General features: G+C 52.3%; 5 protein-coding genes and 1 long non-coding RNA gene across 8 annotated transcripts; 3 read left to right on the forward strand and 3 right to left on the reverse strand.

Moving 5' to 3' along the window:
* The first annotated feature begins 1192 nt into the window (after positions 1-1192).
* On the forward strand, positions 1193-34690 carry LOC116941101 (angiotensin-converting enzyme). Its single transcript, XM_032951728.2, has 25 exons — positions 1193-2190; positions 5179-5343; positions 5946-6045; positions 7845-7988; positions 10041-10232; positions 11243-11340; positions 11640-11812; positions 12841-13067; positions 14875-15019; positions 15950-16048; positions 16791-16913; positions 17584-17789; positions 19548-19684; positions 20247-20405; positions 21430-21514; positions 22644-22787; positions 24001-24192; positions 24502-24599; positions 25696-25868; positions 27176-27399; positions 27944-28088; positions 29022-29120; positions 30104-30226; positions 31038-31219; positions 33816-34690. The coding sequence occupies exons 1-25, from the start codon at positions 1966-1968 to the stop codon at positions 34001-34003; spliced, it is 3846 nt and encodes a 1281-aa protein (XP_032807619.2). The 5' UTR covers positions 1193-1965; the 3' UTR covers positions 34004-34690.
* A 335-nt stretch (positions 34691-35025) lies between these two features.
* LOC116941100 (vitellogenin receptor Yl-like) lies at positions 35026-51409 on the reverse strand. Of its 2 annotated transcripts, none has more exons than XM_032951726.2 (21): positions 51275-51409; positions 50475-50603; positions 49876-50010; positions 47071-47304; positions 46151-46449; positions 45354-45486; positions 44684-44889; positions 44011-44194; positions 43195-43407; positions 42317-42503; positions 41612-41813; positions 40886-41050; positions 40058-40261; positions 39483-39690; positions 38664-39014; positions 38143-38268; positions 37253-37351; positions 36883-37137; positions 35635-36106; positions 35316-35445; positions 35026-35215 (listed from the first exon to the last, which is right to left on the reverse strand). In XM_032951726.2, exons 1-21 carry the CDS (start codon positions 51345-51347, stop codon positions 35195-35197), a joined length of 4026 nt encoding a protein of 1341 aa, XP_032807617.2. In that variant the 5' UTR covers positions 51348-51409; the 3' UTR covers positions 35026-35194. The 2 variants fall into 2 exon arrangements, with proteins under 2 accessions (XP_032807617.2, XP_032807616.2); XM_032951725.2 differs by having other exon boundaries at positions 50475-50627.
* Positions 51410-55399: 3990 nt separating this feature from the next.
* Positions 55400-72586, forward strand: LOC116941098 (peptidyl-prolyl cis-trans isomerase FKBP11-like). The gene is made up of 6 exons (XM_032951724.2): positions 55400-55606; positions 57881-57943; positions 59617-59704; positions 61328-61361; positions 63121-63191; positions 71077-72586. The coding sequence occupies exons 1-6, from the start codon at positions 55496-55498 to the stop codon at positions 71286-71288; spliced, it is 579 nt and encodes a 192-aa protein (XP_032807615.2). The 5' UTR covers positions 55400-55495; the 3' UTR covers positions 71289-72586.
* Positions 72587-73115: 529 nt separating this feature from the next.
* Positions 73116-142471, reverse strand: LOC116941097 (gamma-aminobutyric acid type B receptor subunit 2-like). 2 transcript variants are annotated; one of them, XM_032951721.2, is made up of 20 exons: positions 142375-142471; positions 141446-142002; positions 133606-133743; positions 131675-131845; positions 130578-130679; positions 129440-129505; positions 128769-128957; positions 123290-123562; positions 117873-117933; positions 116939-117016; positions 116199-116349; positions 115734-115866; positions 113003-113110; positions 108549-108671; positions 96619-96729; positions 94899-95123; positions 93106-93288; positions 90549-90684; positions 79980-80169; positions 73116-74853 (listed from the first exon to the last, which is right to left on the reverse strand). In XM_032951721.2, the coding sequence occupies exons 2-20, from the start codon at positions 141722-141724 to the stop codon at positions 74685-74687; spliced, it is 2886 nt and encodes a 961-aa protein (XP_032807612.2). In that variant the 5' UTR covers positions 141725-142002; positions 142375-142471; the 3' UTR covers positions 73116-74684. The 2 variants fall into 2 exon arrangements, with proteins under 2 accessions (XP_032807612.2, XP_032807614.2); XM_032951723.2 differs by lacking the exon at positions 142375-142471 and having other exon boundaries at positions 141459-141596.
* A 15400-nt stretch (positions 142472-157871) lies between these two features.
* LOC116941095 (reversion-inducing cysteine-rich protein with Kazal motifs-like) lies at positions 157872-212390 on the reverse strand. The gene is made up of 21 exons (XM_032951720.2): positions 212044-212390; positions 211087-211145; positions 210302-210376; positions 198463-198499; positions 183730-183815; positions 180694-180741; positions 180359-180392; positions 179265-179462; positions 177907-178213; positions 175599-175778; positions 174195-174407; positions 172540-172676; positions 168581-168766; positions 167188-167376; positions 166432-166554; positions 164971-165142; positions 164302-164497; positions 161420-161636; positions 160680-160753; positions 159490-159645; positions 157872-158217 (listed from the first exon to the last, which is right to left on the reverse strand). Exons 1-21 carry the CDS (start codon positions 212135-212137, stop codon positions 157990-157992), a joined length of 3009 nt encoding a protein of 1002 aa, XP_032807611.2. The 5' UTR covers positions 212138-212390; the 3' UTR covers positions 157872-157989.
* Positions 212391-212433: 43 nt separating this feature from the next.
* On the forward strand, positions 212434-214223 carry LOC142924210 (uncharacterized). Its single transcript, XR_012941388.1, has 2 exons — positions 212434-212541; positions 213563-214223. It is a non-coding gene; the product is annotated as an uncharacterized LOC142924210 (long non-coding RNA).
* Positions 214224-219487: the final 5264 nt, after the last annotated feature.

Raw genomic sequence — 219487 nt, forward strand, 5'->3', positions numbered from 1 at the left:
TATTTGGGGCATAAAATATTGACTATTTTTACTTTTCTTGCTACAATTGTGTCCCCCGCATAGCGATATATCTATGTCTGTATTATCGTACGATAACCCCGTTTCTGGTACAAAAGGCCAAGTCGCGTTCCACCAATATAAATCAGCTTCAAGTGAATACAATCCGTGTATTTATTGACTCGTTCATGCGCACATTGTAACCACACGCACACCAAATTAAAATAAACAAGATGACGGTTGCCCGGCTGGGTACACAAAAGAGAAGCGGTGGTTGTCCCATCCCTGATCGGTATGGGGGCTTTAACCCCTCTAAGAACATCGAGCTCCCCCCCCCCCACCCCCAGTTCAGCCTGAAAGACCAGGAAAGGCGTCATCACGACTCTCGTTTCTGCAGCTTTGTGCCACCCAACTCCCTGATGCCGTGGCTACATGAAGTGGAGCACGAGGGGCACGCGTGTCACGCAGGGTCGCGCCGCAGTCAACGGCCACACGTGCCGCACAGACACAGGGTCACTTTGCGTGCCCCTGTGTATGAGCACCAAGACAGGATGCGGTTTAATTCAAAACAATATTGCAGCCGACATCGCCGCTTTATACACAAATGTCATTCATTGCATAACCTTTGCAAAAATGGAAAAGTCGTTTCACCGCCTTGCTTGCATTGTACGTTTTGTAACGAGGAGGGGGAGCTTTACTCAGTCCCAAGATTATTGGGTTTTTTTTTTTTAAAGGGGGTGCTGCTGTATTGGAATGTTTGGCCAATTCTTCAAAATGAGAGTTTGGCTTCATGTGTAGTGCAGGGAAATGGGGAACAGGGAGCAAACAACACAGACGCACACGGGGGCCGGGCAGCTTCACTCAGCGCTGCAATCCTCAAGTCGCCTCGCAGCCCCACGCCTGCGACACCCGGAAAGCCCGAGTGATCAACCCGTCCGAGCATAAATCAGGCTCAAACCTGCTTAACTTCCGAGATCCGATGAGATCGGACGCATTCGCGGTGATTAGGCGTCACTTTGTTCCGTGCTGTTTCCTTTGCACGTGTTTCCACACTCGCACGATTTCAATCAGGCCCTATCGAAGTCGGAACAATAGACGGAGCCGTGCTAAATATCGTCGTGAGTGTGTGTGTGGGGGGGGGGGGAGATGACTTGTGAGGCACGCCTGAAGCCAGAGGTTGACATTTCTCCGACGTCACAGAGTGCAACAACGCTCCGCGCTCGGCTCGTGTTCCGTGCGTCGTTCACATCGCGACAGATCGAGAGACGCGAAGCGCGCAGACTTATCGAGATTTACGCAAACCAAAGCTAATTAATCGACAACGCCGCGCTACGGCAATAACAGATGAATGTATACATCGGTAGGCTGACCTTTCTGTGACCCTTCTTCGGAGCAGAGGGGACGTGCGGGTGGGGGTGTGTGCAGAAGGATTGACTGTATTTAGTTGGAGATCGCACTTTTCACTGCGGGGGCCCCGAACCCGAGACATATAGAGTTGAGAAACCGAGCATCTCAATTTGATCACGACGAGGACTCAACGTACATCATCAGTGACATCATAGTGCGGCGCACACGTGCACACGCGTATGCGACGCACACACTCGCACGGAGCGAACAGCGCAAATCTGTAACGACTTGACACGCACTCTGGACTCGTAAAACGCAGCAAAATGAGCACCGGCAATGCAGTATAGGCACATTTTTATCGCCCAGAGATCCGACAGCGCCATAAAGATAGGCGATAATCCACGAGATCGCGCCTTTGGAGCTGCGAGTAAAGGTCAAACCGAGCGCGTCTCCCCCTCTACACGCGCGCCGTTATATATTTATTTGCCTCCTTAAGGCGAGACGCGCCACTCCACTCGGTTCACACGCTGCCCTCCCCTCCACACTCTCGAAGCAAGCGTATCCACGCCGGTGATCCCTAGCTTCCTCGTCACTCTGGAGAGAGGGGGGGGTTGTGTGTCAATGATGTCCCTCGCCCGGGTCCTGCCGCTCCTGGTGGGGCTGGCGACCGCGAGTCGCGCCGCACTGGATTTCGGGCTCCTTCCCGGCGACTATTCCCGGGATGAGACGGGCGCAGAGCAATTCCTCGCCGATTACAACGACACGGCCGAGGGGGTGCTGTACGAGAGCGTGCTGGCTAGCTGGAACTACAACACCAACATCACAGAAGAGAATCAAAACCTGCAGGTGAGGGAGGGCGCACGGGCGTATCCGAGAGGTGGGGGGGGGGGGGGGGGGTCCCGGCCGGTGTAACGGTGCGAGTGTGTGTGATGGTGCGCGAATGTGTGAGGATTTATGAAGTGATGGCCATCCCACAAACTCTCCCTGTGCACCGTTCCGGCCTTAATAGGTACTTGCTAACAGCATTTACCCCCAACATGCTATCTGGCTACAATGGGGAGCTTTGCTATGTTTTTGTAAGTTTAAGTGTGTGCATGTGCAGCTGTGCGTGTGTCCAAGCGTGGTTGTGTGCCTGTACCTCTTGAGTGTGTAGGGGGTAATACCTGGTGCGGTGCGTAAAAAACATCGTCACTTGAGAGACAAAGGTGGCCGGGTGTGGTGCTGGCCACCGACCCCATTGTGTGCCGTTCCAGCCTTCAGAGGTGCTCACTCGCAGCACTTGCCCCAACAGTCTGTTAAAGGCTATACGGGGGATCTTTGCAGGGGGTTTGCTGATACACGTGCGATCGCTTTCTTTCAAGAGCGCTTCGGAAACTTTTCAACTGCTCTGGTGCATGTTACCAATGCCGCACTAACATTTCCAAACGACAGCACAGTGCGTTGTTTTTTATTTCACGAACGGCGCCTGTGCACACCGAGAAGCCCACATTAGGAAACACCACGCATTTCTGATAATTCCCGCGCACTGCTCGACTTTTAGGATCCTCCCCCCTCCATCGTCGCTATTTCCACCTTATTATCACCTTTGCTGAATTCAAGAAAAGTGTCAACTCTTGTTTGTTATAATTTTAATAAATGCTGTTTGTTCCTGGCTGCTTGGCGTGTTGTCCCCTGGGTTCAGAAACTGTGGGCAGTGACGTGGCCCCTTCCGGCAGGTATCGCGTTTGCTGCTCGTCGCAGAGATTCGCGGTGCGATTCCAGTGGCCGCCCTGGTTATTAACTGCGTATCAAACCGTAAACATACGTGCCGTCTGCTTCACGGTTGACGTTAAAGATCGTGTGACGTAATTCGTAAAAAGTGCCGGGATAACCTGGGTCCAAATTTTCCGAAATTGAAAGAAGAAAATGCTCGCAAATTACTCCATTGGAATTTGCGTAGTAATCGTCGCCCACGACTGGGCAAACTTGGCAGGAAGGGGCATTTGGACGCCGAAAGAGCGGCGGGAAAGTTTCCACGTCCGCAACCTCCACCAACGTGTGCCTCAGTCTCTTTTTGGCAATAACACGATTGGACTGCGCCCTTTGCAGTGACCCTGATGCACAAGCAGGAGGCTTCGTGTTGAGAAACTGAGAGGCACTGTTGAACTTGTTATTCAAGAACCCTGAGGATTGTCAAGAGCCCGCTTTATGCCGCAGACATTTTGACAAGATCACGTTGCTTGTGGTTTATTTACAATAATGTAAATGTCCTTGATGGGGAAAAAAACCCAGATTTCAACACATCTTAATGTCCAACATATTTCGGTATTTACACGACCCCCCTCCCTCCCCGGATATTTTTTTTTTCCACCAGGGACATACAGTACATATATTCATTTCCCATATGATGTCTTTTTCCTGCTAACGTTCATAACAAATGAATCTTCCTTAAAACAAAGGCCTATATCCATGCATTCTCAACTAAAATCTTAATTGTGAAACAGTTGCTCGTTTTTCTTTCAGTGTAGTTTAACTTTTACATTCCAACTGTTTGGTCTTTACGAATGTAGCACCTAACCCAAACACATTACCTGACCCTAATCCGTTACTGGGGGAGATGTTAACTACCTCGCCTGGTGTGCAGGTCGTGGGTTCGATCCTGACCCTGACGCCTGTATATTTAGAGTTTGCATGTTCTCCCTATGGACGTGTGGATTTTTTTCCGAGTCCTATAGTTTTCCCCCACCACATTCAGAAACATGCGTTAAGAGTATGTGGCTTCTATATATTTCCACATGATAAGACATTTTATTAAGCCATCATTTGTGGCCAGGTCGCTTCTGAAAAAAAGTTATATAGCTCAGTGGGCCTTTCCTGCTACAATAAAGTTTAGTTTAAGCGAGAACACATTCTTGATGGAACCAATATTCGTTTACACGGGTATTACATAGTTAATGTGAAAACGTGTTTATTTGAATGATTATAATAAATGATCAATTAATACAATCTTGGAATGGCTTAAGAACGTTTAATTACCAGTTCCCTCTGAGGTAGAATCATAACTTATTGTTTTAATGACCAATGTTGGAGACACCATTGTTCAGTTGGGCCATATTGCTATATTTGGGAACAACATTCGCCAGAGTTGCCTGTATGGTGTCCAGCTCCTCCAGCTGTTGCACCCAGATTCCACGGGGGACAGCTGTGAGGGCTCTACCAGTCCAAACAGGGCTTGACCCTGCCACCCGTACGCTCAGCGTGAGGTCGGCCATGGGTGGGTGAGTTGAGCGGTAGATTCGACCAGATAACAGGCTTTAAGCACGAAAGGTTTTTTTTTCAGGGGAGTTGTTTTTAGCGTTCATTCATTTTGCTTTACGAGCAAAACCCCACCGTAAAAAAAGACGAGGCACCGTTTCCCAGTCCCTTTCGAGTCAGCGCTCACATGGTCCCCCACTGTGACGGGCCCTCTCAGGGCGAGTCTCCGCTATCCAATTACGCCGTGACTGCTAAAAGGGCGGCGCACTGTGTAAACAGTATGAGAAATACGATAAGATGATTTTGCGCGTTCCTGACATGGCAGCCGCCTTACAATGGCGTATTTCGCCAGTTGCGCTTCATGTGCCATACATTAGGCAGGGTGTAAGCTGTAGACGTGTTCATGTGAGCAGAGTAGGCAGATTTACAGGAATAGGCCAGGAAATGTGCCAATCTCAGCGTGATACATGCAACGTGAAGTTCCCTGTAACTTCCCTAAATTCTGCACTTTATTATACAAAAATAAGAGTGTTAACGTTTTTTGTAATTTCATTATGGAACGAAGGACTTCTGCTGTGTGTGCCACACGTGTCGTTTTAGGTGGCGGCAAGTTTGAAGGAGCAGGAGTTCACGGAAGCTTGGGGGCAGAAGGCCAAGGATCTCTTCGGTAACATCTCCCATGGGTTCAATGAAACGAATAAACGTTTACTTGAACAAATCAGCATTCTGGGCAGCGCCAACCTCGACATCACAGAAAGAGAAGAGGTAATGTTCCCACAGGCACGGAGGAGATGCGTTCCAGTGTCCAGTGTTGTACATAGAGTGGACTCAAGAAACCCTTAGGAAAATTGACTCGTAAGGTGGAACTATAAACATTAGACATCTGGATGTCTTCATTGTGTCATGTTCATGTACAAACAAGAACATACATTAACACGTTACATTTACGAAGAATGCAATCTTTGCAATGATTTATGTATGTTTAACAATAGTATTATGTTTACCCCTTTTTAAAAATGTAAGACCTCAGAAACTATAATGCTGTAACAAAAAATCCATGAAGCATTCGCCAAAGTTCAGCTGCAACGATCAACGATCGAAAAGTTTCAAATTCATCGACAGCACTTTTCCGACGACGTTATTTGATAGGTGAGCTCGTATCGAATAATTCATATTGCGTGCAGATTGCTGGACTTTACATTGAGCGCGAGTCGGCCGTTCAACCCACGGTTTGCCCTGGTGTACGAGTAGCACAGAGGCGCGTATTGTTTACGGCTCGTGGCGGCGGTGGTGATACGATTACAAGGTCTACTGCGGCACATTCGTGCCTACGTGTGCGCGTTATCGTTGCGCGTTGTGGCTCACAGTACAATCGACTGCTATCTGATATGGACGCGATCTACAGCACGGGCAAAGTGTGCAAACCCGGGCAGACAAGCGGGACAGACTGCGCACCCTTGGATCCAAGTAAGAGCGGCATTTCCCAACATCACTGGTGCTGTTAACAGAAAATCAAAGGTTACATTGCCACGCGCACACATACATTAGCATACGTTTCTGCTATGCTTTCAACAATAAGATAACTGACAAGGTCATTCAACGCCTGCCTTAGTCAGATCCCCATGCCTTACCACTCGGTACTGGCTCCACGGCCTGCGGCGGTAACAGCAAGACGTATAAAGATGCCCCGTATAGTCTTAACAACAGAGCGAGACGCACCTATGAAGGCCGGCACCACGCTCGGCCGCTTTTGTTTCCCTAGTGGCGATGTTTAAACATCTCACCAGGTCCTCATTTGAGGCTGAGTCGACCTAGGGGAGGCCCAGGACCGGTTCAGATAATCGTCACTGGTGTTGGCCGTGAGCGGGAATCGAACCCGGGTCGCCGGGTTCGTAGCGCAGCGTAGCGCTAACTGCTACACTACCGCTCCCCACTATACTCACACTCGCACAATGCTGTCAACGACACATGGCAGTATGGGGGTGGGGGTGGAAGTCAGAAAATGATGGTTACAATAATTATTACTACTGTGTGCCAAATTCAATGTTTGGGAAGACTTACTCTTGCATAATGAGCCGATAAAAGTGCCAACAAGATGACTCATTATTCCAAAAAGGGAGCTGCAGTGCCAATCAAGCCTCATATTCGGAAAAAATATAATGTAATACGACTATGTTATGGGAGCCTGGGGCGAGAAAGTAAATGTTACTTAGATGTGCACATTGAAGTGACGTACAGAATCACTGGAGGACTGGAATAATGCAATCTCTATTCATCTCTCAAAATAAAACTCACATTAAATGTAAAGCATTTCCTCAAAATAAATGCAGTACTCTAATAGCATTATGACCAAATCGCCCACAATGCACCAAAACTTTTCAGGGTCCCCGAAGCTCAGCTGAGTTGAGCCTGGACGTGCTTGGATGGCTGACCAGTGCCCAGCAGACGCTTCCGCTCCTCTATGGGCAGCAGAAGGCAGTTAAACTTGATCCTATGCAGTATACATGCACAATGTATTAACATACGGCTGTTATTAATGTTTAGCACTGGGCACCTTCACCGTGTGGGTTAATTACCTACGGCCGCCGGCACATCAAGGCCCTGTTCTAGGCAGTCTCACCATAGTCAACGTTGCCATTGCAAAGGCAGCTGTAATTTTTATTCAGCTTTCCTTGGTTGATTGAAGAGTCATCGTTTTCTCAACCGCGCTGTAGTTTCGACAGTGGGTGTTCGTGATATAACAACGCTTGCCGTGCAAGGGTTGTCCACCAGTTAGCAGCAGGTAGAGCGCCCCTCTGTCACTCTCTACCGGGGCAGGGCATGCAACTGGTACAGGTTACAGGTCACTAAGGTCACAATGCACAGGTGCGAAGGGATTTAAATATACACACATGCGTACACACATCGCATGTGCAGGCCTCAAGCCAGCGGCGGGCGTTAGTAACGCATTTGCTTCGCGTTGTGTCACCGATGGCGCCGACATTCCCCGCACACTTTTCTCCCGCGAACTATCCATGCCGCAGCCTGTAACCCAGAGCCAGGAACTGCTGCCCTCGTGCATGGAACACGCGCACGCTTCTTCGAGCACACCCCCGAGCGAAATCGAATAGGACCTTTACGAATGCAACAAAAAAGATGTTACGAAGTTAAGACAGAATTTCCGCGTCACTCAAATGAACGGTGCCACCCAGCCGCCCTCAACCCATCCACATCACCCCATGACCCGCGGCCGCTGTTGCATTGTGCCGCGGCCGGTTGGTGTGCAGCCATCACGGACATCCTGGCGACGTCACGGAGCTACAAGAAACTGCTCTACTACTGGGAGGGCTGGCACAACGTGGTGGGCCGGCCACTCCACAGCAAGTACGCTCGCTTCGTCGAGCTCAGCAACGCCGCCTCGCAGCTCGACGGTACGGCGCGCGACCTACGCATGCCCCCCCCCCGCCCCTCCCCACCCCCCACATCTGCGGTGGCTCCAGCCTTTCCCCGGCACTAAACAAAAAAAATGTAAACTATTTATTTATTTGACCAGGCAAGGCCGACTGAGATGTGTAGCTCTTTTTCAGAAGCGACCTGGCGATCACAAATGATAGTCCAACGAAGTGTGGCTCATAATCGTGTGGGAATAAAGAGCAGCCAAACTACTCTATAAACGCGTGACGTTGATTCTGAACGTGGAGGGGAAACCTGGAGGATCCGGCGAAAAATCCACCCGACAACGGGGAGAATATGCGAACTACAAATATACAGGCGTCAGGGTCGGGATCAAACCCACGACCTCCTGCGTACCAGGCGAGAGAGTTGACATCTTGCCACCGCGGGGCATTTGGGGGAGAGGGGCGGGGGAATCTTTGACTCATTGGGGGACGGGGGGTGGTGCTACGCAGAAATATTGTTTGGGAGCGTCACTCATAACTTAATATATTATAGGATGGGCAAAGTAAGTGACCTAAGAATGACAGGTAAGTGAAATAATTTAGTGATCAATCTTTATTTTACGTGCCAATATCATCCTCAATAAAGTAGACATCGATTAAAGTTAGTTTCAGAGTGTTATTAGAATCACGAGCAGTTTTTTTTATTTATTTTATGAGCATCTACGTTTGAGCTAATATTTGAGCACACCTTTACATATGTTCTATGAATGCGGGGCGCCTTGAGCCACGTGGGAGACCTACGCTTTTTTCCTTTGGGGCCTCTGCCAAGCAGCACCACTGGGCTAGAGGCAGAAGCTTCTGCACGCGATGGCGTTTGGGAAGCAGCCAAAAACACCGCCACCTGGATTCACTGTCGTGCCAAGAGTCTCCCCTCCTCCCCTTTACAACAGGCAAACCCGCAGCTCTGGTGCCGTATTATTGCCAAGAACTGGGGTAGGCGAATTTAAGACCGGGGTGGCTTTTGCTTTGAAAGGTCACACACTACGCTATTATTGGTCACGGAATCCTCTGCTGTCTGCTGGTAGAGTGGAATAAGTTAGAAGATGGCGTGCGACTCCTGGTTACAGCCACTGTGAAAGATATGGTGGATGTGGTGTGTCGGGTGGGGAACTATTTTCCACAGAACCGACCGCTACGCTGACACAGCTGAAACTGAGCCCCGACTGTTATCACTTCATGGCGATATTTGTCTGACTCCGTTTCATGCATAGTCCAGCACCCATTCGCTTTGTTACATCAACTGGGACACGTGGCAGTACAGCACAGCAATGTATGTTGTACAAACCCACCTGCAACACATAAGCAGGACCGAAACTAACAGAAAGAAATGACTCTTAAAACAACATCGTTGTTCGTATTCATTAATTACAAGAGGTCACAACCGTCAAAATGAGTTTATTTGCAAGACGAAATCGAGAGGGTAATTCACAGGACACGAGGCTGTAACTTGCTCAGTTTAACAGTTTTCACAATAACTTGCAGGCGTTATTGAGGGCCAAATGACGCTCTTGCTGAGGCTTCGAGGCATCCATAAAGGTTAACAATGCGTGTGGAGGATTTATGATCATCACTTACTGTAGTCCATTGCTTTCTCCTTTGGGTTGTTGCCCCCCTTGCATTGGCACGTAAACATCGTGTGAAGCATTCTTCGCTTTGCCAAGGTTCCAGGTTTAACTGGGGGTATAACGAGTTCCCTGATAGCTCTACGATCTCTCATAGCGCTCGTACGAAGTTGCTCATGGCTCTTAAGCATGGGCCAACTTCTCCGGCCCAGTCACTCTCTCAGCCTTTCGTCGTCGCTGTTCGTGAGCACGGTGGAATCACGGGGATGCGGCTCGGGGAAAAAAAATGAACCAGTAATTGGTCTCAAATAGAGGAGATAAATGCGATGTCGTCACTTGTGTGCCAATCAGGTGTGAAGGCCAGAGGGAGGGGGGTTAAGGTATGCATATAAATGACAATGAATATCCATCACGGGTTGGCGGCATCGACCTCCTCCACCACCACCACCACCAACCCGGGCAGACTTTGCGGACACGGGGGAATACTGGCGCTCATGGTACGAGTCGGCCACCTTCCGCGATGACCTGGAGCGCATCTACGAGGAGCTGAAGCCGCTCTACCTCAACCTGCACGCGTACGTGCGGCGCAAGCTGCACCAGCACTACGGGGAGAAGTTCGTCAACCTCAAGGGGCCCATCCCCGCTCACCTGCTCGGTGAGCTCGCGACCCGGCACTCTCGCACACAAGCACAAAGGTCTCCCATCTAGCCCTGCATAGGCTGCCGTTGGCAAGCGGTGCTGGCGACCACCCTTTGGCACGCCCGACACCACGCCCGGCCACCTTAATCTGATGTTTACGAACTGCAGCAGGTAACTCATTTAAGGTGGGGGGAGACACAAGTTCAGTTGGGATGTCGCTCGCCACTGATGTTAGCCTTAGCCAGGAATTGGAGTGAGGTCACTGGGTTCATAGCTCATGGTCTAGCCTGCTGCTGCCCAGCCACTGCCCACACGTACGCACAGATATACTCAAGGCCGTGCACACTCACCACAAAGATAAAGATCCCCCATATAGCCTTAACAGACTGTTGGGGCAAGTGCTGTTAGCAAGCACCTGTGAAGGATGGCACGGTACTCTAAGAGGTGGATGGCCAGCACCACGCCCGGCCGCCTTTGTATCCCTAGTAGCGATGTTTACACATAGCACCAGATACTCATTTGAGGCTGAGTCGACCTAGGGGAGGCCCAGGAACGGTTCAGATAATCGTCACTGACGTTGGCCGTGAGCAGGAATTGAACCCGGGTCGCCAGCTTCGTAGCGCAGCGCGCTAACCGCTACACTACCACTCCCCATGCACACGATTAAATGTAATTAATAAATTTGATTACTTTATATTACATTTACATAATAAAAAAATTAAAATATATTTTGTATTAATCATTTTTATATGAATACAGTATTTTTGGGTTGTGGAACAAATCATCTGAGTTTCCATTATTTCTTATGGGGAAATTCGCTTTGATATGCGAGTGCTTTGGATTACGAGCACGTTTCCGGCACGAATTATGCCCGCAATCCAAGGTTTCACTGTACCTTGTAAACGTGCTTGCACTAATAAGTCGCTATGTACGGTGCGAAAGAAGTTCAACATAATTGCTAGATTATAGATGTGAATGTGGAGCTTGTATTCTCCTGCACTGTGTCCTTACTTCCTACCTCTTAAGGCAACATGTGGTCCCAGCAGTGGAATAACATCTTTGACATGGTGGTCCCCTACCCCGGCAAGACCAGCGTGGACGTTACAGACACCATGGTGGAACAGGTACGGCGTGCCTCTTCGCCACAACCAACGTTCGCGTGCTCAGCGACAGAGCGAGTGGCTCGCAATTGTGAAAGGCTGTCGAGTTCAAATCCTGGTCAGGGGTTGAAACCGGGCCCCATAATCCCTCTGGGGTCGAGAAAAACGAGTACTACTTTGTGGGCAAGTCAACAGTGGTTGTCTTGTGAAGAGACTAGCCCAGTCATAGGAATGAGGAATTTCCACCACTGGCTCAGTGCTCACTGCCTCAGTGCTCATTTGTGTACTCAAGCCTCTCTTTGCATGCGTTTATTGCTGCTCAGGGATGGAACGCCACTCACATGTTCCGCACCTCCGAGGATTTCTTCAAAGACCTGGGCCTCTTGGAGATGCCTCCTGAGTTCTGGAGTGGCTCCATGCTGGAGAAGCCAGCGGACGGTCGCGAGGTCGTGTGTCACGCCTCCGCCTGGGACTTCTACAACCGCAAGGACTTCCGGTGAGCACACGGCAAGACCGCTGCTGTTCCAGTCTGCAAGAGGATTCACACTGCACACACCCATGCAGGTTACATTGACACGTCGCGTCTAGGTGTTGGTGCGGATATATGCTTGATGTTAACTTGCAGCCCTAAATCAGTAATGTTTTTAAGTAGTTCTTTTCAGAATCCAAATCTTTATTGAACCTGTAGAAATCCGATGAGCTATGAAGCTCTTTTTCAAAGATGTCCGGTAGTCACAATGTCTAGTAGATCTCACATCAATGTCGCTTTGGAAATAATTGCTCATGATTTGTAACAGTGTTTTGCATCAATGCATTTTCTAAACATTTTCTACATTCACACTAGAGGCGATGATGATAATGGCAATTACACATTTACAATTGTTACTTCACAATAACATGATAAACTTACAAAATACTGTATATATGCTCACGTATACACATACCTGTCAACCCCTTATCAGTGCCTACCTTATTACAGGCCAATTCAGACCTTATTGTTCACCCCGTGGCCTTATAAATCTCACCGTTCATCTACAAAGTCCCATCACAAGAGAGAAACACAAAAAAATAGATAACATCATAACAATGTGCCCGTATTGAAACGGCTGTACGCCATATGGACCTTACAACTCAATCTCCCTGTACAAAAATACGGCGTAAATCGTATGGGTTTTTAGCTGTGTATGCATTTGTTGAGAGTCCATTTCAGCAGATAAACTCCTGGTCCAGCCTGATATCTCATTTTACCAATTGCCAGCGCCATGCCCCTCACTGCCCCCTCCTGCCACCACCCCGAACTGACTGCTGCGCACGTGTCTCTCGCTTGACACGAACGCGACGCAGCGATCCCTCACGGAGACAACGTCGGTCGCAGAGCTCACAAAAACATTTATCGTGGCGTCGTTTGTGAACGCCTTCTACCCGGCGCATCCTAGAGCGGCGCGTACACAGAGGTTCATGCGGACTGCTACTGACCGCGTCAATTTGAGGACCAGTTGAAATGGTTTATTCACACCTCTGCAGGATCAAGCAGTGCACCATACCAACGATGGAGCAGCTCTTCACGGTGCACCACGAGATGGGCCACATCGAGTACTATCTGCAGTACAAGGACCAGCACGTGTCCTTCCGTGGCGGCGCCAACCCCGGCTTCCATGAGGCCATCGGCGATGTGCTTTCCCTCTCCGTGTCCACGCCCACACACCTGAAGACCATCGGCCTACTGGGCCCCGACTATGTCGGGGACAAAGGCACGTATGCACGCACGCACGGTACCACAGAGACACTTCCAATGCACGCAATACTTATAATAAACCAGGCCTCCCTTGATTAACACACTCTTCATTTAATTGGCCTCTTACCCAGTAATAGGTAGGGCTTAATTGCAGCCTGGTCTGTGCCGGTCAGTGACGCGCAAGCATATTTCAGAAGCCAGCGCAGTGCGTCAAGTAGACCTCCCGCTTTGGCTGCGGCTGCAGGTCACAGCCTGCTCCGTTCTGCAGCAACCCCAAACAATATTCATCAAGTCATTAAGCCCTGATTCCAATTAAAAGCCACCTACTGCTTCTACCACAACCAGAACCTCCCCCCCCCCTATTGCTGGCACCTACACAAGCCGTACAGCACCACCCCTCAAAAGCGATCGGATCACCCAAATGCAGCCGTTGGATAATGATCGAGATTCCTTGGTGCCTCGAAAGCAGTGGGGGTGGGGTTGGTCAGGCCCCGTGTGTCCTGTCTCCAGGGGAGACCTGTGATGTCCTTATGTAATTGAAAAGTTTAGTATTCCGATTTTTTTTTAAGAACAAAAGGAAAAATTAGTGAAGCCGATGCCTTTATTAAAATGTAAATTGAGCTCCGTGAGGGAGAAGGCAAAGCAGCTGGAGCCATCAATCACACACCTACGTGTTTTTCAGCAGAGGCACCAGGGCAGTGTTGTGAGAGATATCTGGAGCGTCCGTGAATGGCAAACATCGTGACGTCTCACAACGCCAACGAGCAAATGTACAATCTGCCCAACTCCGCCTTAATTTCTCGGGAACAAATTTAAATAAATTATGCGCAGGCATTGATTTCCGAAGCAAACTGACGTATGCACCGATATCTCGTGACGTTGTGAAACTTTTCATATGGAATACTAAATTAAAGTAAAGGGTTTTGGAACAACATTATGAAAACCGCATAATTGGTCACAGTCCTTTCCACTCTACCCCAAATACGTATGAAGCTTCCATGCCGCCGTCCCTGCCATGTTATGGTACCTGTGGTATATACCTGTGGTATAAGTGGGGGGGGGGGATGCAGGACTACATCGGTGGTTCAGATACCTCCGATGTTAGCCGTGGCCGGGAATGGAACGCGTAGTTGCTCGCTGAGAACTCCCCTAACACTGTCCAAAATGCAATGTACTTCTCCCCATACGTGATCCTACTTTCACATCGAACGTTGCCCTGCAATGGCTTCATTGCAGTGTCACAAAAATATACAAAGATTACCCGTATAGTTTTAAAAAGACTGTTGGGGCAAGTGCTGTTAGCGAGCACCTGTGAAGTCCAGAACCAGGTACTAACTTAAGGCTGAACTGACCTAGGGGAGGCCGAGGACCGGTTCAGATAATCATCACTATATTTTGTGGTCGTGAGCCGGAATTGAACTCGGGTCGCCGGGTTCGTAGCGCAGCGTGATAACCGCTCTCCAGTGTCACACAGATGCACACACTTTGCTGCTCATGTTCATAGTTTCATCCGAATCAAGATGCCATCGTGGCCAAAGCCGCTGATTCCAGCACCACCCCTCGCCAACATTGCCTACCCTCCTCCAGATCCTGCAACAGCTGCCACGCAGTAGTCACGTGACCTCAAAAGATCTTGACCCTGATATTCTGCCACCATCAGGGGTAAGGTCGTAATCATAGTTAGGATGAGGGTGAACATTTCTTCCCGTTGATTACATATATTCAATCTGCTATCTGATCGGTACGGTGCCTGTTCGTGTTTGGTGAGCGAGTTGATCACGGTAAAGCCATGGTGCCCTCGCCCTTTAACCGACCGACCACAGAGAGTGACATCAACTACCTGATGAAGATGGCACTGGAAAAGATCGCCTTCCTGCCCTTTGGCTACCTCATCGACCTGTGGCGGTGGGACGTCTTTAGCGGGAAGACCCCTCCCGAGCGCTACAACCAGGACTGGTGGTATCTCAGGTGAGATTCACTCCGGTGTGTTTTCCCCTCCACATTTAGTTAGAAACGTGCGTTTGAGGATATTTGGCTACTGCTATGAATTCCCACGTGATAAACCACTTCGTTGAGCTGTCATTTGTGGCCAGGTGGCTTGTGAAAACTAACTAAATAGCTCAGTGGGTCTTACCTGGTAAAATAACAAAAATGGTTTAAAATAGTTTCAAATTCACTCACCTCCTCCCACCCCACAAGGTCTCGTGTATCAGCTGAGATTTGAACCCTGCAGTTTTTAGGTTACGGTCACCAGCAGAACTCAAATAATATTTGCATGACATTTCAGAGGAGGATCCTCTTCTTGGAAAAGTGTAGCCTGCACTCTGAGTGTCGGTCCACACTCCCAGACCCACGTGGGCTGCACGCTGGAGTCTCTTGAGTGTCGGTCCACACTTCCAGACCCACGTGGGCTGCACGCTGGAGTCTCTGAGTGTCAGTCCACACTCCCAGACCCACGTGGGCTGCACGCTGGGGTCTCTGAGTGTCAGTCCACACTCCCAGACCCACGTGGGCTGCACGCTGGGGTCTCTGAGTGTCAGTCCACACTCCCAGACCCACGTGGCCTGCACGCTGGAGCCTGCGGGGCTCACAAGGCGAGCGTTTGATTCCGAGGCATAAGGGTCCGTGGTTACGACACTGCATTCACTTATCTCCATTTCAAAAGAGACATCTTACAACAACTGGCTCTCATGTGGTTATAAATAAACATGATCGTGCATAAATAATGTATAGGTCAGCACATTAAACATTAATTGAAGTTGATTCAAAAAATATATATTTTACAACAACGCTTTCTCGGTTGCCCGAGGCTTTTTTGCATTTCTAAAACATGTGCTTGAAAAGCGCGGGTCAAAGGGCACTGCTGCGATGGTGTTTATTGGCGCGTTGCTCTCACAGGACCAAGTACCAGGGGATCTGTCCCGGCGTCCCCAGGAAGAGCACGGACTTTGATGCCGGTGCCAAGTTCCACATCCCCGGAAACACGCCCTACATCAGGTGCAGCAGCTCCTCCACACCGCTGTGGGCAGACAGGCCTAACGCGCACTGACACGCTCATCATCGTTGTTGTTACCAGCCACGTGCGATCCGCTGCTGGATGGAAACCTCCCGAAACTCCTGCCATCTCTCATGATCAAGTGACTTCCTGCTCGAATGGGCATCGAGGCATTGGTGCTCATCTCCCGTTTATAGCCCTGGGCCACTGATGGGAATTGCGCATTCCGATGACAAGGGTGTGTCAATGCATTTGACAGCTGCTGTTTTACAGCCTCAGAAGGTGAATACGCTCACGACTACGATTTTAATTTATGGGCTAATTGGCCAGGCTATGATCCCCGACTTGTAATCGGTACGCGTCTCAAGTTACAACCGCCTTCATCGTTTGGCCCGATGTGTGTGTGTGAGCGCACGTGTCGAGAGGGGTGGTGTAGTGGCGGTGAGCGCGCCGCGCTACGAACCCGACAACCTCAGTTCGATTCCCACTTATGGCCAACACCAGCGACGGTTATCTAAACCGGTCCTGGGCCTCCCCTAGGTTGACTCAGCCTCAAATGAGTACCTGGTGCGGTGTGTAGTAAACATCGCCACTGGGGTGACAAAGGCGGCCGGGCGTGGTGCTGGCCACCCACCCCCTCGTGTGCCGTGCCGGCCTTCATAGGCGCTCCTCGCTAACAGCACTTGCCCCAACAGTCTGTTATAGGCTATCTGGGGGATCTTTGTTTTTTTTGTGTGACTGAAGGTACTTTGTGAGCTTCATCATCCAGTTCCAGTTTCAAAAGGCGCTGTGCACGGCTGCCCAGGACAAGGGGCCCCTGTATAAGTGCGACATCGACAAGAATCAGGCCGCGGGCAATCTCCTTCGGTGAGGGTCCAGCACGGGCAACAGGGAACGCAGCTGCAGCCTCCCTCTGGAGGTCGACCCCGCGTGGTGACCTTGACGATGATTTTGCTCAAAGCCTGGCGGCATAAACCATCATCACACGGACTTTCCGCAGCAGCAGCAGCGGCTTTTGGCTGGCCGTCAAACAAAGACGGTGGTCACCGCGTTGGGCGCTTTCAGATGCGTTTCTGGAGCTATGCACCCAAAAATCTAGATTGAAAACGAATTTCTTTAGAACTGCTTTTTGTGCTTAGTTTGTTGTCCTTCCTACGCATGGTTGGCTCCATACGCTGCGAAATTAATAAGTCTAACGTACGTACATATGTACATACATACAACTCGAGGGAGGCATGACACAGTCAATGTTAAGAAAACCATAATCGAATAGTAAACTCTAAACACAATGGGTGACTATACGGTTGTCTCGGAGGAGTACCCATACTTTACCCCACCACCCACAACATGCCGATCGACCACTGCTGGGAGGACAGAGGCTGCCCATTAAATAAATTGAACCTTTATATGCAACAAATACCTCTTAAAAATATTTATTCTAACATCCATGCTTGATGCTGGAACTGATGAATCGATGTGTCGTTCCACCCCGGGCGATCAACTCTCGCGCGCACGCGCACACGCATGTGCTCCGCAGGAAGGCCATGCAGATGGGCTCCAGCCGCCCGTGGACAGAGGTGATGAAGGAAATGACGGGCACGGACAAAATGAGCGCCCTGCCGCTCATCGAGTACTTCAAGCCCGTCATCGACTGGCTCGAGAAGGAAAACGTCAACGAGACGCTGGGCTGGCCCGAATTTGCGTGGGTGCCGCCGGTGCCGGATGACTACCCCGGGAATCTGGGTGCGCCCCGAGCATGGCAACACACGGCGACACGCGGGGAGACACTTAGCGACACGCGGCGACACACGCTGCCGCACGTAGGCCGCCAACAATTTCGATTCCCAGCCACGGCCAACGTTGACGAGCGATACCAGAAGCAGCCCTGCCGGTTCCCGACTCCCACTTCACCGATCCACGCTCACTGGCGTGGTGGAGAATGGTCGTAAAAATCCCAACCGGCGTGGCGTTGGTGTTTTGAGAATGGCAGGGAGTCTTTAAAATATATTGTTTTTATTTAGTTTGCTTATTAATGTTTAATTCATAATGTGGACTCAAACATCGTGTCGGGATGATGTCAAGCAGAGCTATAGCCCTCCACCACCAGACACAGCCAAACATCCCGAGTTGTCACGTGGCCAAATGTACCGCTTGATTATATTTTTCAGCAAACCGGTTACGTTGAAAAGCAAGCACATTTTTGACAATGTTATACTTCGGCATTGCCCTGGAGATTTTGCCCAGCCTCATCAGGTGTTTGCAACAGCTACAAAATAAAACAAAGATGTCAATCATTTTTTTTCTATGTTACCAATTTGTTCAACAGGAATAATGTGACATCATCTGGTGAAAGCCTCCAGGCAGAATGATTGATGGTCGTGTAGTTCATATTTTAGAAAATCCCCAAGCAGCATCATTACCTTTTTTTTTGGTTGCTTGATACGCCTTCAGCAAGCGGTTCCAAAGTAATTTCACGAAGGTCAGTGCACACATCTGACCGCTTATGCTCGCCGCAAAACAAAAATGTTAGATTGGACTTGTAACGTGAACATTTTTTAAAGATCTAAATAACAAGAGGTGTGTTTAACACGTAGGCTTTCGCGACCAATATGATCCATATGAGGTTTCTTTGGTTAGAGGTTTTTTGGGTAAGAGGCTCACTTGTGATGACATCACATCTATCCCTCTATTTAAGAATGAAACAGGATTTCTCCACAAATATGGCTGTCGCCTGGTGATGCTAGTTGTAATTACTGGCGAAACGTCGTACTCGGATTGTAAATATTGTGGATATACTCTCCAACACACCGGTGTGCTGTATTAGTAACGAACTGGCATGTTCTGTTTACGTCACAACCCTTACTAATTGGCTGTGTCTGGTGGTGGCAGGTTTAACCACACATTTATATTTATGAGATCTAACCCAAAAAAACCCCTCTTATAGATAACAAGAGGTGTCTCAGTAACTCAGAAGTCAGAGCGTTGAGCTGGCACTTTACGAGATCCTGAGTTTGAATCTGGGCACCTGCCCAAGGTTATAATGGGTTCCCGAGCGTAGAGAGTTGATGGTTTCACCCGGCTCGCAGATGCCAATTCGGTTTTCACTTAATTTTTGCTAAATTCCAGCTCAGTATAAGAAATGTGGGTTTGATTGCCGGGCGATAAACAATCTCATAGCAGATTGTACGGTTTAAAGAAGCCACATGTTGTTGTTTTTTTCCTCTCCTATGAAAAATCTTTTTGGGAGAAATTATCTTACGCGATGAGTGTAATGCCGTGCGATATTTCCAAATGTATTCAACGTCTGATCGAGTGATGCCAATCGCACAGTTGGAACACATTAAGGGGTGAAAAAAGATGAAAAATGTGTTAAACAAATAATCGCAATTACAAGGAAATCCACATAACTGACCTGTGTGCATAAATGGCAATTAGAAAACCTTATCACTCTTTTTCACGGGAGAAAGCATGACCGTTATTGTGCTTAATTTCTGCTCGCAGATAAAATCACCGATGAGACCCAAGCGATAGCTCTGTTGGAGGAGTACAACACCACCGCAGAGAAATATTGGTCGGAGTACAACGAGGCGTCATGGACCTACAACACCGACATCACAGAGGAGCACGACAAGCTGGTGGTGAGGCTTTCCAGCTCATGCCACGCATGTGTCTCAGTGTCGGGCACTTTGGTCTCCCGGCGCCGGGCCGTGGGGCCGCACTTGCTCGCACGCAGCCTCCGACGATGATGACGACGACAATGATGATGGGATACCATGTTGCACGTTGAGATAACATCCGTCATGTAATGGCACAATTAGGTCCAAATGCGGATGGCCATTATCTTGGTGGAACTGTGAAAAACAATATGGCGATTATAAAGTGTACCATGTTATTACGAAGCGTCTATTTTCTGACGTGCACCATAACCTCTTACATCTCGGTGTCAAATTGTAGGAACAGCATTTTGTATAGTTCAGGCTGAAATGAATCACTCACTACAACAAGTATGAGGCATCGTGGCTCAGTTAAGTTAATTTGTACTCCTGGTCCCACTGCGTGGAGTGCAGCCACCAAAATAAAACGCTTGAAGTGTCCCTTTTACACGGGCAGAGGTTAAATCGCTTGCTGCCAGCACGATCGTCCCTGATCCCTCTTCACCTCACAGACGAACGTCTTGTTTTATTGTGCACGCGAACACAGCAAGAAGCCAACTTACGGATGGCCAACCACTCGCTCTACTTCGGACGAGATGCTCTCCTTTACGACTGGTCCAACTTCCAAGATGAGGGCGTCAGGCGGCAGCTGAAGAAGATCAGCCAGATTGGCACAGCCGCGCTTCCAGAGACTGAGCTCAAAGAGGTACCCACTCCCACAGCCACGTTCAACCAACACCGTGAACGTGCCGGCCCAGCCAACCGCCCAGTTGTATTTGACACTTGTAATGCAGTAATCTCAGTGCATCTATTTTGTTGTTTCTGTCACTTAATTGACTTTGAATGTTTCTTTTTTAAAGTAATTTGTTCGAGGCCATTTTCGTGACAGGACATCACAGCCTTTTATATTTTGTACAGCATCTTGTGCACATTGAAAGTGTAAATTATTATTCATTTGATTTAACATTGATTTTGTTTGGATGCTGTTTTTGCAATTGCTTTTGACATGTGGTAATGTTTTTTGTCTTCTTTGGTTCTTTCGGTAAAGTCACGTAGAATGAAAATAAAATAATAAATTGATCAAATAAAATAACACAATAAAATTCTCACGACGTTTCGGCCACAACACAAGCAGCCTTCATCAGGTCTCGTCCCTTCACCTGATGAAGGCCGCTTGTGTTGTGGCCGAAACGTCGTGAGAATTTTATTGTGTTATTTTATTTTATCAATTTATTATTTTATTCTCATTCTACGTGACTTTACCGAAAGAACCAAGAAGATGAATCCTTGCAGTCACGAAAGCTTTAAATCGAAAAATATTTTTTTTTGTTTTTGCTATATTGTTGCGATTAGTTTTTATGTTAACGATTTTGTTATTTTGGTGGCCTCTCTTGCTTGTCGCTTCATTTCTAAACAAAATGAACTTGAACCTTGAACCCTACCACAGCCAGAGCCCCAGCATTAGTTCAAACCAAGAAACACTAGGCTTGGCGCAGAGGGTGCAGGCAAAAGGTTTAATGTTGATGCAGGTTTATACCGTGTGAACCGTCCAGCGGGTTGCTTGGCCATGCTGTTCAGAGCCGAGGTGAGAGACATCTCAGCCGCCAAATGCATCGATGTTAACGCCGCCGCCGCCACCTCTAACGTTGTCAACAGGATCAAAAATGGGCGCGTTTCACGCGAGCGTGAAGCGTGCTTATAATTATTTCTCCCGTCCAATTTTGTTCCAGTACAACGAGATCGTCTCGCGAATGGAGACCGCTTACAGCGTTGCCAAAGTGTGCCGAGGCGAAACGTGCATTCCCCTCGATCCCGGTGGGTGTCTCTTCCACACCGCCACACCTGCCCCGCGACCAACGCCGGAGTCACAATGCCGCGCTCGTTAGCGCTGTGACGAGCGACACACGCAAGCCGCGCCATGCAGCCCCACCCACAATCGCAGCCTCCAGTCTCGGGTTTCCACGACGTTAAAATTACAATACTGCATCACATTTCACGATACGATGGTATTTATCATGATATCAGCTTCCCGTAACTTTGAACTTGGTATTAGTTCTCTGCTGTCCTCAAGCTCTTCCTAACTGCAGTGCCCTCGACTTGAGCGTCCCACGGGGGCTTCTGCTCTGTGCAATCTGCAACGCTCGTAACGCACCATGCTGTCAGTTGCAGACAAATAATTGAATGTGGATGACGAAAACAACCGCATCATAAAATACCATCATGCTGTCAAATACTCCACGGGTTTTTTTTACAGGCATTTTAATTTATAGCAAAATACATTTGTTATTTCATACTTAATTTGCCAGGGAATAAAAGGCGAGAACATTTTTTTTTTATCAGCAACGATAATCTTGATACGGTATTTTTTTTGTAAAATGAACGATGCGATTATCATAAATCTTACATCGTAGCATTATCAGTGCTCAAAATAGGCCGGTATACGACGTACAGTACGCCATTCCAGCTCTTCTCAGAACACCAAACACCTATACCGAGACCTTTCAGAATGTTTGAACCCAAAACAACGCTCATGTATGCGCTTGGGGGTAAACGGCAGTGAGCGTGGGCTGCGGGACGAAGAGGCTTCGCACGAGGACCTCCGAGTACGGCGATGCCCCGGTGTACGTCGGGGGGGGGGGATGCGTTCCTGAAACGTGCGACGACGAATATCGAAAACGACGTCAATCGAAGCGATTTACAGGGTGGAGGCGAAAGCGGAGGCGACGGATAACGCGAAAGGACGGACGACGCTGTTAGCGCCGTTTGGCGTTGAAGGCGACGCAAATCAGCTAGCGGCGTTAAAGCGACGACGAATTTGTCGAAAGGACGTGAAAGTGAGGAGGCGTATATGGGGGTACGACCGTATCGACCGCGGTGCCGCACCCCGGCGTCCTGATCCCACGGCAAGGGCGCCGACCGTAACCGTGACCCCGCCACCCTGCAGACATCACGGCCATCATGGCGGAGTCGAGGAACTACGACGAGCTGCTCTACTACTGGCAGGGCTGGCGAGACGCCTCCGGGCGGAAGATGCGGGAAGACTACGTGCGCTACGTGGAGCTCAGCAACAAGGCCGCGATAGCAAACGGTGAGCGCGGCACGGGCGGCACTGCCGGATGAGGGCCCTCGGTGCGCCGTGGGGGGGGGTTGTTTGACTCGTACTTCACCACGCCGGACAATGCGGTTGGTAAAGGCGAGGAGCGTAGACATGGGAGCATAGAACCACAGCAGTCCGTTCTCCTACGATGCGGTAGTTGCGTTCCTGAAGAACAACGCGTTACGGAAAAATCGCGTTATCGTAATATGTGATGTGGGGTAAAGCACAGTCTGCGCTAACACGCGAGATGCGTACGCAGGCCGAACAAAGACCGAGGTGCGTGGGGAGCGTCTAGAAGCATCCAGCAGCATCCCGCCTCGTGCGATGCTACGCCGAGGCAGCCGTACTTGTTCCTACCCGCGCGAAGTAGCTCTGTTCACTCGGTCGCGTTATATCAACTTCGCATCTGCGTTATAAAAAAAATGTGTTCCCAAATCCATTCATCGCGTTATATCCAATTGGCGCTACGAAAACAACACGCCATGTCATAGAACAGGCTGTACACCAATGGGCTTACTGCTCCTGCCCTCTGCTGCCCACATCGGGAACATAACCCATTCTAGAGCAGCAGCAGCACCTCGGCATGAATATATCAGCTTATTTATGATATAAATACCAGCGTGAAGATTCTCCAGAACACGAATACAATGTTAAACACCAACAGCGTCTTACGAAAACTGTTTGGGAAACACGTTTGAGGATTCGTGTTACTGTGCGTTCAATAAATATTGCGTTACGTCCTTTATCAATGTGTTCAGCATTGGAGCTGTGATCTTGTTTGCTGCTTCTGCTTGTGGCACAGTAGGGGGTACAGCTGGTGGTGGATCTGCCAGTCAACCGAGTCAGCCAACCCATGGCACCTGGGTCTGTCCCGCGACCTCCTCCTGTCAGCGAGCCTTCGACACTTCACGTGGCCTCAAAGTGCACCTGAACCTGGCACAGACGCCGTGGTGACGTCACGGCCACTTAGTGACAAATTGTGGTCGTTGTGGTTCATTTTAAGTGGATTGGGAGCGGTTGTGTAGCGGTTCGCTTCCCCGCCTACGGCTCGCCAACAGTGACGATTATCCGAACCGGTCCTGGGCTTCCCCCAGGTCTACGTAGCCTCATATGAGGAGCTGGTGCAGTGCGTCGATGTTGGTGGTCACGGTTGTGGTGGTTGCGATTGTGGTTGTGGGCGCTAATCCGCGGCCGTGCCACGCAGGGTTTCCGGACAACGGCGCGCAGTGGCGTTCCGCGTACGACACGGAGACGTTCGAGGCCGACCTGGAGCGCATCTACGAGGAGCTGAAGCCGCTCTACCTCAACCTGCACGCGTACGTGCGGCGCAAGCTGCACCAGCACTACGGGGACGAGCACGTCAACCTCAAGGGGCCCATCCCCGCTCACCTGCTCGGTGAGCGCCAACTTCATTATCGCCTTCGTCGTGGTTAACCGTCGTTGCGACTCGAAATGGCTCGGAACGCGCTGCCGACGCAGTGTTCAGGAGGAACCACGGACGTGGCGGAAGGCATCAGCCTAACAGCAATTGCCCAAGCTCTGTGGTCCTCTGTATATTGAAACGTTTGCAGCCAATTGGCGAGTGCTTTTCCGGTCGAGGAAAACGGTCGCAGTTTTTTTTTGTGCTCGAAACGCGATACGTGGAACTACACTTCAACATCGCTGGGTTTGAATGATTTTTTTTTCATTTTCTTTTGGCGACCAGGAAACATGTGGGCCCAGAGCTGGAACAACCTGAACAGCCTGGTCGCGCCCTTCCCGAACGCACCCTCGGTGGACGCCACGCCCGCCATGCAGGCGCAGGCAAGACTCGACGCACCGCGCCGCTCATTCGGGTCCAGCAGCGAATTGTCAAGCGGGATGCGCACGTCCGACGAGGCTGCGAAGCTTCGCTCGTTATCCAAGCGAGTCGCGGCGGCGCTCTTGTAGCGTGGCTGGCATGGGCACCGGCCCCACCCCACCCCCGCGCTCGAGAGCCACGCCGCCGGCCACAGCAGCAAGAATGACTGGCACAGCAGCTCCACGGCGCCCCAGCGAGGACTTGTCCGTCACTCGCAGCCAAAAGTTAAACTCCAACGGGCAGAGAGAAACACCTCCGGCCGGCCCCTTCGTCAATTGGCTGCTAGAACGAGACACTGCCCGCCCCGTGTGTGGGGGTTAAGCGATCGGACACCATCACACGCAGCCACCTACGAGAACCTGACGGTGCATCCTGGTCATTCGCTTTATTCAATGATGAGTAGATTTTGATTTAAAGCTTTCGTGACTGCAGGGATTCATATTCTTGGTTCTTTCGGAAAAGTCACGTAGAAGGGAAATATTAAAATAATAAAAATATTAAACAATAAAATTCTCACGACGTTTCGATTGCAACACAAGCAATCATCATCAGGTGTGAAAAGCACAGCAAGAAAGTCTATTATTTTATTGTTTCCCTTCTACGTGACTTTACCGAAAGAACCAAGAATATAATGACGAGTAGATTCTCAAAAAGACAACAGGCCACTCGTGTAGCCTAACAGACTGTTGGGGCAGGTACACTGTTAGCGAACAGCTATTAAGGCCGACATGGCACGCGAGTATGTGTGGCGAACACCATGCCAGACCACCTTTGCCTCCCCATTGCTGATGTTTACACACTGCACCATGTGCTCATTTAAGGCTGAGTCGACCTAGGGGAGGCACAATAGCGGTTCAAACATTCGCCACTGTTAATTGGTCGTAAGCGGGAATCTAACTCGGGTGGCCGGGTTCGTAGTGCAGTGCGCTAACCACTACTCCCCACTAGATTCTCACACACGCACAACATTTGATGCCTGTCCCGCCGCTGTCACAATTGATTTTCAATCGACGACTCGGCACACTTTGTGTAAGGCCTACTTCGTGCATGCGGATGCAGAAATGGACAGCGACGATGATGTTCAACGTGTCGGATGTATTCTTCACGTCTCTGGGGATGATTCCAATGCCGCGAGAATTCTGGGACAAGTCCATGCTGGAGAAGCCCACGGACGGGCGCGAGGTCGTGTGTCACGCCTCCGCCTGGGACTTCTACAACCGCAAAGACTTCCGGTGAGCACGACACGGGCTCTCGCCGGCAGGGCATCCACCAGTTTCCCCCCCCCCCCCAAGCTCTTGCCATCGCACAACAAGGGTGGTGGGAGGGGGGGGGGGTGCCGCGTGTCCCTTGTAGTTACCAGAATCATCCTCTTGTTATGGTCGCCGTCCAGGGAAATCTGTCAGTCTCCTCGGGACATTACAAGTCCCAGTCTTTGTCAATTGCCTAAATTAGCGTGCAGGTATTTGCAGCTAATATTACGAATCGTAATTGATTTTGGGCTTTTGCATCTCATTTCTAAATTTGGTGGTGGGAATTGTAATTGATTTTGGGCTTTTGCATCTCATTTCTAAATTTGGTGGTGGGAATTGTTCTCCAACTCGCCACCGGAGAGCGAGCTGAAAAAACAATGATTGGCGCGTCGTTACACGCTCGTCCGCGCAACGCTGTCAATTTACATCCAGATTTCTTGTACAGCAATTGCACAGCTACCTCGCATTTTACTTGTTTTGTTCATTCAATTGAAATGGTGTTTGTCGCAGGAGGCTTAAGGATAGGGAATTGCAGTTATTTGGCAATCATGTCATGTCAAAGCGAGATGCTGGGGAAGACAAAATAAATAGCAATGAAAGTGAGACAAGGTCAAAAGGACAAAGATCCCCCGCACACAGAGGGGGGGCAACTACAGCCACCAAAGTCTAAGCTCCCAAACGTTTTGGGTTGGTGTTGGGACAGCCCCGAAGAGCCTCTCCCGGTGTCCCAAAGCATTTGTTGTCAAAACCCGGATTTTGTCTCGCCTTGAAAGACATTGCGTTCCCAATGTGCAGACCGAACGGAGCCTGGCACAGCACGAGGTCAGCAAAGCGGCCTTGGCCAGTGGCCCTTGTGGGCGCCGCTGGGCCAACAAAGGGTCACTGGAAATGCATAAGATGCGGCGATCCCTAGCCAGGCCCAAAAGAACCGACGGTCAAATAAATTCACAGAGCGTTTAGCCTGGCTCCGCTTGTCCAAGCTGACAGGAACCGTCCACACGTCACATAGGGAAGCGACTCAACTCAAGGGTTAATACATCAGGGTGTGTTCATCGGTTTACAATACAGAGGCAGTTGAATACCCGGAAGGGTTGCCGCTCTGCGATGCGTTTTCGGGTTGCACGGAGTGTCGCTTGGCACGATGTCCAACGTTCCGCTCCGCACGCCGCAAGCCTCTTCGGGGGAACTGAATTCAGTTGCTGGCACAACCGGGAAAATAAAACCACAGAGCGCCGGTGGCTCTGTACGGCGCCACCACGACACCACCTAATAGCGCTGGCTCCCCGCAGGATCAAGCAGTGCACGGTGGTGACGATGGACGACCTGGTGACGGTGCACCACGAGATGGGCCACGTGCAGTACTTCCTGCAGTACAAGGAGCAGCCGGTGCCGTTCCGCGACGGTGCCAATCCCGGATTCCACGAGGCCATCGGCGACGTCATGGCGCTGTCCGTGGCGACGCCAAAACACCTCAAGGAGATCGGCCTTTTGGAAACGGTGGAGGACAACTCGGGTGAGACATTCCCTTCTCTCCACCACCAAAGACAAAGATTCCCCCCATATAACCCTAACGAAGTGTTGGGGCAAGTGCCTTTCGGCAAGCACCGCTGACGGCGGCCATGGCACCATGGTGTGGGTGGCCAACGCTACACCCGGCTGCCTTGGTCTCCCCAGTGGTGATGTTTACACACCACACCTGTTACTCATTCGAGGCCGAGTCGGTCTAGGGGAGGCCCAGGACCACTTCAGATAATTGTCACTGGTGTTGGCTGCGCGCGGGAATTGATCTCGCCGGGTTCGTGGTGCAGTGCGCGAACCACCACCGTGCACGAACCTGTGCTTGTACGTATCGTCACATACGGACATGTGCGTGTGTGAGATATCACTTCCATACACCTGTGACAACACACAGATACACTCGTTTATGCATAAACCCCCTTGAAACACGCACATCTGTACGGGTGTGCCATTAGCGACGTAACTTACGTGCTTGGCCCTGTAACATTACACCACATGTACACGCACGAGTGCTGACATTCGTTTGTGCGCGCTCGCAGAGAGCGACATCAACTTCCTGTTGAGCATGGCCCTGGACAAGATTGCCTTCCTGCCGTTTGGGTTCCTCATGGATCAGTGGCGCTGGAAGGTGTTCGACGGACGCATTCCCACCGAGGACTACAACAAAGAGTGGTGGAACCTCAGGTTTGAAACCATTTCCATGAGCCTAGGCATTAAAGGGCACCGCGGGGGGTGGGGGAGATGTCAACCACCTCACCTGCTATGGAGGAGGTGGTGAGTTTGATCCACCGACACCTGTATATTTAGAGTTTGTATGTTCTCCGCATGGTTGTGTGGATTTTCCTTAGGGGCCTCCGGTTTTTCCCCTCCACATTTAGAAATGTCTGAGTATTTGGCTGCTAGAAGTTTCCACATGAGCCATTTCATTTGGTTATCACTTGAGATCAAGTCGCTTCTGAAAAAAAAGTTGTATTATCTGTGGGCCTTACCTGGTAAAAAAAAATAAACAGTTTATCCATTTGGTGCTCTTCACTTCGCTTCCTCAATGATTGGTGGGATGATTTAGTCAGAGGGTCGGAATAATCTGCTTCCAGTTTAACGTTTTGCACATCCAAACTTGCCTCGCCCTTCGGAATACAGAACTTCATTCTTTCGTTCAAAAGGGCATAGCAAAAGTTGAAAACTCGTTTAAAGTTATTGGCGACAACGGGAGGCGACCTCCATGGAATGTGCGATGAGGGGGCTTGGCAAGCGTGTGGGGAACTGGCGAGATGAAGGGCTGGAGGTCGAATGGGAGGCAGGCGCGAGTACTGAAGACACTTAAGCAGTTCAAGTTGCAAGGGCAGCGCACGCAGCGTTATACAGAACGAGACGGAAACTCTCCATCCCTAAATTTGATATCCAGAGATTTGTATAGCTTAAACATCCTTCATAAACACATGTACATGACCGATCTTTTACACGGAAGTTAGAATACGCATTGTTTATGCAACCTGCGCATGTTTTTAATTAATATGTAAACGCACGTAGACCAGGGATCCGATTAAAACGCTTAAAAAACCACAAAGCAAAACCGAGCTCATGTTTGCGTTGTTCCAAACGCTGTTTTGTCCACAGGATGAAGTACCAGGGTTTGTGCCCTCCCGTGGCCAGGACGGAGGACGATTTTGATCCAGGATCAAAATTCCACATTCCAGCCAGCGTGCCCTATGACAGGTAGTATGCACGTGCGTCCCCCAGCTACATGCAAGAGTTCAACTATTTCAGCTTCCTGCAGGGGGGTGGGAGTACTTGTGTTGAACTGTTCGCACCGTACTTAGCCAACCAGCACTAAATCGGAGGTGCAGGGGAAGCACAAACTGAACACAAAAAGCATAATGCAGCGACAGTCTTGATTCTATGGTAACCCAAAAGCCCCTCCGAGGAGGCACGGAGCTTGCGCGATGGTTTATTGCTCCTCGAGGGTGCTTCACTTTAAAAAAAGGCACGTGATAGTTGTAAAACTATTCGCGTTTGCCATTTTAAAAAATGGGAAATTATTTCTTGAACTCACAAGCATATATAATTGGGTATCGTCAAATGTACAAAAACTAAAATGTAGGAGACTTTAGAATTTTATATCAGGTTGCTGAACAAGTGCCGTACTTAAAAACAAAAAGGCATTGAGCATCAAGCAATGCTTTAATTTATCCACACATCCCATACAAAGATCCCTAATATAGTTTGTATAACGGGGAAAGTGCCGTTAGAGCACCTACCAAGGCCTGCATGGTGCATTAGGGGAGTGTTGGTGTGGCCAACCACTGCCACCAGAGTTGGCCGTGACTGGAATACCACCCCCCCCCACCTAACAAATATTACACTAGTTAGCAGCACTGCCTTTACTTAGAGAATCCAGAGCCAGGGGTTGTTAACGCACGACACTGCGGTAACGGCGATTCCAGTCCGTGGACTTTGCCATGCTTGGGGAGAATAGAGACCACCGTGCATGCACAACGGCTTCGTCAGTTCACTGCTGGATGAGGGCCTCCTCACTTCTGCATTGCTAAGCCGCACTTCAGCACACATGGTCCCCAAAGACATTGCTCCCATAACCCACTCTGCAACCCTTGCCACAAGATGTCGCTGCTGGCCATACAAAAGGAGGGTGGTGCACTCAGTAGCTAATCAATGGTCAATGTGCTCCCTCCGCCGACCAGGTATTTTGTGAGCTTCGTCATCCAATTCCAGTTCCAGGAAGCGTTATGCGCCGCTGCGGGCCAGAAAGGAGATCTGCACAAGTGTGACATCTACAAATCCAAAGACGCCGGAGATAAGCTTGCGTGAGTTGCAATGCGCAACGCACATTAAATCACCCTCTGGATCATGCTATTACGATTCACCCTGAACTTGCCCCATCATCAAAACTCTGAAAATAAGCAGGTTTGGGCCTGGATACCAAACTACCATTCACCAACTGGTTTTCGACTGTAGAGAGCAGTGTAGCCTTATGTTGTACAAACATATACGCTTCCATATGGGACCTTTCTTGGCACTATAAAAATATAAACCTGTTTTACCCTTTCTGGCAATAAATGCCCTGAGAGTCATCGTCTTCGCGCCGCGTGCTTTTTGGCGTTCTCTGGTCCAACGCTTTGAGACGAGGTTCTAAAGAAATCCGTCTCTGGTGTGGACCAAATCGTTGAAAAATACAATGCATCTATTACCGGAGCATGATTTTGTTTGTATGTCCACCACAAGTGCAGTTAATGCAGACAGGATTCCTTGCAAAAAAGGTTTCTATTTGGCGTTTGAACAGCAACACCTGTATTATTGCCAGAAAGGGTAAAACCTATTCTTACATCTATGCTTCCTGCCGTCAAACCTGATCAATATAAAGACCTCTTCCAGCAGCGGTAGATTGACAAAGGGGGCTATGAACGTGTGCATTTTCACATGCTTGGTGGCAATAAATACTGTTTCACCAACTGCGATCAACGCCACAAGGCTTGTATTAAAAAAGGCACAAATCGCCCTTCAGAGGGCCCAGGAGCCCCTAAAGCTATTCATGGCTGGGCATCCAACAGCTTTACCATTACACCGCTTAAAAAAAAATCTTGGTACATTAACAACGAATGTTGTTTTTGTTCACAGGAAGGTAATGCAGCTGGGATCCAGCCGGCGGTGGCAGGAAGCCATGGAGATGATCACAGGGCAACAGAACATGTCGGCCGCAGCACTCCTCAAGTACTTCAAGCCGCTCACCGACTGGCTTGTGAAAGAAAACCAGAAAAACGGAGAGGTGCTCGGCTGGCCCAACTACGAGTGGCGTCCCTGTAAGCAGCACATCCGCTCGAGTGACCACGTGGTGCTTTACAGGAACAAGTCAGATTTACATAGCTGTTATTTACCATTTTTATTTCACCAGGTAAGGCTCACTAATGCTACGCAGTTCTTTTGCAGAAGCGACCTGGCCCACAAATGATAGCTCAATGAAGTGGCTTATCACGCGGAAATGTGTAGCAGCCAAACTCTTAAATTAATGTTTCTTTGGTTCTTTCGGGAAAGTCACGCAAGTATAAAATAAAAAAAATCACGACGTTTAGATTGCAACACAAGCAATCATCAGGTGGGAAAAAAAATCACAGCAAGAATGTTTTTTACTCAAGTGGGAGAGGGATGCCGTGGTAAGAGGTTATATAGGTAAGGGGGGAGGGGAGCGCTGGGTTTCTTAGCATGTTTAAGGATGGAGAGGGACGTGAAGCTGGATGGGGGGAATTGGGCAGGGCTGGAAGTGGGAGGCCGAGAGCTGGGGGGGGGGGGGGCAAATATGATAGAAAGCGGTTAGGGTTTTACATAGTTAATATCCTTAGAATGTTCTTGGTTCTTTTGGTAAAGTCACGTAGAAGGTAAACAAAAAATAATACAATTCCAACGCCGTTTCGACTGCATCAATCAGGTGTGAAAACCACAGCAAGAAAATTTGAAGTGGCGTTTTTGTTAACGTTAGCACCACGGAGAGCGATTTGGCAGTTATTCAGATGGATGAGTCCATCTATGTTCGGAAAAGAGGGAGACGAAAATAATGGATGCGGTCTGAAAGCCACCCTAAGCGTGAACAATCAATTAAGACCCGAAATACTTAATCAAATCCTTCCAATGATTGATAAACTAGAATCCATCTTCTAAGTTGAAAGTGTCTGTATATGTAGATGGCTTCATGAACAAACCTTTGATAGTAGCCAGATGGCTTGCAGAGAACCTTGGTCTCAGAAAAACACAATGTTAGCCCACAGCGTTATAACAATGGTCAGCTACGGCCAAGGTGTTGGTCCTACCATGTTTTAGGTCTGCTTTGTGTTCAGTCACAGTCCGAGACATGTCGTTGTTTCAATGTAACTACTACCAGAGAGGCAACTTAGTTTGTAGACGCCAGGATATTGCATATCCGGAATCGCATCTTTTACAGCTGGGATGAGATCACGGATTTTATGTACTGTATTCAATCGGACCTGGATCGTGTTTATTTAAGATTGGAGATCTTTTTGGAAACCTGCTATGTATGGTAAAGTGCTGGTTTTGAATGTCTCCTTATTCATATAATCTGGGTGGTCTGGCAGCAGAGTTTTAGGGAGAGCCGTTTAGCTGGTTCGATGCAAGAAGTCGAACTGATGATATTGTTGGTTTGTAGCCAGGTGGTTAGTCGGATCTTTGTTGATTTTAGTGTAACTGCCATCATGAAGGTCCTGGATTTTGTTGTTGTATGTGGTTTGATCCATGATGACAGTAGCATTGCCCTTGTCGGCCGAGGACGACTCATCGGTTTTTAAATTGTGATTTCAGAACGCTCATCTTTGCTGATGTTGCTAATGGGTTTCTTAGCATTTTTAAGGACGGTGGCAATTTCAGATCTAGCAACGTCCGTCGTGATGCGTCCCAAGCCTTTGAGGGCTACGTCGACCTGGGCGATTACATCATCCACCGGGATACGTTTAGGGGCGACTACAAAATTCAACCCTTTAGCTAGTACCGATTTTAGGCTGTCGGGAATTGGGATGCTACTCTTAACATCCAACTTACCGTGTGGCTCTGGCTTAACAGGTTGCATTTAGCGATCAAGTTAACTTTACATTTGGTTGACACAGAATTAGCAGAGGACCGTCATGTTATCTACATGGTCCCAATCAGAAGTGGCCATTCTGTTAATTTTAAGTGTGATTGCAACTCTTAAATTAGTGTTTATCAAATGGAGGGGAAAAACTGGATCTGGGAGAAAAAAAAGCCAGAAGCACGAAAGGAACATGCACTCCAATCATCTAGGCGTCAGGGTTGGGATTGAATCCCCAACCTCCCATATATACCGGGCGAGGTAGTTAACATCGCCACACCCGTCTTGGTGAAAGGCGTGGTGCAAATCGAAGCAGCCGCCATGCAGCAAGTTGACGTGTTCAGTGGACTAGAACCCAAGACACACGCTGGCTAACTATGCAAAGATTAATTAAAAGTTGTGTAATCAACTACCAATGTAATTTACGTGTCCAGCTAGTGCATGGTTTCCAGATATGAACGACTTTGCGCGAGTCAAACCCCATCTGGTCTAACGACTGTCAGGAGGGTTCCGTCAAGTTCTCGGTGCAAGCTGGCCATGGATTCAACTCGATGGTAATTGTTAAGTTTGGAAAATGTTTGACCACGAGACGCCACAAATGGTCTACCTCTTGCAAATGGTCACAACCTTTAAAAACGTCCACTATGAAGCAGACTGCAAATAATTACGGTTAGACGCTTTTAGTTTGTACTAATCAGGGTGGCTATTCCACCCTTAAATGGTGTGTAACCGAGCAGCAAACAAACTGCCGTGTGAGAGCCGTCGCGGACCAGAGAGTAAGCAGGGGGGGCACCTCAAGCGCCGTAATCCCTTTCCTTGTTCAGATGCCGGCGGCACCGTAGAGCCGCCAGAAGTTCGCGTGGACTTCTTGGGCCTGGACCTGAGCCAGGGAGAGGCGACGGCGGGGCAGATCGTGCTGTTGGTGCTCGCGCTCGTATTCCTCGTCGGCCTCATTGCCCTGGCAATACTCTACTTCCGCAAGCCCAAAAACAAGACCAAATCTCATATGTAGTGCAGGTCTTCTTACCTCTTGCTTTAAGATCTAAATTTGGGGGAAATTCGAATTCTAGGCCTTATGGAAGACTCACGATTTACAACATCCACTGCCATCCTTTACAAAGTCGCACTGCCAGGTTTCACGTTAACATTGCAATTTGGTAAACTGTAGAAAGCAGACTCCATTAAAAGTATACAATGAGATGAACAAGCCATTTGAATGCCATGCCAACTTACAATCCATTTAAAAATCTAACATTAAATAAACACCACTCCCTTTTGTTTAACTTGGCACTGTTCATTGGACCCAAAAACTGCATTGGACTTCAGCGGCTGCAAACAAACCATCATAAACGAGAGCAACAGAACATACCGGGAACCATTTTTACCATGTTCTAAGTAATTACTTTAAGGTTGGCAACTTCTTCATAGTTTGTGGGAGCATTTAAAAAATCAAGATGTAAATAAATTTTATAATACATCCTTAAAAATGCGGTGGTCAATGTTGTATTACCGGTGTTTGATTGTGCGTTGCTAAACTTGTCACCACCTGACAGCCAATTCGTAAGACTTGTCACGTAAACAAACATGCCAATTCGTTACTAGTATAGCACACCCACGTGGTTGTGTTGGAGTAATCCCACAACATAATTCCAGAGCTGTACGACGTTTCGCCCGTAATTAAAAACTTGCATCAACTCTGGCTGCCTGATGGTTGTAATTTACTGGAAAAATATCATACCGTGAATTGTAAATATTGTGGGTTTACTCTAGCATCGGTGGTGCTGTGCGAGTAACGAATTGGCACGTGTTGTTTACACAACCTTAAAAATTGGCTGTGCCCAGGGGTTTAATGACACATTTATATTTATGCCATCCAAACCCCAAAATAGATCATGAATATTGGTCACGAAAGCCTACATGTTAAGCGTTTAACTTGCAAACAAACTGCAAGACCACAGGTGGGGGGGGGGGGGGGGGGGGCACAATTCAGTACGTCGTAAAATCCGTGGCCAAGTGAACAATCCAAACCAGATGTTTCGCATCGACCTTTTATTTTGCAAGACAAACAATGCACACCTTGTGTAAAGATTGTATCCATATTTTCTTAAAAAGAAGAATCTGGAAATACAAGGGGATTAGGGGTTGCCTGCAAGTTGCTCTTCCAAACAGGAAGAGCAAGCGGACACGGAACTGGGCTCCCGCTTCAGACGACTTCCGTGGAGTCCTGCAACGAGACCACAGGACATAAATCAACGCTAGAGTCGTGCGTGCGCGATTCAATAAGCAGACGGCCAACGACGCACGATGCCCATGCAGCTTCAGACCTGGCCTTGTGCATTGGTGCTCGGGTCACCGAGGCTCTCGCTGCGCCCATCTCCAATGAGCGACATCTCCTGTCCGGAGGTCTCCTTGGGCTCTGCGGTAAACGTGACCTCTGCTTGCTCGGGCGTGTGCCTGTGCAGACCGCACGCGACCAGTTAAAAAAATCTCCATCAGAACTCGCACATGTCCATAAAATGTGTCACATTTTACCCTTGCAACAAGGCAGGAGTAAAAAGAGCCCGCCCACAGCCACCGGGTTAATGAAGCTGTAAAGGGGCGTTGCGCGAGTGGTTGAAGCGAGGTCGGACCCGAGCTGCAAACCTTTCTAGCCGCCTTCTCCGACGCCGTCTGCGGATCACGACCACCACCACCATGGCCAAGACGAGGACGCCGATGACCGTCGCGCAGCCAAGGGCCGCCTTCACGCCAATCGCCTGCACCACGAAGAACTGGCAGTGTGGCCCACGGTAGCCCCAGCGGCAGGTGCACGTGGGCAGCCCGTCGTCCTCCTCCTCGCACGAGCCGCGGCCGCTGCAGTAGTCGTCCGAGCACGAAGGCATCACGAAAGGAGTCTCGACACCGGTAGTCTTCCCGCTGCTAGAGGGCACCAGCGTGCTGGGCTGTGGTGCCTCCATGCTTAATGCTGGAGTTGCTTTGGCGGTGGTTGTCAATGGAAGTTTGTCGTCATCGAGATCGGTGGGGCCGGCGGCATCGGCCGACGTGTTTGACGATTCCAACGCCGCTTCAAATGCTCTCGACTGTGAAGTCGTTGCCTCTGCTGGAGAGTTCACGTCTGACAAAATGCACAGTGTAGGATCAATCTAAAAAATGCATACAAATTTCAGACTAGTGGTACCATTACTTTTACTGGAACGGTTACACGATTCGGAGTCCATTGCTTGTAGCCGTTCATAATCCGAGAGCACAGCAAGGAGAAACGAACGTGGTTAAAGTACTCGCGTGCACTGGCTGAAAACGTGGTAATTAAGGTTGCACAGGGGCACGGCTGCAAGTACTCCAATAAACCGTTCCCAATGATCGAGTCACGAGTGGTGACGAAGCTTTTGACAAGCAATCTCATCGGTGATCGATTAGGATTGCCACCCAAGTGATCTCGAATATTTTGCAGTTTCAAATTGGGCAGCATGGGAACGCTTATTCCATATATTTCGTAATCAAATACCAATTCCTTTACAACCAAGGCAATTTAGACTTTTTATAAACAAGTATTTGGCCATCCCTAGGACCAAACAATGCACCTGGTCACATCTTTGAAACAGAGCATGGTTAATTAGGCATTTTTAAAACTACAAGCAGCTATAAACAGCACTTTGCTTTGGCAAGTGACCGTGCATTAATAACTTATTGGTAGCAGCATAATAAACTACCACCAGCAGTGGCCAGTCAGAAGCAAAGTCCAAAACCTCCACAAACCCCAGTGTGGGGGGGGGGGGGGGGGGAGTGCAGCGGCGGCTTCAGGCAGCAGCAGATTTGAAAATGTGCCCTCTCGTTATGCGTACATCCCTGCGTGTCAAAGCGCCGCGTTCCCACCGCGCACATTCGCCCGACCTCGCTCGCAGCCCTCCTCGTCCGAGCCGTCGTCGCAGTCGCGCACCGAGTCGCACCACAGCAGCGCCGGCACGCACCCGCCGTCCCCGCAGCGTCGCCGCTCGGGCCTCTCGCAGCGGCTCGGAGGCACACACGCCGCAGAGCCGCTCGTCGTCCGCTCCACGGCCAGGGCCGGCGGGCAGGCGCACACCACCTCGCCGTGCCGTCTCACCAGGCACGTGTGCTCGCAGTGGATGTGCCGGCAAGCGAGTCCGTCTGCGCACATCGTGCGGAGGCGATGTAGTTAGGTGGTGGATTCCACACGGCTCCCATCCCCTTATCCCCGAGAACAACATTTGTATTGACGCCAGGAGACGGGGGCTCCCCAAACCTGCGGGGTGCGGCGTGCGTGATGCGGCCACGTCCATCACGCGCTGCCGCAGCTGGACCCACGGCCGGTCCCCGCCTTCACGCCACAACTCGCTCGACCCTAAAAAAAAAACCCCGCACGGAAGCATTCGCCACGAAAGAAAAGCTTCGTGACAAAATCGCATGCGCTTGTGCATCGTGGTTTACACTGGCAAGCGTTGCTATTGCGGGATACAGCGACTACCTGTTCAGTTGTCAAACTGCTCTTCTGGTAAAACATGCTGTCATACAGTACAAAAACTAGACTGCAATTCTCGATTTTTCCACAGCACACCCGAGGTAAGCCAGCACAGGGCTCTCATGAGTAGGGCTGGTGTCCACTCGCTAGTCTCCCATGTTAATCCCTTTCCGATGAGGTACGTACACATCATCCTAACGGAAACAGAAGACAAACTCAAATAAACTACCAGTACCGAGGCTCCAAGAACGATGCAGCACAGTTTGGCGTTAGCTATCGAAGTGCAGTCAGGTTCGCTTCCAGTTCTCTGCAGCGAGGTGTCTTTAAAAACGGTGCTTGGTTTGGAAATAAAATAAACGCTGAACCGCTTGCACGTTTAAAGGTTTAGCGGTGAATGGGACCTACCCTGCCACTTGCAGTCATCTCATAAAGGGAATGGGTTAAGCCAGAAAACAAGTCAAAGGCCGGCCTCCGGGCATCCATATCTGAGCAAAGCAGGGCTAATAATTGGCATGCAATGTCAGTGGCTCGGCGTTTGTAGTGGGAAAATAAACGCTGCACCCCCCCCCACGCCAGTCTGGCTCCGTTGTAAGTGGCACAAGTCATATTGCACGCATTCTACATCCAGCAGCGGTTTATTGCTGTGGATGCTGCTCACGCCACCGTTCACTTACGGTTGTTATTCACCACCCAAAAGAGGGCACCGTCCACCACAGCGAGGCCCGCAATGCGGGGGAGCCCACGATGGAGGATCTTGTGATCGCTGCCATCCAGCTTTATCGACTGGATCATTCCCAGCCCTGTGGAGCACAAAACGCAGAGTCGCTCCACGGCACGAACACTTAACTTCTATCTCATGCTGAATGTGCACATCTCATCAGAAGCTGCTCGGAAATGTGGCTACCAAAAAGTGTATGGGAGACCACCTGGGAAAAAGTAAGATGCTGTGCTTGGGATGCAAGTTGGCATCACACATACCATATTTTTACAGAATTTATGCAAGGTGAATTATTAGCGTCTAAAATGGAACCACATCGAGACCCTACAGAGTGTGGTCATGTTTTGGGAGGCAGTTATCAGCAGAGGAAGAGAGATCGAGTAAACAGGCCTAGCTATTCTTTCCTAAAAAGGACTTGATTACGTACTCGACACATGCACGGCGTTTGGAACATACAAGTCGAAGTAATGGCCTCGCCTTCATCAGCCCACAGGAGGAGGGACTGGTTGGCATCCATGACCAGGCTGTCCGGACGAGCCACCCCCTCGAAAGAAATGAGGACCCTTCGCTCTGTGCCGTCCATGCGGGAGCACTCGATCCACGCTCCACCGCCGCCCGCTCCCGCCTGGCCCCAGTCGGACAGGCACATGGTGCCGCTGCTCGGGTCGAGCGCCAGAGAGGCAGGCCACTGCAGGCTGCCGGAGAGCACCACAACGGCGCGCGCCGACAGCGCGTCGAGGCGCGTCGCCTCGACGGTGGGGCGGTCCGCGCTCAGCCAGTAGATGTTCTCCCCGGACCAGTCCACGGCCACGTCGCGCACACCTTGCACTGCACGGGATGCAGCGCACACGGGGAAGACGTTCGTGGCGGTTTGGCGCAGCAGCGTGGGGGTTTTGGCCAAGCAGAGTAGGAGAGACATCTTGGGAAAAAGGCGGAGAGGCTGAATTTTTGTTTTCGTGCGGTTTAAAATCAGGTCTGACAACGATGCACTACCCAGCCAGATGGTGTTTGTTTGACCAGGAAAGGATCATTTAAAAAAATTGGGATCTGGATCACCAAAACGGATGAAACGCAATAATTGAGCAAAGCAGAAAACCACCATTAGTGGAAACTGATAAATATGCACAAAAATCAAGTTAGTAAGTGGCCAAAACCTAGCCACTCCCTAATTAAGTCGACATTTAAATAAATTAGAGCGATTGGTGCACGAGCTTAAACGCGCAACAAGGCCACTTGTCAAATACAAGCGGGTGTAGGATGTGGGGGAGGGGCGGCCCCTCCCATCTTCAGCGTTACCCATCACAAGAAATTGAAGGGTAGAGTCGTTGCCGCTGCTATGATCGAACGGCACCACACGCGCCCGTCCAGGCGAGGCGGCGTCTTCCAAGGCGTAGAAGAGCTTGCGGTCGGCGTGAGAGTAGGCGACGTGCGTCAGCCTGTTCAGATCATGCCCCATGCCGAGTCGTTGCATGTGTGGACGATCTTCCCGCGACTCTACAAACACCTGGGAATGCGGAGTGAGTGGGGGGGCAGCTCCAAAAACGAGTTTGTGGCGATAGCTAATTGAAACAATGGAGTTATTACTCTCGATTTTCATGTTCCTGAACCAGCGGTATTTACAGACACGCACGCAGGTTTAACCATTGTGTTAGTTGCGTCGCAACAATTCAAAAGGTCTCTTCAAAAGTCACGATTCGAATGTTCGTCACGCTTCTACGGTTTTGGTCAAACGAGCGCATATACCACGTGTGCACATAGCCAACAGGTCACATGGACAACGGAACTCCTCGCCGGCAAGTTGTAACCGTCGCTCTTTACGATTTGCAGCAGCAACGTTCCCACCCCGACACTCGAGCCGCAAAAGCACTCGCCTGTGTGACGGCGGTGGGCGAGACGAGCAGGACGAAGGGGAGCGCCCCCGTGGGCTCGCACGTGCAGCCGTCGCTGCCCAGCCGCGTGCTTGGGGGACAGGCGCAGGCGGCGGTGGCGCCGCCCGCGCCCAACACGCAGCGGTGAGAGCAGCAGGCAGAGGCGCACGGGTTGGGGTGTTCTGGCTGTAGCAGCGGGTGCAACACCTGTGAAACAGAGACGGTGTCACGAGGGCAAAAGGAACAATAACGTGTCTACTAGATCAGCATTGCACGTCAACGCGCCTGCATGTGGTCAGTGTTAGAGGACCAAATACAAAATTACTCCCCCCCCCCCCCCCCCCCTCCAGTGAAGGGCCCTTCTGCTAGCCATTGTGGGGCTGGACTGTTTAAGTGCCTTTTTGAAGAAGCCATTCGACACTCGGCATTGCAAGAAATTTAAAACAATTGGCCAACATTTTTACTTCGAGAAATTAATTTGCTACGGTTTTACAATTTTTAAATCTTAGTTTAAAGGTTTAGCCACTGGTGAATGGACCGAGACTATCAGGTCCCGATTCCGGACGAAACTTCAATACGTTGGTCCGTATGCAATAGTCAAGGGAAGGATTAACATTGAAGGACATCAGTAGCGTAGTGGCTTTTGCTGCATTGCCCACGTAGCCCCACCACCTGTTCAGCAAGGCCAGCACTGAAGCTAGGCTCAACCCAGCTCATCTTCCAAGAGCCGAGATTGATGCAGGGCAAGGGATAGCCATAAGCTATTGACAATGGACCAATAAAACCCACCGAAGTGAACGAAACGCAAGAGCAAAAAGGAATTCAATGGACCCTGAGCGCTTGGATGTTGTGCTCGTGGCTGAAGAGGGTCGCACGGCCACGGCCCGTGAGCTTGTTGGCCTTCTCCAGCTTCCCAGCGCCGAGGCTTGACCAGTAGAGCTCATCCTCGAACAGGGCCAGCGAGAAGGGGTTGTGCACGTCAGCTGTCGCCACTACCTGCATGGCAGGGTGGGTAGACAATGAGTCGCGGTTGCTGGACCCCTAGGACTCAGGTGGTGGCTCCATATTCATCTCGTGCCATACACATCAGGTGTTGTTCTTCCGAGATGAGTCATTTTTCCCTTGCACAGATGTGGCATAAAGTACTTAAGGCTGCCTACTTTGATAATCTGGTCAAACCAATGTATACCTTTTTTGCACCACCGTACTTGGCAAAGCAGGGGGAAGGACAAATCAAACAAAAAGCAGTTCTAATTAAATTACTTTTCAATCTACAAGCCTACAAATAGTTTCCATCCAATATCTTAGAGCATTTAACAACGTGTATTTTTGTAGCTTATAATGCATGTTTTTAGATCCGATTTTGGATGCCATTGTTTAAAATGACAATTCAATTCTTATTTAAGGCTGCGGCGCTATCGCCAAACGCGTTTATTTTACATACAGATCGTCCGAAGCACACGCGCAAATCGCGATGCAGATCGAGGTCAAGCAAAAGGCGATAGCGCCAGCCACGGTTTTGGCACGGCGCGTCCACCCCGCCCACGCTCGGCGCACCATGCGACGCGAGCCGTCCAGGTTGCAGCACTCGATGCTGTCGAGCTTGGCGTCGATCCAGTAGAGGCGGCGGGACGGGAGGTCGAGCGCCAGCGCGTTGGGCCAGCCGAGCCCATCAGCCAGCAGCACCTTGCGGCCAGCCCCATCCATGCCCGCGCGCGAGATGCACGGCGACTCCCCCCACTCGCTCCAGTACATGAGTCTGCAGTCACAGACCGCGTGCACCGCATCACAACGCTAGGGACGGTCACCAGACTCCGTGATGGAGTTAAGTTAGATGCACAAGCACCGTGAATAATTGCACACCTAATTGTAAATTAATTTATAACCGTTGCTTTGAGTTTGTCGATTCCACCCCCCTCCGCACCCCTGAATAGCATGGTGGACTACGTCCGGTGAGAGAGAAGTTTATACACGTGAGAAACTGCAGAGCTTGGTTGTAGGGGGAGGGATTTGGCATCTTGCTCACTTGTCTGTGGGTTAGCACGCCTTTGAGAGCACTTAACGGGCAGCACATGACGTGACATTATTATTATTACTACGGTCAAGTCCTTTTGGCCAATGTACCCCCAACTCCCGTTGAATGTTTGACAACAGGCCGTTGTGTGCAGTCATTTCTGGCCAGTGGCCCAGCACAGCCTGGAGCGAGAACCATGCCAGCAAACCAACGGGAGCTGCATGTGGACGCGTGCAGGTGCCACTTGCCCGTCGGTCGCCTGCAGCACCAGCGACTGAGGGTCGTCCACGTCGGCACCCACGATCACCACGCGGGCCGCCACCTCGTTTTCGGTCTGGGCCTCCAGCGGAGCTGCCATGATGCAGTTGGACTCCGAATCCATCCAATAAATGTTCCGAGCGACCCAGTCCACGGCAATGGCTTCGGCGGCGATACCTGGCATGGCGGTTTAGGCAAAGCGACGTTTGGCGAGATCTGGTGTAATACTTGCCAGAGGGAGGCAAGTGGCAGTACAGAAAATTAAAATCTGTGGGCCCTCGAGTATTAAGCCACATCATTACACCAACGCTCCTAAGAGCGACCAGATTTTGGCCAAATATCCCAATATGCAGGACTGATAAAAATAATGTACAGTGAAGATGTCCTAGGTTGCAGGCACAGTCCACTCCTGGAGGGCCTCCCTTGTGCCGCGTGGGTCATGGGGGCTGTGCATTCGACGATGCTTCACCATGCTGGCGAGTGCGTGGACGGCAGGCTGCAGGGGCGTTTGGAGCACGGTATGAAAGTGGATGTTGCACAACTGCACTGCTGATGGTGCATCCCCTGCAGCAGCCTCTATCACAAACCAGCAGCTTCCCAGTTCGAGGAGTGCCGGTGGCGAGATGTTACCTACCTCGCCTGGAATACACGAGAGGTGGCTGCTATAAATTTTTAGATAAGCAACTTTGGAGTTCACTTGTGGCCAGGTTACTTCTAAAGAACTATATAGCTCAGTGGCCCTTACTTGGTAAATTAATTAGATCCGACAATCCAAGCAATTCAGTCGAAGGTTTGAGTAAATGGGCACGTGACAATTCACACGAGGGACTTTGCAGATCTATCCGAACGCACTTTGGTATAATTTTACCTGTGTACAACGTTCCATTCTCGGTTCCGTTGACGAGCGCCCACAAGATGCGCTTGCCCTGCCACTCGTACCAGTACAGCCTGCCGCTCGGGCGGTCAAAATCCAGCGACACCACCGATGGAGCCAGCCCCACGAGCACCACGTGGTCGCCGGTCGTCAAGCCGACAGCCGTCACGACGGCCAGGGACGCGTACACCAGCATGGCCTCGGGCTCTGGGTGGCGTGGGGATGTCAGGACATGCACCAGGAAGTAAATGGCAGGTGCACGCAGGCGACTAGTGACTGCTGATCGCATCAGACTGCTTGTTGGGAGCCTTAAGACTCTGCATCACCATGCAATTACTAAGTGACCAGTTATGGGAACACTAGGAATATGAATCCCCCCCCCACTCATCGGTGGTATGGCCACGTTAGGAGAGCAAGAGTCCATTACTTTACAGCTCACCATGTTTTCAAAATTTACATTTCACAACAGCTGTAGATATCTGTCGTAGCCACACTAGGGGGCAGCATTCCCCCCATCCATCTTCGGGTAAGACATCGTCACCACATGACAATTTTTTTATATTCACAGCTGGAATCTGAGAACTCCAGTCAAACCCAGCCTCTCGCAACCAAAACACCCAGCCCACCCCTCCACAGGGGGCAGCTGGTGGGAGTGGGAAGTTGTACAACTGTAAAAATGTGCCGAGGGGGAATATGCCAAAACACAAGCGCATGCTTTGCAGCCACACTTGCTCTTCAGCATAACCTCTAAATCCATGACCCCACCGACCCACAGATACAAGTTCACGCTCCCGAGGGAGGCGCACGCACCTGTAGCCTTGCACGTGCCATTGGGCGCCAGCACGTATCCGTCGCTGCATGCACAGCTGAAGTTGCCCTCGGTGTTGAGGCAGCGCTGGGCGCAGGGCGGCACGGCCAGATCCACGCACTCATCCCGGTCCACACAGCTCCGCCCACTCTCCCCGAGCTTGAACCCACCTGGGCAAACGCACACCTGCACACCACGAGCGGCACAGATGGGCGCGCAAAGGTCTGGATCCATTAGGGCGATTGCCTAAACGTCTCGGCAACACCTTGCATTAAAGTGCACCATCTGAACCATTCAATTTGGCCAACTGCAGTCTATCCAAGGGGCATCTTCAGTGCCAGCCATCCCTGATACACAGCTCCAATGATGCGAGGGTCCCGTCAAGTAGTTTATTAGCTTTTCAAGTTTGTATTCTTATTTGTGCGCATCTATACTGCATTGTTTTGAAGGCTGCGCTTGGTCTCCAATTGCGTGCCAAAAAAACTATCGCAAACGCCCATTTGTTGTTCCGAGATGCATCGCATCATGGGAAGGACAGCCGAAGTAAAAATTAAGGAGCGAAGAAAGCTGCATTTCCTAGGAGTAGCAGCACAACACCAGGGGCCTTTGACAGAACGCGGCATACGGGAAGGGTCCGAGAGGAGCGTGGGAGTCGTGCGGTGCCGGAGTACTCACAGGGCCCACGGGGGTGGCGTGGCACCGGTGCGAGCAGCGGAGTTCCCCGCACGCCTCGGCCGCCACGCCGCACCGCTCGCCTTCGTCGGAGCCATCGCCGCAGTCGTCCTCCCCGTTGCAGACGGAAGCCCAGGCAGCGCAGCCGCCGTCCGCACACGGGAACTCTGATAGCCGGCACCAATCGGGGCCCAATCCCACAGAAGCATCTGGGTGGAGGGGGGGGGGATCCCGGACAGCACCACACAACCGGTAGCTCTTGGAAGGTTTCAAAGGTGGCTTAGGACGGTGGGGGGGGGGCATTGTGCACAGCGCCTTTATCAAGTCGCTGCCGAGGTTCTCGGTGCCGTACACATCGTAGGGGTCCTCATGGCTTGCTCGTCGGTCAAGGGATCATAGAAGTGCACAATTATTTTTCTGTACCACCCGCCAATCGTGTTACCGACTCGCAGTTGCACGAACGCCCACGGCGATCACCCAATCCAATCATTATCCAGGCTCAAGCCTACGTGCCTGAAGCCATGACAAAATCGGCCAGCATTCCAAGACCAATGCTCAAAGCCTCTTTGCCATCAGCGCTGGCACAGGTTCACGGAGGACCACAATTCTGATGGCATACGAGAGGGGGGTGTGCGATGGTTCACGTGTAGACCCACAAGGCGCGGCTCCTCACCACACGCACGCTCGTCGCTGTGGTCAGGGCAGTCCGCCTCCCCATCACACCTCCAGGACAGCGGCACGCACCGTTTGCGGTTCTCACACAGCCACTCCGTGGCACGACATGTTCGCCACACGTCCACGCACTCCTGCTCGCCACGACATTAACAATGTAAACGTATATTCTTAGACAGTGGTATTGGGAACAAACTAGAGGAAAGTCAATGCAGAGGAAGGAATTTAGACACCAATGTGTATAAAACAGATCTCCCCCCCAGCATAGGCTTAACAGACTTGGGGCAACTGCTGTTAGCGAGCACCTGTGGAGGCCGGAACGGCAGTGGGTAGCCAGCACCATGCCCAGCCACTATTGAGCAATGTTTTTTCACTGCACTAGGTACACAATGGAGGCCGAGTCGACCTAGGGGAGGCCCAGGACATGTTCAGACAATTGCTATTTGTTGGGCATGAGCGAGAATCTAACGAGAGTCGCCGGGTCCGTAGCACAGCTCGCTAACCGCTACCCATAGACACAAACACACGGGGTTAGAATAAAAGTTGCGGGCACCACTTTATAAACAGTTACGCGGGTGGTGCTGGCACATGGATTGGTGGTGGTGCGTTAGATGTTACCAAAACGTCGACTGCAGTTGGATAGGAGGAAAAGGGGGCGCGTTCAACGTGATGAGAGGTGGGGGGGGGGGGGGTCCGAGAGTGCCCCTGCATTGACACCAGGCACAGGTTTGGGGCAAGTCATAAATCCTGACAACCGATAGGAGTCGTTTTTAGGGCGGTACAGTGGTCAAAACTTGCCTCCTCGTCACTTGCGTCAGCGCAGTCGGTCCTGCCGTCACACCACGAGGCCAGGGACACGCAGGCGGGGCCCGTCCCACCGCACGGACGCTCCCCGTGGCCGCACCCCTTAGGGACCGGGGTCAGCATCGCGGGCGGGCAGTCGCTCTCGTCGGACGCGTCTCGACAGTGATGCTCCCCGTCGCAGCGCTGGATCTCGGGCACGCACTCCCCGCTGGAGCACGCGAAGTCCGCCACGCCACACCGGCCGCGCGAGACAGCGTGGTCCCCACTGGGGCCCAGCGAGGTCCCGGGGTCCCCTGTACGGATGGGCACACGCACCCAGTCATTACCCCGGAGCAGAAGCGCCTCAAGCTGCAAAGTTCATTCAGCCGATACACCGAATGGCTCCACAGGCTACCTGCCATGAGCTCACGGGCCAACGCAAATAGCTCTTCAAATCCACTTGCATCCCAGATGCCTCAGTTATTCCATGTTAATTCTCCAGGATCTATGTCGGCTCATCATATTAGTCATCTTGTTTTACGTCTACACATCCTTTAGGGAGCAACACCTTGTTGCTCCACTACCAACCACGTATCTTCAGCTTTCCCCTGATCGTCTGGTATGCAAGGAGTTCGTGGGTTCGATCCCCCCGACATCTATATTTGAAGAGTGCATGTTCTCTCCAAATGCGTTTAAGAATATTTCGGCCGCTGGAAATGTCTTCACAAGCCACTTCGTTGAGCTATTCTGCGATGGCCGGGTTGCATCCGAAACAGAGCTCCACAGCACTCGGTGTGCTTTAACCGGTGAAATAAAATAGTGTTCAGGGTTAGTCGGCCAGAAAGAATCCCATGTGGTGCATTTGTAAAAAAAAAAAAGAAAGCGCAGCTCCCGTTGGCTGCCGACAACACCGCGCGTCTCCGCGTCGCATTCACCGCAGGCGGCCCCCTCGTCCGCCCCGTCCCGGCAGTCGACGACGCCGTTGCAGAGCCCTTCCTGCGGCACGCACGTCTCTCCGTCGTCGCACCGCAGCTCGCAGCGACCCTCGGCGTCATCGCGGGCGCCGCAGCCGCGTTCGTCAGAGCCGTCGCCGCAATGCGGGCTGCCGTCACAGCGCCTTCGCGCGGCCACGCACTCGTCCCCGGATGCGCAGCGGAACAGCGCGGTATCTGCGAGGGATGAAGAGGCGATGGAGCACAACCAGGGCGAGGCGTGATCGGAGTGCGTCCGTGCGAGGCGTCGAGCGCTCTGCGATGTCACACACGGCACCGGGATGGCAGGATAAAGGAGTCGTACAATTCCCTTCCAAATGTTCAACCATCAAGGTCTTATGGAGCCATCACCGCTTTAGCACATTTGCCCCCACATTAATTTAATGCGGGGATTCTTCTGCCACATTGACGCGATTATTTTAATATCTTAGGACCGGGTATAGCCGAAAAACACGTCCAGTAATTCGGGGGGGGGGGGGGGGGGATTGACAATAGGTGGTACTCAAATTCGTCGAAGTGTACAACCATGCAGGTAGTTCCCGATGAACACGATAGATGCGGTCTTGAAAATCTTCGTGCAAGGTGAAAGCATGTTACGCTAACGATAATTTACCATACCGTAAATAAAGGGCCGTTGCGTTCCATGCCGCCAACTAGTCAGATGTATGATCACGCACATAGAACTATTTAGGCCGAGGCATTGCTGCCTTGTGTATAGTTTATGCATGAATAACATTAAAAGAGGTAACCTAACGCATAGATTACCGAGCTGCGATGGGTGGCATGGAAATGTTAGGATTGAAAATGATGAGTGCTTACAATTTTTTAGATAATATTTTATACAACTTGACCGTTATTAAAAAAAACATTAGATTGTTCCTGTAATTGTAAATTAAAACATTTTAGGTCACGTAAATGAGAGAAAAAGAGATCAGAACGCTCACCAACGGAATGGTGAACGAATGCTTTGGTGCGACGGCTGGTGTGGAGGGCGATGGGAGTCGGACAGACTTGCACCACCACGCTTCCTCACCCTTACCACGCATTAGGAATACGCTACATTTTTAATATAAAAGTAAATGCAAGGGTGTAGGCTAGAGCCAACACGCGCACGCGCCTGGCGCTAGCACGAGGCGGAATAAATACCGGGTGGGGTTGCTCGTTCCTGCCCCCCGCTTGGGAGGGTGCACAGCAACAGGCACATTTGCAAATGTGGTTTGTAAATTAATCCTTAACACGAATCGAGTTAAATTTTAATGCAAATGCTTTAAGGGACTGCGTTGTCTTGGTATGGAACCGTTTTGCTATTGTTTTCCTGCCTTTCTGAATAGATTATGCAATTTGAACTTGTATATGGTTGTGTGATGTTTTATTCCTCGCCTGGTATGCGAGAGGGTCGGGGCTTTGATCCCGACGCCTGTATATTTGAAGTTTGCATGTTCTCCCCGTGGTCATGTGGATTTTTTTCTCCGGGTTTTCCCCCTCCACATTTAGAAACACGTGTTTAGACTATTTCGATTATTTTGCTGCGATAAATGTCCAAATAAGCCACTTTGTTGCGCTCTCATTTGTGGCCATGTTGCTTTTGAAACATAAGTGCATACCTTAGTGGGCTTTTGTTGGAACGTTCTTACCCTGTGCCCGTACTGGACATCTGTGAAAAGCTTTATAGCTCATCGGATTCCTCCAGTATAAATAAATATTCTGATTGGGAATGGCACTCGGGAAGGTGGCGGAAAATTTCGCTTCTGGAAAAATTGCCGCTAAAAATCGCGTGAAATCGTTAAGTCGAGCGCGTTGAGGTCTGACCACAATTTATGTAAAATCGTGTAACAACGGATTCGTGCCAAACGCCTCCCCTGCGGTTATAAACGACAAACGGACGCATCTCGCTCGAGTCAAATACCAAACGTGGACGTTACGTCCACTAGAGGCGCCATCATTCACAAAGTAACACGTACTTGGTCGACTCAGACGACCGACCAGTGGGTGGCGAATCGTTCTACGCAGTGTGGGTTGCTCTCATTTAATCATCATCCATCTCCAGCAGCAGCCGATGCCGCAGTCACCAGCATAGGCAAAGATTCGCCCCCCCACCCCCCACCTTTGGGGCTAGTGCCCAGAGCGAGATGCACCTATGAAGGCCGGCACTGTGGCACACAAGGGAGGGAAGGGGTAGTACCACGCCGCTTTGTCACCCCAGTGGCGAAGCTTACCCACCCCACCAGGTACTCGTTTGGGGAGGCAGAGTCGACCAATTAATTTAACCCAGATAAGGCCCACCGAGTAATAAGGCTTTGTCAGAAGCAACGTGGCCACACACGTTAGCTCAACGAAATGGCTAAGTGTTGAAATTTATAGCAGCCAAATGCATGCGTCCACGTAGGAGAAGGACCCGGAGAAAAATCCACACGACCATGGGGAGGGACATGCAAACTCCAAATATACAACCAGGCGTCAGGGTCTGGCTCGAACCCACGACGACCTCATGCACACCAGGCGAGGTAGTTCGCATCACGCCACCGGTGGCGCCAGACCTAGGAGAGAGCCCAACACCGGCCCACGCAGTGTGGGTATTGGCCGTGGCGAGCGGGACGCGAACTCGGGACCACGGGGTTCGTAGCCGTAGTGCGCCAAATCACTACACGACCGCTCCCCACCCCAAGCATTGTCGCGTCATCAGCATTGTGAGCGCAGCAGCGACAAGAACGGTCGCAGCAGCGCCACGTGGAGGCGGCGGCGGCGTACCGGGTTCGGCGCAGGTGCGCGCGCACAGCGCCGTCTCGTCCGAGCCGTCCGCGCAGTCCCGCACCCCGTCGCAAACGTCGTCGCTCCGCACGCAGCCAGCGCCGTCTGCGCAAGCCACGTGGAACGCTTTGCACCCTGCGGAACACACGCGCGCGCGTGCGCGCTCATGCGGCGGTGTATTTTTGTATTATGGAGAAGTGTCGCGCTCGGTCACACAAAGTGCTCGTTACAAATGTCCCACAATACCTTGCCGATCTCAAGGAGCATGATCAAGCACGCAAACGGCGGTCATCCTCGCAGCAGCGGCTTTCAGATAACCGCGTCGCGCGCCTATAGATGCGCGCTTCTGCTTCCGATATCAGGAAGCCACGGGCGCCTTGCACTTTTAAAATCTCGATTGAAAGCAAATTTCTTTAGAACGTTTGGTTTGTAGTCCTCTCCCCGCATCTCAGATTAAGAGGGTTAGCTACGTACGGTGCGAAAGAACTTCACACGACTGGCACATGTAGCAGCAGCACCGAGCACACCAACCCATCACCACCACCCGCCCTCCATCCATCCACGCCGACAGCCTCGCAACCTCGTCCCGGTCTCCTTACCGCATCCCACCTCGTCGCTGTCGTCACGGCAATCGCTGGAGCCGTCACAACGCCAGGACTTGGGCACGCAGTGGCCACTCGCACACATGAAGTGGTAATCCGCGTTGCACGCCGCCTCGGACGGAACGGCTTTAGCGAGAAGAGGCGAGGGGGCTCAGATGGAAGAGTTGGGGGGGGGGGGGGGAAGAGACACAACGCCCGTGTTCCATGAATATTTCAAGCTCATGAATAGCAGTATGTGTCAGCCACTTTACAACAACGACTCGTTACAGGAGCCCCCCAGATAAACAAAAAATCCGCGCATTTCGCCGACTCGAGTCCAAGAGATATTGGACCAACTCGCACAGGACGACGCTCAGTGGGATGCACGCATGGCCTCGTCTCGAATACGTAGCCAGAGAAAGCGCCACGTGATATCTATCACACGGCATGTAAAATGCAAACCTGCTAGCTCGCCTAAATAATTTCAGCGCAATCTTCAACAGCAATGATCTCTGCGCCCGTATCAAGCATAGGAGACCCCCACCCCCCCACCGCCCCATTACGTTGAAACATTTCCAAAACGTTGCCACAGGCGCTCTATGCAAAAGCGTAACGATTTCCGCCAATAATTGTCCCCCCCTCCCCCCCTCCCCCAATTAACGAGTAACGCCTCACTTCCTGCACATGTTCTGCCCGTGGCGACGATGGCTATAACACAGACTCCACTCTCTACGGTCCATGGTTGGATCCCTCCCCCCTGGTGGACCCTTTAGTGAAATCCTCTCCCCCCCCCCCGCAGCGCGCCGCTCGTCTCGTACCCAGAAGCTGCATGCGCACGGGTGCCAACAGGAGCGCCCACATCAGGATGGCGGCGCCGATCTGTGTCCACATTCTCTTGCCGGCGCTGCTTCGATACTACCGCGCGCGAACCCAAACTACATTCGGTTGGGGTTCTCCTCTCCCGCGACTTAAATAAGTGTGCCCCGCCTCCACCACCACAGCCGCGATCACAACGATGATGAGTGTCCTATTCAATCAGCCAATTTAGGAGCCGATGGAAATCACCTGCGCGTCAAGACACCGGCTGGTTCACAGAGGGTCTGTTCGTCTGTGCTGACGGATAATTAAGCGGGAGGGGAAGAGTGGGATCGGGGTGGGGATCAGCTGGGGGAATGCGTTTTCTCACGTGATACACGTTTAATTGGGTGTTTGGTACCTTGGTTCGCTTTATTTTCGTTGGTAAAGTTAATCAAATCCTGGTGCTGTGCAGTCTTCAGTCAGCTGAACGTATTCAATCGTGATTACTATGAGCCACGGTGTTGTCCACTGCTGGATACTACAGGCATCTCACCAATTCCGCCATTCCTCGTGTCCACGTCGTTCCTGCACATGAGCTGATCTTAGCGCTCTATCTCCCCCGCGGGTCGTCCTCTCGGACTCGCCCTTTTCTTTTCGCACCCAAAGACAAGGACGTCGGCATTGAGAGCAAATACCAATTGTAGAGGGAATTGCATCTCGTGGCAAGTGCGCGTCAACGCACGCACTCACGCACGTGGCTGTGATTGAACAATCAGCAGGTGTGGCCGCGCGCTGGTGCTCTTCAATTCCCCCCCCCCCCCCCACTAATGAAAGTATCGAACAATGAATGGGACGTTCATTAAGAGCAGGCAAGAGGGGGCTTCTGGCGGACACGCAATCTCCACGCTCGCGGCAGTGGTTGTCTCATTGCTAACGGGCTAAGCAAGTAACGATGCACCGATAGATCAATTTGAAATATATTGCTCTGCTCAATAAAACGACATTGAGTCTATTTTACGTATTTATTTGTAGTAATTTGCTTACATTTCCTATAATTTGCACCCTACTGGACATCTGTGAAAAAGAGCTTCGCAGCTCATCTGGTTTCTCCAGGATAAATATTCAGATTCTCAGTCACGGGTGTAACAATCGATTATTTACAAATGATACGCTACATTTGATCGCGAAAAGTGGTCAACTATTCCATGAACAATCATAATAATAATGCAATATTTTTGTCGTCTCTCTTTGCCAGCTTCCCTTCGTCCCTCGAGGCGTCCTGTCTACGTTTTCAGGATTATCCTTCCTTGTCAAGGTCTCCACCGCCACCGATGGACAGCCTCTCTCTCGCCCTGGGCTGCACGCAGTGCAGGATGAAGCTAGTGTGGGGCATATAGCATATGTTATAAAGGGGCACTAAATTTTTAAAAAACACGTAAATATTAAAACACAAATGTTTAACTGGCATAGTAAAGTAATTGTATTTTTTTCATTTGCTATACAGCCAGATAATTAGAGGCCGACCGAAACTGAATTTCTGGTTACGGCCGAAACCGAAAGTAAACAGAAAGTTAAAAGTTGACTTTCTGCCGAAACCGAAACGATGCCGAAAGAGGCCTTTGCCAACCTTCGGCGCCGAAACCGAATTTCGGTCGGCCTCTACAGATACTCCGACAAATCGCTAACCTTAACCACCCAGTCGTTCATAAAAGTTCAAGGCAGTATAGTACTATAGCAACAGAGCAAGTGCAGAATCGCCTAAACCGGAACTGATAGCTTGAAAGCGTTTAGCGCGGGGCCCTTGAAAGTGCGGCGCCCGTAGCTACTACATCTGTAGCTACTGTTGTTGCTATTTACGATAATTCGGCACTGGCTGCACGTGAACGCCCGTGGCCGTGCTCGACTCGCGATGCCGTCGTCACACGCACGACTGCGTCATCGAGGCAGTCGTGCGTGTGGCGTCATCACGAAATGTGAAAATAAAAGTTCCACGAAAGTTCACTTGAGGGATTTCCAACTCTGGTTGCCCGCTTTTGGGACGGCGAAGCCACAACCCGCTACAGCGCATAGCCTCGGTGAATATCATTAATTACAATTATAATTTTATATAATGATTGAAAACTAATTTCTTTACAGCTGATCTCGTCAAGAAGCATAAACCACCATTCCGCGAGCTCCTGGTCATCGTCTCAGTAGCGACTTTTGGCTGTTGGCCATCGAACGAAGACGGAGGTCACCGCGCTTTCAGAGGCGCTTCTGCGGCCGTCTGGAACGCTCTTCCTTTCCGATGTCACTGGGAGCTATGCACTTTAAAATGTAGATTGAAAGGTATTTATTTACAACTGCTTTTGTGTGTTTAGTTCGTTGTCCTTCCCCCGCAACTCCAGCATCATCAGGCGTTCACAAAATCTCTGCTGTCCTAAAGCGTGTGTGATTTTTGTTGGTATATTTTCCCCGCATCTCCGATTAGCACGGTTGGCTATGTACGGTGTGAAAGAAGTTCAACATGCACACAATGTTCTGTACATTACGTCGTTACCTTGTTTAATATGGTTATTTAAAACGTATTTTTTGCAAATAAAATATAATATTTTGCCGTTTTCTTTCAATATTATTCGTGACTGTTTTAACTTATATAAAAAAACACATTAAACAAGAATAGCGTGCTGATTTAGAGCCGTTCACTCACAGCCCCATGGCGCGCTCCACTCGCCGACAGAGCCGTGATCACATCGCTGGCGTCCAGCTCCACAGGGCTTGGTGGATCACGTGCTTTCGTGAGATTCCAAACTTGGCTAAAGCAGCAAGTGGTTTCGCTAATCCGTCTGTACGGACTGTTAAATGCCTACCCCCCCCCCCCCCCCCCGGTACGTGCAGTGGATATCATTCGTGAGACTACAGTTCCACCACACACTCAGAGAAAATCCACTTCTTTAAAACAGGAATTGGCACTACTGTAATGAACATTCCACTGCAGGGCTCTGCTGGGAAGTCTCGACACCCACTGTGGCTTCTCTGGAATAGTTTCAGTCACCAATACTCGCCTTTGAGCGTCTCCCTCCCCTCTTGGAAGTGAGTGCCACAGTGCATCTCCCCCGTGCCTGGTGTTGGTGCGGCGGCCGCCAGAGACGCGGCGGCATCATTTAGACGCCACGCAGATCCCAACTGTGATTGATGATTGGTGATGAATGACGACTGATGGATGATCGAATATGATTGATGATCGATGGTGATTGATGACACAATTATTTGTGATAACGACGATGCTCATTGACACTTATGACAATGAGTAAATACAATTTTCATAATAACGGTTATATTCTTAGCTCTTTCAGTAAAGTCACGTTGAAGGGAAACAATAAAATAATAAAAATATATTTTATTGTTTTATATATTATTTAATTGTTTCCCTTCAACGTGACTTTACCGAAAGAGCTAAGAATATGAATTACTGCAGTCACGAAAGCTTTAAATCAAAATATAATAACGGTTATGGTTTATGATAATTATTGATGATGGTGACGCAGATTCGAGTTTGTTTGTTTAACCAGGTGAGCACCTAAGAGACCAAGGATCGTCTGTTTGGCAAGGTTGACCATTTGTAAGCGACCGGATCGATCATGACCATGGATGGTGTTGCTGCAGCCAGCATCCTGCTGCTGATGACTGCTGATGTACGATTACTACTGCGTTATAAATACAATTATATAGGCGACGTTTCAGGCAATGCCCCTTCTTCGTGCCATATTCATCATCGCACCTTATTCAAAGCACATTTGTTTGCTGTGAAGGATAACTTGCTTTAAACGTCGCCTATTGTTTACTTTTCTATTAAAAAAACAATGTTCTTGACGATTGTGTTGATACGTTGTTATTCATGTTTATGCACCACTGCCAACGCAGCAGTACAGCCCCACCACATAATGTGCACAGTGATGAATGATAATTATTAAGAACCAATTGGCAAGGAGCCAGCCCCGCAACAGCCTGCCACGCGACGGCGACTCATCATCACCACCACCACAGTCTCACTCATCCCGCATCCACGTGGCGCTCGGAGCCACCGCCGTGGCTCAAGTCCCACAAACTCTCACGAGCGAGCGAGCGAGGCGGGGCTCGAACGCATTGGCTCGGGGTCTCCTGGGCGGAGCCGGGATGACACTCTCCAGCCCCTCTCCTTCCCTCTCCTCCTGCCTCTCTCTCTCTGCCTTGGCCAGCGCCACGTCCTGCACACGGAAGCGATGTTGCTGCTGCTGCTGCCCTCCCGGGCGCTGCTGGGCAGCCTGCTGCTGCTCGGTCTGCTGGGTCTGGTTGCGGGGACCGACCCGGCCGAGCTGCTGGTGGAAGTGGTGGTAGGCACCGCGCGGCGGGTGATGCGCGCGGAATGAATGAGGATCGGTGTGTGTGGGGGGGGAGCGCGCGTGGCATCGCGGCGATCAAGAAGCCTTCCGTAGACGGTGACAGGGCATCGCCGTGTGTCTCGAGCGCGCCTTTAAGTCTCGACTGTTCGTAGCTCTCTTGTCTAGTGACTCGCCCCCTGCCATGGGAATGTGGAATGCCCATTGCCGGCTGTGGGTTGTTAAAATATGGGATGAGACGGATTCGCGAGGAGCCTTCGCGTGTCACAATGTCAACGCTGTTGGCGGGACGTGATTGCGGAGTTGTGTACTGGAAAAGAAAAAAAAGACTTTCGAAAGTTTCCTCTTGGACCTCCTTAGCTCTCTGAGTTTCCACGTTTGATTCGTCCGTGGAGTGAGCGGGGGCGATGTGACCCCGGGCCGCGTGTGACTCCACGCCTGGTGGGTGATGGCCATCCTCGCACTCAATGGGAAAGGGGTCGTAGTGGTCCACGGCGTGGTGTTTTTGAGTCCCACTTGCTCGGTCGATTACTTTCGCAACAACCGTCTCGTCTCTTCCGCCTTGGGTTGCCCGCATTTGTTAAAACGGAGACAAAGTGCGGGCCCCCCTTAAGTCTGCCAGCCTTTCTGCGATGTGTCAACACTGAAAATGGGCCGTTGCTTGAAACGTCAGCCTAATGCGTGTTCTAAGGTCACGGGTAAACGAAGAATTCCGTTTTTTAGTTCAGCGTGTGCCCGCAATTCTAGTTGCATATGTTTATATCAGCATTATTACGATAAGTTAATCTCGCGCCTCTACCGAGTTATGTTTACTGCTCTCTCTCTCTCGGCCGTTGCTCTGAAACTCGTTGAGAGATGTGCGTTTAACTGCTTCGTGCATTAAAAGTGGTTAAATGCCGGCATTCTTAAAATGGTGCAACATACACGATATTTCAGCTTGCAACTGAATTACTAAGATCAATACTCAATGCTATTTTATGACAAACTGCATCCAACACTGGTTAATATTAACAAAAAATAACTTCTCCTTTTAGATATACAGTATAAGATAACTTAAAAACTCAACATACTCGTCAATAACGCCGTGGCCTTAAAATAAACAACACATGTAAATCGGCGACGTTTCGGCCAATGGCCCTTCTTCATTGCACAAGTACCTTCGTAATAGATGCATTGTTAATAACCAATCAACTTGGCTTGTGTACCGGTGGCCTATAGTGGGTGGAGAGGTTCTGTAGGAAGTGATGCAAGGAGTTTTGGTCTGAGCAGTTGGAACCCATGTGGCGTTGTCACACACGTACACGTGTCAGCACATCTGCGCACACGTGCACACGCACACACGTGCACGCGATTGGGAGACGGTGCAGTTTTGAAAACGCAAAGACGCTGAGGCTGTCGTGGATGAATATCAATCACGGGCAGTGATTAGTCATTTCCACGCGAGCTCATTCTACGTGGCCGAAAGGAAAGTGGTTTACACTGCGATACCATCCAATTTGGAGTGAAAGCTCGTCCAAATGTGACCGCATCACGACGATGTACGGAAAACGTTGCGCGTGAATGTTGTTTGGAGACGAGAGAGAACCGGGGAGGTGTGCAGTGACATATGGACCCGGACAGAGGCAGAGAGTTGACAGCACGTCAAACCGATGAGACGAAAAAATACTTTCCATATACAATTCATTAGATCTCACGACGTTGCGAGCCATAACCAACTTCAAACAGGCGGGGGCTTTAAACCATTCTGATGAAAAACTTTGCCTCGTAAACAGAGGACTGTCGGCTGTTGTCGTGGAATTGTCTCGTCGTCTGTAAACTCACGTGGCGCGGCGCCACGTGGGGATATTTAACGATGCTCATTTGACCAGGTAAGACCCCCTGAGCAGTATAGCTCTTTTTCAGAAGCGACCTGGCCACACGTTATATCTCAAAATCAAGTGGCCTATCGTGCGGAAATGTAAAGCAGCCAGACACTCTGAAGGCGTTTCTAAATGTGGAGGGAAAACCTGGAGGAGCCGGAGCAAAATCCACGCGAAAATAGGGAAGAGCATGCAAACTTCAAATATACAGCAGCAGGTGTCAGGGTTGGAATCGAACCCACAACCTCCTGTACGCCAGGCGAGGTAGTAAACATCTATGTTGTGCTGTGCAAAGCACTCCGATGCATTTTCGAGTTTGTACCTCGTCGTTCGCGTTCGACGTTTCGCTGCGGGCACATCGTAGCACGAGTGACCGCGTTTGCCCCCACCACCCCCGGAACGCGCTCAGCACAAGCCCGCGGAGTGCGTGGAGCTGTCGGCCCAGGGAGACACGCTGCACGTGCACTACACGGTGAGAGCCGCAGGTGGCACGGTCACACGGCCGTGTCTGGGGACGTGGCTTGTGTGTGTTAGCGCACGCGCGCTCGTGTGTTGGTGTGTGTTGGTGTGTGTCCGGGGGGTTGAGTGGGTAGGGGTTTGTTTGTGTAAGTGCTGGATTTGGGGGTGTGGGGAGGGGGGTGTATGCTGGGTGGGTGGGTGAGTGGAGACAAAGGCGGCCGGGCGTGGTGCTGGCCAACCACATCCTCGTGTGCCGGTCCAGCCTTCATTGGTGCTCGCAAACAGCACTTGCCCCAACGGTCTGTTCATGCTATGCGGGAGGTCTTGATCTTTGGAGCGGTAGTGTAGCAGTTAGCGGGCTGCGCTGCGATCCTGAGTTCCATTCCCGCTCATGCTCATGGCGAACATCAGTGACGATTATCTAAATCGGTTATGGGCCTCCCCTCGGTCGACTCGGCCTCAAATAAGTACCTGGTGCGATGTGTAAACATTGTCACTGGGGATACAAAGGCGGCCGCGCGTGGTGCTGGCCACCCACCGCTACGTGTGCCTTGCCGACCTTAACAGTTGCTCACTAACAACACTTGCCCCATGCCTGCTAAGGCTACACGGGGGATCATTGTGTGCTGTACGTATGTTTACGAGTGTGTGTAAGTGGGTGTGTGCTGTATGTTTATGACATCCGTGCGTGTGCGTTGCCTGATGGCGGATGAGTCTCGGTAGGCATCTGTTGAGCGTGCCTGGGTGGCCCACAAGGTGTACACGTGTCCTCTCGAGAGAATCATGACGTGGCTTACTGATGCAGCGTGGGTTAGGCTGGGAGGGGGGAGGATGGGAGGGAGGGGTGGGATATTGGACTAAAGCCTAAACTGGACGAAGCAAACACACGCTAGCATGAATAAAGTTAATCGCAGTGTTTTAACATGATTCTAATACCCGCACTCTTGCCCATACCCAGGCGCTTGAACGTAATTTGCAAGAGTTTACGTGTGGACAAATCGCCCATAGCACCGCCATACCTATTAGGATTTGGGGCAGCGGTTCATTATTGAGTTCGAATGTAAGTCTTGTGGGCTTGATTTCATATTGGTGGCGTTTAAAATTAAAATTCAAAGCAGTTGACGTGATTAAAGCCCTCCACAGTCATGTTTTACAATGTCTGCAAGCTACTACCCAAACCCAAATGTGAACCTAACCAGGATGGTTCATCCAGCAGTATGCGTTGGACAAAGAACAGTCCATTACTTATTATTATTATTGATTAGGATTGCCACCCTGTGCCACCATCATCTACTGACATTGGCACAATTCTCCAATCAGTACCGGGCCTGGCACGCTAAAGGTGGATTGTCATCGGCACGTGTGTACATGCGCATTGCACGAACAGCCCTTTGTGAATGGATCCACTGCTGGATGAGGCCCTGCCTGCACGGTGTGGGTCGTGGAGGATGCGCCACCATGCATCGTTCACCACGCCGTTCAGTGGCGATGGTGTAGGCGGGGGAGCATAGACGCGAGCGCATAGCAGTACAGAGCAACAATGGATTTTGCTGGTTAGTGAGCCTAGAGAGTCACGGTTTGTGAGACAAGCACGAGTGCCACGTGGCGCCCGTCGAAGAGGCGGGCTTGCGGCTGGACCCGTAGCGTGAGCGGGTGAACGAGCGTGCCGTGGACCGTGCCGCGCAGGGTCGGCTCAAGGACGGCTCCGTCTTCGACACGTCAGCCATGCGGGACCCCCTGCAGGTGGAGCTCGGCAAGAAGCAAGTGATTCCAGGTGAGAGCGGCATGGATGGGTGGCAAGAGGACTGCATGACACACACACACGCACACAAAAAGAAAGATCCCCCCCCGGATAGCCTTAACAGACTTGGGGCAAACTTGGGGAAATTGTTGTTAGCGAGCACCTATGAAGGCCGGCACGGTACACGAGGGGGTGGGTGACGAACACCACGCCCGGACCCGTTGATGATGTTTGCACACCGCACCATGTACTCATTTGAGACTGAGCCGACCTAGGAGAGGCCCAAGACCGGTTCAGATATTCATCACCGATCTTGGTCGTGAGCGGGAACCGAACTTGGGTTGTTGAATCGTAGCAGGTTCCACTGTTTGGTCATTTCACGATACATCCATTGGCCAAGCTGTGTGCTGCGGCTAGCTCTTCTTGCCGTGCTTTGTAGGGCAGACCCTGTTGCATTGACCTGCAAGGTCTCTGTAATCCAGTGGTTCTTAACCTGGGATGCACGCACGCCCTGGGGGTGCGAGATGCCCTTTCTGGGAGTGCGAGACATGGACAGATTTTTTTCGAAGGTAAATCATCGAAAACATTCATCAAACGGAGGTATTTATTAAAGTAACTTTTTGTTTTACTATTGAGAATCAAAGGGGTGCAGACTGCAGTAAAGGTTAAGAACCACTGCTCTAATCGGAACCCCCCCCCCCCCCCCCCGAGTGTTTTCCGGGGCATTTTCTTGGTTAAATAATTTCAATCCACTTGGAAACAGGCCCACGGGTGTGTGAGGAGTGACCGTGATTCCTTCTGAGTTTGTGTAGTGTGTACGATACGGCAGGGCTTACTTTCAGCCAAGTCCATGTTGATCGGTGACCAGGAGAAATACTCCCACACCCGGTTATATACCACGTCCACGATTAACTTTCACTATTCGCTGCAGCTAATAGTCACCTGCCTGTACACCAGTTTACCAGCGGCATAGACATTTTTCAGTGAAACAATATAATTTCTGGCCACACGTGTAGTGTGTAACACTGTGTAACACTGTGTAAACCCCTTACACACGAGGCTATTGAAGATCCCAACCAGACGACGTGACCCGACCCACCGAGTGTTACCCACAATGATGACCCTTGACCGTATGCACGCTGCCCTTTTATCCCCCTAGCGAGGCCTTCCCCCCGCCCTCTGGCTACGCCCCCCAGCCGGCTCGCTCCCTTTATTACCCGAATGACGGGATGTACTGGCATTACAAATGTACTAAATGCAGGGTTTTTTGTTACACAGTGGGTGTTTTACCAGCTTCTACCCGCTTAGGGGGGTGCACGTGAGCGAGCGAGCACGATCCAAACGCCGGCAATCTCCCGTGACACCGCGTGCGGGCCCAGCTGTAACGATGCCCATGGGGAGCTTCCTGCCGGTGGTCGGCGGTGCGACAGCCCTGCCGTTAACGTCGCAGCTTTGGAGGAACGTTCGGCTTAAATAAAAGATATTGAGCAACGTGTTAAATCAGACAAGTGAGCAATGGGTGTATTATCGAATTATGCGTTTGTAATGAGCACACGAAGAAGGAAAATGTAACACAGCTTACAATCTGTGCTGAGAAAGAGGTTTTGTGGCTGCTGGGGGCATGATTAACGAGGTGTTTTGTTTTGCTCCTACCAGGATGGGAGCAGGGCTTGCTCGGCATGTGTGTTGGGTAAGTCCCATGACAACAGAGAGAGCTCCTCTCGATCTTCCGCTCAGCCTCACGCAAACCAGCGAGGGAGGGAGGGAGCGAGCTGCTGTGGGTTTATTGTGAGATATACAATGTGCGTTATGGCTTACTAAAGTATTTTTTATTGCATCGATGGGACCTTTTTGCCAGTATGCAAGATAATGTTTTGTCACAAGTATGTGCGGTTAATGCAGACTTGATGACTTGCAAAAGTTATCTATTTGGTGTTTGAAAATTGTAACACCTGTTTTATTGCCAAAAAGGGTAAAACCTATTCTTCTTTTCCAGGTAAAGCCCACTGAGCTTTTCAGATATTTTTGAGAAATTATAGCTCAACCAAAATAGCTTATCATGCGGCAATGTCTAGCAGACAAATACTCTTAGTGCACGTTTCTAAATGTGGAGGGAAAAACCGGAGTACCCAGAGAAAAAAACCCACGTGACCATGCCGAGAGAATGCAAACTCCAAATATACAGAAACCAGCGATCGAACCCACGACCTCCTGTATACCAGGCGAGGTGGTTGACATCTCGCCGAGGCAAAAGTGGGGCTTTCAACGCAGAAATACGAGCGCGGCCCTCATTTTTACAGCACCGACGCGAAAACACCGCGCGTGTAAACCGTGCCCGTTTGCTCACGCCAAATTGAATGGCTGTCACGCAGTGTGGCGAGTGGTGGCGCAGCGGTGAGCATGTGCCGCGCTGGCTTTCAAAGATGCTCGCCAACAACACTTGTCCCAACAATCTGTGAAGGCTATACCGGGGAATATTTGTCTTTGTAAGTAAATACACACATTTGTGTATTTATTTACATATGCATGTATACATCGCTAGTGAGATTGTTGCTGGGTTTTGCTATGGGCTATAGCGTCACACTCCACAGGAGGCAAATAGCTTGGTTCACTTAAGATATATTATTATTATTCATGTTGGAGGAAAGTGGAGAAACCCCACGCATACGAGGAGGCAACACTATCCCGTACAGATGGGAGAGGTTAGCCCGCACTTTGCTGTTACCACCTCCTGGCGAGCCAGGGTTATGTGGCACCTCCTCGACGCCCACGGGAAGGGAGTTTCACAACATGCGTGTGTGATCCACCTACCCTCGCTGCTGCCTCCACAGTGCTGGATCACAGGAAGCCACATGCATAGCCGCCGCCGCCGCCTGGCTGGGACAACCAACTCGCTAGACTGGAGAGCCTACATTTTAAAATGTTTAGCATTTGACTTTAGGAATTTTACGACTTTAGGCCAAGTGAAATCAACTTCGAGGCCATCATTTTTTGGTGTCTAAACGTTATTTTGCATGTCTGTCCAGTAATCGTGATTGGCTGAATTCTAGCTGTGCCAAAATGTCATCCCTTTAGCCCTTCAAGAACATCATGAGAATTGACATCAGTCACGCACAATAGACAACGCGGGCGTGGCGTTGATCTGCACCCCTATTTCATCAAGTTCCGCGAGCTAAGCAGGCTTGACCCTGGGTCGTGTTTGGATGGGCGACCACCAGTGTTGCCCAGCAGGTTGTTAAAGAGGTGGCTGCGGGGGGGGGGCTAACGTAGGCTGCGTGGTGGTCAGTGCAGCAACAGCTATTGTTCTGCATGTGGTTGTATGCTCCCAATCAGCGCTGACCAGAGTGGCGAAGTATGGTCAAATAGCCCCCGTGACCGGCGCGGCGTGGGGGAAGCCCTGGTCCAGTCGGTGGATTGACACGCGGCTGTATGCGTGTTACCGTCTAAAGGGAGAAGAGGAAGCTCGTGATTCCGCCTCACCTGGCGTACGGCAAGAGGGGCGCTCCTCCCAGCATCCCAGGTAACGGCGGGGCTGAGGGCAGCACCGGGCCCGGCTCCCACGCCGGCCCCCTTGGCGTCACCGTTGGGACGGTTTTAACTTAAGGAAAAGACAACACAAGCCATGGCCAGGTCTGGTACAATCACGACTGGGCTGTTGTGTCCAGGGCCGCTCCGCGCGAGTTTCAAGATCCAGATGTGAGCTGCTGCCGCCACGACCTTACCGATATTCTCTACCCTCCCTCCAGATCCCACAGCTGCTCCACAGTAGACACGCAGCAAACCACTTCTTCCATGACCTGCCCCGACAGTCTCCACCACCATCTGCCCTCAGGCCTCTCCCTTGGTCGCCAGATTCAAACCACCAAGGGGAAGAAGCTCACACGGGTTCGAGGCCTCAGTAACGTAACACACCGTCAAGGTGATGCTGTCCAGCCCTGTTATGGCAGATGATGTGACATTAATCCGGCTACACTGCTCTGCACTGTATTCCTTACATGAATACACATGCTGGACTACACTTCCATTTTAACAACTTGATGTGTCGGCATCACGGCAGTGCTATGGCGGCAGGGCTTGGCCTCAACTTTAAGGTCCGCGTTTCTCAATAACGAATTCACGAGAGCTTGTTTTTTCTGCACTGAGTCTTCAACTTTCATGCCTGGCCTCACACCATCGGTGGTCTTTGTTTGCAAGTTTCTCAACAAACATGACTATAACATTTCCACATGAATATATACATAGGCAATATGATAGTGTGAATGTTCGAGCAATCACATCTGGGTTAAATCGCCCCCGTGGTGCGAACGCGGATGAGAATCTGCGATGGGCTCAGTTCATCGTACTGTATTAACGTACAGTACTGTATTGTATTAACGTACTGTATTGTATTAACGTACAGTACTGTAGTAATGTATTGTATTAACGTGCAGTACTGTATTAATGTATTGTATTAACGTACAGTACTGTAGTAACGTATTGTATTAACTTACAGTACTGTATTAATGTATTGTATTAATGTACAGTACTGTATTGTATTAACGTACAGTACTGTATTAATGTATTGTATTCACGTGCAGTACTGTATTAATGTATTGTATTAACTTACAGTACTGTATTAATGTATTGTATTAACTTACAGTACTGTATTAATGTATTGTATTCACGTACAGTACTGTGGTAACGTATTGTATTAACTTACAGTACTGTATTAATGTATTGTATTAACGTACAGTACTGTATTGATGTATAGTATTCACGTACAGTACTGTATTAATGTATTGTATTAATGTACAGTACTGTATTAATGTATTGTATTAATGTACAGTACTGTATTAATGTATTGTATTAACGTACAGTACTGTATTAATGTATTGTATTAACTTACAGTACTGTATTAATGTATTGTATTCACGTACAGTACTGTATTAATGTATTGTATTCACGTACAGTACTGTATTAATGTATTGTATTCACGTACAGTACTGTATTAATGTATTGTATTAACGTACAGTACTGTATTGATGTATAGTATTCACGTACAGTACTGTATTAATGTATTGTATTAACGTACAGTACTGTATTAATGTATTGTAGTCACGTACAGTACTGTATTAATGTATAGTATTCACGTACAGTACTGTATTAATGTATTGTATTCACGTACAGTACTGTATTAATGTATTGTATTAATGTACAGTACTGTATTAATGTATTGTATTAATGTACAGTACTGTATTAATGTATTGTATTAACGTACAGTACTGTATTAATGTATTGTATTAACTTACAGTACTGTATTAATGTATTGTATTCACGTACAGTACTGTATTAATGTATTGTATTCACGTACAGTACTGTATTAATGTATTGTATTCACGTACAGTACTGTATTAATGTATTGTATTAACGTACAGTACTGTATTGATGTATAGTATTCACGTACAGTACTGTATTAATGTATTGTATTAACGTACAGTACTGTATTAATGTATTGTAGTCACGTACAGTACTGTATTAATGTATAGTATTCACGTACAGTACTGTATTAATGTATTGTATTCACGTACAGTACTGTATTAATGTATTGTATTAATGTACAGTACTGTATCAATGTATTGTATTAACGTACAGTACTGTATTAATGTATTGTATTAACTTACAGTACTGTATTAATGTATTGTATTCACGTACAGTACTGTATTAATGTATTGTATTCACGTACAGTACTGTATTAATGTATTGTATTCACGTACAGTACTGTATTAATGTATTGTATTAACGTACAGTACTGTATTGATGTATAGTATTCACGTACAGTACTGTATTAATGTATTGTATTAACGTACAGTACTGTATTAATGTATTGTAGTCACGTACAGTACTGTATTAATGTATAGTATTCACGTACAGTACTGTATTAATGTATTGTATTCACGTACAGTACTGTATTAATGTATTGTATTAATGTACAGTACTGTATTAATGTATTGTATTAATGTACAGTACTGTATTAATGTATTGTATTAACGTACAGTACTATATTAATGTATTGTATTAACTTACAGTACTGTATTAATGTATTGTATTCACGTACAGTACTGTATTAATGTATTGTATTCACGTACAGTACTGTATTAATGTATTGTATTCACGTACAGTACTGTATTAATGTATTGTATTAACGTACAGTACTGTATTGATGTATAGTATTCACGTACAGTACTGTATTAATGTATTGTATTAACGTACAGTACTGTATTAATGTATTGTAGTCACGTACAGTACTGTATTAATGTATAGTATTCACGTACAGTACTGTATTAATGTATTGTATTCACGTACAGTACTGTATTAATGTATTGTATTAATGTACAGTACTGTATCAATGTATTGTATTAACGTACAGTACTGTATTAATGTATTGTATTAACTTACAGTACTGTATTAATGTATTGTATTCACGTACAGTACTGTATTAATGTATTGTATTCACGTACAGTACTGTATTAATGTATTGTATTCACGTACAGTACTGTATTAATGTATTGTATTAACGTACAGTACTGTATTGATGTATAGTATTCACGTACAGTACTGTATTAATGTATTGTATTAACGTACAGTACTGTATTAATGTATTGTAGTCACGTACAGTACTGTATTAATGTATAGTATTCACGTACAGTACTGTATTAATGTATTGTATTCACGTACAGTACTGTATTAATGTATTGTATTCACGTACAGTACTGTATTAATGTATTGTATTAACGTACAGTACTGTATTGATGTATAGTATTCACGTACAGTACTGTATTAATGTATTGTATTAACGTACAGTACTGTATTGATGTATAGTATTCACGTACAGTACTGTATTAATGTATTGTATTAACGTACAGTACTGTATTAATGTATTGTAGTCACGTACAGTACTGTATTAATGTATAGTATTCACGTACAGTACTGTATTAATGTATTGTATTCACGTACAGTACTGTATTGATGTATTGTATTAATGTACAGTACTGTATTAATGTATTGTATTAACGTACAGTACTGTATTAATGTAATGTATTTACGTACAGTACTGTATTAATGTATTGTATTAACGTACAGTACTGTATTAATGTATTGTATATACGTACAGTACTGTATTAATGTATTGTATTTACGTACAGTACTGTATGAATGTATTGTATTAACGTACAGTACTGTATTAATGTGTTGTATTTACGTACAGTACTGCATTAATGTATTGTATTCACGTACAGTACTGTATTAATGTATTGTATTCATGTACAGTACTGTATTAATGTATTGTATTCATGTACAGTACTGTATTAATGTATTGTATTCACGTACAGTACTGTATTAATGTATTGTATTCATGTACAGTACTGTATTCATGTATTGTATTCACGTACAGTACTGTATTAATGTATTGCATTCGCGTGCAGCACTGTATTAATGTATTGTATTCACGTACAGTACTGTATTAACGTATTGTATTTACGTGCATTACTGTACTAATGTATTGTATTAGCGTACAGTACTGTTCATAATAAAGGTTTTTGGGTTAGATCGCGTTATTTATAAATGTGTCGTAACCCTCCACCACCCGACACGGCCAATCAGCAAAAAAGTGTCACGTTGACAAAAGACAAATAGTTCACTACTTTAGCCCACCGGTGTGTTGAAGAGTGAACCCACAACATTTACAGTTTGAGTACGACATTTCGCTGGTAATTACAGCCAGCATCATTGGGCAATTCGCCAGAATGGTAAAGCCCTCACTTGCTCCCGGTCTTAAATAGAGCAGCAGGGTGACGTCATCATTTAACTCATTTCAGGTGCAGTGATTTGAGGCAGAGGGGGGGTATTGTAATTATATAATCGATTGGTAATCAGTCAATGGTTATGATTAGTAATGAGTTGGAGATTAGTAATTAGTTGTAATGTGTGTTATTGTGATTATATGCTAAGTTAGTAATCCGTTAATTAGTATGTGTTTCCCCTATAAGGAATTGTAGTATGTATTACTTAATAATACGCTTCCAAGTCGCACTAAGCCTGTAGCTGTCAGAGCGATTAAAGTTATTTCTATTTCTCTCAATTTCAATGGATTCTCTAATTAGTCTTTGCCAGTAATAATTCGTTTTACACAACACTTCAGCGTTATCAAAATCAATTCAGTGTCCTTGTTGACAAGCATGTTCTGCCACTGTCGACAGTTGTGTTTGAGATAATTTAATATTTCTTTGGTGTTCTTTTAGTCTTATGCTGATGTTATGTCCCGTCTGTCCAATATAGCATCTGCCACATAAACAACTAATCCGATATACACCTTCTGTTGATAATTTAGGTAATTCTTCTTTAGTGCAAGATATTAGTTTTTGAATTTTGTGTACTGTACCAAATCTTACTGTAATGTTTTGCTTTTGCAAAACACGGGCTAATTTGTCAGTTACTCCTGAGATATATGGAATTTTAATTGTTTTAACAATATGATCGCTTTCAGCAGTGTTGCTTTGCGATCGTGATTTGGCATTCAGTGCTCTGTTAATTTGAGTATTATTGTGGCCATTATGTCGTAATGCTTCTTTAACGTGTTTGATCTCTCTCACTAGACTTTCACCATCTGACACTGTTTTAGCCCGATGTATGAGTGTCTTGATAAGAGAGGATTTCTGAGCTGGATGATGATGCGAATCTGCATTCAGATAGGCATCAGTGTGCATTTGCTTTCTGTAAACGCTGTGTGTTATTTTACCGTTTAGGCCATGTCCAAGCAAAATATCTAGGAACGGGAGTGTGTTGTTCACCTCCATTTCCATGGTGAACTTGATGGCTGAGTTTTGTGCATTGAGATGATTTAGAAAATCATTAAGTGTATCTTTACCATGTGGCCAGACAACCAAAGTGTCATCCACTTATCTAAACCAAAAAGATGGTTTTAATGTGCTCGAGGCAAGTGCTCTTATTTCAAAGTTTTCCATGTACAGATTTGCTATAGCAGGAGATAAAGGCGAGCCCATTGCTGCTCCTTCCTTTTGTTTAAAGAAATCCCCTCTCCATAAGAAGTAAGTGTTATTTAAACAATGGTCAGCAAGTTTTGGAATATCTTTTGGTAAACCTGTATTCTTTACTAGTGTATCAAGTAATTTAAGTGATTCGTTCACTGGAACGTTAGTGAATAGAGAAAGCACATCAAAACTTACCAGAATATCATTAGGATTCATTTTAATATCTTTAATCACATTCACAAGATGTTCTGAATTTCTTATGAATGAAGATGTCCTACCAATGTAGGACTGTATTTGTTTAGTTATATATTTTGCTAATTTATATGTGGCAGAGCCAATTGTACTGACTATGGGTCGTAATGGAATGACACAAATGCACACGTTTTCTAATTTAAAATAGGTAAATTTCAAAATATCACTGTCCTGGTCACAAAAGCAAAGTTGGTGGGGAATAATAGCCATGTTCTGTACTTTTGAGGCATAAGCAATTAGGAAATAACACTTACTACCCAGGAAAAAATGTGTTAAAATTGGGAATAAGATTATGAATTTCCCAATGAATGCCTCTTATATGCAAAAAAACTTAAATATATGTTAATGCATCATCCCAAAGTGCATGCCTGGATATATGGCCGGTCAATACCCAGGTAATTTAATGGGGTTTGCCGTATCGTATCATGAAAAGTTCCGTAGTCGAAACCCCAGGGACCACACACGGCAGAACACGACAGCCATGATACATCGGGAAGACTCCCCAGCATGTGCATTCATGTCTGCAGAACAGTGTAGGCAAGAGACCCAAGTTGTCATGGTCGTGGAGTAGCTTGGCATCGGACAGAAGGCTTTCGCTACGCAGCAATGATGCACACTTAACAGCTCATCGCACGGCCGTATGCGGTAGGGGCAGAAAAGGAGGATGCCGAGCTTGCGAATAAACATTCTGCAAATGCGAATAAAAATGAGCCATCGCGTGGCAGAGCGAGCAAAATGCAGCAGATGGCGTGAATATTGCATGCGCGAGGAGCATCCTCGCGATTTTCCATTGCGCTGTGAGTGAAAGCAGGAGGGAGGTGGGGGGGGGCTAGAGGTGGGGTGGGGGGCTGCGTGAGGCGAAGGTGGAAAGGAGAGGAACATAAAACCAGCGTGATGGTTAAATCCCACTCACAGTCGTGATGATTCGTTGGACCGATTTGCATGTCTTGAAGCTACCGGATCTCATCAATTTTAATGAGGATCTTTACGAGGATTCTGTGGATCTGCAAGCATTTCAGTGGTGGCATTTAAGTCGGCACGCGTTTATTAAACCCAGCGCCTGTCAAACCCGGCGCAGCAAGGGAATGCTCAGAATATCAATGTGCTCCGGTGATTAAGCTTGAAATATTTAGGCGGCTTGATGGGAAAAGTGGCCATACAATGAAACTGCTCGAGGGCCATTTTTCAACTTTCATTACACACGCGGCGCACGCACGCGCGCGCGCACTGACACACGCACGCACGTGCACCGTGACACGCACGCACGCGCCCACGCGGCATCATACGTACGCGGCCTGGCTTGGCAGTCAGGACCGAGCGACGAGGCAAAGCATCCACACGACGCCTCCACCAACGCGCACATCTCCACACCCGCAGAGCACGCTGCTTCATTTCACGTGCGGTACGCAGGAGCCGATGCTCACTGCGGCAGATGCACACGGGACGCGGCGGGCGTGCGGAGTTCACCGAGTCGGTGATAATGTATGCTAAGCCTCGCTTATCGGCATGGCCAACACGCCGGCCCGATGTCAGCGAGAGATGCAGCGGTGCTCACCGCTCGCATTAATCTCCGGTGATGCGTGCGAGACAGACGCAGCGTGCGTACGCTGCTTCTGTACGCGTGCGCACACGTGCATTCACACGTGCATGCAATTCCCTTTTTCCTGTCCTGCACGGTTCTTTGGTTGTTTTCTACGCGTATGCCCTTATTACCTCCCCTCCGTTCTCTTACGCACGACCAAAATAAACCACCCAATCGCACGCTGCGGCAGCTCTGGGCTCTTTTTTTTGTAATCACTTATGTGTCCATTTTAATTTAGCTGCAGAGGCACGGGCGGAGTGCAACACAGGTGACGTAACGGAGGTCGTTTGAATCGGAGGTTGTCCGTGTGGGTGTTCCTTCACACGTTGGGGCACGCTGCCGGCGATGGTGATTGATGATGTGGGACAGTTGACGGAAATCAAGTGTGTTTTATTACTCGCGCTCTGCACCTTAACCCCTAACCTTCTCGACGCGTCATCTCTTCATCGCGTTTCCGTATCTTCATCCCGATGCGCTCACTCTCCTCCTTCCCCTCGTTGCCTTCCCCCACGGCACGTGACTCGGCGCCCGCCGGGCACGGCCAGCGGACGCCGTGCTCACGTTCGAGACGGAGCTCGTGTCGCTGCGTCAGAAGGAGACGTGGGAGCGGGCGCTGGAGACGGCGCTGCCCTTCGTTTACGTGGGCCTGGTGCCGGGGCTGCTGTGCCTGCTGGCGTACTACCTGTACCGCAAGGCGTCCGCCCCGCGCGCCTCCCGCAAGAAGGCCAAGGAGGAGCGCAAGAACAAGAAAAAGTGATCCCGACAGAAAAGCACCGAGCTCGCGAACACACACGCCGCGGGAGGAGGATGAATATTTTTTTCCGTTGCTCGCGCACGTGCGCCACAGTGGTTTTGCCACTCCTCATCTTGGGCTCCCAGCGTTTTGTCTTTTTTTTTTATTAGGGACGGATCAATCCTGTGCGGCGTGTGTTCAGAAATCGCGAGCAATTTACAGGGTGTTTTAAAAAGATGGACCCGATTTGAAATCGCTATATCTCTGCAACCACGAACCGCCCATGAATGAAACTCTTACCACTTGAAAGGGCGGGGCATAGAGAGGGCGGGGCATAGAGAGGGCGGGGCATAGAGTTTCAAATAATTACCACTAGATGCCTCTCCCAGCACACAAACAGCCCCTAGCCTCAGTCATTCGCAAGACAACGCTGCCTCAACGTTGGATAGGTCGCACGGGACCCCAAGACTTGGTGCTACACTCTTGGCCACCAAGATCCCCAGGCATCGCACCCTGCGAATTTTTCGTGTGGGAATACGTCAAAGACCGTGGTGTTTTTGTGCCACCATTAGCGACTAATCTGGATGACCTCAAAAACAGAATCACGGCAGCGGTGACTTCAGTGGAAGAAGACATTTTGAGAGGCGTTGGGGACGAATTCAACTAGCGTCTCGATGTTTTCTGTACAGCAGGTGGAGGGCACATAGAGCATTTATAAAATGGTTAGTAAAGCTTAATCACTCATTAAACCGTTTTTAACTTTTTGTTTAATTGTAACATGTTGCCATCGTGAAATATACTGCCTTGAAATTGGGTCCATTATTTAAAAAAACACCCTGTATTACAACAGAATAGCACAAAAAAATATTCTCAAAATCATATTGCAATTCAAAAGCCTGTTCAATGTTTCCGTTTGTGCTGTGGTCGAATCTGTGGCCTTGTAAACTCAAAAGGATGGCAGCTCTCCTGCATCTGGCGGAACGTATACGCAGCTTGAATGGAGACGTCGCATGAACACTCGGAATTCCGCTGCTGTATTTCTATTTGTGGCTTGACTCGGAATCGGAATTATCGATCGCACCTATCGGGAATTCGACTGGCGCTGTGCGTTGCAATAATGTTAAAAAAAACCCTTGTTTTTCTAAAAAAGGCAGACTCAACAAAAAATCTCTGCGACCCGCGCGTAGCCGGGATTGTTACTTGGGAGTGGGCATCCAACATCAGAGCCACGGGCGTAACGACGTTCGGAAGTTGTGTATTGTGCGTGGAAGGGCCCTTCGAGTCTTCAGCAGGGATCTTGCAAAATAAAATTCGTCGGTGGAGCTTCCGTGCCGCTGTGTTCTGTTTCAGCTCTCCCGCACGTTAAATGCCTCCCGTATGTGCTAAGCGGTGGTGGCACCGCCATCATTGGCTATGATCTATCCACTGCTGGATAAAGGTCTCCCTAAGCCATCGCCGTCTCAGTCTCGCGTTGCAACAATCCATATGGCTGCTGCATACGAGGCAATTATGGGGCGCCACGGTGGTGAGATGTTAACTACCTCGCCTGGTATACAGGATGACTGGTGTTCGATCCCGATCCTGACGCCTGCTGTACATTTGCATGTTCTCCCTGTGTTCGCGTGGATTCTTCTCCGGGTCCTCCACATTTAGAAACGTGCATTAAGATTTGTGTTCAAGTCGCTTCTAAAAAAAATAGGAGCTGGATAGCTCCCGTTGCTGCGCGTGCTCATCCCGGGTGCGTGCCCTCCCGTGTCGGGGCCATCGGCGCATCCCAGACCCCGGGAGCCCGCCGGCCATCAAAAACCCCGCCTTTTGGACGCCTTTACGGACGTACACCGCGAAGCAACGTTCATAGAGAGCTAGGTGGTTTAATCTGTACATCCACTTCATTACAGTACAAAACGGTTCCCAAAAGCGACCATGCAGTTGACACATTGCGCGCACCGTGGCCCCGGGGTTAATTGGCTCAAAGCGGCATCGGCTCGTAACACTGTGCTGCTTGCCCAGGGGGTTCGCACCGCACGCCGGCGTTCGTACAAAACGAAAACGCCCCGTGGACCGCGCACGTGTCGTCGGAACGGCGTTTTGCAGGCGCGGGCGGCTGTTGGTTGCGCGAGCCGGACGCCTCGGGGGCTGCGGAGCGCCGGAAACCTCGCGGCCTCGGTGATGCTCGCCGCGCGTGGACCGGCGATTGTCCCTTTGAGGAAGAAACGCGCGCGCAAAGTCGCCCCGCGGCCACAAGGAGGACCGTGGGCAAACGTCGCTGTGGGCAAGCGCTGCCTTCGTCGCCGGCGTCTCCTTCATTCGGTCCGGGCAAGCGGCGCGTTGGCACCACCGTGTGGACGCAAAGCGTAAGCGCTCAGGTGAGCTCAGGTGAGATCAGGTGAGTTCAGGTGATCTCACCTGAGCTCAGGTGAGATCAGGTGAGTTCAGGTGATCTCATCTGAGCTCAGGTGAGATCAGGTGAGTTCAGGTGATTTCACCTGAGATCACCTGAGATCAGGTGAGTGTCGCACATTGCCTTGAAGTGACCCCCACCGCCCCTTCCACGATTGATTCGGTTATCGGTTCACGGGTGCCACACGCCAAGCAATTGGGCGGGCGTGGATCCTTCGCAGATTGAAGCCACCTTGATGATGAGCGCGGCACGAGGGAGGCGTCTTCCCCGCCGAGCCTATTAATGTCGCCCGACATCGGGGCATGTTTTGAATCGTTACAAATATATAAAAGCTCGTCATGAGATCTCGGCTGCCAGCGCAGTGTCTCGCGGTCGTGAGTTACCCCGCTGACGGATTGCGCGCGCGTGAAAATGTTGCTGTGGCTATCCTACAAATGATTCCTTTTTACAAAAAAACCTATTCGGTGGAAATATTGCATTTTTGAAATGCGCTTTTGGTGCCGCGTGGATGTAGAAAATAATTGTAGGTAAAAGTGGCTGAAAACACTGCGATTGTCCCCTTGAAGAGCAATTCACCACCGAGGGGGTCGCCTACAACTCACGATGGCGGCCTCTTAAACACAACTCTCGAAACCCTCTTCAAGAAGACGCGAACAACATCAACGGAACCCCCCCCTCCCCCCCCTGGTCGTTTTGATTCGAGACTTACCGACGCAAAAATAAACAGCGATTGGGGGTTAATGAAGGAATAAATAAATAACTGCCATGAACGCGGTCTCTTCTGTGCCCATGCCAAAAAACGTCTGGAGCAAAAGTTCGACGAGTTCCCCTTTGTCCAGGTTCAAGTCCCATCCCCGGGGGGGGGGGGGGGGGAGCGGGGCGGGGGGGGGGGGCAGCAGGCATCCTTCAAAGTCGTCCGCTCGTGGCTTTTCTTTACTCGGCTCGCTTAACCCCTCCGCCCCGCGCCTGGCTGTTGCCCCTCTCCCCCGCCTCCTCCGCTCCGTGCCACTTGGCGTCTCTCACAACCCCGTGACCATGACCTTCAGCGGCGGGGGTCGCGCCTGGACGGCGGCGTGTGCCGGCGCGCGGCTGCAGCAGGGCACCGGGTCGCCCGGGTCGGCGCCGCCCACCGTGGGGAAGTACGCGTGGTGCAGGATGGGCAGCTGGATGGAGAGCCGCCTGTGGCATCTGCGAACGGGTCGGGGTGGCGGGTGTGGGGGGGGAGAGGCCGCGTGAGGGTGCGGTACGCGAGGGGCCGGTAGAGGCCGCCGCGTCGAAGCGGAGTGGCAGGGCGAGCTTGAGGAGGAGGAGGAGGAGGTGGTGGAGTGACGGCGCGCACGAGAAGTTTGTTTCTGCTGCGGCGCTTGGCCGGCGAAGGTGCCCCGGCCTGACGCATCGCCGCCAAACGCGGCGCGCTTCGCGAAATGCAGCGCGCGCGTGACGGACTGTGATGCATTGGAAAGTGATTTACCCGTTAACCAGCGGGGCCACAATTTAAATACAGTTAGCGAGAACACATCTCTTAATAGTTGGCCCCGCCGCCGCTGCCTCGGTTCCGAGAGCCCAGCCTCGGCGTGCGTGTGAGAGAGCGCGAGGGACCGGAGCAAACCCCACGAGGCATTCCTGCCATTAGTCGGTGCTATTATCGACGGACATTAATTATTAAGAATCACAAAAATGCTCCACTACATTATCCCCCGGTGAAAAATGACGCAGAAGCGCGCAGGCTGCGGGGTGCTCCTTCGATTATTTAAACCTTGCCTAATGCAGGTGGAAAGAGACCAAACAAGGGCACGCACCGCAAGGATGCGCGGGGCACGCGAGACCGATGTCAAAACGCGCGAGCACGCCAGAGACGCGAGCGCGCGTCGCGGCCGCGTGAAATGAAGACAAAAACGAAAATTTGCATCGCCGCCGTAGCAAGTGGACGCGGAAGCAGCAACAACAAAAAATCCAGCTCAGGATCGAGGGCACAAATCGCAACCGGATGCAGCCTCACGGCGTTGGCGTCCGAACAAACGGAGCGGGTATTTACCGCCGCCGAGTGGCATGCAAATTGAACTCGCGGTGTTGCACTGACAGATCCTGAAAGCTGTCCAGGGCTGGAAACGACTCCTCAGTCTGCGAGGCACTGAACTGTCTGTCCTGCTGGGCACTGTTTGAATCCGAAATTGCGCTGACGTGATTGCGTCTGTCAGGAGGTCCTGGGTTTTCCCTGCCCAGACCGAGCCACGTGGGGTGTATGCGGAGCATTAAATGTGCCCTCGTGTTCACACGTTGCTCTGCAGGCGCGCGGCCTTGGGTTGTTTACGCTCGACACGACGTTGATTTTCATTCGTCCATTTCTCAAGAGCGAAGTCGATCGGGCCGACGGCTGTATCCGTCTCGTGCGTTAAAAATACACAAAATTAAAAAAAACCGGCATCTGGGGGAAGGAGCCCACCGCTCGATCATCAATGGGGGCTCATCAGCAGGATTTGTAGATTGGAAATCGCTAGTTTTATCTGTGATCGCTAGTTTTATCTGGGATCGCTAGTTTTATCTGGGATCGTTAGTTTTATCTGGGATCGCTAGTTTTATCTGGGATCGCTAGTTTTATCTGGGATCGCTAGTTTTATCTGGGATCAGCAACAGCACAGGGATTGGGGCCCGGCCTCCACAGTTTGCGAGGGAGCGGCGGCTATATCCACCTCCGCTCTTTGCAGGTGATGACGCAAACACGGAAAACTGTGGTGTGTCAACTTAAACAAAACACTAAACTAAAAATATATATGATAATTACATTTAAATAAGAACATAACCCGTAGCTATGAAGATATGCAGAATATTTCTAAGGCCACAAGAGAAAACAAAAAAACATCCTAAGCCTCAGCATATCCGATAAATGTAAAAAAAAATTGGTTCCTTTGCCCAGCAATGTAGCAATGTAATCAGGCAACGTGTTTAGAGTGACGAACTGAATGCATTATCTGCAGTTCTCTTTGCTCCCAGGCTTCCTGCCCAGTCCTAGAGACTCGACCAACCCAAGGCGTGGACCACAACCCCCCTCCCCTTGCTCCCATGCTTCGCTGTGCACCAACCCACGGACCGGTGACGAATGCGACGATGAAAGCGAGAAGAGAAGGCAGATGGAAGGTACTCGCTGCCAAATCATTCCACGCCAAACCCATCGCTCATCTCCATCGAATGGGACCTTGAGCCCAAGCCCCCGTTTGGGTCGTCCGTGCAAGCGCACCCACAGTGCCCACGTTTCTAATGAGACCGGTGCTCTCCCCCCACCCCCCCAGAGGCGCGAGTCAATGTTTAATCTCGCCAAGCTGCCTCCCCGCCACCGTCTCCAACACTGCCTGCCTGCCCCTACCCTCTCCGCAGAATCGTGGGGATGATGAGAGGGAGAGCCGAGGGAATAAAAGACCTTTGCGCAGACTGATTGGAAGCAGAAATTAAAACTGCAGCTCAAGAGGCCATCACTTTTTTTCTGTCTGGTTTCCGAGTACAGTTTCTCATATTCACGCCCTCCCTCGCTGCAGCAATCATCGATTTGAGATGCCGGTGCATTCCACAAAGCCCGGCTCTGTGGCCCGCCTCTCCGATCTTGCTTTGCGCGTTATCGTCACGGAGATAATCCCACCCAGAGCTTTGTTTCGCATGCCGCAAATCGTGATTAAGATTCAACAACTCTCCTTGCGGCGTTGAGCCGCTACGAGCAACGCGCGTGCACGCATACACACACCCCGCAAATGTGGCGAGCAAAGTGTGTCACGCGGCGGCGACAGAAAAACACACAGGATTAGCAGAGCTCTGACAAAAAATGTTTAAATTGGTTAAATATCACACCCCGGCTTCAGACGAACTATTCGGGGAGGGAACGAGCTGGGTTTTAAATCCGCGCTGCCCTTTTGCCTAATGAGTCTCTCCTGCCGAGTCTTGCCTTGAGCTGCCCCCTCCTGCGGGAGCGTATGCAGCCCGTGTGGCGGCCACCCCACCACCTAGCAGCACGACACGCACGCCCCCCCCCCAAACACGCACACACACACACACGCGCCCCCCCCACGGCCGCTACACCCAGCGCACACGCACGCACACATGCCGCCATCACCGCAAACACAAAACACCGACTCGTGACGCGAGTGGCACGTTACGAAGCGACGCCGTCGGGTAGTGAGCCATCATCTTCAGAGCACACACTGCACACACGTGTCAGCCGAGACTGGGTTCGGATCAGCCGGTTGTGACGATACTGGAAAAATGTGAAGAGGCTAAACTCGCTTCGAGCTTAACTCCATGCAGTTGCTTGAGTTGGGGGCAAGGAGGGGAGGGGGCATGGGCATGAGCCAACGTTTATAGAGGCTGCCATTCTTCAGGTCTGATATTAAGATATAACTTTACATATGTAATATTAAATCGACTCTGTGTTATTTAATCCTGGAAGTGGGAGTCAATCTGTAGGCACCAGGCACTGGGTAAGAAGAGCCACTGTGTGATCGTACGGCGGTGAGAATAGAGACCACACATTCGTAAATTTCAGCGCATACGAGAGTGCCGTAATTATGCGAGAGCTGCGTATGATAAACAATATCCCAATTAAATCTCCTTTTGAATAAATTAAACGATGGAGCTGTGCGGCACGGCTTGGGGGGGCATTTCTGCTGCTATTCTTAGGAACTTCCACGAGTTAGATTTTTTTGGTTTGGCTCTTGGAACCCTTTTGGCATTTACACCGAATTCGTAGCAGTGAGCCACAGCTCCTAAACTACGTGGCCCGTAATCCAGCACTGTGAAGGGCAGAGAGGGTTGGCAGATCGCACAAATGTTGTTAAGACTCCCTTCTCGTGGGCGTAGAGAAGGTGCCATACCTTGGCATGCCAGGAGAAGGCAGTAACAGCAAATTTGATTAATCGCCATCTGTTTCCATCTGGGACGTTGCCTACTCTTGTGCGTGGGTTTTCTCTGGGTGCTTTGGTTTCCTCCCACGTGTGTAATAAATAAAAAAAACATCATTTAATTAGCTGAACACATCTTAGAATGAAACCCCAATGTAGGACCCTCCTAAAAAAAAAGAGTCCTACAACTCGGTGTGGCTTTCCTGGATACATAAGTCAATTATAATTATTAATCGCTGTATACTATACTCTTTGGTTCTATTGGGTAAAGTCACGTAGGTGAAAATAAAATAACAAAAAATCACGACGTTTCGGCCACAACACAAGCGGCCTTCATCAGGTGAAGGGACGAGACTGTCTGGAGGACAGCGCTGGAGTGGAAGAAGCCACGCTTAGATCACGACCTTTAAGCTGTGTGAGAAGAAAAAGACCACGCGCCTTGACAAAGGAATTAGCATATAATTTAGCATTGAAATGGCTCATTGAAATAGCTAAGTTAAAGTATACACATCCGCAGAGGTACCCCTTGACAAAGGAATTAGCGCTGGAGTGGAAGAAGCTGTATACTATTTAACTTGTCTTGTCCGAATTATTCTGGCGACCCAGGTCACTCTTGCAAATGCAACTCATCGTGCTCTCGTGCCTTCTCATCGTGCTCTCGTGCGTTCTCATCGTGCTCTCGTGTCTCATCCTGCTCTCGTGCCTTCTCATCGTGCTCTCGTGCCTTCTCATCGTGCTCTCGTGCCTTCTCATCGTGCTCTCGTGTCTCATCGTGCTCTCGTGTCTCATCGTGCTCTCGTGTCTCATCGTGCTCTCGTGCGTTCTCATCGTGCTCTCGTGCGTTCTCATCCTGCTCTCGTGCCTTCTCATCGTGCTCTCGTGCATTCTCATCCTGCTCTCGTGCGTTCTCATCGTGCTCTCGTGTCTCATCGTGCTCTCGTGCGTTCTCATCCTGCTCTTGTGCCTTCTCATCCTGTTCTCGTGCGTTCTCATCCTGCTCTCGTGGGTTCTCATCGTGCTCTCGTGCCTTCTCATCGTGCTCTCGTGCGTTCTCATCGTGCTCTCGTGCGTTCTGACACCGGGCCAAACGGATAGACGCGGGCCCGACCGTGATCGACCGCGCAGCAGCACCGGAGCTTCGGAGGGGAGAATTTGCCGAGCGGTAGGGATTTAAAAAAGGGCCAAATCGCGCAGGCCGGCCCTTCACACCGGCGACAAGACGGCCACCACGGCAGCGCGTAGAGGAGCCACGGCTTCCTTCAGCGCCACAGTCGGCGGGACCGTTTAGCCTCGCGGAATTAATCAACCTGTCCGTGATACTGCGTTGGCTGCGGCCCCGTGAGCACAACAGACAATGATTCCATCATGGCAGGGGTCAACCGTGGCGAGCGGCCCCCTCTCTTCGGTGCGGGCCACGACCGGCGCGCTCACCTGTCGGGCGACTGTGCGCCGGCCGGGTCCTCCGAGCCAGGCAGGACGATGGCGATGCCGCCGCCGCCGCCGCCGCCGCCGGTACCGCCGGCGCCGCGCTCGTCCAGGGAGGGGTTGGTGATGCCGCACGGCCGCTGCTCCTCCCTCTGGCCGCCCGTGTGGTTCCGCGCGTTGCTGGGGTTCACGCCGTCTACGGTGGGATCGGCAGGCCAAGTGAGCCGGGCGGGAGAGGGACTGCTCTCCGTTGTCTGTGTGAGCATCGTTACGACTTCCCAGCGTACGCTGTGCCATTCTATCCCTCTCGCTCACTCAAATCAGAAGAAAAAACAAACAAACTAATACCCCTTCTGTAAATAAAATTGCACGGAACATTTTTGAAGTATGAAGCAAACAATCGCTACGATGATAGCGCGACCAAGTGGCTTATCACGTGGAAATTCTGAGCAGCCAATGCTCTTAAACGCATGTTTTTAAATGGAGGGAAAAACCGGAGAACATCTCCGCAACCATGAGGAGAACATGCAAACTCTAAATATACAAGCATCACGAACGGGATAAAAAACAATGAACCCACGACCTCCTGTATACCAGGCGAGGTAGTTAACATCTCCTAGCCACCGTGGCGCCCCTATTACAGCTCAAGATGCAGCAAGAAAAAAACACGTCAACGATGTTGATAGTTTGGGCAAGATGCTCAACTGTTAAGCATCTTGAGAAGCAGTAACCTTAAAGCACTTTATAATTCCAAGGTGTATTGCAGAATGTTGACATGTTTCTCGGCCATGCTATGCAATCAAAGCTGTTGACAACGACAGTTAAATTCACGGTGTCTCAATTTCCACACAGGCTCATCCACATGTCTAAGTTGACGGCCAGTCTCTTCGAAATTTCAAATCAGTAATATACTATAAACAATTCAACCAACATTACTGTGGGGGGGGGGGGGGGTTGTTGAGTGGTAGTGCAGTGATTAAGACATTGACATTAAGAGCCCTTAGTTCGATTCCCAATAATGGCTAATATCGCTGGTGGATTGAATCTTAAATCGGTAATGGGCCACGTTTCCCTTGGACCAGTGTGGTGAAGTATGGTCAAACATCCCCCCATGACTGACACGGCACAGGGAAACCTTTATCCAGCAGTCGATTAAAAAAGGCCTGTAGAATATTATTATTATCCGAGTTTCCATCACAAATTTTTTTCTCTCAAACTTTTGATGCCAGTGTATGTCGGGGGCAGATTTCCCCGGATGATTCTCGAGGGCGAGTCACAGCACGAGGCCTGCGCTGGCAATGCAGTGATGCAAACGTTTCCCGAAACGCAGCCACCAGCTCATAGAAGCGCTGAAAACCCCACAACGCTCAGGAGAATTTTAACCCCCCAGCCGAGGGATATTTTGTACACATTTGCTGTGCACAGGCCCCAAGGACCAGATCGGCAAGCAGCCAGCAACAAACAGCACCATCAAAGTTGGCGCCGCGGTGGTTAGATGTTAACTACCTCGCCTGGTATACAGGATGTCATGGGTTCGATCCCGACCCTGACGCCTGTATATTCGGAGTTTGCGTGTTCTCCCCGTCATTGCGTGGATTTTTCTCTGGGTCCTCCGGTTTTTACCCTCCACATTTAGAAACATGCGTTTAAGGTATTTGGCTGCTATAAAGTTCCACGTGATAAGCCACTTCGTTGAGCTATAATTTGTGATAGCCAGGTCGCTTCTGAAAGACAGCTGTATCACGCAGTGGGATTTGCCTGGTACATTTTAAATATATGTTTATGTAATAGAGAAGAGTGTGAAATATTTGTTGAATTGAGCAAGGTTATTATGAGAGCTTGGGAAAGGAAGCAATGAAAGGGAATTCAAAAGTTGAGCAGTGCGTGGGAATAAGCAGAAAGACGCGTTGTGATCAGCAGTGTGGCGAGTGAGTGGGTGAGTGAGTGAATGAGTAGACGAATGGGTGAGTACGGGAGTGGATGAGTGGGTGGATGAGTGGATGAGCAAGTGGGCTGTTCTGACCCAGTGTGGAGGTCACACACAGCATGGATGAGGTGACAATCAGTGCCTGGTAGATCGAGTCCTCAATAATGGGTGGAAGAATCAACGAGTGAAATTCATGGCAATGGTACCCATGGTAATAGCAATAGAAGAGTGAAAAGGAAGTGCCCGACTGCCCAGTGCGTGTGTGACTGGAGTGAATCGGTGAGTGCTGGATCATCAATCAACCTAATTGCTTTACAGTGAATTCTATCCGGTGAGAGGGTTACACGCAGCCACTATCCGACTATCGGGCGTGCATAAATCCACCTGACAAATACACCTAATGTACCCTATTATTTATTAAATAGAGCAAATTAGCCGAGCAGCATATGTGCGTCAGTGTATTTTTTTCCCCAGCGAATCTAACTATAATAAAGTGCCCTGATGTAACCTGCGCCACTGTGGGCCAGGAAACAGAAATTCGGCCAGCTCAGTCACTGAGACAAGGCCCAGCCAGCTCAGTCACTGAGACAAGGCCCGGCCAGCACAGTCACTGAGGCAAGGCCCGGCCAGCTCAGTCATTGAGACAACGCCCAGCCAGCTCAGTCACTGAGACAAGGCCCGGCCAGCTCAGTCACTGAGACAAGGCCCGGCCATCTCAGTCACTGAGACAAGGCCCAGCCAGCTCAGTCACTGAGACAAGGCCCATCCATCTCAGTCACTGAGACAAGGCCCGGCCATCTCAGTCACTGAGACAAGGCCCAGCCATCTCAGTCACTAAGACAAGGCCCATCCATCTCAGTCACTGAGACAAGGCCCATCCATCTCAGTCACTGAGACAAGGCCCGGCCATCTCAGTCACTGAGACAAGGCCCAGCCATCTCAGTCACTAAGACAAGGCCCATCCATCTCAGTCACTGAGACAAGGCCCATCCATCTCAGTCACTGAGACAAGGCCCAGCCAGTTAAGTCACTAAGACAAGGCCCATCCATCTCAGTCACTGAGACAAGGCCCATCCATCTCAGTCACTGAGACAAGGCCCAGCCATCTCAGTCACTAAGACAAGGCCCAGCCATCTCAGTCACTGAGACAAGGCCCAGCCATCTCAGTCACTGAGACAAGGCCCAGCCATCTCAGTCACTGAGACAACGCCCAGCCATCTCAGTCACTGAGACAAGGCCCAGCCATCTCAGTCACTGAGACAAGGCCCAGCCAGCTCAGTCACTGAGACAAGGCCCAGCCAGCTCAGTCACTGAGACAAGGCCCAGCCATCTCAGTCACTGAGACAAGGCCCAGCCAGCTCAGTCACTGAGACAAGGCCCAGCCATCTCAGTCACTGAGACAAGGCCCAGCCAACTCAGTCACTGAGACAAGGCCCAGCCATCTCAGTCACTGAGACAGACATGAACTCACGTAAATGTCTAAAGGATTGTTTGTGAGCCTCTCTGTTTTTGTTGTTGTTTGGATGCGAACGCTACATCAAAGGGGAAGGGATTTTATTGAAAGGGATGAGGTGAGCAGAGCGCCTGCCCGTGCAGCGTGGGCGCAACGCTTCAAGTGACTGCTCGCAGAAGGCACCCCAACGTGGCATTAGCATTCTACACAGAGACACCAGCTCCCACACACACACACCTCTTCACTAAACACACACACACACCTCTTCACTATACACACACCTCTTCACCATACACACCACACACACACACCTCTTCACTATACACACCACACACACATACCTCTTCACTATACACACACACCTCTTCACTATACACACACACACCTCTTCACTATACACACACACACTTCTTCACTATACACACACACCTCTTCACTATACACCCCACACACACACACCTCTTCACTATACACACCACACACACACCTCTTCACTATACACACCACACACACACCTCTTCACTATACACACCACACACACACACCTCTTCACTATACACACCACACACACACACCTCTTCACTATACACACCACACACACACACCTCTTCACTATACACACCACACACACACCTCTTCACTATACACACTACACACACACCTCTTCACTATACACACCACACACACACCTCTTCACTATACACACCACACACCTCTTCACTATACACACCACACACACACCTCTTCACTATACACACCACACACACACCTCTTCACTATACACACCACACACACACCTCTTCACTATACACACCACACACACACCTCTTCACTATACACACCACACACACCTCTTCACTATACACACACACCTCTTCACTATACACACCACACACACACACACCTCTTCACTATACACCCCACACACACACCTCTTCACTATACACACCACACACACACCTCTTCACTATATACACCACACACACACCTCTTCACTATACACACCACACACACACCTCTTCACTATACACACCACACACACACACCTCTTCACTATACACACCACACACACACCTCTTCACTATACACACCACACACACACACCTCTTCACTATACACACCACACACACACCTCTTCACTATACACACCACACACACCTCTTCGCGATACACACCACACACCTCTTCACTATACACACCACACACACACCTCTTCACTATACACACCACACACACACCTCTTCACTATACACACCACACACATACCTCTTCACTATACACACCACACACACACCTCTTCACTATACACACACCACACACATACCTCTTCACTATACACACACCACACACACACCTCTTCACTATACACACCACACACACCTCTTCACTATACACACCACACACACACACCTCTTCACTATACACACCACACACACCTCTTCACTATACACACCACACACACACCTCTTTACTATACACACACACCTCTTCACTATACACACACACACCTCTTCACTATACACACCACACACATACCTCTTAACCTTACACACACACACACCTCTTCACTATACACCACACACACACCTCTTCACTATACACACCACACACACACCTCTTCACTATATACACACACACCTCTTCACTATACACACCCCACACACACCTCTTCACTATACACACCCCACACACACCTCTTCACTATACACACCACACACACACCTCTTCACTATACACACCACACACACCGCTCTTCACTATACACACCCCACACACACCTCTTCACTATACACACCACACACACACCTCTTCACTATACACACCACACACACCTCTTCACAATAAAAAAAACAAAGACAAAAATCCCCCAATAGCCATAACAAAGTGAAGGGACAAGTGCAGTTAGCGAGCACCTATGAAGACCGGAACGGTACACGAGGGGGTGGGTGGCAAGCACCACACCCGGCCACCAGTGGCGATGTTTACACATCTCACCAGGTACTCATTTGAGGCTGAGTCGACCTAGGGGAGGCCCAGCACCGATTCTGATTATCGTCACCGGTGTTGGTCGTGAATCGAAATTGGGTCGCTTGGTTTGTCGCGCTGCGCCTGAACTGCTCCCCTGTCGCTCCCCACACAACCTCGTGACAAGCACCTCGTAGCCCACACAACTCCCTCTCCTTCTTGCATGTAAACTCCTCTTGACAAGCTCCCTCATCACACCGTCTTATCTTCACGTAATGTTTAAGGCGCCTCGATTAAGGTTCTTTGCAGAGAATTAAGAATGGTACATGTGAATGTCTTGGCCAAGATGAGCTGAATACAATAGATGAGAGTAAGTAATGGGCGAACCTGCGATGCGTGAATTAGGTAAAAGCAGCAGAATTGACGAAAGCAAATGATGATGAATGAATTCGGATGGATGGGGAAATGAGCGGTAACCATGGAGAAAGATTATGAAGAGGGAGCAGGGATGGTGGTAGTGGTTACGAGGGGGAGGTTAAGGGGTAGCGGGGTGAGCTATGGGGAAAAAAGTGAGTTTTGAGGGAGGAGCGTAAATTAGTGAGCGAAGGTAATTCCCGCTTGACATGGAGGGGAAGTTTGTTCCGGCGAAGGGGAGCGAGAAGAGAGAGAGAGAACGCGTGGATCGAGCACAAGGAAAGGAGGAACAGAGGGAGATAGCAAAGATTGAGAGCGAGAAGGGACATAGCAGGATACCAGAGTGGCAAGATGAGGCGGGGCAAGACCATGAAGGGATATGCTGACCAGGGTGAGGAATTTGAGTAGGGAACCGGTAATAAACAGGGAGGCAAAAATGCAGTCGAGCGACGAGAGTGGAGCTGTGAGAACTGTAGGGAAAGTTGAATATGATATGTGCAGACGTGTTTTGGATTTGTTGAAGGGCGGCATCGGCATATACGGGGAGACGAAGCATGAGAGAGTTACAGTGGCGCAGACGATGGTTATGGTGAAGGAAATGGATGAGGAGTTTTTGCGGCAGAGGTTGAAAAAAGCGGTCGGATTTTGCGAATGTTGAATAAGTTAAACCGGCAAGCGCAGGGAGTGGCGGAAGCGTGACGAAATCGGGGGAATATAAAACGGAGGGAAAGAGATGGTGTGACAGAGAGCAGGGGAACGGGAGGCAGGGAAAACGATTATTTTGGTTGATGGACAGAAAGTGACGTGACATCCGAGATTGGATGGAGACCAGACAGGATGAGATGCGGAAAGCGAGGTCAGGGGAAAAAAAGGAGAAGAACATTTGGATGTCATCCGTGAAGAAATTATGGGGAAAGTTCAGCGACGAAAGGAGAGATTCGGGTGGTGAAACAAGGAGAGAAAAAACATGGCAGGTCAGCGTTGCTACGTACACAACCGCCTCAGTAAATTCGTGGAATCTTCGGTGCTAAAGCAGCGGCTCCCTCCGCAGATCCCGATTTCGGCCCGGAGCAGAGCTGCGCCACTCTATGGCACGGTGCCAAATGCCCACAAGCTCTGGCACACGCTCTAGGCCACCACGTGACCTCCACAAACCTCTGCACGGTGTGTAAGAGGTCACGTCGCGAGCGCTCCATGAAAATTGTCACAGCGAAATAGTTTGAAACAAATTTCCACTAATGTTTCTGGGTTTTCTTTCTAAGTGGTATGAAAACGCACTCCTAACCACACGTAGTAGAGCACTCATCACCCCCAAACTGGCAGACCAATGTCCCAGGTCACTCAAGCAAATCAGACTCTATCCTGGCCTCTCTGAGTTCTCACTGGGTCACACGAAATAAACTCTCAACTTTAAACTAATTTTGTCAACATGGCAGATCTTCATCATGCGCAGGGTTCGCTTGGGAATGGTAAAATATTCATGAGAACAGCCTGCTGCATTTTGATCTGATCATTATTACTCAAACATGGGAACAGCCCATCAAGTCCCAGATCTTCATGAATCCCACAAATATACTCTTGGGTAGAGAGAGGCAGAGGAACACTGGGCGTGGCATATTGATGTCTCACTGAAAATGGCACCATTGGGTTTGTGCGGAAAGGCCGGCCCTTCCCCTTCGTTAAATGTTATCTTCACTCCATCAAAGGCAACCTCAGAGGGGCAGGGTGCCCGGATGGGGTCCGGCGTGCATCATAACCGGCTGGCACCGAGGACCTTTTGAAAAGCAAAAGGTCACCCCCCCCGCCTCGACCCACGACCACCCTCGCCCTCCCCCCAGGGAGATGAAACGTCCCCGGGGACGCGAATCTCGGGCTTTTGGCAGGGAGCTCGCCGCGGTCCGCACGCTCAAAGGCCCGCGCGCGGTCCTCCACACCGCAGTCACCAACCACATCAAAGCCTCAATCCACCTCCCCTACGCCACGCTCGCAAACTCCTCGCTTCCTTCAAAACAAGCCTCCGACGCTCGCGTAGCGGCCGCACTGCTGGGTCGCCCGTCGGGGTGCGTCACACTGCTTCTTGCTACACGTGCAGGGTTAGCCACTGCCCTCAACGCGGTGAATACGGCATGTGCATTGACCACTGGTTGGCAGTGTACGCTAAAGATCCCTTTCAGCGTCTTTCCATAGAAAGGGTCATCCAAGTGCTGTGCCTGCGTCATGGTCCACATTTTCCAGAGTAAATAAATTAATCCGCAAATTATTTAATTGGGTAAAAACACATGGTAACATCACCACCCATTGGCAGATTATAACCGTCCGTGAAACACAGCGTCTTGGTGATCCCCTTGAATGTATAGAATGGATGAAAACCAAACGAACTACATTTGTATTATCACAAATCAGCGCTGCGGTAAAGTCACTTGAAGAAGTGAGAAAACGTACCGAGAGCCTTTCTTTACAATTTTCCCAAAGCAGTAGCAGCAGCAGCAGCAACAACAACACTGAAAATAAAGCCACTGCGCACATGTAGCGTTTTCTCAATCAGAAACACGATGCGTTTTTGCACACGCGACGTTTTGAACGGCAGGTCTGGAATATCCGAAAGGGTCTTCATGTCACGGCTTAATGTGCATCACGCCGGGTGCGCTTACTACATCACTCGGCCGTATATATCCAGCTTATCAGAGCAGCTGCTTGTCTTGCCGCTGTGGAGGATGCGATCTAAAGAGGAGAGCATTGTGAACGAGACAAATTGCTTTTCAGCGGTGCGGAGGCAGCCTCTGATAAAATCCTCGATGGGCCTCTGGCACGGAGATAGTCTAAGGCGGCAAGATGGGTTGTTTCGTTTCTTGGCCTCACCTTGGCTGGTGTGACACAAAGGTAAAAAACCTGACACCGTGCTGTAGGGCGCTCGGCAAGGACCGCGTTTCCATTCAACTCCTAAGTACAGTGGTAGTCGTTGTCGTCAGCCACAGTCAATTCACTGCTGGATTGAAGGCCATCACAATAATCCACTCCGCAAAATCGGTGGACGTCCTCTCGGATGCGTTCCGTTCCATGGCTGTCGTTAATATTCACAGGTTAGGGATCTTTGTTCGCCCACTGATGGGTGAGAGTTTCTCCCGTGCTGTGTCGGTCATGGAGGTTGTTTTGGCCATACTTCACCACAGGGTTACGGGGGGGGGGGGGGGGGGTCCCAGCACAGGTTCAGACAGCGCTGGCCACTGACGTTACCCGTGGCCAGCAATCAAACTCGGGTCGCTGGGTTCACAGCACAGCGCTCTATCCCCTTCCCGCAGGGTATATTCCCGGGGGAATAATTTAATTAAATGTAAAAAAATAAAATCCCAATCGGAACGAACGTTCGTACCGACTCGCAGCTCTCGGCATCACACCGCAGGTACATCTGAGAGCACCGTGCCATTGTGCGTAAGTGAGCAATTTAGATGATTGTTTTTTTTTCCCAAAGCGACCGTCCACACGCAGCAAATTTCGGCATTGATAGCCGTGGAGCGCGGGGCAAGAGCCACGCGCGCCGCCGTTTGCCCTCTCGACTGCGGCAAGCGAGAGGGCGGAAGCGCTTCCCTCCAGAGGCGCTCGATCCTGGCCCATAACGGCTTCATCGCATCCACTTTCGAGCATTCGCTGTGGCCCCCAGGGGCAACGTCGAGACAGTTTCCTCGCACATTCTGCTCTGAAATTTAGCGCCTAAACTTCCTCTGTGACCGAATGCATTTGAGCCACCTAAGCTGTGTGGACACCCACGCACGCTCACACAATGCTGCCCCACACAACGACAAAGACCCCCAGTATAGCCTCAACAGACTGTTGGGGCAAGTGCTGTTAGTGATCACCTATGAAGCCGGCATGGTACACGAGGGGGTGGGTGGCTAACACCACGGCCGGCCGCCTTCGTCTCCCCAGTGGCGATGTTTTTACACACTGCACCAGGTACTCATTTGAGGCCGAGTTGACCTAGGGGAGGCCCAGGACCAGTTCAAATAGTCGTCACCCGTGTTGGTCGTGAGTGGGAATCAAACTCGGGTCGCCGGGTTCGTAGCGCAGTGTGCCAACCGCGGCACCGCACGTACGTACCCCCACACGACTACACACACACACAAACAAAAACACGCTTCTACTCTTCACAAAGCTGAAAACATTTTTTCACAATCGCACACAAGCTGCGTTGTGATTTTACGAAGTTTAATGCGCAAAACATCGGTGAGCACGTGGCGAATCCCGGCGCCCATCAGCCGGCAAAATGAGACTCAACAATAACCGTGGAGGCGAAATTAGACAGCCACTACTTCAGCCTTAGCCATGACCACCGTCGCCAATGCCAACAACTGCAGCCGGGATGCCACCGGTGGCGAGGACAACAATTTGCTGCTACGGCGAAAAACCCGGGCGTCGATTCCCGTGCAACGCATCGACAGCAGCATCACACTGCGTGCAGCGCCTACATTTCTCTCCGTGACTGTTAGACCGGGGTAGTGGGTCTAGCGGCAGGAGGCTACTGGAGTAAATGCGCTTTTAAATCAAAATTGAAAACTCAATTCTTTAGAACTGTTTTTTGTGTTTAGCTCGCCGCCCTTACCCTCGGCGCCTGCGATGAGCGCGGTTGGCTACTGCGCACGCTGCAAGTGAAATTGAAACAAACGTGTGTACGAACGCAGAGAGTAGCCGCAGCCGAAGCGAGGGGCGTAGCCTCGGTGCGGCGTGTCTGGGTGCAGAAATGGTTTCCGGGAACGGAAACTCCGGCTGAAATTAATTTAACAAAAAAAACCTGGCATGGACCAGGCAGAGCGGGCCTCACCCTGCAGCAGAGGTCGCTGAGCGCTGACCCCGTAGCCGGCGGCTGCGTTCGCGTAGTTTGCGTTTCCCCACGGGCCCGGGGCTTTCTCCGGGCTCTCCTGCATCTCCATGGTGATGTGCTCGAGCTCAGAATCCAGCTGTGGAAGTGGTACAGAGACGAAGATTTACCCCCCCCCCCCTCCACCCCTCCACCCCTGCATAGCCCTACGCGGACTATGGGGACAAGTGCTGTTAAGCGAGCAGCTACGAATGTCGGAATTGCACACGAGATGTGAGGTCAGTACGATGGCTGGCCGCCTTTGTCTCCCCCAGTGCTGATATTTACACACTGCACCAGATACTTATTTAAGGCTGAGTCAATCTCGGGGAGGCTCATAACTGATTAAGATATATCTTGCGACTGACTGGGAATTGGTACCCAGATCGCCGATTTCGTAGTGGAGTGTGCCAACCATTACACCACCACTCCCCCAAGGTATATTAATTATCACACAACTGCTATTTACTGACATACGAAATAATGAATGGCAGATCAAGAACATGCACCATCATCAATTGTACAACAAGCATAAAGTTCTACATGTTGTACAAATGGCATGATGATGGTCGTTACTTTCCTGATACATTCAGCAATTATATCACGGAGAATTGGCCGCTGACTCTGCAACAACTGCAGGGTCTCGCAAAAGAGACACAATTACGGGGAGGTGTGGAAGCGTCGACAGCATCGGCCGCGGTGAACTCCCGATCTTGATGTTTCAGAACGTCACCTGCTTTTATTTGCCCGCTGATGTTGTTGTTGTTTTGAAATGTACGCACGTACGTTGAACTTCTTTCGCGCCGTTGCGTAACCAACTGTGCTAATCGTGGGGAAAAAAATGTACCAACTGAAATTTCCCCGCGCTTAGGAGAGCAGAGATTTTATAAACACCTGATGATGCTGGTTGTAATCTCCGGAGAAACGTTGGACAAGACTGTCCAATTTTGCTCGCATTTCAACATTTACTTTTTTTTACCGACAAACCAAATCAATTGCCATCTTTGCCAACGTGACAACTCGATTTCCTTGGCTCTGTCGGGGAGTGGAGAGTTATAGTAAAAACAAAATTTAAATTGAAAAACACGCAATGTGGTTCGAGTGTCCTCTATCTCCTTGTGATGAGACTTGGACTGGGCTATTGGTCATTCCCCCGGGCAGTTCAACGTGAGCTACATCTCAACGTCGCTCAGCTGTCAGCTGTTCTCGGTTGCACGGAGTGCGAGAGACAACTCAACTGGATGACTGGCTTACCAAGAAAGTGCCCGGTTTCCTTGACTGTCGTTTCTTTATCCGATAAAGCCCCACTGAGCGTCCTGACGTTTTCCGGAGGATCGTGCCACATCACCGTGTTTGACTAACCAAATCCAATTTACATAACAAGTGTTTGGCTTCGTGTGTGTGGGGGGGGGGGGGGGCGAAACCTGAAAACCTGGAGAAAACCACCCCCCTCCCCCCCCCATTCAAGAAATCCACGATGCAGTATAACACGGCAGTAGTCGCGTCCCTGAAGAACAGGGACGCGACTATCGCGTTATAATGATATATGTGGGGTAAAGCACAGTCTGTTATAACATGCGAGATGCGTACGCAGGCTGAACAGAGACTGAGGCGCGTGGGTAGCGTCTGGAAGCATCCAGCAGCATCCCGCTGCGTTGTGCGACGCTGCTTCGCCGAGACAGCCGCACGACCGCTTATTCCTCCTCCTCGCGCTGCGACGTAGTTCCCCCCCCCCTCGCCCGATCGCGTTATATCCAATTCGCATCCGCGTTATGAAAAATGCGTTCCCTAATACATTCATCGCGTTGTAACCAATTCGCGTGATGAAAGCAACACGCGGAGTTTTAGTAGAACAGACGGTATTGTCATCACGTGACCACCACGTCGCGACCCTGCGAGGTGGTGGCAACCGGGAGATGGTGGCAAGGAGACAGTGGGTGCCTGTGTGTTAATGCCAGCCAACGTGAGCCCAACAAATAACTAATCTCAGCAGGGACGATCTCAGTCCCAGAGGCCAGATTATGTTATTAGAAGCTGCCTATTGCCTCCACAATGTTGACAAGCATATACACATCTGTGTAAACGATCCACCAACCCTTACCTCCAAAGCACTGGCACCACAGCACGTCAATGACGCCGTTGTGTGTGTATGCGCGTGTGTCAGGGCACCAAAAACAAAGATCCCCCGTATAGCCTAAACAGACTGTTGGGGCAAGTGCTGTTCGAGAGCACCTACAGTATGAGGGGCTGGCTGGCCAGCACCACTCTCTCGGCCGCCTCTGTCTCCCCAGTGGCGATGTTTACTACACACCGCACCAGGTACTCATTTGAGGCTGAATCGACATAGGGGAGTCCCCGGGACCGGTTCAAATATCCGCCACTGTTTTTGGCCATGGACGGGAATCGAACTGGGGTGGCCGGGCTCGTAGTGCAGAGCGCTAACCACTGCACTACCGCTGGCGGTGTCAGGGCACCGCACACACAACACAGCAATGCCAGCGCGTGCCGCAGTGCCGGGCACCTGAGTGATGTACATGCGCAGGCGCTGGTTCTCAGCCTGCAGCCCCTCGAGGCGGCCGCTCGAGCTGTGGTTGACGCTGGACACGGAGGGCGGCGTACGCGCGTCCTCGCGCTTCTGCGCCTGCGTGAAGCGGAAGCGCCGGTTGCGCGTGGCCGCGTCCGGGTTCGTGCGCATGGCGATCAGCTGGCGGAGCACGCGGACAGAGACCCAGGAGGCGACCCGTGTGAGTGCGCACGGATCTTTTGGGGGGGCGAGCGTCCTCGGCGAGCGTCTATTGAGGTCGGCGCTGAGCACGCAGGAGCGTTGTGGCCGGCGCCGCACTCGGCCGCCTTTGCGTTTGATATTTACACCCTGCACAAGGTACTGATGTAAGGCCGAGTTGACCTAGGTGGAGGTTGTTGGGGGTTAGCTGACCATACTTCAGCCTGCTGGTCAGCGAGAGTTGGTGAAGACATCGACGTGGGAACATAGAAGTGCAGTACGATGCATTTGTCTGGACTGCCCTCTGCACCGCTAGCCCGATGGTAATCTGTGGGTGCGCGTCGTCGCCCATCCAAAGCTCCACCCAGGCTCATCCGGAGTGCGCCCCAAGACTGCATGAATAGCTGGCGCCTTGTCCACAGGCGTAGTGTGTACGTAATCCACGAAACCACGTCTCGCCATCAAGACTGGTCGACTGTTGCTATAAAACCACCTCTTTTGAGCTCATAAAAGAGGGGGTTGTTTTCTCGGAGTGACAACATCACATTTACCTCCTCTATTTAAGACGGAAACAGGAGGAGGATTTCTCCACAATTCTGGCTGTCGCCTGATGAGGCCGAGTTGTAATTACCGGTAAAACGTCACATTACTGGAATTGTAAATGTTGTGGGTTTACTCTCCAACACACCTGTGTGCTGAACCAGTAACAAATTGGCACATGTTGTTTACGTGACAAACCTTCCTAATTGTCTTTTTCGGTTGATGGCGGGTTTAACGACACATTTACTTTTCCGCGATCTAACCCCAAAACACCTCGATGATGGATAACATTGGTCGCGAAAGCCTCCTACGCAATAAACTCTTTGGCGCTCCGCCTGCCTGCCTGGTCTCGGGTTCCAACCGTCTCTCGCGACTCATTCTCTGCCGCCCACCGGACAGCAACAAAAAATATTTTCCCGAGCGAGCTTCTCCAATCGAATCCTAAATTCAATGTTAAAATCTCTCCCCTGGATCGGCTTACCTGCCGAGCGCCATCAGGCATTGTTGCTGGTGAATCTGTAATCATGGTTTCTCATGTTGCTAACGCCTCTTTCCATTACGGTCTTTTCCCTCTATCGCTGAGGCTGTGCCAAGTGACTCCTCCGCTAAAAACAAAAAAACACCTGAGGCTGTGGCCCCGAGGATCCTACCAACTACCACCCTCCGTAGCTGCACCAGCAGCCATCTGGAACTCCCTCCCACTGCACAGACGCAGCGGCATCCAAGCACCATCACATTCCGGTAGCAGCTCAAGGTTCTCATATGTTCAAGCTCACCTGTTCTGGCTCTCACCTGTCCAAGCTTTCACATGTTCATGCCATCACCTGTTCAGGTTAGCACATGTTCATTCTCACCTGCCCAGACTCTCCCATGTTCATGCTATCACATGTCCAGGCTCTCACCTGTTCAGGCTCTCACATATACAGCTCTTGATCCGCGCCTCCGTGTTCTCGATCGAACATTGCGTCCGATTCGCGAACTATCATTACGAATAGTATCCACGCGGCGAACACCCTACCTTCCGCCACGAGCACCACCTCCGCGCCGCTCACCTTGGGCATGAAAACGAGGCAGAGGGTGATGGTGGAGGAGAAGATGGTGACGAGGGCGACGGTGCAGTACTGCACGTTGGGCTGGTCGCGCGTCAGGAAGGAGACGGCCGCCCCGATGATGCACATGATGCCCACGTTGTAGACGCTCATGCCGATGTACTTGCTGTCGTTGAGCGCCGGGATCGACACGTTCCGCGTCTCCCATGCCAGGAAGCAGCCGAACACCTGCAGGGGACGGGCAGAGAAGCAGTGGGGTGGCACGGCCCTCTGCCCAATTTGCAGCCCCCCACCCGTACCAGTCTTAGGCCGGTTCCTGGGTTCGTTTTTGGTGCCGTGAGCCCCGACGCAGTTTCACCGCCCGCGTGCCCGAAAGCCACTGCAGTGCAGCCGTCACTCGTTCGCGACGTTCAGATCATTCAGTGTAGGGACGCACATTGCACAGGAAGAATGCTGACAAAGTGAACGGGTGGCAATTTCGTAATAATTACAAGATTAATTTTCACAAGGATCTTGCATTGGGATGTTGCAGTCAATTTCATGAGTGAGTGGTTAGTTTCATGCACGAGGAAACCAGAGTGGCACAAAGTTCTGCACAGATTGATTTACAATCCATTGTTTATGGCTGCCATCGCCTGGCAACCTGGCACCTATGGGTCATCAGCCACAGCAGAACGCTGTGTGGGCGGAATTTGGAGGGTCCATTTACAGAAGATTTCAGCATTAATATCAAAGCTACTAACACTCAACAGTCGCAAACTACCAAAAAGCTTGCGCGTGGAATGACATCAAATAATCACAACTTGAAAATACATTTCTACAAACTTAAAAAAAAAATATTACATATAGCTACTGTATTAAAATGTCGCATAATCAGAAATGCACGAAAGTATTCGTCCTTAAATCATTTAAGATGCCGAACGCGCCCATAAATGATTGAACGCGCGCCCCGTGTGCTCCCTCGAGAGCACGTGACACGCGCGGTCACGTGGCACCCTCAGCCGACTCGGCCTCACGGCGGGCACACACACAGGCACGAAGATCCCCCAGATAGTCTTAACTGTAGGGGCAAGTGCTGTTAGTGAGTAGCACTTTTGAAGCGCGGCACGGGAAACGAGGCACGGGGCACGAGGGGGTAGGGTGGTCAGCATCACGACCGGCTGCTGCCTTTGTCTCCCCAGTGGCGATGTTTACACACCGCACCAGGTACTCATTTGAGGCCGAGTTGACCTAGGGGAGGACCGTTTCTGATAATCGTTATTGGTCTTGAATAGCTGCGTTTGTAGTGCAGCGCGCAAATCACTACTCTACCGCTCCCCACCACATACAAAGATCCCCTGTAAAGCCTTAACAGACTGTTGGGGCAAGTGCTGTTAACGAGCACTTATGAGGGCCGGCACGGCACAGGAGGGGGTGGGTGGCCAACACCACGCCCGACCGCCTTTGTCTCCCTAGTGGCGATGTTTACACACCCCACCAGGTACTCATTTGAGGTTTAGTCGACCTAGGGGAGGCCCAGGACCGGTTCAAATAATTGTCACTGGCAGTGAGCGGGAATCGAACCTGGGTCGCCAGGTCCATAGCGCAGCGTAGCGCTAACCGCTACACCACCGCTCCCATGACACATGTACACACACACACGGGCACACACACACACAGGAGCTGGCCTCGCACAGACACGCTCGCACGCCCACGAGTGGAAGAGAGGTCTTTCCATACAGACCATGAGGAGGCCCTTGTAGGCGTAGACGATGCTGAGCCATATGGTCATGTGAGTGCTTTCGCAGTGCTCCAGCTGGGGAAGGATTGTGAAGTCCTCCCCGCCCTCGGGATGCTGCAGCAGCAGCGGGGGCGACACGGTCGCGTCAAAAGAATAGAATTAGGCGACGTCGATATTTACATTCACACGGGCCGAGGGCGCTTCGAGGGGCTTACACCTTTGTCGTCGCTTTTCGAGGGAGACCTGGATGACAAAAAACAAATCAACAGCAAAGACACACAACACACTCCGCTGGCGTAGGCTTTGTCGCGGTTGTGCCAGTTGTGTGTTTTGATGTCCGACGTTTCGCACCACGTGCCGTTGCTTGAACGCCGAACAACAACAACGCAACACATGGGAGTGACAAGGAGGGGATTTTCATAATAAAGGGTTTTTTGGGTGAGATCGCGTAAGTATGAATGTATCAAAACCCTCCATCACCCGACACAGCCAATCAGTAAGGGATTCGTCACGTAAACAAAGCGCCAAATAGTTACTCCTTCAGCACACCGGTGTGTTGGAGAGTAAATGTACAACATTTACAATTTGTTGTAAATGATGCTGGTAATTGGAACCAGCATCATCGGGCGATTTGCCAGAATGGTGGAGAAATCCTCCTCCTGTGTCGGTGTAAAACAGAGCAGCAGCAGCAGCAGGACGACGTCATCACTGAACCCATGAGCTGCAGAGATCAGCGGCGGAGGAGGAGGGAGGTGTAATTTTATACTAGATTAGTAATCAGTTAATTAGTATGTGTTTCCTCTGTAAGGAATTATAATTGTGATATGTATTACTTAGTAATACGCTTCCTGGGATTTTAATGTGTAGGCTTTCACGACCAATCTGTCATCACAATATATATATTTTTTGGCCGAGATTGCGTGATTAAAATATGCTGTCGTACACCCCTCCTCCACCCGACGCGGCCGATTAACAAAGCTGTCACGTGTACTAGACGTGACGGTGTTCTTCGCACCTCCGATTAGAGCGGTTGGCTACGTACGGTGCGAAAGAAGTCCAGCGTACAGTAACACACACACACGCATCACTGCTTCAGCAGCACCACTCGGAATATGGTGCGAGAGCGATCCACACACATTTAACAATTTGGTAAATTTTCTGATATCCCGCCGTAACCACCACTGAAAGGTCAGACCAGCCAATTGTTGACCGTGTGCGGATCGCTCTCTAGCAACGCACCAAGGTATGTACTGCATGTTGAACTTCTTTCACACCGTTCGTAGCCAACCGTGCTAATCGGCGACTGGATGTATTTGACCTCTGCAGCGCTCTGCTGCAGCAGTCACAAATCGGCACGTTCCGTTCAACTTTATTAGATTGACCGTGTCGGGTGGAGGAGGGGTTTTACGAGACATTTTTTTTTTGCTCGCGCGAACTGACCCCAAGCGATCAGTTGCAAATCAAACACCGGGGGGGGGGGGGGGGGGCGCCGCGGCGAGCGCAAACTAACGGCGTCAACGTTGAGAGCGGCGCCAGGGGCGATGAGATGATGATGGTGATGATGAGATGATGGTGATGATGGTGGTGATGGTGGTGATGGGATGATGGTGATGATGATGAGATGATGGTGATGAGATGATGGTGGTGATGAGATGGTGATGATGATGAGATGGTGGTGGTGATGAGATGATGGTGGTGATGAGATGATGGTGATGATGAGATGATGGTGATGATGAGATGATGGTGGTGATGAGATGATGGTGGTGATGAGATGATGGTGGTGATGAGATGATGGTGGTGATGAGATGATGGTTGTGATGAGATGATGGTGATGATGATGAGATGATGGTGATGATGAGATGATGATGGCGATGAGATTATGATGAGATGATGTTGGTGATGATGAGATGATGATCGTGATGAGATGACCTCTGCGGTGTCGAGACTCTGACATTCGGAAGCAGCCGTGTCGAGCGCGGAGCGATGGCCGAGTGTGGCGAGGGCAGCAGCGGCCACGGGGGTCGACGCGGTGCTCGGGAACAGGCACCAGGGGGGGACGGGGGGGGGCAGGGGGATGGGATCGGTGCGAGAGATAGCGGCAGAGAAAGAGGCGGAGGAGGAGGAGGCGGTGGATGTGTCCGTGCGAGCAGAGCGATGACCTTGAGCCGTGACGGGCGCAACCGCAATTGGACGAATTCACAATCGCAGAGAGAACGCATCTAAAATAAGCAACCGTGATGAAAGTAAACCCCGCAGGTGGGGTTCTGCTGCGCGGCGGCGTGTGGATCCACCACAATTGATAGAGAAGAGGGGACGTGTCATTTCCTGGGCAGGCAGTGGAGCACTGGCGCAGCGGTTAGCGCGTTGCGTTGCTACAAAACCGCGGCGACCTCTGTTCGATTTCTCAGTCACGGCTAACATCAGTGGCCAGTGATAAATTAACTGCTCCCATCCCACAGCTTCACCAACCAGCAATGACCAGCGTGGTGAGGTATGGTCAAACAATCCCCGTGATTGGGACGGCTTGCCTTTTGTGTCGACGCGGATTGACAGTGCTGTGTAATTATAATGATTTACTAAATTACTGGGGGAGAGGGGATTTTGGGAAGCAATTTTAATGGCGGGAAGGGAAGTGCTCAGCTAAGGGATGGGTAGCGATACCGTCGGGGCAGCCACACCGTCACGTGACCACCTGTAGACGCGTGGTGGTGATGGAATTACGTTTTCCAAAATGTCACTCTTCACGAGAATGTCATCCATAAAATAAAACAAACACAGAACAATATGTATACGTCATTGTTTAACTGTTTTGGTTTGTTTAAAATGCTGCTTTTAAAACACGTTATTACCGCATTTCGGAAGACATGAGACCTTTTACAAAAAAACCTGTCACAGAATAAACCATATACATAATGCGTTACACGTAGCCCGGTATTAGAAACGTGTCCTCTGTTATGCCGAAGGGCAGAAAAATGTGGACTTCATTAGCTCAGAGCCAGCACCGTCACATCACACTATCCTAACAGCTCGCATATTTCAGAGGAGCTGGCGCAGCCGGGGAGCGTGTGTTGCAGATTAATGGGTTCATTTTGCACTTGAATCACAAAAGCCGTGAGATTTACTGCGCTTGCTACACGCACCGCGCACCGCCGTCTCCCTCCGACGGCCTTGCGGGGGTGGCGGGGTGGGCGCTGACTTTATTGCCGACCAGCTGCAAAGGCTGCAAAGGCCTAAACCCCTCCTGGGTCGTTAGTCAGACGCATTAGCTCTGCCTCCAAATGCGGTGGTGGGAGAGCTGGAGAGCGTGGCTACTTACGACGTCCCTTCTCCTGCGAGTGGTGCTGGAATTGAACCACTCACTGAAGGGTTCCGGTTTTCCCAGATTGTCCTCTTTTTGAGGAAGCTGTTTTATTTCGAAATCGAAGTCTTCCCCAGGACGTACGAAAAAAATACGGACCAATTGGCGGTACACCGGTGCGGCATAACACACCGATCCTGATAAAACAGCCTGAAATCGAAATTTGAACCAGCAAATCTGTTTATTTATCAGTCTTTAACTGACCCTGTCGCCGAGTTTGGCGCGATTCGAATGTTTATTCAGTCTCCTGAGAATTGCAAAAAAAATGTCAATTTTGACGGTTGATTTGGCCGACCAAGACGACGAGTGCCTGGAGCAGCAGCAGCAGCAGCAGCAGCTCTCTTGCGTTGCGTTACGAGCCTGAGTTGGGACTGGAGCATCATTATGATCGTTGTCGTCTTGAACCACCGATGGATAGTGCGGCAAGTCAAGCATTGGGATCGTTCGGGTTAGGTTTAGGGTTATTGTAATGGCAACAATAGATGAGGTCAAAATATAAATCTTCTCGTGACTTTACCGAAAGAACTAAGAATATGAATCCCTGCAGTCACGAAAGCTTTAAATACAAAAGCAAATGCTATTTAAGGACAAGGTTTTCCAATGTAGGCATAATTGTTCACGAAAGGTCAGTGCTTGTATTTCTTCAACCCAAACCCTCCGACCAAACCTCAAGTCTGCCCAGGGCACGAGGAGTCAAAACACGGAGCAGACAATCGTCATCAGGCTGGGTGCTGCTAAACGGCAACAGACTGTGAAGCTTCTTCGTGTTCAGCTGCTCAGAACGGTCGTCTTACGACTGCCTCGACATCACCGGAACTGATGTTGACGCAGCACCCCAAGATTTTCTGACCGGGGTTGCAGATCGTAGGGAAATTTTAAAAAAATATTGCGAAAATTGTGCTTTGTTTATGCTGGCGTACCGCACTACGTTAAAATCTATTTTGTTGTTAGTTGCATCATAATAATAACAGAACACCACCTCAAGACAATGCATTCACATGCAGTTCTCTCCTCTGCTGGTTTTGTGGGGATGTACTTTTCCTCTTCCTGTGAAGTGTCACAGTCCAATGTAAGGTGGAAACCCTAGCCACAAGGTAACAACACGCCGTGATGTAAGAACCCCCTCACCACCCCCTCCGCCCCCCACGTTACCACCACACATTTGAGAAGAAGAAGAGAAAAATATACCTTCCGTTCCAAGACAACCTCAACTCCCACTGGGAGCCTGCGCTCGAGCATATGCGTAGCGTTCACTCAAATCCTGCCCTCGTCTTTATTTACATCGTGACGGTCTTCCTGCTCGCATTCGGACGTAAATCGAAACTGTATTTTGCCAAGCCCAAGGTCGAAATGCGAAATGAAAGGAGCCGAGCGCGCGCCACGGTGCGCGATGGACGGCAGCGGCCACCGCGAGCGGCACCCGCTGCCGTCCGGACGCCTGCACGCTGCCGAAACCGTTGCGTGCGTGCGTACACAATGCGCATGTCGCTTCAACATTTCCCTGCGAAATGTTCGCCGCACGATGTGTGCTCCTAGGCCCGTGTTTGCGTTTTAATGAGGGCATCCCCCCCACTTCCCACCATTTCGCCTCCCCTCCTTTCACGACCCCCCTCCCCGCTCCACCAACCTTTGTACCCCGCGACACATTTTAATCCGGTGCAGCAGCACTGGACGGGCGTGGAGCCTCATTGCGACGTTTAATTCCCCGCGACTCCCACCTTTGAATATGGTCATTCAGCGCAAAAATAACCAGGCATTGCCCTGACCGTTTGTCTGGCCTGTCGCGCTGTGTGGATTGCATCAGCGGTGAACCTTGGACCCGAACAACAACTCCATTACAGATCAATTCCAGCCCTGTCAGAAATGTCTCCTTGCTCGAGGCGGTGGCTCACGGGACGCGCGGTGCCGGGGGTGTTGCGGCCTCGGTGCGGTGACAAGCGTTAAGGTGGCAGCTACGGATGCGGCTCCACCACCACCACTCTCTCTCGCTCCTTGCATGGGTGCAAAGACAAAGATCCTCCGTATAGCCTTAACAGACTGTTGGGGCAAGTGCTGTCAGAGAACACCTATGAAGGCCGGATCGGCACACGACGAGGTGGGTGGCCAACACCTCGACCGACCGCCTTTGTCTCACCAGTGGCGATGTTTACACACCGCACCAGGTACTCATTTGAAGCTGAGTCGACCTAGGGGAGGTCTAAGACCGGTTCAGATAATCGTCACTGGTGTTGGCCGTGAGCGAGAATCGAATTCGGGTACCCAGGTTCGTAGCGCAGCGTAGCGCTAACCGCGACACTAGCGCTCCCCATGACTGCAGCAGTGCACATACACACGCACACGCCCATACACACACACACGCACACACGCACACACACACACGCCCATACATATACACACACGCCCATACACACACACGCCCATACACACACACGCCCACACGCCCATACACACACGCACACACACACGCCCATACACACACACGCCCATACACACACACACGCACACACACACACGCCCATACACACACACACGCCCACACACACACGCACACACACGCACACACACACACGCCCATACACACACGCACACACGCCCATACACACACACGCGCGTGGTACGACAGAACCGAGGCGCCGTCCCACACAAATCCTGGCGTGGCGGGCCTGGCGCGAGTGACAACTCCCGACAGTGCGCACGGAATCTGTTACACACGGAGCGCGTGGGACCCAGTTTCGGTATCCATGACCTGGGACACCTGAGCAAAAAAGACTGGACTCTGTCCGGCTCCACCCCCTTCCCCCCCATGCGGTTGCGTCAATTGGCTCGCAAGTTCCATCGTAGTGGGGGGGAAGGGTGTCGAGTGAGCCATACCAGCCCGAGCGCGATCCATGTTAGATGGGGCATAAAATTTATACAACCTAATAAAACAGCGATTTGTCACTACAGTCTTGTGAATATTGTTCACGTTAAAACGTTAATATGAATAAACAGTCATAATTTTATTTTGTATTGTATTTTTTGGGAGGAGGGGGGGGCATTTCAGCCCGTGGCCACGCGTGTGCTGTTTGGACTCGGCTGCCAAAGGGCGGTGTTGAGCCAAGGCGCGTGCCTGCGAGGCGACGTGACGGCCAGGGGATCAGTTTGGGGGGGCGGGGGGGGAGCTCGTCTCGGATGCAGCAACGCGTTCGCTCTCATCGCATCTACACGGCACGACGCGCATCCGATTGTGCGCGGGGCACCACGCACGCTCGCAGCGTCGTTCATGTACGAGGTGCCTCTGTAAGATGTGTAGGCTTTGACTTTAACATAGCCATTTCTGCGACCAGTCACAAGCTAATCCCTCAACTTTTCAATGCTAAATTCTCCTGTTTGATATGTAAACCCCCTTTGTCAAGGTGCTTCACTTCTCTCAACCAGCTTAAAAGACACGCTGCGAAGCTTAGCAGCGTTCACTGTAGCTCTGTCGTCCCGACAGGTTTGTTCCTATCACCTGAAGAAGGCCACTTGTGTTGTGGCCGAAACGTCGTGAGAATTGTATTGTTTTATTTTATCATTTTATTCTCATTCTACGTGACTTTACCGAAATGACCCAAAAAGATGAATCCTTGCAGTCACGAAAGCTTTAAATCGAAATTTAAAGTCGTTCATTCTCTTTGCGTGGTGTGCGACGATTGACGTTCTCTAGCCGTCCCGTGCCGGAGGAGCCGTTTTACAGAAGCGGCTGCGGCGACGCAGCTCTGTCCTGCGGAGTGCCCCTTCTGAGACGGCACAAACACAGCGACCACTCTCACGTGAAGGGGATTTGTCCGTCGGATGCCACGATTGTGAGTGTGACGTTCATTTTTGACGTTCGAAAAATCCCAACGCATTTGACGTGACGACACGGGGCAGTGTTCTGCTATTTGCGTGGTCAAACAGCTTCAAAACTTGCCCCACGGCCCTGCAATTCCCGCGTGCCGAACACTCCGAGGCACCGTAATGACGCCCTAATTGAGGCGCTCCCTCCGTTCTCGGCGAGCCTTGCAAATGAATTCCATTCGTCTCGACGGGCGTCCGATGCGTCTTCGTGAAAGCGGAACGAGTTTGGAAAGAAAAAAAACGAGACTAAGAAAAATAATCTGATTTCATTTGAGCGCCGGCTTGAACATCGAAGAGCATTGACGCGGCGAAGGCGACAAACAAACGGGGTGGTCGGCACATCGCCTCCTGGATGCGGTCCGGGGTTCGCAGCCCCTCCACGCTCAGCGCTCGACCGCCCGCTGCCATCATTACCATTATCTAGATCAAGAATGATGGCTCTTTCCCCCTCTCCGAGGTGGCAGCATAGACACGCTCAAGGAGAAATGAATCAATTTCATTGCGCCATGTTTACTCTTGCAGGCAGAGTGACGTTCCGGCCCCACCGTGGGACCGATCGGAGGCACTCATCCTAGACATTTCGGGAACTGTTAGCCCTTCGCACACGCGAGGCATTCCAGACAACGTCGCCCCTCCCCCCCACCGCATCGCTCCGCTTTTGCAGCAATCCCTGTCGCAATTTCCACCGACATCCCAGATAGATTGATGTCAACGTAACTCAATGGGAATGCTGATGAAGGAGATGGGGCGATGAAACCGGCTCGTATGCAGGTGTTAGGCACATGCATGGCATTGCAGGATCACCATAGATGGTGGCGACTTGGGGAGGCCTTCATCCAGCAGTGAATAGACCATGGCAGATAATGAGAGTGCAGGAGAAGTACTCTCCACTGTGTAGAGATGTTAACTACCTCGCCTACTTTACAGGAGGTTGTGGGTGCGATCCCGACCCTGATGCCTGTATATTTGGAGTTTGCATGTTTGCATGTTTGCATGTCCTCTGGGTTTTCCTTCCACATTTTAAAACATACGCTTAGAGTATTTGGCTGCTCTAAATTTCAACATAATAAGCCACTTCGTTGAGCAATCATATGTGGCCAGGTCGCTTCTGAAAAATAGATCTATAGCTCAGTGGGCCTTACCTGGTAAAACACAAAAATAAAAAGCATCGTTTAGTCTCGTTTTAAACATCAAAATGCCTCGCTGCATTTGGATGTTTGGCGTTTGGTACATTGGACTGAAGCCAGTGCACCTTGCAAGAAAACCCAAGCATTAATAATAGGGTTTTTCCCCTTTTAACTGGCAACAAAACTGAAACCTTTTTACAGCGATTCATGTCTGCATTAACCACAATACCTGCAGTCAAAATGCAAACAAAAACATACTATGACAATATATGCATTGTCCTTGAAACTGATTGGTCCACACCAAGGGACGGCTTTCTTTTGAGCCTCGACGTACAACGCATCTGGTCGAGCACCAAGCATGTGACGTACCAAGCATCTGGTCGAGCACCAAGCATGTGACGTAAAAGCAAATAAACTTGTGTAGATGAAGGAATCCACTGCTGCACGGCAACTTCCTGGCCAACTCGCAGCCCAAGCCCACCTGTCGCTCGTCATTCCCAAGCAGTTCCCCATCCGAGTCCAAGCCAGGCTCCAAGCAGCTTACCCGCCGATACCCTACAAGGTCGGGCCCACTCACAGGATGCCTCGCGAGCGATATATAATCGTGCTCTTGCCACTTTAAATTACTATTAAACTAAACTACCTGTATTTTTTTTTCATATTACCAGGTAAGGCCCACTGAGCTAGATAAATCTGTTTTACAGACAGCCTGGCCACATTTTCACTGCTCAACGAAGTGACTTAGGGGCCGTCCACAAATGACGTCACGCGATTTTGGACGATTTTTGACCCCTCCCCCCTCGTCACACGGCGTCACAAAGTCAGACCCCCCTCAAATATGACGTCACCAAGCTCTGCCCACCCCCCCCCAAATAAATCATGCTTCAAATCGCTTTAAACTATTGTCATTGTAGTGCGTATTTAATGTGGCGCTGCACTCTGATGTTGTAGGAGAAAATATTTATTAAAAAGTCTATTTAATTAAGTAGAACGTGTTGTCTGTATTTATTTAAAGTTGCGCATTTTGATGTGACGTCACATTTCTCAACCCCCTCGTCACACATCGTCACAAATGTCTGACCCCCCCCCCTCCCTCTAGGTGCGTGACGTCATTTATGGACGGCCCCTTATGTGGAAATGTATATCAGTCAACTATTGTAATGTGACGGGAAACATCGGAGGACCTGGAGAAAAATCCACGCAATCACAGTGACAACATGCAAACTCCAAATATGCACAACCTCCTGTATACCAGACGAGGTCATTAACACATCGCCACGTCGTACAGAGAACAATTGCCGATGACGTCCAAATGAAATGCGCGAAGCTCGCTTCGCTGTGAATCAATTAAAACGGAGGCACGCCGCGGCTTTTTCACGCTGCGAGTGAGCCAATGTCCGCACGTGGCTCCAGCGTCTGCCGCTAGCCGCGTCCGCGCTGGCTCCGGGGAAAGCCACCCGGCGCTGGCTGATGACAGGCGCCGGGTCCGAGCAAGCGACGTGGGGCGCCCACCGCGAACGAGGACCCCGCGCCGCTGCCGCGTGCGCGCATCGGCGAGGTCGGCGAGGCTGCGTGCGCGTGCTCGCGTTCACACCCCGCAGTGCTGCGGAATTAACATTCTGGGAGCGTTAAAGAGCGCAAAACTGAGCTATAAATAGCGCCGGGGTCATCCGTGCCTGGGCCCATTAATGAGCATTGATTTTATAATCCTGCGTGTCACGGTGTCGCGGGGTCAGCTGTGTTTGCCGTTCCTCATGGGCACAATTAGCGACCCATGCAAAATTAATCATCCTCCATTATTCAGCAGCACATTACAGGCCGATTACAATCATTTAGCACCTGTGCCGCAATTGATTTCTGCCCCCATCACTTCACCTCCGTTGAACTTGACGGCCACCGCACGTCAAACGGCATCGTGTTACCTGCTCGACGCCAACCGTGTCACACGGACGAGGAGGAGGAAGAGGACACGCGTGTCGCTGCGTGGACACAGAGCGACCAGGACTACATCTCGGCTCGGGATTCATTTACCGATTCCGCGTTTGCTGCTGCTGCGCCTACCCGTTGCTGCGTTTGCTGCTGCTGGATTTGCCGCGTCTGCTGCTGTCTGCTGTGTCTGCTGCTGTGCCTGCTGCTGCGTCTGCTGCTGGATTTGCCGCGTCTGCTGCTGTCTGCTGTGTCTGCTGCTGTGCCTGCTGCTGCGTCTGCTGCTGTGCCTGCTGCTGCTGTCTGCTGCGTCTGCTGCTGCCTCTGCTGCTGCTGTCTGCTGCGTCTGCTGCTGCGCCTGCTGCTGCGCCTGCTGCTGCTGTCTGCTGCTGCGCCTGCTGCTGCGCCTGCTGCTGCTGTCTGCTGCTGTGCCTGCTGCTGCGCCTGCTGCTGCGTCTGCTGCTGCGCCTGCTGCTGCGTCTGCTGCTGCTGTCTGCTGCTGTGCCTGCTGCTGCGTCTGCTGCTGTGCCTGCTGCTGCTGTCTGCTGCGCCTGCTGCTGCCGCGAGGCTGCCGACGCGCGGCCACCTGCGAGCGTCTGGCTGCCGTCCTCCAGTGCGTGCTCGCCCTGACCCTTCTGCTCCCACACCAGCCGGAGCGCTTTGCACCGTTACGAGCCCGCCGGCGTCTTTCGACAAGGACCACGCAGCCCCCGCGAGAGACAGAGAGAGAGAATTACAGAACAGGGATTTGCTGCCGCGCAGAGATTGGGTTGTTTCGTCAGGAGAGGTGGCACTCCGACTGACAATAAACCCCGAGCACACCGCTATCAAACTGTCAGCAAACTCTCTAATCTACGGTTTCACAGTCAAACACACTTCATGCTTATACCCCCACCACCACCACCACCACCCCTCGCACGCTCAACCGGCCGCTCGTGCTCCGCCATAAAAAAAAATGCCGACGGAGCACGTGTTTACCAATCATCAGGCACGTGCAGCGTGCAGTGGCTTAATTTGCACTTGTAAGGGTAGGGTAAAATGGACGAATCTCGGAGCAGCGTTGGCAGTACGGTGGGGCGCGAGAAGCGGCGTTTTGGAAGCAGTGTTCGGGATGAAAGAGAAGTGAATATGCAGCCCGCACTTGCTGGCTCACGCCGCAGCTGGCAGGAGGCGCCTTCCCCTTGGAGCGAACTCGAGGTGGTATTTGGTCTACTCTTCCAGGCGTGTTGGATTAGGTGAGCGTATACCCACACTTGGCCCCGCCACGCCCTACCTCCAAATATACAGGGGTCGGGATCGGGCTTGCAACCACGACCTCCTGTATACCGGGCGAGGTAGTTAACATCCGGCTACTATGGCGCTCTGTCGATCGACTTCCCTGTGATGCATCCATTTATACTGCCGCTCGGTGGACAGAGGCGGTACGGGGGGGTGGAGGGATTTAATAAACTCGCCCCATTGGTTCAACTGCCACGCTAGAAGATGGAATCGAACAAGCTCCCTTGGTCTATGTCCCACCACCACCACTGATTATTCTCATCACACAGTGCAGTCCGCACCGTGCTCTGCATAGACCGAGTCGATCCGATTAGCACAGTTGGCTACGTACGGTGTGAAAGCTCAACGTGTATACATACATCTCACACGACGCAGACCAAACCCACCTCCCTGGGGTAGTCATTCACAATGCGCTTCAGGGGGTCCAGCACTTGCCAGGAGATGAGGATGACCAGGTCAATGAGCAGCATGCCGCCCACGATGCCAAACAACTTTTGGTCTTTGATGATCTGCGTGGGGAGGAAAAACGAAAATTATGCCAAAGCCGAACGCTGATATATACGTCATGTCGTGTGTGCAGGCAGTGGAAAGTCGACTTCGTGACGAGGTGGAATTGAGGATTAGCGGTCAGAGTTGGTGGGCAGGCCATTCGCCGTTGAGGAATTGGGAGGGCGGTGAGTGCACCGGCATAGTGAAGCCAAGGGCAACTGACGACACAACCAGTGGGACTCCCAGACTCAGCCTGTGTGACTTTCTCCTCGTCACAGGAAGCACCAGCTTCTCACCCATCGGTATTGAGAGCGATGTCGCAATGTGCCGCACGTTCGGGATGTGCGAGAAAAGCAGATGCGTGGCCAGTGGTTGCATGAGCGTTTGGCGTCCCGGCTCACCAGATCGGCGGGAGCAAACGCCCGCTGCTGTGCACGTGTGAATGTGCCGAGCGCGCTCGTCTGCTCATCAGCGTGCGTGGCCCCAGGTGCGGACAGAGTTGTACAATTTGAACCACGCGGAACAATCGCTAGCCTGGCGGTTGTACGCGTCAACCCCAACCACGTGTGGCTGTTTGAGCCTTGAGCACTTATTACGAATATTAGACGACAGAGAAAATTGAGTTTCACTTTGAGATTGACTCTCTCGCGTGAGCAGAGGTCCTGGGTCGGCACTGGGGATGATGACAGACCTCGCCCCCCCCTCCCCGCTCCACCCCATCGCACGGTGGTTTGCGCGTTCGGAAAGCCAGAGCACTCCCATGTACACAAGTTCATTCATACACATTAAGAATTTACAGAGGAAGTGCAGTGCTGGGAATTAATTACAAGGCAAAAAAAAGCATTCGCTAAAATCTGCCTCTCAGGCCATCGCAGTCGATTAGCAGGGAAAGCGACAAGTCTCGATATTTTTTTTTTCACTCAGCCAAGCTGTGATTGAATTACTTGCCTCAATCAAACATTTAAAATGCGGCAAGATGAATTATGCATCAGGCGTCTGACTTCACTGTTCCATAAAAGTGGTGGCTGGCACGCCTAAAGTGTAGGCCAATCTGTCTCACATCAAGCACGACAACTATACAGTGTCACTGCTACCCGTAGCAGTACCGTTGTTACCGGTAGCATTGCCCTATCTACGTTACCATTATCATAATCTTCGAAAACGTTCATGCCTCTCAAGCTGAATGGAGGTCACTCCGAAAGGGCCTTTAGAATGTTTGGCCATTCAGACTCTCTCACAGCTACAACTGCTTCCTGCTTTTGAATGGGAACATTTTACGGCAACATAAATGTGACAGGATGTTGTTTTTTTTCCTCGTCGGTACAGAAGTTGTTGCTGTTTCCCCGAGGAGCGAGGCAGGGAAACCTCTGAGGGGACGAGCGGCCGAGTGGCAGCGCTTCCAGCCCGGGTGTGTATGTGCGTGTGTGCCCGTCAGGTGCACATGGCCTGGCACAAGCGTCGTGGTGACGTCACCGCCACTTAGTGGCGAATAGCGGTTGTTGTTGCCCGTCAGTGTGGGCGTTTCACCCCGCTAACAGCACTTGCCCCAACAGTCTGTGAAGGCTACAGGAGGGAAATCTTTGTTTCACTCAGCTGTATTGTACGTGGCTGTGTGTGCCGATGGTTGGCGCAGATGTAACGCGTGTACCTCACAGCAAGAAGATCCTGAGTTCGATTCCGGACTCGGCCACCTTTGTGTGTGAAGTGTGTATGTTCTCCCCCTGTCCTGCACGGGTTTCCTCAGGCTTCTTCGATTTCCACCGATAGCTACATTGGCCAAAGATTCCCAATGCTGAAAATGTACCTTGAGATTGCTCAACCATTGCCGCTTACTACAAAATGATCAGGACCCTCGTGAAAAAGAGTCGTGGGCATACAAGAGTGATAATGAACAAACAAAAAAATAGGAGGAAGACTTGGACAGAAAACGCCGCTGACAGAGAAGATGATGGTTTGCATAATGAAAATGAGACTGGACAGGATGCGAGGTTTAGCACTGCAAAGGTACGACGAGGGACTACGGATAGCGGGGTACGGCGCAGGATGTGATGCAGGGACGCAGTAAAGGCAGAAGTGAACGAAAGAAACCCGGAATTATCAGAAGCCACGAGATTGATTCAAGGCAGGAGACAGTGGAAGGCATCCACTCAGCGCGATCGTCTCGGTTGTGCAGGCCGATCGGAACGGAGGATGCGTGGCTCTGAGTGGAGCTGCACGAGGCTCTGTGCACGTGTCCGGTCCCACGGAGCAGTAGTGTCGTGGGAAACGCGCTGTGCTACGAACCCACCGACCTGGGTTCGATTCCTAGCCGTGGCTTAACATCAGCGTGTAGATATCAACACTAGCGATACGACGGCAGCCATGCACGAAGCTGGTGACCACCGCCCCTTTTTGTCAGCTGTGCCAGCCCTAATGAGCGCTCGCTAACAGCACGAAGCTGGTGACCACCGCCCCTTCTTGTCAGCTGTGCCAGCCCTAAATGAGCGCTGGCTAACAGCACTTGCCCCAACAGTCCGTGGAGGCTTATACGGGAGATCTTCTTTTGCTTGTTTCGGTCTCAGCGATATATGCTGTGCACAACATGTGTGTGTGTGCGTGTTTGCGCGTGTGGAATGTTCCTCCGATACAACAGCCGCTGGCCAGCACGCCTGCAGAGTGGCCCGTCCAATTCTGCAGCGTCATCATCACTCCGCAGCGTCGCTTTGAAGCTGCGCCGAGGCAGTCAATGAGCACGGCACCACGCGGGGGAAAGAAAAAAAAACCGACAACCGGGGATGCCTTCCCGTCCGAGCCGAAGCCGAGCCGGGGCGCTGTGTGCCACGGTGGAGCGAGGGAGACGCAGGTAATGGATGGTGTCAATTTGCGCAAGCGCACGCGTGCGTCGTGGACGCGCGTAGTCGTCACACACCCACGGCGAGCGGTGGGGGGTTGGGTGAGCCACCGGTCCCCGCTCCCGAGTGTAACGGGGGTGAGTTATCGCCGAGTCTCTCTTTGCCGACGGCGCTATTTTGATTGCGCGCGAGCGCAGGTCCGGCCCGGTAGCCCACGTAGCCGCCCGCCCGCCCGCCCGCGATCAAACCGGTGACTGCAGCACAATCCGTGTGAGCAATCCGTGTGCGTTGGAGACATCGCAGTGATCAAGACACCACACGTGGGTGGGTGCAAGATGACATGATTATTATAATAAAACAAAATGAACCTATCCCACGCGTTTAACCGTGCCTACGCTGCAAACTTATAAGCACGGCCAATCGGGCAATGTTTTCAGGCTGCGGTAATTCTTTCAGAGAAGCAAACGCGGAATGAATTTACAAGTGATGATTTATACGAATGTGCTCCACGATATTGTGACTCGAATGCATTTTCCCCGCAGTATAAATCACAATTTGCCGTATCTGCTCCCGTTTTTTTCTGCTTTGAGCAAGGCGTGTTGTCCTAAGCCTCGGTTGATTACACATTTTTTCAGTTCGCGAGGCAGTTCTTGTGAATAACGACGGCGCTGGCGATTTGTCATTTTGCGTGCGCTTTTACCAGCCCTGTCCTTGCAAAGACCCGGCAATTCTATCTGAGGTCAGACGTGGAGGCTTCTGTAACGATGATAGCATCCTGCCATAGACTATGCAGCCGATGGCGAAAACTATTTTGCCACTATGCGCAGGTAACCACCATCTGCCCGAAAGATTTTTTTGCCAAAGTCAACATTCTCTAGAGGGCTCGAATGTACTCACAATTCATCATAAAAGTGAATCTGCTACGGCGCTTTCCATGCAGCATCACTGCCGTACTTTGGATCGTGGCCATGCAACTTAACTGTGGCCCACAGAGTGAACCACCGCAGCCTGCACTCCATCGCCGGAGGAGAAAACGACACGGACTCTCTCCCGAAGCCCTCTCCTCGCGGCTTGCAGAACTCGACGTCAAGGTTTAGCCTCTGAACATATTGCCGCTGCCATCATGCGCGAGAACGGAATGTTTTGTACCGGTGGCTGCCTTGCAATGTTGTCTAGACGCACGCGAAACTCGAGTCACGCTCGTGACTACGCGACCTTGTTGCCGATTTACTCTCCAACACACCGGTGGGCTGAAGTGGAAACTAATTGGCGTTTTGTTTAAGTGACAAATCCCTTCTCAATTGTTTGCGTCGGGTGGTGGAGGGTAACGACACATTTATACTTACGCGATCTAACCCAAAAACCTTTGTGAATAATATTGGTCGCGAAAGCCTGCTACGTGTTGAATTGATTCTTACCCAGTTTAACACATTTCGGCATCGTCCTCCTATTGCGCGATTAAAGCTGCCCCCCCACGCCCCCTCATTTCCTCCGCAAGGCGAATGCGGTAGGGTTCTCACCTTCTTCTTCATCTTGACGTTCTTGAAGATGGCGTGGACGCGCCACGTCTTGGCGAACATCGCCCCGAAGGCCGTAGTGTAGCCCACGGTGAGGAACCACGTGCGGACCTGCATCGGAAGAGAGAGAGAGGGGGGGTGGAGGAGTGAGTCACCACCCTCCTTGTTCTCCATCGTCGGCTTTATTAGCCAGCTGATGTTTCAGACGATGGTCCTTTTTCAGGGTAGAGAGAGGGCAGAGAGGTTGGCCGAATCGTGGTTGGAGATCGCACGTTCGTCTGCGGCGCCTTAAAACAAAAACGTCGAAGGGACATTGTGATTTGCGAAGAGGCGAGGGATGCGAGACTCGTACCTTTTTTTCGGGTCAGTTCGCGCGAGACAAATGTGTGTCATACACCCTCCTCCACCTGACACAGCCACTTTATAATGTTATCACGTGATCAAACGTGCCGATTGATGACTGCTTCAGCAGCACTACTGGTGGTGTGGTGTTGGTGAGCGATCCACAACTTGTATTTTTTTTCTCCAATCGGCTGTTGGGTGGAGGATGGTGCAAAAAGAAAAATCGCACGCATCTGGCCCGACCCACAAATCAATAATGAATCATATTGGCTGCGAGAGCCTGCAGGTGTTAAAGGTGAACATCACTCAAACTCTCTGCCGTGTCTCGAGACTAAAGAGCCTGAAACGTTCGCCGTTGTTCGTGTTGAAATTATTTTGTTCCGCTCGTGCACCACTATCACGACGCTGGTGCCAAGGTGGGGGGGGGGGGGAGCGGGGATGGAGCACAACCGAGGAGCGAGCGGAGGTGGGGATGGAGTTGGGGGGGGGGAGGTGGCGACAATCGAGGTGACACAGACGAGATGGCGACAACGACGGAGGGGCACGACGGGGCCAGGGTGCGATTGAAGCAAAGGTAGCGTGGAGTGGCAGAGGCCGGGTCGGTGATGCCAGCGACTGCGACGGAGCCGCCGTTTGACGGAGCGAAATTCCGCGACTCTGCGTGCGGCCGCGCTCGGCTGCTCGGCCTTGCGCTCCAGCAACGACTGTCAATGCTGTTGACGAGAATTCCGGGGGCAATCTCTGGGGCAGCAACAAACGACTTCATTATCCTCTAAACGACTTTAAATAATGACTTGAAGGGGTGTGGAGGGGAGGACGCTCACAATACCTGCTCAGTTGATTTAATGAGACGATGACTCATGCGTACGCGCACGTGAGTGTGTGTGGGTGCGGTGTAACAATGCGGCAGGGTAGCGGTTAGCGCGCTGCGCTATGAACCACGGCCAACACGAGTGACGATTATTTGAACCGGCCCTGGGCCTCACCTAGGTCGACTCAGCCTCAAATGAGTACCTGGTGCGATGTGTAAACATCGCCACTCGGGAGACAAAGGCGGCCGGGCGTGGTGTTGGCCACCCACCCCCTCGTGCGCCGTGCCGGCCTTCATAGGTGCTCGCTAACAGCACTTACCTCAACAGTCTGCTAAGGCTGTACGGGGGATCTTTGTTTTTTGTTGTGACAATGCCATGCATACGAGCAGCGTGCACTGTTATACAATTATTCCGTGATGTCGCATTACGTGTGTGTTTTTACACTGAATAAAACCCAACAAATGTTAGGCCTGGGTAAAATACAAAATCATTCTGGTTGTGACTGGCAGTCTTCGTGATGACCCCAATTAAACACAGGCCGATAAAATAATACAACCCTGTTTTTTGTTATTACACAAATATGACAAAGATTCCCCCGTATAGCCTTAACAGACTGTAGGGGCAAGTGCTGTTAGCGAGCACCTATGAAGGCCGGAACGGTACACGAGGGGGTGGGTGGCCAGCACCACGCCCGACCGCCTTTGTCTCCCCAGTCGCGATGTTTGCACACCGTACCAGATACTCATTTGAGGCTGAGTCGACCTAGGGGAGGCCCGGGACCGGTTCAGGTAATCGTCACTGGTGTTGGCCGTGAGCGGGAATCGAACCCGGGTCGCCAGGTTCATAGCGCAGCGCGCTAACCGCTACACTATCGCTACCACTACACACACAGACAGACACGCGTGTGTGTGTGTGTGTAGGAGCCGGTAATGTGGCGGTTAGAGCGCTGCGGGGGATCTTCGCCTCGTGGCGACGGCATCACCGATCTTGCTGATTTAAGCCACTCAAATAAAGGGGGGGGGGGGGGGTGCCACACAACTGCTCAATCCAAGTATCGCTTGCCAATGAACCCAATGGCAATTAATCCATTGGCAATGAATCGACATTTTTCAAGATTGACTGCCCGATCAACGTTGAGCGTCTGCCAAATTGTTACACATTTAACCTCGATTCACGATCCACACCGCATCCACTTGCCAAAACAGTGGGCACCAACTCTGATCGGTGACTTCGTTGGGTGTCCAATTTCATGGTGTGACAGCACACCTGCGGGGTTGGGGGGGGCACACAGCTGTCAACCCACACGGTTTACCCCGTATTGTTGTACAGGGAACTTGATTTTTCAGGTCCATACGGCGTAGAGGCGTTTCAATGCGGGCAAAAATAAATTGTTGTCTATTCGTTTGTGTTTCGCCCTTGCGATGGGACTTTGTAGGATGAACGTTGAGATTTATAAGGGCACGGGGGTGACCACTAAGGTCTAAATTGGTCTGTAATAAGCTAGGGCACTGAGAAGGGGTTGACAGGTATGGGGGCACCTCCCCCCCCCCCCCCCCCCCCCCACTGCGCGCGCCACTCACGGTGCACACTCTCTCGAAGGTGCCCGGGGACACGAGGGCCCCGTCCAGGCCGAAGAGGAAGATGGTCATGTAGGAGAACATGCCCCCCAGGATGATCAGGTTGTTCATGTAGGGGCTCGACATCTTAATGAGCCTGGGAACACACACACACGTACGTAATAAAACACACATACACACGTAATAAAAACACACACACACACAAACAACAACTGAACAACAGTGCGGTGGATACCAACGAGGAAAACACTGTGTCATTAAACTGCGTTCGTTTCATTGTCTGCTTCCTTTCATTCTCGTGCGAGATTTTCCCGTAACGGGCTGCGAAACGCCCAGGGGATGGCACCGCCACCGAGGCATCGGGGTTAAGTCCGGCTGTCACCGAACAATTCAGCGGAGAGCGGCTCGGTGCGCGGTGCGCTGCTGCCGCGGGTGTGGCGAGCGGTGGCTGAGGGGAGGAGGCCTGACTTGTGGTTGCGGTTCTTGATGTTGAAGAAGAGGAAGGTGGAGGCCATGAGCATGCCGAGGCAGGTGAGCATCGCCAGGATGCTGTAGAGCAGCAAGGAGACCTCGCGCCGCTTGCTCACCACGAAGGTGTGGTCCCGCGGTGGCGTCGCACCTGCGCAAGTCGGGGTGGGTGAGGGGGAGTCACGCGTGAGGCCCGGCCGCTTCGACCCTGCAACTCCCAAATCCGCTCCGACCTGCGAACTCCGCTCCAACTTGCGAGCTCCGCTCCGAGCTACGAACTCCGCTCCGTCCTGCGAGCTCCGCTCCGTCCTGCGAGCTCCGCTTCGTCCTGCGAACTCCGCTCCGACCTATGAACTCCGCTCCGACCTGCGAGCTCCGCTCCGACCTGCGAGCTCCGCTCCGACCTACGAACTCCGCTCCGAGCTACGAACTTTGCTCCGACCTACGAACTCCGCTTCGACCTGCGAGCTCCGCTCCGACCTGCGAGCTCCGCTCCGACCTGCGAGCTCCGCTCCGACCTGCGAGCTCCGCTCCGTCCTGCGAGCTCCGCTCAGACCTGCAAACTCCAGGCTTGGAACTCGCAGGTCAGAGTAGGGCACGCATGCCACACACTCGTACATGCACCCTAAGCCAGAGACGATCTGGGGTGAAATAACTACAATCCCTCTCCGCTCACCCACACACGCCCGCACGCACGCAGCCCGGCAGTGCTCGCCGCCTGGGCCCTTCGCGTGGCTCACCTTGAAAGAGGATCGTTCTATTGAGCTCCAGTTGGTCGGCGACGGCGTTGTACTCGCCCACCTTCACTCTTTGCCCATCTGGCCGGGCGGCGCATGCGGAAACAAAGACAAAGATCCCCCCGCCCCCTTAAAGCCTCAGACTGTAGGGGCAAGTGCTGTTGGAAGAGCCCCTATAAAAGCCGGCATGGCACACGAGGAAATAGGTGGCCAGCACCCAGCCCACCTTTGTCTCCCCAGTGGCAATGTTAACACATCGCACCAGGTACGCATTTAAGGCTGAGCTGGTCTAGCAGAGGCCCAGAACCGGTTCGGATAACTCGTCACCGATGTTGATGGTGAGCGTGAATCGAACTCGGATGGGATCGCCGGGGTGCGTCACGCAGTGCAGCGGACACAGGCACACGTGGTTGCGTGAACTCGCGATTGACACCACTGTTTAATCGTGTGACTCCATATGGCCGTGGTGGTGTTGGTGGCGCACTTACTGTAAATTCCAGCTCATTCGAAGCCAAGGTTTGGTGGATCATGCACAATTGTGAGGGTCACGAGCCTCCTTGGTTTTGACGAGGCCAGAAGATGGTGGTAAATCCAGTGAATCATGAGCTCATCGGTGCAAATATTTGAGTGTCTACTCCACATAATGGGTGGGATTCCTCTAGGTAACGACTTTCCTCTTAGATGTCAATTTCTTTATGAACCAGAAATGGCCACATTTCTCAATGCTGTTCGAAAAATATAACTATCTTGAGGCTTTTCTGGATGAATTAATGATTTTGTCAATGTCTGGCAGCAGTCATGAAATATTTACCGTCTGGTATTTTAGCACAAATAATGGATTGCTACAGTGCAGTCTTCGATATTGCTGTAGAGCTGATTATTCCCCCCCCCCCCATTCACAACTGGGAAATGTTTCACGCGAGAGAGGAGCACTCACTTTGAAACTGGGTGAACTCGATGGTGCCCAGCCTCTCCCCGTTCCTGAAGATAACCTGCCCCTACAATCATAAAACAACAATAAACACAATTTATAACATACACACTCACGCTGAGCAAATCGGTTGAAATGTTCGATCGAGAACACTTGTGACATGCAGCTAGCGCTCAAAGTTCCTCATATGTAGGCCTGGAGTGGTGAGAGAGGCTGGACTGGTGAGAGAAACTGGAGTGGTGAGAGAGACTGGACTGGTGAGAGAGACTGGGGTGGTGAGAGAGTCTGGAGTGGTGAGAGAGTCTGGACTGTGAGAGTCTGGAGTGGTGAGAGAGTCTGGAGTGGTGAGAGAGTCTGGAGTGGTGAGAGAGTCTGGACTGTGAGCGTCTGGAGTGGTGAGAGAGTCTGGAGTGGTGAGAGAGTCTGGAGTGGTGAGAGAGACTGGACTGGTGAGAGAGACTGGAATGGTGAGAGAGTCTGGAGTGGTGAGAGAGTCTGGAGTGGTGAGAGAGTCTGGAGTGGTGAGAGAGTCTGGACTGTGAGAGTCTGGAGTGGTGAGAGAGTCTGGAGTGGTGAGAGAGTCTGGAGTGGTGAGAGCGACTGGACTGGTGAGAATGTCTGGAGTGGTGAGAGAAACTGGACTGGTGAGAGAGTCTGGAGTGGTGAGAGAGTCTGGAGTGGTGAGAGAGACTGGAGTGGTGAGAGAGACTGGAGTGGTGAGAGCATCTGGAGTGGTGAGAGAGACTGGACTGGTGAGGGAGTCTGGAGTGGTGAGAGAGTCTGGAGTGGTGAGAGAGTCTGGAGTGGTGAGAAAGTCTGGAGTGGTGAGAGAGTCTGGACTGTGAGAGTCTGGAGTGGTGAGAGAGTCTGGAGTGGTGAGAGAGTCTAGACTGGTGAGAGAGTCTGGACTGATGAGAGAGACTGGAGTGGTGAGAGAGACTGGAGTGGTGAGAGAGTCTGGACTGATGAGAGAGACTGGACCGTTGAGAGAGACTGGACTGGTGAGAGAGACTGGAGTGGTGAGAGAGACTGGAGTGGTGAGAGAGTCTGGAGTGGTGAGAGAGACTGGAGTGGTGAGAGAGTCTGGAGTGGTGAGAGAGACTGGACTGGTGAGAGAGACTGGACTGGTGAGAGAGTCTGGAGTGGTGAGAGAGACTGGAGTGGTGAGAGAGTCTGGACTGATGAGAGAGACTGGACCGTTGAGAGAGTCTGGAGTGGTGAGAGAGTCTGGAGTGGTGAGAGAGACTGGAGTGGTGAGAGACTCTGGAGTGGTGAGAGAGTCTGGACTGGTGAGAGAGTCTGGACTGGTGAGAGAGACTGGACTGGTGAGAGAGTCTGGACTGGTGAGAGAGACTGGACTCGTGAGAGAGTCTGGACTGGTGAGAGAGACTAGACTGGTGAGAGAGACTGGACTGGTAAGAGAGTCTGGGCTGGTGAGAGAGTCTGGAGTGGTGAGAGTCTCTGGAGTAGTGAGAGCGTCTGGACTGGTGAGAGAGACTGGACTGTGAGAGTCTGGAGTGGTGAGAGAGTCTGGAGTGGTGAGGGAGACTGGACTGGTGAGAGAGACTGGACTGGTGGGAGAGTCTAGAATGGTGAGAGAGTCTGGACTGGTGAGAGCCTTGATCTGCTTTAAGGTAGATGCTGGTGATGGGAAGCTGCATTAGTGCAGTGGTAGAGAGTTCCAAACGGCTTGGTGCAGCTACGGAGAAATGGCGCTCAGCCGAGGCAGTCGTGGTTCTGGGTACACGACGGATGCAAGCGGACTGTCTGTTTCGTCTCCATCGCCAGCCACGGCCGTGCTGACACCGCGCCACCGGCACAGCGGAGGAAGATCCGTGGGGACCGGGCGCATGGTTGGCGAGCGGTGACACGCACATGATGCGAGTGCGTGCATAAGCACTCGCGGATTTTTGCACGCAAAGACTCCCCCATGTAGCCTCAACAGACGTTGGGGCGAGTGTTGTTAGCGAGCATCCATGAAGACCCATGCGACATGCGAGCGGGTGGGTGGCCAGCACCACGCCCACCCGTATTTGTCTTCCCAGCACTGATATTTAAGCAACACACGCCAGGTACTCATGTGAGGCCAAGTCAACCCAGAGGAGGCTCAATACCAGTTTAGAAATTCGTCACCGATGTTAGTCATGAGCAGGAATCAATCACTCATACTCATAATACACAAAAATAAAGATGCCCGATATGGCCCTTAACAGACTGAAGTGTTATTAGCGAGCACCGTTGAAAGCCGGCACGGCACACGAGGGGGTGGGTTGCCAGCACCACGCGCTGGTGCGGTTTACAGACCGCACCAGGAACTCATTTGAGGCTGAGTTGACCTAGGAGAGACCCAAATCCTGTTCAGATAATCGTCACTGGTGTCGGCCGTGAGCGGGATTCGAACCCGGGTCGACAGGGTTCGTAGCACAGCGCGCTGACCGTTGCACTACCGCTCCCCATATACACAAAGACAAAGATCCCCCGTATAGCCTTAACAGACTGTAGGGACAAGTGCTTTTAGCGAGCACCATATACACAGGCACACGGACACATGCACGCACACTCGCAATCGCACGTTGCACGTCCCTCGGGTGCACATTGATGACATCATTATGCATTGCAATGCGATTTGAGCGCCTGGTAGAGAGAGGGCCTCCCTCGTTTCGTACGCAGCGTGCATTTTCTCAGCATAAATGTTGCCGGGGCATTCCCTCTTCCAGACCGAGGCGCCAGGTGACGACGGCACAGCAGCACGCGTCTCGCGATATATTGCTCCTCTCTCCGCCGCTTTTGTCTTCCCTCGCCCAAATCGCACTCTCTCCTCCGGAGATTTGCATCTCGCCCGACCTTTCAACTCTTGCAGGTCGTCTGACGTTCGCGCAGCTCGCCTGCCTCATCGGCCCCCCGGGCCACGCTTCATATTTATGGAGCTGTCGGGCGGTGCCACATTTCAGCGATCGCAAAGGGGACGATGTCTCTCCGCTCGCCAGAGGCGTTCCACTTCCCTGCACCCCGCTCTCCCTGTCGCTCTCCCTGTCGCTCTCCCTCTCGCTCTTTCCCCCTCTTCCCGATCCTCTCGTTTCACCGTCGTGTTCACCTGCGTCCATTGCCAAGCGGCAGTTTTCGCTATTGCAAGCGCTGCTAACGCGCCGAATCTCCGCCTCAACGCAGACTGCCGGACCCTATACAGCTGCCCCCCCCCCCCACCAGAGTTTGCTCTCCACATCCTCCGGCCAGGCGAACGGAGATGGGCAGGAGACGACGAGGGAAACCTGCCCCGATATGGAAGCAGCCACGGCGACGCGAGACTCGCGTCAGCGGCCTCTTTAACCCGCCGGGGTTGGCTGAGCGGTCGAGCGAGCGGCTCGCGATGGGAAAAGCTCGCGAGTTCAAATCCCGGTTGGGGGTTGACGCCCTCCCCCCCCCGCCGTTCATTCAGGGACATTGCAACGAGTATGCCGCGTTGTGTGCAGGTGAAGTCAACGGTGAGTTGTCCTACGCGTAGACTCGCCACCACCAGAGTATCGTGGAATGTCCACCCCTGGCTTTTGGCTGTGAAAAGGGAGCCAAGTGGCGTCCCCAAGGCTCATTTGAACAGCAAACCACTCGCACTCTAAGGTGCAAATTATTTTTGTTTACCGAGACGAATCGTTTGGAGACGAGAGAGGGGAGACCCCGCATGAAAGAGCAACGTCTCGAGCGCCGAATTATTTACACAACCGACAAAACCCCCGTGACTTTTTAATGTCCCGCGCAGACTCGCAGATGTCCCGGCTACCTTGATTTCGAGAGGAAAATCCCAGGGGAAGGCAGGGAGGAGAGGTGGCGACTCCGCTCAAGGAAGCGGACCGCATAGGCCAAGCGACGGCCTGGCGTCGCCGCTGGAGGCACAGAGAGGGCGCGTGCCGTGTTCGCCGCTCGCAGGCCTCTCGAGCTGCCTGTTTTGTGTTACAGCTGCCGTGTCACGCGACGACATATCGCGGTGGGAGCGACTTTCCAAACAGAAACAAGCGTGCTGGGGGGCGCATCTCCAGACGGCAGCCTGTGCGCGCACGCCCGTGCTTGCATCAGCATCTCCTGTAAATGCCGGTGTCGGTGATGTGCGCCAGCTTATTTTCCGTCCGGACCCCGACCATTATCGAGCAGCTTGTCGCTCCGCGCGGCGTGGGGGAACGCGGCTAATGTGCCAGCGGCTGCGCGAGTGCTTTCACTCCCATTTCATTAATGCCGTCCAAGGTTTTAACTGCAAATGCTGCAAGTTTTTTTTCTTCTCCTTCTTAACGGAGCGTCTGCATTTCCACAGATGAATCTAACTACATTAAGCGGAGGAGCGGAGAGAGAGAGAGAACGAGAGAGAGAGCGAGAGAGACACACTCTGCACGGTCACTGCAGCATTCGCACATTAATTTCCTTCGCTCGTGAACACCCGCAGCGGACCGAGCCAGGCACAGGATGCACCACCACACCCCCTCTGCGCTCTGCTGGCCAAAACTGCCCGTGCGGCGCCTGCCCTGCCCCCCCCCCAACCCCCTCTGCGAATGAGTTACTCGACACCCCGTGACGTGCGGCACACGATCGGCCTTCCCCCCGCCGCGTCACAGCTGTGATCATTATGACGGTGGCGGCGTCGTGCCGTCCAGACGCCCCACGAGGTCATTGTGGGCTCCCTCGCCAGAGTCGAAGCCAATGTGATGACCCCTCATGCGCTCCGTGGACCATCCAGCCCACCTCCGAGTACAAGTAAGGCATTCGGCCCGCAAAGTCGTTTTATCGCTATCAACAGGATATCGGTGGGATACGAATTGAAGGTCTCTGCCCAATCACCAATGACTGGACGAATATGCCACCGCGTTAAATCTGGGCCTGCACCTACTGAGAAGTAAAAAAAAACAAATATTGGTTTAAATTTTACACGACGAACATTACTCTCAGTGGCAGAGTGGGTGGGAAAGTGCACGCTCCTACTATGTGAAGGCAGTGTTACTGATGAACGTGTTTAGTTTTTTTGTTACGTGTGGCACATAGCTCACTTGACGGGTTCTCAGGGGTAACTCTATGAATGATGCTTCTGTGGGCCGTTCTCTAACGCGGGTTGCATTGCTCTGCTGGACATCCATATGGCTACTTCATCTCTTGCCGCGATGACGATAGGACAATGGGATTAAAGCTGACTAAAAAGCCACAAAAAGCGGAAACCCGGCAATGTAAACACTCGTGAGATGGCACTGCACGCAGACACCGCACGGTGCTGCCCCCAATGCTCGGAGCTTGTCCTGGGAGAACTGCACTGCGAAAAATCTGCACGGCCGCTTCGTCTCGTGACGTGATGTCAATAGCACAATCAGGATCAAATTGGTGGAAACGATTTTGTGTGTGTGTTTTTTTTCAAAGCGCTCGCCAAGAGTGTGTGGGCTACGCGTCCTCACAGTGACACCCTGGAAGTTTGTCTCGTTCATGGCGCGCAGGATGGTGCGGCCCAGGTGCGCGTTGTCGTAGCCGAAGGCCTCGATGGAGGCGTTGGGCTCCCTGGAGGCGCGCTGCAGGCCGATGGAGCGGTGGAGCGCCTGCGCCATCACCCACACGCCGTCGTACGCGTAGCCGTGGAACTTGCTGTGGGGCGACGCGCCGGCCGTGGCCGCCTCGGCGCCGCCCAACTCCCGCCGCAGCCGCTTGTACTCGTGCTCGTACTGCTGCGGGGTCTGCAGCCGTGGCGGCGGGTCGGGGTCGGACCAAATCGGACGTTGCACGCGCAGGGAAGCCGGTGGTAGTTAAGCCGAGTCTATCGCGCCTCTTTCGCGAGCGATGTGAAAACCACCCACCAGAGTGATAAATAATATACGCACAAGCCGATTTATGGACGGCGCAAGGCACGACCGTGACTCTGGGATTGATCCTCCCAGGGCGTCGTGCGACATCGCCGTGCCGCGTGTGTCATTCGCACAGCCTTGTTTAGACCGCCCATTACAGACACTCAAAATTGTGGCCCGATTATTTAATATAGCAGCAGCAGCACAACTGGTCTCACAGATTTCAACGACAATTAGGGGATAATTAGTTTACATAATGGGTCAAATCCCGCTTGTCCGCGAATGTTTCTTTTCATCGGAGTTTTTGACTGAAATTGTCCCGGTGTGTCCGTCACGAGCGACGGTTCAAATCACCGAGGCGTCACGGCACTTTGTCCGAGATGTCAATCTGGCACGATGCGTTGACATTTAAACGTCGAAAGACACGGAGACATGCAGGCCCGCAGACAAGTGTGCAACTCACACACTCGCACAATGCAGACGCACGAGCAATTACATTCGGAATATCGATGACGGTAGTCGCCCCAGCATCGCACACAAGACATATGCCATGAACAGCATTTTAAACACTCTTGGGACAAGCCCTGCTTGTGAGAAATTATTGAAGCTGCCCCCGTGCATGAAGACCAGCATCACACCCTCTACCGATGTTTACCCATCATACCAGTTATTAAATTAAACATTTTAAATTGATTTGACTTCGGGGGTGACTTGGTACAGCTTCAGATAGCTAGGAATGAAACCCAGACCGCCAGGTTCGCAGCCGAGTGCGCGAAACACCACAACACCACTCCAAACAAACAGGAAACCACACAGGCATAACATGAGGAATAACACAAAGACAAAGATCCCCCGTAAAGCCTTAAAAGACTGTTGGGGCAAGTGCTGTGAGCGAGCACCTATGAAGGCCGGCACGGCACACAAGGGGGTGGGTGGTCAGCACCACGCCCGAGGGCCTTTGTCTCCTGAGTGGCGATGTATACACACCACACCAGGTATTCACTGGAGGTTGAGTCAACCTAGGAGTGGCCCAGGACCGGTTGAAATAATCTTCACTGTGAACGGAAACCAAACTCGGGTCACCGGGTTCTTAGCACAGCGCGCCAACCGCTATGTCCACCGCTCCCCACATGCAACAACAACAACCACCATTCGCCACTAAGTGGCGGTGACTTCACCACGACGCTTGTGCCAGGCTATGTGCGCCTTGAGGCCACGTGAAGTGTCGAACGCCCGCTGGCAGGAGGTCACGGGGTAGACGCAGGTGCCACGGGTCGACTGACTGAGACGACTGATATGACTGGCTGATGCACCACCTGTGCCCCTTCCTGTGCCAACCTGCTGTGCTTTAGCCACCCGGCGCTCCGCTCGTTGTTGCAAGCGTCACTCCTCCGCCCTCCGTTGTTGTTGGAGGGCGACTGCCTCCAACAGCCTACTCCACAGAGGATGATCTTGACACCGCTTGTACCAGTCATCGGCAAGTCCACTCAGCTCCACACCCTCCTGTACCACATCACCCCATCTCTTCTCTAGCCCGTGCCGCGCCCGTTTATGCCCCTCGATCCGGCCGAACAAAAGCTGTTTCGGCATGCGCTGGCTGGGCATGCGGGCTACATGACCCAGCCATCGCAGCCTTGCCTGCTGGAGGAGCTCACCGATAGGACTTTATCCAGATCTTTCAAGGATTTATGACCTCTTCACACAATCCAGCCTGGTTAAAACCAGGATGGATCGTAGGCAGACCAGCCTAAATGTTTCTAACCAGCGAAGATGTTCCATTAGGGGGGTCCACGTTTCACAAGCGTAGAGAAGGGAGGGAATGACTGTGGTCGAGAAGACTTGAAGCTTCGTGCAGAGCGACAGACCAGGTAGCTTCCACACAGCATTATGAAACCGATGAAAAGATAATGCCGCTCGACTGATTCGGAGTGAGACCTCTGCTGTCAAACCGGAGCCGGTCATGAGCACACTGCCCAGGTATGGGAAACTCTCCACTCACTCCACAACTGCCCTATCACCAATTAGGAGTTGTTGGAGGTGGAGTGTCCGATGGTACAAAATACCCAGGCAGGTGCTTCGTTTTGGTGGGGCTGATGGTAAGGCCCCACCTCTAAGTGGCAAGCTCCAGGTTCAGCAGCAGCGCCTCCAACTCCACCTCTGAGTGAATAGCTATTACCAGATCATAGGCATCCAAATCAAGATTGATGCATAACATGGTTGAGCAATAGGGAGCCATCCCTTGACCGCACCCGGGCATCGATCAGCCTCCCATTTTATCTGTACCAGATAGAAATTCCTCTGGTACAGCTATAGAAGACTTCACGAACTACGTGGTCAAAATATATGTTAAATAATGTTGGATCCAGAGGACATCGCTGTCGCACCCCAAGATGAACAGGGTATGGCTCCCAGGGACACTGAAAGCACGAAGAACAACCCAGAGCCCAGGCCTACTGATGGTATCATACAGTAGGCCTTGGACAGGTCAATAAAGTAAAGACGTAGGTCTTGTTGGAATTCCCTACACCTCTGCTGTAGCAGACAGACAGAAAATATGGTATCTGTGCAGGACCGCCCTTTCCTGAAACCGCATTGGGGCTCCACAAGCCTCTCCTCAGCGTACCTGGCAAGGCAATGTTGAATAATCCTTGCCAGGACCTTTCCTGGCACACTGAGGAGTGAGATGCCCCTGTAGTTGTTACAGTCTGTGCGGGACCACCAGGGCATCCTTCCAATCCTGCGGAACCTGTCCATTGGTGCAGACTGTTGTTATGATGTCATGTAAGACAGTCTGTGCACAAACGCCACCCTCCCTATGCATTTCGCTCTCTGCCCGGTGCCTTTCCTGATCTCAGACTCTGGATCGCCTTCAGTACTTCCTCAACAGATGGAACCTCAGCCAGCCACTCACAGGGGGTGACTTCTTTTTCCAATATTTCAGGCATCGCAGCCTCAGCAAGGTCATCCCCACTTTGTCCCATGATGTTTTCGAGGCTGATGGATTTCCCCTCTCCCAGGACCTCACAGAAATGCTTAACAAATTTGTAAACCTGTTCCTGGGGGTCGGAGATTGGATCACCGTTCTTTCCCCAAATGATGGTAATAGGTGTGACGCTGACGGTTACTTTTTTGATGAAGTTGAAGAGCGATTTGTGATCGCGGGCCATTGAGGTAGACTCCATCTCCTCAGCAACACGCGACCACCACCCTTCCTTGCAGCATCTCACGGCTCTCCGAACCTCCGAACGAAGGCTGCGGTAAGCCTCCTCATTCTCTGACATGGGATGCTGTAGACGATGAGAGTGGGCTTGTTGCTTTTTCTTAGCCAGCCTGAACACCTCCTCTGTCAGCCAGGGTCTCTGGGGAAGTCTGAACCGTGAACCCAAAGCAGCCATTGCAGCTGCATGAGCCATAGTCCTAAACTTTGCCCATTTCTCCTCAACATCAGGAGGAGTGGGGGACGATGCCAACCCCAGCCACAAGCGATGATGAAATTCTCACTTGCAACTTTCATCAGCTAGCTGAGACTATGCCACAATGAGGTTGAATGGGGTCCTGGGTGTACACCCACCACCAGAGTGGAAGAATGGCACGCGCATCTTACAGATGACAAGTCGATGGTCAGTGGGCAGATCAGCTCCACGGTAGGTCCTGGTGTCAAGGACATGGACCCGCATCCGCTGTTCCGTCACAATGTAGTCCAGCAGATGTTCTTGCTTGGATCCGGCATGCATCCATGATGTTGTGTGGATGTGCCGATGCCGGAACAGCGTGTTGGTAATTACAAGTCCATGAGCTGCACATAAATCTTGCAGCCTCCTACTGTTGTTATTGAGCTGATCTGGCCCATGCCTTCCAATCACTCCAAACCAGGTGCCAGCATCATGACCGAATCGGGCATTAAAGTCACCCAACAAGATGACTCTATCCCGAGGGGCCACTTTAGCTAACACCTGTGACAGGAGGTCATAGAAGACATCTGGCTCATAGGCCTTGCCTGCATCCCTCCACGGATGTTCGTCTTCGGTGGGGGCATAAGTGCCCACGACCACCACTCCTCTCCTCTGGTTGATGGGAAGGCGAGCCCAAATTAGCATGAGGCTTACAGCTTCTCACACCTCACCGCCACGCTCCCACGCCCCCTTCATTATTTTGTTCAGAAGAAGAGCCACTCCCTGTTGTTTGGCAGTCTCCTGTCCCGAGTAGAGGACTGTCCACCCCTCATGGTGGCAGGAGCCAGAGCCGGTCCACCGGACCTCCTGAATACCACACAAATCCAGGCGGTACCGGTCCAGCTCTCGACAGAGGAGTAGCAGCCTCTCCTTCACAGTGAGCGTTCCGAACATTCCACGTGGCCAGCCGTAGTAATTTTTTGTTGTTTCTGGAGGAGCCCCGAGGGTAAGGATTCAGTCTCCTGGCTCCGCCAAATGGGGTTTGGCCAGAAGACGTCATAGACGCCTGTCCCCCCGGGGACTCCGGCACAACCTTAATAAAATGTTTAAATCGTGGTTTGGTGGTAATTAATTGAAGGTGGAGGGGTTACCAGCCCCTCGCACCCGTCCAGAGCCCCAATTTGGCCGCTGCGGTGGTTGCAAACGCCATGAGGGGAATGGGCTATCTAAATAGGCCCTCCCACCACGGCATTGCCCACCACACCGTTGCCATCTGGCACCAACGACGAGTTAGGGGGTTGTTTGTGCACACACACATACACACGCGCACACACACGTGCACTCACGCGCACACACACATGCACACACGCGCGCACACACGTGCACACACACGCGCACACACACACGTGCACACACGCGCACACACACGCGCACACACACACGTGCACACGCGCACACACGCAAACACACACACGTGCACACGCGTGCACACACACGTGCACACACACGTGCACACACACGTGCACACACACGTGCACACACACGCGCACACACACATGCACACACGCGCGCACACACACACACACACACACGCGCACACACACACACGTGCACACACGCACACACACACGCACACACGCACACACACACGCACGCACACACACACGTGCACACACACGTGCACACACACGTGCACACAAGCGCACCTGCCCAGAGATTGTCTGGATGGGCCGGGTGCTGAGAGGCATGAAGTCGACCGCGATGTTTCCCTGGATGGCTTCAAAAAGGCCGCGCTCAGGACACTCAGGGGGCCGAGTGCGCTCCCACCACCGCTCCCTGTACCAGCCCGGGATCACCCACTGGTACTTGCTGCCGTACATGGACTCCTGGTAGGCCTGCCGGGGGGAAGGGGGGGGGTGGCGGATGGGTGAGAGCGCACGGCCGGCAGCGAAAGGGCGATTCACAAAACCTGCTGACTCATCAGCCTGCACCCTGCGCTTCCCTAATCCTTCGAGCATTAAACAAACCATTCTTTCGATCAAAATCCCAATAGAGCTTGTTGCGGCTCTCAAAAGGAGGAATAATTTTTTGCCCCCGAAAGGTCAGGACATTGTCTCGGTGTGCTCGGCGCGCCGCGAGTGTGCGAACAGGGATCTCGTGGCCGTGCCACTGTTTTCAATAAGCCCCTGTCGCTGCTGCTTACGGTCATCGCGCGGCCGCACATCAAACATGCCGAACACGCGCCGGCCCTGCGCATTCATAAACACCCCGCCACGCTTGTCTACTGACGCGGCGTAGCCGAGGTGCTGCGGGAGGAGAGGAGCTCACGGCGGATCGCACGCATTTCCCCCTCGAATTAAACCCGACGGTGACTTACGCAGCAGAACACCTTGGTGGCCATTTCCTCGTCGAATTGTCCCAGAATAATCCTCACGTCGGCGTCCTTGGAACAGAAGATAAGAAGTAGGTCAGCACACGAGTCTGGGGTTTGGTTTTTTTTTCGTATTAATATTTCACGCAGATCCATTAGATTCCAGGAAATGTTCCGCATCGCGAGCCCAATTATTGTAACGCCGGTCGTTTTTGTCCCTTTCTTTGGCGATGTTGAAAAATGAAACGTGGCAACGGTGGGGAGGTGGGGGGGATTTTTTAAACTCTTCTCCGTGGCAGTGTTGGAGCTCTGGCTGCCGCACTTCTGTGCTTCTGTGGCCCATTCTTGACAAGGGATATCAGAGCTCAGTGGTGTAGCGTAGTGGTACGCGTGGGCCTCGGTGCAGAGGAATTAAAACAGGGGGCTCCCGCTGCCCCGCTTTCCCCACGTCGGTAGCTACCGCCACCGCCTGCGCCGCATGCGGGACAACGCGACCAATACGGCGTGCGACGAGCAACCAGTTGCCGGATTGCAGCTCAGGGACGGCCCGGTTCGAGGCTAGTGGGAGCTTAAGGTGAGGCGGCTGATGGGGAGTGTGTGGTTGATGAAAGGTCGGTGTGTGTGTGTGTGCATCAGCCCGTGTGAAGGGTGAGGATTGATGTCGATATCGCGGGACCATAATGCATGGAAATAGTGTGGCCTTCGTCTAGCAATGGATTGTCACGCACAACATTAATCAGTGCAACCAAAAGACTGACTGAGCATCCTTTCTCTCTCCGAGTGTCACCGTCTTCACATCTTGAGCAAGAAAAAAAACGCATCCCAAGAATCCAGTATCAGTCTGCCATACCAATAACTTTCATTCCGCCTCTTCGGTCTGTACTATATTTAATTGCTTCAGGAACATTCCCCACACTCGAGTTCAGACTCATCTAAAAATACAATCAAATTCAGACCTCGTGAAAGTCATTACTAAGTAATGACCCCAGCGATAATCCCCCATCGGATTCCACTTGTCAACCCCTCCACTCTCCAAAGCCTCCACTCCTGAAACCGCTTCGCCGTTACTTTGACCAACCGACAAGAGTCGTGCAATTCAAGGCAAGCAGCCAAGTGGGAGGCATCTGCGAGCATGCCATCGTACCTTGAGCTTGCGTACGTTGGCGCAGGGGTCGTTGGAAAAACTCTGCGTGTCGGCCACTTCGATGTCCATCTTCTCCAGCTCCTTGGTCAGGTCATTGTGGACCTGTGTGGGTAGTGAACTCAGCCTTCTCCAGGCAAAAAAAGCCTTCGCATTTCACCGCCTCCATCCACCGTAATTATTGTGTTTTTCCTGCACTTGGGTAATTTTCCCAGGGATATTTTTATTTCCCTCTCCAGAAATACACGTGTGGTAGCCATTGCACCACTATCTTAAACAAATTGCCATGTTGCTATCGGGTTTGCAAATTAAAGATTCTCAGACAACCGAAGGGAAAGCAATGCGAGCCAATTAACAGCACCCTTGGGGGCAATTGCCAAGGAATCTTTCACTGGAACACATCTGTCCCGTCATATGCGGCAATGAAGATGGCTATAGATCTTTACGTTGGCGCCACATGTGCTGCATCATCATCGTGTTTCCTTCTATAATGTCTGGAAAATCTGTCACCTTCCTTCAATGTGTGCGACACTCATGACCCACCCCTCCTCTTGAGCTCCTACACCTGTGCCCCACATCAACACGACACGGCATGTAGTATAACGAGAACCTCAAACCCTGCTCCCTACCACTGCTGCCCCGGAGACTGCCCCTCCTATTGCCCTTACTGCTGTCCATGGTGCTACCCCAGGTGCTGTCCATGGTGCTACTCCTAATGCTGTTCGTGGTGCTACCCCAGGTGCTGTCCGTGGTGCTACCCCAGGTGCTGTCCGTGGTGCTACCCCTGGTGCTGTCCATGGTGCTACCCAAGATGCTGTCCGTGGTGCTACCCCAGGTCCTGTCCATGGTGCTACCCCTGGTGCTGTCCATCGTGCTACCCCAGATGCTGTCCGTGGTGCTACTCCTGGTGCTGTCCGTGGTGCTACTCCTGGTGCTGTCCATGGTGCTACCCCAGATGCTGTCCGTGGTGCTACTCCTGGTGCTGTCCGTGGTGCTACTCCTAGTGCTGTCCGTGGTGCTACCCCTGGTGCTGTTCCCAGTGATGTCTATGGTTGTCACTACTGCTGTCCCTGGTGCTGTCCCCTGCTGATGCCGCAAACCTCAGAAAAGCGTTGCACGTCCTGTGCCAGGGTCCCTACACGCGTCCACTTGATGAGGTGAAGGAAGCGCACGATGGCCGGGTTGACGGCGTTATCCGAGGGCACCGTCCTGAAGAAGTACGGGTACTTCTTTTTGTCCGCCAGCACGGGGGTCGTGGCCGCGAACGAGAGCTGTGGCAGCATTGTGAGGGTTGTGGGGGTGGGGTTGCAGAGGGTATGGGCGGTGGGGGTGGTGGGGAGAGCGAGGAAGTAAGTGAGGGTTGTGTGAAAGTGGACGTGCAGGATTTGATTGTTTAAAATCCATCTATGATAGCCCAATGGTAAAGACAACCACTCGGCACACAAACAATCAATATCAGAAAATATATAATTCCCCACCCCCTCTCCCTTTTACCAATATGCATTGACCAGGATGGTGAAGTATGGTGAAACAACCATCACGTTTCAAACATGTGGTGAGGATACCTTCATCTAGCAGGGGATTGACATGAGGCCCTACATTCATCATGGCATTTATTTTGTATCATTATAAACAACATTTAAAACATTTCGCAATGCCGAAGCAGCATCACACATTAACGTTTTAATTAACCTGCGTGGCAAATTACACAGCGTGGCCATTGATCATCTGCTGGGTTCGAGAAGCGATGCACAGAAGGGGGAGCCGAAAGTTCGAGCGCAATCTCTGCCAGCACCACACGCGCTACCGGTGCAACCAGCAACCCCTTCCTGTGAGCCTGTGTGTTCAAGTCAACTCCCGCTGCTCTGCATCCAACATTAATTCACTGCCCCTCACGAGATATCAAGACGAGCACAATTGAAATAAATAATCCACACGCTCACAATCACCGGGCTCTCTCTCTCTCTGCGACTGAATAAGCTAAGACCAGCACATTCACTTATTAAGCCCATTAATTACGAGGCGCCGTGTCTGTTAGCATCAGAGGCAATTCACGCTGATTAAGCGTGGTTCCGGAGTGTCACGTTGTGTGCCCAGCTCCGAGCTCAGGAATCCTGAGCTCGGAGCTGGGCACACAACGTGGAATCCTGAGCTCGGAAAACGCCCCACTTCTCTGCAAAGGCGGCCGGTATTCAAATTTAGCGGCGATCAATTTTCTGCAGCCGTTCGGGGGTGGCACCGGGCACAGAAGCGAGATCGGCTCGATGAGTGGGACACGATCGTCCAAGGCGGCACAGCAGTCTAATTTTAAAAAATGAACAAATTATCAGCGGCAACGCTTAACCAATCAATACGCCGGCGGCAGGAGCCGCCTACACGTCAGGGACATGGCAATTCAGACGGAGGTGCCCCGAACCAGCCCAGGGAATATGTTCTGCCGCATGTAGATGCTCGTTTGAGCCCAGACATTACTTGAGGACGTGCACACGCATGCACGCTTATTGGTGAAATATCTGCATAAAAAACCTATCTAAAAAATTGTAAGTGTTTCAAATTACGATTATTGTTCGCACTCAGGACCAGGTTGTTTTGTTTTAATTAGAACACTCAATTTGCATTTCACTTAATGTCTTGCAAAACAAAACTTTCGTGTAATTAACAGAATAAACTGAAAGTTTCTAAATGTAAAACTAATTGTTTCGAAATCTAGCCCGGATCCACGCGTTCGATTACAAATCAATGCACCAATATCAAACGGTGGTCCTAGATAAAGAGCACCAACAACAAACCCAGCCAGACATTTCGTATCCCATTTGCAGCAAAGCAAAACAATTCCATTACGTTCCTCACGTCCGTACAGCGTGGACGCATCAAACCAAATACAGCACAAGGACGTTCCTCGTGGCGCCTCCGTCTGCTCAAGACGCTGCCGCCGGAGGGGCACACGTGACCGCACGACACCGCGTGCCGAGGGCTGCCCGCCATCAGAGGGGCCCACGTGCGGAGCGGCGGGGATGGAGCTAACTCTTACCTGAACCAGGTTCCATCCTTGCAGGGCCTCGGCGATCGTAGAGGTCACGGAGGGACAGACGCCCCCGAAAATCATGAGGTGCGTGGGCCCCTTCTTGATGGCATCAAAAAATGCCTTGAGCCCCTTGGCATTGTCACACTTTGGGCAGGGGTGGGTGGGGGCAGGGTTGGGGGGGGCGGGGTGCAGAAACACAGGGGACAATAGTGGCACGACGTGACCGTCTGCGACAAAGCCCAAAGCCAAAAACTGCGCCGTAAGATTTTTTATTTAAAGCTTTCGTGACGGCATGCATTAATCTTCTTGGTTCTTTCGGTAAAGTCACGCAGAAGGGACTTTACCGAAAGAACCAAGAAGATGCGCCGTAAGAGTTGACAGCACGACGCGCTTTCAAATCGCGCGCTCCGCAAAGGGGGTTTGCCATCACATTCAGTCCCTCCAGCTTGGCGACAGAGTCCGGCGTGGGGCTCAGCCTTGAGACACGAAGCGGCCGCATTTTTTGCGTTTGACAGTAATGTGGGGAACCGTGAGGTGCGCACTGTACACGTCAGCACACGGCCGTGGCAATAGGAGGCCTGTTAACGTGCCAGCACGGCTCTTAACGGCGGATCCAGGGGCTGCTCCAACGGGCGTGCCGCAGAATTACAACCGAGATTGCCGGTCTCCATCCACAGACCCCCCGCTGACTACCAGAGAACACGTTGTGGAAAGATGCCAGAAAGGCAGAAGACACGGAGTGAGACAGATAAAGATGCAATAAAATGTTAATCACCCTGGCCCTGGCCATTACCGCTCGGTTGGGGGCGATTAAGGTTGCCTAACCGTGGGATCCGTAAGCCATGCAGGAGGCGCAAGTCCACAACGAATTCCTGAAATTCCGGGGGAGCTTGAAAATGTGTTGGGAAACCCCGACATGAAATATAAAACACCAAACTAAAAAAACAAAAGCGCAGTGCGCCTCCGAGACCAAACAACCTGCCGGGTAACAGCGGGGTAGGTGGAGGAGGGGGGGGGTCAAACGCCTCGCAGGGCAGCCACTCCGACATTGTTCCAGAGGGCAAAATAGAACACGTTTGTTTTGATTCACGCTTCAGCGACTTGATATTCAGCCGGGCGCAGCGCGGGTCAGCACGTTTCAGTTTCCCCAAGACAAGTGCTGAGTACTCTGGTTTCGTTTATTGCTTTGTTTTTTTGGTCTGGAGTCACAGCGCACACAATGGAGCCACTTGCAACAAGGCGTCTATGTAAATGTTTTTTAGGAGGGAGGTAAATAAATTATGGATTCTGTGAAGTGCCAATGCCACGCTGCCAAGCTGACCCCCCCCCCCGCCCGTCCCCGCGCCTGCCGGGGCAAGCGACAGCTGAGAGGAGAGAGGAAGGGTGGTTTTGTTGGGACTGGGGTTGGAGAGCGGCCATGGGATGATGATGCGAGCACGGGAGGTAAGTGAGAGGAGGGCGCTTCCTGTCCTTACCGACGCCACACTCAGGCGGGATCGATGCGCCACTAAGACAGCTCTGGTCGCATCCCTGGCAGCGAGAGAGGGCCTTGAGCTCAAAAACGGAGCCGGCGAGTCACAGGGTGCTGCCCGCTGCCCACCCAAGCCGATCCTCACGTCGCTTGCGTTGCAGCGTTACACGGTGCTCTGCGCTGCGCCGTTTCGCTTTAGCGAGAATTTGACTCTTTAATCAAGAACGAAAAGCCACTACCGATGTAGAGGCATCGTTTATTTCTTTTGCAAAGGTTGCACAAAAACGGCGAAATGTTATTTTCGGTACCAACCGAAGCCGCCGTCATTAACGTCCACAGAGCGATCACGAGATGCTGTTTGCCCAACTCCTCCAACTCACGATATCACACTTCCCATTGCACACCGTGGCAAATGCATGTTTAATGGACACTTCATTTGACGACTGAGCCGACGGCCGTTGCGGACAATCTGGTAGTCCCAGCTCGGTGCCACCCTCCGAGAGAGCCCTCCGTCGTCTCACACGAGCTCATCTTGTACTCTCGAAAGATGCCCTGATCCAACACAAATAATGAGTATTGTGACAACCGCACACAGCTCTCTCTCCTCGCAGACGCGAGCACGGCAAATCCGGACTGTCAAAACCCGCGCTCAGTTGTACGCGCACTCTAAAGAAAGCTCCCTGGCATCAATTAAGAAGCGCAGATCGTTCACGGTGGCCATCTCCCCAACTGGGGAAAATAAGCCTTTGTTTCGCATGGAACGTGAATATTTTAAGCGCAGTCGTGCGATTGCGGCGAGAGTGTTTTTGAGATGATTAATGCAGGGAGATTGCTTTTTGCGGTCAGTCTAGCCACTGGTTTTTATAGGCATTCCCACCCCAGACCTTTGCATCGCGCATTATTAACGATGCCCCAACGTGCCATCGCTGCTCCCCCCACCCGTACCGCTTCCTGAGCGAGTTCACGCGAAGCGGCACCCGCACAATCGCAGCCTCCGCGAGGCGCTCCGCTCCCGTTCGGCGCTAATTACTAATTACTCAACAGCCTCATTTTTCTACCGCCTGCCGCGGGGACGCTCACAAAAAGGTGCCCTCCCGAAAGGTCTCCCAAAGCACTAAAGTCAGAGGTCACGCCGCGATCCTTTGAAAGTGAATGCAGCGGGAAATGGCGGGGGGTGGAAGGAACGTGAGGGAGTTGGCTGTAAAAAAAAAACGCGCCACATCCAGAAGGCGCCCCATAGCTCCAGACACCCCAGGGGCTGCGCTAAAACAGAAAAAAAGTTCGAGCCTCCCACAACACCACGAGCGCTGTGGGGCGCCCCGTGCCCAATTTCTAACAACCGCCCCAACGCCTCTCGGATGCCGGACACGAGGCCGTCGCCGCCGCTAATGAGCCATGCAAACCGCGGGGATTGGACGGTGCACGGGATGAGGAGGCAGGGCACGTGGAGAGGAAGGAACTCCTCCGGCCGTAGCCGTGGCGCGCTCCGCACGCACGCCCCTCGTCTCGGTTCGGCGAACCCTGGGTTCGATCTGCCCACGCAGCTCATGGGACAACACCCTAAACCGCATCCACTGCACAAGCCGCAGATGCGGTCACCTGATGCACGAGTGTACACTTAAAAACTCTCCAGTAGCGACTGTGGTCACCCAGAACAGACCGTACAACGTATAATGACGCAATGCCCTATCCACAAATACGAAGGAGGCATCACAGCGACGATACACCACTCCACTACTCCTGACGCGGTTCCCTGGGCTTGGCCACCTGAATGTGACGTTGTAAGTTGTTGCTCTGCATCTCCATCAGCCGTACAAAATAATAAAAAGCGATGATTGTCCAATTATGTGACACGTGACGGAGCTAGGCTCGCTCTACATACGCAACGTGCGGTGTGTCGCCGCTCTCCGCATGCCGCGTACACGTTTAATTTCCCAGGAAGCCCAATAGGGACAGCAGGTAATTTCTGGGATGTAATTGACTCCAAGCAGCGAGGCCTCCATCAATTAAGCTCGGCACCATCTGGCCAATTGAGGAGAGCGCCTTGCTTGAAGGCAGGATCCAGCACTCTCTGACCGGATACGCAGTTTCTCCGAATCGCGCTCAGTTCTGCCGCGCGCGTTCACAACCGCCCCGGCGCTGCTGCGTGTGACAGAAGAAACGAGCCTATCAACTTATGGACGCATCATGCATGAATGCGTGCACGGGGCACATTTAGACAATGGCAAACAATGGCCGGAGATTAACAACCAATGGAAGGCGTCGATTCCCTAAAGCGCCGCGCGTGTCTAAAACCCGTGCGCCTGAACCCCATTCTCACACCCACGGAACTGGTCACGGTCAGGGTCAGGGTCATGGCTGGCCTTGGGTTGGCGCTAAGAGCGTGGGTTCGAATCGCTCCTCCTCTCGATTCCTGCCGCGCAACTCGTGTTTTATGGGCACGCCCAGCGCATCCTTGGTTGGCCGCGACCCGCCTTGTACACGTTATTGGATTATTGCAAATATCGCCAGTTAATTCCATCACTTCATGAAGCCCCCAGCCCCAAAGCGCAGAGTTTCACCAATAGCTCGAATAACCGACTGCATTATTGATACGCTTGCTGTATTAGTCGTTGTACGCCTTGCGGCTTTAAATATCTTCGAACGAGAAGTGCTTCGAGACGCACGCAAATTGTGGCAGAAGAATAAGAAGCGGAGGAGGAGTGCGCACTTGACGGCGCGGCGATAGGCACGAACGGAAGCGTGCGAGCGAGCACATTACGCGCACGATGTGCAAATACAATATAGAACGAGCAGGCAGGCAGAGGGGACGAAAACAGAAATCAATCAAATGCAAGAGAGGAGAGGGAGGTCTTAAGTCAGGATTTAAGCAGTAGGGGTGGTGACAGGCTGACAGTAAAGCCATTGATCTTCTCCGTGGTGGTGGTGGTGGTTGTGGATCAGCAACTACGAAAAAACTAAAACACACATTTTTGGGGGGTATTTTACCAGGTAAGGCCCACTGAGCTATACAGCTCAATTTTCAGAAGCGATCTGGCCACAAATGGCAGGTCAACGAGGTGGCTTATCATGTGGAAATGAATCGCAGCCAAATTCTCGAAATGCGTGTTTATAAACGTGGAGGGAAAAACCGGAGGATCAGGAGACAAATTCATGCAACCCCGGGAATAAGAACTAGCAAACTCCAAATATACAAGCGTCAGGGTCAGGATCGAATCCGCGACCTGTATGTATGTGCTGCGTGCGTAACCAAACTAAACACCAAAAGCAGTTGTAAAGAAGTGAGTTTCTCAATCTAGATTTAAAAGAGCATCGCTTAAGTGGCTTCATAATATCGGAAGGAAGAGCATTCCAGACGGCCGCAGAAGCGCATCCGAAAGCGCACGATGCTGTGACCGTTGGTTAGCCAAAAGCCGCTGCGAGGGTGACCGGAGTGTGCCTGTATACCAGGCGAGGTATCCAACATCTTGCCACCGTGGCGCCCTGAACATCTGCAGATTAACTCATGATTCCACGGGCAGAGCGCGCCCAGAGAAGGGTGAGGGGAGATGCTGTCGAAGCGAGAACGCGCGAGCGAGGCCATGGCACGAGTGTGCCATATTTCATGACTGCTCATTGGATGCTATCATAAAACATGGAATCGTTACTTTCGCTGGACCTCCAATAACACGGACATCTCCAAATAATTTAAATCAGTCACGCTTCAGAGACCCAAGGTCAAGGGTCAGAGTGATCCTTGATGTGCAGCCAGTGGGGGAAGGAACTTCACATAAATGCTTGCAATATTGTAACGTGGCCCCGCTAATCTCCAGCAGATGCATCTACGTGAACCATTACTACTACGCAGGTGTAAGCGCAGTGGTAATTGGAAGATGATGTTGCTTTGGCAAAGGTGAATTATACGGGCTGCGTGATGTCCCCTGGTGCCCGGTCTCGCCGTGTCGGCAGAGGCGCCGTTGGCAGATGGGGCAGGTCATAGCGTGCTTGCGTCCGGGCTGGGGAATAGGCAACAGGATGTGTGTATTCTTGGTGTATTGTTGTTGTAGTTGTTGTGGTTGGTGCTAGTGGTTGCGCGGGAGGGGGAGCGCGCTCAGGTGGAAGACTCGGGCAGTGGACACCGCCATACACCCCCTGTTGGAGTCGGGGAGACGCGGAGGGTGGGTGGGTTGGGTCCTCTGTGCGCTGCCAAGATTCCACATTCCCCAGATCCCCGCGTGTCAGCTCACAGGCGTTGTCGCCAGGTGCCGCGTCGCCTGGCGCGCTGTACCACGAATGCATGACACCTCGTCATGCTGCAGATGTGATTTAGAGCCCTCGAGTGCCACCGCTTCCCCGGCGGCTCTCCCCCGAGGCGTCCGTTTCAGTCGTTTTCACGCTGTGAGCCCCCCCCCCCCCACCAACTCCCACTGCCGAGACCGGCGAGTGTCAGGGACATGACCCCTTAGAGGCGCCTGGTCCCGGAATAGCGTGGACCAGTGATCCTTTATGCAGGCACCATCACACTTCTCGTATCACTGGGATAGTATAATGTTTAATTATAATGATAATTTGTTATTATGGTAATTAATTATAATGACAATTGAGGGATTTATTAATTCACTGATGGATGAAGGCCTCCTTATGGAATATCGGCCATGGAGATTTATTGGCCATACTTCACCACGCTGGTGAGTCCGGGTGAACGGGGAGCGACGGGGCAGCGGAGGGGTGGGGATGCTCAGGACCGGAATCAAACTTAGGTCGCCGGATGCACAGTGCAGGAGGTGCTCCACTCACTGCGCCATCGCTCCCCGAGCTCTCGCCTGAGCATCGAGGCGGCTACACTGGGCCCCTAACACGAGTGTCACGCACGGACAAATGAAATGCATATTAACTATGGCGAGGATGATAACAGTCATAATATAGCACCACATGAAAGGCGAAACCCCAAACAAAAACTGACAAAGCACAGATGGAGGCTGAGCACGAGCGGCTTTGAAGCCTCGTCCTGAGAGAGGGTGCGCGCACGACTCGGCGTTCCGCGTCCCGGCGTCACGCATCGCTCTTACTACCCCCCAGCACCCCGTCACCACCACCACCCCTCCCTCCATCACCCCTCCCCCCACAGCCTCGTATTAACTAAAGTTAATTGGACTGCCCGGGGGGGGGGGGGGTGGTGGAGAAGAGACCAGCAGGCCACCTCGGACCGCTCCTTCTCGAGTCGGCTCCACCCTACTCCCCCTTTTGCCCTGTGCCCAGATCCCCACACCACGGTAAAAGCGACGTACATACAACAATTATTATTCAGACTTGAACAATTATTATTATTATTACACCAGCTGGAACAAATTAATCGATCCCAGCCAAATCCCTTAATAGCTACGGCGAGGCGAGGCCAAGGGGCGAGCGCGGGGGCAGGAGAGAAGTAATCAATCAGTCAGTCAATCAATCAGTCAGTCAATCGTCATTGCCTACTCACGATCGCCCCCTCCACCAGTCACCGGCGCTAAGGAGCCCTGCGGCTCCACAGCCCTGAGGCTCCTTGGCGCCGCTATCGCTCGGGGGGGGGGGTCCCTTGGTCCGCAGCCGCTGTTCGTGCTCAGGCGTTCGGTGTCAGACGTGCGCGCATCACGTGCCCTGTCCAGAGACAAGACCCACTGCCTTTCTCTTCGCATACGACAGTCTATTTCTCTTTACCTTTACTCGCTATCTCCCGTGATGGACGGCCGCCACTTTTGTAGAGCGTTTCGAGATGCGGATCCCCCAAACCCGTGTGGATCCCCTTCCACGTGGAGACGGGGCCCCTCTGATCGAGGAGGGGATTGTTCTCGAAGAAGTTGTCGATGCGCGCGACACGTGGATGGAACGGACACGTCGGAGGAGTTGCTATGGAGGGGGCGCGTCGCGGTGCGAAACGAGCGGAGGCGGCTCGGGCAAGCGGGGGCCTCGGTCCCCGTTCTCACGAGTTCGAGGAGGCAGCGGCTCCCGGCAGGGTTCATCCCATGCCCCCTACTCACCTGCAGTGCCCCCCCCCCCCATCCACCGCCCGCGCTTTTCTTTATTATTTAGTGACTCGTCCGCTGGCTCGGACCCTCCGGGTCTAAATGCGTCCTGATTCAATGCCGAGCAAGGTGCGCATATCGTGCGCTGCGTTGACGTTGCGGTGGCGACCCTACTCACGGTACGATAGAAGCGTACATAAATCGCGTGCACATACGTAAAATATGCCGCATATGAGGATCGACGCATGCACGCACACTCAGAGAGCGCACAGAGCACGACAACGTGAAACCAGACAATAGACGACTATCGTCGTGATCTGCGAGCACACGGCGAGTACGCGAGGACCGAGTAGTGCGAGAATAAAAAGTACCGGCAATGGACCGAAGAGAATACCTCTGTATCGTACCACTTGAGGCCGAGGCGGTAGCCGGGCAGCAGGAACGCGTCCTGGTTCACGTGGCGCACGGCGAGCGTCACGGCGGGCAGCACCACCTGCCCGATGTCATCGCCCGTCTCCGCCGTCACGCCCAGGGGCATGAGGCCCATGACCGCCAGTTCGGTGCGTTCCGCGGTTTCCCCTTGGACTCCCGGCGGCCCCGCAGCCAGCCACAGCAGCCACACGAGCAGCGGCCACGGGGGGCGAGGCGTCCCGGTCGCGCCGTGCGCACCCATAGCCCGGCGCGCTCTGTGCGGGGGCGAGCGCCGTGCGAGCGCCGCGCGCTCCCGAGGAGAATGCGGCGGCAGCGGCGGACAGCCTCGCCTAGCTCCTTTTGCCGGCGACCCTAGGATCGCCGCCGTTTCTGTCGGCTTCGGGGACTCGGCGCCGAACGTACATCCTGGACATAGCACGCGAGTGGCCGGCCCGCCGGGCTGCAGGAGGGTGAAGAAGGAGGAGGAGGAGGAGAGTCGCCTCCCACGGGCCGCCCCGCCTCTGCGCTCCTTCTTCCTCCCTGAGCGGCACGGCGAGGCGCGCACGTTGACACACACACACGCACGCGCGCGCGTGCAGACGCGCACGCACGGGGGATGCCGCACACCCGCCTACACCGCACGCCGGTAGGGCTGCTCGCACCTAGCGTAATCGAGACGCAATGCGCGCGAGTCGGGAGGGAATGTGCAAGGGTTCGCTCCCCGCTTAGCCCGGGCTTCATGCAGACCCCAGCTCGCCCGCCCTCCTCTTGTCGACGCCGCGACCTTTCTCCACCACCTCCCTCCCCTTCCAGCCCCTCCCCTCCTACCACCCTCGCAACACGGGCTTCGCCGCTGCTGGCACGAACGCGCTCGCGAAAGAACACCGCTGCGCTCACGCGTTACACGCTCACCGCGGAATGCTCTTCGCAACGACGGCGACTCCGGCCCTGCGCTGAGATGTCCGCGTAGCGGCTCCGTGCCGGCAGCCGTGGGCGCGGAAGGGGGCGGGGGGTGACCGTCAGGTGAGCTCCGGGGAGGGTGGGGGGGGTGAAGCGCTCTACGCCCCCCCGGGCGGCGGAGGAGGAGGCGATTTCGTAGGTACAGCCGGTCACGTGGGGACAGTCTCTTCTTTTTAACGGCGGTGCCAATAAATCAATGAAGCCCCGATCGTCATTACTACAAATGCAGAAAACATATCTGAATTTTCAATAAATGCATTTTGAGTGAACCTCATTCTCCCCGTATGTGTGTGTTTGTCGCGGTAGTGGTAAGAATGATACAAGCTTCCTTTGCTAAGGCACTTAAGCCGTACATTTGGCAAAGCGCACGTGCGGCAGATGCGTTTCTTTCTAAATTCGCGTAAACTGAATTGGAGGCGCGTCTGAATGTGCGACACGTGGTGGTGATGATGATGATGATGATTATTGTGATGATGCATGGAACCTCGTGTGGCGACAGATGGGACATGCACCTCCGATTAGCACGGTTGGCCACGTACACCACGTATGGCGCGAAAGAAGTTGAACATACATACATACATGCAGGCTTACGCACGAGACGGCGATAATCAAGATGATTATGATAAGAGTTGATGAGGACGATCGATCAAGATTAGAAATACATCAGCACGCGCTTCTCTGTGCTGGCTCGGAGTTGTCGTTTCTCAGCATCGACGTCCTGTCAGTCGCGCATCGCCGGGTCGGGCGAGAATGTGCAAACACGCAATGGTCACGGAGACACGCGCGACCACCGGGCCGATCGCGGCCGACGCGCAATGATGGCACTAAGTGGACGTGATGGAAGACGCTCACTCATCCGCGGAAACGCCGCCTTTCATTAATTATTCCATCATTTATTCAGATTTATATATATATATAACAAACTCCCCCCCCCCCCTCCCACTCCCGGGGCCTCTGGCGAGGAGGCTATGGATGGGCTGGGGGAGGAATTAATGCAGCGGCCAAACCCGCACAGCGGCACGCGAGCGCCAACACTCGCGCAGAGCTGGGTATCGGCGAGCGCCGGGACGTGACCGAGATGAAAACGCAACGGGTGGAGGGCTCGAAGCATACCCCGACTTATGGGGGAAGGGGATGGGGGGGGGGCAGGAGGCGAGACAGGGGCGCTGGGACCTCCTCCTGAGCCGTTCATTCCAAGCTGAGCCACACTCGCGTGTAGGAACAGCTCCGCCGCGGCTCCCCGGCTCGAGCTCCTCGAATCGGTTGCATAAAAGCAACTGAAAGTGAAAATGCCTCCATAGTTGTTTTGTTCATTTAAATCAACAAGCAACCGGCTAGTGCTCATCACACTTCACAGGCAGCCACCGTCGGCGCGCGATTCATCCTCCTTCTACCGACTCACTTGGGCACTGGGGCCCACTAGGATCCACGTGAGAATCCTCATTCCTCTTCCTACCACTCCGTCGTGACTCATTGAGATTCCGGTCACTGCTGGCAGTGGTGTAACCTTGCGTGATCACTCCCTGGACACGGCTCGCGGATGCCGATCTGCAGCGCTCACAAGAACAAAAAAAATCCCACGTGACTCGCACGTGGACACGGAGCCCACGGGGCTCGCGTGAACACAAATCCGCTGTGCTCACGTCTGAACCCCAAATTCACGGGGCACACGTTGAACGACAAATGTTCGCAGGGCTCCAGTGAAATAAATAAAAACATCACAACAGGGCCGTCGTGGTTTATTTACACATCACGAGACGCGCGCCGTGTGAGCATTAGGCACCCAAGACGCTACACGGACTCTCCCCACTCTGAATGAGCCACGTCCACTCCTCCACTGGGTACCCCCCGGAAAGGCTTTGCCTTGAGCCCCGTGAAGCTTCATTATCTTGACGGCAGGCGGCGACGTGGCCCTGCGTGTGATGAATGTGGGGGAGCGGTCGTGGAGCGGTTTCTACGCGCTTGCGCTACGAACCCGAGCCACCCGAGTTCGATTCCTGCCAACACCAGCGACGATTACTTGAACCGGTTCTGGGTCTCTCTTAGGTATACTCCGCCTCAAATGAGTACCCGGTGCGGTGTGTAAACATCGCCACCGGGGAGACGAAGGTGGCCGGGCGTGTTGTTGGGCACCCACCACCCCCTCGTGTGCCGTTCCGACCTTCTTACGTGCTCTCTAACAGCACTTTCCCTAACAGTCTGTTAAAGGCTGTATGGGGAATATTTGTATTTGTCTGTGCGTGAATGGGCGCGAGGGACAGGACGAGACCAGCCACACGCTTCATGCCCATTCATTCTTACGCGGCAGTCTCGATGATACCACTCATGTCACATTTCCACAGCCACTGCGAACCGTGCAAGCTCGGTTCTCGATCGGGGATGGACTTGAGAGTTCGTGTTCTCGAAACAGTCCTCCCGTATACCCGAGCCTGCGAAGTGGCCAGGACATGGCAGGGCGATACAGCGAAGTTATTTTGGGGGGTGGGGGGGGGGTTTGTTCCGGGAAGTCTCGGTTTTTCTCCCACGTGAGAAATACTCCCGAAAAAAATGTGATTTGCCAAACATCAAAATCATCTTGAGAAGATATTCTTATTTCTTTCGGTAAAGTCACGTTGAAGGGAAACAATAAAATAATAATATATTTTTGTTTTTTATATATATTTTATTATTTTATTGTTTCCCTTCAACGTGACTTTAACGAAAGAACTAAGAATATGAATTACTGCAGTCACGAAAGCTTTAAATCAAAATTTAATCTTGAGAAGAGTCTTGAAACTCAGGGAAGACTTTGGAGAAAGAGAGTGCATTGAGCGGCACTGACCACTCATGGATGAACGAGTCATTAATTAGCCACAAACGATCACTTGCTCTTGCAGAATAATCGGAGGTCCATGTGGGTTTTGGAAGCAGTGGTACAGTGGTCCGAGAATTGCATGACGGATTCCTCATCTGATTCTTGAATCCTGGCAACGGATAACATCAGTGACACATTCTGATTGAACATGTGCTGACCCTCTCCTAGATCGACTCGGCCAATAAACGAGTGTACGCACCACTGCTGCGGTGCGTACACGTCGCTGCTGTGGTTACCGAATCGATGAGGCGTGATCCTGAGCACGCCATGCGCCTTGATAACCCCCAAGCATCTGTTGACCCCAGCAGTCTACACGGTTACACGAGAGAATGTCGTGGTCCGTGTGTCCAATAGGGCTGGAGTTATACCTTCAGAGACCATCTCATTTCTCTAGAAGCGCTTTTTTGTATTCCGTTTGTTGTTCTTCCCCCTGCACCTCTCACGAGCACGGTTGGCTAGTGCTGTGCGAAAGAAGTTCAACGTGCACGCGTCTCCATCACTGCATCATCTCGGAACCCCGTGATGCGCGTGGCCATGTCCCAGGCCACGGGTGATGCGCCCACGGGTGTGGCAGCGATACCGCGGCAACACGGCGGTCTTCATGTCATAGCCACGTGTACGCCTAGAGCTGCTGAGCAAACCGAAACTCAAATGTTAAGCACTGCAAGTTCGATTGAACAGAAAACCGTGTAACATTGTCCCTCGTGGCACTCCCACTGACGTGACATTCACGGGCACCGCCTCTCTCTCCCTCTCTCTGCGTGTCCCTTCTCGCTAACAATTGGGATTGTCCAACCATCCCGGACGCAGGCTCCTCTTTATGAATAAGTCTTGAGACTCAGAGAGGGGTTTTCGTGAACAAGAAACATTCTTGTTTGCACTCGACTGCTTTGAACAACAAAACAACCCCACCGCTCTTCAGTCCACGCACTGCAGGAAGTCGCCTTCTATCTCTTTGCCTCTCTTATTGGGATGTGTCATAATAAACATTTATTCCGCACTGCAACTCGAAACTCTCACAGCCAGAGTCACCTGCTGGCGCTGGCTTCGTGGCGTCCGATTCGAATCGTGCAGAGGGGAGTGGGGCGGTGTCCCCCAACCCCATCAAAGAGACAATCGCCCAGGCGGCGATGGTGACCGTGGCTCGGTTCGTTCAGATGAGACGTTGGCCGAACGTGGTCTTTTGTTCTTTGCGATTAATGCTGCACTTGTGACCCCTCCACCCACCCATCCACCCACTCCCACCATCAATATCGCTTTGTCTTCAGTGTGACATTCGCACTCCCACTCCATCTTCGCCAAATTAGCTTCCCTTCCACTATTGCGCACCTCCGATGAGCACGGTTGGCTAACGACGTTGGGACGGGAGTCCAACTCACGTACGTGCGTACGCCTCATTGAAAAACGTTGTTCTCATTTCGGCCTTTGATGGCATTAACCTTAGCTACGTGCGCTGTGTGTCCTGCGAGACGCAACATTTTCTTATTTCGTTTTATTCATGTTATTACTTTTCTCTCTTGTACAGCGTTGTGAGATGGAATTTTGCATGAATAACGACGCTCGATGAAATGTAATTATTGTTGTTTTAATAGCCATGGGCGATTTCACAGACATGCAAACAAAAATGTTGTTGGATAATGGCATGTTGTTGTTGATGTACTTGTTGCGTGGATTTTTGACAACGCGCCTGTCTTTTTCTGCACGGGTTTTGAATGCTGTTCGCATCGCGTGCCCCCTGAACGGGTTTTGAATGCTGTTCGCATCGCCTGCCCCCTGAAACCTCCCCGACAAGAGAGACACTTGACGAGCTCACGTCTGGCTTTGGTAAACTCGGGTTCATTGTCCTTCCCGCGATCCTTGGCTTCGTTGCCCGAGACTCTTAGGTGACTCCGATGACACGCGTACACGTGAATGAGCCGAATTATTCCTCCAGATCTACTGCTGACATATATGTACCTAAGGGGCCGTCCATAAATGACGTCACGCACCTAGGGGGGGGGTCAGACATTTGTGACGATGTGTGACGAGGGGGGGTTGGTGTTTGAGAAATGTGACGTCGCATCAAAATGCGCAATTTTAAATAAATATAGACAACACGTTCTACTTAATTCAATAGATTTTTTTAAATAAATGTTTTCTCCTACAACATCAGAGTTCAGCGCCACATTAAAAACGCACTACAGTGACAATAGTTTAAAGCGATTTGAAGCATGTTTTATATTTTTTTTGGGGGGGGGGGCAGAACTTTGTGACGTCATATTTGAGGGGGGGTCTGACTTTTTGTGACGCCGTGTGACGAGGAGGGGGGGGGGTCAAAAATCGTCCAGAATTGCGTGACGTCATTTATGGACTGCCCCGAACCGCATGTGCGAAATGTACCGCACGCACGCGACCCATCGTGTCGCTGTTTGAATTTGACAAACGCAAGACGCCCCCTGCTGACACGAGATCGCAAGTCGACCCTCCACCCCCACCACACACACACACAGCCGTTGCTTTAAATTCCCGCCGCCTCCTACCAGCACCCCCACCACAGCGCGTTTCAGCACCACCCACAACGCCGCATTTCCTAGTTTCATCTCTAAGATGCAGCACTGAGCCCACCCAAGGGACCAGGGAACGTGTATGGGCGTCGCGTTGGGGGAGATGTTAACTCCCTCGCCTGGTGTACAGGAGTGCGTGGGTTCGATCCCGAACCTGACGATGCCTGCTGCTGTATATTTGGAGGTTGCATGTCCCCCTCTCTCCCCGTGGTCGCGTGGATTTTTTTTCCGGGTCCTCCGGTTTTCCCCTCCACATTTAGAAACGTGCGTTTAGAGTGCTGTACTGTATTCGGCTGCGATACATTTACACGTGATGATATAAGCTATTTCGTTGAGCTGTCATTTGTGGCCAGGGCGCTTCTGATAAAGAGCTACATTGCTCAGTGGGCCTTACCTGGTAACATACTAAATAGTTTAGTTTATATATTTGGTATACGTATTACACAAGCTCTCGCATTACCTTATGTACAACACGTGGTACCATCATCGTATTCCATAAATACAACAATCAATAACTGAATGTTCTGTGAGAACGTATATACACACACACCATTGCTTGTTAGGGGGGGGGGTCTTCCATATCCGACCACTGTCAGAGCGGAGGATATTTTAAAGGCTGAATCCGAGAGTTAAAGCCACCGGCCACATTGATATTGACACGTGCTGTGAGATGGTGGTGCGGGCGTGGAACTGATGACGAACACTGTGCCCCGTGGTACGACGCTGGCACGGTGCGGTCGTGACATCGCGAGGCCGATGCAGGTGCGGCAGCCACCGACACGCTGCAGCGGCACCGCGCCGGTCGATTCCGGTGGGGCTGTCCCTGGCTGCACGGGAAGCGGGGGCCCGGCACTAATGGGCCCTTAGCGAACGACTTAACGCGCGTGGAGCGCCCGCGGGAGCAGGACACGGGGGATCAATGCGAGTAAATATTTGGATGCGCGCAGCCACGCGCACCGGGGAACAGGTGTTCCGCGAGGAGGGGCTGGGCTCGAGTCGCGCGCACTCACCCCCTCGGCCGAATCCTCCAACCCCACCCATGCCTCCCCAGACCCACACCTGGTTCCACCTCCCTTCCCACCCCACCCCACCCCTGCCCCCCCCGCAGCGAATGAGCGCGCACTGCTAGGGGTAAAAGCGCGCGCTGGGCGCGGGGAGCCGGGGTCCGCGCGAGAGGTAGCGGCGAGCGTTCCCTGCGGCGTCCGTCACGGGGCTCTTCACAAGAGCGCGGGGCTCCTGGCTTCTCACGATCTCCGCCTGACGCTCGCATCGGTCGAACCCCATTGAGTAAAGCGGGCGGGGATGGTAGCGGTGGGAAACCAGTTGGCCCAGTTCGAGTTAGTTTTGAACAATATGTTACAAATCTTGACCAATATTTTGGAATTTCAGCTCGCTGCTTTTTTCGCTCTCACAGCTACGCCTGAAATAGCGCGATGGTGAAGTCAGCTCCCGTACCACCTCTCCGAGCATAAGTCGAGCGCCAGGTGGTGTAACGTTAGCCGGGTTTCGGTTTCTCAAAGGGCTCCGGCGCCGCTGCAGGAGACACTGCGAGATGGTCCACGGTGTGAATTATTAAAGGGGCCCGGTGCTTGTTGTTCCCTTTTGAAAGAAGCGAGCGAGCTAGCGGGCGGAGCGCGACACCCAGGCCAGTCGAGAAGACCCCGCGGTCCCACCAGTCCCACTGCACGCCGCAGCCACGAGGCCGGCTGCCCCAGCCTCGACTTCCATCGCCGCGCTCTCAGCCATCGCCAAAAGGGAAGGGTGGAATTCCCCAGATAAGGTGTAGCAAATAGCTCGCTGCTACACAACAACAGGCTGTTGGCGTCAGCCATTGCGGTGCGTTAAATCTAGCAACGGTTTGAGAATGGATGGTGCTTGTGCAGGATTGACAAACGTTAATGCGGTCGTACGCTGACGTCTGGCCCAATGGCCCTTCGGAGCAGAGCGAGAGAAGAGAGATGTAGTGGCAGTGGGAATCGAAGGGCGATTGACAGGAACCATCCGCCCGCCATATCTCTGCGTGTGTGTGTCTCGCAGTCTTGTTCCATTTCTGGTTACCTTTTGTTGGTCCTAGATTTCTAGAAATCAACCACAAGAATCGACTTGCAACACCGCGACTCGCGGGAGCAGCGCGCAGGTTGGTTGGGAGCAGGTAAAGGGGACCGGCAACCTGCGTGTGGGTGATGGCGCGGTCTGGGTGATGGCTGGGTCTGGGTGATGGCTGGGTATGGTGATGGCGGGGTCTGGGTAATGGCTGGGTCTGGGTGATGGCTGAGTCTGGGTGATGGCGGGATCTGGGTGATGGCTGGGTCTGGGTGATGGCTGGGTATGGTGATGGCGGGGTCTGGGTAATGGCTGGGTCTGGGTGATGGCTGAGTCTGGGTGATGGCGGGATCTGGGTGATGGCTGGGTCTGGGTGATGGCTGGGTATGGTGATGGCTGGGTATGGTGATGGCGGGGTCTGGGTGATGGCTGGGTCTGGGTGATGGCTGGGTCTGGGTGATGGCTGGGTCTGGGTGTTGGCTGGGTATGATGATGGCTGGGTATGATGATGGCGGGGTCTGGGTGATGGCTGGGTATGGTGATGGCTGGGTATGGTGATGGCGGGGTCTGGGTGATGGCTGGGTCTGGGTGATGGCTGGGTCTGGGTGATGGCGGGGTCTGGGTGATGGCGGGGTCTGTGTGATGGCGGGGTCTGGGTGATGGCTGGGTCTGGGTGATGGCGGGGTCTGGGTGATGGCGGGGTCTGGGTGATGGCTGGGTCTGGGTGATGGAGGGGTCTGGGTGATGGCTGGGTCTGGGTGATGGTGGGGTCTGGGTGATGGCTGGGTCTGGGTGATGGAGGGGTCTGGGTGATGGCTGGGTATGGTGATGGTGGGGTCTGCGTGATGGCTGGGTATGATGATGGCAGGGTCTGGGTGATGGCGGGGTCTGGGTGATGGCGGGGTCTGGGTGATGGCTGGGTCTGGGTGATGGCGGGGTCTGGGTGATGGCTGGGTATGGTGATGGCTGGGTATGGTGATGGCGGGGTCTGGGTGATGGCTGGGTCTGGGTGATGGCTGGGTCTGGGTGATGGCTGGGTATGATGATGGCTGGGTATGGTGATGGCGGGGTCTGGGTGATGGCTGGGTCTGGGTGATGGCTGGGTCTGGGTGATGGCTGGGTCTGGGTGATGGCTGGGTCTGGGTGATGGCTGGGTCTGGGTGATGGCTGGGTATGGTGATGGCTGGGTCTGGGTGATGGCGCGGTCTGGGTGATGGCTGGGTCTGGGTGATGGCTGGGTCTGGGTGATGGCTGGGTATGGTGATGGCTGGGTATGGTGATGGCGGGGTCTGGGTGATGGCTGGGTCTGGGTGATGGCTGGGTCTGGGTGATGGCTGGGTCTGGGTGATGGCGGGGTCTGGGTGATGGCTGGGTTATGTTCTCTGTCTGCAGGTCCCCACCACCACCGCTTGGAAGCAACTCGAGGTCCCACGGGCACGGGAAGCGACGGAGGCGCCCGGATGCGAAGAGACGGCGCCAAGCGACCGTTCCGAGCCGCGGCAGCCCCGCCACGTGCGAAGCGTTCAAGTCCGCTCAGGCTGCCTTCTTGCGCGGTCCTGTCGGCGATGGAAGGGAGCGATGGCTGAGCGCGGGGCTGTCCCCAAGCCCGCTAGTGGCACGGCCGCAGCCGGGTGTCTGTGTGTCCATGTCCGGCTGTACCTGTGTGTGTTTGTATGTCACTGTGTGTGTGTGTGTGGGGGGGAGCGGTAGTGTGGTGATTAGAGCCCTGCGCTACGATCCTAGCGAACCGAGTTTGATTCCCGCTCACGGCTACCAATACCAGTGACGATTATCTGAACCGGTTCTGGGCCTCCCCTAGGTCGACTCAGCCTTAAATGAGTACCTGGTGCGGTGTGTAAACATCGCTATAAGAGAGACAAAGGTGGCCGGGCTTGGTGTTAGCCACCCACCCCCTCGTGTGCGGTCCCAGCCTTCATAGGTGCTCGATAAACAGCACTCGCCCTAACAGTCTGTTAAAGGATATATGGGGGATCTTTGTCGTTGTGTGACTTCGTGTGGCTGTGTGTATGTTCTTAGCCTCAAATAAGTACCTGGTGCAGTGTGTAAACATCGTCACTAGAGAGACAAAGGCGGCCGGGCGTGGTGCTGGTGACCCAACCCCGAGTGTGCCGTGCGAGCCTTCATAGGTGCTCATAACAGCACTCGCCCCAAGAGTCTGCTTAGGCTATTCGGGCGATCTGTGCTTTGTCTTTGTATCCTCCCGTCCGTTTGACCCCGTGTGCATCAGAGCCCGGCACCCGTGATATCTGGACCTTGACTGGGCCTCTTCTAGATCGATGCCGTCTTAAAAAAAATACCTGGCACAGTGCATCAGGAAAGGGGTGAAGACGCATTCGTTCGGGCGCGGTCCTGCTCACACCGGGGTCGTAGTTTTGGTATTCTGGTTGCCGAATGTTGCGCGGCTCTCCCGTGCACTCTGCGCGACGTACAACGTGATCGGCTCAAACAAAATTCCTCGAAGGAAGCTCCCAGCACGCGGAGAGAAACGTCGAACAACGCGCCGAACGAACACGCGCGGCCACGATCCGAAAAGCACATCGGAGAGCCATGTTCGAGCACAATCCGTCAGGCCTCCTCCACGTCCTCCATCCACGACGAGTCCCTGGGCTGCCTCGCTGGCCGCGCCGCCGCGCCGCTCCTCGGCCGCTCCTCTGCGTCTGCGCAACGCCGAGCCCGACGCACAATGCCTGCTCTGTCACGGCGCGTTTTGTTCGTTCGGCTCGCGTTGCGCAGGCACGGCCACTCGCACCGGCGCCTCCACTCCCTCGGTAGGGGGGGGGGGGACGCGTGAGCGTGGATTCAGCGAGAAACCACCGGAGTGCGTGTGACTCAACCGAATATAGCCGCGAACATCATCACCGTTCTGGGCCTCCCCTAGGTCGGAACTCGGAAGCTGAGCCAGGGTTGAGCTCGGTGAATGGGCTACTGGCACGGGAGGCTGTCTGGGTATTGCGTGCGTTGTCGTAAGCTATCATTTTGAGATGTGAGCCGTTCACGATACGGCAGTGCAGCAATGCATTCGTGTATTCATCTGTGCGGAGTATGAGTGCTAAACCCCTCACCCCCTACCCCAAACCACTATGCATCCTGGGGTTTGTCCGGGTGCTCCGGCTCCCACAAGCCGCTCACGAATGTATTTGGCCAAACATGGCAATTCAAAATCTTGATGAAGTCAGCCGTCGGGCTCCAGTGAGGCTTTCATGAGTAACTAGTAAATAGAGCGCCGCTTGTCATTACGGACCACGGAGACTTCACACCGAGTCACAGTAAGAGTGGTACGCATCAGGCTGCGAGTCAGTGCGCTGCGCTGAACCGCCCCGCAGAGGACACGCACGGAGCTCCGTCCCACATGATCAGGCAGCCCAGCAGGAGTTGTTTGGCAGACCCACGAGCGGTCTGCGGCTCCATGTTGAGGAGGCAACACGATCCATCTCAGTGTTATTTTCTCTCTGTATGTTGGACTTATTTCGCACCGTACGTAGCCAACCGTGCTAATCAGGTGTTCCAGTGTCAGGGGATAACGCGTGCAAGGTGGGAATCATTGATAAAATGTAACGTGCTGGCACTGGTTTGTCACCCAGAGGCCCCATAGACTTGCACAAAAATACACAGACTTCACATAGAAACCCATACATTCACACAGAGACCCATAGATTCGCATAGAGAAACTGGAACACGCTGGCAGTGGCTTCATCACCAGCGCTTTCCGCAGTAGAGACGGGCGCTCGCAGCCCACGCAGCTTCCCAGGGCAACTGGTCCCGGGTGGGAGCCCAGCACCGGCGACATGCACATTCCAAGTTGCCCGTTGTTCTGCAATTATCCACCAGCTCAGGGATCGGCAAACAAAACGAGATTTTTTTCCCAATTCGGTAGAAAAAAACCCCTCAATATTTCAACAGCCGCAATGCAACGTGAATAGGAGACGGTCCTTAATAAATTAAGTCACAAAGCAATCCTTAATGAGCTGCATGCGCATCCGGAGCAGCAGGTTGCCGTCCCCTGCCTATGGTAAACTGGACTCCCATGGTAAACTGGACTCCCGTGGTAAACTGAACTCCCACGGTGAGCTGGACTTACATGGTCAGGGGTCGGCAAACAAAATAACAAGGAGAATTTTTTTCTTCCCAAATTTCAAGAGCCGCACTGCAGTCCTTCAAGAGCCGCATGCGGCTCTGGAGCCGCAGGATGCCGACCACTGCACTCGGCATCTGTTGGAACCGGAAGAACCCCGTGGTGGATTAGAGCCACGGACCGCCACTGGGCTGGCTACACCCCGTTGATGAGGCTCATTGTCAAAACCGGCCAAGGTTAAATTTTGTTACTTCGCTTGAACGAAGGTTGCAATGGAACAGTTGGAACATAAGTCCGATTAACAAAATAAGGGCGATTAACAAAATGTAATTTCATAAACCAGTTAAGTTAATATATCATTGTGTTCATGTAATACGGGTTCTTTGTTGACGTGTATTTGGCGACTAATACAAACAACTTATACAAACGATACAGAAACATGTGATCCAGGTGTCGATTAATCAAGAGAGCTGGAATCTGGCCCCGTGGTGCGACTGCCCGGGCCAGGTTGATGCCAATTTCACCTTCGCGAGCTACGCAACAGCCGCAACAGAACCACAGCGTTCCAGCCTGCCTCCACCGCAGTGAAAGAGCAGCCACCCTCCCAATGACAGACCACGCATTCACGGCGCGATACGCCACTCCCCGTTATCTCATCCCATGATGAGCGCCATCAGCTGAACAGCGCGATCCGTGCGTGCTCTGCGTTGATTCGGAGACTTAACGGCGGATGATCACCATCACCGTAATCGTCATTAATCGCGAACCCAAAACTCGTGAGCACAGTCGCGATCGTGCACGCACGGCAGAGTCGCGATCGTGCACGCACGGCAGAGTCGCGACTGCATTCGCGACGTCGGGGACGAGACCGCGAGAGAGGGGCGATTGCCAATGGAGGCACAGAGAGAGAGAGAAATGCGTGTACATTTTATTGTGCAAATGTGAAATAAAATTACAGAAGATTATTATTATCATCATCAAAGCGTATCCAGGCGTAATCGGCATCGCTGCGACGAGACGACACCGGCAAATGTAAAGTAACACTTTTTTTAAATAGAACTCGGATAGAAAATATATATATACGATACACAACGTGATACACAACGTGGTAGGTTGTCGGAATAACAATTGGGACTCCCTGACAGTTTAATACTGACGACGAGGGGCAGGGCGAGGCGCCTCGAGACGCGTTCCGGGTCTGGTCCCTCTCTGCCACAATCGCGCAGCCTGGAAGTGCGTGTACGTGTGGACTCGCGCGCGCACACGCGCAGACTCACACGCGCAGACTCACGCGCAGTCTCACGCACACACTCACAGACTCACGCACACACGCGCAGACTCACGCACACTCACAGACTCACGCACACACGCGCAGTCTCACGCACACTCACAGACTCACGCACACACGCGCAGACTCACGCACAGACTCACAGACTCACGCACACACGCGCAGGCTCACGCACACACGCGCAGTCTCACGCACACACGCAACTCCCACGCACACACAGGCATATGGACAAATATATTCTGCACATGCACAACACACTACACACACTCAGCGCACATGCACACATACTACACATCTTAAGACAAAGCTCCCCCGTGTAGTCTTAACAGATTGTTGGGGCAAGTGCTGTTAGCGAGCACCTATGCAGACCGACATGGCTCACGAGGGGGTGGGTGGCCAGCACCACGCCCGGCCGCCTTTGTCTCCCTACAGTTGATGTTTACACACCGCATCAGGTGTTCATTTAAGTCTGAGTCGACCTAGGAGAGACCAATTATCGTTTCAGATAATCGTCACTGGTGTCGGCAGGGAGTCGAATCTCCGGGTTCGTAGCGCAGCGCGCTAATCTCTACACCCCTGCTACCCACTCACGAAAGACAAAGATCCCCAGTATAGCTTTGACAGACTTTAGGGGCAAGTGCTTTTAGCGAGCACCAATGAAGGCCGGAACGGCACATGAGGGGGTGTGTGGCCAGCACAACGCCTGGCCGCTTTTGTCTCCTTTGTGGCGATGTTACACAGCACACCAGGTACTCATTTGAGGCTGGCTCTACCTAGGGGAGGCCCAGGACTGGTTCAAATAATCGTCACTGGTGTAGGCCGTGAGCAGAAATTCAACTCGGGTCGCCGGGTTCGTAGCATCACGCGCTAACCACTGGGCCATCGCACCCCACACGTACAAACACACACACATTCATAATTACGTTCTCACAAATACAGGCCTACACACTAACACACAGACACACCTCGCAAAAACACACGTACACGACAACAGGTGTCGTCCAGCGCCCGTCCTGCTCTCGTCGGCGTTCCTGTTACGCATCTTTCCTCCCTGACCCCTACTCCACAATGGGCCAGTCAGGGGTTAGGGTGACCTTGACCCGGAACGCCGTGACCACAGCCCCCAGGGGGAAGTGGGGGGGTGGAGGCAGGAGGCACCTCAACCCTTGCCGAGAGGCGGATAAATACACACACGCATGATTGTTCCTCACAATGAACACGCGATGGCTAACACGCACGCACGCACGCGTGCAGGCACACACACACACAGGACGAACACGGCACTTGCACAATGCAGACACAGGAGCTACCGGGTCCGCACCAGCAGCTCCCGATTGTCATGACCCTGCGCTCGCCTTCCCCTTGCATCTGCCCAGCCGCCTCCGTCCACCAAACCTGACGGGGTGCGACTTTCCATCCCGGGCGGACTGCGTCCATCCTGGGCGGAATACGCCGGGACCCCCCCCCCCCCCACCGGATCGCCCATTGTGTAGCTATCGAATCGAAGATGTGGGACATTGGAAAGAGGGGAAGGGGGGGGGGCTACGGGGGGTAGGCCCATGCCGGCTACGATCTGCCACTGAAAGGATGCCAGCTTCTGTGGCCCGTGCGATGGGGTTCCGTCAGTGTGGGATGGGAGCCCGTCTCCCCCTTTCTACTCGGGCAGTTAAGGGAGGGAGTGCAGTTGGCGAAGGGGAATTCCGTGGCGCGGAGCAGAGGGAAGGGTCGCGCTGGGAAGGCGTCTACACCTTGTGCATAGAATTTGCGTCTCAGCCTCGCTCGCTTCTCACTACAGACCATGTAATGTACACGTCTAATATAGAAATAAAATACTTAAAATATTAGATTATCTTTTTTGTTTGGCATTTAAAAATACTCCTTTATCGTGTCTCTCACCCAACAACAACGGAACGGTAAAGCACTGAGGATGTGAAAGCCGCGATGCATCCAGGCAGGGGCCACGGTGCGTGCCACCGTGGCCGCTGCCTCAGGGCCAAGGCCATTACGTGCGTCTTACAAAAATAGAGAGTCCTTTAAAATAAACACGCGACATCGCGCGGGCTCACCTCAGTCACACGAGACGGGCATTCACACGAAAAAACAGGAAAATCGTTTGGCACGCGACTCCTTCCACCGCCGAGTGCTCAGGCTGGGGACAGCGACTCTGCGCGACAGGTGGCAGGGATCCACGAGACAGCCGTCTCGATCGGAGCGTTGATGACGTTCCCACGGCAGAGACACCGCGGCCGCGTTTTTTTTTTAACAATGCGAACGCCCGCGACCGCCCGCGACCGCCCCGGCGGCGATCCCGCGGGGGACCCCTGACCCCGCCGGGCAAAAGCAACCCAGGCGGATGACGTCAGGGGGAGAGCTCCGCAGGCCCCGTCCCCGTGCACGTGACCCGACGGGGTTCCCCCTCCTAGGGCGGCACATCCGGACATCAGCTGCGGAGCCGCCGGCGCTGCGCGAAGCCCCGAGTGCGGTGGCAATGAACAGGGCGAAGGATTACGCCTCGTCCACCATTTGGTTCATCTTCTCGGGGTCACTCGAGGCGACTCCGCTCCCGAGGACGACGCTGTCGTTGCCCCCCCCCACTCCCCCCCCGCTCCCCCACCCCCCCCCCCCCCACCGTGCACAACTCCCTGAGACCGAGTCACAGTGCTTCGCGGTTCGCGCTCCCTCCGCTCCCACGCTGCTCCCTCCGCTCCCACGCCGCTCCCTTCACGGCCCCGGGCTCCCCGCGCTCTCACGGCGGTGCGACGAGCCGGAGCGCCGCCGCCAGCGGCAGGGCGGCCAGCAGGAGGGTGGGCCGGCCCGGGGGGGGCGTGCGCGGAGGAGCGGCGGAGGGGCAGCCCGTGGAGACGAGGACCTGGGCGGCGAGGAGCGCCGAGAGCGGCGTGTGCGATACGAGCACGGGGCTGCCCGAGTTGACGAGCGCTCCGATCTTCTCCGCCTCCTTGCTGCACGCCTCGATCTGCGCGCGAGCGACGGGCACGGCGTTCCATCGGCGCTCATTCGCGGCAGCCGCCATCGCCGCCGCCGGTTTGCACCGTGGCGCAAAGATGAACGAAACGCGCCCCCCCCCCCCCCCTGTCCAATTTTGCCCAACCCTCTGCGTAGCCCAGCAGCTGGGCCCCTCTAGCTTCCGTGGGCCCTCATGCAGTTGCATCGCCCTGCACATTTGACAGCTAGGCCGTTGACGGAAAAATCAGATCTCAGGTGTGAACGGACCACACTTCATTGTCAATATGAATCCCAGCCAAATATGCATTCCATGTACTCAAACAGTCCTAGATTTGAGTCCCATGTTTATGCAGCAATGTGATAAATGCGAGCATGTCATGGATTACATTTAAATAACAACGCGAGTGTTAATCGTTGCTTTACATCCTGAATTATTTATGCTTCCGGGTTTTTTTGTGCCCATTATTTTAACCATGGCAATAAACGGGCGGCAGTCGTGGCAAAGTGGTTCATGCACTAAACTCTGAACTCGGTGACATGAGCCTGATTCCTGAACATGGCAAACAGCAGTGGTGAGTGGCATCTGAACCAGCCCAGTGCCCTTCACCAACCTACACTGGCCAATGTGCTTAGGAAAAGAGGTCTCATCCAGCAGTGGATTGACTAAGGGGTGCAATTATTATTAGTATCATGAATGGTCAGTGATGAGCAACTTTGGAAATGATAAAAGCTTTGGAAAATAATTTGTGGTCAAATGTAGGCAGGTCTACACACACAGACACCTTACAGACTATTGAGGTAAGTGCTGTTAGTGAGCACCTATTAAGGCCACCATGGCAAACAATGGGGCGGTGGTGTGGCAAGCACCTAACATACCCACCTTTGTCTTGACAGTGCTGATTGTTAAGCACTATAGCGTGTAAACTGAGTTGACCTAGAGAAGGCCCAAAACAAGTTTAGACACCATGTTCAAACTGATGTTAGCCACGTCTGGGCATTAAACTGTGGTTGCTAGCTTAGTAGATCAGTGTTCTAACCACTGCCTCACAAGACAAGGTGACGTCCGACCACCTTTGAAACCCAGAGTGGTGATGTTTACACACCCCACCAGGTACCCATTTAAGGCTCAGATGACCTAGGGAAGGACCATGACCGGTTCAAATATTCGCCACCATTATCGGCCATTAGTGGCAATCGAACTCGGGCCTCCGGGTGAGAGAGCACAATGCGCTAACTGCTGTGCCACTTCTCCCCTCACAGACGCAGACACACACAGACGCACCTGCAGCGCAGTGGGCTGCTGGTCGACGGGCATCACCAGCAGCACGAGGTCGTTCTCAATGCTCAGGAAGCCAAAGGCATCGCACTGCGGCACCGAGACGTGGCTGCGCAGGGCGGTGACGACATCCTCCTGGCTGATGGCGCCCCTTCCCGACACCTGCCGGGCCACGCGCAGGACGACAATGTCATGGCGTCCCGACGTCGCGTCTCGCCGCTGGCACGACGCTCGCTCGGGCGCGTGACTGCATAAGGGAAATGCGTGGGTCGCGGCCGGTAGCTGTGGAGCGTGCTGGCGGTACGACTGCACCGGGGCCCACGGGCCGGAAGGGCCCAGGCGCCGGGCTACGAAGAATGGGGGGAACTGGAAAGGGGCTCCATTGCATTCTTTGGACCAGGGCCTCCACGCTAGCCGCGGGACGCCACCGACGAGCCAGGTTCACAAGTCGACAAGATGTCTCAAAACAAAACCACACCACCCTGGCGATTCGCCGACTCTGGCCTTGGCAAAATTATAAAGGATACACTGCCAAGAATTTTGTCGCTGATTAAAAAAAATTTAAGTGTAAACGCAGGTATCGTCTCAGACATGTTTACACCTGAGTGGATCACACGTTTTGAGCTAAATTATTTTAACTAAAATATTTTTTATTTTACCAGGTAAGGCCCACTGAGCTATATAGCTTTTTTTCAGAAGCAACCTGGTCACAATTGATAGCCCAGTGAAGTGGCTTATCACGTGGAAAATGTATCGCAGCCAAATACTCTTAGGACTCGGAGAAAAATCCACGCGATCACGCAGAGAACATGCACACTCCAAATATGCATGCGTCAGGTTCGGGATCGAACCCACAACCTCCTGTATACTAGGTGAGGTAGTCAATATCTCGCTACCGTGGTGCCTTGAAAACGGTGGGCTCGGGCAGGACACATCACCAAGATGGGTTACGGCCGGTGGGCAAGGAAACTCGCACAGAAGGAGAGACAATGTCAGCTCCTGCGCAGCTGGCCAGGTGGATTGGGAAATTGCGGGACAGTGAGAGATGCGATGGCTTGGGGACATCCGGCAAATAATAGATCAAGGCTGCAGATGATGATGATGATGATTACATAATACACGCATTGTGCTTGTTGCAGACGTGGATCACTGCGATGGTGACGGGTGTTCGTGAGTGCCGAAGATAGCGCGCCTACCCTTGCCAGCATGTCCAGCTGCTCCATGCTCCACAGGATCCTCAGCATGCCGGCACACAGCGGGCAGCAAGCGCCTGCCGGCACGGGCACAGGTCAGGAGGGTGAGCCGGCCACGCGTGTGTCCGCACAGGCGGGCGGGCGGGGACGATGCGGAGAGCGATGCCCCGTGTGTGGTGACAGTGGTCTCAGATCCTTACCAATGGTGGTTTCTCCAGCACCGGTCTCAAAGCAACTCAATAAAACAAACGGCTCACGTGTTTTAGAAGACGATCAGTTCTTGCACTCGGGCTGTGTTGCCCTGGGCTGACTGACATGAGTTTCAAGTTTGGTTAATGAGAGCACTTAAAATGTCCCAGACGTTCGCCCCATCACAGCGTCCTTACAACACCGCTGCATTTATTAAAACGCATGCGAGTGACGCTGCGGTGTTGTCAAAGAGGGCCGCAATTATGTAAAACTCGAGGTACATACCAAAGGTACAGATCCATGGAACAAGAGAAACTGTTTTCGTGGCGCGACTTCCATTACCTCAAGTGTTCACCTTACAGGCAGGATACAATATTGAACAGCGCTTTCATAATTCATAATTTACACACCACGGGCCCTCTGGAGGAGGAGGAGCAGTGGGAAGGCTGAGGAGCCGGCTGCTGACAATGGCCTCCTCGCGTGATTAATGAAACATCGGGACGGGTGTCACGGCCAGCAATCGTGCAGGCTTTGTGCCGACGGGCCCGGCCCACCTGGCGGGGTGACGGGCTGGCAGCCAGCAACGGGAAGCGGCGGGCAGGTCACGGAGTCGCACTCCGGAGTGGCGGCGCCGTGCCGTGGGAGGAGCCCCACGGCTCGGCAGGGCCCCACGTAGTCGACGGCCACGCGAGCCGAGTGGGCGGCGCACACGCTGGCGTACGTCTCCCCGTCGTGCCCGCACACCGACTGGCTGGGGAGCCTGCACGCCCTCTGTGGAGAGTGAACGCGCCGCAACGAACGGCCGCCTGTGAAGCGCTGCGGTGGGACGCCAAAGAAACGGCTCTCGTGTTATTAATAATAAACCAGCGCGGCGGGATCGAGCGGTCGCCTGGAGGGTTAGAGGTCGGAGCGCTCAGATCCTGCGTTTTAAACTGGGCAGCCGCCGCACGAGAATTGACCAGATATCCTCAAGCGTGGTGAGTTGATTGTCTCAGCGCGGTCACCAATGACTGCACAACAGCCGTTGCTTTAAGTGTGGTCCTGTACCTAATTTGGTTTAAAAAAAATTTGATCTCCAAGAATTACAGACATTACTCGCTGTGGTGCAGTGGATGGCACAGTACTGCCTGCCTTTGAATGAACCAGTAGTGACTGGAAGTGACTTCAGAGGTTAGCTCTGCGATATCTGCTTCCGTGGGCCAATCTTTAATATTTTGGCTTGCACTGCTCTGAGAAATATGCCTAAAGCACAATTGGAATAAAAAATGTAGTGAAAAAAAAAGGTTAAAAAAACCAGCAGCCGCGTCGCTTGTGCAGAATCACACGCAGGCACAGGATGCGTCGGTCAAACCGCACGGCACAAACCATGCCGGCAGAACCCATCCCGAGAGGAGGAAATCTTTTTTTCCTGACGGATGTGCCCAAAAGTGGGATAAAGTAGTAGAATCCTAGGACATTTGACCTGAAAATGATCTCGGATGTTTGTGCGTCAATAAAATATTTACTGGCCGGTTGCGTCGTCGTGCAGGTGGGGGTTTGAATAATTGAGGGTTTGTGTGCGAGCCAGCCCTGCGCGCGTGCGACCGCCAGCCCACAGCAGACACGCGCGCACAGCCCTTGCATTATTTGATCTGGGCTCCATTAGCCCCCCCCCAGGAGCAGATGCTTAATTGGTGTCTGTTTTGCCGCACTTTAGGCCGCCGCGGTTCATCCTGCGCTCCTTCTGGGCCGAGCGAATTCGCCGGTAGGGGAGAGCGAACGGCAGAGGAAAGAAAACTGAGCTTGTGGGGGGGTGGGGGGGGGAAATCGACGATTAGCGAGGCCGTGGCACTTTTAGCACCGCGGAGTGCATCTGGAGAGCACCGGCGGCTGGGCAGATTTTCCGTGTCCACCCTTACCTGAGCTCGGGACCTAAAAAAAATCACAATTCCCCCTCCCCCCGTAAACGAATTATACCCGGCCACACCTGTCCACCACTGCGGTTTCTCTCGCCAACAGCTGCGTACATCATTTAAGGCGGCGCATATTTACGAGACAATGCCCCCCCCCCACCTCGTCTGCTTCATGTTTATTTTGTTTTGGTTGAAAATGTCACGTTGCACCACGGCGGCTAAGGCAGACGCGTGGAAGTGGCCAATTTCGGAAGGGTCAGGGTGGCTCAAATCAAATGCTGATTTTGGACGGAGTACCAGGGGTCTATCTCGTTACGTAACGTAATATTTATTTAAATACGAAGACAAACACCCAAAACAAACAGACACACGTAAGTTGAAGGTGTCACAGAGGCAGATAATATCACAAAACTCTGTTTTTAACGAGTCTCAAAAGGCCTTGCGATGACGAACTGGCAACTCGAGCCCCCGCTGTGTAGAGACAGGTGTGTTGTCTGGTATGACACTCGTAGCTCACCGCAGCTGTGCACACGCCAACAAAACAGCAAACACGGAACACGTGTCGTCAGCGGGTACAGCGGGGCCGGCCGGAGGTGGTGCCTTTTTTTCCTCCGTGCCCCGCCGCCCCGCGATCTCAACCAGACCCAGAGGGCAAAGGTCAATTGGTGTAAACAGTAACAGATGAGCGACTGGCGATGGCTCTGTGTAATGAGTGCGTGGCTTCCAAATGAACTGCCCAGCCCACAGGCTTCTCGGGGTTCAATAAAAATCCTTTGTTGTAACAATCCATCTGGCACCTACAGATGAGCCGATTTCATTGCTCCACGGTGGACACAGACTCAGTCGCGTTCACTCCTTTGGCCACCACTCCGTCGTTAGTCTTGACTGCCGGCCGTCGTCGATTCTGACGACATGTCACGGCCAGGCCCACGTCACGGCCAGGCCCACGTACTCCACTTGACAATAAAAATAACGCCTCTATTGCCGTCTTTAACTCTGAAGACAATGTCTCTAAATCCCGAATATCTATCTTTCGATTTAAGGCTTTTCGTGACTGCTGGGATTCATATTTTTGGTTCCTTCGGTAAAGTCACGTAGAAGGGAAATAATAAAATAAAACATAATAAAATTCTCACGACGTTTCAGCCACAATGCAAGCAGCCGTGTTCACTGCTAAGCAGTGTTCATTAGGACGCTGTCTTTCCGACAGCTTTGTTCTTCACCCGAGGACGGCTGCTTGCGTTGTGGCCGAAACGTCGTGAGAATTTTATTACGTTAAATTTTTATTATTTTTTTATTTCCCTTCTACGTGACTTTACCGAAAGAACCAAGAACCCGAACATCTAGCCATTCATTGTTTGCAGTCGTTTGTGAAACGACCATGTATGTGTGTATGTTGAACTTCTTCCGCACCGTACGTAGCAGACGGCCCTTCAATGAAGCAATGCCAGTCGGCACTGCTGCACGACCCCCGACCCTCAGCGCAGCGCAACAGCAATCATGCCCCCTTGTTTTTCCGGGGGAGCCGACGACGGGGCCCTTACCTGGCAGGGCCCGACGTAGGGCAGCGTCTTCCCGCGTGCGTACAGCGAGCACAGCAACGGGTGCTCCGGGTCGGCGGTGTCGCACGCCGACTCCGATGAGGCGGCCTCGCATGCCAGCTGCCCGTGCAGGCACTCAAACTGCTTGCAGCCAAACGGCTCCAGGGAGGTCAAGCAGACGCGCCGCCTCGGGATGCAGCTGCCTCGAACGCCAAACGCCGCCAGGCAGCATGCACGCACGCATGCACGCACGGTGGCAGCAACGACAGCCAGTCAGCAGCAAGTGATGGTTACATCACCGGAGCACTCGTGCAAAGCTACCATGAATAAGGTAATGGTGGACAGACCAAGGTGTTATGGGTTAACCGAGATGAGTGGCAGATGCGCCATCCGTGCCGCACACTGTGCCACCAAGCGCACAACAAGAACAGCCGCCATTTGCCACTAAGTGGCGGTGACATCACCGGAGGGCTTGTTCCAGACTAGGTGCACTTTAAGACCATGTGAAGCGGTTGATGGCTAGCTGGGAGGAGTTCACGGGACAGGCACACGTACACACACGCACACATACACGTATACACACGCACGCACGCGTTATCTCGATCCGTTAGTTCAGGGTCCCATTCTGGACGGGCTGGCGTGCCCTGGCTCGACGGGGTCGGGAGCTCGCACCTCTGCCGGGAGCCGCAGGGGTTGCCCAGGCAGGGGTCGCGGGAGGCGCAGGTCCCGTACTCGAACTGGCTGTCGAGCAGGCCCGCGCAGCGCGCCACGCACGCGCTGGGGAACGTGCGGCCCGTCGAAGCGCACACGGGGACGAACTGGTCGACGCAGTGACACGGCAGGCCTGCGTGACGCACGTACGCGCGCCAGCAGAACGGCAGGCAAGGATCGCTCGTTCAGACGTCTCGACCGTCGGGGCAGTGAGGAATTGTTCATGCACGCCCGGTGCCACTGTCTCCCCATTGCTGATGTACACACCAGGAAATTATCTGAGGCTGATTTGACCTAGGGGAGGCCCGGGATAGGCTCAGACACCACTTGCCACTCTTAATATTAGTCATTGCCAGGATTCAAACACAGATGACAGAGCATGTTACGCAGTGTGCTACCCCCTGCGCCACTATTGCACATACGCACACACCTACTCACCCATACTCTCATCGCAAAGAAGTGCAAACATAGACTTGTTTTGTTCTAGATTTAAAGCTTTCGTGACTGCAAGGATCCATACTCTTTGGTTCTATTCGGTAAAGTCACGTAGGTAAAAAAATAAAACAACAAAAATCACGACGTTTCGGCCACAACATGAAGGCCACTTGTGTTGTGGCCGAAACGTCATGATTTTTTGTTGTTTTATTTTTTTTACCTACGTGACTTTACCGAATAGAACCAAAGAGTACTTGTCTTGTTCTTTGTGTGCATCTTAGTGGGGAGCAGTAATGAGCAGTTACCGTGCCATGCTACAAACTCAGTAACCCGAGTTCCATTTCAGCCCATGGTCAACATCAGTAATGATTATCTGAACCATTCCTGGGCCACCCCTAGGGCGACTCAGCATCAGATGAGTACTTGGTGTGATGCAAAATTGTCACTATGGAGAAGACAAAGCCGGCTGGGCATGATGCTGGACACCCACCCCAGTGTGTACCGTGCTGGCTTTCATTGGGGCTCACGAACAGCCCTTGCTGTAATTTGTTAATGCTATATAGGAGATATTAATGTTTGTTAGTGGGGTGGTGGGTGAAAAATATTTTGCTATGTTTTTGTTTTAGGCTGGCACTTGTGAGCCAAACGTGGCATTAAAATGCCATATGCTACTCATTTGTAGCCCTTTAGCATCAACATCAAAAGCCTGCTGGGAGAAGGACTTCCACGAGAGGGAGCTGTAGGGAGCCCCTCTCCTGAGCAAAGACTGACATCCATATTTCACATTGATTCCATTCAATAATTAAAATTTTGGTTCGTAATTCTTGTAAGTAAACGTTTATCGCAGGAGCTCTGCGTGTGCACGCTGCGGTGGCCGGCACGGCTCAGGGCCGCGCTTCCGGGCGTGCCACATCGGCAATCGCTGGGCACGTGTGCATGTTCGTGCGTCCGCATTCGTTTGTTCCGCGCATGCTTGTGCGTGCGCACCCGTGTAGCGCCGCCGGTCCTCCTCGCTGCTCGCCACGCCAAAGCACTGCCGCTGCGAGCAGGTAAGCCGCCCCGCGAAGCATGCGCACACGTTGCAGTCCACGTGGAAGTGGCTGCCGTGGGCTACGGTGGAGGGGGGGGGTGGGGCCGGCATACACTGTCACGATCTCGCACGCGCCACCTCGAGCCGCAGGGCTGCAGCTGCTGGAGCGGCTGCTCGGGGCGTGGCACCGTCGAGTCGACGAATGTCGGCACGATGCGCGACACCAGCGGAGTCGACTAGTTCCGTGAACGCTCATCACCATGACAAAATGTGCTCAGTCATTTGCAATCTTCATTTGAAATATACATGTTACCCGCGACAGATAGTTTGAGGGGACTGAACACAATGTCAAAAAATGCATTCTAATAATTATCAATGGGCGTCGCAGCCTCTTTGCATATACACAGCGGGGTGAGAGCTGGAGCAGAATGCACCACAGACAAAGGAAGTTGAAAACGTTGCCCATCCTGTTCTTTAGCGTTTAACATTGTTTAACGTTTGTTGACCGGGTCGTGACCCGCCGCACTTGAAACAAGGCCATGCCTACAGGGTTGCCTCAGTTGGGACTCGGCCGCCTACCCCAAGTACCGGACACCTGAACGTCGATGTCGTCAAAGTGCGAAGGAGCTGAAGAACACAGCTCGCATCGTCGTCAGGCTCGCTCTACCGCGCCCCACCAACCGCACGGCGCGCGCTTCCCCTAGCGGCGTTACCCTCGCGCTTGCCGCCCACGATGCAGGAGCGTTGGCTGTCGATGCACGGCATCTCCTTGCAGTTCTCGAGCCGCCCGTCCTCGCCGCACTCGCACAGCCGGTAGCAGCCGGCCTCTCCCGAGGCCACGGGCACGCGCGCCACGCTGCCGCGACGCACCAGGAAGTCGGACGCCTCGCCCAGCTTGCAGCCTGTCCCGCAGGTCACGCGGCGAAGACGGCGCCGTCAGACGATGGCCAACGTAACCCTCGCTGGCGCCGTCGGCCAAACACCCCCAACGCTGAGAGGTTGTCTGCGAATGACTCGACTGTGATGGTACAAATAGCCGCAGCATTGTGGCACTAGTGTGAAAACCTGGCAGGACCATCGTGACAAGGCACTTGAGACTCAGTGAGGCTCCCCTGGGTAAACAAGTGTAGTAATAAGAATAGTAGTAGAAGTGATCATGGATGCACATGTATCGCTTTAATTACATTTAAATTTACAGCTGTGCCAGTCAAGGGTGCCACGGTGGTGAGGTGTTAACTACCTCACCTGGTATACAGGAGATCGTGGGTTTGATCCAAACCCCGACGCCTATGTATTTGGAGTTTGCATAGATTTTTCTCCAGTTTCACCCTCCACATTTACAAAAATGCGTTTCGGGGTATTTCGCTACTGTAAATTGCCACGTAAGAAGCCACTTCGTTGAGCTATCAATTGTGGCCAGGTCGCTTTTGAACAAGAGCTATATAGCTCAGTGGGCTTTGCCTGGTAAAATAAAATTAGTTAATAGTTTAAATACTTCACCACGCTGGTCAGTGCAACTTGGTAAAGGAAGGGCGTCCCCAGACCAGTTCAGATAGCACTCGCCACTGATATTATTCATTCTAGTAATTTAATTCAGGTTTCCAGGATCATGGCGTGGCGTCCTAACCACTGTGCCACTGCTCCACCCCCTCTATCATATATAAGAAAATCATATACAAAGGGCTGTACCGCAGCCTGGATTGCTATCGGATAGAGTGGTATAGCGAGGCTACAGCTCAGCCAGGCTACAGAGGGCAGCACTGCAGGATGGAGGAGTGCCGGGTGGAGCAATGTAGGGTGGGAGCAGTGTATGGTGGAGCAGTGTAGGGTTGAACAGTGTAGGGTGGAGCAGTGTAGGGTGCAGCACTGGAAGGTGAAGCAGTGTAAACGACAGAGGGCAGCACTGCAGGATGGTGCAGTGCCCGAGTGGAGCAGTGCAGGATGGAGCAGTGCTGGGTGGTTCAATGAAGGATGGAGCAATGAAGGCTACAGAGGGCAGCACTGCAGGGTGAGGCAGTGCCAGGTGGAGCAGTGCAGGTGCCAGGGGGCAGCACGGCTGGGTGGAGCAGTGCGATCTTGGGCTGTGGATGCGAGCGCGAGGCTCACCGGGCGCGCACACGTAGGGCAGGCAGTCGACCCCGGGGGAGCAGCCCCGCCGGTTGACCTCGCACAGCTGACTGCCGGGGCAGGGGCTGGGGTTGCACGGGTGGACCACCTCGTCGGAGCCACCGAGCTCATTGTCGCCCCCATCCCTGGGCGGCCCCGAACCGTCAGTCCCTGAGCCGCCAACGCCTTCGAAGCGGCGGAAATAACAAAGCAAATTTAACAAAACGGACTCTGGAAAAATACCGTGCGTACGTATGTTGAACTCCTTTCATGCCATACGTAGCCAACCGTGCACATCGGAGGTGTGGGGTGAGGACAACAACCCATCCTTGTGGCGGATCACCACGCAAATGTCGTGAAACTCCATTCCCATGGGCGTCGAGGTGGTGCCAGACCCTGGTTCGCCAGAAAGCGGTACGGCAAAAATATGGGCTCCACCTGTTCCATCTGTGTGGGATAGAATGTTGCTCCCTCACATACGTGGGTTTTCTCTGGGTGCTCCGGTTTCCTCCCACGTGTAAATACTCTTGAATTGGTTCAAACCATCTTAATATATAGAGGACCACAGAGCTCAGGCAATCTTTGGTGCCGGGTCACCCGTATGGCTGCTGCCTTTCCGCTCGTCTGTGGATCCTTCATGCGTCTCCGAGTCGTTCTCTCTATTCGAGAGCGAACGAGAACGCTGTGCGACGGCGGCACGTTACAAGTCGAAATTATCATCATCAAAGTAATATTTTTGTTATCCGAGAATTTTGTTCAAATAAACAGAAACGTGCAGCAAGGGGCTGACGCGGAGACACGCATGGGGCTGGGAACGCGCTCCGTCTCGTGACAATAACCTCCCCCCCCTCCTCGTTTCCCGATCGCGGTGGTGGTGGTGGTGAGCACCACGCTAAGTGCCGCATGCCTAGCGTGACGCTCTCCACCCATCGGCCTCGGCCCGTCTCTCGGGCGGCTCAACTCTCATTTCCTGACAAACACGGAGGTCGCGGAGAGAGCCGGGCACCGAGGTTTACGCTGTCCTCCCGATATTAGCAATCGCGCGCGCGCGCACACCCACGCACGGACGTAGCGGCGGCGGCGGGCAACACACATGACCCACACACATCCACACAAACAATTATGGATGTGCTCAGCCGCCACTTGCGGCACAACATGACAGCAAAATTCTCCACGACCGCAATGCTCAAAACAGGTGCTATAGGCTGCTGTTGCTGGGCAATCGTTGTGGGCAGCAGAGGTCAACGCCGCCACAACCGTCACCAAGTGCGGGGTGCGACGGACCAACCCCAAGCGAGCCCTACGTACGAGTGAGTGCTGTCGTGTGCCCTGCGCGAGGATCGCACAAATGACTCTCCGAGTGCGCAGGTTGCCAGATGTCACTGTTTGCTGTCTCCCCCCCCACCACCCCCGGCCTGAGCCGCTTGTGCAAAGAGGTGAGTCTCACGCGGAGAGGCGCGGTAATCGGAGCGAGCGTTACAGTGTCGCAAGCAAACACACGCACGCGAGCGCCACTACCACCACCACCACCTCCCCGACACCTGTCCGCACGGCCATCTACAAGGGCACCCAGGAGAGTCACATCTTAGCAAGGCCGTAATTTTAATATATATTGGGGGGAGGGGGGGGATCCCCTCCCTCCCCCCAATATTCAAATATGCTCAAAATGTCCCCCCCCCCCAATATATTGCTAAAAAATAGATTTCTGTTTATATGATTGTGGTTATGCTTGTACTTTATTAATCCCGAATCTCTGCCATTACATACAATGGAACAAGAAAAGGTAAAAAAGAAAAGACAGAAATGTAATTCAATACACTATTAGACATTATTGTAAAAAAATAAATAAAAAGTCCATCCTATGTGTTAGTGAATTTTTAAAAAAAATATTTTAGGCAGGAAATTTGTTTAAAAATTTAGATTTTTTTCTGGGGGGGGACCCCCTGGTATATTTTGTCCCCCCCAATGTTGACTCCATGGCTACGGCCTTGCATCTTATGAAAGGGCGTTGTGTGTTTGTGTGCGCGTGTTGTACGGTAGTGGAGGGGTTAGCGCCCTGCGCTACGAACCTGGCGACCCGAGGTTGATTCCCGCTCGCGGCCAACATCGGTGACGATTATCTGAACCGGACCCGGGCCTCCCCTAGGTCGACTCAGCCTCAGATTTAGTACCTGGTGCGGTGTGTATACATTTCCACTCGGGAGACAAAGGCGGTCGGGCGTGGTGCTGGCCACCCACCCCCTCGTGTGCCGTTCTGGCCTTCATAGGTGCTAGCTAACAGCATTCGCCCCAACAGTCTGTTTAGGCTGTACGGGCGATCTTTTTCTTGTGTTTATATATTAATGCTTTACGTGTCACACGTGCGTGTGTGTGTGTGTATATCGTGCGTGTGGGTGTGCAGCGGGTGGAGCAGGTTGTGAGGTTGTTAGTGCATTGCAGTTACGAACCCAGCGACCCCCGGTCGATTTTCCGCTCACAACCGATAAGAGTGGAGAATATTTAAAAGCGCTCCTGGGCCTTCCCCTAGTTCGACGCAGCCTTAAATGTGTACCCGGTGCGGCGTATAAACATCAGCACCGGGGAGACAAACGAGGCCAGGAATGGTGCTGGCCACCCACCTTCGCACGTGCCGTGCCGCTCTTCACAGGCGCTCGCTCACAGTACTTGCCCCAATCGTCTGTTAAGGCTATGCGGGGGATCTTTGTCTTTGCGCAGCGGTGGGGGACAGCTACCGCCCCCCCCCCCCTCCAACTTTTGTGCCCTCCGTGTGTGCAATGTGCATTGTGTATACTCTACACACTGGGTGTGATGAGCAGGCAGCTATCTATTGACAGATCGCGCCCCCCCCCCGCCAACTCGTTATGTTTGCCCACAGCTAACGCGGCGCACCTGTTGGTGACGTGGGTATATAATTATATTACTCGGGGGGGGGGGGGGGTCGCGAGGCCGGGTACACGTTGCCAGGGAGACGAACCGCGACGTCACGCGCCGTGTCTGTGACGCCCCCCCCCCTATAGCTGTAAACCCACATGGTTTATAATGGCCCCGTATTCTTGTGCGGGGAAATTGAGTTTTCAGGTGCACATGGCGTACAGCCGTTTCAATACGGGACACAAAAAATAACGCGTGGGGTCTTTTTTTGTGTGTGTGCGTCGTCTATTTGTGTGTGTTTCCCACTTGCGATGGGACTTTTGTAGGATGAACGTCGAGATTTATAAGGGCACGTGGGTGACCAATAAGATCTGAATTGGCCCGCAATAAGCTAGGCAGCACTGAGAAGGGGTTGGCAGGTATGCACGCAGGTAGGAGCGGCTGTGGGGTTTGAAGTCCCCGTCGCGGCCTGTTGCACGTTAGTCACTTTAAGATGTTTCTTTGTTCATGTTCTTGTTTGTTGCGGTTGCACCCGAGTCAAGAGCCGCATGGCTCACAGGGCTACGCCTAATAAATGAAACTGAAAACTGAAAACTGAAACGCCACGACGCACCGAGTGCAACTTCAGGGGCAATCGCTGCCGTCAGTGGCCGGGGCTTAATTTCTCACCACATCAACTGCTGGGCCATAGCGAGCGGAACACTGGTGGAAGCGGTGCGCTGGGTGTGGGAATGATTTCATGGAAGATTGAAATTCGTTCCCACTCCACGGTTTTCCTTTGTGAAAAAGAGCTTAATAGCTCATCGGATTCCTCCAGCATAAATAGAGGTTCTAATTCTAAAGACCGTGTAAAGAAAATAAAAAAAAATAAGTTGCCCAAATCAGGAATTATTTCATTGTTGCTCCACTCCCACGGTGTAATTGGGACGGCAACGTCCAAATGGCGTCAGAAGTAGCGGGTCACCCTACAGCCAGGGGCCGCGCCAAACGCCGCCGCCGCCGCCGCCGCCGCACGTGCTCAACGCTTTTCTGACGACGATCTCGCGAAAATCACCCCCGGGGGGCGGCGAGTCGGTAGCGGGGCCCACCGAGGTAGCGGGAGAGGGGGATGCACGCGTCGGAGTCGTCAGAGGGGGACAGCGCCTCGCAGATCCCCTCCGCCGTCTGGCCCTCGGAGAAGCGGCTGCTGTCCCCGCACTGCTGCAGGATGTCCACGCAGTCCGACCTGCACCCACGTGGAGAGCAACCGCAGGCAGGGCGGGGGGCGATGAGGGGGAGTGAGGGGGGGGACGATGAGGGGGCGTGGGGGGGGTACGATGAGGGAGAGTGGGGGGGGGTTGATGAGGGGGCGTGGGGGGGGTTGATGAGGGGGCGTGGGGGGGGACGATGAGGGAGAGTGGGGGGGGGGGTTGATGAGGGGGCGTGGGGGGGGACGATGAGGGAGAGTGGGGGGGGGACGATGAGGGACAGTGGGGGGGGGGGTGATGAGGGAGCCCACAGGGGGAGCCGCGAGTTGAAATTAGCAGCAATTTCACCAAACAATAAAGAAAAACTAAAAACCCACAGATACAAAAAAAAATTACAGTTGCTCGGATCTTTACAGGGTGCATTATTAATGGCGAGACGAGGGATTACGAGGGGGGAGGTGACTGTGGGTGAGCAGAGACGTGGGGAGGGGGTTAGCGGAGAACAATAGGAATAAGGCAGGCACACACAAAAAATTGTAATATTTACACTGTGCATTATTAATAAGGAGTTTTTTTTGTTCATTGGTGAAAATGCCAAGCGTTAAGTATTCATGAAGCCGGCGGTGTTGGGGGTGGGGGGTGGAGACGGCGGTGTTGGGGGGGGGGGGGTCGTTCCCCCCAAGGAGCCCGCGCTCATTGGCGGCCTCGTGGAGTCAAACGGCACGCGGCGCCTCCTCGTCGAGCCGCTTCTCGCGACGGGCGCACCTCCGTCGACCCGGGGACCCCGTCGTGTCCCCCTTTCCGCCGGCTCATCGGCCGGCGGCTCATCGGCCGGCGGCTCATCGGCCGGCGGCTCAAGGTAGCCGCCCGGCGGGGACACGAGCGAGCGTGGACACGAGCGAGCGTGGACACGATCCGTGCGCACGCTCGCCGGTGGAGGGCAGCCCTGCACGCGCTGCTTGCATTACCACTGCGCCCGCGCTGAACTTGCGAGGCCACCGGGGTGGGCTTCACGAAGGGAGGGAGGCAGTGGGGGGCGGTGGGGGGGGGCAGTTGGTCGAGTTGGAGGGGTGGCGGCGATGCAGGCAGCAGGGATGGAAGCTTTCCAGAGAACGGAGCTTTGCTGCAACGATTGTTGTTGTTGTTGTGATAGGAAGAGGCTGCACCCCTGTAATTGTGTTTGGTTTCTAGAGCCGGAATAATCTGCCCACACAACTGCCTCAGAGAGGCAGAGCCAATCCAGTGAGCTCATTGTTTTGGTTCAATCGGGGAGTAATGTTGTTGACGCGCCGGTAATAGTGCATGGGTGGCACGAAGACAAAAAAACCCGGGACATAAAATGGAATATCTCGCGACACCAGTAGAGGGGTGAACTACACATAGATGCATGGTCTTGAGTGGTGGAATATTATTATAACACCACTGCCGTAAAACTCTGAACAGCAATGCGCCGGGAAGACTCGCGGAATTTCCCAACACGGCTTCCGAGAAAGAGCGGACGACCGTGGGGGAAATGTGGGACAGGGTGGCAACCCGGGCATTGGTGGGGTGCGCACCTGCAGATGATGGGGCTGGGCGTGGCGCCATGGCACGGCTTGACCTGCAGCACGCACGCGATCGCCTTCCACGCCTCGGGCCGGCAGCGGCGCACGTCCCGCACGGGGATGCTCAGGAAGGGCATGCTGATGGCGCCGTGCTCCCACAGGCGCATGTCGTTGAGCGCGCCCTGGTCCGCCTGCGCGTTGCAGCTGCGGAACAGCTCCGTGGGCCTGGCGGCACACGAGCGAGTGAGAGAGAAAGAGAGAGGGCGAGAAAGAGTGTGAGACCGCGTGACAGAGAGTGTGAGAGAGAGCGAGAGAGAGCGAGAGATTTTAAACTGATTAGAACAGATACTACACTTGATCTTAGCCAAAAGGGCGTGAGAGAGCGTGAGAGGGCATATGAGAGAGCGTGAGACCGCGTGCGAGCACGGATTCGTTCGGTTGGGTCAGTCGACCGCGGCCCTGCCGGCGCCAGACCACCTCGTGTGCCATGACGACCGTAATCCACCATTGCCTGTGAAGGCAATGGTGGAATATTTGTGTTTATTTTGTGTACATAGAGTAGCGGCAGCATAGTCGTTCACATCTTGCCTTCCGATCCTGTCATTGATGATAACACTGACAAGTGATATCTGAACCTGTCCTGGGCTTCTCCTAGGTCACCTGAGCCTTGAATAGGAACCTGCTGTGGTGTGTAAACATCGGCACTGACGAGACAAAGGAGAACGGGGGTGGTGTTGTGTGCCATGATAGCCTTAACAGGTGCCCGCTTCGAGCACTTTCCCCAACAGTCTCTGTGGCTAAAGAGCAAAGTATCCATGCTCCCTCATAGCCATTTGTCTCAGTGGTGCGGGCGATTGCCCCACCAGCAGCGGTAGTCATTTAGCGCTATTGGCGAGTCATAGGAACGCGGCGCTGTAAGCCCAACGAGGACCCAGGTGATAGAGAGACACGTGACTGAAGGTCTCCTACGTCAATTTGACAAACGATGCCACAGGCGATTGGGGACAGGGCCGAGCGCTCGCACCTTCGCCACTTGTTGCAGAGGTTTTACATCGCAACGGACGTTAAAGATCCCACGTTGTCGCTCGGAAGAAGAGCGAGCCATTTGCCGAATTTGAATCATTACTCGAAAACGCCTCAAAAAGATTAATTCATTGGGAAACGTAGATTTGAGAAACACAAAGTAAACAATCGCCGCCCCCCTACTGCAACATTTTTTTTTTGTCAGGGCCCACCTCAAAACGAGTCTTGGGGCTCAGCGTGGCTTTGCAGGGTAAATAAGTTTAGGCAGTAGTAGTAATAGTAACGACACCACGACTGAGGGAGTCGGCGGCAAGGTGGATGCGTCGGTTGGTGACCCAGACAACGGGGCCGCGGGTGGCCATCGGCGCCCGCGGTGGCACCTGGGGCCCCTACCTGTTATTGAAGTTGGTGCAGTAGGAGAGGTCTTTGCAGCCGAGTTGGCACGGCTCGTGCACGTCGGCCAGGCAGCCCTTCATGGGCGCCTCCTGCCCCCGGTACTCGCACTCGCGCTCAAACTCCTGCCAGCGTTGGGCGCTGCCCCAGCTCGTGCTGAACAGCCCGACGCACAGCTCTCTGCGACCGGGCGGCGCGCACGGGGGGACAGGAGGGACGGCACGGGGCAGGATAAGGGGAACGCGCTCGTTATCGTTCGCGCATCCGTCCAGGACGAGGCACGAGACTTTCCGAAGGAGGAGGAATGGAGGGGTGCCCGTGTTGCCAGCGTTCGGAGGCGATACAAATCCCCGGCGTGTCTCGGTGTGTCAGCTGAGGTGCAGCCCGTGGGAGGAGGTTTGAGATGCGTTCCAGGATGTGAATGGGTTCGAGGTGCGAGCCCGGGGTGTGCGATCGTCTGCGTGTGAATGGTATCGAGTTGTAGACGCGCACGGCGACTGTGGTGAATGTGCCCCAATTGTCTCCGCGCGTCTTCTCAATTCGGACGTCCAACATTAGAGTCGTGCTGCCACCTGCTGGCCTTGAAGCGCATGGGACCAAAGTGGACTGACGCATTGTGCTCTAAACCAGCGGGTTCCCAACCTTTTATGACTCTGCGGACCACGACACAATTGCACCAGTTGTTTTTTTTTTACACTCGGGTCATGTATGGAAACCTAATGTAATAAAGAAAAATATATATGCAGGCGGTAATCATTTGTCATGTACACACCTTAAATTGTGAAATCGTTATTCATTACCTCAACAAATTTATTTGCGGAGCATAGCAGACCGTGTGCGAGAACGTGTTTATATTGAGTAACTTACTCAATGAAATGGCTGGCGCTGTTTCGCCGACTATAAAGGCAGGATATGTCAGGTAGGAGCGATGGCAGTTTTAGCCTTAAATCAAATTCCTCATCCGGTTCACTTCGGTACTTTGAAAATCCACTTTCACAAACTTATGCAAAAAGGCATCAGTTGCTTTGGTGCCTTGTCGGGACAGTCCTGGGTACTCAGAGTCAACGCGTAGCCAGAAGCCAGTCAGATACTTTTGTGTGAAGACAGCTTTACAGAGTTGTCACACGAAAGTTATGTTAGGCTGTCGTGTGACGTGTTCACGTCACACACTGGCGCCACAACCCCCCCCCAAAAATACCATATAAGCATACTTGCAGAATACATTTCACAATCTGTAAAATATGCTTTGGGTTAGATTCCGTAAATATAAACGTGTCGTTAAGCCTGCCACCTCCGGACACAGCCAATTAGTAAGGTTTGTCACGTAAACAAAACACGTGCAAATTCATTACAAATTCAGCCCACCGGTGTGCTGGAGAGCAAACCAACAACATTTACAATTCGAGTACGACGTTTCGCCAGTAATTACAACCAGCATCATCAGGCGACAGACAGATTTGTACTTTGTCTCGGTGAGGACGTTACAATATTTTTCTACTTTTTGCCGAGCACCCCCTGCATTAGCCTCGCAAACCACCAGGGGTCCGCGTACCCCCGGTTAGGAAGCGCTTCTCTATCTCGCCATCTCCCGTTGCACAGAGCTAACAACGATCGAAAGCAGGGTCATCGTCTCGGAAGTTATTTCTTGGAGTATTTCTTTTTTGCACGTGACGCTCTGCAGGTGACACTGAAATATTATCCATGGAGATGTGATTTACTAGCTGGTCTCATCTAACACATCTAAGGCCTTGTGACGAGGATGTTCTTCTTGCAGCGCTCACGATGCCGAGCTCGTAACGCTGCGAGAGAGAACGGAGCTCGAGGAGCCACAGACAAGCGGCAAGGCCGCCACGCGGTGAGCCGGCACCAACAATTGCACAAGGTCTGCAATTCTCTATATGTTAAGGTGTTTTCAGCCAATTATAGTGTGTTTACACGTCGGGGGAAACTTGGAGCACCCAAAGAAACCCCACGCGTGCGAGGGGGGAAACACTCGATCCCACATAGATGGAACATCTGCTGTACTGCCCTCTTCTGGCGAGCCATGCTACAGCTCCACCTCGACGTCCACGAGAAGGGAGATTCTAAAAATGTGTGTATGATCCACCAAACCTCGTCTCAGCAGCGCTCACAGGCCACATTGCACCATCAACGCATGGCGATAATTTATTTCCCTCATTGCTTGTACCCGGGTTCTTACACTGTAACTCAATCCTATATTCATCAATGCATGTTGATATTCCAAATGGCCCTCTATCCCCCCCCTCCCTGCAGGCTGCCTCCGGGCTGCGTGGATGAGCGCGAGCACCTGCACAGGGGGGAGGTGGCGCGCGAGCAGCACTGCAGCTTGGCGCCGTCGAGCCCCGTGGGAGACGACCCCACGTCCGAGACGGCGCCCCCGGCACGGCGCGACCCGCCGGGCCCCGCTCCGCCCCCGGGCTCCACGTGGGCGCCCTCCAGGAAGCACTGCCACAGCGGGTCCTGCGGCAGCGGCTGGCGGCCGCAGCCGGCGATGAGGCCCTCCACCATTTCCTGCTCCGAGGCCATGGTGCGCAGGACACTGCGGCACGACGTCTCGCACGCCGCGTCGCCCGCTCGCTCGCAGCAATGCAGGCCTGGCGCACGCGGGCAGAGGGGCAGCGTGCAGCACGGATGAGTGATAGCGGATTAGCGTGGTTGGCGTGGGTCCCCGTGCAAACAATTTATGTCACCCCCCCGTCTAATTCTCTCCCCCCCCACCCATTTCCACGGCCAGGCACCTCGGCCCTTCTGGGCTGCAGATATCGGCGAAGCTGCACAGGCCTGCGCGCTCGATAGCCACGCCGCTGATCGGCGTGGCTATCGAGTGCGGCCTTCGTCTCGGGACAGAGTTCTCCGTCATCATCGCCAGATGATGGCGCCGCCAAGATGCGCCCCAAGAAGAACACTGACGTCTTACTCAAAACCGCGCGCGTGCACGCTCGCGCGCCTTCCGAGCGCTTTGGGACACGTTGGCCGAGACAGCTGGTGCATGCGCGAGTTTGCTGGAGTGCGAAGCATGGCAAATTTCTGCCTGCGGCGAGCCCCGGCACCTTCCCCAGGGCCCGCCCGTGGCGTAAGCGCCTCGGCGCTTCAACTCTCTCCGCTAGAATTTTATCGGAGATGTCAGGCGGCGTAGCAGCGGCGTGACAGCTCTCAAAACATGGCAAGCACAGGAGGGAGGATGAGAAGGACGTCTCGGATTCTGGAGATGAAGAAAATCGATTTCCTTGATGAAGCACTTCCTGCAGCGTATTGAGCCACTGCCCCCCCCCCCCCCCCAGCTTCCTTAAACGCCGAGCATTTATCCACTCGTGAACTCAAAAATAAACTTGTCAACGGACTGACAGCCTGACGAGTAAGGGATATTTCCATGATGTGTGCTGCCCGTTGACCCTTCAACGAGGGTCCAGCTTCTCCCAGTAGCCTCTCAGCTCCGGAGAAAAACGAGGCCCCACGCTCTCTCGGCACGCCGCGCTACTCCCGACGCGAGGTCGGCGCAGGAAAGGCGCGCATCTGCGGGGCAGGTCCGCGGAGTGCAATGCCGCCTTCGCGCCCTCACCCCCTCGCGGGCATAGAACCGCAGGGAACCGGCCGAAGGGAAGGAACCGCCGCTCACGACGAGCGCTCCTGGCGAGCGACACTCACTGTCGACGGGGTTGCGCGAGGGGTACGACCGCGTGTAGTTGTCGACGCAGTCCACGACGGCGACGCTCACGGTGGCGCAATAGCTCTCGACGGAGCGGATCTGCCCCGGGGTGGGCGGCGCGTCCGAGCGGAACACGGCCGTGCAGAACTCGCGACAGTTGGTGTGCCGGCCGGCGTGGCCGCAGCACAGCGAGCCCACTGCGCGTCGGCCGGTGTGCGAGGGCAAAGACACACAGCACACGCGCGCGCGTTCACTCGTAAGCTTACTCTCAGCTCTCACAAGCACAGCTAATGATGAAACAATAAGAATAGCTTTTACACTTTCTGGCAAATAAAACAGGTGTTAGGATGTTCAAGCATCATCTATAAACCTTTTTCAAGGAATCATGTCTGCATTAACCACACGTACTTGTGGTGAACATGCAAACAAAAGCGTGCTCTAATAATCGAATGCATTGTCTTTGAAACTGATTGGCCTACACCAGACAGCCTTCTTCATGGCCTAATCTCACCAGTGTCAGACCAGAGAATGCCAAAAGGCGAACAGCACAGAGACAACGCCACTATCAGAGCACTTATAGCTCGGGGTCAGCAAGCTACAAAATGGGGACTTTTTTGCCAGTATCGTATAAAACGAATATTATTATATTTTTATCATATTCATTATATTTATTATATTTTTACAGATAATAATATTCGTTATATATAGCCTCTTTCATGCTAATTGCATCCCACAACAGTCATTCTCCTCCGTCCCCTCGATTGCCCTCGTAGTCTCGAACTTCCTCCCTCGGCCATCCATGCTGCTGACTCCCTGCCGCTGTTCAATCCCAGGCTCAATATTTTCCCCTCCTCATCTACCTTTTAATAATTCCTTCCATTTATATATATTAAAAATATATATATACACACACAGTGCATATCTATCTTTACTTGTTCTTGGTGACTTGCTTCCCACTACTTTTTTTTCTGTGCCTTGCATTTAGATGCCATGCGAAGCCAAAGCGTTGGTAAATCCAAATCACAAACATGCAGAAAACGTGGGTATGAGGTGAAAATTAATTAATCGATCACAGCATGGGAGCGCAGCTTACTTTCATAGCGGTTGATGCAGTTGAACATCGCGGCCTGGAGAACAGAAGCACAGCAGCTTGAGGTTACGAAGACAGTGATGGCTCCGCAAGTGACGTCCCCGGGGAAGGAGTCAATGTGGGTTCGTTTGCGGTGCGTGTGCTGTGCGTGTACGGAGCGCGTGCGGAGCGCGTGCGGAGCGCGTGCGATGCGTATGCTGTGCGTGTGCTGTGCGTGTGTGGTATGTCTGCAGTGCGTGTACAGAGCGTGTGCGGCGCGTGTGCGGCACGTGTGCGGAGCGTGTGCGGAGCGTGAGCGAGGTCTCGCGTGGTGAAAGTTGGTGGGCGGCACTGCGCACCTCGTATTCCTGGCGGCACTCCGCAGTCACCGCGCTCCGAGAGGCGCTCTGCAACAGAGAGGGCAGCGTGAGTCTCCGCACGCGGAACGCCGAGCGCACGCAGCCATCGCGGCCTCGACACCCCCGACCTGGCTCCGCGCTCCCATTAAGAGACGCGCGCATGACAAACACTGGCGCGTGTCACCTGCTGGGGCATAGGCATCGGAGGCATCGGCACGAAAGAAGAGGGACATTGGAACGAGAACTGAAAAGTGTGCAGAGAAGCATGGAGAGGTGCTTGCTTAGAAGAAGGGGCAGAAAGAGGAAGGCACGGATTAGAGAACGTGAGCAATTTAGAGACATCGTACGAATGTTGATAAAAGTTGCTTGGGCGGGACACGTGATTACATTGGGTGATGGCCGGTGGTCTGAGGCGAACAAAAGCAGTGGCAGCCAAAGAACGGAAGAGATGGGGTAATAAGACTGGATCGTATCGTTTCATCCAGCAGCGGATTGATCATAGTTCATGATTACGGTGTTCATAACAACACGCATAGTTTACGAGAGACTTTTCTGTGAGCCGTGGCTGCGACGAGCGACAATTCGCCCTCGCGGACCACTCGGCGGTGACGATTTAGGATGACGCTCGCCCGTAATGGGTTTACAAATGACAATTGATCGTTTTTAAAAACTTGGCCGCAAGCCTTTTGATGCAGGGCTGCCGTGGATTTCAGGCTTGCGATGAATAATGCACGGCTGATGCAACTGAGCGAGCAGCCGGCAAGAGGCGAGGAGGAGACCAAGTGGATGGGAGAGCAATAGCCACAGCCTTCATGGCACATTCCTCTGCAAGTGGGTAACGCACTATACCCACCGCGTGTGCACACTGAGGCAAAGACAAAGATACCCCACAGAGCCTTTAACAGACTGTTGGGGCAAGTGCTGTTAGCGAGTACGATGAGGTTGGTGGCCAACGTCATGACCCCGGCCGCCTTTGTCTCCGCAGTACCGATATTTACACTGCACCAGGTACTCATATAAGGCTGAGCCGTGTGTGACCGGTGCAGTAATTCGCCACAGCTGTCGGTCGTGAGCGAGAATGCAACGCGGGTCACTGGTTTCGTAGCACAGTGCAGCACCTCACCTTTCCCATTCTCGCCCCTCTCTCTGACCCCTCTTTTGCTTCTTCTCACCCTCGCAGGTTACAGCTAGGGAACACCGTGGCGGAATACGTGTGGGCCCCGTTAGGGGTTGCCACCTGGTACGGGTTTGATCCAGACAGTCCAGGAATTGACATCTGCGTGTCGGGTGGCAGGATTTGATTTGTACCCAGATCTGCCGATGGGTATTGTGTTGAACTTTTCTCACAGGAGACTGCACAGTGTTGATAATAGGCCCTGCTGCCGACTGAGAAATGTGTCCGGGTTCACTCCGTGGAAAAGGTGGCAACTGGAGCGTCGGTAAGTTGACGATCACGTACCCCCGATTGTCTCTGCACTGCTCTTGAACGTCCTTGCTCCCCAATAAAAAAAAGCTAAAACTTAATCTCACGGAAGATTTGGTATGAACGAAACACCCGCTCGCACCAGACGCACCGTGAAACTCATAATCCATGGCCAAGTTGACGATCACGTACCCCCGATTGTCTCTGCACTGCTCTTGAAAGTCCTTGCTCCCCAATAAAAAAAAGCTAAAACTTCATCTCACGAAAGATTTGGTATGAACGAAACACCCGCTCGCACCAGACGCACCGTGAAACTCATAATCCATGGCCAAGTTGACGATCACGTACCCCCGATTGTCTCTGCACTGCTCTTGAAAGTACTTGCTCCCCAATAAAAAAACGAAAGCTAAAACTTAATCTCACGAAAAATTTGGTATGAACGAAACACCCGCTCGCACCAGACGCACCGTTAAACTCATAATCCATGGCCAGGGTGGGGGGTGGGGCCTGCAGGAACGCGGTGGAAAAACGGGGCAGCGTCAAGGAAATCCCCGGTGCCACGGGGCGCAGCCTCTGCACCCTGGAGACGAGGAAACCAGAGCCTGGCGCGGCTCCACGCTCTTTCCCTTCATTGAATCCACGTGTGCGTCACTGATGGGCATTTGCGCACCGATTACAGGAATGTGCTTTTCTGCCGTTCAAAGCGCTCGCGTTTCGTCGCGAGGGCAGCGCGCGGTGGTGCGCCACCCCCCCCCCCCCCCGGCCCCGTCCCCCCGGGTAAACGATCCCCGTCTCGCGGTGCCATTAGTGAAATGTTTTCATCTGTGGAGCGATACAAACGTGGTCCCCGACTCGCGCTTGCGACCGGCCGCTAGGGCTCGCAGCTGCAGACCCGCAAACCCGAAAAAAAACACAAAGCAAACGCGGCGGCACATCAAAGGTCTTCCAACGAAAAGGGTGGGCAGGGGCTGCTTGGCGGGCGTCGAAGCAGAGCGAGGGTACATGTAATTAGGAGGCTGAGGTCCACGGCCGGCGAATTTTACCGGGTCAGCGGGTTACAGGCTGGTGCCGCCGCTCGTCAGCTCGAGCCAGCATGGCGGGAGGTAATCGGAGCACGCGTGGACCGCGCTCACGCGAAGCAAGATTGCACACGCGCACGCACACACGGGCAGGCACATGCTAAGCACGTGAGACGACGTCCTGCAGCGTGTCAGATGACCGACCTTCGGAGTATAGGTACTCAGTCCTCTGTGGGATGCACACAGATGCAAAGACGGCTATGACCAAATCTTCTGGAACGTGCCGGATCTTGTCAGATGTAGGAAACCGAGATCAGGGTTGAGCCTGGATGGATGCGTGGACGACCACCGTACAAATGTGTGCAATGATCTCTCCACTCCTTGCAGCCGTGGACAGCGCAGCGGAACCCCTTCCTCCTCCTCCTCGTGCGTCACCTGTAAGCCGCTGCGTCCTTCCTCACCACCCTCGCCGAGCCGCACCGAGCAGCGTGCCAGTGGTGCCGACGCGAGGCGCACGCGTGTAGACGCGACGCGTGCACGGACGCGAGTTCACAAGCGCGGTGTTACGCGAACGGGGGAGACGTGTGAGCGTACCTGCCGGCAGGCCTTCCGGCAGTCGGTGCCGATGGCCAGTGCGCAGCAGCTCAGCCCCACCCAGCTGTCCGCGCTTTTCTGCCCACCTGCGCAAGGGAAAGAAAAAAAAACAACCAAGCGGGTTCTGGTTATGGGGACGGGGGTTGGCAACGTTAGGGAGCTGAGCGACAGTGGGGGAACATTATGAGACCTCCTTTGCCAGAAACAAGATATAGGAATAGGTTTTACCCTTTTAACTGGCACAAAAACTGACACCTTTATTCAAGGCATCATGTTTGCAATAACCACAACACAAGCAGTCAAAATGCAAACAAAAAAGACAACTCTGATAATAATATGCACTGTCCTTGAATTTGATTGGTCCACACCCGAGACAGCTTTTCTTCGAGCCTAGTCTCCATTGGTGTTGGACCAGAAGACGCCAAAAGGCGTACAACTCAAAAACAGCGCACTATCAGAGTATTGAGGGCGCTGTTTTTGAGTTGTACGCCTTTTGGCGTCTTCTGGTCCAACACCAATGGAGACTAGGCTCGAAGAAAAGCTGTCTCGGGTGTGGACCAATCAAATTCAAGGACAGTGCATATTATTATCAGAGTTGTCTTTTTTGTTTGCATTTTGACTGCTTGTGTTGTGGTTATTGCAAACATGATGCCTTGAATAAAGGTGTCAGTTTTTGTGCCAGTTAAAAGGGTAAAACCTATTCCTATAGTGGCGGAACAATTAATTGGTTCATTGGTGACCGAACATCGCGCATTGAGAACTGAACACCGCGTGATGGGAACTGAACACCACGTGGTGGGAACCGCACACTGTGTGGCGAGAACCAAACACCGCGCGGTGAGAAACGAACACACACCGGCGAGCTATACGGCACGGCGCAAACACCTGTGCAGGAGAGAAAACTATCGCTCTTGAATCTACTTCTCCATCCTGCATCGTGACATATCATCGAATCGCCAGCAGGCTGCCTCGCACCACCTTGGCTGAGGTCACCAGTAACCTGGCCCGGAGCACCACAGCGGGCGGCGTCGACGGAGGGAGAGGCCCTCACATTTGAATTACATCGCTAAGTTTACGTGTTTTAGGTGGCTTGCCTCGAGCTTTGATTGTATTTTTTTTATTTTAACAGTGGATTTTTTTCTTATTTCCATATTCACAACTGGACTTATAGCCGCTGGAGTGAAATTAAATCATTCAAATGTCAAAGTTGCATTTATTATTTAAGTGGGGGATGCATCTCCGAGGGTGTTCGCTATTTAATTGGCCCCCGAGGAACGGGGATTTAACTTCACGAGAAAAATGGCTCGGCGGGACCTCAACCCATGGCGCTGACACCATTTCCATAAAATTCAGGTTTCGCAACAACGATTCCAACTCGCAAGATATTTCACTGGGACCTCGCTCACGCCAAAGGGCCTGGAGCACGGTAACCGATGCAAAGCGTGCGGCTCATTCGGCCTTGGCTGTGTGTGGAGGTCCTTCTGCTGGGTGTTCATGGCGGGTGCATGAGTTCGCATCTGCTTCTAAACTAAGCTTTTATTTTTATTTTATCCAAGAAAGTCCCACTGAGATTTCTAGCTCTTTTTCAGAAGCGACCCAGAGGGAAAAACTGGAAGACCGGGAAAAAAAATCCACGCAGCCACAGGGAGAGACACATGCAGACTCCAAATATACAGCAGGCGGGATCGAACCCACGGCCTCCTGCATACCTGGTAAGGTAAGTAACAGCTTGCCACCGTGGTGCCCCAAAAAACGATTCTTCTGCCGAGGACAATGCTGACTCATACTGCCAGACACATGGAGATGGCTAAGGCTCTTTTCCATTCAACACCGCCAGCTAGCGGTGGTGTTCGGACAAGAAGAGATGATTTATTTATTTTCATTTCATAAAAATATTAATCTTTCGAAAACACACGAAGTTGCGTTTCCAGAGGGGTCGCCCGACAATTCGACGCTTCTTCCACGCACGCAAGCCGTGCTCGGGTGGAGATGGAGCGGGTTTGTGAGCGCGATAATCGGATAAAATCACTCCTCCTCACACCACTAACTGGAGAGTTGCTCACAATGTATTTGGAGTGACTTCAAGGTCACCTTCAATACATACGGCACGGCGTAATGCACACGCGCTAAGAGGCGTGGAGAGAGGCGTCCTTGGAATTGCATTTAGGGGCAGAAAGAGGAACACGTGGATTAGGGAACGCATGCAGGTTATTGACATCATTCAAACTGCTAAGCGTAGTGGGTTTGGGAAGGTCACGTGGCTACAAGGGATAATAATGAAAGAGTGGCAGCCAAAGAATGAAACGCCTCAAGGGGAGACCGTCCACCATGGAGATGGAGCGATGCAAGAGGCTCGTGTGCCAAGTGGATAAATGCATTGCAGGATCGTGGGATATGCCAACGTCCAATGAAACCGCGTAGACAGCGGCCCGAGCCAGCGATCGCAAGTCCGTGCCACGTGCGGTGCCGTACGTCCGCTGGCGACGGGGACGAGTTCCCACGCGCGCACGCGCGCACGCGCGCGCGAGCCGAATTGGCGGAAAATCACCAGGAAATTCCTGGCCCAGAGAGAGGGTCCTCACGCGGCCGCCACGGCAGCCGTGCCCGCGATCCGACTCGCAGCCCCCTCCGTGCCCCATGCCCCCCCCTCCCCGTGGCCCCCCGTGGCCCCCCTCGAGCTTGCCACAACAAAGCCGCCGGCGCTGCTCGCGTGGGCGTGACGAGCGAGCCGCACCCCCCCCCCCCACCACCACCTCCACCACGCGCGCGTGCGCGTGCGTACAGTGCACGCGCACGCTGACGTGGCTCCCCGCAGAGGCACCGGTTGCCGAGGCAACAGCCTCCCAGCTGAGGCAGAAGAAGAAGCGAGAGGCAATTTTGGTTTTCCAGGGCAACGGGCCGCTGCAGAATAAATGGTTTTAATGGCGCACGGCAGCATCGCATTCACACTGGGTGGGGGGGGGGGGGCAGAACTGGGAGGCAGAGTACATGGGGGGTGGTGGTGGTGGTGTGAATGGTGGTTGAATCTTGAGTGTGCGTGGTGGTGGTGTTGGAGGCCATGGGATGTGTGGTGCTAGTGATGGTGGTGGTGGTGTGAATGGTGGTTGAATCTTGAGTGTGCGTGGTGGTGGTGTTGGAGGCCATGGGATGTGTGGTGCTAGTGATGGTGGTGGTGGTGTGAACAGTGGTTGAATCTTGAGTGTGCGTGGTGGTGGTGTTGGAGGCCATGGGATGTGTGGTACTAGTGATGGTGGTGGTGGTGTGAACGGTGGTTGCTCGGTGGTACAGATCAGAGCGTGAGTGGTGGTGGTGGTGGTATTGGGGGGCACAGTGTGTGGTGCTAGTGATGGTTCGTTGGTTGTACGGATCAGTGGGTGGTGGTAGTCGGAGCCATGGTGTGGGTGGTGGTAGTGACGGTGGTGGTGGGAGTTGTGGTAGGGGAGGCGGTGTGAGTGGTGGTGTGCGTTGTGTGGTGTGGGAGTGGGCCTGTTAGCTCGCTGCACTATGAACCCGAGTTAATTTCCCGTTCACGGCCACGAATATCTGAACCAGTCTTGGGCCTCTCCTAGGTCGACTCGGCCTCAAATGAGTGCCTGGCGCGATGTGTAAACATCGCCACTGAAGAGACAAAGGTGGCCGGGTGTGGTACTGGTCACCCCCCCCTCCTTGTGTGCTCGCTAACAGCACTTACCCCAAGAGTGTGCTTCGGCTATGGGTGGGGGCCGTTGTCTTTGCGATGTGGCCGATCGTGCGTGCGATTCCGTGGCTCTGCGCTGTTTGTGACATGCGTTGTGTTGTTGATCATGGTGCTTGTTACTGTGCGTGCTGTGGTTCGTGTTTCGGGGCGGGTCATGCGGCTCGGGCCGCGGTGCCTCAGGGTCACGGGTTGTGACGCTGTAACCAAGGCGGGCAGCTGCCAGCATTTATTACGAACACCGCTGAGCCTAATAGACCCGAACCATTAGGAGGGCAGCACTGCCTGCCAAAACGCTCCGACTCGCTCACCTGATCACGCGGGCCAGCGCCGTAGATTATGCACCCCACTGCCTGTGCTATTACGCCGGCCGCCGTGTAATTGCCGTTGCCTTAATGTCTAATTTGCCTACCATTTGATCTCCCCGCAAAGTACGCGCCGCACCTGCTGAGGGCTGTTAGCGCCCGGCCGGCATAATGAGCGCCCTTACGGCCGCCGCAGATCACACCCAGGGCCCACTTTGTCATCATTAGCGGCGCTGCTCTCCGGATCGAGCCGCGCAAGACTCAATCGGCGAGGCGGAGTTATAAATCTGCATGAATCAACAGCAAAGCTGGCCTAAACGTCTGCTTATAAATAAATAGTGCAGGCGGCCTGTAACATTTCGAATAAATCCGTTCCGTGCGCCGCTTTATAAGCACTCAAATCAAATCACGTGCGTCCCACACCGAGTGGCTGCAGCCAAGAAATTCTGGGCTCCGTTCCAGGCGCTAGAGTGTGAACCCCACAGCCACAGCGAGAGAGAGACGATCCCGCAACCACCCCCTCTAAGCCTCTACCCCCAAAATCCACCCCCCCCGAAGAAAGCCCCCTCCTCCAGAGGCCCCTACGGGGACCACAACCCCCAACTTAGAGTTATTGTCGACCATCAGAAAACCTACACCATTATCTCCGCTCCTGCTCGTTCACAAATGCCCGTTGGGACCTTCTGTCTTTGTAGAGTCTTAACAAGAACAGAATAACGCGCAACAACAATGGCAAAAAGGTCTCCTATCCCCGTGATGCACAGGTGCCACTGTTTAGCACGAACGCGGTTGTATTTAGAAGCTATGGGGCGGCGATACGTTGCAGAGGTCCACGGTTCAAGTCCAGCGGACGCCCTGTTTAATACTGCCGGTGTAACAATCGTAAAAAAGTGAGCCTTTTCCATCACAGCGGACGTTCAAAAGCCGCGATGTCGTTCGTAAGAACAGGGCTCATTGAGTGCCGGCGTCAGGATCCAAATGTGGCGAAAAAATTGCACCCAAATTAAATCTAAACAGCAATCATCGCCCCCTGCTGCGAAAACTTGGCAGGACCCTCCTGAAAGAGTTATGTGATTCAGCGAGACTTTCTTGGGTAAAGAAGCACAGTGATGATGATAATAATAATACTCTACTTGCATTGTGTAACTGCACAGACTTGTTTCTGGTGCGCTCACAATCTTTGCATGCCGAAGTGCCGCCATTCAAATATCAATTACAGTATAGGAATAGGTTTTACCCTTTTAACTGGCACAAAAAAAAACTGACACCTTTATTCAAGGCATCATGTTTGCAATAACCACAACACAAGCAGTCAAAATGCAATTACAGTACTGTAAAAATATAAAAATTGAGCGCCGTGGTGGCGAGATATTAACTACCTCGCTTGGTATACAGGAGGTCGTGGATTCGATCGAGACCCGACACCTGCTCTGTATTTCGAATGTGCATTCCTCTCTCTCCCCGTGGTCGCGTGGATTTTTCTCCGGGTTCTTTAGTTTTTTCCTCCGGGTTCTTTAGTTTTTTCCTCAAAAATGAAAATCGACATCACGCGTTTAGAGTATTTGGCTGCGATCAATTTTCACGTGATAAGCCACTTCATTGAGCTATCATTTGTGACCAGGTCACTTCTGAAAAAGAGCTATACAGCTCAGAGGACATTAGATGGTAAAAACTAAAACAGTATCTTCTTGGTTCTTTCAGTAAATTCACGCAGACGGGAAATAATAAAATAATAAAAATGAACATAATTAAATAAAATTTTCACGACGTTTCGGCCACAACACAAGCAGCAGGTGAAGAAACAGCTGTCGGAAAGACAGCGCTGTTTCTTCACCTGAGGACGGCTGCTTGTGTTGTGGCCGAAACGTCCTGAGAATTTTATTTTATTATGTTTTATTTTTATTATTTTATTATTTCCCTTCTACGTGACTTTACCGAAAGAACCAAGAAGATGAATCCCTGCAATCACGAAAGCTGTAAATCTAAAAATAAAAACAGTAGTTTAAATAGTTAAACAAAATAAATCCGGTGTTTTGGTGGCCTTCCAATGACAGTGAATCCAATATTTTAAGAGAGAAAGTTAAGTCGCGGTGAAGTCCGAAGCTAACCACGACGGGAGAACGCCCGGAGCTCCCCGCCATGTGCGGAGCTCCGAATCTCCCCTCCATCGCTGGCGAGGCGCCACCGCAGCATCATCATAATCATGATCGTCGTCGTCCTTGTCGTCACCTTTGTCCAGCGCACCTTCAGCGACGGCTCCCAGTCGCAAACTCTCCTCCAACCCCAACGGTTTGATGAGGGCCTCCCCGAACACCGCACGGGTCCGTTGTTCCGGTTTACTTGACCATACTTCACCCCGCCGGTCAGTGCGCGGCGATAAAGCTGATGGGCATACACGTGGGAGCTTGGCGGTGCAGTAAACCAATGGATTTTGCTGCACTGCACTAAGCTGTCCACAACTGTAGCCCCACAGCCCATGCCACCTACGATGCATTGGTGGTCACTCATCCAAGCACTATCCAAACTCAGTCCTGCTTAGCTTCATCGATTTGGTCACAGGAATATACAGTTAAAAAACACTCAACTTTACGATGCAACGCAGAGGTTGTATCCAGAGTGAAAATCAGGGGTCACACATAGCCACCAATGTTATGGCCAATTTGTGAGCGTTAAAGGAATCTCTGGGCAGGACTGCCATGCCAGCAAAAAGGGCAGCGTGCAATAGCCCCACACCCGGGTGAGTGCACGCAACGCCTAATTGCCCAGCGGCGTGATACGGGGGGGGGGGGGGGGCACAGTCCCTCCTCTTTCTGCTGCTGCGTTGGCAGTGAGGCACAAGCACCAACTCAACACGTTCGTCAATAACGCTGCCAACCACGTCAAGGAAACGATATACAGAGGGCGGCATTCCGGATAATGGCCTCTTCTTCATAGCGGAGCAATGCTACGAAGAAGACATCCACTGGCAGAAACGTAGCCCTACTATATATAGTTTATCCTCGTTAGGGCAATTGCCCTTCCGGTCGTTAAGCAGATGAGCACGCGTCCACGTGCCCATACACCCCCCCTGCCCCCCGCCGTGGGCAGTGGGACCATGCCGAGCAATGACCCCACAGAGAAAAAAGTCTCGCTCAATCGAGCCCACGGCACGCGGCGGCCCGGCGTGAACCGGACCCTGGCCACGCACGCTATTAAGGGCCATCGCGGCCCCATGAAGAGCTTTGAGCAGGGCGGCCGCGGGCTCACCCCTCACCGAACGCCACCCCCTCCATCTGCTGCTGCGGGGGTGGGGGGGGGGGGCATCGCGTGCCCCTCCGGTGACCCCTACTTTCTCTCCCAAGCCAAGGTGCAACATCGGACACTCCGTTTCCCAACTCCACGCTGCTGCGCTGGAGCCGAGCCAGGCCTTGCGACGACAAGGGGAGTTCACTGGGACAGCCTTGCCAGCGCACGTAGCAGTAGTCGCTGCAGTTGCACTGCAGGAAGGGAATGCTCCCTGTCCCCCGGCCCCCCCCCCAGCCTTCGTGAGGTGGAGTTGAGGCGCAATGAACCCAACGACCTGAGTTTGATTCCCCAGCCTCGGCTAACATCAGTGGCGAGTGACAGCGTTGTGAAGTATGGGAAAGCAAGCCCCACGATGAAATGGAACTATCAATTATTTTTTACTTTACCAGGTAATGCCTACTGAGCTATACAGCTCCTTGGCAGAAGAAACCTGGCCCCCAATGATACCTCAGCGAAGTAGCTTATCATGTGGAACTTTACAGCAAACAAATACTCTAAACGCATGTTTATACATGTCAGAGGGGAAAACCGGAGGAACTGGAGAAAAATGCACACGACCACAGGGAGAGAGAAACACGCAAACTCCAAATAGACAGCAGGCGTCAACCTCGGGATCGAACCCACGACCTCCTGCATACCAGGCGAGGTAGTAAACATCTCGCCCCCGTGGCGCTCTGCGTCGGGGTGGTGCTTTCATCCAGCATTGGAATGACACGCGTAGAAGTACACTTCTCTCTCTCTCTCCCAACTTTACTGATGCGCAGCTCTCTGCCGTTTTGGGGTCGCACTACGTGACGTTCGCCATCACGTGACGTCAGATGCATCGCTCCACGTGCTGGGGAGCCCCCTTCGATACCCGTTTATTTTATGAGGCTTTAAACATCACACTCAAGCTCGACAGAGCGAGAACCAAATATATTTGAGCACACTCCACGGATTAAATTCCTAAAGAATCGCCCCCAGCTAGTTGGGGCGAAACGTCGGACACCATGACGAAGAACACGCAGCGAGTGCCCTCCCACATTTTAGTCTGGCACACGCCCGTTTGTAATCACCTCCCCATCGCCTCTTCTCCAAGCTTGTACAACAAATAACAATACTAAATCTTGACTTGAAGCTTTCGTGACTGCAGGGATTTATATTCTTTGGGTCTTTCGGTAAAGTTACGTAGATAGGTTTTAAATCAATTAAAAAAATAATAAACAAAAGAATTACGACGTTTCGATCGCAACACCAGCGGTCGTCATCAGGCGGAGAGAAAAGGGGGGAAAGCCTCTAAAAGCAACTGTTTATAAAGGTTTAGAAGTGGGCGTAGCCCAAGTGTCAGAACGGAGTGGGCGGGGTACAAGAGTCTAGGCCAACAGTGGATAGAGCATCCTATAGAGATGGAGTCTCGGCCATGATAGAGCAAAAGCTATTGAGATGGAGCCTAGGACAGCAGTGGATAACGCATGCAATATGCATGGTGTACTAGAGGTATTGTAGGCCAGCAGTGGACAAAGTATGCTATAGAGATGGTGTACTAGAGGAAGTCTAGCCCAGCAGTGGGTAACGCATGCAATAGGCATGGTGGACTATTGGTAGTCTAGGCCAGCAGTGTATAGAGCGGGGCTCCTCACCTCAGCTCTCTCCCCAGCGGTTGCAGGCAGAATGAGTGGAGAAGGTTGTGTGAGGGGTTAAAAAACTGGTGAGCATCGGAGAGTGTTACAAAATGGAAACATTACAGCAGTTACGACTGAAACTGGTTGATAACGTCCTTCCAGTGATTACTGAGTTTGTACCGGTCATCTCGGTTGAAATTGTGTCTATATTTGTAAAAATGGATGGCTTCATGAACGAATTCTAGATTTATAGCTTTCGTGACTGCAAGGATCCATATTCTTTGGTTCTATTGGGTAAAGTCACGTAGGTAAAAAAAATAAAAAAAATAAAAAAAATCACGACGTTTCGGCCACAACACAAGCGGCCTTCATCATGGCCGCTTGTTCATGAACAAATCTTTGTTGGTAGCCAGTGGGCTTGCAAAGTACCTTCGTCCGAGAAAAATAAATTTCGTGTGAGCCAACCGCATTAAAACAATGATCAGCCACGGCCGAAGTGTTCACCCTGCCGTGTTTCAGATCTGCCTTATGTTCACGAACACGGTCCGAGACATGTCGCTTAAGTTTCCCTGATGTAACTACTGCCACAGACGCAGCGTACTTTGTAGACGCCAGGGTATTGAATGTCAGGGATGACATCCTTCACAGATGGAATAAGATCACGAATTTTATGTACTTGTGTTAAATCGAGCCTGGATCTTGTGGTTGCTCAAGATTTTGGAAATATTTTTGGTGACCCCTGCTATGTATGGCAAGGTGATGGTTTTGATTGGGTCCTCAGATGTTTCTTTCCCAACGGTTGAGGTGATAGCTTTACGGATTGTGTGGTCCGAATATCCATTCATCTTGAGAGCTTGGTGTACTTGTTTCAGTTCACTGGCTAGGTCATGATGGTCGGAGATACATCAAGCTCGATGGTGTAGAGTTTTGATGAGGGAATTCTTCTGGGATGGATGGTGGTGGAAGTCAAGTTTTAGGTAGGCATCCATATGAGTTGCTTTCCTGTAGACAGTGTCCCATTGAGCCATCTGGTCTCTTTTCGATTAGAGCACAAAAGAAATGGTAGCTTCCCATCCTTTTCCACCTCCATGGTGAATTTGATGGCTGGGCGTATGGAATTTATGTGGTTGAGGAATTGGTTCAGAGCTGGTCGGCCATGTGGCCAGATGACGAACGTGTCATCTACGTACCTCTTCCACAAGCACGGACGTTGACTGGATTCCTGTATGGCATCTGTCTCAAATTTTTCCATGAAAACATTGGCTACAACCGGAGATAAGGGAGAACCCATTGGAGTGCCTTCAACTTGTTTTATAAAATTTTCCATTCCAGTTGAAGTATGTATTGTTGAGGCAGTGTCTAACCAATACTAACCTTTGCTCAATGCAAGAAACGCGTTACACTCTCATCCGTCGTGACCACGGTAGGGCCGTTGGTGGCCGCTTTCACCTTGTTGGGGACCAAAAACGGGTACAGCTGTGCTCGGCAAACCGTGCACAGCACAGAAGAGTGACGAACATCTCTCTGCACGGTTACATCCCATTATAATCTCCGTACATAACAACAGCAACACCTCACCTGGCGGGCGGGCGGACCTGCGGGGCCCGCCCTGTGCTTGCTGAGAGGAGGTTTCAGTTTCCTGGCCTCAGGGGTCCTCTTCTTTGTTGACCTCACGCCCCCCCCCCACCGCTCCACCCCCGCACGTTGTTTTTTTGGGGGGGTTCACGAAGCTCCCAACGGAGCATGGGGTGGGGGTGGGAGTGGCGCTGATTGAAACCTCGCGTAAAAACAATGAGCGACAGTCACCCACGCCCCCCACCGACGCGTGTGACATTTAGCAGCTGCTGGAGTCGAAAGCATTTGTTTTGTCAGGTAGCGGTGGTTGGTGGGCTGGGCAGGCCCCCCCCCCACCCCCCGTCAACCAGTCCCCAACAACCCCCTCCACCAGCACAACCCTCCCCGGTCACCACCTTGATGAGCAACAGCCGTCAGAGCAAGGAAAACACTCGGCTCGCTGTCTCGGCGCTCGCGAGCGGACCACGTTGTTCCGCTCGAGATGCGGGAGGCGTCGTTAAAATACATCTGGCTTCACGAACCGGGGAGGTGTGAGGGGGGAATTGAAGAATATTTTAAAATATATTAGCAATGCATCTCCCGAGATAACACGTGTCCCCACTTGTGGGGAAACTGTGATAATTACCGGCGCAGAGGAAGTCACGTCACGTTGTCATAGCTATCAACCCGTACGGTTTACCCGTATTCTTGAACAGGAACATTTAGTATTTCAGGTCCATGCGGCATCCAGCCGTTTCAATACAGGCAAACAAAATGTGTAATTGTTTGTGTTTCTCCCTTGTGATGGAACTTTGTAGGATGAACGTTGAGATTTATAAGGGCACGGGATAAACAATAAGGTCTGCATTGGTCTGTAATAAGGTAGGGCACTGATAAGGGGTTGACAGGTATGTAGTGGTTCGTGTAGTGATGGGTGTAGTGGTGAGTGTACTAGTGATGAGTGTACTAGTGGTGATTGTCTATTGTTTTGTGTTTCTCCCTTGTGATGGGATTTTGTAGGATGACCGTTGAGATTTATAAGGGGCACGGGGTGACCAATACGGTCTGAATTGGTCTGTAGTAAGTTATGCACTGATAAGAGGTTGACAGGTATGAGTAATTTGCTGCGAGAATTTCTGAAAACATTTCCCAACCCCCCCCCCACCACACAACTCTTGTCGCTCTGTGAGCCGAGTGCCGCACAAACGCCCGTAAAACGTAAACAGCGGCGGAGCACGGCGACGACTCCGAGATGGAATTCGTGAAGGAAAATAGTCTGCTCGTAAAACATGTCGAGGTTAGAGGAAGTACTTACTCGTCGGGAAGGCGTTCGCGCCTGATGCGAATTAGGGAGTCGTTCTGTTGTGGAGAATCTCAAATATATTCCTTTGAACACTTGACGCAAATCCCAAGGGGCTTGGAATTGCCTTCCAAAAAATACACGGCAGCCTTGGGCAGAAGAAATGTGGGTGGCATTGTCGCGTAAAGCCCTCAAGTTTGAGCGGGGAGGAGTGGCAACTCCGCGCCGCATCAAACCACACGCAAGGGGAAGCCACTAACACTTGAGAATGGGATTCGGTGCAGAAAAGGCCCGATCGACGTGACACCATGTGTGTATTGTGTGAGTCGGCGTGCTCGTTGTGCCCATTTCTCAGGACCTTTTGACAGCGTCTGAGCATAGCCGCTGTGAGAGATTAACCAGCAAATATTTCTACATTTCTGCTCCCATGCTCCCTGTCGGTTCTGCCCACCTCCCGGTCAACAAACACAGGCCTAATTGCACATTGCTCGAGTGTGCGAGCTCTTGTCTGATCGCGCGGGGTGGTCTGTACACACAGCCCTGTTGGCTCGCCGCCTCCCTCTCTCGCCTCCCCGTCCATCCGTCCGTCCATCTCTCTCAGATCTGTTGTTGTCCTTCACGGGTCCTCCGCTACTCAATGGGGCGTACATGTACTCCATACAGCACTCGGTGTCACCACCACCAACCACGCAAACTCCACCCTCCTACTCAACCCCCGCAACTACCAGCCTCTCCCCTGCGCGCCTCTTCTCACGTCACTCCTTCGCACGGCAGACCGCTGGAATAACACAGCTGAAGCAGCATCGCTCTTGTTTGCGTTGGGCCGCTTTGCTGGGTTTGTTGTTTTGGAATTAGGCGAAAGCGACGGTGCGGTCAGAGGGCCGAGCCTCGACTCTATTAAAGCTCTTATCTTCGGGGGATATCGCTGGGCTGGTGCGGCACGGACTCCTCCTCCTTCCTACGCGCTCTCACGCGACGAGGATTGTCATGAGGAGGACTGCTACACTCGTTAACGCTGACCGAGTAACACTTTTGAGGTTTTCACAGAGTTTTTTTTTTCATTTATTTTCCTACCCCCAACCCTCCCACACGTAACCAGTGGCAGCTGAAGGGGTTCCGGTCCCAGGGGAAGGCTGTCGCTTGGCAACTCGCCTGAGCAAGAGGAGGAGGAGCGGGCGAGGGGACGAGGAAGGGTCGGTCTCTCGTTTCCCCGTCGAGGTTACGGCTATCGTCTTGCCCGGCCGTAGCAGGCGGCCACAAAGCATAAGCGGCTAAGAATCCAGTCCACCTGTTCCACTCCATTATCCTGCATCTCACTTATGCTCAATCTATAAATATAAAAATATTATTTATTTACCTAAGGAAGCCAAACTGAATCTCAAAAGAGTCCTGCTTTGGGATGTTTGGATAATCCATTAATGAGTGTTTGGCATGTGGGAGGAAACTGGAGTACCCGGGAGAAATGCCATGCGTATGTGAGCATACTTAAAGTTGTGAACGGATAGATTCAAGCTGCTGTACTGCCTCGTATTTGGCCTCTTCCAAACGTGAGCCTACAACACCTGGCATTCCAAGGCAGTCTCCTATTCAACCAGTGCCAACCGGGCTCCAACTGGCTTCTCGCTTGCTAAGACCGATGAGATCGGGGTGTGGGGATGTCAGGATAACTTGATGGCAAGGCGCACATGCAACAAAGTGTTGCACACCCAGCACCAAACGTGCGACTGGGAGCGCAAGTTACAGTCTTCACGACACAATGGCATGAAGCAAACTGTTTACACTGCCTCCCGCTCCCTCCCAGCGTGCATCACAACCCAGTGACAATCCACGCAAACCAGGGTGCATTGCCGCCGCCTCCGCCGGGCGATCTGCAATTGGCACTGCAATTTGTAGCCCTTTGTTTGGCAGTCAGGGTCGGGGCAAGCGAACGGGAGCTGCGCGTGAGTGGGGGTGGTGTCGATCCATTACGCAGCACGAGCACGTTTCACACCACCGGCTCGTTCCACGACCCCCACCCCCACAGCCACCAGAGAGCCGCCAGAGCCGCAACGACGCACACACGCGCGTGCCACCACCCCCTGTCGGCTTTACAAGAGCAGAGGTGACCTGGGTGGCGGCAGGGCTCCCTTGCACCTCCGAGGATAGTCTCGCACAAACGTAATAAAAAAACGTGTTTCAAACGGCGTTCAGGCTTGACGCGCTCTTCATTTCACGGGGCGAATTTTAAGGTGGGGGGGGGGGGGGCGGAGCGCGAGGAAAATCGGCCGCAGCAGTTGCTGGGATGATGCGGTTGTTGATGCGCTTGTTGATGTGGCGCGGTCTGCAAAAGTTTATTTGAAGCACTCCCAGGCCCGGCGGTGTGGGGAAGAGTGAGGCCAGGACGCTGCGGCTTATCTCGTTACGACACGGCACCCCCCCCCCCCCCCGGCAGTGCTGCCAACGTCGAGCGCTAATCAGCCGGCGCAGGGACACGGCACAACTGCCGGGAGCCTACTTGCCCTCCACCATTCGCCACCCCTCCAACCTCCACCGTGGCCTCCTGCCACCACGTCACAGAGACGCAACCCAGAGCAATGGCATGGGGGGGGGGGGGCATTGCGCACCCGTGTAGATGTTTTGATGGTCCAGACCATTTTGGACGTTTTCCATGAATGTATTATTGTAAGCAACACAATTTATATTTTCCTGATGTATATTGCATTGTTTTTATACATTTGACTCAACGCGATGTGAAAATGTAATTGTGTGAATTGCTTAATGATTGCCATATTGAATGTAACACACACGCGCTCATTCATGTGTGTTTCATCTGAAATAAAGACCGAGTTGGGAAAACTTTTGTTCCAACTCAGTGGAAAAATATTTCCTCCCCCACCCCCCGCTGCGAAACGTCTCGCTGGGCGCGCCACTGCCCATCCCTGCCACTACCGCTCGCTGCGCCCGGCGCAAGCGGTGGGCCCTCGCCGCGCCCGGCGTGGGAACGCGGTTGCCTACCTGGGAGCGTGGAGTTGACGCACTCCCAGAATTCAAGCTGCAACGACAGAAGAAAAGAAACATCACAGGAATTAGTCGGTAACCTCTGGTCCATATGTGTGTGTGTGTTTTTGTCTCTGTTTATGACGACTGCATTCTTCCTTCCAGCACAAAATAGGTAACTATACAGGGCAGAGATTGTCAACGGGAAGACGACTGTACATCATGTGCAATATGAACAAGCCGACATCTTTAGTTTGAGGGCTTCTGCTACTATTGTTTCAGGTGTCTCCTGGAAGAATCAATATTCGTGTCAATGGATTCTCATCTGAAAGGCAATAGACGAGGTTCACGTGTGCACGTGCGTGGATCTGAGCCGCTGTGATTGCACTGGGGTACTTTCCGAAGCAATTGATTGCGTAAATTGCCATTAAAGTAAAAGGCAAACCAAAATCAAACGGATATTTTGTTATTGTGTTTGTGTAACTAGGCCATGTATCGCAGACCGACACCATATTAAAGTCTCCTTAATGAGAAAAAGTATTTTAAAGTTGCGGTTATGTGTGTTATTATAATACAGTATTCCAGTGACATCGCTGCATTAATGGTTGAAGTGCATGGGGAGTAGCATCACAGTGGCGTCAGCAGGAGGGCTATAACGATGCTCCATGACCCTCACTTTGAAGCATTTATTATATCATTCGTAAAGCCGCAAAGATATGGCCCTGGTACATATCGTCCAGAAGAGACGTGCTTGCGTGCGTTGGTGTTTTGGCTTGCGTTTTTCTTTCACTGGAAAATAACTACCTCGTGTGCAGTGGCATTCTTTTTTTTTACGAAGCCCTCAGCCGTGAGGCCAAAGTGACCCAATCCACGCGAGAATCCGCCCGCTCTAGGTGGAGCCAAACGAGCCAAATGTTTTCACGGCATCTGCAATCTCACGAACACGAACGCTCACAAACCAATAGCCGAGGGCGCGCGTGGCGCACGGATGCGCATCGTCCATCTGCAATGCACATGTGGATTCCAACACTTGCAATACAATGCAAACGTGGATTATTACGGCGTATAAACCGCGACCACATCGCAGGACACTGTACAAACAGGAGTACGTACCCGCGTAAAGATGTATTCTAATTTTTTTTTTATCTACGTGGCTTTACCGAAAGACCCAAAGAATATGCGTATAAATGTTTATTGTAGTTTTTTTTCAAACAGCAGAAAATGATGGGTGGCATTCAATAGACAACGGCGTAATCTGATAGGACTTGATTGGCAGAAGCGTATTTGAAAACACCCACGTGGAGACGATTGAGTCTTGAGTTTAGACTTTGGCAGAAGAGGGTAGGTGGTTTACCAATACAAACGGCCAGGAGGGGCGTTCCAGACATCGAGAGCAGCATCAGCGAAAGAAGTGACCTCCCATCGAGCGAAGGTTAACTTGCGATTTTCAAAAACTCGCTTGTTGATGCGACTAGAGTGGTGCACAGTATGTAAATGTCGAGGTATCCCTACTCGGATAGCACTCCTTCAATCGGCAGTGGACTTCGCACGTGTGCGTAACAGTGAACGGAGCAAGTAGGGCTCCAGGGCTTGGCTTCCAACAACCGGGGGTACAGAATGAGACCCATTCGGAACCTTCTGCACGTGGCCCATGGCGATTCCATCGAGGGACCTTTCTCCCTTGAGCCACGCACCATCGAGTCTCCCTCCCGGAGATATTCATTTCAAGTTATTGGCAATTTCTGTGAGCGATTACAAATTGACAGTGGCCAAGGCAATGCCGCTCAGAAGTTTCTGCACACGAGATCAGTGCGAAGAGCGAGAGGACCACGTGATGAGTGGTCTGCGCCTTCCTTGAAAGCAGCAGCAGCAGCTTGAGCCAACGCTCATTAACATAGCCGACGCAGCACAGCCATTGGAACACAAACTCTGCAGCCCCCACAAGCCGCTCCTGCTGCATCCCCCTCCCACTCTGCTCCCCGGGACGACTGTCTGCCAATCTCACGACGTCCGACGGACGGCTCAGAGCGCCCAACTTTGATTCTGTCTCTGAAATTCACTCCGTTTTGTTTTCCCACTCACGTTCTTACAAAACTTGCGGCAAGACACCATCGCAGCGTCGACTCCCAAAAACAAGATTTTTAGGTTGTTTTTTTTTATCTCAAACTGTGATTTCTTCACAAAAATCTCGTTGGACTTTAAGTGTACAAAATCAAATTAGCGCAGAAACTTTGAAAAAAAAAACCCTTGGCTTTCGTGGCACAAAGGGCGGAACTAATTTCTGGCTGACCCGACAGGAAATGTGTGTCCCTGTGCCGCGTCTCGCTTTGTTTCCTCGCTCGCCTCCCCTGCCGCCACCCATCCGCCCGTCACCCGCACGCCATCCGCACCCCGTCATGGCGCCTCTTGCCGGGGTCCTCTCCATTAACATTCCTGGGCCGTGAGTGGAGGGAAGGAGTAGGGGGACGGCGGCGGGGGAGGGGGCTGCCTGTCGCCACTCATTACCCGACTCCTCGGCACAAATGCCAGCTTTGTCCCGGTTTCTCCCGCGGGACTTTAGCCTCCGACTCACACTCCACCGCCTCCGCCACGATCACCCCCCGCGACCCCTTCCCGTTCCAGCCGCTCACGACCCGCGCGCGGGCCGTGACCTCAGACGTCGAGGGAGGAATTCATTCGCGGTTGCGGCGCTGCCGAGAGCCAAGTGCGACCGAAACCCTCGCGAAATGAATTCCCGGGGCTGTGGAAGTGCAGTGAGGCTAATTGTGGAACGTGTATTTTTAAAGCGCGGTTTAACGAACAAAAACTGTGGCGATGCCACTTTCTGCGGAGGGGGCACGACGCAGCCAATGCTCAACTTCACGTGGACGTGACACCCCAGACAGCACGAGGGACGGTGCGCAGTGCTTTTGCCCGTCGAGAATTCTGCGCCGAGCCTCATCCCCCGTGTGCGCGCGCGAGAAGCGGCTTGGGACGCCCGTCAATTTGTACAAATTGAGCATTACGTTCGGCTCCTCCCAACTACTACGACGTTTAAATAAAGATACCGGCTCGTAAACATCGCGGCAACATGTTTCGACTTGACTGTAATAATACTAATTGTGCTTGACTATAATCCAGAAGCGGGTGTCATTCTTCAGGATGTTACAGCCTCGCTCTCAGCTCGTCCCCCCAACCCCACCACCACGCTACGGGGCTGCGTTCCGTGCGTCCGAGGTCGTCCTGAACCCATGGGAAAATCCGAGTGCCGCTCAGGAACCAGAGAGAGAGACCTCCGCACAGCGACGCCGGCAGTGATTTAAGGCCCTCTCTCACTCATTCACACGAATGGGGTGTTTAACGTATCTACACAGATTCACTCTTGCGAGGATTACGCGTTACAATGGTAAGTGCTGCGGGGGAGATACGTTGTTATCAATGGGCTCTCGCGTAGCGCCAGTGGGAAGCCGAGGGTAATCGGCATCTTCAGGCTCCGTGCGATTCAACGCCAGCGACTGCTGCTGTCAACATCATCACGGCGGCGAGGCGGCCCCGAGTCAACATCACCCCGACGTGAACCGAGAGCCCCTGTAGGTGCGATCGTCAAACACAAGCGAAAACAGTTGCGCCGCACGAACACTCATCGCACGCACAAAGACAGAGATCTCCCGTATAGCCTGCACAGACTGCTGGGGCAAGTGCTGTTAGCGAGCATCTTTGAGCACCTACGCACACGTGCACACACGCGTGGACTATGTGCGCGGCGTTCTGCTTGATATCCACTGTCGGTGTTTAAAATCACTGTGATACATCATCGTTACCGGGTCCCAGCCGAGCCCGCGACATGGACAAGGACTTGTTTGTTTATTTGTATTTTCATTAATACACGGACTCCCCTTCCTGCTTTTCGTGGGCCCTCAGGCTTGCTCCGACCACCATCAATCACCCGCTGCCTCTCTCGCGCACAGGAAAAACACGCGAGGCTTTGCGCATTCTCTGGTGCCGTGTACGCTGCCTACCGTGCCGTGTGCCGATGCGAGCACTGCCAGGTGGAGATGGACAAATTTGTGTGTGTGTGATGGACTAGTGTGTGTGTGTGATGGACTAGTGTGTGTGTGTGTGATGGACTAGTGTGTGTGTGTGTGATGGACTAGTGTGTGTGTGTGATGGACTAGTGTGTGTGTGTGTGTGTGATGGACTAGTGTGTGTGTGTGATGGACTAGTGTGTGTGTGTGTGTGATGGACTAGTGTGTGTGTGATGGACTAGTGTGTGTGTGATGGACTAGTGTGTGTGTGATGGACTAGTGTGTGTGTGTGTGATGGACTAGTGTGTGTGTGTGTGATGGACTAGTGTGTGTGTGTGTGATGGACTAGTGTGTGTGTGTGATGGACTAGTGTGTGTGTGTGATGGACTAGTGTGTGTGTGATGGACTAGTGTGTGTGTGATGGACTAGTGTGTGTGTGATGGACTAGTGTGTGTGTGTGTGTGATGGACTAGTGTGTGTGTGTGATGGACTAGTGTGTGTGTGATGGACTAGTGTGTGTGTGTGATGGACTAGTGTGTGTGTGTGTGTGATGGACTAGTGTGTGTGTGTGATGGACTAGTGTGTGTGTGTGTGTGATGGACTAGTGTGTGTGTGTGATGGACTAGTGTGTGTGTGTGTGTGATGGACTAGTGTGTGTGTGATGGACTAGTGTGTGTGTGATGGACTAGTGTGTGTGTGTGTGATGGACTAGTGTGTGTGTGTGTGATGGACTAGTGTGTGTGTGTGATGGACTAGTGTGTGTGTGTGATGGACTAGTGTGTGTGTGATGGACTAGTGTGTGTGTGATGGACTAGTGTGTGTGTGTGTGTGATGGACTAGTGTGTGTGTGTGATGGACTAGTGTGTGTGTGATGGACTAGTGTGTGTGTGTGATGGACTAGTGTGTGTGTGTGATGGACTAGTGTGTGTGTGTGTGATGGACTAGTGTGTGTGTGATGGACTAGTGTGTGTGTGTGTGTGATGGACAAGTTTGTGTGTGTGATGGACTAGTGTGTGTGTGTGTGTGATGGACTAGTGTGTGTGTGTGATGGACTAGTGTGTGTGTGTGTGATGGACTAGTGTGTGTGTGTGATGGACTAGTGTGTGTGTGATGGACTAGTGTGTGTGTGATGGACTAGTGTGTGTGTGATGGACTAGTGTGTGTGTGATGGACTAGTGTGTGTGTGATGGACTAGTGTGTGTGTGATGGACTAGTGTGTGTGTGATGGACTAGTGTGTGTGTGATGGACTAGTGTGTGTGTGTGATGGACTAGTGTGTGTGTGATGGACTAGTGTGTGTGTGATGGACTAGTGTGTGTGTGATGGACTAGTGTGTGTGTGTGTGTGATGGACAAGTTTGTGTGTGTGATGGACTAGTGTGTGTGTGTGTGTGATGGACTAGTGTGTGTGTGTGATGGACTAGTGTGTGTGTGTGTGATGGACTAGTGTGTGTGTGTGATGGACTAGTGTGTGTGTGTGATGGACTAGTGTGTGTGTGATGGACTAGTGTGTGTGTGATGGACTAGTGTGTGTGTGATGGACTAGTGTGTGTGTGATGGACTAGTGTGTGTGTGATGGACTAGTGTGTGTGTGATGGACTAGTGTGTGTGTGATGGACTAGTGTGTGTGTGATGGACTAGTGTGTGTGTGTGATGGACTAGTGTGTGTGTGATGGACTAGTGTGTGTGTGATGGACTAGTGTGTGTGTGATGGACTAGTGTGTGTGTGTGTGTGATGGACAAGTTTGTGTGTGTGATGGACTAGTGTGTGTGTGTGTGTGATGGACTAGTGTGTGTGTGTGATGGACTAGTGTGTGTGTGTGTGATGGACTAGTGTGTGTGTGTGATGGACTAGTGTGTGTGTGTGTGTGATGGACAAGTTTGTGTGTGTGATGGACTAGTGTGTGTGTGTGATGGACTAGTGTGTGTGTGTGTGTGATGGACTAGTGTGTGTGTGATGGACTAGTGTGTGTGTGTGTGTGATGGACTAGTGTGTGTGTGTGATGGACTAGTGTGTGTGTGTGATGGACTAGTGTGTGTGTGTGATGGACTAGTGTGTGTGTGTGTGTGATGGACAAGTTTGTGTGTGTGATGGACTAGTGTGTGTGTGTGATGGACTAGTGTGTGATGGACTAGTGTGTGTGTGATGGACTAGTGTGTGTGTGTGTGTGATGAACTAGTGTGTGTGTGTGATGGACTAGTGTGTGAGTGTGTGTGATGGACTAGTGTGTGTGTGTGATGGACTAGTGTGTGTGTGTGTGATGGACTAGTGTGTGTGTGTGATGAACTAGTGTGTGTGTGTGTGATGGACTAGTGTGTGAGTGTGTGTGATGGACTAGTGTGTGTGTGATGGACTAGTGTGTGTGTGATGGACTAGTGTGTGTGTGATGGACTAGTGTGTGTGTGATGGACTAGTGTGTGTGTGATGGACTAGTGTGTGTGTGTGATGGACTAGTGTGTGTGTGTGTGATGGACTAGTGTGTGTGTGTGATGGACTAGTGTGTGTGTGTGTGATGGACTAGTGTGTGTGTGTGATGGACTAGTGTGTGTGTGTGATGGACTAGTGTGTGTGTGTGTGATGGACTAGTGTGTGTGTGATGGACTAGTGTGTGTGTGTGATGAACTAGTGTGTGTGTGTGTGATGGACTAGTGTGTGAGTGTGTGTGATGGACTAGTGTGTGTGTGTGATGGACTTGTGTGTGTGTGTGTGTGATGGACTTGTGTGTGTGTGTGTGTGATGGACTAGTGTGTGTGTGTGATGAACTAGTGTGTGTGTGTGTGATGGACTAGTGTGTGTGTGTGATGGACTAGTGTGTGTGTGTGTGATGGACTAGTGTGTGTGTGTGATGGACTAGTGTGTGTGTGTGTGATGGACTAGTGTGTGTGTGATGGACTAGTGTGTGTGTGTGTGATGGACTAGTGTGTGTGTGTGATGGACTAGTGTGTGTGTGTGTGATGGACTAGTGTGTGTGTGATGGACTAGTGTGTGTGTGATGGACTAGTGTGTGTGTGATGGACTAGTGTGTGTGTGTGATGGACTAGTGTGTGTGTGATGGACTAGTGTGTTTGTGTGATGGACTAGTGTGTTTGTGTGATGGACTAGTGTGTGTGTGATGGACTAGTGTGTGTGTGTGTGATGGACTAGTGTGTGTGTGTGATGGACTAGTGTGTGTGTGATGGACTAGTGTGTGTGTGTGTGATGGACTAGTGTGTGTGTGATGGACTAGTGTGTGTGTGATGGACTAGTGTGTGTGTGTGTGATGGACTAGTGTGTGTGTGTGATGGACTAGTGTGTGTGTGATGGACTAGTGTGTGTGTGATGGACTAGTGTGTGTGTGTGATGGACTAGTGTGTGTGTGTGTGTGATGGACTAGTGTGTGTGTGATGGACTAGTGTGTGTGTGTGTGATGGACTAGTGTGTGTGTGTGATGGACTAGTGTGTGTGTGTGATGGACTAGTGTGTGTGTGTGATGGACTAGTGTGTGTGTGATGGACTAGTGTGTGATGGACTAGTGTGTGTGATGGACTAGTGTGTGTGTGATGGACTAGTGTGTGTGTGTGATGGACTAGTGTGTGTGTGTGTGATGGACTAGTGTGTGTGTGATGGACTAGTGTGTGTGTGTGTGTGATGGACTAGTGTGTGTGTGTGTGTGATGGACTAGTGTGTGTGTGTGATGGACTAGTGTGTGTGTGATGGACTAGTGTGTGATGGACTAGTGTGTGTGTGTGTGTGATGGACTAGTGTGTGTGATGGACTAGTGTGTGTGTGTGATGGACTAGTGTGTGTGTGATGGACTAGTGTGTGTGTGATGGACTAGTGTGTGTGTGTGATGGACTAGTGTGTGTGTGTGATGGACTAGTGTGTGTGTGTGTGATGGACTAGTGTGTGTGTGATGGACTAGTGTGTGTGTGTGATGGACTAGTGTGTGTGTGTGATGGACTAGTGTGTGTGTGATGGACTAGTGTGTGTGTGTGATGGACTAGTGTGTGTGTGATGGACTAGTGTGTGTGTGTGTGATGGACTAGTGTGTGTGTGATGTACTAGTGTGTGTGTGATGGACTAGTGTGTGTGTGTGATGGACTAGTGTGTGTGTGTGATGGACTAGTGTGTGTGTGTGATGTACTAGTGTGTGTGTGTGATGGACTAGTGTGTGTGTGTGATGGACTAGTGTGTGTGTGTGTGATGGACTAGTGTGTGTGTGATGGACTAATGTGTGTGTGTGATGGACTAGTGTGTGTGTGTGTGTGTGATGGACTAGTGTGTGTGTGTGATGGACTAGTGTGTGTGTGTGTGATGGACTAGTGTGTGTGTGTGTGTGATGGACTAGTGTGTGTGTGTGATGGACTAGTGTGTGTGTGTGATGGACTAGTGTGTGTGTGTGATGGACTAGTGTGTGTGTGTGTGATGGACTAGTGTGTGTGTGTGATGGACTAGTGTGTGTGTGATGGACTAGTGTGTGTGTGATGGACTAGTGTGCGTGTGTGGACTAGTGTGTGTGTGTGTGATGGACTAGTGTGTGTGTGTGTGATGGACTAGTGTGTGTGTGTGTGTGATGGACTAGTGTGTGTGTGTGATGGACTAGTGTGTGTGTGTGTGATGGACTAGTGTGTGTGTGTGATGGACTAGTGTGTGTGTGTGATGGACTAGTGTGTGTGTGTGTGATGGACTCTGTGTGTGTGATGGACAAGTGTGTGTGTGTGATGTACTAGTGTGTGTGTGTGTGATGGACTAGTGTGTGTGTGTGTGTGATGGACTAGTGTGTGTGTGTGTGATGGACTAGTGTGTGTGTGTGATGGACTAGTGTGTCTGTGTGTGATGGACTAGTGTGTGTGTGTGATGGACTAGTGTGTGTGTGTGTGATGGACTAGTGTGTGCGTGTGATGGACTAGTGTGTGTGTGTGTGATGGACTAGTGTGTGTGTGTGATGGACTAGTGTGTGTGTTTGATGGACTAGTGTGTGCGTGTGTGGACCTGCGAATGTGATGAAGGAGGGTGCTTGGTTCCTGTTTTCTCACAGCTGTTAAGAAGCAAGCCACAGACAAACGCAACAGAATTTTTGTGGATTTCTTTTTAAAAAAATCGGCCCGACTTTCGTGATACAAGACGATGACTTCAGCTTCCTAACTAATATCTACTTTCTGCCACAAAGCGAAACATTTCGTCACTGGGAATGGAATTGCCCCGCGATGGCTGCGCCCATGTGTCTGTCTGAACTATTGTCAGTCATAACAGCCACTGCAACCCCTTGGCACGTGGGCTGTAATCAGCTGCGAGCCGAATCAACATCCACTGTGATGAAGAAGATAGGTACATTGTGACAAGTTGGTCTTCCTTTCTTACGAAAATATATTTTTTGGCACTTTCAACTAACCGTGTGAAATGTGTCATGCTGGCTGTGGGCGGCAGTATGAAGCATTTCATTCGCATCACATTCCAATGTTCGTTTGCAATTTCTGCGGGGGGGGGGGGGGGTTAGAGTTAAGCTGTTGGCTTCAACGAGTCCAGATTCGCACGTGTGTGCTGAGAGGAGCGGTGGGATTTTTTCTTTTAGCTTACCGCGCTGCGAACACAGACGCCCGGGTTCGATCACGAGCCACAGCTAACGTGAGTGGCGAGTAATATCTGAACCTGCCCCTTCAACAAACTCGCAGTGACCGGCGTGGTGAAGCATGGTCAAACAACCCCCACGGACCGAGACAGACCTGTGCCAGGCAAGGAATCGGCAAAGGGCCGTCTGTGTAGATCTGCATAGACCTCCGACGTGACCGCCCACAATAAAATACATCGGAGGAATCCATGGCACGCGCACCGCGAGAACCCACGCAGTAGCGAGGGCTCCGAATTCCGAATTGGTCCCCCGCGCCGCGTCCACGGTGCCGCGCGGCCACTTTAAATCACCTCCCAAAGAGCCGTCCTGGCTCGGGCTGCTCCGACACGAGGCGGCTGTAGTTTCGCCCCCCGCGTGTTCGAGTCACATGACGGGGTAAAGAAAAGCGCTACCATGTGCCGAGACGAAACGGGCATCGGGGAACGGGATGGAGGGAGGAATGGGAATCGAGATGGGGGGTGGGGAGGGTACGGGGGGGTGGGGTAGTGAGAGCCGGCTGGAGGTTGCGTGTGTGGCCACATCAGGTGACTCGCATGCTAATTAGCGGAGCGCAGGCCACGAGCCGAGCTTGCAGGGTGCAAGCTCGGTGCAAACTCGCTGTGATGCCAATAGAGGGGGGGGGGGGGGTGCAACACCAAGACGGCCACTCTGGCCAACTCACGTGGTGCTAACCGTTGCAACATGCGTTCCGTTCCCCGAATCCACAAATGCCTCACTCATGTTACTTTTAAATTTATAGTCGCCGCCGCCGCCGCCACGCAAACCTTATATCCGTTGACCAGGCGCTCATAAACCACAGCCATGCGCGTGCTCGGCAAAACGCGTGCCTTTGAAACAAACGCAGCGCAAAAGGGATGTTTTTTTCCCTCTCACTTTTGTTACCATTAATCATTTAAACGATTCGCAGACGTGGGTCTCGGGCTGGTTTCGCACCGAGATCGCACATTTGCACTCCGCGCACGTCACCCCGCACCGCTAATTGCCGGGCTCATTGGCTGATAATTGGCGACCCCGCGCGCTATAAAGGACACTCTTGCTGCGCGGTGGCAGACAGACGCCGGTACCTCGTCATCCGCCCGGCCGCTCGCGTCGAGTCCAACCACAGGACGACGTCTTCGCGAGCGAGAAGGACGCACGCTCGCGGGGACCCGGCGCACGTGCGAGGGTGCGAGTGCGGAGAGGCGGAGGAGGCCGAGGGGCCGAGGGGCCCTGGCGCACGGGGGCCGGGCCCAACAACGGCGTGCTTGTGTGGGCGGCGGGCGCCCAGCGGGGCCCCTTGTCAACCCGCCCGCCTCAATGGCCCATTGACCAGTCCCGTGAAAAGATCAAGGCTCCGCCGAGCAAGGCCCTTCTCTTTTCATTTGGCAAACAAAAAAAAAAACCCCTAAACGTGAACACACGCTGAAGGGGCTCAGGCTCACAGTCTACACTTAAATTCCTCGCCTCTCAACTGTCTTATTTCCCCTGCATGCTCACGTGGTCGCCGATTTAGCCTCAAAAGCGTTCGACTCATTTGTGACGAACGCGCAATTATTGTACCGCGGCTACGTCAAACGATTCCGGGGGGTTATGTTTTGCATTAGAGCTGCATCTCTCTTACACAAGGAGTGAAACTTGGCTGTGTTGCAAACTGTGGCGGATCGGTCTGCCAACGAGCACCAAGGCCCAGATAACCACATTGGCACGGTCCGGCACTGGCCGCAGCCCAAAACCAGCGTCTTTTCTCCCTAAGAAGCCCTCCACTTCCCCCCCAAGCATCCCTCCCCACAAATCCCTCCACTTCCCTGGCCGCTCCCTACCCCACTCCGTGCCCAGCGGAGCTGCCCAGATCGCTCAGATGGCAATAATTACACACGTTCAAACCCCTGCCTTCAAAGGAGCTCGCCGGGTCTGAACTTGATCAGCCGAGCCATGCGAGATCCTGGAATTATTCCGCAAATATCCATCAAGGAACCCGCGCCGCCGATGCTTGCGCAATTCTGCCCGCAATGTCCCTCGCTCAGCCCCTGGCCACGCTCCTCGCGGTATTGAACTGACCGCGCAGGCGGTGGAGGCGGTCAATCGAATGTCAGATGCATCGCTACCAGTGCCACCGACGCCACCGCTTCCTCACAGGGATTCATTTGTCGTGGAATAATTTCCAGGGCTCTGCCAAAGGCAGCGCCGGGGGGGGGGACAGGGGGGGCCGGGGGGGGGGCAGCACGCCCTCTGGTGCGACACGTGATCGCGCGAGCCTGCTCCCTCACCATGCTGTCGGAGCAATAACTGGGCAGCTTGTGCAGCAGATGCTTCATCCTGGACTCGCTCTTGGTGGACGTGAGCTGTGGTGGACAAGGCACAAGCAACATTGGGATGCATTCCTCGCGTTTACCGGACAAAAGTCGAAAGCTGGCGTGCGTTCGCGCTGAGCACAAGCACCCACTGCCAATACTGGGAGCGAGTGCCACGCTTGGCTGAAGCTGGAGGTGAAGCTGCGGTACAATAGAAGCCTGCTGCATTTCGGCTTCAGGCATTGCACAATTTACTGGGCATTTCGGCAATGTCTGCAATGATTGCTCGCATGCTGATGTGCGGACCGCATAATAATAACCGATTGTATTGATGCTGCTGATAGGGATTGGCTGCTGCTGCTGCAATTGATGATGACGAATGAATAATGCTGTTGCTGATGAGGATAATAATGACAATAGCTGAATGCTGCTATGATGATGGATAAATTATGATGCTACTGATGATGATGGTGATGATTATTCATGATAACAATGATAATTATTCAATGCTGCTTATTTATGATTATGCTGATGCTGAAAATAATGATTCATAATGGAAATTGAATTCTGCTGCTGATGATGTTGGCTGTGCGGATTATGATGCTGTTACTGCTACTAATACAAGAATGATGCTGCTGATGATAATTAACAACGGTACTGTTGACACAATAAAAAAATAATCATTATTGACGATAGTGATTGAATGCTGATGTCTATGATGACAGTGATGCTGCTGCTGATAATAATAATAATCACCGGACCTGCTCGCACACCTCCCGGCAGATGGGGTTTTCCCGAGCCTGGTAGCAGCACGCGGCATCTGCGGAGGTCACAGCGAGAGTCACGGTGGGCGAGCAGGAGCAGGAGGAGGAGGAAGAGGAGGAGGAGATGTGCCGGCGCTGGGGGCCGCACCGCGCGCCCACGTGGCTCGACGCACACCGAGCCCCCGCCGCTATCGCTGCCCGCGACGAGCAGGCAGTCGCAACCTCCGCCAATCCCCGCGGAAACGCCGTGAGCCCCGTAATGAGAGGGGGGATTAGTGGGAGCGGATGCTAGGGGACATGCCCCCCCCCCCACCCCTACCCCCCTCCGTTCCCTGCTGTTCCCTCTTCTACTCTCCGCAACCCCACTCACCCGAGAGTGTAGTCAGCCGAATCCCGGAGGATCGAGATACGGTCCCCTTGTGATGCTGCTGCTGATACTGCTGATACTGCTGATGATGCTGCTGCCACTGCTGATGATGCTGTTGGGCATCAGGCTGGCGCAGTGGTGACACTTGTGCCTCGAACCACGAAGGACCTGTGGTCGATTTCCGACTCGGGCGCCCTTTCCGTGTGCAGTTTGCACAGTATATATTGCTCCCTGTTCTTCCCAAATTCTGTATGGACTTCCTCCGGGGTCTCCTGAGTTTCCTGCCACGGCTACAAGACGAAATATAATTGGTGTTGGCGAATCATCCGAATGCAGGAAAAATAGTATTGGGACTTCAATGTGATTTTCCTTGGTAAATAAGTAGTGATAACCACTCTTGATGCTGCTGCTGCTCGTGATGATACTGCTCCAGTAATCTCTCCCTGCCGCATCTCTGTCGCCGCGGGGCGGCGCGGCAGGGAGAGAGAACCGCGCAGGGTAGCGCTGTGCTCGTGGTGGGTTCGGGGGGTGGAGGCTCAGCGCGTGGTCTGCGCCGTAGGCAGCCGGAGTGTGTTCGCTTCACTCACCTTGTGCGCGGGCTGTGTGCAGCTGCAGGAGGCGGGCGACAATGAGCAGCAGCAGCGGCGGCAGCAGCGCGCTCAGCGCCCGGCCAGCGCCCATGGTCGCAGTGGCAGTGCGCGCATGTTGGGTCGGTCTGGCCCGGGAGACGCAGCCGGGGTCCGGGCGAGAGAGCGGAGACTCCGAGCGCGGCGCGTCACGGGGTGGCGGGGCGGGCGCACGGAGGAGGAGGAGGATGAAAGGAGGAGGAGGAGGAGGGCGCGGGGAGGAAGTGTGGGACGCAGGCGGGAGGGAGGAGAGGATCTGAGGCGAGATAGGCGAGCAGAGTGGACCCGCACGCGCGGCTCCGCGGGATCGAGTGGAGCAGCAGCCACAGCGGAGTCCTGCGCTGCGCCTCCTCCCCCCTCCCCCCACGTCCTCCTCCCCCGTCTCGCCTCTCCAATCACTCCACGCCTCGCTGCCCGCCACATCCTCACACATCACCGTGCCTCTGCACGGGAACACCTGTGAGTGGGGTCGCTATGGAGTGTGCAGGCGGTGGAACTGCATAGAATTATGAAATGAGGGGGACACGGAACTGAAGGGTGAAACCACTGAACTCCTTGCATCGGGGCTCATCCCAACCACGGCTGTAGAACACCGCGGTCATCGTGGAGTGGCGACGTGAGCCCGGCTCTCGGCGCTACGCGGAGTGTACTGCTGACGGCAGAGGGTAGAGTCTTTGACTCACGAATATCTGATCCTACCCGCAACCCGACTCGCTTTTTCATTGGACCCGTAACCCGACCCGACCCCGCATTTTTTATTCAATAAATTAGACCTGGGTGATATATTCTTCTCGCAGTGTTAGGCACGATCTTTCTTCCATTCCATAAAGGCATCTGTTCCTAAACATGGAGTCTGGAAAACATTGAACCACACATGGCACACTTTACTTTGCTAATACGGTAGTCACGGTAGTGCATAGTGGCTGTTTTGTGTGTTTATATGTGTGTCTCTATGTGTGTGTATGCTTGTGTTGATGTGCGCGTGTGTGTGTTGTACAAAGCGGTAGCATCACGGTTTGCACGCTTCTATGAACAGTTCGATTCCTGCACACAGCCAACATCAGTGAGGAATATCTAAACCGGTTCTGGGCCTCCCCTAGGTCGACTCAGCCTTAAATTGGTAGACAAAGGCGGCCGGGCGTGGTGCTTAACATCCACCCCCATGCATGCCATCTTGGCTTTCATAGGCGCTCACTAACGGCATTTGCCAAAAGTCTGTGTGTATGCATCTAAGTAGCAATTAATCTTAACAAATCTGTTTCTATGCAAGGTAATTTGAACACATACTTGTTTGAAGCAAAAATATAACTAAAATAAATCGTCAATAACTATGGCGATTTAAAAGTAAAAAAAAATAGACATTTCAGACAATGTTCTTTCTAATTAACACTTCAAGTTCTTCTTGTTAAATTGCTTAGGAAAAGGGTGTCGTCTTTGTCTTGCTTTCAGCTTACATCTGAAACATTGTGAATGTTATCAGAAATCCATCCGGCGTACAGGCCCGAGACTCCCTCCAGCTCCACGGACGCTCGCTGGCAACCACCACGTGGACCATGGCTCCACCAGCACGAAGAACACCGATATCACTCTCGAAGAGGGGACGATTCAGAGCCGGCGCTACCACAATTTCCCAAGTTCTACGCTCCTCGATAACATTAAGATGTGTCAACCAATTAATGAGGGGGTGGAGGGGGGATTGGTCAAACTGAAACACCCAGATTAAACTCAAGCATGCGAGGGGGCAACACTCTATCCCATACAGATCGCTAGACAGAGTTGGTGGAGTCCACATTTGTTGTTACCGCCTTCTGCTGGCAAGCCAGGCCCACGGTAAGGAAGTTTCGCTACATTTGTGAGGTGATCCACCAAATGCTCGCCTCTACAGTGCTGGATTACCGGTAGCCACGTGCGTAGCCACGTGCGTAGTCCGGCCCGGTTTGTGGTGCCGAACATTGAACCGAAATGTCGCGCCGCCCAGTTCCTAGCGAGACATAATTCAACGATTCAGCTTAGGGGCCGTTTATAAATGACGTCACGCGATTTTGGACGATTTTTAACCCCCCCCCCCTTCGCCACACGGCGTCACAAAAATGTAGACCTCCCCTCAAATATGACGTCACCAAGCTCTGCTCCCCCCCCCCCCCAAAATAAATAAAACATGCTTCAAATCGCTTTAAACTATTGTCATTGTTGTGCGTTTTTCATGTGGCGCTGCACTCTGATGTTGTAGGAGAAACATTTATTAAAACGTCTATTTAATTAAGTAGAACGTATTGTCTATATTTATTTAAAGTTGCGCATTTTGATGTGACGTCATGTTTTTCAACCCCCCCCCCCCTCATCACACATAGTCCCAAATATCTGACCCCCCCCCCCAGGTGCGTGACGTCATTTATGGACGGCCCCTTAACACGTTGTAGACTTTCGCGACCAATATTATTCATAATAAAGGTTTTTGGGTTCGATCGCGTAAGTATAAATGTGTCGTGACCCTCCATCACCCGACACAGCCGGTAAGGGTTTGTCACGTGAACAAGGCGCCAATGAATTACCGCTCCAGTCCACCAGTGTGGGCTGAAGCAGTCATTATGAATTGGACGATTCTCGCCAGGTGACCCGCCGGTGACCCGCGATGAACATGCACCGACCGGCGAGCCTTAAAAACGTCTTCGGACCGACCCGAAACAAACCCGTCTTGTGTGTCACGCGTGGATACCCGACGGGTACCCGGACCCCGGACTCGAGTCGCGTGGAGGCGAACTGCAATTCACTGCGTGGATTTAGACAGCGGCGTGTGCATGCACCTCATCCCAAGACCACGATAGGCGGACGAGGAACGTATTGAGAATGTTCCTGAGCAGGGGGTCAATAGCACGGGTGGCAGTAGAGAGGGGGGGCAGAGGATGAGAGACCTTAGACTGAGCGGATGGTGATGGGGGTGCCTCAATAGAAGGCATCAATCACTCGAGTCGGTGGGTGATGAGGAGAGTGAGAGTGGAGAGTGGTGAGTGGGTGAGGAGTAGAGTGGAGAGTGGTGAGTGGGTGAGGAGTAGAGTGGAGAGTGGTGAGGAGTAGAGTGAGGGTGGAGAGTGGTGAGTGGGTGAGAAGTAGAGTGGAGAGTGGTGAGTGGGTGAGGAGTAGAGTGGAGAGTGGGTGAGTGAGGAATAGAGTGAGAGTGGAGAGTGGTGAGAAGTAGAGTGAAAGTGGAGAGTGAGTGGGTGAGGAGGAGAGTGAGAGTGGAGAGTGGTGAGTGGGTGAGGAGGAGTAGAGTGGAGAGTGGGTGAGTGAGGAATAGAGTGAGAGTGGAGAGTGGTGAGAAGTAGAGTGAAAGTGGAGAGTGAGTGGGTGAGGAGGAGAGTGAGAGTGGAGAGTGGTGAGTGGGTGAGGAGGAGTAGAGTGGAGAGGCAGGCATGCGCCAACAGCAGTTACGTTTGTCTATGGACACCAAGGCCGTGTTGTGGTTCCAGGTCAAGTCGAGATCACGCCAATAAATGCACGCAGCCTCCCGGGAGACCGGGTCAGGCGATTGGTGAGGTGGCCAGGGCTCGTCCAGTGTCATCTCGGCCCCCAGGGATGAGGAATGTGACTCAGTCGTAGCCAGCGCTGCCTGAGCCCTGGCTCACGAGAGGCTAAAAGTGCTCCCACACATCATCAGGGTGTGGGAGCAGCGCACCCACTTTGGTTGGGTCTGCCAGTACCGGGCCGTGTAGAATGTTGGACGGTTCTATACCTGGCCCTGGTCGGGTTCCCTTCAGCACGAGACGGAGTGTCGCCACCTGCTGCTCGCAGCGGTGAACAATGCGTAGTGAAGATGGGAGGGGGAGACAGGCAGGGCTGACAGCATGGTGTTTCACACACACACACCAACGATCCCCCGTATAGCCTTAACAGACTGTAGGGGCAAGTGCTGTTAGCGAGCACCTATGAAGGCCGGTACCAGTACACGAGGGGGTGGGTGGCCAGAACCACGTCCAACCGCCTTTGTCTCCCTAGTGGCAATGTTTACACACCGCACCAGGTACTCATTTGAGGCTGAGTCGACCTAGGGGAGGCCCGGGATCGGTTCAGATAATCGTCACTGGTGTTGGCCGTGAGCGAGAATCGAACCCGTGTCTCCGGGTTCATTGCGCAGCGCGCTAACCGCTACACTACCGCTTCCCACAACACACACACACACCTAACACACTCTCTCACACACACACACACCTAACACTCTCACACACACACCTAACACTCTCTCACACACACACCTAACACTCTCACACACACACACCTAACACTCTCACACACACACACACACCTAACACTCACACACACACACACCTAACACTCTCACACACACACACCTACCTAACACTCTCACACACACACCTAACACTCTCACACACACACCTAACACTCTCACACACACACACACACCTAACACTCTCACACACACACACACACCTAACACTCTCTCACACACACACACGCCTAACACTCTCACACACACACCTAACACACTCACACACACCTAACACTCTCACACACACCTAACACTCTCACACACACCTAACACTCTCACACACACACACACCTAACACTCTCACACACACACCTAACACTCTCACACACACACCTAACACTCTCACACACACACCTAACACTCTCACACACACACCTAACACTCTCACACACACACACCTAACACTCTCATACACACACCTAACACTCTCACACACACACCTAACACTCTCACACACACACACCTACCTAACACTCTCACACACACACCTAACACTCTCACACACACACCTAACACTCTCACACACACACCTAACACTCTCACACACACACACACCTAACACTCTCTCACACACACACACGCCTAACACTCTCACACACACACCTAACACACTCACACACACCTAACACTCTCACACACACCTAACACTCTCACACACACCTAACACTCTCACACACACACACACCTAACACTCTCACACACACACCTAACACTCTCACACACACACCTAACACTCTCACACACACACCTAACACTCTCACACACACACCTAACACTCTCACACACACACACCTAACACTCTCATACACACACCTAACACTCTCACACACACACCTAACACTCTCTCACACACACACACCTAACACTCTCACACACACACACCTAACACTCTCACACACACACACCTAACACTCTCACACACACACCTAACACTCTCACACACACACACCTACCTAACACTCTCACACACACACACCTAACACTCTCACACACACACCTAACACTCACACACACACCTAACACACACACACACCTAACACTCTCACACACACACCTAACACTCTCACACACACACACCTAACACTCTCACACACACACACACCTAACACTCTCACACACACACACACGCCTAACACTCACACACACACCTAACACACACACACCTAACACTCTCACACACACACCTAACACTCTCACATACACACGCCTAACACTCTCTCACACACACACGCCTAACACTCACACACACACACACCTAACACTCTCACACAGACACACACCTAACACTCTCACACACACACCTAACACTCTCACACACACACACCTAACACTCACACACCTAACACTCACACACACACACCTAACACTCTCACACACACACCTAACACTCACACACACACACCTAACACTCACACACACACCTAACACTCTCTCTCACACACACACGCCTAACACTCTCTCACACACACACACACCTAACACTCACACACACACACCTAACCCTCACACCTAACACTCTCACACACACACACACCTAACACTCTCACACACACACACATCTAACACTCACACACACACCTAACACACACACACACGCCTAACACTCTCTCACACACACACACACCTAACACTCTCACACACACACCTAACACTCTCACACACACACCTAACACTCTCACACACACACCTAACACTCTCACACACACACCTAACACTCTCACACACACACCTAACACTCTCACACACACACCTAACACTCTCACACACACACCTAACACTCTCACACACACACCTAACACTCTCACACACACACCTAACACTCTCACACACACCTAACACTCACACACACCTAACACTCACACACACACACCTAACACTCACACACACACACCTAACCCTCACACACACACCTAACACTCTCACACACACACACACACACCTAACACTCACACACACACACCTAACACTCACACACACACCTAACACTCTCTCTCACACACACCTAAACACACACCTAACACTCACACACACCTCTCTATCACACACACTAACACTCTCACACACCTATCAGTCTAACACACACACACACCTAACACTCTCACACACACCTAACACTCACACACGCCTCTCTATCACACACACACCTAACACTCACACACACACCTAACACTCACACACACACCTAACACTCACACACACACCTAACACTCACACACACACCTAACACACACACACCTAACACTCACACACACCTAACACTCTCACCTGTCTATCACACTCACACACATCTAACACTCTCACCTGTCTATCACACTCACACACATCTAACACTCTCACCTGTCTATCACACTCACACACATCTAACACTCTCACCTGTCTATCACACTCACACACATCTAACACTCTCACCTGTCTATCACACTCACACACACCTAACACTCTCACCTGTCTATCACACTCACACACATCTAACACTCTCACCTGTCTATCACACATCTAACACTCTCACCTGTCTATCACACTCACACAAACACTTAACACAGCTCCACAAATGTCTATAATCACACCTGATTGCGGCCCCCACACTTGCACAATACTCAAACCTGCCCAATACTCTCTACTAACACACAGGCACACCGGCTCATTCACACCTAGCAAGTCTTACTTGCACACACACAGCTACCCACACTCAACATCTGCCTCACACTCGCTCCATTAGCCCACAATCACACTTGCCAAACACCCAAACTACACACCTGCGAACACCCAGACCACACACCTGCGAACACCCAGACCACACACCTGCGAACACTCAGACCACACACCTGCAAACACCCAGATCACACACCTGCGAACACCCAGACCACACACCTGCGAACACCCAGACCACACACCTGCGAACACCCAGACCACACACCTGCGAACACCCAGACCACACACCTGCGAACACCCAGACCACACACCTGCGAACACCCAGACCACACACCTGCGAACACTCAGACCACACACCTGCTCACACCCAGACCACACACCTGCGAACACCCAGACCACACACCTGCGAACACTCAAGACCACACACCTGCGAACACCCAGACCACACACCTGCGAACACCCAGACCA

Source organism: Petromyzon marinus, chromosome 10, assembly GCF_048934315.1.
Source record: "Petromyzon marinus isolate PM22_M1 ecotype Great Lakes invasive population chromosome 10, UKy_Petmar_22M1.pri1.0, whole genome shotgun sequence".
NCBI lineage: Eukaryota > Metazoa > Chordata > Hyperoartia > Petromyzontiformes > Petromyzontidae > Petromyzon > Petromyzon marinus.

Bases quoted from the DNA above. Each gene is read 5' to 3' on its own strand.
- LOC116941101 (XM_032951728.2), top strand. From the start codon at position 1,966: ATGATGTCCCTCGCCCGGGTCCTGCCGCTCCTGGTGGGGCTGGCGACC. The intron at 21,515-22,643 runs GTGGGTGTCTCT...GCCACCCTGCAG, and splicing joins GTGCATTCCCCTCGATCCCG to ACATCACGGCCATCATGGCG. The intron at 28,089-29,021 runs GTTTGAAACCAT...TTTTGTCCACAG, and splicing joins AAAGAGTGGTGGAACCTCAG to GATGAAGTACCAGGGTTTGT.
- LOC116941100 (XM_032951725.2), bottom strand. From the start codon at position 51,347: ATGTGGACACAGATCGGCGCCGCCATCCTGATGTGGGCGCTCCTGTTG. The intron at 41,051-41,611 runs GTGCGCCGAGCG...CCTGCCATGCAG, and splicing joins TGGACGGCTCGCGTCGCATG to GTAGTGGCGACAGCTGACGT. The intron at 36,107-36,882 runs GTCGGGCGAATG...GCATTTTGTCAG, and splicing joins CGAGGAGGGCTGCGAGCGAG to ACGTGAACTCTCCAGCAGAG.
- LOC116941098 (XM_032951724.2), top strand. From the start codon at position 55,496: ATGTTGCTGCTGCTGCTGCCCTCCCGGGCGCTGCTGGGCAGCCTGCTG. The intron at 59,705-61,327 runs GTGAGAGCGGCA...TGCTCCTACCAG, and splicing joins CAAGAAGCAAGTGATTCCAG to GATGGGAGCAGGGCTTGCTC. The intron at 61,362-63,120 runs GTAAGTCCCATG...TACCGTCTAAAG, and splicing joins TTGCTCGGCATGTGTGTTGG to GGAGAAGAGGAAGCTCGTGA.
- LOC116941097 (XM_032951721.2), bottom strand. From the start codon at position 141,724: ATGGGTGCGCACGGCGCGACCGGGACGCCTCGCCCCCCGTGGCCGCTG. The intron at 108,672-113,002 runs GTGAGAACCCTA...CTCCCCACGCAG, and splicing joins ACGTCAAGATGAAGAAGAAG to ATCATCAAAGACCAAAAGTT. The intron at 90,685-93,105 runs GTGCCCGGCACT...CCACTTCCACAG, and splicing joins TGCGCATGTACATCACTCAG to CTGGATTCTGAGCTCGAGCA.
- LOC116941095 (XM_032951720.2), bottom strand. From the start codon at position 212,137: ATGGGCGCTGGCCGGGCGCTGAGCGCGCTGCTGCCGCCGCTGCTGCTG. The intron at 166,555-167,187 runs GTAACGCCGCTA...CCTCCACCGTAG, and splicing joins CGTGGGCGGCAAGCGCGAGG to CCCACGGCAGCCACTTCCAC. The intron at 158,218-159,489 runs GTGCGTCTGTGT...GCTCGCGCGCAG, and splicing joins AGCAGCCCACTGCGCTGCAG to ATCGAGGCGTGCAGCAAGGA.